At 44.1% G+C, this 221,114-nt stretch overlaps 2 protein-coding genes across 16 annotated transcripts; both read left to right on the forward strand.

Moving 5' to 3' along the window:
* The first annotated feature begins 12,991 nt into the window (after positions 1-12,991).
* ADGRG2 (adhesion G protein-coupled receptor G2) lies at positions 12,992-125,610 on the forward strand. Of its 8 annotated transcripts, none has more exons than XM_089904733.1 (28): positions 12,992-13,098; positions 54,526-54,644; positions 78,314-78,349; positions 81,609-81,647; positions 81,755-81,778; positions 83,443-83,481; positions 85,572-85,613; positions 87,872-87,925; positions 91,344-91,399; positions 92,231-92,289; positions 95,001-95,040; positions 95,514-95,551; positions 97,115-97,209; positions 97,761-97,827; positions 101,724-102,115; positions 105,605-105,776; positions 105,977-106,133; positions 107,644-107,787; positions 108,415-108,537; positions 109,184-109,229; positions 109,352-109,455; positions 110,247-110,368; positions 111,715-111,983; positions 115,160-115,259; positions 115,829-116,112; positions 119,321-119,392; positions 120,389-120,541; positions 123,846-125,610. In XM_089904733.1, the coding sequence occupies exons 2-28, from the start codon at positions 54,527-54,529 to the stop codon at positions 124,028-124,030; spliced, it is 3,030 nt and encodes a 1,009-aa protein (XP_089760859.1). In that variant the 5' UTR covers positions 12,992-13,098; position 54,526; the 3' UTR covers positions 124,031-125,610. The 8 variants fall into 8 exon arrangements, with proteins under 8 accessions (XP_089760859.1, XP_089760858.1, XP_089760860.1 ...); XM_089904732.1 differs by having other exon boundaries at positions 92,234-92,289; positions 119,291-119,392; XM_022565497.3 differs by having other exon boundaries at positions 13,012-13,098; positions 119,291-119,392.
* A 4,526-nt stretch (positions 125,611-130,136) lies between these two features.
* PHKA2 (phosphorylase kinase regulatory subunit alpha 2) lies at positions 130,137-212,493 on the forward strand. 8 transcript variants are annotated; one of them, XM_089904725.1, is made up of 32 exons: positions 130,138-130,833; positions 159,410-159,568; positions 162,778-162,825; positions 163,756-163,924; positions 166,346-166,428; positions 168,545-168,625; positions 169,750-169,848; positions 171,629-171,775; positions 173,264-173,317; positions 173,942-174,064; positions 177,957-178,052; positions 181,744-181,851; positions 183,896-183,974; positions 186,890-187,024; positions 187,700-187,809; positions 188,978-189,122; positions 189,376-189,454; positions 192,463-192,632; positions 193,411-193,584; positions 197,446-197,534; positions 198,537-198,670; positions 199,079-199,235; positions 200,398-200,477; positions 200,572-200,749; positions 200,850-200,979; positions 201,564-201,665; positions 204,208-204,326; positions 205,079-205,108; positions 208,147-208,317; positions 209,861-209,914; positions 210,585-210,785; positions 211,245-212,491. In XM_089904725.1, the coding sequence occupies exons 1-32, from the start codon at positions 130,756-130,758 to the stop codon at positions 211,413-211,415; spliced, it is 3,753 nt and encodes a 1,250-aa protein (XP_089760851.1). In that variant the 5' UTR covers positions 130,138-130,755; the 3' UTR covers positions 211,416-212,491. The 8 variants fall into 8 exon arrangements, with proteins under 8 accessions (XP_089760855.1, XP_089760856.1, XP_089760851.1 ...); XM_089904726.1 differs by having other exon boundaries at positions 193,411-193,569; XM_022565478.3 differs by having other exon boundaries at positions 130,139-130,833; positions 200,671-200,749; positions 211,245-212,488.
* The last annotated feature ends 8,621 nt before the right edge of the window (positions 212,494-221,114 follow it).

The raw sequence follows: 221,114 nt of genomic DNA on the forward strand, positions 1-221,114 counted from the left end.
TCACGGAATCACTTTCTGGAATGATGAATAAAATGTATGACTAAAAATGAGAAAATCGAGGGGATAATATGGGGAAAAGTATTCCCTCAAAATGAGGGAAAATGTTTTGGGGTATTTATTTAAACGACCATTTTATTTTATTTTTTAATTAATTAATTTAAAAATTTTTGGCTGCGTTGGGTCTTCGTTGCTGCACGCAGGCTTTCTCTAGTTGTGGAGAACGGGGGCTGTTCTTTGTTGTGGTGTGTGGGCTTCTCACTGCGGTGGCTTCTCTTGTTGCGGAGCACAGGCTCTAGGCACGTGGGCTTCAGAAGTTGTGGCTCACGGGCTAAGTAGTTGTGTCTAGCGGGCTCTAGAGCGCAGGCTCAGTAGTTGTGGCGCACGGGCCTAGTTGCTCCGCAGCATGTGGGACCTTCCCAGACCAGGGATTGAACCGGTGTCCCCTGCATTGGCAGGTGGATTCTTAACCACTGTACCACCAGGCAAGCTCCTTGGGGTTTTTAAAATTGAATTTGAGGGGAAAAATATTCAGGATAAGTTGTCAATACTCTCTTAAACATGGAGTAAGAACCAGCACATCTAACTTACAGGCCCCGATTTCCCAGCCCAGCTCCCAGGAAGGGCCTGGTGTTGGAAGGACAGGGGCGTAGAAGGTGGCCCCGGCCAGCTACACGCTCCACCTGGCACACGCCTCAAGGACAGTTTGGGGACAGCTCTCTGAAAACACAGAGCAGGCAAACACGTGAGCTGAGAGCTGTCTGAATAAACTAGGCCCTGCACATGCTCTGCTGGTGGCTCTCGCCTCCAGTCTCTGTCCTGGAACCAGCTGCTGGAAGGCGGGCCTCAGGGGCACAGGTGCGCTGCTGGCTCTGGGGATGCGGCCATGTTGCAGCTCTCTCCCGCCAGGGGCCGCCGGTGCCGGGCTGCACACTCAACACTTTGCCCTTATTATCAGTGAGTCCCCGCAGAGCTGGCTGCTGTCTTTCCCCCAGTGACAGATGGAGAAACTGAGGCTCGGAGCGGTGGCCACTCAGCTAGGGAGGATAAGCTGTCAATCTTCTAGGCAAAAACCAGTGAGTTAAAAATAAAGTGTCAGAAGAATCAGAAAATAATCTTATCATAAAATGAGACTGATTTGGTGAAGTCTCAGGTAGCAGATGCTACATTCAATGAGCTTGGGGTTTAGGGTTGTGTTGATTTCTGAATTTGTTTGGTAATATGGTGAACCGTACGTCCAGAAAACACTAAACCTTTTTTTAAAAATCACGATGTCAGTGGGTTCTTTGGTTGTCAAATTTCACGTGCATATAATTGCCTCAAAGTGTAGGTACAGCATTTGAAACAAAATGAAAAAAAAATTAAACTGATAATGATGTTCTTGGTCTCTGAATAAACTGTTTTTAAATAGAATATACCAAGCATGGTAGTTTTAAAGACCAATCCTAATTTTGTGAAATACATTTTTATTTTTCTAAACTGGAAAAGAACTGTATGTCTGTCAAGTGCACTGAAGATAGGCAATGGAGAAACAGGTTTGATTTAATTTACCAAAAAAAAAAAGAAAAAAAGTCCCAAACTTGGTTATGGGTTTTTTTCCCCCTATAATTAAAACATATTTGTATTTTACATCTTTACTAATGAGTAACTTTGGGAATAAATGTTTATTTTAGTTGAAAACGGTACAAAGACTAAAATATTAATGAGGGCGTCTAGAAAAAATCTGAGAGGCAGGGATGGAAATAGAATGATTTATCTTGAGAATTATCAGTACAAATATTAGTAACCAGTAACATTGATTGAACGTTTACTGTGTGCTGGATAGTCTACTAAATCCTCAACACCAGTGCTTCTGAAATTGTAACGTATAAGAATCATTTGGGGGAATTCCCTGGTGGTCCAATGATTAGGACTCAGTGCTTTCACTGCCAGGGGCTCAGGTTCAATCCTTGGTCAGGGAACTAAGATCCCACAAGCTGGAGGCACAGCCAAAAAAACCCAATCCTTTGGGGATCTTTAAAATGCAGATTTGCAGACTGTTTTAGTAGGTCTGGGGAGAAACCTGAGATTTTGCATTTCTAAGAAGCACCCAAGCGATGCAGATACCACTGTGTGGGTTTGTGAACCAAACTTTGGAGAGCAAAGTTTTAGTTGGATCATCTAATTGAATTCTCACAGTAACTCGATGTACTATTAATGTCTCCATTTTGCAAATAGAGAAACTGAGTCCTAGGGAGATTAAGTGATTTGCCCAGGTAGTGGGGCTGGCATTCTGACTCTAAATCTACATTTTAAAATTAGAATCATCTAGCCAGTGGTTCTCAGTTCTGGCTGCACACTAGACCCACCTAAAGAGCTTTCAAAAATACTGATGGCCCCACCATTTAAATCAGGTTCTCTAAGGATGGGGCCTAAGCATCAGTATTTATTTCAAGCTCCCCTGGTGATTGTAATGGGCAGTCAAGTCTGAGTACCACTGGTCTGCGTCAACCCCATTCTTTTACAAATAAGGCAATTGAGGCCCCCACCACAAAGAGGCAGTGTTTGTGACCAGGAACCCAGGTCCCCTGATTTAGCCAGTATCTGAATAAGAAGCCACTGTAATACAGGCTGGGGTTGGAGAGGGGGAGATGTTTATCTCTGTTGAAAAAAACCCTTAATTTAAACCTTATTAAACTATCAGCTAAGAAAAGCCTACAGGGCACTTACCATAAGACACTAAAAGGACTTCCCTGGCAGTCCAGTGGTTAAGACTCTGTGCTCCCATTGCAGGGGACACAGGTTCAATCCGTGCTCAGGGAACTAGATCCCACATGCTGCAACTAAAGACCCGGCACAGCCAAATAAATAAGTAAATATTTTTTAATAAAAGACACTAAAGAGGATCTAAAGTAATTTACATTATTTTGAGGAAAAAGGGTACTTGATTGTTAAAAAAGCAGGATCAGAATGAGCCTCAGAAACCCAAAAGAATGTAAGGAGTGGTGGATATGCTGGGTCTTAGAACAATTCTTTTTTTTTAAATTAATTTATTTAATTTTTTATTTTTGGCTGCGTTGGGTCTTTGTTGCTGCATGCAGGCCTTCTCTAGTAGCGGCGAGAAGGGGCTACTCTTCGTCGCAGTGCGTGGGCTTCTCATTGCAGTGGCTTCTCTTGTTGCGGAGCATAGGCTCTAGGCACCCGGGCTTCAGTAGTTGTGGCACGTGGGCTCAGTAGTTGTGGCTCGCGGGCTCTAGAGCGCAGGCTCAGTAGTTGTGGCTCGCGGGCTCTAGAGCACAGGCTCAGTAGTTGTGGCTCATGGGCTTAGTTGCTCCTCGGCATGTGGGATCTTCCCGGACCAGGGCTCAAACCCGTGTCCCCTGCATTGGCAGGCGGATTCTTAACCACTGCACCACCAGGGAAACCCACCACAATTCTTCTAGTCTATACTGGGAGAAAATTAAAAAAAAAAAAAGAACAACAAACTGTACTTTGATTGGGCACAGTAAGATTGTGTGACTATCTCAAGAAATTTCACACCTATCCCCAGTGTGCATAAGATCACCAATTTTGAAGATTTCTAGATTCACTAAGAAAAGTTTACACTATTTATGAAATGATTCATCCACTCATTCAACGAATATTTGTGAAGCACCTGCTATGTGCTAGACACTAGATCCTGAAAATATGGCAGTAGACGAGACAGATATAGAGGTTACAGTCCGAGAAGGATGCTGCCCATCCTAATGCTCTTGCCCTTGACTTAAAGGGGAGGAGGCATGTGACTTAGGCTTAGCCAATCATTATACTCCATCCTCCTCACCATGTGATGGTTAAAGCTGGGCCAGTGAGAGTGTGTCCCTGAGATTATTATATTCAATACACCGAACCCTGAAGCAGGAGTTCTGTTTCTTCTCTGGGATTGCCATCTGGGCTAATAGAAGCCAAGGGTGTCTTCAGCCATGTCTCATGCAACTTAGCATGGAAGAAGCCCTGTGAGAAGGGAGGGGATTGGGACCAGCTGCTGAGAGAGAGAGAGACAGAAATCCGATGACATAATTTGAATTCCTGTATCCAGAATCTATTCCACCTCTGTCCTTCCCAGATATGTGAGCTGATAAATTCCCTTTCTTACTTAAGCTGGTTTGAGTCAAATTTCTGTCATTTGCACCCAAAAGAGCTCTGACTCAGACTTACAGGCTCACTGAATGAACAAGCAACATGAACCTCTGAGTTTTTCTAATGCAGTGGCTCTCAGACTGGGGCCCCTGAACCAGAACCTCGGCCTCACCTGGGAACTTGGGCGATGCAAATCCTGGAATCGTATCCCAAACTTACTGAATCAGTTAGTGTGGAGGAAGGGCCCAGACATCATTTTTAACAAGCCCTCCAGATGATTTCAATCCACACTAAAGTTTGAGAAACTGTTCTAATACAGCCCTTTTCATAGATGTGAAACTAGAAGCCCAGAAAAGGGAGGTAATTTGCTAAAGTTCACAAAACTAGTTAGAGGATGCTTTAGACCCTCTTCGTAATCCAAGGGCTGTAGGGTTTAAGAAAGGAGGGCCACTTGGAGTTTTGAGGGAAGTAAACACATGGATAGGCAAATAGAAGGGGGAAAAATATTTTGGGTCAAATAATACAGTACGGTTGGAAACACTTGCTGTGTGTTTCCACAGGAGTTTGGAGAATGTCTTACTCATCTTGGCTCCCCAGCTGAGCCAACAACAATGTGTTAAAGCTCCATGGCCAATGGCAGGAATCCAGGAGAGTCCTTTCTATGTGCCAGCAAAGAGGAATTTCTTAGAAAAGCTACAGAAATTACGCTACTATCACATTTCACTTTGTGGAGTGAAAGAATAAAGAGGATGAAACAAAAAGCAGGGAACTTCAGTTATTCCTAAGAGTCCCACCTCTGCAGCTGGGAGAAAGGGATTTTATTGTTGTTCTTGCCAGGGCAGAAGTTCCCCGGAGGGAAACTGGGCACCTCACCTGGTGACTTGGAGAATAACTTGCTTTTTTGAACTTTTTTTTTCAGGTGGAGGGAGAGAGCAGCAGTGTTCCTGAGTGTCCCTGGAAACTCTATTTAGTAGCCTGCTTTCCGAAGATTTGCCCACCCTGCCCGGGGGACGTGGTCTATCCAGAGGCAAACCTAAGAAAAGAGAAGCCCTGGCACCATATGTATGAAGCCTTCTTCTTCTGTCCTTCTCCTCCTCTTGAGTATACAGATAAGCATAGGAGGGAGCAGAGCAAAGAATCAAGGGAAGTTTCTGGCACTACCAGTTTTGGAGAGTACAAGCTTTTAATAGCCAATATACACTTTTGCTTTGGTATATCTACTCAGGCAAGGCCAATGCCCTCCAGGAAGTTACCTGATAGGAAAACGAAAGCATCACCTCCTCTCATAAAAATCCATGATTCACACATTCATTCATTCATCAATTACTTATTAAATATCAACTACGTGTCAGGCACAGGTCTAGGCACTAGGGAAACAGCAGCAACAAAAATAGTAAATACTAGGGCTTCCCTGGTGGCGCAGTGGTTGAGAGTCTGCCTGCCGATGCAGGGGACACGGGTTCGTGCCCCGGTCCGGGAAGATCCCACATGCCACGGAGCGGCTGGGCCCGTGAGCCATGGCCGCTGAGCCTGCGCGTCCGGAGCCTGTGCTCCGCGATGGGAGAGGCCACAACAGTGAGAGGCCCGCGTACCGCAAAAAAAAAAAAAAAAAAAAAAAAAAAGTAAAAACTACAACAACAAAAACAACCTTGCCCTTATGGAACGTATGGAACTTTCTGTCTTTTTGGGGAGAAAGACAATAAACAAAACAAGCAAGTACATAGGCAATTAGTGCTATGGAGGAAAAATAAAACAGGGAAAGAGTAGAGACAGAGCTGGGGGTGATGAAGAAGGGAGTTTGAAAGAATAAATAAATAGGGCGACCAGGGAAGGCCTCACTGGAATTCAGTGTGGCCTTGGTCATAAACCCTCAAGAAAGATCTCTTGAAGCTGAAAAAGACCCTGAGAAAGAGACTCAAACAATCGATCAAGAAATAATTTCATCAGGTAACTACTGATATCTACTATGGTATAGATGAGTGCTCATCAAATATTCCACGTACTTTCCTACATTTCCCAGCCTTCCCTGCATTAGGTTGGAGCCATAGGACTAGTAGTCGCCAATCGTTTGTGAGCAGAAGTGATATGGGGCTTTGCTGGTGGCACAGTGGTTAGGAATCTGCCCGCCAATGCAGGGGACATGGGTTTGAGCCCTGGCCCGAGAAGATCCCACATGCTGCAGAGCAACTAAGCCCTTGCGCCACAACTAGTGAGCCTGCACTCTAGAGCCTGCGAGCCACAACTACTGAAGCCCGTGTGCCTGGAGCCCGTGTTCGGCAACAAGAGAAGGCACCGCAATGAGAAGCCCGCACACCACAACGAAGAGTAGCCCCCGCTCACCACAACTAGAGAAAGCCTGCACACAGCAACGAAGACTCAACGCAGCCAAAAATAAATAAAAATTTAAAAAAAAAATCCTGTTAAAAAAAAAAAGAAGTGATAAGTATCATTTCTGGGCTGAGGCATTTAAAAGCCCAAGTGCTTCCTTCCCCTTCCCTTGCCTACCTTGGCCATCTTGGAGGCACATGCTCCCGGCTGATTGTCTACCCTCAACCCACTCCTCTCGTCTCCTCATTTTTTTTCAGGCATTCATCTTTCCCTCATGCAGCCCATGTGACTCAAGGTACACTGAGCCCATCCTTAGCTGCAAAGCCAGTCTGCTGGGTCTAACCCAGTGGTTCTCTTTAAGTGTGGTTCTTAGGCTAACGACATCAGCATTATTTGGGATCTTGTTAGAAATGTACAATCAGAAAAGTAAATTCTCAGCCCCCAACCCCTCAAGACTACTGAATCAGAAACTCTGGGGCTGGGGCCGTGCAATTTGTATTTTACTAAGCCCTCCTGCTGATCCTGATGCAGGCTTATATTTGAGAACCACTTGTCCTCACCAATCATGTTAATCATTCCCCTTGATAGTGATTGGTTCCTGAATCCAGGTTTAAGCCAGTCAGTGTCTGGCATTCCCCTGGCAGCTGAACTGGTCCAAAGGGAGTCATGTGACTTAAGTTGGCCCAAGTCAGACTGAAGAGAAGGCTATTGAAGCCACAGTTGAAGGAGGGTTTTTTTCCCTTCCTAAGCTTTCCAGGACCCTGCTCCTTCCCTTACCCCTTTTGATGGACACGAGTGAGGTTGCCTTCTTTGCCGACCATGAGGGAAACTAGGCTGAGGGCAGAGCTGAAAGGATCACAGTGAAAAGGAGCCAGAATGCTTACACTGTGCCTGTTCCCTGAAATAACACATTTCCTTATGATTTAAGCCAGTTGGACTTGTGGTTTCTTGTACTTATAGCCAAAAATGTCATAACTACAAAGAAGTTATGAGACCAAGGAAGTATGGGGCCAATGGGCATACCAAAAATATTCTAGGATGATGAAGGACTTATTTAGTTAACAGGGATTTTTTTTTTTCACCAAGTTCTCAAACACTAGACCCAGCTAGAATAACTGTTATAACTTGGGAAAAGCAATTTAGGACAAATAAAATGGAGCATTACTTCATGCACTGGGTCCCCAGGTGGTGAACTGACTAAAAATACACAACTAATATTTTTTTAAAAAGAGGAGGACTTAAGTAATCTTCTTAAGTGAAATGAAAAAAATGGAGTAATACACAAGATGAGCCCAGAATATATTTTAGTTCCAGAAAGTAAGAAAGTGCTCAAAAAAGAATGGAATGCAGGAACCAGCCTGAAAGAACTCCCAATGACTGAAGCCAAGACAATTCGACAACAAAATAAATAATGATAGCATTGGATAATAAACCAGACTAAAGTAATTACCCATGAGTCCGTAATGATATAAATAAATAATTGAATAAGTAAAGAAATGGGAGAGAAGATATAGCTCTTCCCTATAGAAGGGTTCCAATGAATTAATGTAGAAGGAATGAATGAAAGAAATGGAAAAGCAGAACACCACAGTAATCATTGTTGCAAGTGTGATCCAATGATGGATGCTAAAATTAATGCAAGAAGGTTTGAAGAGAAACAGGATATTTGTATAGTCTCAAAGTATCTTCCTCAAGGGAGAAAATGAACATAGAAGACAAACTAGGGTGTCACAGGGCTGTGTATGTCCAGGGTTTTCCCCTGAAATATGCCCTGTGGTTTCAGACACAGGTAAACTGAGAGATTTGTTTTAAAATTACATGGCCAGAACTTCATGGTTTCCTCCAAGAAACAAGAAGGGGATCAGAGACCTTCAGTTAGGACTGAGCTGGATGAGGCCTGGCCCAAAGTGTTGTCCCCTGTGTTCTACTGAAGAACCCAATGGGTTCGTCTTCCTCACTGCCCCTCCCCCCCCACATCTCTACCCCAATGTCAAGGCTGCTCTCTGGAGGCAGAGTGGTGGTCAGTTGCACAAGCCAATGCCAGTGTGCAGATCTACTGGAATGCATCTAGTTTCCTCTGGATTTTCTGGTTGGTTATTTGTGTTGGCAGGGGGCCATACTCAGTTCCTCCCAAACTGGAACACATTCTCTGGAAGGGCTGGTCCCACCATTCTCATCTTGGTCGAGGCCAAAGTTTCATTGTTCATTAAACTGCCGTTTGTAATTTTCATCGAACAGAATGACAATCTGTCCAACCGTCTTCATTCAGTATTTCAACAAGAGAGAGTCTTTTTGCCTCCCACGAGAGTGTGTGATTTACTTATCTCTTCCATTGTGCAGTAGGTTCACCACCATCACAACTAGCGCAGTGTTCTGGAGCAAAATTTTGTTGTATCACATGGTGACTTCACTCACATCGGCAGTGACTGGTTTCTCACCTAAATCCACCAAAGCCTACACCACAGAGGATAAGATCAAATCAGCGGACACTTCTCTGGTCTGAGTGTGAGTGCCTTGGAGGGCTGGGATCACCTCTTGCCCATCTTCGAGTCCGGCACATAGTAGATGGGATAGTCATCAGTGCAGTTCATCAAGTATGATGAACTACCTCTCCACTTCCTAGGTCCTTGTAGGGCTGCATTTCTTGGCCCTCTGTGCCTGGGTGCAACTATGTGAACAGTTCCAGCTGATGAGTTGGGAGCAGAAGTGTTGCACATCACTTCTGGGCTGCAGCACTGAAATGCTTGTGGTCCAGAACTCTCTTTTCCTTCTAGCTAAGCAACCAGCCGTGTTTGAGAAGGTGGCTCCTCAGTCAGCCTGGGTCCCTGAGTGACTGGAGGAAGTAGAGCTCCCTGTTCCAACCTATAATGACAACACAATGTAAGACATAAACCTTTGTTGCATTAGCCATAGAGATTTTGAGAGTTGTTTGTTACTGCAGCATAACCTAGGATATCCTCACTGATACTGTAGGCATTAAAAACAAATGTTTGAAAAAAAAAAAACACAAAAAAAACACAAATGTTTGTTGAATGAATGAATGACTTAAACCAGAAAGGATTTCTGAGCAGTGGTAGCTCCAGAATTTCTATAAAAGGGAAATTCAAACTTGGTAAGCTGATTACAATTTTGTGGGAAGTGGGGGCCATGTTGGCTTAGGGGAGTTTTCTTGTTTTGTGTATGTAGTACACTGTTTTTGTTAGATGCCTTTTATTTGGGCTCTTGGAGTGTTGATGGAGATTATGGAGGCCTAAAAGACCCCATGCCAACTCTTGGCACCACCACTGGAGTTTAGATTGACATTGTTACCCGCTATGTATTTTTTTTTTTTGGCGGTACGTGGGCCTCTCACTGTTGTGGCCTCTCCCATTGCAGAGCACAGGCTCCGGACGCGCAGGCTCAGCGGCCATGGCTGCTGGGAGGATCCCACATGCCGCGGAGCGGCTGGGCCCATGAGCCATGGCCGCTGAGCCTGAGCATCCGGAGCCTGTGCTCCACAATGGGAGAGGCCACGACAGTGAGAGGCCCGCGTACTGCAAAAAAAAAAAAAAAAAAGATGTAAAAACCGAGTATGTTCATCATCATTCTAGTTCCCCATCCCACTCTTTTGCCTTGCACCCAAGTCCCATGTTCTCTTTGTGCTCATTTCCCTTGGGAAATAATGAATCTGTCTGAGGCCATTGTGTAGTATATTTTTAGACTAGCCACAGGTAAAGTTGCATTTCCAGTTCTAAGGAGAGAGCTGGGCCCTGAGCACGGGCAAGCTGTCCTCCTCTGCCACCTCCCGTTGCTGCCCACATGAAGGGGTCCAACCAGTGGAAGAGGGCAATGAGACAAGGACTTATGCCCTCCCCACTCAGTCTCTGCCATGTTTCCTGACCAACCGATGTCTGGGGATCAAACTCTATCACTGGTTCAAAGACCCTGCGGGGCAAGAGCCATAATTGCCCACTCTCCAATTGCTGGGACGTCAGCCCACGGGCTGTGGATGATTTAACCGCAAATCCTAAGCACCCACGGCCTTCCTTCATGTCACCAGACAGTGCCCGTGTAGGAAGCGTGTGACCAGGGCCCCCTCTCTCAGAAAAGGCAGAGAGCCCCATGGCTGGAGGGGCCCCTCTTCAGCCCCAGCCTCTTTCCTCTACTGTTGATCCTGATGGCAGAGTTTTCTTGATCTGAGCGTTTGTCAAGGAGAATGAAAGTTTGCCTGGAAGTCCATCAAAATAGGAATTTTAAGTTTTAGGCAGTATCTCATTTGTGTATTTTAGATATAGTTCCCCAAAGTAGCTTTTCTTTTGTTTTTTTTAACGGCCAGGTTGTTTAAAGGAAAAGCATACTTATTCTGGTATTGCTCTTTAGAATTTCAAGCAACTTTTTTTTTTTAACATCTTCATTGGAGTATAATTGCTTTACAATGGTGTGTTAGTTTCTGCTGTATAACAAAGTGAGTCAGCTATACATATACATATATCCCCATATCTCCTCCCTCTTGCGTCTCCCTCCCACCCTCCCTATCCTACCCCTCTAGGTCAAGCAACTTTTAATATGAGCTCTACATATACTAACTTTTTATTGAAGTAAAACATACATAGAGCTTAGTACACATATCATAGGTGAGCAGCTCAATGAATTTTCACAAACTTAACAGATCCGTGTAAGTAGTACCCAGATCAAGAAACATTACCTGTACCCCATAAATCCTTATCATCCTTATAACTGCTTCCAGTCATCAACTCCCCAATGACCACCATTCTGACTTCTAACTTCACAGATTGGTTGTGCCTGTTTTATACTTTGTATAAATGGAACCACATGGTATGTATGCTTTTGTGCCTGACTTCCTTCGCTCAGTGTTGCTTATGAGGTCCATCTACACTCAGCGTGGCGGTGGCTTGTGCATTCACTGTCTGGTATTCCATTTTGAGACTATACCACTGCAATGTTTTCAATCCATTCTACTGCTGATGCACATTTGGGGAGCTTCCAATCTGGGGCTATTACAAATATATGGCTATGAACATTCTCCTTCCTTTCCTCTGGTAGACATAGGCACTCATTTCTGTTGAGTATATACCTAGGAGGGGAATTGGGACATCAGGTAGTTGTGTGCTCAGTTTTAATCGATTCTGCCAAATAGCAGTGTATGAGATTTCTGGTAGCTCTACACAACATGAAGTCTTTTCTAACATATGCAAGTGTTAAGTTAATGCCAATGGAAACAATTTAACCCTTTGGAATAGCATTCAATCTATTTATTAAAATATACTATTTTACTCTTCATCACAATTCTGCCTCCAACTTGTTATGTAACCTGGGTGAGCTTCCTGCCGTCCACTCCCCCTTAATCCAACCCTTTCCATTCATTTATCTAGCTAGAATGTTGTGAGTGTTAATAAACTGGTGTTTGCAAAACAAAATCAACCCCGTCCTGCAAAGCGGAGTAGTATATATCTCACGGGTGTTGTGTTTAATATGGCAGAGCCAGACAGGGGTGTGCTCTGTAGATCTGCACTTTATAACCATCCTCTCCAAAGCTCTGAATGCAATTCCGAATCTAGAATTTTGTTTTACTGTTAAAGAAAAATGGAATATTCTGTAGATTTTAACGAAAGAAAGAGAATGGTGCTTTGAAAGTGATAAAGCATCTTGCAAATATTGGAGTTGGTTGACTACAAAGAGGAGGGCTGGAGAGGGTAGTGTGGGGATGGTGTAAAAGGGGCCAGAGAGGGAATTCAGAGCCCTTTCCCCCCTGGCCTCTACAATCAATTCTTATTGTAGAACCGAGCTAAGTTCCCCTGGGCCTCGGTTTTCCCATCTGTAACATTGGGTACTTTGACAAGCTGGTTAGGTGATCTGTAAATCTTATCCGGATCTAGTTTTTATTCTAGAATGTGCAGAGGAAGGAGATGCTGACAGAAAAGGTAGAGGGGACCAGGGACAACTCACTTCATATACTACCCCCCACCCCCCAGCAGTCAGAGCGCTGGGGATCCCAGTTTCTAGGTTTCCGGTGTGCCAGGTAACCATGGAACCGAATTCGTTCTCAGGACCCTTTCCTTTTACCGACCTCTGTAAATCCCCCTCCAAGCGGTCTGACTTCTGCATCAGGAATATTGTGGCAGAGGGGCGACCTCGCGGTTCCCACCCATCACAGTGCACGTTGCTGAAAGCGGTGGGACACGCATTTGGGTAACAGGGCGACCCCTAAAGGTGAGCGGCTGGGTCTGGAGACTGGAGGCCCCAAGGAGCACGCCGAACCGGACGCGGGGCAGCGGAGGTGCTCGCGGTCCAGGGAGTCCAGAAGCGCCACGCGGGCCTCTGCAGGGTGGGGTGGGCCGCTCGGCCCGCGGCCCCTACTTCTCTCCCGCCCCGCAGCCTGGAACTCCCCCCGGCTTCGGGCGGCCGAGCTACTCGCTCACACCCTCTCCCCTCCGCGCCCCGCCCGCTGCCCGCCAGCTCCCCACCTCCGCGTCCAGCCTCGCAGCTGCCGAGCGCCGGACGCGCCGGACGCGCCATGCCGCGCTGGGCCGCTGAAGAGTAGGCCGGCAAACCGTCCGGGAGCGGCGGGGGCGGTGCCCAGCCCGCGGGAGGGAGGAGGAGGGCCGTGGCCCGAGCGAAAGGGAAAAAGGAGGGCTGGAGGGCGCCAGCAGCCAGCCCGTCGGCGGGGACCGGCAGGTAAGCGCGCGGCGTCGGGATGGGTCTGTCTTCCTCGGGTTCCTGAGACCCGGCCGGGGAGCCGCGGAGCTGGCGACCAGCGTGGGCGGCTCGGGCGCAGCGCCTGGACCTGGAGTGCGACGGGGCGGCGGGGCGAACGCTCCCTCCGCCCGACTGCGGCTCTGAGCCGGGGCCCTGGGCCGCCCTAAAAGGCGGAGGCTGAGGGCCGAGCTCCGGGAGCTGGCACCCCGACAGTGGGAGAGGGCGCGCCGTGGGAAAGGGGGCTCTGGCGACGCGTTCTCCGAGGGAGAGGGGCGTGTGTATCCAAAAGCTTAAAACGGGCTCCAGCTCTCCCCAACCCTCCGCGAAAAAGAGCCACGAGCTTTGTTCGCGCGGGCGGTCTTCGAGACCCGACTGATGGGGACTCAGTTTGCCGCGCCGCGCGGTGGGTGCGGCGGAGCCTGCGGAGCGCGGACGCGACCCGGGCCCCAGACGGCTTGGCGCGGCAGCGTCTGGCTGGACGCAGAGCAGGTGGCTAAGGGCGCGGCGGGATGGAGCGGCAGCCAGGAGCCTGAGGATGGGGACAGGAGACTGGAGGTCTCGGGTGAAAGCTTTTCGACAGGGACTTGCCATTTCAAGGCTCCGGAGGTATATACGTTTCAGGTGAGGAGAGGGAGCGCTGACGGTCTCCTGAGAGCCAGATGAGGCAGGCAGCAGAGGTTTTCCGTGGCTGCTTCGACAGTGACACTTATTTGTATGTACCGTCCACACGAATTCCCTGGGGATCTTGTAAAAATACAGATTCTGATTCAGTGGGTCCGGCCGGGGTGGGGCCCGACAGTCTGCATTTCTGACAGGCTCTCAGATGCTGCTGCTCCATGGATCACACTTTACACGGCAGGCCCTGCAGAAGTACTTTTTGTCCAACAGGCTGAAAACCTTAGGAAAACTGGGACATTGGGAGAGGAGGTCCTAAGACTTTACAATCCCATCTCCACCCCAAATACACACATTTAAACGATTGCTACTCATTTAGTAGCAAAATGCTTTACTCTTCTTACCGGGTTACCAGCCAAATACATTATCTGATAGTAGAGCTGGCTTCATGGGCATGCAACCTGTATTTGGTTTAATGTTCTGCTGTTGCTGTCGAAATTCTGAATAATTTTTGAAGGGGCTTCGCATTTTTATTTTGCACTAAGCCCCACAAATTATGTAGCTGATCCGTAGGCAGAAAAAGGACCCATTTCTTTCCTTTTTTTTTTTTTTTTTTGGCTGTGTTGGGTCTTCGTTTCTGTGCAAGGGCTTTCTCTAGTTGTGGAGAGCGGGGTCCACTCTTCATAGCGGTGCGCCGGCCTCTCACTGTCGCGGCCTCTCTTGTTGTGGAGCACAGGCTCCAGACGCACAGGCTCAGTAGTTGTGGCTCACGGGCCCAGTTGCCCTGCGGCATGTGGGATCTTCCCGGACCAGGGATTAAACCCGTGTCCCCTGCATTGGCAGGTGGATTCTTAACCACTGCGCCACCAGGGAAGCCCAAGGACCCATTTCTTTGATCAGTGTTCAGAGCTGGTGGGTGATGGAGAGTGAAGGTTTATTAAGCAAAGACTAGCTAGATGTTGCAGTTCCTTTCATCTTTCTCAACTTCTTTTCAGCTATTTTAAGAGATAAGCCTATGAGTATAATTTCAGTTCTACATGGTATGGCAATATTTATTTTAAAAATAATATCAATAATCTATTAAGAGCTTAATTATTAATACAATTAAGTTCGATGTTGTAATAGTTTGTGAATTGAGTGACAAAGGCGTGTGCTATTTTCAAAGGATTTGGAGAGTTTTTATTTAGTGTCCCAAAGTTTTGCTTACTTAAGATCTAAAATGAGCTGGACATTGCTAAATTGGCTGCTTTTTTCAGCTCAAATGCAAAGCTGGAAAATAAAAAGTGGCCAAATTTTGAAGCTGTTCAGGGGTATTGCTTTACAGGGCCTCAGTGCGACGCCAGCCCCTATCGGATTCCCTCTGCTTTTATCATTCCCACATCCCTGCAAGGTGACTTTCATTAAAAGGGGGATAGAGCAGACTTTGCTATTGAAAAACACTGAAGAAATGCAGGGCCAGCATTAGTGTTTTCTGTGAATAATTCTTGCCCCAAACCCACAGACTGCAGGTGTGTGTACTTTTCTAGAGAAAAAATAAAAAATGTTGGAGACACAGAAAAGAAAAAAAATGGAACTTTAATTATGGATATGATTTTGTTCAGCAGAGGGAGGAAAAAGCCTGGGAAATGGCATTTCATTGGCGGGTTTGGCAGGCAAAGGAGAGCTGCTGTGTTTCTGGTACCATGAACAGCCTTCCAGAAATGGCAAAGTGAGTTTGCTCAGGTGTTAGGGAGAGCCACTGAGGAAGCTGCACTTCCACGGCTAATGTGGTCATTCTGGGTGCTCCAGTGTGGCTGCGGTGTGCCTGAGGCTGGTTGGGGACTCAGCGAGGGGGACATCACCGTGAGGTCCCTAGTGCTTTCACAGCGTACATGAAACTGACAAACACATTTTTCCATTTTGTTGCCTGAGAGTGCCAAGATAGCTCAAATACACACTACAAACTGGGAAGAGCACCATTACATTGAAAAGAAAGAGAGAGCTGGGGGTCGGGGGGAGGGGAAGAATGCATTTCTGTGGTGGTAATAATTCTGAAGATAGAAAGGAGAGATTCTGCCTTTAGTAAAAACCTGGGAGCTGCCTTTTATGCCTCACTGAGAAAGGCCTTCGCTACCTCAAGATAGAAGAAAACAATTTTTCTGCTAAAATGTTCATGGTGTTAAAAATACATGGGTCTTTAATCCACATGGAAATTATCTGGGGGTTGTGGTATGAGGTGGGAGATGTTGGACGTTAAGAAATGGGGTAAACATTTGGGAAAAATTGTCATAAAATAAATCCCCTCAATCAAAGTCTGTGAACACTGTGTTCCATTTTATTTATTTTTTTATTTTTTTCTTTTGCGGTACGCGGGCCTCTCACTGTTGTGGCCTCTCCTGTTGCGGAGCACAGGCTGCGGCCGCGCAGGCTCAGCGGCCATGGCTCACGGGCCCAGCCGCTCCGCGGCATGTGGGATCTTCCCGGACCGAGGCACGAACCCGTGTCCCCTGCATCGTCAGGCGGACTCTCAACCACTGTGCCACCAGGGAAGCCCCTGTGTTTCATTTTATAAATCTGCTTAACTCTTGAGCCGATTCCATGTTTTAAAAATTGAAGTACAATTGTAAAGCAATTATACTCCATTAAAGATGTTAAAAAAAAATTGAAGTACAGTTTATTTACGATAACATTCACCCTTTTTAGTGTACAGTTCTGTAAGCTTTGACAAATACATGTACTCATGTAACCACCCCCATGGTCAAGATGTAGAAGAAGTCCATCACTCCAAAAAGTTCCTTATTGACGCTTTGTAGTCAACCCCTCCCACCACTCTCAGCCCCTGGCAACCACTGACTTGTTTTCTGTCCCTATAAAATTGGTCTTTTCCAGAATGTCCTGTGAATGGATTCATACACGATGTAGCCTTCTGAGTCTGGCTTCTTTCACCTGGCATAATGCACTTGAGATTCACCCGTGTTGTGTGAATCAGTAATTTGTTCCTTTTTATTGCTGAGTAATATTCCACAGTTTGTCCATTTACCAACTTTTGGTGATTATGAATAGGGCCAGTGTAAACGTTCACATACAGCTTTCTGTGTGAACATAAGTTTTCATTTCACTCCAGTAAATACCTAGAAGCAGGATTGCTGTATTGTGTGGTAAATTTAACTCGATAAGAAACTGCTGAACTTTTCCGAAGTGGCTACACCAGCGTGCACTCCCACCAGTGATGTATGAGAGGTCCTGTTGCTTGGCATCCTTGCCAGCCCTTGGTATTGTCAGCTTATTTTATTCCAGCCATTCCAGTAGATTTGTGGTGGCATCTCTGTCATTTTAGTTTGTGCTTCCCTGATAACTAATGATGTTGAGCATCTTTTTGTATGCTTTTTGGTCATTTGTATATCTTCTATGAAATCTGTTTTTTTTTTTATTGTATTGTGTGTCATTATTGAATTGTAAAAGTTCTGCATACATCTGCACACAAGTCCTCTGTCAGATATATGTATTGCAAACATTTGCATTTAGTCTGTGGCTTGCCTTTTCATTTTCTTTATTTTTTAAAAAAATTGTGGTAGGAATACCTAACATGAGGTTTACCCTCTTAACGAATTTTGAAGTGTCCAATACAGTATTGTGAACTATAGGCATGGTGTAGTACAGCAGATAGCTAGAACTTTTTCATCTTGCATGACTGAAACTTTGTACCCTTTGAACACCGATTCCCCATTTCCCCCTCCCTCCAGCCCCTGGCAACCACCATTCTACTCTGTTTCTGTGAGTTTGACTCTTTTAGTTGACTCATACCTCATATAAGTGGAATTAATGATTTTTTTTTTTGAAGAGCACAAGTTTTAAATTTTGAGAAGGTCTAATTTATCAGGTTTTTTTTCTTCTATGAATAGCACTTTTGGTAACCTGTCTGATAAATCTGTGTCTACCTCACATTTACCAAGATTTTCTCTTGTGCCACCATCTAGACATTTTATAGTTTTATCTTTTGTATGTAGGTTTATGACTTCATTTTTCTAAAATTAATTTATTTTTGGCTGCGTTGGGTCTTCATTGCCGCACGCGGGCTTTCTCTAGTTGTGGTGAGCGGGGGCTACTCTTCATTGCGGTGGCCTCTCTTGTGGAGCACAGGCTCCAGGTGCACAGGCTTCAGTAGTTGTGGCATGTGGGCTCAGTAGTTGGGTCTCGTGGGCTCTAGAGCGCAGGCTCAGTAGTTGCGGTGCACGGGCTGAGTGGCTCTGTGGCATGTGGGATCTTCCTGGACCAGGGCTCGAACCTTTGTCCCCTGCATTGGCAGGTGGATTCTTAACCACTGCGCCACCAGGGAAGTCCCACGGCTTCATTTTGAGTTAATTTTCATATGCGTCAAGGTTCACTCTTTTCCATATAGATAGTTGCCAGTTGTTGCAACACTATTTGTTGAAAAGACTATACTTTTCCCTCATTGCATCCCCTTGGCCCCTTTGTCAAAAATGAATTTACTGAGTATGTGTGGGTTTAATTTTGAACTCTCTTCTGTTCCATCGATCTGTACATCTGTCCTTATGCCTATACCACACTGTGTAGGTGTTACACATTCTTTTTTTTTTTTAATAAGAGGGTATTTTGTTGTTGTTTTCTTTAAAATTTTTTTTGTTTCTTTTTTTATTTTTTGGCCGCGCTGCGTGGCATGTGGGATCTTAGTTCCCCAACCAGGGATGGATCCTGCGCCCCCTGCATTGGAAGCTCGGAGTCTTAACCACTGGACTGTCAGGGAAGTCCCACACATACTTGTTAGGTGCATTCCTAGACTGTTTTGTTTGTAATTTGTATTGCTTTTAGAAATTGTATCCTTTTTTGCCCATTTCATTTTATTTTTATTATTTATTTATTTATTGGCTGCTTTGGGTCTTCCTTGCTGCGCGGGCTTTCTTTAGTTGCGTTGAGCAGGGGCTACCTTTGTTGTGGTGCGTGGGCTTCTCATTGCGGTGCGGTGGCTTCTCTTATTGTGGAGCATGGGCTCTAGGTGCACGGGCTTCAGTAGTTGTGGCTCGCAGGCTCTAGAGCACAGGCTCAGTAGTTGTGGCGCACGGGCTTGGTTGCTCCACGGCTTGTGGAATCTTCCCGGCCCAGGACTCGAATCCGTGTCCCCTGCATTGGCAGGCAGATTCTTAACCACTGCGCCATCAGGGAAGCGCCCCCCTCCCCCCATTTTATTTTGTTGTGACTATACTATTGTATAGACAGGTTTTCTAATTTTTTTGTAGGTCTAGCATATTCAAGCCATGTTACTGAACTTTCATTAGTTCTCATAGTTTTTCAGTCAGTTTTCTTGAATTTTCAAGGTCGACAATGAAACGGGCTGCAAATGGCAATGGTATAGGGGTCCCTCCCCGCCCCCAATATTTTTTCCTCAGTTTGTCTGGTCTCCTTAGTGGCTAGGCTGCCCTGTTAGAGTAGTGTTGAGGAGTAGTATCTGACTCAGGTGGGAACGCTTCTCATAGCTTACCACTAGGTATTCTGCTTGCTGTGGAGTTCTGACAGTTACCCTTATTAGTACCTTCAGGGGGTTTTCTTTCCATTTTTAGCTTTGAAATGTTCTAAAATTTAATTTTAAAATTTCTTGTTATGCTTGGTATTTTTTTTTTTTTTTTTTCATTGAAAGCCTAACAGTTTAGAGGTGAGTCAGTCTTCCCAGCTTTGGGAGGTCATATTTTGACCTTCTTCCCTGGAGAAGGAGATAGTGTAGCAGAAGTCAATTCATTTTATTTAGACTAGGAAGAAACTACCTTTGGAGCTTTTTTTATAATGTTCTCATTTGGGGGGGGGAATGCCAGGTACAGCGAGGAAGGGAGAGAATAAAGGAACAGTTTATATATAAATAAATATCTTAAGTATAAATAAGATAAGATAGCTTTTTGTAGTGTTTTTCAAACTTTCCTGCCCACCATTCACAGTGAAAAGTATAGATCTCAACCCAGTATGAACATACCTGTATATAATTGAAACAGAGTCTCACGAAGTATTATGCATTTTTCCTCTGTGCAGTGTATTCTGAAAATTTCAGTTCTCTTCCATCTGTTCTACTTCATTTAAAAATGATGATCATGACCCTCTGCATTGATTTGACACTCTTTCATATAACCCTGTTTTATAAAACTGTTCATTTAGGTTCTAAGCCCCCAAAATGCTGAACTGTGTCCAGGACAGATTCATTTTATATCACATCCTGTTATGATACAAAGTGAGTTCATTTTTAATACCCTGAGAGAGTGGTAGCTACCCAGATTTTTCTCTTGAATTAGGATATAGCCTCTAACCCAGTCTCCCAGCACCCAGTCTTGACCCCAGAGAATTGCCAGTAAAGGCAGTCTTGTAAATCCACTGCTCAAAACCTCTAACAGCCTCTACCACATTTACGCTAAACCCCCAGCTGCTGCTCCCTGTAGCCTCTGAGACCCTATATGACTTTTATCTCATTCTTCCCACACTTCTCCAGATATACCAGCCTTCTTGCTATTCATCACCCAAGCCAAGCATTTTCCTGCTTCCCAGCTTTAGTATTTGCAGTGCTACCTGCCTGGAGCACCATTTCACCAGATAATCACATAACTTGTCCCTCTGTTTCATTTGGGTCTTCTCTAACCCTCATTCTAAATCAGCATTCCTCACCTACCACTGTAAATGTCCACCCCTCATCCCACTTTTGTTTTCTTGTAACACTATTATCTGCAATTATATTATTTAGTTATTCGTTCACTGATTCCGTGTCCTTTTTTTCCCTGCTAGAATACAGGAGGGCAGGGACTTTGTGTATCTTGCTCACAGTTGTATTTTCAGGACCTAGAACAGTGGGACATAGTAGGTGCTCAATAAATATTTGTTGAATGGATGAATGAGTGCACCTAGAATCTAGAAGAAATCAGGCACTAATCCTAAGAGAAATTCAAATTCAGTTTTGGTGTGGAAATTTCTTTAGGTTAAGCATAGAGTATATTTTATTTGTATTTTTAATTTATTTATTTTTAGAGTATATTTTAATGTAAGTCATTAATCAACAGACATCTGGTATCCACTACATTTCTGACTCTGATAATAATAATGATAACTAACAGCTAATATTTATTTGGCAGGCAGTGCTCAATTTACGTATATTAACTCATTTAACCCTCCCATCCTCTTGGGGCAGGTACTATTATTATCATTTTACAGAGGAGGAAACTGAAGCACGGAGAGGTTAAATACTTTGTCCAAGGTCATACAAATGGTAAGCAGTAGATCCAGGGTTTGAACACAGACCATCTGATTTCAGAGCCTGTGTTTTTGTTTTTGTTTTTTTATTGAAGTATAGCTGATTTACAGTATCATATTAGTTTCAGGTATATAACATAGCGATTCAGTATTTTTACAGATTATGCTCCATTAAAAGTTATTACAAGGTAATGGCTATAATTCCCTGTGCTATACACTACATCCTTGTTGCTTATCTATTTTATACGTAGTAGTTTGTATCTTTTAATCCCATACCCCTAACTTGCCCCTCCCTCTTCCCTCTCCCCAGTTGTAACCACTAGTTTGTTTTCTATATCTGTGAATCTTTTCTGTTTTGCTATATACATTCATTTGTATTATTTTTTAGATTCCACGTATAAGTGATATCATACCGCATTTGTCTTTCTCTGTCTGACTTATCTCACTGTCCATCAACAGATGAATAGATAAAGAAGTGGTGTGTGCGCGCGCGCGCGCACACACACACACACACACACAGGAATATTACTCAGCCATGAAAAATAAAACTCTGCCATTTGCAGCAATGTGGATGGACCTAGAGCCTGTGTTCTCAACCACAGTGCTCATAGGAACAAGGAGCATACACAATTCCTGATCTTTATAAACATGTAATGTTATGGTTAGAAGTAAAACAATAACTTTCAATGTTGATAAGGAGACCAACATTTGGTAAACAGTTCAGTTGAATTAGTAGGATGGATCTTACAAGCCTGATCCAGATTCTTGGGTCATCTGCCTACCACTGCTGTTGTCTTCTTCTTGTCCTGGTATGGGTATCATTTGGGGGTCAGCAGGCCTTTCTATATATCAGTCCAATGCAAAGGCCCTTCTTAAGTGGGAAATATGAATTCAAGAGTCAATTCCCTTCAGTTTCTCTGCGTATGAGCTAGTTAATAGCACCTGATAAGGGTCCTTTTATCTTGGTTGGAGACAGTCCTTTAAATGATGCCTTTTCCAGTGTGCATAATCTCCTAGTTGCAGGTCACGGGGCATCTGATCTTCATCCAAAGGTAGATTGCTGTGATAAGCTTCAGAAACAAACTTTGAGTGTTCTTTTAATAATTCAATTAAACTTTCCAATAATATAACTTAACAACAAGGAGCTATCTGGGAAGTGAGTCTTAAGCAGTAAATACAGACCTCAATTAACAAACCTAGAATTTAATACTCACTGAAACAACCTTTTTGTCTCTAAAATTACCCTCATTTCTACCAAATATAGCCAAATTAAGACTGATTTGTTTGCAGAATAAGTCTGGCTAATTGACCAAATAGGCTCTTTTAAATTGGCTGTGCTGGAACTTTTCCTAAGGAATCTCGGGTCGAACTTTTAAAAGGCCTCTCCAGGCTGGGAAATCCATGGCAAGGGCTAGCCAGATTCCGCCTGTGATATGTATAGATTTGGGTGAATTCCTCTCTTCTTGAGGTCCACCAAACATCTTGAGATTCTTGAACATGTCAGGAGGTGACCTTCCTTATTCACCTGATAAGGCATCTGGGAACCTTAAGAGTTTCCAGTTTCTGGAGGGATTTGGTAGAGAGAAAATATAAATGTTTCGATTCCACTTACAAAGGCATAATTTACCAAGTTGCTGTATGCCATAATTACCCTGAGGGGAAAGGTTTCCTTATATCTGGAAAACACAGATTAAAAGCCAGTAATATTTCAGACAAAAACCATGCAAATTATAATCATATTCACCAGTTCACTCAGTCCAATGTAACGAATCCTTTTTGTTAACAGTTTTAGGAAGCCATCAGGTTTTCTGTTAGGATTCTTTAAATTTCTTACCTTGTTCAGCAGTATGGTCTGAAAGTTATTAGAAACCTGTACTTGTCAAAAAGTCCTTTCTATGAATCTTGAAGATGAAACATTTTTGCAGAAGGATCAGAGTAAAACAATAACTGTCTATGAATGACAAAAAAAACTTAAAAGGCATGGTTAAACACATGATTACAATGCCATTGACAAAGAAACTTGATTACTGCTGTGACATACAACATTTTAAGATGATAACTAGAATTATGACTGATACCATTTTACTAGGATGTATTCAAATTTTAGGAATTCCATATAATTTCTAGTATATCTATATTAATAACATTTACCCATACAATATAACTTAAGGTTTATCCCTCATTTGACAATGCTTCCTATGTAATTTAACATACCAAGCAAGCCTAATTAGTTTAATATTTCTCTTTGATATGCCTTAGGGGCTCTTTGGAAAACTCAAAGTTAGCTAGAGGTCAACGGACTTCAATTAGAATTTGATCTTTGGGAAGTTTGTCAAAAATATCGAAAAGTTTCAAAACACTTGGTCAAACACATAGGTCACTGGGAAACAATACTTGTTCACTTAACCAAAGCGACAATAAAAGATTTCAAAAGCAAATACAGAATATAACAACAAATTACTTAAAAGGTAAAGAAAATTTACAATCTGATATCAAAAGCAGCTCAATAGTCGAAAAAACTTTGTTTTCTTAACAGAGGGAAAACCAAATTCCAGTCTTGTACCAGCTTACTTTTAATAACAAAATCAATTTACTTAATTAAATTCAATCTAATCTTAGCCAACCCTGACCATGCACAAAACACTTTTCTCAGGGTTCCTTTTTTACAAACCTTCCACAACTTTTTGTATCCGTATTAATTTGTCCCTTATTTTCTTTCCCATCCAGAAACAATTAGCTCTAGGACAAAATTACCACTTTTTTCCCTTAGCAAAATGTATTTCTATTCCTCATACCTTCTTTTACTGAAAACACACATCCTACTTTCCTTGCATACTGAAAAATTTCCCTTATTATTTCTAGTAGCTCTAATTACATATATATTAAAATTTTTTTTAAATTTTTATTCATTGTGAACTTTTTTCTTATAAATTTATTTATTTTATTTTTGGCTGCGTTGGGTCCTCGTTGCTGCGCATGGGCTTTCTCTGGTTGCTGTGAGCGGGGGCTACTCTTTGTTGCGGTGCACGGGCTTCTCATTGCAGTGGCCTCTCTTGTTGCGGAGCACGCGCTCTAGGCATGCGGGCTTCAGTAGTTGTGACACGCGGGCTCAGTAGTTGTGGCTTGTGGGCCCTAGAGCACAGGCTCAGTAGTTGTGGTGCGCGGGCTTAGTTGCTTTGTGGCATGTGGGATCTTCCTGGACCAGGGCTCGAACCTGTGTCGCCTGCATTGGCAGGCGGATTCTTAACCACTGTGCCACCAGGGAAGGCCTATCCTTTCTACTCTTGATGGGCCTTTGGTTTGTTTCTAGTTTTTGGCTTTTATGAATAGTGTTGTGAGGATCACCCTTGTACATATCTTTTGATAAACACATATGTGCATTACTACTTGGTAAATGCTGTATTCCCTCTACCCTTCTAGGTTCTTGGCTGAGACACCCCTGTAATAAAAAGACAGATTAACAGGAGAGAAACAAGCACGTTTAGTAACATATATACCTCCTGTATACATAGGAGAGACCCACGAAAACTGAGTAACTCCCCCAAATGGCCCAAGCCCAACCACCTTCAACACCATCTTCAGCTAAAGACAAAAGAAGATTTTGGGGGGTGGTGGTGGAGGAGGCCAGTTATAGGAATTATCAGGAAAAATACAGTAAACAAGGGTAAGGTTGTTATGCAGATTTAAGTCCACGCCTTCTCCATTGACAGGAGTTTCTAGAGATTTAGAGTCACCCTTCTCTTCCTGGTACAGAAAGGGAGATACCCTTAAAGTGGAGATTTCCCTTATAAATGTAAATGTCTCTTACAAAAGGGTAACTTCTACTCGGTTTTCAGAGCTTCTCCTTTGTGTGCCGTTTCTTAAAAATAATCAGCCTCAAGATAATTCTTATGCCAAAGAGACATTTTGGGGTGTCATATTGTGCTCCCCTTCAATACCTAAAAGAACGCTTCAGATATATTTCTACTCATTTTCATGGTTGTCAGTTATTTTCTTCTCTGAATGCAATTAGGATTAGTAAACATCTCTGCATAAACTTCCGTATCTGTATCCATATACAGTGTTGAGGCTTTTTATTCATAACTTGAATTGTTTTAGTATCAGTTGTTTTTCTACTTCAATTTTTTTCTAAGAGTGTTTCTATGTTCATTTATTACTTTACCAGCTTACCTATATCAAAATGTCATTTTTAAGTATCTCAAGAATTTTGCCTTTTTCTTTCCCTGTGAGAGAGACACACACACACACACACACACACACACACACACACACACACACACACACACACACACACGTAATTGTTTTGGAATGAAAAGCACTCCTGGAACTGTCAAATGTATTTTGCAGTTATTGAGGCAAAGGTTTACCCCACCCGAATAGTCCTGGAGTGGTACAGGCTTATTAAGCACTGATTCCTAATTTTGCCAAGGGGGGAAAAAGGGAAGAACAAAGTGAATGAAAGCGGTTTTGAAAAACTAAAGTATGCTTTATTGTGTTGTGATTACACCCAGGTCCGCAGGTTGACTTATTATCTCCCTTTGTCCCAGACTGCATTAACTTATTCCATTCAGCAAATCTGAAGTTAACTGGACAAGCTGAATAGAGCAAATATAGCCTGAAATCGAGCAAATACCTTCCATCTGATTTTGGTAGGAGTCACAGCCGCTGAATGTACTCTTTATGTGGAGAACACAGCGAATACTATTATCTGTGGCACTGCTTTTCAGATGTACACATCAATCAGCTGGGGATCTTGTTGAAAGGCAGATGCGGATTCTGGGGTTCTGGGGTTCTGGGATGGGGCTGGAAGATGCCTGCTTTTTGGGGGACCACACTTTGAATAGAGAGGCTTTAGAGCACAGCCGGGTTTACATGAGACCTTGGTCGGTTGCCCATTCAGGGGTCATCCCTGCCCCAGTGCCTCTCGGGTTGGCCTCCCAGTGCGGGCTGAAGAACCAGGTGTGTGCAGTCCCCGTTAGAGCCACAAAAGCCCAGTGCTCTTTGGATGTTTCTTTAAATCTCAAGTAGCAACTCCTTTCAATCTCCCCTCACCTAGTCTCTCCTCAAACATTCCGAACACCTGAAGAAAAACGACTGCACTCCTCAAAAGCACGCCAAACCAACATACACACACACCCACACCCCAACCCCCGCCCTTACGCGCGCGAGCACACTTAATCCCAGGTACTGACCTGGAGGAAGGAGTGGGGCAGGGCAGGCACGAAGCCGCTCTCTTCTCCCCTGGCTTCAGTGCCTTGTACTTCCTCGTTCATTCCACAGAGACTGGGTGTCCGTTTCAACATCCCGGTGCCAAGCACTGCGGTACACACCGGCCCCCTTCCAGCCACTAGCTGTGCATTTCTCTGCCCGCCCATGTGGCAGCCTGGAGGGCTGGGGAATTAACAATCCCCAGCCCACCCCGGGAGCAGCCCTCAGCCAGCGCCTGATGAAAGCTGGTAGATAAAGAGCCCAGCTCCTTGCCCATGAGCAGGACCACTGAGACGGATGGACGGTCTGCGCTGGCTCCCAGAGCTCCCCAGGACTGAGACTCAGCTGCCCCCAGTGGTAACACCTGTATTAGCTGCCTTCCTGCCTCCGTCTCTCTTCCCCGTTCTCCTGTGTCCTGGGATCACGTCCTAAATAAATCGCTTGCTCTCGAATCTTTGCCTCAGAGTTACCTTCTGGAGGAACCCAAGCTATGGCAAGGCTCTTTGAGGCCAACAGTCAGGAAGTACTTTTGTTCGTTTTAATAAGGCCCCATTACAAGAAAACCCAGGAGCCCCTTGGGTTTGTCCTAGGGGGGTTTCACCACTGTCTAGTTATTTTGTTGGCATGACACCAACCATTCAGATGGCTGGAAATAAGCCCGATCATGGAGAGCGTGCTTCCGTGTTCCTGGACTGTCAACAGAGTTGATATCTGGGGTACCTAGCAGAGCTGATTCTTGTCTTTCTGACTCCTGACCAGGGGCATGTATCTCTGAGTTCTGCCTCAGAGCCCTGAGCACATCCTGTGGCCCCTGCAACCCTCATCCTGGCTGCCTCCTACTTCCATGCTCCTTTCCGTAGGCCTCCTTCCCTGGGGTTCTCTGTTGTGAGTTCTCTGCCCAGCCCTTTGGGACAAGGAGTCCTTTCTTGGACCTTCAGTTTACTGCATGGAGGCTCCTGACTTTAAGTTTCAGGGACGTACCACCCCTGTTCTCCAAGCTTTGCACCAATGATCAGTGCTTCTCATAGCCGTGTCTTTAGCTTGTCCCCCTCCTCCTGCCTTCTTCCCCAGACTGGAAATGGATCCAAACCTTGGCATAATTTAAACTTCTGAGTATATTTTAGAACTGCCTGTACTCAAATGGGGGATCTTAGCCCTTCTATATGTTCAGAAGTGTGCCTTTTCCCCTCAAGACCTTGTATGCAGCGCTCCCCTTTCTGTGGTTCCTTGTATGATGGGAACCCCCACCAGGCAGGGATATTTGGGAGGGTAGCCTGACCTGGCACTCTAGAATGGATTGCTCACAATCTTGCTGTACCCCTGCCAGGGTGCATTGCCCACCAGGCTGAACGCCCATGTCTTTGTTTGGGCCTCTTGGGGTTCCTGATTAGAGACCCTTGTTCCTTTGGATTTGGTATTTTAAGAGTACACACTACATCAGTAGGACTGTCTTTAATGTAAACATCCATGAAAACATCAAGGATGGATGGCTAGGTGACTGCTTCCCTGAGAGAGAGAGGGGCGGGGGGGGGGGGGGAAGAGGGAGGGAAGGAGGGAGGGAGGGAATCTTTCTCTTCTTATAAGGCCACAGCCCTATTAGATTAGGGTCCCACCCTTATGACCTCATTTAACCTTAATTATCACCTAGAGACCCTGTCTCCAGATACAGTCATGCTGGAGGTTAAGGTTTCAACATATTAATTTGTGGGGGGAGAGACACAGTCCAGTCCATAGCAGTAACTGTGCCCAGCTTCCCCCCCAACCCCTCCATTCATCTAGCTGAATCCTGAAATTCCACAATTTGAGATTCATTTCTTTGGTTTAAAGAGTTGTTAAAATGTAAATGTGCACAGAATTTGGTTGATGTGTCTTGATATGAGGTCGGCTCCTGAGAGCAGGTAGGGTTCAAAAAGTAGGAGGCCACTGGGTACCTGCAAGTTGGGAATGGGCCCCATCTAGAGGAGAGAAAGGGTACTAAAATGAAAGTTGGTTTTCTCGGAGCAGTGTCTTTTTGTTAACTTTGCCAAGGCCTGTTCAAGTCCTCAGAATTATTTTATCAGTTCCTGCAAAATAACCCTTAAGATCAAAGAACTGAGTACTTAACGTTGCTTTCTTGGATCTATGAACAATTTGAAAGACATTGCCTTTTATTTTTATTTATTTATTTATAAATTTATTTTTTATTTATATTATTTATTTTCGGCTGCGTTGGGTCTTCATTGCTGCTCGCAGGCTTCCTCTAGTTGCAGGGAGCGGGGGCTACTCTTCGTTGCGGTGCGCAGGCTTCTCATTGCTGTGGCTTCTCTTGTTGCAGAGCAACAAGAGAATGTTTAAATGTTGCAGCCAAAAATAAATAAATAACAAATAAAATGTTAAAATAATGATAAAGAGGGAGTCTTATTGTCTCTCTGCAAAGGGAGAAGTAGAAGTACAACCTCTCATTGGTTTTTCCAGCCTTCTGTCAACACTTTTTATTAGCCAACAAATTATGTGTAATGACAACAGCTGTTTGTAGTAAAGATTCTTATGTGTCATTGGAGCCTAAAGTACTTTTTGAATCATCAAAGATTAAGTTATGTATGGGATAATTTTCATATTAACTGTGATATTGATGAAGTCTTTTTTTAAAAAATTATTTAATTCATTTATTTTTGGCTGTGTTGGGTCTTCGTCGCTGCGTGCGGGCTTTCTCTAGTTGTGGCGAGCGGGGGCTGCTCTTCGTTGCAGTGCGCGGGCTTCTCCTTACAGTGGCTTCTCTTGTTGCGGAGCACAGACTCTAGGCGCGTGGGCTTCAGTAGTGGTGGCACGCGGGCTCCGTAGTTGTGGCTCGCGGGCTCTAGAGCGCAGGCTCAGTAGTTGTGGTGCATGGACTTAGTTGCTCCGCGGCATGTGGGATCTTCCGGGACCAGGGCTCGAACCCGTGTCCCCTGCATTGGCAGGCGGATTCTTAACCACTGCACCACCAGGGAAGCCCCGATATTGATAAAGTCTTGGTTACTGCTTGTTACTGAATGGTAATCCTTTATCAACCAGGATATTTCCATTTTAGTACTTCATCCTTCTCCCACGCTAACATCAAAATGGTACCTGAGGTAAAGTGAGCCCTTTTCGTGGCTTCTTATTGCTGGGATCGGCTGCTTGTGGATAATTAGCTCAGCTAATCAGAACATTGTGTATGAGTCGGGCATATGGCTTTGACCCCATGTGGCCTTTGCTCCTAGGGGGACCCATAGAGGGTGGGTCAGTGCTGTTTCAGTTCTGCTAAGGAAAGTGCATGGAATTCCATCTCCTTTGGACCTGCTCCATCAATGGTGTCATCTAGAAGTCTTTAACCCTGGCCGTACATTAGCTTTCAGAAAGTGCACAGAGGTAAGCACTGTCCTGAAACTGGTGTTCATTTTCTCATATATTTCTTTATACTTATATATGAATATGTCCCTAAGCAAGAGAAAATGCTACTTGCATGCTTTTGAACTTTATATGATTGGTATCTTTTTTACCCTCATATTATTCTGCAGCTTTAATTTTCAGTGTCTTTTTTTTGTGAGATGTGTCCTCGTTGCTACATGTAGCTCTAGCTCATTTCTTTTTCTTTGCTCTGTAGTAGTCTGTTGTGTAAATATATAATCTATTTGTACGTTCTTCTATTGATGGTCATTTAAATTGCTTCAGATTTTGTTGTTAAACATGAAGCTGCTATGAACAGCCTTGAACATGTTTCCTTGTGCTAATATATAAATATTTCTGTAGGGATTATATTCAGGAATGGGAGTACTGGGTGGTAGGTTATGTGCCTCTTCAACTGTACTAGTTGTTGCCAGATTACTTTCCTAAGCAACCGTGTAAGAGACTTCCTGTTGCTCAGCATCCTTGCCAACACTTAGCATAGTCAGACTTTTGAATATCGCTAAGATGATAGGTATGATATTTATCTCCTTTTGTTGTGATTTGCATTTCTCTCAGTACTAGTGTTCACTGACTAAGTTTCATCTTCGTGAAATTCTAGTTCAAGTTTCTTGCCTATTTTTCTCTATCAGTTTATCTGTATTTTTAAAAATTGATTTGTAGATGTTCTTTATATGTTCTGGATACTGATTTTTAGTGATATATGTTATAGATAATGTCTCCCAGTCTGTGGCTTATTTTTCACTTTTTATGGTGTTTTCTGATAAAGGTCTTTCAATGTAGTCAAATTTCTTCTTTTTTTCTTTTATGGTTTGCACTTTTTTTTTTTTTTTTTTTTTTGCGGTACATGGGCCTCTCACTGTTGTGGCCTCTCCCATTGCGGAGCACAGGCTCCGGACACTCAGGCTTAGCGGCCACGGCTCACTGGCCCAGCCGCTCCACGGCATGTGGGATCTTCCTGGACCGGGTCATGAACCCGTGTCTCCTGCATCGGCAGGCAGACTCTCAACCACTGCGCCACCAGGGAAGCCCTATGGTTTGCACTCTTTGTGTTCCTATCCCAAAGACATAAAGATATTCTTCTCTATTGTCTCCTAAAAGTTTTAAATGTTGGCTTTTGAAATAATTTTAGTCTAATTGGAATTGAGGGAGGAAATCTGTGTGTGGATTGTTTGTCCATGTGGAAAACCAGTTGTCCCAGGATCATTTATTGAAGAGTTGATCGTTGCCCTCCCTGAGCTGCATCTACCCTGGCACCTCCTTTGCTATATCAAGTGCCCATATATGTGTGAATCTGCTTCCAGGCTCTCTCAAATTTGGTTTCCTGGTATATTTTTCAAACCCTGAGTGAATACTACGCAGCCTTGATTGCTGTAACTTTCTCAAGAGTCTTGGTATCTGGTAAGTCAAGCCCTCCTTTGTTATTCTTTGTCAAATTGTCTTGGCCACTTTATTTTACATACACATCTTGCCCTCCATATCCATTGGTTCCATATCCGAGGATTCAACCAACTACAGATTGAAAATATTTGGAAAGAGAAATTCCAAAATGTTCCCAAAAGCAAAACTTGAATTTTCTGCAAGTTGGCAACTATTTACATAGCATTTACATTGTATTAGGTAGTATATGTAATCTAAAGATGATTTGAAGTATACATCCTTTGTAGGTTATAGGCAAATACTATGCCACTTTATATAAGGGAGTTGAGCATCCTTGGATTTTGGAACCTGTGGGGGTTCCTGGAACCAATCCCCCATGGATGCCAAGGGACGACTATACACCTTAGAGTTACCATCAAGTTCCATAAAGAACCTCATTAAGATTTTGAGTGAGGGCTTCCCTGGTGGCGCAGTGGTTGAGAGTCCGCCTGCCGATGCAGGGGACATGGGTTCGTGCCCCGGTCAGGGAGGATCCCACATGCCGTGGAGCGGCTGGGCCCGTGAGCCATGGCCGCTGAGCCTGCGCGTCGGAGCCTGTGCTCTGCAATGGGAGAGGCCACAGCAGTGAGAGGCCCGCGTACCGCAAAAAAAAAACAACAACAAACAAACAAAAAGATTTTGAGTGAAATTACCTTGAATTTGTAGCATTATATATATATTTCCAAATTACTTTGATATAGATGATCTCATTTGTGTCTTGCAACAGCTTGAGAGGTAGGTTAATATTACCCCCATTTCTCAGATGAGGAAACATATTAAAGAAATTAAATGCCTTGTCCACAGCTCACAAAGCTAGTCGATTGCAGAGCCTGGTCTTTTTTTGTTTTTAATATCCCTCTCTTCTTTTTTTTGTTAAGAAATAATTCACTAACTATAAAATTCACGCTTTTAAAGTGTACAATTCAGTGGTTTTTAGTATATTCACAAAGGTGTATAGCCATCACCACCATCTAATTCCAGGACATTTTCATCACCTGAAAGAGAAGCCCTGCACTCATTAGCGGTCACTGCCTGTTTTCCCCTCCTCCCCACAGACTCTGGCAGCCACCCATCTACCTTCTGTCTCTATGGATTTGCCTGTTGTGGAGATTTCATGTAAATGGAATCATGCAGTATTTGGCCTTCTGTGTCTGGCTTCTTTCACTTAGCCTCATGTTTTCAAGAGTCTTCCATGTCATGAATCGGAACTTCATACCTTTTTCTTCCCCTTCTTCATTTTTTCTTGGGTTCATTTCCTTTCTTCATTTTCATGTTCTTTCTTTTTTCATTCTATTCCTTTTCCTTCATTTCTTCAGTCCTTTAGCCAAATCTTTTGACTCCAAATCCAGTGCTCTTTTTACAGTTACCATGTTAAATCAATCAGTAAGTGGAAATTTATTTCTTTAAGAAGTTAAGGATGAAATGAAATGATTACACGTGAGCCTAACAACGAAGTTCTTCAGCCTCACTCCTTGCTGGCATGCGTTAGGCACTCAAACATTGAGCTGACTGCACCAGAATAGAGGATTCAGCATCAGAGTTCTGTAGAAGAGTCTTGCCAGTGTTGTTTATGCTAAGCCAAACTTTTGCTAAGCACTGTGCCTGGGAAGTGGAATATTGTTTAGGTTGTGAGCTGTGCATTAGATATGCAAACTTGCTTTTGTAGAAGAGAAGTCGTATTTTCTTCTAGCAAACATCAGGTTGTTCAGTTGATTGTGTTACATAGATCTTGATTTGAAAGACAGCATAAAGCACTGTATATAAAGAACCCATCTCTCTTTAAAAATGTACTTATTCAGTTAATCAATATTTTGATGTTAACCTTGAGCTTGAGTTGAACTATGAAGAAAAATCAGAAAGAATGACACTACAATTTGCCAAGCCCTGAACTAAACTAGGGACAAGTATGTATGTTTCCCTGCCAAGTCTGCTGAATTAATTCCTTACCACTCCCCAGACCACTCCCAGTGAACAAACTGAACCCACATTTGGCAGGGTAGTGGAAGAGGAGAGATTAAACATGCACACACATGCACACACACACTCACACACACTCATAATTAGTTGATCTGCAGCAAACCTCAAGCTATTCTCTTAACTAAACTTAAATCAAGCCAATAATTCATTTAGATTTTAACCAGCTCTTTTGAAAATTGTTTTATAAGGCTTTAGTTCTTCCAAATGTTCACAACCCACAAAATCGGTTTTGGAAATAATCCTTTTTCCCTTTGCCTACAAGGAACTGCAAAGTTGAGTTTGAGTTCATTTGCAGTAGTTTTTCTTTCCGTAGGTTTCCAGATATCATCCTTTTTCTCTGTTTCCTTTTTTAACTTGCTATGGATTTTCCCTTCTTCCCCAATAGTATGTCCAACTCCTTCAAAATCTCTCCATTCATTCATCCATGTACTCTTTCAACAAGTATTTCTAAAGTTCCTACTATGTGCCAGGCAACCTTCTAGTCACTGGGGACTCAACAGTGAACCCAAAGGACAAAACCTCAGCCTTCAACAAAGCTTATTTTCTAGTGGGCAAAGCAGATAATAAGTAAATAAAATACACATTATGTTAGATGGTGATTAGTGCTATCTATAGAGGAAAATGAATCAGAAGAGAGGCACAGGGAGCATTGAGGGGCTTCAGTTTTAAATAGCATTTCTCTAGGTCAGGAGTTGGCTAACTTTGGTCTGTAACCTTCCACCTTTTCCTGTGAATAAAGTTTTATTGGCACACAGCCACACCCATACATTTAGATGTTGTCTGTGGAGTTCATTAGTTGGAACAGAGACCATATGGGCTGCAAATATTTACTATTTGGCCCTTTGCAGAGAAAATGCAGATTTTTATATATGATAACTTTTTAGAATTAATATGCATGTCACACTTTTCAGCTTCCAAATCATCTTTACAAACGCTGCCTCATTGGAGTGTGGTAGAGGTGTTGGGAGAGGTCTAAGTAGCTTTGTTTTATAGGTGACTGAACTGGAGAGGTTACTGAGGTTGTCCAGGGCTGCTGCGCTTGTAAAGTGGTGATGTTTAATTCTAAAAGCTGGTGCTTTTTCCAGCCTAATCACCTGCTCCTGATGATAAATAAAACCCAGCTTTTTAGCACCGGGAGCTTCCTAGCGTACACAACACAGAAAGGCAGTACTACGTAGGCATCAAGAGTGTGGGCTGTAAAGCTTGGCTGCCCAAGTTCAAATCCTCACTCTGCCACTTACCTCTGTGACCTCTGTGCCTTGCGACAGTTTCCTTTTCTATAAAGCAGTTATAATAATATGCCTCTGGGTACGGGGGTGATACATCCCAGTTTGCCTGAGGCAACCCTGGTTTATGCCTATTTTCTCTGCGTTTATTAATAGTGTCTCATTTTACTCTCAGGTGCTCCAGTCTGGACATTAAATTATATACGTACCCTAGCTAGGGTTGTCACTGGGATGAGTTAGTACAAATAAAGGACTTAGAATCCTGCCTGACCATAGCCTGTGGCAGTGGTTTCTTATCTCAATGTTGTGCCTACTCATCCCTTAGTTTTCTTCTGACTCATTTTTTGATTCCATTAAGTCCAGACTGGTTGCTGTCTGAAGCGACTTTGTCTGGGTTAACAGGTGATGGAGGATCCTTCTTCTAGGGCACAGAGCCCTCCATCTGCAGTGTTCATGCCCCCGCGAGCGTCCGAGCTCACTCCCTGATCTCCTTTGGTGGGTCTTTGCTCAGATGTCATCTTCTCATGATGCTTTCACAGGCCACTTCTCTAATTTGCCATGCCCTCCCATACACTTCGTGTCTACTTCCCTGCTTCTCCCTACCTGGTTTTCTACCTAATACTTACTACTGAGAACATGTAGATTTTATTGAGCGGCTAATAATATTTTTAGTGTAGTTTTGTTTTGCTGTTGGATAGAAAGAAAAGAAACCCAAATACACTATGCCTGTGAGATTTATTTTTCTGTTTTTAAAAATAGTGTAGCTTTATTGTTAAAATTTGAGAAATTACAGAAAACCACAGTGAAACAAATATAATCCACCCATAGTCCCACCCCTCCCCCAGGGTTGTCATTTTGGGGTGTATTAAGAAGAAAGCAATTTTACACCAGCTCTAGAGGGAATGCATTTTCTAGTCTAATCATAGAACTTTAGCTAAACAACTTATAAGCAAATGAAGATTTCCTATGTTCTGTAAGTATTATAATTTTGATTCCTTTAAGATAAACTTTTCTTCATATTTTCATCTGAAACTGGTCTGAGAGAAAATATCAAAGCAATACTGGTCCAGCCTGGTCTCAGCCCCAGAAGTAAAGAAAAAAACGTGGCAGAGCAGCTGAGTGAGACGGCAAGTTTCCCCACTTGGAATTAAGGTTTCCTGGCGTGTTGGCAGTGTGTTAGTCCGACTCTTGCCAATGTAAACGCCTTAATAGAAAGGATCATGTGGTGGCATACTTTTTATTTGCTGACTTCCTTTATAATATAGAGCAAGTTGCACATTCTTTGTGTGTCACTCTCTCCTCCAAGAATATAATTCAGCTCCGTGTTTGCTCCACAGCCCTCTTTAAAACTTGTAATTGTTTCATACATTTGTTCGTTTACATTTTTATTTGAGTGCCCCACCAGCATGTAAGTACCAGAAGGGCACAGTTGTATCTGTCTTGCTCACCACTGTGTTCCTAGTGCCTCACGTAGTGCCTTGCACATGGTATTTACTCACTAAACATTTGTTGAATGGGGAGTCCACTGAGCCTGGCGGCGCACACTCGCCCACCGCGCAGGGGTCCAGGATGGGGACGACCCGTGTGCCGGGTTCTCAGCTGCGAGAGAATGAAGCCCTAAAAGATGGCCTTGGCCCCACAAATATCATCCTCACTTTCTCCCTCAGGCCCCCAATTCCTTTAACAAATGGCAGAGTCATCAATTCAACCATCTGAGTTGGTTTCAAGTACCAGTGCCTTTTGAGACAGGAAGCTCATTAAGACCTTCACACTCGGAGATCAAGAGGGATGTTAGCTGCGGTCTTGGGGGGTAGGGGGTAGTGGTGATAGGGTGGGGATGAGGAGAAGAGCACAGGGCAGGAGGGGGAAGAGGGCCTGCAAGGTGGGATGGCCAGGGAGGAAAGAGCGCAGGAAGGGCAGCGTGCCCGCCGCCCAGACTTCTCTAGTCTCTGCTAGAGAAGCTCGTTCAATTTCACGTGCCGCCCAGGCCGATGAAGCAATCAACCGAGTGCCTGACACACCTGAGCAGTGGATGATGGCAATAAGGCAATAGCTACATTTTCTGAGCATGTACTGTGAGCCATACTCTATGCTGAGCACTCCTCCTGTACTTACTACTCCTTTGCAAGAATTTTAGGACACAAATATGATGATTATTCCCATTTTATGGATAAGGAATCTGAGGTGGTGAGGCATTAAATACCTGAGATGACTTCATCCTGCAGCTTGTGGTAGGCTAAAATTTCATATTCATTCTCATCAGGACTCAGTAAAAATGTCTTGCTGTCCCCCCCCCCAACTGTTGCTTGAGGTCTGGGTGGCAGAAGGACTTACAGGAGCTGCTTCTGCAGAGTGGCCTTTCTACTATCAAGTTTGCTGACCCCTCATAGAGTTCAAGGTCAAACCAACTGGCCCACACATGATATCACATGGCTTTCCTTGCAGTGTATTAGAGAGTTACAGACCTTATAACAGGCAGGCCCAGTGCGCCTCATGGTTCAAGGAGACTTTGAGGTCTGGTGGCAAGTGAGTAGCTCTGGGACCACTCATGTGGTCTGATCCAGTTTTCAGAAAATATCCAGGGAGTTAGACTCTTGCTGCAAGGGAAAAAAATAATACTCTCTCACCACTTGGAACACCTTGGTTTTGGAAAAATCATTAAAAAAAAAAATACTGCAAAGCCCCCGATGCTGCATGATTGCTGGAGGGTCATTAGGGAAGAGGCAGTGTCCAGACACTTGTGGGAGGTAGGATTTTTTTATAGGCTGTTCGTGTGTCCAGTTTTGCAGTTTTTGGAGGAGGACTCCACTGGGGCTGTGAATGAAAACCATTGAATCTGTCACATTGTTGTTAGCCAGGTCACCTGGAAAAACACCCTGACGAATTGCAGCCCTGGGCGGGTCAAAGAGGGGAACACTAAAAAGAGAAGAAGAAAGTGCATGGCCTTGCTCTGGTGTGAGGCCAGGGCTCGGTGTCATAGCAAAATTCCCCGGTGAGAGAGGAGTTTCCACCATCGGAGGCTTTCCCCACCCTACTTTACACCATTATTTTTTACAGTCTGAAAAAATAATTCCACTTCTGGTGGAGCCAAGTAGAGTCACTTGAAGGCAATGTAAACAAAAGGAGCAGGTAGTGTTGATGCTTTAAGAGAACATCCTGATGAGGAAGGGAAAAAAATGAGAAGACCAGCTAGCAAGTGGGAGGTTTTCCTGGATGTAGGAGAGCTGCTTGGAATGGCACTGACTTCTGGTTTCTAAGGACCAGCCCAGCAAACCTAAACCTATAATGTAGGCAAAGCCTCCTTGGGGGTCTCTTCCCCATCCCTCTCCCTTTGCCCTCACTGAGCTAACAGCAGGTTCCCAGCTCAGTGCCCCTGTGTTGTCTGTGCCTGACCTCAATGGGCTCTCCCCAGTCATCCCTGCCTGTGGGATCCCTACTCACCAGCAAAGCTCATCTGATCAATGGAGCCACACTCGTCTGTTAATGACCACAGTCATTGAAATTTGCATCTTTAATGGGTTGCAGTGCCTTACAAAAAAAACAAGCCTTGAGAGGTGATCTTTTGGTTATTAATCAGAAATTAAGAACTTTGAGGGTAGGAGAGGAGTCCTACTCTAGGCAAGCTTTAACAGGGCATCCTCTCCTTCAGTCCCTCTGATATGGAACACATTTCTCTGTCTTCCACTTCCCAAACACAAAAAGAGTCAGTCACTCCCATCTTTGTGTCCTCAAAGCACTGCTCTTAGGACTAGAGCGCATTTTATAACACTGTTCATCTGCGCATAGGGGTTGAGTGAAGATGTTTCTTGCCTTCCCAGAACATACCCCTTTATCCTTTCCCTGTGCAAATATGGACCGGCCTCCATTTAGAAGAGAGTCTTAATTAGGAGCCACAACTTCCTGTAGATGATGTGATCAAACGTCCAAGGCTGCTGACAGGAGGATTTAGCCTAGGACTGAGAAGTGACTGCTGGGTTAGGTGAGGTGGGAGTCCTGGGCGACCTTGATAAGAGTAGCACAAAAGCCTATTTGAAATCAGTTCGAGAGAGGCTGGGAAGAGAGGAAGTGGTGATCGTGAGTATGGCCAAGCCCTGAGCAGATTCAGTTAAGGACTAGTTACAAGGAAAAACTTTGCTTCCTTCAAGGATTGTGTTTTCTCCTCTTCATGGATGAGTTCAGCATGGAACGTGATTCCTTTTCTCTCTGGGCACCAGAGAGCCATGTTTGTGGTTTGATATTTGATAATACAAATGTGAAGGCCTTATGACCGTGTTATTTGTTTTCTAATTCCCCTCCTTGGTTTTGATCTCCTTTTCTAATTTATATTCTCCTTGAACCTGCTTTCCTTTGTGTGGGGAGGGGACTACAGAATGCCATTTTGTCATCTGTGGTCTTGGTGGTTGATTACCTCTTGGCCTTTTGTCTACCATAAATCACCATACAAATGGAAGGGATTATTACTATCAAGAACAGATGAGAAGGAGGGCAAATAGTTCTCTTTAAATAGGGAGGTTCGGGCTTCCTTGGTGGCGCAGTGGTTGAGAGTCCGCCTGCCAGATGCAGGGGACATGGGTTCGTGCACTGGTCTGGGAAGATCCCACATGCCGCGGAGCGGCTGGGCCCGTGAGCCATGGCCGCTGAGCCTGCGCGTCTGGACCCTGTGCTCCGCAAGGGGAGAGGCCCGCAACAGTGAGGGGCCCGCGTACCACAAAAAACCCTAAAAAACAAAAGAAAAACAGGGAGGTTCTATAGACAGTTTTGGAACATGGGAAGGGAGATATTGGAAGACAGTTGAGGCAATAAAGTCTTCCTCTGCTCTTCCAGAAGATGGCATTGAGAAATCGAGAAAAATCCTAGAAATGTGTTCCAGAGGGTATACTTTCGATTTATTCTTGTTGATGGAAGCCATTAAAATCTCTGTACCTGACAGACAGTTGGTGGTCAGTTTCAAAATATGTTCACACATGCACCTAGAGAAGAAGTGAACTTGTGCAGGGAGTCCTAGGGAGAAAAGAGTTCCATTTAAAACACCATTAAAAAAAAAAAAGTGAACATTTATCCAACCCTGACATCTCATTTGCCCTTTCTAAACATTAATGTTGTAACCACAAACAAATGACAGGTTCCAGGACACCAGGGAAAAGTAAGCTTTTAAAAAGTCTGAAAAAACATCATTCAGGGGAAAAAATAAGTTAGAGTGGGAATCAAGTATGGACTATAAATGTGGAAGAGGAAAAAAAGCGTTTTAAGAAATAACCTTCTGGCTTCTGAGTTGTACTGAGTGGTTTGATGTCATTAGCGAGGTGATCCTATTGATTTTCTTTTATTCATATAGTAAAGAAATGGAAATCTAACCATTTTACCACTCACAGTGTGTTGTTTCCTGCAGTTATAAATGTATCTTCCAGTCGCTTAGGCTGGGCAGCCAGGTGAGGGAAGGGGGTTTGGGCTGTGCCCCTTAAACCTTGGGTGTCTGGCATGAAAGGCCTGTTTTCTTATTGTACTTCCCGTCTGGTTGCAAGGAGTTGACCGGTCAAGAGCGGAGGGCTGGAATGCTTCAGTAGTCTACTTAGCAGGTCACTGTGATAAATGACTCTCCCAGTGAGATTATCACCAACAAATGCCCAGAGATGGACTGCAAACTCTGCCAGGAGTCCACCCTCTTGCCTGCCGGTCCCCAGAAACATCTTGCTGAATCACTTTATGAGTGAGTCCCAGAGACCGTGTCTATAGACTCTGCTTATGTGGGCCTCAGAGGGAGTGGGCTAGAAGGAAATGAGGCCTTGAATTTGAACTAGCCCGGGCCAGTGTCTTTTGTACCCAGTGGGTCCTTAAACGGGTACTTGTAGTACTTGCAGAAGGAAAAGAGGAAAGCAAGAAGCGTGGGGGGAATAATGAAAGGGAGGAAATGTAGGCAGAGAGGAAGAGAAAGAATGAAAGGGAGGAAAGGTAGGCAGAGAGGAAGAGAAAGAATGAAGAGGATGGAAAGGAAGAAGGAAGGTACATAAGTTAGTTTTCTCTGTGTAACAAAACACCCCAACATTTGGTGGTTTAAATAAAGCCACAGCCATTTCATTTGTTCCCAGTTCTGGAGTGTGCAGTGTGGGCTGGGCTCAGCTGGATGGTCCTGCTGGTGTCAGTTTGCTCACTCACACCCCTTCAGTCCCCTGCCAGTCAGCTAGATGACTCTGTTCTGGGGGTTGGAACAATGGTGGTGACTGGGCACGTGCCTTTCACCATCCAGCAGGCTAGCTCAGGCTCGTTTCCCTGTTCACAGAGTGGCTCGAGGTTCCAAGAGCAGCAAGAAAGTACAGACTTCCGCGGTCAAGCTCTTTTCGAGCTTCTGCTTGTATCACATTTGCCAATGTCCCATTGGGCAGAGCAAGTGCAAGTCCGGCCCACATTCAAGGGGTTGAGAAGTAGACTCCGCCTTTTGCTAGGAGGAGCTGAGGTCACATTGCAAATGGACAGGCATATTAGCATAGGGAGAATTTTTGGCCAGTTTTGCAATCTCCCACAAAGGGAAGGGCTAGAACTTTCTTTTGCTGGCAAGGTTGGCAGAGACACAACAGTATAGAGGCTGAGTTTGAGGCCCTCACCTTGAATTTTATTTTATTTATTTTATTTATTTTTAACATCTTTATTGGAGTATAATTGCTTCACAATGGTGTGTTAGTTTCTGCTTTATAACAAAGTGAATCAACTATACGTATACATATATCCCCATATCTCCGCCCTCTTGCATCTCCCTCCCACCCTCCCTATCCCACCCCTCTAGGTGGTCACAGAGCACCCAGCTGATCTCCCTGTGCTATGCGTCTGCTTCCCACTAGCTAGCTATTTTACGTTTGGTAGTGTATATATGTCCATGCCACTCTCTCACTTCATCCCAGCTCACCCTTCCCCCTCCCCGTGTCCTCAAGTCCATTCTCTACGTCTGCATCTTTATTCCTGTCCTGCCCCTAAGTTTTTCAGAACCTTTTTTTTTTTTAGATTCCATATATATGTGTTAGCATACGGTATTTGTTTTTCTCTTTCTGACTTACTTCACTCTGTATGACAGACTCTGGGTCCATCCACCTCACTACAAATAACTCAATTTCGTTTCTTTTTATGGCTGAGTAATATTCCATTGTATATATGTGCCACATCTTCTTTATCCATTCATCTGTTGATGGACATTTAGGTTGCTTCCATACCTCATTGTAGTTTTTTTTTTTTTAATTTCTGCATTCCATATCAAGTGACCTTTATTAGTAAACAATCACGATCCATTGCTATAAGAGGTGTCCATTGAATTCTGGAGTTCAAAGAGACCCAATAATTTTTTTTTATATTTTTTTACTCACAAATGACCTGTGTATGTTTATTTATTAATTTTCTTATTAGTCATCCATTTTATACACATCAGTGTATACATGTCAATCCCAATCTCCCAATTCATCCCACCACCACCCCGCCCCCCACTGCTTTCCCCCCTTGGTGTCCATACGTTTGTTCTCTACCTCTGTGTCTCAATTTCTGCTCTGCAAACTGGTTCATCTGTACCATTTTCTAGGTTCCACATATATGTGTTAATATACGATATTTGTTTTTCTCTTTCTGACTCACTTCACTCTGTATGACAGTCTCTAGATCCACGACGTCTCTACAAGTGACCCAATTTCGTTCCTTTTTATGGCTGAGTAATATTCCATCATATATATATACCACACCTTCTTTATCCATTCGTCTGTCGTTGGGCATTTAGGTTGCTTTCATGACCTGGGTACTGTAAATAGTGCTGCAGTGAACATTGGGGTGCATGTGTCTTTTTGAATTATGGTTTTCTCTGGGTATATGCCCGGTAGTGGGGTTGCTGGATCATATGGTAATTCTCTTTTTAGTTCTTTAAGGAACCTCCATACTGTTCTCCATGGTGGCTGTATCAATATACATTCCCACCAACGTGCAAGAGGGTTCCCTTTTCTCCACACCCTCTCCAGCATTTGTTGTTTGTAGATTTTCTGATGATGCCCATTCTAACTGGTGTGAGGTGATACCTCATTGTAGTTTTGATTTCCATTTCTCTAATAATTAGTGATGTTGAGCAGCTTTTCATGTGCTTCTTGGCCATCTGTATGTCTTCTTTGGAGAAATGTCTATTTAGGTCTTCTGCCCATTTTTGTATTGGGTTGTTTATTTTTTAAATATTGAGCTGTTTATATATTTTGGAGATTAATCCTTTGTCCGATGATTCATTTGCAAATGTTTTCTTCCATTCTGAGGGTTGTCTTTTCATATTGTTTATGGTTTCCTTTGTTGTGCAAAAGCTTTTAAATTTCATTAGGTCCCATTTGCTTATTTTATTTTATTTTATTTCCATTACTCTAGGAGGTGGATCAAAAAACATCTTGCTGTGATTTATGTCAAAGAGTGTTCTTCCTATGTTTTCCTCTAAGAGTTTTATAGTGTTCGGTCTTACATTTAGGTGTCTAATCCATTTTGAGTTTATTTTTGTGTATGGTGTTAGGGAGTGTTCTGATTTCATTCTTTTACATGTAGCTGTACAGTTTTCCCAGCACCACTTATCGAAGAGACTGTCTTTTCTCCATTGTATGTCCTTGCCTCCTTTGTCATAGATTAGTTGACCATAGGTGCGTGGATTTATCTCTGGACTTTGTATCCTGTTCCATTGATCTATGTTTCTGTTTTTGTGCCAGTACCATATTGTCTTGATTACTGTAGCTTTGTAGTATAGTCTGCAGTCAGGGAGTCTGATTCCTCCAGCTCCATTTTTCTCCCTCAAGTCTGCTTTGGCTATTCGAGGTCTTTTGTGTCTCCATACAAATTTTAAGATTTTTTGTTCTAGTTCTGTAAAAAATGCCATTGGTAATTTGATAGGGATTGCATTGAATCTGTAGATTGCTTTGGGTAGTATAGTCATTTTCACAATGTTGATTCTTCCAATCCAAGAACATGGTATATCTCTTCATCTGTTGGTGTCATCTTTAATTTCTTTCATCACTGTCTTATAGTTTTCTGCATACAGGTCTTTTGTCTCCCTAGGTAGGTTTATTCCTAGTATTTTATTCTTTTTGTTGCAATGGTAAATGGGAGTGTTTCCTTAATTTCTCTTTCAGATTTTTCATCATTAGTGTATAGGAATGCAAGAGATTTCTGTGCATTAATTTTGTATCCTGCAACTTTACCAAATTCATTGATTAGCTCTAGTAGTTTTCTGGTGGCCTCTTTAGGATTCTCTATGTATAGTATCATGTTGTCTTTAAAGAGTGACAGTTTTACTTCTTCTTTTCCAATTTGTATTCCTTTTATTTTATTTTTTCTCTGATTGCTGTGGCTACGACTTCCAAAACTATGTTGAATAATAGTGGTGAGAGTGGACATCCTTGTCCTGTTCCTGATCTTAGAGGAAATGCTTTCAGTTTTTCACTATTGAGAATGATGTTTGCTGTGGGTTTGTCGTATATGGCCTTTATTATGTTGAGGTAGGCTCCCTCTTTGCCCACTTTCTGGGGAGTTTTTAAAATAAATGTGTGTTGAATATTGTCAAAAGCTTTTTCTGCGTCTATTGAGATGATCATATGGTTTTTATTCTTCACTTTGTTAATATGGTGTATCACGTTGATTGATTTGTGTGTATATTGAAGAATCCTGGCATCCCTGGGATAAATCCCACTTGATCATGGTGTATGATCCTTTTAATGTGTTGTTGGATTCTGTTTGCTAGTATTTTGTTGAGGATTTTTGCATCTACAATCATCAGTGATATTGGTCTGTAATTTTCTTTTTTGTAGTATCTTTGGTTTTGGTATCAGGGTGATGGTGGCCTCATAGAATGAGTTTGGGAGTGTTCCTTTCTCTGCAATTTTTTGGAAGAGTTTGAGAAGGATGGGTGTTAGCTCTTCTCTAAATATTTGAGAGAATTCACCTGTGAAGCCATCTGGGCCTGGACTTTTGTTTGTTGGAAGATCTTTAATCACAGTTTCAATTTCATTACTTGTGATTGGTCTGTTCATATTTTCTATTTCTTCCTGGTTCAGCCTTGGAAGGTTATACCTTTCTAAGAATTTGTCCATTTCTTCCAGGTTGTCCATTTTTTTGGCATAGAGTTGCTTCTAGTAGTCTCTTAGGATGCTTTGTATTTCTGCAGTGTCTGTTATAACTTCTCTGTTTTTATTTCTAATTTTATTGATTTGAGTCCTCTCCCTCTTTTTCTTGATGAGTCTGGCTAATGGTTTATGAATTTTGTGTATCTTCTCAAAGAACCAACTTTTAGTTTTATTGATCTTTGCTATTGTTTTCTTTGTTCTATTTCATTTATTTCTGCTCTGATCTTTATGATTTCTTTCCTTCTGCTAACTTTGTGTTTTGTTTGTTCTTCTTTCTCTAGTTCCTTTAGGTGTAAGGTTAGATTGTTTATTTGAGATTTTTCTTGTTTCTTGAGGTAAGCTTGTATAGCTATAAACTTCCCTCTTAGAACTGCTTTTGCTGCATCCCATAGGTTTTGGATTGTCGTGTTTTCATTGTCATTTGTCTCTAGGTATTTTTGATTTCCTCTTTGACTTCTTCAGTGATCTCAATACCTCATTGTAGTTTTGATTTGGCAGTTGGGATTGATTTAACGAGGTGGTAGTTATCTAAATTCAGCTTTCCTGGTGAAATGTTTTCATACCAAAGGAAAAAAGTTCACCTCTAGTTAACTTCCTATGAATACAGCTTAATATAAGACTGTCATTAAGAAAATCCAGTAGATAAGTGTTCTGTTTTTTAAAAAATTGCTTATTTATTTACTTATGGCTGTGTTGGGTCTTCGTTGCAGCGTGCGGGCTTCTCATTGAGGTGGCTTCTCTTGTTGTGCAGCACGGGCTCTAGGCACGTGGGCTCAGTAGTTGTGGCACGTGGGCTCATTAGTTGTGGCGCATGGGCTCTAGAGCATAGGCTCAGTAGTTGTGGCACACGGGCTTAGTTGTTCCATGGCATGTGGGATCTTCCCAGACCAGGGCTCAAACCCATGTCCCCTGTGTTGGCAGGCAGATTCTTAACAACTGCGCCACAAGGGAAGCCCGATAGGTGTTCTTTTTGTGAAATAGAAAATTAATGTTCTGAGAAAGAACTCATTGGTATATTTATTTATTTATTTGGCTGCGTTTGGTCTTTGTTGCTGCATGCGGGCTTCCTCTAGTTGGGGTAGTGCACGGGCTTCTCATTGTGGTGGCTTCTCTTGTTGCGGAGTGCAGGCTCTAGGCATGTTGGCTTCAGTAGCTGTGGCGTGCAGGCTGAGTAGTTGTGGCTCGTGGGCTCTTGAGCGCAGGCACAGTAGTTGTGGCACACGGGCTTAGTTGCTCTGAAGCATATGGGATCTTCCTGGACCAGGGATTGAACCCGTGTCCCCTGCATTGGCAGGCAGATTCTTAACCACTGTGCCACCAAGGACGTCCCGGCATGCCCTAAGTTTTGAAACACCTTTAGTTCCACCATGTTGGGTTGAGGCCTGTGGTAGCCTCACCCAGAGGGTTGGGTCTGCTGATCAGGGTCCTTCGAAACTGGGTCCCTCACTGTGTGCTCTTTAATACCCTCTTCTCCAGCTCTGGGCAGAGGTAACCAGCAGTATTCTATCCCCTGGGATACATTTGGGAAGCCTTAAGCTAGGTAAGGGGAGGGAAGGAAAAGAGGGAAACTGTGGGATCAAGGAGAGTAGAAGGGAAGAGGGGACGAGAAGACTGGAGAGAGGGGAGGAGAGAAAAGAAAGTGTTCAGTGCTGCAGAAAAAGAGCATCGGACCAACAGTTGCAAGAGGTCCACCAGCTCCTTTCCCTGGTCTGGTTCATTCCATCTCTGACGCAGCCTCACCAGGGTGACCAAGAGGTCATCTTCTTAGATGTTTTGGAAAGCAATTCCAAAAGCTCTCTTCGTCACTTCTACAGTTGAACAATGCTCCATATCAGGACGTTCTTCCTCTTATTAATTTAAATCCCTTGGAATGTGGTTTAAGCTACCTTTTAGACATCACCTTGTGCCCATGGCAGAGACGAAAACCACCTCGCTGCAATGGTTTTTTCTCAGAGGGCCTTGTATACATCGTGGATATTCATAATCCATCGTAACCTCCACGTGGACATGCAATGTGGATTGTTCCCAGTCTATTCACAGGTTAAAATTTTAATACGTTCCATCGGTTGTCTGCTCCTTTCCTCCAGGTCCCCTCTGGCCATTCTCTGATTTGCTTGTTATGCTTCAGCAACATCAAACAGATTCTAAGCCCTGCCTACTCCATGCCAGTCTTTGACTCTGTCTTGGTTCAGGTACTTTCCTCTCTTTGGAATGCCCATTCCCATCGCTTCACGTAAAGGGCGTTGCACATCCTTTAAGATGCAGCATGACTGTTATCTCCTTGAGGAAACTCTCCCAGATCCGTTTCCCTACAACAGGTTAGGTTCCCTTCCTTGGAGCTTCCGCTGTGCCTGTGACAGAGCCCGCTGCCAGTTCATCTGCGCTTCCAGAAAGCCTGGCCATCTGCATTCAGCCTCTAATGGTCCTCTTGGCCAAGTGCCCTTGGCACACCCAAACAGAGCGGCCCTGTTCTTTGGCACACAGTAGGCATTTGGTAAAGTTTTGTTGAATTATCTTTGAAGTCTTTCAGAGCCATCTCACAATTTAACTCCTCTTGAATGGTGGCATCCAGAACTGAACAAACCAGTCTGTGCAGGTAAAGGTCCTTTTAGACGGGCTCCCATCAGTAATGGGGCCACCACAAGGTTTGAGAACCATTCTTGTTTGTTCCTCGATGGCCATACCTACCACTCTACAGCCAAGACCTGCATATCCCTGACCTTCTCCTGTATATGCCCACAAGCCTAACCTTCACCATTCTCTCCGTCTGTGCAATTTGCTTTTCCTACTAGTGTGGAGAAGCTTCTCCTTGCTTATTTCTACTCTCATTTTCAATTTATCAAGGCCTTTGTCCTCTGGTCCTTTCTTCCATGGTGTTGGTGTCATTGCCTGGAAGTGTGAGCCACTCTCTGCCCCTCAGTCTGGGCCAGTGATTAATCATTAGGTTGTAAATGAAGCGCCGAGCCCTCAGGATGCTGCATGTCACTGGGTTTTGTTTTGTTTTGTTTTGGTTCCTTCTTGGACCAGCATCACATTACCCAAGAGGACAGTGGGAAACTGTCTGGGGCTGCTGTTACCTGTGCCCTTTGCCCGTTGTTTTGCTGATTGTTCCAGGATGTGTGGGCCCTGTGGTCAGCACCCAGGGCCCCTGAGCAGGCTGTGAGCACAGGAGTTCTAATTCCTGGATGCAGCCTCTCTGAGAGCTTCCTCGGTGCTGGGGCAGGGCTCTAAGTACATACAGAGATCATTTCCTTCCCACCCAAACCACTTGTACAGTCTTCTTGCTTTTTTCTTTTTTTCTGGTTATGCTGGTATTACCCTGGGTTTTAGCCAGCTTGATAAATAGAGGAAGTTGGATGCCTTTCCAGACTTCCTGATGTCATGGTTTGGTGGAGTCTGCAGTTGTGGGAGGTTTCAGTTAATCCTAGCAATTGGTGAGTTTGCTGTTCTTCTCTGAGAAACTTCTCTGTCCTGTGCCCTGTCTTACATAAGTCAATATGGCTCCTTTTGTGACTTGCCTTTTCCTTTCAATGATGTAAGAAGCCCAGACATTGGCAGGCACTCTGTCCTGCTCAGTTCCTCGCGGAGATAAAGGACGGTGGACGTGCTGTGGCGATAGTGGCAAAGAGGGATCCAGAGGCCGACGGATGCACAGTTCTTTAATTAAGTTTAGGCCTCTGTGTCCATCAGCCATTTTCACATCATAGCTTTTGACATTCTCTTCCACAACTTACTCAAGTGAGTTCTTGCTCCCTGGCTGGGAAGCTGGTTTCTTGGCTCTGAGACCAGAAGTCTGTGCTCTCAGTGGGGCCTTTCTAATTGTGTTAGAGCAGGGCCAGGGGAGACGGTATCCAGCTGAACAAGTGATGGCATTACCTCCTAGTTAGCCCCCCTCCGAGCTTGATTTACGAGTTCTGTTTGGAGAACCTGGATGGCTTGGCCCAGCCTCCCTCTGTTATGCATTTTGCTAGAAGAAATACACGTAATTGTATAAGTAATACATGAACATGTGCCGGTGTTCTTTTGGGCTTCGTCCTTTCCCCCATCACACGCCTCTCTGTGGAGGTTTGGTGGGTTTCCTTCCAGGCTTTTTTGTATGCAGCCATACTTGTCACTATATAAATAAGCATACATATGTATAGCTTTGTTTGTTTCTTAACATATCCTAGTATCTATATTATTAAGAAATTTGATTTTATTCACTTGACTTATATGTATTGACAATCTCTATGTGTCAACACATATAGATCAACTTCATTTTTTTAAGCCTTGTATAATATTCCAGAATATGGATGGACCATCATTTTTTAACTATTCATCTACTGATGGAGACTTAGGCTTTTCCCCCTTGCACAAAGCTGCAATGACAGTATTTGTTTGTATATTTTTGTGTATGTATGTCAATATTTCTGTAGGGACAATCTCCGGAATTAGAATTTCTGGATCAAAAGGTATGCACATTTAAAAATTCAAAACATAGCTAAACTGTTCTCTCAAAGTTTACATTGCCACCAGCAGTGTAAACAAGAGTTCATTTCCCCACATGCTCTCCAGCTTTGGGTATTATTAGGCTTTTTAATTGTTTCATTCAGTGGGCAAAACAAATTTCACTGTTGCTTGCCCTATTTTTCTACCTGAAAGTGTTCCAAGGGAGCAAAGAGAGCCTCATGTTGTTTATTAATAAACTTGGTTACCAGGAACCACTCAGCATGCTTTATTGTGGTTATCCATAAGGTTTTGGAAGAGGCAATGTACTTGAATTGTGAAATTTCATCAAAAACCCCTATGTAGAAAATTCTCATTTGCACAAATACGAAGTGAAATTATTTCCATACTTGAAGTTGATTTGTTTCCTTGTTTGATTATTTTAATGTTTTTCAGTTGTTGATCATACATTCATTCCACGTTGAATATTGGTACATGTGTTTGTAATTTGCTCATCCTAGGACAGGACAACATGCTCGGCTTTCATTTTTGCCTTCTTTAAACATTGCTTAATGAAGTTTTCCTGACATATTAGGCTTTATTAAAAACTACTTCTTTTTTCCTCTTAAAGAGCATATAATCAATAGAAACTCACCATGACTCCTTATTTCCTCTTTAAATTCATATTCTGGATCCTCCTTGAGCATTGAACTTCTGTCTTCACGGCTCATTGACTGAAGCCAGGAGTAGGTCAGTTGGTTCCAAGATCACCCTATAGATTGTTAACCTCTTGCACCTCTTTATCTTTATGTCTGTATTTCACATGAGGGGATATCATAGTGTGAAGTGACTGTCATCTTTGAGCTAAGAGCTGTACTGATGTTTTGGTTTTGAAGTGAAGCATGATGGAATATTCTCGAAGATACAAGTCAGGTTGTCAGCAGTGCTCTCTGTCCTGGGTGGGCACACAATTTCCTTTCCCCAGCGTGCATCTGCCTTGTCCCTCACTCAGGTCATTGCCAATGCCTCCGCCTCCCCCTTCCAACTCTGAGCCAAACATATCAGTAGAGAGTTATTTTTTTAGCCCCTCCGTGGAGAAAGAATTCTGCCTCTGGCTTTGGGGATGCAAGAGACATAAATGACCCAATCCTTGATATCAAGGAGTTTAGTTTCTAGGGAAGTTAAGTCACAAAAACTGAAGAAATAGCTAATGAAGCATGGTCTCTAGAAGAGACCATCCCTCCTCAGATCCGATCACTTCATTGTCCAGTGCCCCTGTGATGCAGTTAATGAAACCTGAGACTGAGCAGTAATACATGCTACTAAAACATTAACAAGGTCAGCCCCCAAGCGGGCTTTGAGCTTGTCTTCCAATTTGTAATAAGTTCCTTAGGAGTTGTTGCGGTGCACGGGCTTCTCGTTGCAGTGGCTTCTCTTGTTGCGGAGCACAGGCTCTAGGTGCACGAGCTTAAGTAGTTGTGGCGTGCGGGCTCAGTAGTTGTGTCTCGCGGGCTCTAGAGCGCAGGCTCAGTAGTTGTGGCACACGGGCTTAGTTGCTCTGCGGCATGTGAGATCTTCCAGGACCAGGGCTGGAACCCGTGTCCCCTGCACTGGCAGGCAGATTCTTAACTGCTGCGCCACCAGGGAAGTCCTCCTTGTGCTAGTCTTGTTAGCCAACACTTATAAATCAGTGTAAATATCTCAAAGGCGTAACATTTTCTAAAACACTTAGGGAGCAATAATCACACCTCTTGTTACTCAGGTCTAAAATATTGATAATTGCATACATCATTGCAGCCATGGTATAATCAGATTACATCAGTTAACCTGTGGTAGCACAGAATGACCCTCCCCAGACCTGCTCTGCAGTGGTATCAAGCTATTTCCCTCCTTTTAAACTTTATTCTATACCTAGATGAAGTTAGATTTATCATTTATTACCATTCAAGATTGCACCGATGGTCTACATTTTAAAAAATATGATACTTGTACTATTTAATGAAATTGAAGAGATCCAGAATAATTTCTTGGAGTGGTACAAGCGGGGCCATGGCATTCAGTCATGTAGCTTATGTACTGTTCAACCCTAGGGGTTGCCATTTACATCAGAGTCTACAACCACAAAACATGAACCTGGGGTAATCGTTAATGAGTGGTTATCTAGTGTCAAGGTCTAGATTTTACTGTTTAAATGCTAGCAAATAGTTTTCTTTGTAATGGATGCTATCTCACAAGCCATCCTTAGCACCTTGAAATTTTGCTAAGAACCAGTGGCTATTCATCTTTGTTGTTGACGTAGATAGCATTGAAGCAACCCAACTTGCACCAGAAGATGAAGAGAAGTTCCAGCTGAAAAAGATAAAAATGACTTTTATATATAATGAGTAAGGGTTTCAAAATCTATAGATTTCCCTCTTTAATCAGTGATCCCAGAGACGTCATGACCCAGCAGGATGTTCTCTAGTTTATGCAGAAGGCAGTAGGAGTGGCACTATTTTAAATACCATAACACTTCTTCTCCTATTAGGAAATATATATTCAGCCTTGAGGAAACGTATTCCAGGCTTGGAATATGGACAATGGAAAGCAGTCTTTTCAGTGGCGCCAGGTCTGTAGTAAGTTCTTCCTGAGCCATATTCTCTTTTCAGGATGGTTACTGGAATCACCCTTCGTTGTGCCCTTTCCTGCCGTCATCTGGGAGCTGAGTACAAGCTCTCTTCAGTGGAAAAGCATGGTTTATTTTGATCGGAGGCCCAAGTCACAGCACATATTAACCAGTCACCCAGTGCCATGACTAATTTAACTTTGACCATATCTTATACACCACTTAGGCCCTACCCTAGAAGTTGGCAAAGCTCAAGAATGGGTTTGCAGAAATTTTGAAAATTCTATAATAGCATTTTGAGTTTGTTGATTTATTTCACCTGACGAACTCAAAACAGTTTACTTCCAAGGAGATCAATTCCCAGGAGGCCAGCATTGTGGCCTGGTAGAAAGAGTAGGAGTCCCACCAAACAGCCAGATGACCTTGACCCATCCCCTAGAACACGTTGGGCCTCTTTCTACATCTGTAGAATAAGGGTCTCAGCTAGGTGAATTCTGAATTCCTTTCCAGAAACAGACTGCTCTGATACTCTTTCCAGAGCTAAAATTAGATACTTGTGTAGTAAATCTTCTAAGTCAGCTCTGTGAATTTCAGGTAGAGTCAAACCTAAGGCATTTGTATAGGAGAGTTTTTTTGTAGAGGTTCATTAAATATAGCTTAAAAAAAGGGGGGGGGAATGCTTTTGGAGGGGAGCTGAGTTAAAAATTAAAAATAGATTAATTTTTAAACTTTATATGAAAATTTCTTTTTTTTTGTTTTTTGTTTCTTTGCGGTACGTGGGCCTCTCACCGTTGTGGCCTCTCCCGTTGCGGAGCACAGGCTCCGGACGCGCAGGCTCAGCGGCCATGGCTCATGGGCCCAGCCACTCCGCGGCATGTGGGATCTTCCCGGACCGGGGCACGATCCCACATGCCCTGCATCGGCAGGCGGACGCTCAACCACTGCGCCACCAGGGAAGCCCTATATATGAAACTTTTTATGACATATATATTAGTGTATAATTCAATGAATTTCAGAAACTGCACACACCATGTAACCAGCACACAGAATATTACCTGAACCTCAGAAGCCGCACTGAGCCCACTTCTAATTGTTGTATCCTCTGCCCGCTTCCAAGGATAACCATGCTCCCACCCTCATTCCATCGATTAGTTTTGCCTGCTTTTGTTCCTCATCTGAATGGGATCATGGACAACATGCATTCCTTTATGTCTGGCTCCTTTATCTAACATTGTATTTCAGAGATTCATCATTATTATTGTGTGTAGCTGTAGTAGACACTTAAATTTTCCTCCAGAGAGACATTGCTTTATCTTTGCACAACGACGTTATCATTCAAGTGACTCATTCGGGAGGGTCAGTAATATGCCATTATGAACACAGAGAGGATGAAAGTGCTGGAGAGAAACCAGAGGCACTTTATAATTTATTAACATAGTGTGTTATTAATATATAATACAATTTACAGTATTGATTTTAAAAATAGAAGTCCTCTTTGGAAGGAGAAGGATTCACTTCCTGCTCTAAGGCGTTATCATGCCTTGTCCAAGGAAAGAATCATTCCTCTGGTACCGGCGATGGCTGTTAAATTATAGGATTCTTAAAGATTGCCAGCTTTTCCTGGAGACTGAGAAATCGTGATTTATTCCCACCTTTCTTTGTCCTTATCCCTGCAATCCCTGCACTATCTTACCCTGCACATATGAGGTACAAAATAGCTATTTGTTGGGCTTCCCTGGTGGCGCAGTGGTTCAGAGTCTGCTTGCCGATGCAGGGGACACAGGTTCGTGCCCCGGTCCGGGAAGATCCCACATGCCGCGGAGCGGTTATGCCCGTGAGCCATGGCCGCTGAACCTGCGCGTCCGGAGCCTGTGCTCCACAACGGGAGAGGCCACAACAGTGAGAGGCCCGCGTACCGCAAAAAAAAAAAAAAAGCTATTTGTTGACTGACTGAAGGGTCTAGCTAGCATTTATAGTACCTTCACAGTGCCAGCCCCTGTGCCCAGATCTCTTGTTTACTCACCACACCGACACTATCAGGCTGGTGCTATTATCACAGTTCGCTAGATGGGGAATCTTGGCCATCGGAAATAACTTATCCAGAGTCACTCAGACATTGTGTGGCAGAGCCAGGACCTTTGATCCCATGCTCTTTAGCCTTCACCGCGGTGCCTGCACACTCTATCTCAGGCCAACAGAAGCTGCGGTGGTGGCTAGGTGCTTGGGTGCCCTGTGGCCAGGAGCTCTGGCAGCCGAGAACACGCGGCCTGGTCTGTCCCGGCCCCTTCCCCTGTGGCCATGTAGAAGGAGCCTGCTCCGTGGGCTCTCACTGCCCGAGCCCCGTGGGTGGCGTGTGATTTCCTCGCTGGCTTCTTCCTCCCTCAGTATCCCCCGCCAGCGCCTGCTGCTGGTGCTGACTGCCTGTCACGGGGTTCCGTTGGCCACCTCCTCCATTGGGAGAGGAACGGACGCACGCAGCCTTAGCACCTGCAGTTTTCTCCACGTGCCGAGCTCCTCTCAGCCTCTGCCCCACCTCCCCCATGTGTATTTCATCTAGTTGCTGCCTAGTTAACCCACACATCTCATCTGGTATATATTGGCCCTTGATGATTATTCGTTGGAATGAAATGAATAAACGAATGGTAAATCAGACTTTAAAATTCAGTATTGATATAAACTTCACTTTTTAAAAAATGTTGACTCTGCCCTCCCCACTACTAAAAATGTAAGCGATGATAATGAATTAACATATAATAAAGAGGAAATGCAACACACCCATCCTTTTACGGTATGACATAAATGGGATAGATCATTTATAAGATTCTGTGACCTCTTCTGATTCTTAGCATAGTTTTTAACCAGCCTTTATATAGTGGTAATCATTATATATACTCAGCATTTTGTGTTTTTAAATTCTTTTCTTGATATTTTGCATGTGTTGATGTTTTCCATAAATCTACATGGACTACCTTGCTTATCATTTTTATTATAATATCCCACTGGATGGGCCTCCCGTAATAAACATGGGTTTTGCTTTTTGTAGCCAGTGCCCACCTGGCATTGCCAATTCTCTGGACTAGAGTAATTTAAAGGAAGCAGGTTGCAGGTTGTCTTGCTTGAGGAACTGGCCTTTTGGGCATTGTTGTGTCGTGATTATGGCAAAGCTGTGATGATGTGTCCCCCTATTTTATTCCAGGATGCTTTTCTCTGGCAGGCAGTGTGGCCATGTTGGGAGACCTGAGGAACTTTTACTGATGTTCAAGATATTCCTTGTCATCATTTGTCTTCATGTCACTGTGGTTACATCCCTGGAAGGTAAGGTGCCCATTTTCCTTCATCTTTTTCCTATTTTATCTCTGTGTGTGTGTGTTTATTTGGGATTGTTTTACTGTGGTAAAAAAAACATAACGTAAAACTTACCATTTTCACCATTTTTAAGTATATAATTCACTGCCATTAAATGTATTCACAGTTTTGTGCAACCATCACCACTATCCAGTTCCAGAACATTTTCATCATCTCAAATAGGAACTCTGTACCCATTAAGCAATAACCTCCCTTCCCCCCTCCCCCCAGGCCCTGGTAACCTCTGTTATTTCTGTCTCTATGATTTTGCCTATTCTAGGTACCTCATGTAAGTATAAGGAATCATACAATATTCATCCTCTTGTGTCTGGCTTATTTCCCTTAGCATGTTTCCAAGGTTCATCCATGTTGTAGCATGATCCAGAATTTCATTCCTTTTTAAGGCTGAATAATGCTCCATTGTATGTACATGTTTTGTTTATCTATTCAATGTTGATGGACATTTGGGTTATTTCCACCTTTTGGCTATTATAAATAATGCTAGTGTGAACATTGGTGTTTAAGTATCCATTTGAGTCCCTTCTTTCAATTCTTTGGGGTATATATACCTAGGAGTAGAATTGCTGGGTCATATGGTAATTCTATGTTTAACTTTTTGAGGATCTGCCAAACTGTTTCCCACAGAGGCTGCACCATTGAACATTCTCACCAGCAAGGCACAGGATTCCAATTTTTCGATATCCTCACCAACACTTGTTAGTTTCTGTTGTTTTGATAATGGATGTGAAATGGTATCATTGTGGTTTTTATTTGCATTTCCTTAATGATTAGTGATTTTGAACATGTTTTCATGTGCTTATTAGTCATTTGTGTATCTTCTTTAGAGAAATGACTATTCGAATCTTTGGTCCATTTTTGAATTGGGTTGTTTGGGGTTTTCTGTTGTCATTGAGTTTTAGGAGTTCATTATATACTCAGGATACTAATCCTTTATTATATATATGATTTGAAAATATTTTCCCCCTTCTGTGAGTTGTCTTTTCACTCTTTTTTTTTTTTGGCTGCGTTGGGTCTTCGTTGCTGTGCACGGGATTTCTTTAGTTGTGGCAAGTGGGGGCTACTCTTCATTGCGGTGTGCAGGCTACTCTTCATTGTGGTGTGCGGGCTTCTCATTGTGGTGGCTCCTCTTGTTGTGGAGCACGGGCCCTAGAGCACACGGGCTTCAGTAGTTGCAGCACACAGGCTCAGTAGTTGTGGCGCACAGGCTTAGTTGCTCCACAGGATGTGGGATCTTCCTGGACCAGGGATCAAACCCGTGTCCCCTGCATTGGCAGGCAGATTCTTAACCACTGCGCCACCAGGGAGTCCCTTTTCACTCTTTTAATAGTGTTCTTTGATGCACAAAAGTTTTTAATTTTGATGAAGTCCAATTTGTCTATTTTTACTTTATTGCCTGTGTTTTTGCTGTCATATCCAAGAAATGTCATGAAGATTTTTCCCTATTTTTCTTCTAAGAACTTTATAGTTTTAGCTTTTATGTTTAGGTCCTTTGATCCATTTTGAGTTCATTTTGTATACGTTGTAAGGTAAGAATCCAACTTCATTATTTTGCATGTGGATATCCAGTTTTCCCAGTACCATTTGTTGAAAACACTGTCTTTTCCCCACTGAGTGGTCTTGGCACCTTGGTCAAAAATTAATTGACCATATATGTGAGGGTATGTTTCTGGTGTTTATTTATTTTTCTTTTTTTTTTGCGGTACGCGGGCCTGTCACTGTTGCGGCCTCTCCCGTTGCGGAGCACGGGCTCCGGATGCGCAGGCTCAGTGGCCATGGCTCACGGGTGCAGCCGCTCCGCGGCATGTGGGATCTTCTCGGACCGGGGTATGAACCCGTGTCCCCTGCATCGGCAGTTGGACTCTCAACCACTGCACCACCAGGGAAGCCCCTATTTGTTTTTAAAAGTACCTACTCGAAGGCACTTCTGCATGGAAATTTAAGGGAGATACAGAATCACCCTAATGAAGCAGCATCCATTTCAGAAAAGAGGATCCTTAGAAGCTTATGTGAGAATGGGAAAAGGTACCTGAGGAAGGCGATAAAAAGTCCAGAAACCCCAGGGCTGCAATATCTTTGAGTACAACCGCCAAAAGAATACAGTGCTATGCAAATATAAAAAATCAGTATTTAAGAAGACATTATTAAGGACATACAGAGAAATACCTTACTTATTTAGAAGAGAGTTGCAAGACCAAGGAATCTTTGTTGGATAAAGCAAATATCTACTAGCAGCAAACAACGGCATAAATACAACAGACACACACAGATGCACACAAACTAAATGGAAAACTTGCAACAGATTAAAACACAGTTGAGGGCTTCCCTGGTGGCGCAGTGGTTGGGAGTCTGCCTGCCGATGCAGGGGACACGGGTTCGTGCCCCGGTCCGGGAGGATCCCACATGCCGCAGAGCAGCTGGACCCGTGAGCCATGGCCGCTGAGCCTGCGCGTCCGGAGCCTGTGCTCCGCAACGGGAGAGGCCACAACAGTAAGAGGCTAGCGTACCACAAAAAAAAAAAAAAAAATTATGAAAATGGGGCAGGTAAACATGAGAGTTTCATGGCTCTGAAACCAGCCTGAGTAGGGAAAACCTGTGTGGATGCTAAGGTCGCTGAATGTATTTCTTGCTCTGGCTCTCTGATGAATTGATTTCTTAAGGCAGTGGTTCTCAGAGTGTGGCCCCCAGACAAGCAACATCAGCATCACCTGGGAGCTTTTTAGAAGTGCAGATTCTCAGGCCCAGCCTAGACCTGCTGAATTGGAAACTCTGAGGGTGGGGTCCAGCAGTCTGTGCTTTAACCATCCCTCCAGGTGATGCTGATGCAGTCTCAGAGAGCCACAGTCTTAAAGAATTGGCTGAAACATTACTGTGCCCCATGATATAGTAGAAAGGTGGTGAGATCTAGAGTTAGAGCCCTCCCCGTGCCTGCCACCTGCTATTTGTATGATCTCTATTTGCCAGTAGACTGACATGGGACTCTATTTCCTCATCTTTAAAATGGGTGTAATCCTGAGCTCCCCCAGTGGGCTCTTGTTTTTTGTTTTTTTTAAAACATTATTTATCTTTTATTTTTTAAAATATTTTATTTATTTATATTTGGCTGCGTTGGGTCTTCATTGCTGTGCACGGGCTTCCTCTAGTTGCGGTGAGCGGGGGCTCCTCTTCCTTGTGGTGCGCAGGCTTCTCACTGTGGTGGCTTCTCTTGTTGCAGAGCACGGGCTCTAGGTGTGTGGGCTTCAGTAGTTGTGGCACGTGGGCTCAGTAGTTGTGGCTCACGGGCTCTAGAGCGCAGGCTCAGTAGTTGTGGCGCATGGGCTTAGTTGCTCCGCGGCATGTGGGATCTTCCCAGAGCAGGGCTTGAACCTGTGTCCCCTGCATTGGCAGGTGGATTCTTAACCACTGCGCCACCAGGGAAGCCCTGGGCTCTTGTTAAGGCTCAATATATGTTTAAAAAAAAAAAAGAAAAAGAAAAAGAACCTCCATGATGGCAAAGGTTTTTCTTTTTCTTTTCTCTGTTTCTTTTTCCAGCTTTATTGACATATAACATTTAACATTGCATATGCAAAGGTTTTTCTGAATGAAGTGTTTTGGGATCTGGAAAGGGCTAAATAGGAGTTCGTTATTGTCTTTCAGAACTCCAACTAAGAGTATTCATGTTATTTAATAATCACTCTGATAATATTTACCTGTGCCAGCCGCTGTTCTTTGAAGTAGGCACTAGTATTAGGCTCCGTTTTACAGACTTACAGGAAACCGAGGCACAAAGAAGGTAAGCAACTTGCCCTAGGTTAAACATTTTGGTTGCAGAGTTGCAATTCGAACTCAGGCCATCTGACCCAAAGTTTGTGTGTTTAGCCACTACGCTATCCTGTCTTCAGCATTCTTAACCTCTCTGCTACACTAGGTGTGTACTGTGCTTGGTGGTTGTGTAGCTGTAGGTTAAACATCAAGGTGGAATCCACTTTTGGACTGGACATTGGACTGGATCATCCAGATGGCTTATAGGCATCATGTCTCTGAACAGCTTTGGACTGAGGCAGGTTCTTTTCGGTTCAGGATGGCTTAGGTCTGGTCTTTGATGAAGGCCAAGGGGACCTGCTACTTCTACACTGGATAATCAGTTGCGTGGTAATGAGTGCCTGCTGTGTGCCTAGCATTACTGGCTGCTGAGAGGACATCATCTCTGACTCCAGGAAATTTACACTCCAGTTGGAGGGACATGACTATGACACATGAGAACAGTACAAACTGTAACTAAATCCTGAAGCGTGAGTCAGTGCTATAGGGCTTTAACATACGGCCTTTGGCCAAATCCGTGGGTGAGTCTAGTTAAATGTTAAGCCACCTGTAGCAGATGCTATTGGTGCGCTGCCCATCTCCCCCTGGCCCACCCAGAGGTCACCTAGAGACAGATCCTGCACGTGCTGGTGGCTCCCATGTCTCCCTGACTGAGAATGATCTGTACCCATGCGCCCATGCTTGGCCTGTACATGGAACAAGCTAGTAGTGCCGGGGAGTTAATACCCCAAAGCAGTGAAGAATGGGAGTTCGTGTTTACCTATGCCAGCTTCCTTGTCCCTTGGTGGGACAATGCTAAGGTGTGTTCTATACACCTAGGAGATTGTTGGATTGGGCCACAGTTGCCCATAGTAGCAGTGTGCTAATTAATGTACCCATTATTGGCTTTACTCTCTTCCCTACCTCACTCCCCTACTCCCTCCCTCTGCTTCCTGGGGTCATCCCCATTTGGAAACACACTCATTTTCCAAGTCCAGCCCAGTATTACTGCCTCTATGAAACCTCCCCTCACGTCTTCATAAGAATTAAATTTCTTCTGCCAGTGCTCCCTTTTCTGTTTATCCATGTCTTTTTATGCTTGTCACTTTGTATCATGTCATGATGTACTTCCTTTGCATCATGAGTCGTTTCAGCACATGGTCTGTGCCGGGTGAGAAGGGAGAATGAAGATTTGGCAAGGTGGGTGGGAAACTAATGGGGTGAAAGCAGGCAGAGGGCCTGCTCTGGGGCAGGCCGTGATGTAGATCATCTCATTTAATCCTCACAAAAACCCTTTATGGTAGATATTTTAAGTCTCAGTTTGCAGATGAAGAAACTGAGTGTCAAAGAGAGTAAGTCGTTTGCCCAGAGTCACACAGCTTGGAGGATCCCCCATTGGAATCAGTAGCCCGTACTGTTCATACTATACCAGGTTGCCCAGTAAGTGAAGACTGAATGAACGTGGCACTGAGGCACGGAGAGAAGAGGGAGAGGGAGCCTGAAGTAGACTGCCAGGGAGCAGCCGTTGCCCCTGGCTCTGGGGTATCTGGACTGCAAACACAGTAGCTTCACCCTGGAAGCCTGAGAGATGACTCAGTGGCTCTTGACAGTGAGGAGGGATCGGACTGACACTCCCTTTTTTTTTTTAAACATCTTTATTGGAGTATAATTGCTTTACAATGATGTGTTAGTTTCTGCTGTATAACAAAGTGAATCAGCTATACATATACATATATCCCCATATCTTCTCCCCGGACTGACACTCTCTTGTTAGGCCACTGACCAATAGAGAAAACCCTTAGACCTTGACACTTCCAGTTGTGTAATTTGGTGATGTTCGATGGAGTCATTCGTGGTCTACCAGAAGCCCAAATAAGTTTTGGCAGGTAACTTACCTCTAGCCTCTAGCTCTCTTGGGCTGTGCCAATACCTCTTTTCTTTTCTTCCTCCCTCCCTCCCTCCCTCCCTTCCTTCCTTCCTTCCTTCCTTTCTTCCACTGCTTTTTTTTGTCTTCCAAGAAGGTCTGCTTTTAGGTACAACTGTTTTCCAGAGCGTGAGATGACATATTAGTGGAAGATGGTTATAATTTCATTCTTGCAGAGTTGTCGTCCCCATGTGGAAACAAGTACACATTTGAGCCAATTTGGTGACCTCATGAGCTATAATCCCAACTTACTGTCTTTCTGGGCTGGATCTAGATCTTTCTGTGCTGAAGGCATTTCTAGTGATAGATTTCTCTCTAATTCCCCTTGTCCAAGGCCTCACTGGCTTGTCTCCTCTTACCGTCTCATGCTTTGTCCATCCAAGTCTTTGTTCTTCTTTCCAAACCCAGTGCTGGTCTCCTTGTCTCTCACTTTTCTGTCTGTAAAATTGCGATTATAAATACCATAGTGCTGATCTGATACTCAGCCAATTTCCCAAGCCCCCAAAATTCCACACAGGCATGAGGTCACTTCTGCTGGGCCCTGACTCTTTCCCTGGCAGGTAGAAGTGGTGACAAGGAATGATAGAGAATCTAGATGGGTTGAGGGGGAAACTGAAAGCAGAGGACATTGTGTCCCACTTTCCACTTAGAACTCCGGATGAGAACCCCTCACAGTGGACTGTAAGTCAACATGGGGCAGCGGCAGAGATGAGAAATGGTGGCACACTGTGTTTAGGCAGAGTGAAGGCTGGAGGTGGTGTCCTCTCCAGGTCTTTCTCATCTCTTGTGTGACAGGGAAGGGATTCAAAATTGCCCTCGTGTTCCTAGTGGGTAGCTCTGTTGAGAGCCAGGGGCAGGGACAGGGCTGCAGAGATGACGGTGTGGACAGCTGAGACCAGGGGCCAGATGGAGGATGTGACAGACACCCAGTGGTGAGAGCCGAGAGGACCTAGGTCAGCAAGAGAGGGACCCCCCAGGCCAGGGTGGGATTCTGAGAGACTAGAACATGGGGCGCACTGGACACAGCCTTCAGCAGTGGATGCCAGCTGGACCCCCAGGAACCCTGCAGGGTGAGGGGGATCCCTGGAGAGACCCTTGAGAACCCAGGGCTCAGCACGAGGTGATGTAGGTCCTTCCTCCGTGCTGTGCAGAACACTGGCACCCCATTCCTAACCTGGAAGCCATCTTGACTACCAGAAGGAAGAGGAGGGAAAACGAAGATTGCGCATTTATCTGGAAGACATTGAGTTACCTAGAGACCATTTTAGAGCGGAAGAGAGAGCTACCTTAAATCATCAGGCTTAAGGATCCCTTTCCTGTACCTCTGGAATGGAGGCTCCAAAACAAGATGGAGTCATCCTCGACATCAAAGGAAAGCTCAAGGATTTCTTTTTAATTTGTTTATTGTCACTATTGTTTGTACATCTAAATTATGTCTATACATTTTATAAGATTTTTTTTTTAATTTTTATTTATTTATTTTTAGTTTTGGCTGTGTTGGGTCTTCGTTTCTGTGCGAGGGCTTTCTCTAGTTGCAGCGAGCGGGGGCCACTTTTCATCGCGGTGCGCGGGGCTTTCACTGTCGCGGCCTCTCTTGTTGCGGAGCACAGGCTCCAGATGCGCAGGCTCAGTAGTTGTGGCTCACGGACCTAGTTGCTCCGTGGCATGTGAGATCTTCCCAGACCAGGGCTCGAACCCGTGTCCCCTGCATTGGCAGGCAGATTCTCAACCACTGCGCCACCAGGGAAGCCCCGTATGTCTATACATTTTATACTAACTCTAAAACATCCATACTGAACAGTTAGGATGTGTCAGGACACTGCTAGCAGTGGTGAAGGCCATCATGATATCCTGAATTCTGCTCCTCCTCCCGGTTTTATCTTTGCAGGTATGAAGGAATATCTGGTCAGGTCCTGTCTCTATCCTCCATAGTGTTAGCACATAGTAAGTGCTCAATAAACTGGCTGGTTGGTTGGTTTTGATTTGTGGCTCTAGTCTAAAGCCTAGAGATACACTGAAACATGGACTGCTCTCCTCAGCTGACACCACCAGCATTATCCTTATCTGAACCCAGTGAGTTCTGATACAACATATATTCCACTAAACTTTTGTGTAGACCTCAGTGAGGTGGCTGTACATTGGCTCCAATTACCCTTAAGGAATGTATTTCCTTTCCTCCATGTGATGAAGGGGCTCAGCTGATTGCCTGTTAAGAGTCCTTCACACTTTGACATTGTGAGTTCGATTACCCAGTAGGATCAGTCTTTGGATTCCTGATTTGTTGTCCTGGGATACCGGGGATCCTTGAGGTCTGCCTCGAACTAAGAACCACTCATCTCTGCAATCCCATTTTAAGGCTGCTCTCCTATTCAAAGTTCCTAATATGAAATTGGAAACAATTTAAAAGTCCTATTTTCTCCAGACTACTTTTTTTAACTTGACGTGATTTCGAAAGCTCTTAAAGTTACAGTGAAGCCAGTGAATCCCTTGATTTCCATATTGATAAAAGCTCCAGACATGGCTTTTGCTGACTGGTAAATATCCCAGTTGCCAGTGCTATCCTTGCCTTGTTGTACGTGGAAAAGTCCCAGTGTCTCTTTGTAGGATCCAGTGGCAACAGCACATAGCACTGAACATTAAGAACAGCGGTAGCAACCCATCTGGACATTTCTGTAGGTCTTCATGGTCTACAGAGCACCTTGGCATACATCATCTCCTCATGTCCCCCTGAGGTGGGTGGAGAAGTTTGTATTATCCCCACTTTGCTGATGAGAAGACTGAAGCGCAAAGCAAAGGATACTTTTCTAGGTTACCCAGCAAGAGACAGTATCAAGGTGCTGAAAGCAGCTCTCCAGAACTCTTTCTTGTACACCAGCCTGCACGAAGTGCTTGCTTTTGGTTATAGGAGTATGTTTTAGCCAAGATCTTTAACAAGGGTGACTTTAACCATGAGGAATGTCCCTCTAAATGAGGGGTTGGCAAACTTTTCTTTAAAGAACCAGATAATAAATATTTTGGCTTTGTGATCCTTATGGCCTCTGTGACAACTACTCAGCGCTGCCCATGCAGCTCAAAAGCGGCCCTAGACAATATGTAAATGAATAGGTGTGGCTTTGAGCCAGTGGAACTTTATTTGCAAATACAGTTGGTGGGCTGGACTTGGCCCATGGACTGTAGTTTACAGACTCCTTCCTGATCTAGACAGTGCAGAAGTGGTGCGGCACTTAGTACTGATCATTTATATTACACCCATTCCTTGCTTTTCTTCTTGCTGGCTGAGCCTGGCTTCGTAGGGTGCTCCCCTCTTTCCGCACTCAGGAGTAAATCCTGATTATTCTAAGCCACCCGTGGAACTGCCGTTCCTTGCCAATATTTGATTTAGGAGCGGGTATGTGACTGAATTTTTTTTTTTTTTGCGGTACACGGGCCTCTCACTGTTGTGGCCTCTCCTGTTGTGGAGCACAGGCTCCGGACGCGCAGGCTCAGGGGCCATGGCTCACGGGCCCAGCCGCTCCACGGCGTGTGGGATCTTCCCGGACCGGGGCACGAACCCGTGTCCCCTGCATCGGCAGGCGGACTCTCAACCACTGCGCCACCAGGGAAGCCCTGTGACTGACTTTTGACCAAAAAGACACCTGGGAAAATCTGCTGGGGGACTTCTAGGAAAACATCCCCACTCCTGAGACTCAATGAAAAAGAGTTTCTCTTCTTACTCTGGACACGCACTGTCCAATATGATAGCCACTAGGCACATGTGGCTATTTAAATTTAAATTAATTAAAATTAAGTGAAATTAAAAATTCAGTTCCTCAGTCACACTAAGTCACATCTCAAGTGTTCAGTGTTCACATGGGGCTAGTGGTTGCCGTACTGGACGGTGCAGATATAGAATATTTCCATCATTGTAGAAAGTTCTATTGGCTAGTGCTGTGCCTAGACATTTTCGTGTTTGGATTTGATGCCTGAAACAGTGGTAGCCATCTTAAAAACACTGAGAGGAGCTAGGGAGTGCAAGGAGAAAGTGGAGATAACCTGAGTTTTTGAAAGGTTGAGTCCCTGAACTAACTGTATCCTGAGGCTGAGTGAACCGACGGCTGGAAAAGGCCTGGGTCTTTGTTGCCATCACTGAGCTGTAGGACCAGCCTTAGAACTGTCCGCTTTTGGAGTTCTTGTTAGGTGGGTTAATTGAATGTCCTTAATGTTTGTGATACTTTTAACTGAACGTTCTGCGACTTGCCTCTGAAAGCATTCTAACACATCTAAGAGTTAACTTTACAAAGGTTTACTGTGTGTCACATCGTTTTAAATGCTTCGTGCGTTACCTCCGTGAATCCTGATAATAGTTACGGTCAGGTGTTAATCCTTCATTTTCTAGATGAGGGAACTGAGGCTTGGACGGTTTGAGTCACTTCCAAGTTCACACAGCTGGAAAGTAGAAGTGGTGGCATTTTAGAACTTGTGTCCTTAACCACTTCCTCAGCGTTTAGTCCCTGAAGCAGTTGAAAATGTTTTTTTACATGACTTTGACTGAAACTTTGCCATATTCATTTATCCTGGGATGGGTTTGTACCTCCAAAGGACTAGATAAAGATTAAGAGAGATCTGAGGAATAAAAGCAATAGTTCCGCTGATTTAATCTGTTAAGAAGTAAGTTGTTCCAAGAGAACATGTTGTTGAAATGTACCTTGATGTGGGTACAGCTTTCCTTCAAGGAAATAACAAGAAACAGATTGATCTTGGCAAGAAGCCTCATGTTCACAAGATCACAGCGCTGTAAAAGAAACCCATCAAGATAGATTGAGAGTGCTTTTGCAACAATGTCTGTGGCAATTGTGGTTTTTTTTTTTTTTTTTGCGGTACACGGCCCTCTCACAGGCTCCGGACGCGCAGGCTCAGCGGCCATGGCTCACGGGCCCAGCCGCTCCGCAGCATGTGGGATCTTCCCGGACTGGGGCACGAACCTGTGTCCCCTGCATCGGCAGGCAGACTCCCAACCACTGCACCACCAGGGAAGCCCAATTGTGTTTGTTTTTAACATCAGTGTCCTATTTGACCTATACCCTTCCCTCTTCTTTCCCTTCAGGAATGCACACAGCATAAAGTAAAAGTTACTCCCTTGTTGCTCTAGTATTTAGTATAGTATAGAATTTTGTTAATTTAAGGACGAGAGAAATGAAAACTATCAAATGGGTGGTGGTGTTGCTTTGATGAATAAATGAGAATTGCTTATAATTATCTGATTAATTGAATAAACAAGGACTGAACACATAGCTGTCTTGTGTCTCAACTCTGTAGCCTTTTTTGCCTTGCTCCTAATGTAAAATATGCCTTGTCATTACACTGGTTACTGGTTTGGATTCACAGTAAAGGCTAACCAATTCTGGGTTTTGGTGTACAGGCAGGAGGGATGAGTTTGAATTATTGAAGAACTTTCAGTCATAGGATTTTTTTCAAAGTAGAATTTTAAAACTTTCAAGTGAGTTGCATAATATCACTAAAATGTAGACTCTGTCTGAGGCCAGGGGTTTGGTTTTATTCCTGCTATAACCCCAGTGCCTGGCATACAATTGGCCTTCAAAAATTGGAATAAGTGAATAAGCTTTGGGCAAATCCCTTCATGTTCTGAGCATCTTTCCTCCCTTGTAGACTGAGGGGCTTGGACTAGTTTGGTATTTAGTCTTTTCCAGACCTATGGCTTATGTTGTAATTCTTTTCTCCCAGTGAACTCCAAGTCCTAAAAGATACTATCTTTCAAATGGTTTATTTAAGTAAAATTTTCCTCCCATTTTTGTGCTGAGCAAAGACAACAAAGATAACTGCATCCAGTGTTTGTGATCAGTAGTAGAAAACCAGGAGAGATATAATTTCAAACAAAGCAAACATCACACTCTGTTTTCTCATGCAGTGTATTGTGGGTAAATAAACCATTTTTGAAGTAAAGAAATATAGTATAAGTCACTACCTTTGCCACTTTTCTGGATTTACAATATTATACTAGGTCATCTTCAAGTCTCCTTCACCTCTGAAATGGATTTCTATGAACTTCCATTTCCTGATGTGTAATACAAAGTGATGGAACCCCACGGTCTTTCTAGGAGATGTCTTCCTATGATGCTAACCCATGGAAACTTGAATTAGATGAACACAGTGTTGTAATAGATATTCTCACTAATCAAGCATTAGTGAATAGATAGGAATGTTTTAAAGTTAGAATGGAAATCACATACATGCAAATCTTGGAAAGAAACTATCTTTATGATTTTTTAAAAACGCCCCTCTGCAAATTACTGATATCACGTTGTTTGTTTTAAGAAAAAAAAAACCAGTTTATTACATAAAGGTAAACTATCCAAAGACACAGAATCATGCAGAGTGAATTAATAATAATTACAGGGACTTCCCTGGTGGCGCAGTGATTAAGAATTCGTCTGCCAATGCAGGGGACACAGGTTCGAACCCTGGTCTGGGAAGACCCCACATGCCGTGGAGCAACTAAGCCCATGGGCCACAACTACTGAGCCTGAGCTCTAGGGTCCACGAGCCACAACTACTGAGCCCGCGTGCCACAACTACTGAAGCCCACGCACCTAGAGCCCATGCTCTGCAACAAGAGAAGCCACCGTGATGAGAAGCCTGTGCTTCGCAATAAAGAGTAGCCCCCGCTCGATGCAACTAGAGAAAGCCCATTTGCAGCAACAAAGACCCAGTGCAGCCAATAAATAAATGAATAAACATTTTTAAAAAAAAATAATAATTACAACTTACTGTTGGAACTGTGATAAAAATACTTTGTAAATGTAATATAATTTCATTCAAAGTAATCACCCCCATTTTTACAGATGAAGAAATATAAGCAGAGAAATGTCAGAAACTTACTCAAGGCAGAGCAAGGATTTGGACCTCTCTCTCAAGAGCCTAGTCTCTTAATCACATTTAAAGTTGGTTAAGGAGGCATGCTCATTCATCCATTGGAAATATATGGACATGGGCCTTTTATCCACATGGAGATTACTAACTCAAGAGTTACACATTATTAAAAGTGAGGAGTCCCAGATCAGACTTCAAAGCTCATGACAAGCCAAAGACAATAGAAGGGGAAAACAGTAGAACAGGAGCCGCCAACGTACAGAGGCCTAAGGGCCTCCTAAGCATCTTCTACCCAGAAGTGCTACAGCAGAGGTTAAGGTTTACATGGCTTCAAAACAGAGGGAACTCAAAAATACAACTTTTTCAACTAAGGATGCAGCAAGAATATCCATAATTCAGCCGTTCTCTGTGGCTTTTACTAGTATGTCACTGTTTACAGAACTGGTTTGTCACATAGGAGTTCTACAGTTGGGGGTTATGAAAAAAACATGTTATGGATGTTAGCTAGGAGCAAAGCTGGGGAAGTGTGTCACAAAGAAGGGGGGATTCATATTCAGCCTCAGAGTGGCAAGGACTCCCCCTCCTCTGATTCATATTGATTCCCTGACTTTTGACCTAGTCAATATAAGGGCAAAGAACTGGAGAGAAAATGACCGGGGAGAGTGATTTTAGCATTAATTTTGACCTATCATTAGTTTAATGGGTATCATTACTCTACAACACTCAAATTAAGTCTGATGTGGCAGAGACTGGCTGGCAGTTCACCAAAGCTTTCTTCCTTAGCACACAGCTAGACTACATTTCCCAGCCTCCCTTGCAGTTAGAAGTGGCCATGTGGCTGAGTTCTGGCCAGTGGGTGTGGGGAAGAAATGATGTTTGCCACTTCCGGGCTTAGCCATTAAAAATCTCCCACCTGGGGCTTCCCTGGTGGCGCAGTGGTTGAGAGTCCGCCTGCCGATGCAGGGGACGCGGGTTCGTGCCCCCGTCCGGGAAGATCCCACGTGCCGTGGAGCGGCTGGGCCCGTGAGCCATGGCCGCTGAGCCTGCGCGTCCGGAGCCTGCGCTCCGCAACGGGAGAGGCCACAACAGTGAGAGGCCCGCGTACCGCAAAAAAAAAAAAAAAAAAAAATCTCCCACCTGTTTGCCTGGGTGGATGTTGCTCTCCAGAACAAACTTGGAATCTTCATGTTGAAAATGGCAGTGCCTCTGTCAGCCTGGGTTCCTGAATGATTGCATGGAGCAGATGCTGCTCTCTCTGTCCCACCCTACCCTCCACTCTAGGCTGCTGATTGGACTTCACACCTGGAAAATTAACTTTTTTTTTTTTTTAAGTGTCTGAGATTTCAGCGTTTATTTATTGTAGCAACTTGCCTTACCTTAACTAATGAGGCAGAGTAGTTGGCACATCTCATTCATTCTGCCATTGGAAGGTGGGGTGGGATAGGCTAGGCATCCCTTCTTTCTTGAGATCATGTATGAACCCAGGTTCATACAATCTAAGAAAGCTGGAGGAGGCTATTCTGGGCACTACCAGATTATCACTGTCCAATCAGGAGAGAGTCATTTGTAGTCAGGAGACTCCACCAGAGCTGCCCACTCCCTTTGTGCCAACCCAGGCCACTGGGACCTCCACAATGTGGTGTAAGGTTAAGACTACAGGCTCTGGACTTCCTGGGGTCAAGTCTTACCTCTTCCATTTATTAACTCTGACTGTACCAAGGTATTTAATCATTGTGCTTCAGTTTCCTTATCTGTAAAGTAGCAGTATCTCTCTCATAGAGTTATATGCAGATTAAGTGAGTTAATGCATGTAAAACAGATGGCTGAAATGCATTTGACACGTTGTAAGAACTCCGTAAAAACTATAGCCGTCATCACTAGAGACCAGCATGATCTAATAGAAATTTTTGTGATAATGGAAGTGTTCTATATGTGTCCAGTACAGTAGCCACCAACCACATGTGGCCATTGGCCACTTGAAATGTGACTGAGAAACTGAATTTTAAATTTTATTTAACTTTAAATTTAAATAGCCACACGTGGGTAGTGGCTACCATATTGAACAGTACAGCTATAGGCCATCTGTTCTAATTGCTTCAGAATTTTTTGAATTAGTGGTTTTGGGGTTTTTTTGGATATATACCCAGGAGCGGAATTGCTGGGTCATATGGTAGTTCTATTTTTGGCTTTTTGAGAAACCTCCCTACTGTTTTCCACAGTGGCTGCACCAATATACATTCCCACCAACTGTACGAGGGTTCCCTTTTCTCTACATCCTCGCCAACATTTGTTATTTGTTAACCTTCCTGCCGCACTTGAGGGATTCAGAGCAATGTCATCTGCACTGTTGGGGTTTGATAGGTTAACTATTCTGCTTCTCCCTCACCGCAACATCCCCTACATCCTCTCATCTTACCTTAGAAGTGTCTGTTGAACCTCTCTTTTCATGCCAGCTTCCCAAGCACCGGTTCAAGTCGTCATCATGTCTTGGCTAATCTACTGCAGTAGCCTGCTGTCTGGCCGTCCCACTATAGATCACCCTCCTCGTTTATTTCATAGCTATATAAAAAAAATATTGTTCTGTGCCAGGGGCTGGGGAGAATGGGGAGTCCATTGTGCAGCCAAGTCCTTACCTTAGGCTCCGCACCCCCGGAGAACCTAAGCTAAGGTGCCAAGGGGGTCACTGCTCACCTGTCAGCTGGCAAAGAGTGGCGTGATCTGAGGGAGACTGGAAGAGTTTCTGTACCCTACCCACTGGTGCCCCACCCCCCCACTTCCAGGTGCTTCTGCACTTAAACATCTACCACAGGGAACTCTCACTACCCATAAATGACAGGTGCTTTGGAGTGAAAGAACATGTCAGCTGACTAACAGCAGAATCACCCGAGACACTAGTGGGGATCCAGGAGGAGAGGGGCACCCAGGCAAATGTTGCTTTCCTTAAGCTGGATCTCTTCGGGAGGAAACGGAGATAGCCCTGGAGTGTGCATTCTCTATGGGGGCCACTTCGCCCCCATGGGAATGAAAATTGGTTCTTGGGGGCCAAAAAAATTTATTTGTTTTTTTGGCTGCGTTGGGTCTTCATTGCTGTGCGCAGGCTTTCTCTAGTTGCGGCGAACCGGGGCTACTCTTCGTTGTGGTGCACGGGATTCTCATTGCGGTGGCTTCTCTTGTTGCATAGCACGGACTCTAGGCGCGTGGGCTTCAGTAGTTGTGGCGCACGGGCTCTAGAGCGCAGGCTCAGTAGTTGTGGCGCATGGGCTTAGTTGCTCCGCGGCATGTGGGATCTTCCCAGACCAGGGCTCAAACCCGTGTCCCCTGCATTGGCAGGTGGATTCTTAACCACTGCATCACCAGGGAAGTCCCAAAATCTTACATATTACACAGGGCTGGGACTTGGATGAGGCAAGTGAGGGGTCTAGGGCACAGAATGTTAGGAGACACCCCCTCTTAGGGCTGTGTGTGTGTGTGTGTGTGTGTACACACATACATAAATACACGCATACATAAATATATACATACTGTTTGGATGGCAAGGAGTGTTGTGAGTAAGGGGATGGAAAGGGTCGGGCAAAGGGGGAAAGTGTTGTGATTTTAAATAGAGTGGTCTGGATCAGTCTCTCAGAGAAGGTGATATTTGAGCAACATTTGAAAGAGGCAGCAGGGCAAACCAAGGGGTTCTCTGTGGGAAAAGTATTTCAGGCAGAGGGAGCAGCAAGTGCAAAGGCCCTGAGGTGGGACTATGCCCAGTGTGCTGGAGGAACAGCAGGGACACCAGAGTGGTTGGGTGAGGGGAGAGGAGGGGGAGATGAGGTCTGAATAGAGGGCCATGTTTCACGGGCATGTGGGGAGATTCCATGAAGAAGCATGGGTATAATGCCACTGTAATAAGTGTTCAATAGAGGCCAGTTTGCCTCTCTCCCTCCCTGCCCCCTGAAACACTAAGCAGTATTTACCTTTCAGACTGAAAAAGCTCCAGAAGCTACCAGCCTTCAGAAGTAGAGTGAACCCAAGTTGTGGCTAGCATTTTATAATGGAAAGCACAACCCAAATACTCCATTATCTGCACTGGCCTTGACGGGCAGCCTAGATTACTGTCTATGTGTCTAACTTCAGGGGGGCTGGGAAGGGGGGATGATGCCCTAAAACCCCCACCTGTCAGAAACAGTTTATTTCAAGGCTCTCCTCCTTCCTAAAGTATACATCCCTCCCAGTGGAATGGGGTGGGTGACCAGCAGGTCAGTGGCTCTTCACTGTTTTAGACCACAGCCCAAGATGAGAAGCAGCCCAGTATAGTGGGGCTGGAAAGCCTAGGCTCAGATCCTAGCTCTGTCCCTTTATTACACACGTTATTTGACCTCCCTGTGCCTCGGTTTCCCCATCTGTAAAATGGGGTAACTTGCCTCGTATTGTTGTTATGAGGACTAAATGAGTTAATATTTATGAAGTGCCTGGTCACAGTAATGCTATATACATGCTTGTTAATTTAAAATAGAGTCCCTTTTGGGACTCTACTGTTCCCAGAAAAAAATACATATGAATACACACAAATTTGCATTCTATTCTAGGGCATTTATGGACACTCCAAAATGCATCTCCTAGATCCTCAAGGGAGGGACTGTCTGTTAACCTCTGAGAGAGGCCAGATCAATTCTGGAGGGGTTAAGGGGCAAGAGGGCGGGTGAGTGGTACCGTGTGAGGACGGGAGAGGAGCAAGACCCAGGGGCTGGGGAATCAAGGCCACGTTTCACCCACTTCCCGTTTTGGCCAAGGCCCACCTAGAATTGCCAATCGTTTGCACTTTGGGAAATTCCACCAGCTAGGAGGTGAAGTTTTCTTTAGGGATGTCATTATCAATTGTTTAATAAAAACGTTGTGTCAGAGTATTTATTGAGCACTGTGACGTGAGATGGTCACAGCTCAAGTAAACACATTTTGGCTGTGCCGAAGTAGAAATGTTTTCAGTCATTTTTTTGGTTCTATAGTAAAATCTGAAAAATACAGTTCTTGTAAGAGTGTCTGTTGTCCCAAGCCCTGGAGAGCCACTGTCATAATAATTTTGTTTTGTTTGGGGTTCCTGTATAAGAGTGCCTAGGCGTGGCACCTTGTTTTGAATCATCTCTCTATGGAACAGTAATTCAATCCAGAGAAGGACTGTCACCAGATTACAAATTTTAGTTGGCTCTAAAACGTTCATGCAAGGAGGGCTAGTTGTATTCTCTTTAGATCCACTCCTAGAAGATTAAGCCTTTATCTTTCCCGTCCAACTTCGGGGAGAATGTGCTGGGTGTAAAGAGAACCAACTGTCTGACGCTTTAAGTCTTACATCTCCCACATATCAAATAGCAGAAGAAAAATGAAAACCTCAGAACCCTCAGACATGACCTTGTATGTCTTGGGTGCAGGTTATTTGGGAGGTGATCCCAGGAATCAGGAGTGAGCGAGCAGGGAGAGGGCATTAGGAAGAGGAAAGGTTGATAAAGGGTACGGTATTGAGATCATTGCTGTAGGCAACGTTTGTGATACGGCAGTTGAATGGCCATTTTAGTATACGTTTAGAAGATCTGTTAAGCAAGCTACCTGCTGTGATTGGCAGTTATAGCTATGATTCCAAAGTACAGATTCTGAACCATAGCCATCTAAGAAGTATTCTCAAGTCTTTCCTTCATGGACTCTGCCTCATTGCTCTCAGATCTTTTGCCCATCTTTCCCCTGCTGTGCTTTGTATCACAGGGACCTGACCCCTTGCAATATTTGCATTAAATTGCTGCTCTTGAACTACCTGTCATATATTCATGACTGCTGGAGACTCCTTAATGATGTCATCAGTCAATGCAAAAATGCAAAGCCCTGCACTGGATTCCTGGAGGATAATAAAGAATCAAGGAGCTTAGCATTTAGTTGGGAAAACAAGACATACAGTGGAAAAGTTAAATAACAGTGCCTAACAGTATATGTCCAAATGCCAAGTGAATGGTGTAGCCAATGAATAAACTTTAAGATACTAAGAGGAAAGAGCCATCTCCATCAGTTTCATGCCAGGGCACGCTTTAGAGGGCTGGAGAGCTGACAGAAAGGGGTCATCTAAAACTTCCAATTTTGGAAGGGTAAGAATTTGGAATTTTATTTGAAATCTCCTAATTCTTAAATGTTGGTAAGTAATTCAAACTTTCAAAAACTTCAGTGTGAGTTCCATTGTGTGGGCAAGATAGAACTTGTCGGGGAGCTGAGTTGGGGTTGGGAGCCAATGGTGTGCATTCGGTGGATGGCTTACTGAGTTGGGTGAGAAGTCAGACGCAAAGAACGTTAAGATCCTTGCCAATGAGAAGGTTCCGGGTTCTAATATTTCACTTATGTGTGAGGCGATCAAGATCTGGGCTTAGAAGGGGGCAGTGGGCATGGGAAGAAAGGAGAGGTAAGAGAGAGATTAGGGAATATTAATACCCTCCCTTTATGTACTAGTTTATGGTCTACACAGTTTGTCGTTGGAGGTAGGATAGAATAGAGGCCCAGAGGGTAGGCTTTGAAGTCAGACTGCCTGGGTTCATATCCCAGCTCTACAGTGAATTCCCACGGAGGCCTGGAACAATTCACAGAACCTTGCGCAGCCTCAGTTTCTCAAGCGCTAAAAAGGACTGATGCTAAGGAATCCACATATTTCATAGAGTCGTTGGCTGATTTTAAATAATAAAATGCGCATGAAGCTCTTCGTGTGTTAAGCCTGGCTCACAGGAAGCATCAATCAGTGTTCACTCTTACTGTCATCACACACATCATTTCTCTTTAATCCTTGCAACAGCTCCCTGTTAGGGTGAGAAGAATGCACAGGATGGATGACGGAATCTGGGGGTGGGATGGGAGGTGGGGAACAGGAGGAGTCAGGAGCGATGGCCAGAGCGTGAGCCTTTGGTTTGTAGACTCAGCTGTATTGCTGAAACTGACTTTAGTTTTCTGGGCCCTTCACTTAACCCCTGTGGGATTTTTCTTCCTAAAGTGTGGTTCCTTGCAAGTCATATTCTCCATAATTTAAAAAAACTGGATTTTTGAGTATGTAGGAAGAACAATGGCTCCCCAAAGATGTCCCCTTCTAATGCCTCAAACCTGTAACTATGTTGCCTTACATGATAAAAGGGATTTTGCAAATGTGATTAAAGCTCAGGACTGGGAGATGGGGAGGTGATCGCGGATTGCCTGGGTGCGCCCGGTCTAATCACTCGAGTTCTTAAAAGTGGAAGAGGAAGGCAGAAGAGTGAGTCAGACGGATGCTGCATGAGAAGGACTCCCCCTACCCCATCCCGCTGTTGCTAGCTTTGAAGATGGAGGAATGGGGCCAAGAAATGTGGGTGGCTTCTAGAATCGAGGAATGGCCCTCAATTTATAGCCAGCAAGAAAATGAGGACCTAGGTCCTCCAACTGCAAGGAACTGAATTCTGCCAGTTATCCAAATAAGGAGGACACAGTTTCTCCCCCAGAGCCTCCAGAAAGGTGTGCAGCCTGTTGACACCCTGATTTTAGTCTGGCGAGACCCATGTCGGACTAATGACCTACAGAGCTCTAACGCAACAAGTTTGCATTGTCTTAAACCACTCGTTCATGGTAATTTGTTACAGCAGCAACAGGAAACTAATATACTGAATTTTCCAGTTTCAGTTGTTTGGCTGGTGTTACCAGAGGTCCATCAAATTCAAGAATGATATGGAAATGCTGTGGGGCGATGGGGGACAAGGTCTTGGATATATGGGGTTGGAGAGGCAATGACAGTAAGGCATTCACATGGCAGTGCTCAGACCCCACTTGATCATGTGGGATTGGATTTGGGGAGGTGGTAGCAGTAAATTTGAAAGAATGTGCCAGGGAGGCGATGTAGGGAAAGAGACCCTGTCGAGGGGGGCCACTTTCTTGAGTTGCCAGTTCCTCTGTTTGGCATCCATTCGAAGCTTAGGCATGCCAAACTCCTGGTCATCATAATTGCAATATACGGACTTTGTTTTAAAAAATCACTAGGGAGTCAGATTGAGTAAATTTTATAGACAGCTCACAATTTTATTTATGGATTTAAATCGAGACTTCAATAAATGAATAATGCTTTAAATTTTGCTCTTTGTAAGTTTCCAAAGGAAAATCTGAAAAATTTAAATGTTTTTCCTTTCTTTGCTTGCGAGTCTTTTTAACAATGGAAATGTTTTGTCTCCTAAGAGTGACATGGAACTCAAATATATGACTCACTGGAAATGCCGACCACCTCCTTGGTTTTAACAAATGAGAAGTGAGTTAGGAAAGAGCCCAAGAGAAACAGAGGCTGATACTCAGGAAAATGTAAGGCCTATGGGACGTCTCTATGTGGCACCAAGAGGAGTGATGTGGAGCGTTATAATGAGAGACAGAAAAAGTGAATAAAATGTTAGTCACTGAGTAATCGGGCTCCTAGAAGAAAAAAAATGCCAAAAGAGAAAAAGCGGACAATAACAATTTAAAAACCTTTAACTTTTATTTACTGGGTTCCCTCCCTTCATCAGTGTAGGTCTCTGCTGGGAGCCCTGTAGGCTGGGCTGGGCTGGCCCTTGATCTATGTTTTTTTGTTTTTTTTTTTTGCGGCACGCGGGCCTCTCACTGTTGTGGCCTCTCCCGTTGCGGAGCACAGGCTCCGGACGCACAGGCTCCGCGGGCCATGGCTCACGGGCCCAGCCGCTCCGCGGCACGTGGGATCCTCCCGGACCGGGGCACGAACCCGTGCCCCCTGCATCAGCAGGCGGACTCTCAACCACTGCGCCACCAGGGGAGCCCTGATCTATATTTTGATCAGGTTTTACCTCTTGATTGTGAATCCATGCCTATCAAACCTGTCTACCCAGAGATGGCCAACCAGGAAAGTTCCTTCTCCACTCTGGCTCTCCTATTACCCTTGAGTTGTCCATTTCCTCTAGCATCTAAGAAAGAGGTAAAACTCAGATGAACCCCTTTCCCTGTGGGTATACAGCTCTTGTCAAAGGATTTAGCAATGGAGAAGGTTGAACAATTGGTGATTCTGGTCAGCCACTGGGCAAAATTGAAAAGGAAGCAGTATTAGCCCCTGTTGCCCTTCAACATCACTCTCCATCCCTCTTCCCTGGTACTCAACTCTTCCTCAGTGCCTTCATGCTGTTCCCTGCCTGTGCCATGCTCCCACACCACTCTACCTCACCTGCCTAAACTGATGTGTCATTTTCAAGTAGCCCATATTGAATGTTGATTCTTCCCTGAAATTTTCAACATGGCCCAGTATGGTAGGTCTTTGCTACATAATCAGAAGACTTCAGCCAATTGGAATTAATTCATACTAAGCTGTGAATGACTGATTTCCCCTTAGTGCTCCCAGGAGCATTCTCAAAATTAAACTCCTGTTAATTCAACGGACTCTTTGATTGGTGGGATATTTAAGGTAGCATGAGGGATATATTGAAGGACAGAGACTAAGAAGAGGCAATGCCAATTAAATTAGGGCATGAAGACACTAACTACTTTGCGCTAACCACTGGAGCACTCATTCAGTCCTGCTTTCAAGAAGAGCTGTGTTTTAATTATACCAGAAAATAATCAGTACCCTACCACCATTTAAGGAAAATAGGCTCCTGGAAGCTACCAGGTATGTTTCACTGTGCAATTTTAGTTTCTAAATATACTTATTCTTTCTTTTTAATTGTATCTCAAGATACCACTATGGAAATAACCATTTCTTTGTAATTAAAAACAGTTTAAGAATTTATAAGGTAATACCCCATTGGGTGAGAGTTTGGGAAAGTAACACCCTGATGTACTGCAAAGAGCGGTACAAATTGGTTTGTTTTCTGTAAGGCATCTTGGCAATCAAAATTCATGGAATTTCTGAAAGAAATAGCAAGTATGAATGCAAAAATTTACCAAGAGGATTTCTTGCAGCGTTGTTTGTAATCATGAAAAACTGTGCACACTAAAATGTCCATCAAAAGGAAATTTGTTATATAAATTAATGGTACATCCAATCAATGAAATGCTATGCAGTCATTACAAAATGGTATTGGGGAAAATTATTTAATGATATAGAACAATGTTCAGGATATAGTGTCATGAGAAAAGCCAGGTTACAAATAGTTTTAAGTGACATGATCTTTCTCATCGTACATATAAGTACATATGTATACACACACATTCATATATTTATATTCATATGTAGATATACATTAACACATAGAAAGAGAAAAGAATATATGTCACAATGTTAATGTCATATATGTCTGGGTGGTGAAATTATAGGTGGTTTTAATTTTCTTCTTTTCGTTTATCTGTAATTTCTGAAGTTTCTCCAATAAGTGTATTATTTTTCATAGAGAAAAAAATAGAATTACTTTTCTTTTAAGGAATCTAGCATCCTCCCAAAATATAAATAACACAGCAGTTCTTGTAGTTTATATACCCAGAGGTGTCTGATTGGCTTAATTAAAGGTATAAAGTCTGCGCTAATAGGTATAAAAAGAAGTACAGTTACGGGAAGTTTAATTTATGCAGATGTATACATTTACACATTCTAATGAACATTTGCCAACAACCGAAGTTCTTAGTCATCATTTTTATTTTAAAATGTACGAAACCACTATATAACAAAATATGTAGAGTACCATCAACAGTTAAATTGGAAGAATTGCTTCACCAGAGATATGTCTTTGTGGAGAATTGAAAGAACTGGTTAGGCTGTTGAAAATAATAGTAAATTACCATACTGCCCTCTCTTGGTAGCTATTTGCAACTCATTTTACATTCACTGCCGTTAAAGATGTTAATCTCCTACAAATTCATGTACAAACTAATTTTATTTACTTTTACATTTTTTTATTGAAGTATAGTTGATTTACAATAATGTTGTGTTAGTTTCAGGTGTACAGCACAGCGATTCAGATATATATATATATTCTGTTTCAGATTCTTTTCCATTATAGGTTATTACAAGATACTGTAATAATTCCCTGTATTATACAGTAGTTCCCTGTTGTTTAATCTACAAACTAAACTAACTTTAAATCACCTTTTTCGTCAACAGAGCATGCTGATAATTCCAGTTTGTTATCACCTTCTGGTAAGATTGTTATTTCATGACTTTGGGGGAATTTCAGCAAAATATTCTAAAAGTTCTCCATGCAATGTCAGATACAGAAAAATTGTTTTCTTCTATGAAGCTTAATTAAATTCTGTCATTAAACCTACTCCTGAAAAATCAAAGCAGACACAGACAACAGGATAGTCTATCAATCCCCCCCAATTGCTAAAGAAAGCTAGGGACTAAGTTGTGGGTTTTCATCATGGTAACTGCTTCAGTTCTTCAGTGTTATTTTTAGTATTCTAGTTCATGTCTCCTGAAGAGTATCAAGGACATAAACATGCTAAATGTTCCTATATTTGAGGGTTGAGATGTTCTCTTAAATATACTTCCTCAGCACCCCACTGAATTAATATTTTTCAAAAGGCTTCTAAAGGCTTAGCACTCATGAGAATGGGAAGGCAAGTCAATAAAGAGAAATTTATAACTAGGACCCGTCTTGGCAGGAACCAGGAGCTGAACCTGCATTCCAGACTGCTGGCTACAACGGGACCTCAGGGATAAAGTGGTCCCACCCCATCCCTTAGTTAATAACACGGTGCAGCCTGGAGAGGATGAGTAACTTATCTAAGTTCACACGGCTTCTTGCCCTACATCACGGAGGCAGCACATGGCTTCTCTAACTCCTACTTCTGTGTTTCATTCTGTAATATATATACCATATAGTACAGAACAATCTTTTACGGTAGGGAGTGAGTCAACTCACATTGTCCTTAGTTGTGTGAAAATGAGCTTCTACTGTTATTAATTCATTTAACTAAAATTAGTAATAATCGCTATTACTGCTCATGCACATACTAAATGTCTGGGAGTCTTCCGACATCTCTTTTTGCTTCCAATCTTGCAGTATAGGGATCATTATATTCATGTTATAGATGAGGAAACCGAGGGTCAGAGAGGATGAAACTTGCTCATGTTCACACATTCTCTGGAGCCACACTACTTGGGTTTGAATTTGGCCGCCCCCCCGCCCCCCCACCTCCATTGCTGTCTGTGTGGCTTTGGACAAGTTCCTTCACCTTTCTGTGCCTCAGTTTTTTCATCTGTAAATTGAAGAGAATAACAGTACTCGCTTCATAGGGAAGTTGTGAAGATGAAATGAGATAACACATGTGCCTAGCACAGAGTAAACCCTCAGTAAGTAATAACGATCATTATTATTATGTTTTACAAATTTACTTATTTAAATATTTATTTATTTATTTATTTTCGGCTGCGTTGGGTCTTCGTTGCTGCGTGCGTGGACTTTCTCTAGTTGCGGTGAGCAGGGGCTACTCTTCATTGCAATGCACTGGCTTCTCACTGCAGTGGCTTCTCTCGTTGTGGCGCACGGGCTCTAGGTGTGTGGGCTTCAGTAGTTGTGGCTTGCGGGCTCTAGAGCGCAGGCTCAGTAGTTGTGGCGCACGGGCTTAGTTGCTGCACGGCATGTGGGATTTTCCCAGACCAGGGCTCAAACCCGTGTCCCCTGCATTGGCAGGCGGATTCTTAACCACTGTGCCACCAGGGAAGTCGCTGATCATTATTATTAAGTTATTAAGTAATGGGGCAGAGATTCAAACCCAGGACTGCAAACCTCCAAAGCCCAAGCTCTTTTTACTAAGCCAGTTTGCCCCCTTGTTATTAAACTTCTAGGATAAAATGAACCACTGTATTTTTCTTCTGCTGCAGTAGCCTTCTCAGACTTAATCATGGTGATATCTTTGCAAAACTCTGTTTGCATGGAATGAGGTCGAGGGTTTGGAGGCACACAGTGATGCCAGGCACAGCCCCAGGGCCCCAGGGGAAAGCCAGCACACATCCAGGGATGGACAGGTGGCTGTGCCTGCAGGCCTCTTTGGATGGTGTCACCCATTCCTCTCCAATCAGAAAAATGAATAGCCATTGATTAAAAGCCACCTTTGGCCAATTGTATTGTTCTGCCCCAAGAGCAAAGGATTCCATACCCAGGCTTTGAATCTCATTGCTCAGGAACTGTCTTACTTCTCAAGAAATATACTTGGTAATTTAAAAAAATGACAAAATTTGGAAGGAATAATGTAGGACAGACAGGGTGTGTGTGTTTCAGCCAACGCATGATTGGTCTAAAACAGACAGGCCAGCCAAGCGCCTCGACACACCCAAATGTTGTCCTTACCAGCTGAATATCAGGCTCCCTATTGCAAAGCTCAGTTTAGTTGTAAAATGTTTACTTGTCCTGTGTATACGGAGAGGTCAAGCCGTTGGATCTTTTTAATATTTAAACATGCAAAGTGTGTGCAGTAGACTGACCTCTTAGCATAGAGTTATTCCACAGGAAATTTACAACCTGATTGTCTTAATAGCAGCCATATTTTATTTTATTATTTTTTTTAATTAAAAAATATTTTAGCTATGTTGGGTCTTTGTTGCTGTGCATGGGCTTTCTCTAGTTGCGGCGAGCGGGGGCTACTCTTCATTGAGATGCACGGGCTTCTCGTTGCAGTGGCTTCTCTTGTTGCGGAGCGCGGGCTCTAGGCATGCGGGCTTTAGTAGTTGTGGCATGCGGGCTCAGTAGTTGTGGCGCACGGGCTCTAGAGCGCAGGCTCAGTAGTTGTGGCACACGGGCTTAGTTGCTCCGCAGCATGTGGGATCTTCCTGGACCAGGGCTCGAACCCGTGTCCCCTGCATTGGCAGGCGGATTCTTAACCACTGCACCACCAGGGAAGTCCCAGCAGCCATATTTTAAAATAACTTACCAGGAAGTTGTGTTAGGTAGTACAGTATTGAGTGATAGCAGTGTCATTTTTTTAAATCTTAAATTCATTATGAGAAAAGTTACCAGGTGTCATTATAAACAGAGTAGAACCTATGTGCCAATATGTTTCATAATTGTAGTGTGACAAATTATTAAACTATAAAATGTTTTCTAGGACTCTGTGGCTGAAAAATTTTGAAAGTAGTATGTCTCTATTTTGTTGTGGTTCCTAAAGTTATTTCCATAATATTCCATAGGTCAGAGCAAGCTTCGTGGTCATGAGTCTCATATTCTTTACCTGTAAAATGAAACAGTTGTACTCATTTCATCTCTTGGGTTCTTTCTTTATGATTTTCTGATTAAATGTATACTCACTGAGTGATTATGGGACTTGCAGATTTAACTACATATTGGTCTGATAGCCTGTTTTCTACTTTTCATAATTATATCTCAAAAGTTTAACTCCTTAAAACTCAATAAATAATTGTTTCAAAGTATTAATTGGAATTTTTTTTTCTCCTGCAGCTGAATCATCTCTTGTTGGTTTTGTCCCCTACTCCAATGGTACTCCAGGCAAGATTTTGAAAAAATTTAAACCTATATTTACCCCAATTTGTTAAGTTTTTGATTTAATCATACCTTTGTCTTGTCGTTTTTCCTCGGGACAAAAGAGGTTGAAACTACAAGCTTAAATGGTAAGAATTTTTCTGTAGCAAGTGAAAATTGATAACCCTTAATATGAATATAAGTATAATGAATGGTGTTGAAGGTTTCCTTATTCAAATAACAAACACAAACAAACACAAAAAATCCCCCAGACCATCGACCCTGGAGAGCAACCTAAACTTTCTGGTGAAATGATAACATTCTTATTGTGGAAGGAGGACAGCCGTACACCATTCTAACTGTGCTGTGAAAGGAAAGAAATATCGATCACATTTTGAGAGCTCTACTTGCTCTCCAACACGATGCGAACACACTTTACAGGACAGATTGTTTAAATGGGAAAAGCACATCCAGTGACTTTAATGTGATTCAGCCTAGATTTAGAGGCACAAAGTGTTCAGAGACAGCCTTTTTTTACAGATGATTTTATCAATTTTTAAATAGTATGAAATGAAAAAAAAATCTGGCCTCATGCTAGGGAAAAGGGCGAAGAATTGGGCCATAATCGAGGGAGGTGGGCAGGGCAGCACATTCTGTTTCCATTCTCTGTGGGTAGACAGCCTTCCATCTTATTGCAGTCAAAACCCAACACTTTTCACAATCCCTTAGTTAAGATGAAATCTCACCATGTGGTTGGTGGTTAAGGAGCTAAACAATCATAGATGCAACTCATGCCAATCAAAACTGGTTTAAATTCACATTTGGTCCAGTGGGAAGGAAAGACATTATCTTTTTTTTTTTTTTTTTTGCGGTACGTAGGCCTCTCACTGTTGTGGCCTGTCCCGTTGGGGAGCACAGGCTCCAGACACACAGGCTCAGCGGCCATGGCTCACGGGCCTAGCCGCTCCGCGGCATGTGGGATCTTCCCGGACCGGGGCACGGACCCGTGTCCCCTGCATCGGCAGGCGGACTCTCAACCACTGCACCACCAGGGAAGCCCAAGACATTATCATTTTTATGTGCAATTACTTTTTACAATGAAAAAACATCTTTAAAATAGCCTTGGCAGTAGTTTTTGGATCCCATTTGTGTGGGTTTTTTTTTTTTAAGTGTAATAATATATTACAGGCCTTTTTTTCCCCCTTAAAGTTTCATCCAGAATAATAAATTCTAGAAGGATTTTCATTTAAAGAAATACCAATAGGGTAGATTTTAAATTGGATTTTAAGTGAAACGATCAAAATGAGATTTCCTTAAAAGTTCGTTGAATATCATGTTCAAGAACTCCACATTTAAACTAGAATTTCTTAACGATTGTTTTTTAAGAGTATACCTTTAGGTACAAATGCATTAAGCATCTATAGGGCTATGTATAATATTAAAGTTACTACTAACTACGGAAATGTCATATCCCTTAGAGACTTTCATTATAATAGAGAAAAAAAGGGGACAGAATATTAAACAACATAAATAGGTTTATTTAAATCTAATGATTATAGGAGTGCTGCTATGTTTTAGGCACGTAAAACGTGTTCAGGAAATACATTTTTAAATGAATGAATACTTGCTGAGGAATGGTCTGCGCGGGTTGGGGAATGGCTAGTGTCGTGAGGGGGTGGACCAGTTGGCTTTTGCAAAAGTCTCTAACTTCTCCAGGATTTGGGGAAAAGTGAAATGTTTAAGGAACTTAGGAAGATGCATGTATTTGTTAACGATGTCAATAGCTGTGCTAGTTTTTATTATTTTATTTCAGATGCTACTTCGAGTGTATTATCTACTTTGAACAAAACAGGTAATGTCAAGTTATTTCTAAATATAATAACTTGTCTTCTGTGGCTTCTTGAGTTTCTCACTTGTGTGGTCTTCTGGGTTAGTAAAAGTTATCTCCTTGCCCATTTCCTATGACTCCAACTGTTGATTTATTACTCGTTTTACTTTGACATTGAACTATAATTCTGGTGTCACCACACTCCTGAACTTCCAAACTCTTATGGCTATAGCACTCCATTTAAAATAACATTTACAATTTTTTTGATTACAGTAGTAATACATCTTAGCTCATAAAAAATGGGGAATATAGAAAAATGCAAAGAAGAAAATAGCAATCATCTTTAATGTTACTTTCCTAAGACTATTACTGTTAATAATTTGGTATATTTCCATTCAGTATCATATATATATATATATATATATATACACACTATGTATATATATAACAAAATAGTCATAGTTTACATACATTTTTGTATCTTACCCTTTTGACTTCATATTAAATTATAAGTATTTTCCAGCATCCCTTACTATTAATGACTTGATAATATTCCGTCATGTACCATATGTGAACATTAAATTTGTTTCTACTTGTTTTTTTTTGTTGTTGTTGCACCGCGCAGCATGCGGGATCTTAGTTCCCCAACCAGGGATGGAACCCGTGCCCCCTGCAGTGGGAGTGCAGAGTCTTAACCACTGGACTGGGAAGTCCCTGTTTCTACTTTTTAAATAGAAATTGTTGCAGTGAACATCCTTGTGCCAACATCTTTGCATTTCTCCCTGATTTTTGTAGAATGCTCTTCAAGGATTGGACTTATTTGGGTCAGCATTATGAATATTTTAAGGCCCTTGATACCAATTGCCCAATTACCTTCTAGAAAAGTTGCACCCAACAACATTCCTGTCTGCAGTGGATGAGAATGTCTTTGTAACCGTACCTTTGCCTAGAGCTGAGACTATGTCATATGCTATTAGATTTTCCTCTCAATTCCTTAGGTTCTATTTTGCATCTTTTCATATTTGTGAGGTTGAACATTTTTCCCCCAAAGATTTTTTTACTGGAATCAGAAGTTCATTTCACAGCTGTGTTTTGTTTGCTCTGGAAAGGAAAGTGTCAGGGCAAAACAAAATAATATATTAAAAGGATTCTTAATAGTAATGCAAAATGCTGTCAGCTTTTATAATTACCACCGATCATTGCCCATGGGTCTTTCACACACTGAAACAGAAGCTTGTCAATAACACATACAGACATGAGATTTCTGAAACTGTCAGGATAACGTCATCATTCTTAAGTGTTTCTCCAAGATCTGAGCTTTGTGTTTTCTTCAGAACTTGCTACTCACCCTAGGAGACAGACCTTCTTTGTAAGTCTGTGCCCGGAACACAGTCTCTTCTAACTGGCCATCCTTACAGTAAGGATTTCTGAGCCTGGTTCTCTATTATCTGGGAAATAAGCCATGGGCTCTGTTCCCAAAGCGTGTCGGGAAGATATTTCTAAGGTTCGTTTCTTCAGTGTGTTAATATTTGCCTGTGAGTCATTGACTTGGAACAATTCTGTCCTGGTTCTGCTGTGAGCTTGTTGGATGACTGTAGTTGGATAGTCTCAACCTCTCTGAGAATAATTTTATCTATCAATAATATTATTATTATTAACTCCTAAATAAGGTAGGAGGACACTGTTGATATTCGGGTATAGTAGCAATATTTTGATAGTAGATCCTGTGTTTACTATTTCCATTCATTTTTATTCTGAATCACCTGCTCCTTACAACCTATCACCCGAAGGTCCTGATAGTGACTTAATTCTGCATATCTGAAGTGTAAGTTCACATTAATTTGTCTAGCAGCAGCGCATGGAAACTGCACTAGAATTATTCAGGCAGTGGGGTAACAGGAATGATCTAACTGGGTAAACGTAGGAATCCGAATCCAGACCCACCCTCTGCCAATGCTATATGATCTGAGTTCATCCTGCTGCTGAGATGACCAATAATGTCTTAAATGTGTCAACAGTTTGATTTTCTTAGCAGTTCACTAAAATGATACTCATGGCAAATTGTTTTTAAAAAATAACAATTCTGCTCTAATATTTAAATTGCTTCTTTGCAGAAAAAACTAAAATCACTATAGTAAAAACCTTCAATGCATCAGGTATGACTTATTATCAATATCAAGACTTTCCTTTTTTATAACTAAAGTAAAATTAAACAAATGGCTGGTGTTTATGTTTTCTTTCTCTTTTTTCCTGTCTTTTAAAAATGAAATCTGTTCTTCATGTGTTAGGTGTTTATGCACTGGGTACCTTAAATTGTACTAAGTGTTTGGGGTTATATAATAATGACCAGACACAATGCCCGCCCTCTAGAATCTTCTAGTCTATGAGGAGAGACAAGGCAAACAGATAACCAGCATGAACATGTGTGCAGATAAAGGCAATGATTTCACAAGTGTTTCTGACATGGATAAGAATCATGAGAGCTAGAAGGGCTGGTGCTAATGATTATCAGTGAGATGCAATTTATGAAGGAAAGATTCTTAGAGGAGTGAACCTCAAACTCTTTTTAAATCAAATAAGGGATGTACTATTAAGTGCCTATTATAAGATTGAGGATACATGATTTGCTTAACAAAGGCTTCCAGTTGATTTAAAGCAGGGGTTGGCAAACTATGGCCTGTGGGCCAAATATGGCCCACCACCTGTTCTTGTAAATAAAGTTTTATTGGAACACTGCCATGCCCATTTGTTTACACATTGTCTATGGCTACTTTCCCGCCACAAGGAATAGTAGAGTAGCTGCAACAGAGACTATATGACACACAAAGCCTAAAATATTTACAATAGGGTTGGCCCATTACAGCCAGAGTTTTCTCGCTCATGATTTAAAGGCTGACCTGTGGCCATGTACTTGGAGGAAATTATGGATAACAGCCCTAGCAGTAGGAAAGAAAATTCTCAGTATGAATGAGTAGCAAAAGATACGCATCACTGGAAACAAAGGTGCTACTAAAATTTCGAGAAAGATGAGAGATGGAGATGAGAGAATGAAAAGCTTAGTAAGCAATAGACCAATGTTTGACCAAGAACATTAAAGCATTACTATCCATAGTATTTGCGTAGTGTATGTTTCCAGTGAGTTATATCCATAAGCAAGTATATTTAAAATGAAATCTTTCTCTTTTGGTGTGGGTAACATTGCTGCAGAACAATATAGAAATCTACATGTCAGGTAACTTTTGGCACCTAAATTCAGTTCGCTCACAGAATCAAAACTCTTAGCTGAAACGTGATGCCTACACACCAAATGTCAACTAAATCATTCTGGCAGGAACCACATCGCATGCACTAACTCAAATTATAATTTTAGTTTGTGTCCAAACTAGTTCTCTTAGGGAAGAATTAAGCACTCATAAAGTACTATAGAAATAAAATAGCAATCAGGCATTGCATACGTTAATTCTGACCAAACCAGACCTAACAGGGACATCAAAATATTTCTTAATATGACAACCTTCTCCCCTTGGCAGTCTGCTAATACATTATCAGCATTTGCCCCTCACACTTACTATAGATTTCTTATACTTTGCCAAAAGGATGAAATTAATGAAGGGAAGATTCTCAGCAGAGTAAATCAAATCAAAGAAGAGATGTACCTCTCCTTTCACCAAAGGAGAAAGTATTTCTCAGGTTAATACGTATGAAGTATTTTTTCTAACATGGCTTATTTCACCTCCCATTCGTCTCTGCCTGCTTTGTATGCCTACGTCATCTGTTGTACTGGCCATCACTCCATTTTGCCCTCACTATAACTTTTTATTTACTGGCCAATATTACTCACTAGATTGTAAGCTTGTTGAGGGCAGGGTCTGTATCTGGAACGTCCCAAAGCCTATAGAATAAGGTAGGTGCTCAGCAAACATTTTTTGAATTTTGTAGTTTTTGCCCATGTGAAATGACATCATGACATTGATGTTATTTCATACATACATTTGCATAAGGAGCTAAGACCAGCATTACAGTGTTCATGGACTCTCCTGCCTAGGAAAGGAAGGAGGACCTATGAGTAAGGAAGGGCTATTTCATTTAAAGTCTCTATACTCGATTGTATTCATGCTGTTCCTTTTATATTGGACAGAAGAGGGATTAATTGGGAATGGGACAAAGAAATTTTAGGGAGTAGGGGATCAGACACTGACATACTAAAGAATAGTAGAGTCCAGTTCCATAATTGAACTACTAAGAAATGAAAATTCTCATTCCTTTAGTCTTTGTGGAATTCATCCAGCCAATTATATCCAACATGTAATATTTTGGGTACATGCTTAATGCTTGAATTTGTGAATTCTCTTAATGTAGTATGTAAGTGCAGGTGTTTACATGCTTAACCCGCTGTGTTGTGTTTTCTTTGCAGGTGTCAAACCCCAGAGAAATATCTGCAATTTGTCATCTATTTGCAATGACTCAGGTTAGTTCTTGTGTACACTACACATTACCAGGTAAATTAGCTCCACAGAGAAATGGTTTGTTTTCCTGCCGTTGAGTATGTGATGTGTGCCCCTCTGATTTATCTCCTTTCATCACACCTGGCTACTAAGAGTCTCGAATGAAAACAAAAGCAAATTTTAGATCAGGCTGAAGGTGAGATAATGGGTTAACTTCCTTAATATGAGAACATGAAGCTCTGCACCAAATATTTTTCACCATAGCTTTAAATCCATAGCTAATGGCCTTAGAGTTGATTTATGAACATAATAATGAACTTAATTATTGAAAGCCAGTTCTTATATATAATATCCTCAAGGTTTTCCATAGGACCTTAAGTATTATAACTTAGAAACAGGATGTTGTCTTTTGCTAAAAATAAAACAAACCACGCTACTAGAATGCTGCAAATCTTACGTACACCTAGTTTAATTGGACGCTAATTGCAGTAGTGCCCATAGTGTATTTTGCCATCTCTAACTAGACTGTCCACTATTTTTAAAAATTAAGATGGCAGTCGCTTGAGAACATGCTATTTTTGAAATGGGAATATTTTCCCTTCTGCCATGGGCCAGAAGGAATGAAACAACCACTTTTCTGACGTTGGTTTGGCTCTCTGGGGTCCCTTCCTTATTAAAACCAATGAAAGAGATGTGAAAAACAGAAAAACATGGTATGGCAGGTCAGAACTGGACCATGGGAAGAAAGAAGAGGAAAGTAACAAAGTATTTTATAATATTGAAGTCTTAGTGTAGCTCCAGTGATACAAAAAAGCCAATCATTATAGGAATGTTTTCCTTTTATTCTGTTCCTTTTAACAGTTTAACACTTTCTTTGAAAAACATAGGAAACAATTTCAAGTGAAGTAAGTTAAGGTTGGATAGTTTAGAAAACTTCCATTGAAAGAATGTTCCACAGACACTTTCTATTTATGTGATTGTGAGGTTTACTTACATCAGCTTTCTGCTGATAGTATGCTCCAGGTCGAATATAGCAGGAAAGTGTTAGCTGGCTTTGATTAAAGGGAGCAGAAACTTGTTGGATACATTTCACTTTTATATATTGTGGAACTCTCTTCTCTCCTCCTTCTCCTCTCCCTCCTCTCTTACTCTTCTCTTTACTGAATTCTCCATAATTTCGTTATTTTCATGCTTCATCTATGTTTTGGACTGGTGACTAATGTCTAGCTTAGTGTTATGTCTACATGATGTTTGATAACTGAAAATTGAACATTAAGTCAAAAAAAAACCTGGTCATTTTGAGTAACAGATGCCAGGAAGCTGGTTAGAGTAATGTTTTCCCCAGTTAAGCTACTGAATTGACCATTTGTTTTAGTGTCTGGTGAAAACAGCCTCTTCAGGGGACCTACTGTTTTGTCACCAGAAATTCCACGATATCCTCCCTGAAACTAGAATCCTTCACTTCTTGCAGATTCCAATCTGGATTCATTAAGGGAAATGGAGGCTGGTGAAACTGAGAGCTGACCAGGTAGAGTTAGGCTGAGAGTCAGAAGGTGGTTGCTTCCTGGTTGCTCTGCTACCCCTGTGCGCCCAGCATATTCTTGAAACTCAGCATGTGCTGAATAAGACTGAGGGATGAACTTGGAGAATGGAGAGGTGAGGGAGAAAAATTGTGGGTGTCAGCACACACACACAGGCACTAAATAAGTTTTTAAAAGCTAAGATTTTTGCAAAAATGTACGAGTAATTCTATGCATGTATCAATTATCTTTTCTTTTTAAATTTATTTTTGGCCGCGTTGGTTCTTCGTTGCTGTGCGCGGGCTTTCTCTAGTTGCGGCGAGCGGGGGCTGCTCTTCGTTGCGGTGCGCGGGCTTCTCATTGCGGTGGCTTCTCTTGTTGAGGAGCACGGGCTCTAGGCACGTGGGCTCAGTAGTTGTGGCACACGGGCTCAGTAGTTGTGGCTCGTGGGCTCTAGAGCGCAGGCTCAGTAGTTGTGGCGCACAGGCTTAGTTGCTCCGCGGCATGTGGGATATTCCCAGACCAGGGCTCGAACCCGTGTCCCCTGCATCGGCAGGTGGATTCTTAACCACTGCGCCACCAGGGAAGCCCCATCAATTATCTTTACTTTTAATAATTATGTAGTGCATTAATTGAAATTTCAGTATCAATATGCAGAGTTTGAAGTTCTCAGTAGAAAGGTTGCTGGAATAGATAAATCATGTTAATCACTGGCCTAGTGGCATTGTCAGCCATTTTAAGGGGAAGTGGACCACTGGGTCCTTGGCTGTGGGAATCAGTTGTACTTTGTAGTGCAATAAAAGATGAGACGGGGTGGCCTTCCACCATCTAGCTCGGGAGTTGGCAAACTACTGCGCATAGTCCAAATAATAGCCTGCCACATGTTTTCGTAAATAAAGTTTCATGGGAACACAGCCATGCCATTCATTTATATACTGTCTATGGCTGCTCTTACACTACAACTGCAAAGTTGAGTAGTTTCGACAGAGAACCTATAGCCCACAAAACCTCAAATGTTTACTTTCTGATCTCTTACCAAAAGAGTTGGCTGCATCCTGCTCTAGTTTGTATGATATCCTTGCCCTTCTGATCAGGAGGCCAGTTTTTTGTCTCTGTAGATTATGAAGTGCACACAGTGTACTTCTGTTAAGGAGTCTCTGTTTTGTCTCCAGATAGAGCCAAAGCCCTTCCGAGTATACCCTGCAGGAAATGGCATTGACTGAAATTGAGTTGTGTTTCCCAAGGAGAGCATTTTCAGAACAGGGTTTTCTGGCATTTCTGGGACGAAAGCCACAGTGAGTTTTTCAGCTGAAGAAAGGATTTGCTCTGCATTCTGTTCAGGTTTCAAAGCAAAATCTCAACTTTGCTCCTAGGAAAGATAGTGCATTTGGTAGCTGTATTTTATTTTATTTTATTATTATATATATATTTTTATTTTCATCTGGTAGCTGTATTTTAAAACAAAAAAGAAAAACCCAAAATGGCAAGGAATAAATAGACTTTCATAAGGCTGTGTAACTGCTGAGAAATCCTTTTTCCCTCCCTCCCATGTCTCCCATAACTGCAACTATAACAGCTTAAAAAGATTTGCAGTGTTAGAGCCACAGTTCCCCAGTTAACATCATTAAGGGAAACAAAGTCCTGATGCGAAGCACATAGATAGGGATAAAATTTCTTGACAAGGGGACAAGTTTTTTGTTTTTCTGCATTCCCACATAAAATGTATAGTTGATATTTTCTGAAAATTATACTGATTGATAATCGTTGGGTAACTTTGTGATAGAAAAGAAAGTAAATGTGAATAACAGAGAACTTGATGAAATTGTTTATAAAGTAATCTGATAATATTTTTCTGTATTGTATTAATCCTCAAACTCTAAGGATGCAAGTTTCAAATTGCTTTTTGAAAATTTATTTTTAGCCTTTTTTAGAGGTGAGATCATGTTTCAATATGATGAAGAAAGCAATGTTACCCAGGTAGGTTTTAAAGATTTTTTAATTGCAATTTAAAAAGTGAATTTTCATGTATTTAAGGATTTAAGGTTCAAACTATTTCTGATATTTAGCATATTTACTTTTATCACCAAATTTAAATAAAGTACGTGTTGTTGAAACATTAGCTTTGTTGAGAGGGCTTGACTTCATGATAATCATGGTATTTTGTTAAAAATTATATTTTAGTTTTCACTAGGCTTGATGCTGAATAGAGTGTTTATATGATACAGTTCTATTGCCAGTCAAAATTTAAAATTATATTAGAAACTCCTAGCAGTAAGAAATGTAATATATTGAACCTAAAGATTGTCTTCTCAATCTGATCCTGTTCACCCCATGGGGGATTCAGACACAGTAGTATCAGCCTTCCCATAACCTAGATTGGTTCAGAAGATCCCAGCTAAATATGGTTTGTTAATTCAGTAAATATTTCCTGAGCACCTACTATGTGCCAGGCAATGAGCTAGGTGCTAGAAATGCAGTGATGGTTGCTACCAAGTGTCCCTGTTTACATTCACATAGAGAACTTTAATAGTGTTCTTTTGGGGGAACCCTTGGAACAACAAAAGATAGAAATTAGCACATCAGACTTGCTGATTCAGAATCTTTTTTTAAAGAAAACATAAAAACAAAAACTGACTCAGCCAATATATATTTGATCGTTTGCTAGACAATATTCCATGCCGTTAGGAATCACAGTCTTTGGGGTGTAGTTCTTTGGGCGCCCAACAAAACTGAAGAACAGCTTCTTCTTAGAAAGTGTTATAAAACAAAACAATATTTGTTGTATTCTTAATGATTTTGTGCTTCTAGCAGAATCAAGTTATGGCTAATGGCACCTCAACTGGAATCCTGTCTCTAAGGGAATTGAAGTGAGTAATCAATCTGCTGTTTGATTTAAAACTTAAGACATCAACTATGGAAAGACACTTGCTGCGCTATCTATACTTTTGGAAACTGAGAATAGGAAAGAGACAGACCCCAGAGGTCATAAGGAATTGGTTCTTGAGGTCTTTGCAAACTAACCATAGTCGCCTGTCTTCAACTAATATCCCTGTGAGGCTGTTCTCTTTGATGCTATCGAATTATGTAAGAGTGTCACCAAACCAGATTCGTTTTGCCCAACGCACAGCAAGCCAAAACACTGAGAAGCCAAGGTTTGCAGCAAAGAGAAGGGTTTATTCCCAAGGCAGCCACATGAGGAGAACAAGTCTCAGATCTGCCTCCCCAAAGGCCAGGGACTTGGGGTATTTATGAGGTAAAGAATAAAGTGGCAGGGCAGTCTGAGGCTGGGGAGCGTGGGGAGCATGGGGAAAGGTTATTGGAAAAAGGTGGGTAATCTTTGTTCTGTGCAGGTGTTACTAAGCTACAGACCTCTGCATGTTCAAAAATGGAGGCGCTTAGCACCATCTGAGGGTGGAGTTTTCAGCCCTCTGATGCCAAGGACATCGGACACTCGCGCATGCCCAGTTGGAGGGTCAGGGGTCCTATCCCGTCTTAACCAGTTCAGCTAGAACTAGATACAGCTGACTCCAAGTTCCTGGAAAACAACTCGGGAAAACATCTTATTGTTTAGGCTACATGCTGCTTGGAGGACATGCAGGTCTTAAAAGGACTTTGATTAGTGAAGGCAGGTTATAGGCGAAATGGATTTGACTAATAATTACCCACGGTTTCAAGAACTCCATTTGAAATGGTATTTGGGTTTTAATATGATTTGGTAGCCAGCCAGGTTGAAATAAGAGTTCAAGGTAGAACTCCATGTATACCATTTACTCATGCTTTCATGAGGTATTGGTCATTCAAAAGTCAGAGAGAGGTCTTTGTTAAGTAGACCTCAGTTTACAAGGGTAAGCACAGATAGTAAGAAATGCATTACAAATAAATGCTCCTAGTTAGACAATAGGTCAAAATGTCGGCCAGCAGTCGCACCTTGACTGTCACAGGTGAAATTCATCCACTCTCAACCTTGCTATTATCTTTCAAAAGAGATTTTCATAAACTTTTGAACCAAATCCAGAAGCTCTGAGGAGTATCTGTGATGACACTGAAGAGAAAAACTTTTCCAAGGTATCAATAAAAAGAAAACACATGTGATAGGAAACATGTTTTTAAACTCACAAGTTCGTAAATAGAACACAACCTAGCATACTTTTAAGTAATTCATTTTAATTGCTAGACTTGAAACATAGATGAGTTCATTTAAAGCCACCAAGCATTTGTTGAACACCTACTGTGTGCTAGGCATTGGGATACAAATGGGGATAAACCCAACTCTCTGAGATGGAAAACTGGGTCTAGAGCAGTGGTTCTCAACCCTGACTGTATATTAAAATCACCTGGGGAGCTTTTAAAACGCCTGCTATCCAGGCACACTCCATAACAATTAAATCGGTATTTGGGGCCTGAGTTGCCGGCATTGGTGTTTTTGAAAACTCCCTAGGTGGTTCCAGCGCGAGGCCAATTTTGAGAAGCAGGAATCTAGAGTCTGATGGGAAAGAAGCAGGAAGCAAACAAATGATAACAATACAGTATAATCCCTGCAATGAAGGTGACACGTACAGACTACCAAAGGATGTTCTGAGTGTCTGAATATAGAGTAGGCAGAGTAGTTGGACATGACTGGAGTGGCCAGGGAAACCCCAGAAAGAAGGTGGCCTCTGAGCACAGTTCTGCAGGAGCAGCTCCTGCCAGCTTGAAAAGCTAGCTGACTACTGTTGCCACGATACTTCTCTTCTCTCCAGACCTTCCCTGGAGCCCAGAACTATTGCCCAGTCCTTAGAGCAGGATTTCTCAGCCTCAGCACTGTTGCCATTTGGGGCCTGATCATTCTTTGTTATGTGGGGCTGTGCTGAGCATTGTAGGATGTGTAACAGATCCCTGGCCTCTACCCACTAGATGCAGGGAGCACCCTGCCCCCAATTGTGACAATCAAAAATGTCTCCAGATATTGCCAGATGTCCCTGGGGAGGGGGGGCAGAGTCACCCCAGTTGAGAATCGCTGCCTTCACGTGAGTTCTTTAACTAGATTTCTTTCATCCTAAGTTCATGTGAAGCTCTGCCACATTGAAGAAATAAAACTGTTGTTGGAGTGGGATTGGAGGAGAGGAATGAGGGAAATTCCTAAAGAGGAGTTGTGAGGAGGGGAAGGCAGGGCTGGGGAGTGCTAGAGGGCAGGTGGGGTCAGTTGGAGAGAGAATGAGTAAGAAATCAGAGACAGACCCCAGGGTGAGTGGCTGGCCCCTCTCAGAAATTTTGCTTCCGGCCAGCTCTTCCTCTGGCCCTTTGCCAGAAGCAGCTGCCTGGGGGTTGCAGTAGCCTAATGAAATAAGATTGTTCAACCATAATTTATATCTTGCTGTTGGCTAGAACCGATACAGCTTCTGTCTGGTTAGTTTCCCTTGTCATATAAATAACGAATTTTTCCCACCTAGGAATCTCTTGTTATACCCAGTATTTCTTCAGAGTGAGCACTGCAAGCAATAAATACCATATGCTTAATTTAATTGCTAAAAATCTAACTTGTTTTGAATTTAACATCACCAATGATCTCCTTCATATCAATTTCTCATTTTATTAACAGACGATCAGAACTCAACAAAACCCTGCAAACTTTAAGTGAGGTAATCATAGTACATCCTGTATTTGTTTATAATTATTGTTATTATTTGGGGGAGAGCATGGAGTTCTGTACTCCTGAGGAGATATGTATTCAAATTACCCCAAATCTGTCATGTATAAGAATGAATGGGCTAGTTCCATTACTCCAAAAATCAGAACTAGGCTCAATGGATGGACATTACAAGGGGGTAGATTTTCCTGTAAGTAAAACCAAGTTTCTTAAAACCAGGGCTCCAGGAGAATGAGCTCCCTTGTGTGGTAGTGAGTTTCCTGACACTAGAGGTATCCAAGTAGAGCCTGTATTGGCCTGAATAGCTTTGATCATATGTCATTAATCTGGTAGGAATGTGAATTGGATGATTCCTAGGGGTTCTTGTGGTTTTAAGATTCTGTGATGCTGTGATTAGTCCTGGGTCATCTTGCCTGACATTTTCAACTGTCAAACTAACATGGATTTTTTTTTCTTTTGTTTCAGACTTATTTTATAGTGTGTGCTACAGCAGAGGCCCAAAGGTCAGTCATTTTTAATACTTTTATATAAATAACCTTATTTTGCTACTCATGAGAAATAAAGTACAAGGAGTCTTAGTGTGCAAATTCAAAAGCATTCCTCTAAAATAAATACACATTAGTGACATTTTGGATATATAATTTTTTATTCTTCCAAACACATATCACTGTCATATCCATATTCTCATTTCTTTATGAAGCACAGAGGGGTGGGTGGTGTTGGGCCATTTGCCTCTGGTTCTATGAAGCTAAGGGTCATCAGTTCCCTTAGCCCCATAAGGCCACCAATAGGAACAACAAATGGCTCCCAGTGGTCCAGTCAGGGTGAAGGCCACACAGAGAAGAAGGAACATAATATGGAGCTAGGAGAGAAAAGGAGAGAGGGGGAAGGAAAAGATAGGAAAGAAAGAGAAAAGAAGAAAATAAAAAGTGTGTGCAAGGTCCGGGACTTCCCTGGTGGCGCAGTGGTTAAGGATCCACCTTCCAGTGCAGGGGACACGGGTTCGAGCCCTGGTCTGGGAAGATCCCACATGCCGCGGAGCAACTAAGCCCGTGAGCCACAACTACTGAGCCTGCACTCTAGAGCCCGTGAGCCACAACTACTGAGCCTGTGCTCTGGAGCCTGTGAGCCACAACTACTGAAGGCCACACGCCTAGAGCCCATGCTCTGCAAAAAGAGAAGCCATCACAGTGAGAACCCGGCACACCGCAACGAAGAGTAGCCCCCGCTCTCCGCAGCTAGAGAAAGCCCGCGTGCAGCAACGAAGACCCAGTGCAGCCAAAAAGAAAGAAAGAAAGAAAGAAATTTATTTAAAAAAAAAAAGAAAAGTGTGTGCAAGGATGAATCAGAGATTGTCTGACAGCTATTTGAGGTTACACAGATTATCATTTGAAATTATGTCCATTGGCTGTCCTGGCTGCATAAGCCAATGGCTTTTAGGTCGATAATCTCACTACCCGAATCTTGAGCATTCTGTGAGAGTAAAAGTCCTAGAAAATAACAGTTTCTACTCATCAGACGGTTCATTGGTACAAATAAAGGCAAGTCTTCCGTGGAATTGTAGATCGGATTCCTATTCACTGTATGTATTTAGTTATTTCACTTTTCATTATTTGCAACATTAAACCAAGACGAAAGTAAAAAAGAAACAGAATGTCTTAAATTCCTGGTTATCTGATGACCTGAATTGAACTGCCAGAAAGATTTTGGATTTAAGAGACCTTGCTATTCATCTAGGCTGGTATCTGAAAGGGCCCTCCTGATGGAAACGCAAATGCCTCCAGACACCGGGTGGTGTGGGTGGGTGGTAAGGCTGTAGATGTCAGGACGCTTGTCTTTGCAACCAGGTTTCACCCCTGTATGTTCATGATGCGGGCAGGCAAAACGACTCAGCAGCTGTGTGTGGTCAGAGGGTCTCTGGTTTGCAGTCCCTGTGAATGTAAACCTCTATAAATTCTTCATCCTAGAAAGTCTTTGGGGTAAAGTTCACTTGAAAAAGCAATTACAGATATGTAGGTAGGTTTCCAGTTTCGTAACACTCTGGTTATATGTATTTCTCTTTATAGCACATTAAATTGTACATTCACAATAAAACTGCATAAGACAATGAACATATGTGCTGTGATGGTTGCTTTGCAAACAGTAAAGATTCGACCGATGGGTAAGTTGTCTCTATCTTTATTGCTGTGTTCATTTTCACATGACTTTGATGTGTTCTTTTCAAAATTGAAAATACAATGAATAAATTTACATATGTCACAGCTTTCTGTTTTGACTCTTTTGTCCTTGGGCAGTTTTTAAGGAGCTCTAAAAGGTGATTTTTCCTGCTTTCTCAGTAAAGTTTCAGTATGCTGTATTGGAAATCATGATAAAACAAACCCTACTGAGAGGGAGAATTCTATTTGGAGTGCTCGATCGATTCCTGCTGGGATATATTTACTCCTGAATTTCTCTTAGGAGTTGCTGAAGAGCGATTGATACTGTGTGCATATAACCCCAAATTATTCACTCAGTAGATATTTTTGAGCACCTACTATTTATATATAATTGTCAGTATAATGGAATCCAATTTATTTTATCACCTGTTTTAGACTAATGCTCTTCAAAATCCCATCAGTGTAAGAACTGTTATACTTGACGGAGCTGAGCTTCTACCTTGCCTTATTCTTGACCAATGCATTTTCTTCTTTCTTTTCTTTTTGTTTCCTGCAGAACAGTGCTGCTGTTCTGTCAGGATCCCCTGCCCTTCCTCCCCGGAAGAGTTAGAAAAACTGCAGTGGTATGTAGCAAATATGCTGACCCTTTTCCTAATAATAATAATACTTAATCACCATGCTGGCTAAGGAATTTGAAATTTTGACGGTGAAGAAGGGCTTTCAAGTTTAGGGAAAAAGCACACTTTTCTTTTGTACGAAGTTTCCTTCACTTTAAACCAATGGTTTGCAATCTTGGTTGCACATTAGAATCACCTGGGGAGCATTGACAATATTCTGACTTCCCACAGCCTCACCAACTGAATGTGTCCTCATACTGAAAAATTTTTCCATTGTGGTAGATGAGGAATGGTGTCTTAGTGTTATTTGTACTTCTCGTATTAAAACTGTTTGAACATTTTCTTTTCATATATGTGGGGCCATTTTTTGTATTTTTGTGAATTGTGTGTTCATATCTTTTTCCCGCTAGATATTTAATCAGTTTTTAAGAGTAATTTATATATTTCTATATTGTGGATATTAGCCCTTTGTCTGTGGTATATGTTGCAAATATTTTCTCTCCAATTTGTCAGTTATCTTTTGACTTTGTGATGTTTTTGTCTTGCAAATTAAAAAATTTTTTTATGTAGTTAAATTTACCAATCTTTTATTTTATTGCTTGTGGATTTGGAGGCATTATTAGAAAGCCTTTCCCTACGCCTGGCTATAGAGGAATTTACCCTTGTGTTTTTATAGTACTTGTATGGTTTCTTTTTTTGTTTGTTTGTTTGTTTTTACATTAGATCCACTTGGAATTTATTCTTATGTAGTGGGAGGTATGGGTCTAATTTAATCTTCTTCCAATGTCTATCTAGTGGTCCCAGCACCATTTATTAAAAAGTCCACCTTTTGGGGCTTCCCTGGTGGCGCAGTGGTTGGGAGTCTGCCTGCCGATGCAGGGGACACGGGTTCGTGCCCTGGTCCAGGAGGATCCCACATGCCGCAGAGCGGCTGAGCCTGCGCGTCCGGAGCCTGTGCTCTGCAGCGGGAGAGGCCGCGACAGTGAGAGGCCCGCGTAGAGCAAAAAAAAAAAGTCCACCTTTTCCTCAGTTACCTGAGATGCCACCTTTGTCGTATGCTAAATTTTGGTAGCTATTTGGGTTAAGCTCCAAATGTTAGTTATTAACATTGGGGGAACCAGGTGAAGCTGGTTCATGGACCCCACTTTGAGTAGTGGAGTTCTAGACTGTAGAACAGTGGTTCTCAGCCCTGGCTGTATGTTGGAATCATCTGGGGAGTTTTAAAAATACCAATGCTGGGAATTCCCTGGTGGTCCAGTGGTTAGGACTTGGCACTTTCATTGCTGGGGCCTGGGTTCAATCCCTGGTCAGGGAACTAAGATCCCACAAGCCACGCGGCACAGCATGTACATACATGCATACATGCATACACACATGCATGCATACATACATGCATGCATGCATGCATGCATACATACATGCGCTGATGCCTGCCTCCCACCCGCAGAGCTAGGGATGTCATTGGTCTGGGGTGCAGCCTAGGTTTCTGGATTTTTTAAAAATTAGGCTAGAATTAGATGATGGCCCAGTGTCTTTCCAATGCATTTGTTCTTAAGAACCAATTAGAAACACATGGGGCTGTTTTAGAACTGATGTGTCAAGGTCTCCTTCTGGGTGCTGGAAATACTCTATATTTTGATCCGGGTGGTGGTGATAGAGGTGTATACATATTACAATTACAATTTTTATAATTCTTCAAGCTCTAAATGTAAGATTAGTACAGTTTACTGTATTAGGCTATGCCTCAGCAAAGAAGCACATTAAAATGAATATGGATGCCTGCACCCACCCCAGAGATTCTCGCTCATTTGGTTTGGGTTGGGAGCCCCGGCACTGGTGCTGAAGTGCTCCAAGGTTTCTAACGTATAGGTGGCGTTGCCCGCCACTGCTCTGCTGCTCACCACGTACCTCACCCGGTGGGTTAAGGGCTCTGATTAGCAGAAGTGATGAGAGCAATACAGGGCAACCTCTTCATGGTTGAGCCCAGCGAATGGGAGCCCCATGCTAAGGGGTCCGGCTGCTGCAGCCCCCAGATAATATGAAGGAAATTTAATTTACACCTCTCAAAGCACCTTTGCCACAGCTTGGCCAGATGGGTTGCCGCATTATACAATTTAGGGAATGGAGGCTCAGAGAAGTTGGGTGGATTGCCCAGAGGAGTAGTGAGAGCTGGAGCCCCAGCCAAGGCTTCGCGACTCATCGTCTTTCTATCTGGCACCCCTTTGTCCATACTGCTTCCCGAACATCAGGCCGTGGGGAGAGGCTTCTAGCTGGGTGCCTGGCCCAGACTGGGTTGAGCCAGCATTTCTTTTTATGGGTATGACTTTCCTTAGGTCTCTCAACCTGATATTCCTCCCTCCTCTAACCCAAGAGAAGCTCCAAGAGTACATTCTCACTGCTGTTCTAAGTCACCGTCTAAGACTGGATCCACCAGAGTCTTCCCTGGGTGATAATTTGTTGCCTTTTCCCCTGAAGACTGGTGGATTTTGTGCCAGAAGGTAGATGAGTTCTTCTCAGTCCTCCATGTCATGAAAATATATGGGCCTGCGAACCTCACCCCCACTCCAGGACCAACTGAATCAGATACTTAGGAGAAGGCCACAGAAATCTCTCTGTTTTTTTAAAAAGTCCTCTACGTAATTCTCAGGCACAGCCAAGGTTGAGAACCACTGGGCTACAGAAACATTGAGGGTGTAGCTGATGTACAAGCTGGGGACCACCACTTTGGCCCCAGCTTGATCCATGTTTTCATTCAGCAAGCATTTCTTGTTCACATACTACGTGCTAGTTAGGACCATGGCAGGCTATAGCAGTATAAAATTGATCCAGGCAGATTCCTATGCTCATCAGTTTCACAAAAATTTATGTATTGTTAACTCCAATTCAAGATTTTCTTGAAACAAAATTCAATACGTTGAAGAAAAAAAAATGGCAGTGTGATTTACCTTTCCTAGCCAGTATCACCAGTGTGCATGTGAACGACCTAAATTTGAAGTTTCTTGGAAAGGAAAAGCTTATTTGTGACCCACCAAGACCAGTACAAGAATTTGCTGGAATTAAAAATTCCATTCTACAAATTAATAATAGTGATTTCTACATATTTTTTTCTTCTATCAATCAATATGCAGAAGACTGTAATTGTAATTGACAGAATTACGTACTTTGGTTGCAAAAACTTAAGAAAAATTTGAAGAACATTTTGTTGTTACTGGTAAATTTAGAACTGCTTTTCAGTTTACGCCATACCACTTTGAAGCCATTGTTAATACTGAGTTGACACAAGAGTTAGTGGATCTATTATGGACAGACATAGTTTTGAAATGGGTGTGCTTTAGCTTCTAAGTCAAATCAGTTGTTCCAAAAATGATGAGCCAGTTTTGTCAGTGTGGATTTGAATATTAAAGGAAAATGGTATTTTGGCATTTGATTCAGTTTTTAGAAAAATTTTAAGTATGTTGGGAACAGTTTGGGCATGTGATTCCATTTTTTTTGAGAGTAAATTTTGTAAAATCAAAAAAAACACCAAAAAAGACAGATTCCTAGTATATGGAAACTACCAGTTGGGTCGCAGGGCGTTTAATAGCTCCCCTCCGCAAGAAGCACCTGGAAATGTTACAAGATCTCCTCAACTGACTGATAGAGTCAGGGAGCAGCAGTGAACAAGTGAAGCAGAACTGGGAATTCATGAAAGAACATCCCTCCTGGCTAATTCCCCTCCCCGGGAGAAGGTGGTGGCAGTGGGCAGGGGCAGGAGGCCAGTAGCAGGTCCACAGAGGATGTGCAGTGGCAGGTCCCTGGTGGAGCCATGTCACAGTGGTGGTGTCAGATGGTTGCCAGAAGAAGAGATTAGCCTCTGTAGCTCATTCGTGTCTCACGTGCATCTCTCTGACTCTTTCCTTTAGTGACGTGCAGGATCCCGTTGTGTGTCTTGCTGGTCATCCACATGGTACACCATTTTCTTCTTCCAGCAATTCCATCCCGGTTGCTCCTCAGGCCACCATTGTGTCCCAGACCTCCAGTGCCTTCTCTTTTACTGAGCCTCTAGCTCATCCATCTGTAATCCAGAGCCCTCACTCTCCAACAGGGGTGATTCCCCTTTCTTCTCCCCAGCCTTCAGCTCCCATAGCTTCCAGCCCTGCCATTGATATGCTCCCCCAGTCTGGAACTATCTCTTCCCCTGTGCCTCCAATTCATCTTTCCCACACCTTGCCACCTGTGAAATCCTTACCTCCCTCTCCCACCACGTCTGCCCCTGTGAATGTCAACACGACCAGCACACCTCCTGACAAGACAGGTAAGTACAGGGAGCAACGCTGCTCCCACGTTTGTTGTAATTCTGGTCACGTGAAACCCAGCTGCCAGCCTGCCAAATCAAAATACCTGTAATGAAACCACGTTAAGCCTTTGCTTTTGTGATGCCTACTTGATTTTGAGAGCTTTCCTTTGGGCATTCTTAGAACATAGATATGGCTGAGTTTGATTGTTTGGCCAAGAGAAATAGCTCTGAGGCAAACACAGATCTCATTTTGTCAAGATGAGTTATTTTATAGGTTTCTTTCTCCTACAAAAGGTTGTTGGGTCACTGTTTTCAACATTCTGAAGAGAAAGATTTTGAACTATTAAACACAGTAACTGCATTTAGACAGAAGACAAAAGAAAACATTGATGTTCCTGAAAACCAGTCAGTCACAGAGTGCCAGAGCTGGGGCTGAGCCACAGTAGCCGTGAGGAGGAGAAGAGAATTCAGAAGACCTAGGGGTGGGTCTGCCCAGGCCCTCACAGGCGGTGGGACCCAGAATAAGCCATTTAGCCCCCCCTAACTTAGCCTGCTCTACCTCAAGATGGAAATAGTCTCATAGGTTTGGAACCGTGGCGGACATGAGAATGCCATGGAAACTGCACGGGGCTCCCCGGACACAAAGTAGGCTTAGGGTTAAAAAGATAAAGGGAAGAGGGAAGGAAGCAGAGAGAATTCTGGTTACTCTCTGGAGTTTCAAGCCAGTGGGTAAGAAGCAGGCCTTCCTCTAGAATTTGGAGGGTGGGAGGCCAAGCCAACTTCTTGGCGACATGAGATTGGAGCTCGAGTTGTGGTCCTGCCTGCTCTACCCCGGGCAAGCATCCCCAGGAGATTTGGAGCCAAATGACTGGAGATATTTTTGAATTCCACAAGAGAGGAATGATGAAATATGATACGCCACCTCAACAAAACGTCTATTACGCAGCTGTGCATAAGAACAGCTAGACAGAAACTTGGGGCATTTTTCAAGTCTTGAGTGAAGTGAAAATAACGCGACAGTAAATAGTTTGCACACCATGTTTGTAATAGTAAGTTATAACAGGTGGATAAAGATTAGAAGGGAATATGCAAAATAAGAAATAGGATGTTAGGTGGTGAAATTAAGAGACTTCTTTGTTAGAAGACATACAGGTGGCCAATAGGCACATGAAAAGATGCTCATCATCGCTAATTATTAGGGAAATGCAAATCAAAACTGTAGTGAGGTATCCCCTCACACCGGTCAGAATGGCCATCATTAAAAAGTCTGCAAATAATAAATGCTGGAGAGGGCGTGGAGAAAAGGGAACCCTCCTACACTGTTGGTGGGGATGTAATTGGTGCAGCCACTATGGAGAACAGTATGGAGGTTCCTCAGAAAACTAAAAATAGAGTTGCCACATGATCCAGCAGTCCCACTCCTGGGCATATACAAAGACAAAACTAAAATTTGAAAAGATACATGCACCCCCTGTGTTCATAGCACTGTTTACAGTAGCCAAGACATGTTAACAACCTAAATGTCCATCGACAGATGAATGGATAAAGAAGATATAAATATATTTTTGGCGGTACGCGGGCCTCTCACTGTTGTGGCCTCTCCCGTTGCGGAGCACAGGCCCCGGATGCGCAGGCTCAGCAGCCACGGCCCACAGGCCCAGCCGCTCCGCGGCATGTGGGATCCTCCCAGACCGGGGCACGAACCCGTGTCCCCTGCATTGGCAGGTGGACTCTCAACCACTGCGCCACCAGGGAAGCCCAAAGATATGTTTTTTATATATATGTGTTTTATACATATATATACAATGAAATATTACTCAGCTATTAAAAAGAATGAAATAGGACTTCCATGGTGGTGCAGTGGTTAAGAATCCTTCTGCCAATGCAGGGGACACAGGTTCAATCCCTGGACTGGGGAGATCCCATATGCCGCCAAGCAACTAAGCCCATGTGCCACAACTACTGAGCCAGCGCTCTAGAGCCTGCGTGCTGCAACTACTGAGCCCGTGTGCCACAACTACTGAAGCCCGCGTGCCCTAGAGCCCACACGCCGCAACTACTGAAGCCCACGCCCTCTAGGGCCCACGTGCCACAACTACTGAGCCCACACACCGCAACTAGAGAAAGCCCACACACAGCAACAAAGACCCAACGTAGCCAAAAAATAAATAAAAATTTAAAAAAAAAGAATGAAGTAATGCCATTTGCAGCGACGTGGATGGACCTAGAGATTATCATACTAAGCGAAGTAAGTCAGAAAGAGAAAGACAAATGCCATATGATATCATTTATATGTGGAATCTAAAATATGACACAAATGAACTTATCTACAAAACAGAAACAGACTCACAAGACATAGAGAACAGACTTGTGGTTGCCAAGGGGGAGAGGGGTAGGGGAGGGAAGGATTGGGAGTTTGGGATTAGCAGATGCAAACTAGTATATATAGAATGGATAAACAACGTCATACTGTATATAGTACAGGGAACTATATTCAATATCCTGTGATAAACCATAATGGAAAAGAATATGAAAAAGAATATATATATGTATAAGTGAGTCCCTTCACTGTACAGCAGAAATTAACACAACATTGTAAATCAACTCTACTTCAATAAAATTAAAAGAGAGACTTCTTTGTTGTTAGACAGGTTTATATCATTGTATCCCAATTAAAAACACTACTAAAAAATCAGGCTTACAGCTGGTAGTCCAGCTGTTGATTTCATACTATTCTCCTTTCCACAAAAAGAGCTTTTAGTTACCCACATAAAGTTCTGTATTCATGCTGTAAATTAAATACATGTATATTTATGCTTATACAGATATACACTAAATACACTAATGTGCTTTTACATTTTTTTTTTAGTTAGGTTTCTTGAAGTATAATTTACCTATAATAAAATTCATCCAGTTCTATAGATGAATGAAATTTTTATAGTTCTACGAGGTTGGATAAATGCCCACAGTCACGTAACCACCATCATGATATATAACGTTTCCACTATCCCCAAAGTTCCCTCGTGTCCCTTTGTAGTCAACTCCTACCCACTACCCCAAGCCTCTGGGCACCACTGATATGTTTTGTTTCCCTATGCTTTCAGTTTTTCTGGAATGTCACATGAAGAGAATCATACAGTATGTAGCCTTTTGAGTCTGGCTTCTTTCATGTAACATAATACATTGGACTGTTGGAGACCTGTCCATGTTGTTGCATTTATCAGCAGTTAATTCCTTTTTATTACTGAGTAATAGTCCACTGTATGGATGGACCACAGTTTGTTTCCTCATTCTCCAGTTGATGGACATTTGGGTTGTTTCTAGTTTGGGACTATTATGAAAGAGGCTACTATCAACATTTATGAACATGTCTTCTTAAGACAGGTTTTCATCTCCTTGGGGCAAATACCTAGGAGTGGGTTTGCTAGGTCACAGAGTCTATGTGTGTTCCTTCATTAGTGATTTTTCCATTATGTGTTCAGAAAGTGATTTGGCTCTCTGTTATAGAAATTGTTCACACCAGCAGCGTCAGTGTTTCTGAGCTTGAGAACCAAGTGTCCCGGATGGAGAAGGTTCTTTCCTTAGGCAGCTTGGAGCCTAACCTCGCAGGACAAATGATAAACCAAGTCAGCAGACTCCTTCATTCCCCGCCCACCTTGCTGGCCCCTTTGGCCCAAAGGTATGACTTAGCAAACTGATGTGGTCATGAGAGGGGACCCTCTAATGATAATGATGCTTCTATATGATTAATTAAAGCCAAGTATTTTTCTCTCACGTACGAGGTTCATGATGACTTGCTAAGTTTCTACTCAATATTCTGCTTAGACTGGGGAAAACAAAGTGGGAGTGCTGAATTTGAACGGCTACTTCTCTTTACAGATTGCTAAAAGTAGTGGATGACATTGGCTTACAGCTGAATTTTTCAACCAAGACCATAAGTCTGACCTCCCCTTCTTTGGCTCTGACTGTGATCAGAGTGAATGCCAGTAATTTTGACACAACTACTTTTGCTGCCCAAGACCCTGCAAATCTTCAGGTACATCCTAATTTATTGTGGAAAAGACCTTTTTTTGTATATGATTATAGTCCTTGTGTACTTCATGATTGAGGCAATTACTGCTATACTCAGGGGTGATATTCAAAATATTTAACATCTAGAACAATGGGGCGCCACAGAATCAAGAAAAGGACATTGGTCTTGGCTGGAGCAGGATCTCAGAGGTCCTCGTTGTGCCCAGTGTTAACCCTTTAGCAGCTGGCTTGTGGAAGTTTGCGGGGGGGCAGTCAAGTCGGGGAGGTGTCCAGCGGGTTCTAGGCAGTTGGGAGAGAGCAGGGACACCGGCGACTTCGCTTTTTCTTTTTTTTTTCTTTTAACATCTTTATTGGAGTATAATTGCTTTACAGTGGTGTGTTAGTTTCTGCTGTATAACAAAGTGAATCAGCTGTGTGTATACATATATCCCCATATCCCCTCCCTCTTGCGTCTCCCTCCCACCCTCCCTATCCCACCCCTCTAGATGGTCACAAAGCACCGAACTGATCTCCCTGTGCTATGTGGCTGCTTCCCCACTAGCTATCTATTTTACGTTTGGTACCAGCTACTTTTCGACCCATTTCAGTATTTTTTTTAATATATAAATTTATTTATTTATTTTTGGCTGCATTGGGTCTTCGTTGCTGCGCGCGGGCTTTCTCTAGTTGCGGCAAGTGGGGGCTACTCTTCGTTGCAGCGCGCGGGCTTCTCATTGCGGTGACTTCTTTTGTTGTGGAGCACGGGCTTCAGTAGTTGTGGCACGTGGGCTCAGTAGTTGTGGCTTGCGGGCTCTAGAGCGCAGGCTCAGTAGTTGTGGCGCATGGGCTTAGTTGCTCCGTCACATGTGGGATCTTCCTGGACCAGGGCTCGAACCCATGTCCCTTGCATTGGCAGGCGGATTCTTAACCACTGCGCCACCAGGGAAGTCCCCATTTCAATATTTTAACAAGTGTTACGACTACACTGGTGTAGTGGTGCTGTATATATAGTGGTGCTGTATATCAATCCTGCTTCTAGTGTTTTCTTTTAGAGGGATTGGGGACTGGAAACATGCAAGTAAAACCAAGTCTCGCCTTTAAACTTAATTTGTCTAGTCTTCCCTTTACAAGTTTAGTGCATGTGGTTCTATGATGACTTTGCCCTAACAGGTCACCAAGTTGGTGTGTCTGCTGCTGTGGTCTCCTTGGGCTCTGCAAGGAGAGAGCCCTGAACTTTCTCCCCTCCCACCCTAGCTTTATTGAGATACAATTGACATATAGTATCCTGCACTTTCTGACTGTTTCTGTATATCCTTTATCCTTAAAATGTTTCCTTTCCTGCTCCGAGGCCTCATCTCCCTATTACACATCCTCTAATTTCATAGCAGTCAGAGAAAAAAGAAGAACCAATTGTACATAGAGACACCACAAATAAATGCCCTTACAGGATCCTCCATCTTAATTAGGTGTTGTGTTTTCCATCTCTTCATTATACTAGCCCCAGAGGTCTTTATGATCTTTCACTTGATTTTCAGGTTTCTCTGGAAACTCAGGCTCCTGAGAATAGTATTGGTGTTATTACTCTGCCTTCTTCGCTGATGAGTAATTTACCAGCTAATGATGTGGAGCTGGCTTCCAGGGTGCAGTTCAACTTTTTTGAAACACCTGCCCTGTTTCAGGTAAAGTTGCCTCTAATTGCTTTTGGTTTCGGTTTTGGGGGGGACTGAGGGAGTTTTATTTCTTTTAATCCTCACATATTCTTAAGCCTGCTATAAGTCACATGAATTGCTGAAAAGCTGTAGTTTATTTTTAAACAGGACCTAATGATGCTGCTGAGGATAAATAACAATAACTGACACTCACATAGCATTTATCACCTGCCGTGCAGTATCATAAGCACTTAGAAATGTTAACTCTAATCCTCTCAACATCATGAGGGAGGAACTATTGAATTATTATCCCAGTTTTACAGATGAGGCTATGGAGGCACAGAGAGGTTAAGTAACTTGCTCAGGAACACACAGCTTAAATGGCTTAATGTTATGTTCCCTTTAAGATTCATGAGGGTCTCGTTGTGTCAATCTGTGAAATTTAACTCAGCATTTAGAGCATTGTATAGTGGAATAAGCTCTGCCTCTCATTATGGTCCTTGGGAAAGTCACTTTACTCCCTGCCCCTGAATTCCTGACCTAGGTAGTAAAATAAACAGTGTGGACTGAATAGTCCTTAGGGTCCCGTCTAGCTCTAAAATTCTCTGATAACATTTAATTTTCCCTTGCCATCTTATTGATTCTTTGGTGTGCTAGGACCCTGCCTTGGAGAACCTCTCTCTGATCAGCTATGTCATTTCCTCGAGCGTGGCGAACCTGACAGTCAAGAATTTGACAAGAAACGTGACGGTTACATTAAAGCACATCCACCGGAGCCAGGTGGGCGGGGCCCGTCTGGTCTGTTCATTGACCAGAAACACCTCATGCAAACTATGGCTGTAAGACTTTGCCTGAAAAAAGTAGATTCAGCAGATCCTTAGACCCAGTTAGGGCAGTGTGTAAGACTAGAATCACATAGTCACTCCGTTGGGTTTTAACATGCCTAATAACTGCCTTCCTAATTTCCAAGAAGGAGCAGTGTAAAAAGCAAGCTCTTCTTGCCAGTTTTCAGTGCTTTATATCTGCGGCTACAGGTCTGAGTCTCACCTCCAAAGAGAAAGCATCTTAGTTCTGTTCACATTGAGCATCATCTATGACCTCGCTGCTCAAAGTGTGGTTTGCAGACCTGCAGCATCAGCATCACCTGGGAACTTGCTAGAAATGCAGACTCTCAGGCCCCACCCCAGACCCACTGAATCAGAATGTGCCTTTTAGCAAGGCCTCAAGGTGATTCCTGTGCACGATTGCTGAGTTTAAGTGCTGACGTATATGAGACTCACTTGCTTCTAGAGACCAGTGTAAAATAAGAACTCTCCTAAAATCAGGAGTGAGATTCTGAAATTTTAAAATATCGTTTTTTTCTAATCGCTTTCCAGTTTTTTCAGTTCTGTAAATTAATTATTTGTAGTTTATCTTTCTGTTACAGGATGACTTAACAGTGAGATGTGTATTTTGGGACTTGGGCAGAAACGGTAGGTTCCAGACATAACTTTTTCAGTCTTGAGTGGGAAGGGGAGGGGGAGCAAGGAGGGAGGAGCAGTGGTTGGCGCAGTGGCTTTGCTGACGGGGCGGACACTCTTTCCAATGCCAACAGGTGGCAGAGGAGGCTGGTCATCTGATGGCTGCTCTGTCAAAGACAGGAGGCTAAATGAAACCACCTGTACCTGCAGCCACCTTACAAGCTTCGGCGTCCTACTGGTAATATCCCCACTCTACCTGGCCTTAGATTTGGGTCTGAGGGTTAGCTGGGGATCATACCATGATGTCTAATCTGATGGATAACTTTGATAGATCAGCAGGTTTCATCATATTGTGGCAAAGTTATAGACCAATGAAATGACTCTTCTAATAAGCAAATGTACTTGAAGGAAAATACTTGAACTTAGAAGTATTTTTTCGCATTCTATTTTTACATTTAAGTTTTTCTTTTTAAGATAGCTATAAGAGGACTAGGGAATTCAGATTAAAATGGGTAATAAAAATAGTTTTAATGCACTTTAAAATTTTATAAAACATTTGACATAAATTATTTTATTTAATCTGCCCAACAATCCAGCAAGATGGGTAGAATAGGGAGTTGTTATTTTCATATTAATGAAGTCAGAATTAAGACTCACTTGTTAGGTAATTGTCCACAGTCATAGAACTAAGAAATATAAGAGCCAGAAGCCAAATTCAAGTCTTTTGGCTTCTAGCCTGGTGCTTTTCCAGTGCACCATAATGCAGTGATCAAGTACATGGGCTTTGGAGTCGGCCAGACCTGAATTTGGATCCTGGCTCCTCTACTTTGTAGCTGTGTGACCCTGGGCAAATTACTTAACCTCTCTGGGCCTCAGTTTTATTATCTTTACATGATGATAATAATTGTGCCTATCTTGTAGGTTTGTTGAACGAACTATGGACAGGTACCTGAATACCCAATAAATGTAAATTATGACTGTTATTTATTTAAAAATATTTGGTCTTGAAAGCAATATTTTATTTTCCAGGACTTGTCTCGAACATCCTTGCCACCGGCTCAGATAATGGCCCTGACATTTATCACCTATATTGGTTGTGGGCTTTCATCAATTTTTTTGTCAGTTACTCTTGTAACCTACATAGCCTTTGAGTGAGTATCCACAACTGGAAACTTGGATTATATGACATAGCACCTCAATTGCCAAAGTATATTAATTAATTAAGCATGCTCCTTAGCCTAGCTTATCCTGTCCACCCATCTAGTGGGGCCACCTATATGTAAAACTTCATGGGACTTTTTGGTTTATATATTTCCTTCCTTCCACTAGTTTGTGCACTCACTGAAGGCAGGGGTTGTGTCTTAATCATCCTTGTACCCTAAAATGATGCCTGGTACCTAGCTGACATTAAGTGAGAAATGAAAAATGGATGCAGACCCCGAAACCCAAGAGCTTACAATGTGAAATAGACCATAGCTCCATGTACAGCACAAGAGCTGTGTTTAATATGTTAAGTTTCTAAATAATACTGAGCAAACACAAAAGATTAAATGCATTAACGGGTGTGGGGATGAAGAAGAATAAAGGGTATCAAGTGTCACTGAAAAATACAGATACTCAGTGAGTGTGGCTTTGTAGGTCAAAGCAAGAATGACATTCCAAATGACAGCATCTCCTTCTTGGCTTATCAGAAGGGTCCCTTTGGTCACTTCTGGGGGGGATTCCAATAAATTCTGTCAGAAAAGAAATATAGGCACTTTTATTGCATTAACTAAATGAAATAATATGTAAGTTCTGGGATTTAGATTTTGGACACTGATCAGGAAATGCGCAAATTTACTTTTAGTGCCAAACTTAGGGTCCAGCTGTGACTACAGATCTCCTAGTGGACCTTTGGAAATATGATTAATGAGACTAAATTACTATAAGGCCAACCATTACTCAGAATGATCTCACCAGATCTAATTTCACACGCATAAACATGTACATGTCATCAGTTAGCTGTATTTTCCTATGGCTGTTTCATTTAGCTATAGTTTGAACTCTTCTTTCCATGATCTCATTTTAACTACTAACATAAGATAAGAGGAGAATCTGGCTTTTTGAAGATCTGAATAGAGGAGCCTATTGTATGAGAAGCAGCACAATGCTTCTAGAAGTAATTTGGGAGAAGTGGAGGTGGGTGCTCAGAAGATTCCACAACAAACTATTTGAAAGGATGGGTCAATAGTCAGCATGTATTAAAAGGTTCCACAGAAATATAAACATGAATTTTCCATATGGTTATCACAGATGATTCGGTTTCGATTTTCCCTTTGTTGTTATTGTTGGCTTTAAGGCCTCCCCCCCCACACACATACACACCCACGCTCAGAGAGGAAATTTATACATATAGACATTTACCAAAAAATAAAAATAAATTGCTTAGAACACAGATATGTTCACATAAACCTTGGCAGATTGTGATGCTAATTCTTTTTTTGTCCTTTCCTCTTAGAAAGATCCGGAGGGATTACCCTTCCAAAATCCTCATCCAGCTGTGTGCAGCTCTGCTGCTGCTGAACCTGGTGTTCCTCTTGGACTCGTGGATTGCTTTGTATGACATAAGAGGCCTCTGCATCTCAGTGGCTATATTTCTGCATTATTTTCTCTTGGTCTCGTTCACTTGGATGGGCCTGGAAGCATTCCATATGTACCTGGCCCTTGTCAAAGTGTTTAATACTTACATCCGAAAATACATCCTTAAATTCTGCATTGTTGGTTGGGGTATGTATAATTTTTGCTCACACAGTGCCTGGGTTTTCTCTGCTTTTTCTCCAGTGTTTTGATTTTTAATCAGATAGAGACATTGATGAAGCAGGTCATACTTGGCAGGTTTCTAAAACAGCTTTATTCTCCTTTTCATGTTTCACTGCCCAGAGAGCAACCTTGTTAAGTCTCTTTCTAGAACACCTGTATATTTACCCTGGATTGGTTATGACCACAACACTCTGAGGTTAGGGCTATGAATCCTCTTTGTATCTCCAGTAACTAGAACTGGGGCTGGCACACAGAAGGTGCTCAATCAATTGAAAATATTAGCTTGGTGATAATGAGGCCAGACTGTCAGTCCCCAAGCTCCCAGCCAGCCTCACTCTGCTCTGTACCTCCCAGATTCACACATGTGCACGACGGTGTGCTCAGCAGGGCAGAGCGAGAGAACGTACAGATAAAACCTAACGTAACTTCATCACAACACTGGCCCGGTATTTCAGATCATTCCACCTGTCAGTGGTGGATCACAAAGTCTTAGACGCCCCCAAGATCTTGAAGGTTTATTCATTCAACTTCCCACCAAATGTAGGAGCCTCCTGGACTTGACTTACCCTTGACTAAAGATAATTTAACCTCTGCTTGAATTTTTCTATTGTAGGGGAGCTCATTACCTTCATTAAAAAACAAAATTCAGCTGAGTACATTTGAAAGATCTTACTGGCTTTATTCACAATTCATGAATCAGGCAGCATCCCGTCTAGCAGATAGAAAGGAGCTCTGAGGAGCTGTACCAAGTGAAAGACTTTTTATAGGCAGAAGGAAGCAGGAATAAGGAAGTCATTCTGGGCAATAAAGCGGGTTGGTTATTGCAAGGTTACTTTCCTTCAGGGGTGGCAGGGGTCTATCAGGCAGGTTACCTACCTAGTGCTGATAAGGTGATTTCGGATTGACTGGTTTAAGATTCCATTTCTGGGAGAGCCGAAGACTTAACTCTGTAATGGAGTTAAGTCTCAGTTTGGTGACCTGTGGCTAGCATAAGCGAATCCATTTTGGGCCTATTGTCTCATTTTTAATACCTTACAAGGCAGCCAATGCCCATCTTCTAAAGCTCTGCAGGTCTGTTTTTCCATTAAGTTCACTTGGCTCTCTGGTGGCACTTACCCAGCGGTCTTGGTTTTGCTCTCTCAGCAAAAAAAATAAGAAGCTGATACCTGTTCTGCCAGAGTCCTTTAGATAATCTACATGTAATATATATGTATAATGCTCTATTTCTCAATGTATTTTCACACAAGTAACCCCATAAGAGACAAGTCAGTGAAGTTAGCAAGGCAGTTATTGCTAATACCAGGTGAAGAACCTGGCTCAAAGTGATGACGTAATTTACCCTAATTTCCACAGCTCGAGAACAGCCGAGGCTGGCTTTCTAATTTCCTTTTTTTTTTTTTTTTTGCGGTACGCAGGCCTCTCACTGCTGTGGCCTCTCCCGTTGCGGAGCATAGGCTCCGGACATGCAGGCTCAGCGGCCATGGCTCACGGGCACAGCCGCTCCGCGGCATGTGGGATCCTCCCGGACCAGGGCATGAGCCCGCGTCCCCCGCATCGGCAGGTGGACTCCCAACCACTGCGCCACCAGGGAAGCCCTCTAATTTCTTATGCATATCCCTTCCACTGTATTATAGCCGCCATCCCTCCCAGACTCCCTCCTCTTCTTCAGGCTAAATACTCCTTCAGGGACTTCCCTGGCGGTCCAGTGGCTATGACTTCGCCTTCCAATGCAGGGGGTGCAGGTTCAATCCCTGGTTGGGGAGCTAAGATCCCACATGCCTCGGGCCAAAAAAAAACAAAAAACAGAAGTGATATTGTGACAAATTCAATAAAGACTTTAAAAGTGGTCTACATCAAAAGATATTTAAAAATATATGTATATTAAATAAATATTCCTTCAGATATTCCCTATGCAATAGGATTGCAGACCCTTTTCCTCCCTTGTCATCCTGCTTGTTATTATATCTTTGTGAAGAACAACACCTTTCTAGAAAGTCACTTATTCCCAGAAAAAGAAATCCCTGCCTCTGATCTTGGGCACGGATTCCGTCTTCTTTGTACAATCCTGAATGGTCAGATTCCCTTGTCAAGGGAAAGCTCCGCACCCCCAGGATTTTCTTTTTAGGAAGGTGTCTCGCTTAGGAAGTCACCATATGTCAGGGTCTCCGTGAGGTACAAATACAAAAGAATTAAATGAAATATTATGTTAGATGGTACCAGGTAGCCCAACCTGGCTGTGAGAAGGAATTGTTTTTATTTACCAGAGCCTTGAGATTGTATGCCAGGCTGGTGTGTGTGCACAGAGTGTGAAGTGTCAGCGTGGGGTGGGGAGTGATGGGGTAGAGGGGTGAGACGGACTCCTTCCCAGCCCAAGGTCACTTTAAGTGGGGAGGAGCCTTTTCATTATGCTTCCTCTTAGCCCAAGCGCCCTGGGAGAGCCAGTGAGAGAGCCAGTGTAGTGGCAATCAACACCCCCAAATCAATCAGGTCAGGCATCTCAGTCCATCAACGGGCTCCAGATAATCAGTTGAGGACTTTGGGGTTCATAATGAAAGATTTTCCAGAAGTTGCTGGTAACCCTAACAGGTTGATTCTTTGGTGTATATTTTGGAGTCCTTCACTTTGCCTGCCACCTGACCCTTAAAATTACATTCCAGATGGGTGTAAGTTAAGGCTAACACTAGCTACCATAGCAGACAAACCCTGAAATGTCAGGAGCAGGTAATTTCTTACTCATGTGCAGTCCAGTTAGCAGAAGTGGAGGGGTCTCTGGTCTTGTGATTTTTCAGGAGCCAAGCTGCTGGAGACTCTGCCTCAAGACAGGGCTTCCAAGTTCGCTCTGAATTTGGGAGAAAAGAGTAGAGAATCTCACTGGAGGTTTTTATGGGCTAGGCCAAGAGGTGGAGCAAATCACTTCTGTCCATGTTCCATTGGCCAAGACTTAGTCAAGTAGCCACATACACCTAGCTGTAAGAGAGGCTGGGAGATGGCCAGCCACATGCCCGGAGGAAGAGAAACTGGGTTTGGTGAACAGCTCACCATTCTCTGCTATTTCAGAAGAAAATAAAACGTGATCTCTATTCTTTCTTCTCATCACCTTTGGTTATTAGAACTGTGTGTGACCAATGTTTCCCATCTTCCAGGGGTACCAGCTGTGGTTGTGACCATTGTCCTGATTATATCTCCAGATAACTATGGACTTGGATCCTATGGGAAATTCCCCAACGGGTCACCTGATGACTTGTGAGTACAAAGCCCCCCTCGGAATGTTAAGTGAACTGGAAAGCAGAATTCTCCAAGAAAATGGAGGCTCTAATCAGCATATCAGCTGGCTCTCATCCTAATAAAATCCAGTAACATTTACAGCAGGCTTTGCAGTTATATATGTAATGAGATCAGCTAGTTAGAAAAGCCATGCTACTATGTAAGTATTAAAAAAATGAATTAGGAGGAAGTATTTCAAAAATACTTTTATAAGCCTCTGATAAAAATAAAATACCAGCTACACTATGTTAGTAAAGACTCATGGAATAGAGTTACTAGGATCTAAAGGGGATAAAATCTTTTAATGTCTTCAAAGAATATTTTTTAAATACTTTCAATCACCAAGTGTCCTAAAATAAACCCTCTTGGAGTTTTTCCCCTAGAGCTATAAATGGCTGTGGAGATCAGAGGTTTTATCTTTTTTTTTCTCTTGTAATTGTAGGAAAATGTTTCAGTAAAACAATACAGATTCATTGTTATCATTTTGAACCATATTTCAGCAAAAAAACCCATAATATGTTTTCCCTGTTTTTTCCCCCCAATTCCAGTTGTTGGATCAACAGCAATGCTGTATTCTATATTACGGTTGTGGGATATTTCTGTGTGATATTTTTGCTGAACGTCAGCATGTTCATTGTGGTCCTGGTTCAACTTTGTCGAATTAAAAAGAAGAAGCAACTGGGAGCCCAGCGAAAAACCAGTATTCAAGATCTCAGGAGTGTCGCTGGCCTTACGTTTTTACTAGGAATTACTTGGGGCTTTGCCTTCTTTGCCTGGGGACCAGTTAATGTCACCTTCATGTATCTCTTTGCCATCTTTAACACATTACAAGGTAAGCTCTACAGCACTAAATACACACTGAATGACCCAGTCGAACTGAAAAATATTGCTACTAAAAGTAAGAGTATCTGCAAAGTGGCTTACTTAGTAGCTTAAGATATAATCATTGAAAAACAGATTTAACTTTGAGAAAGGGTGCTCTGAGAGCCTTGGAAGAAAGGCTAAATTCGTTAAATTCAAGAAGTGGTCCTTTTTTCCTCCTTATCCATCACTACCTCCTGGGAGGGAACAAACATATCAAGGGGAACCCACCAGGGAACTGTTTCTGGGAGAGTCAATCACTCTTCCTTCACCTGGTTCCTTACCTTTTTTTCCTTTAACTTTTTTATTGAAGAAGAACATGCATACAGAAAAGTGCACATACCCATAAGTGTCCCCGTGAGGTCTCACCACTCTGACCTCCTAGGTCTGTGTTTGATTTGAAGACAATGATAAATGTGAAGTCAATGGCAGCAGCCTGGCCCAGTGCTTAATCCCACGCAGTTGCTCTGCCCTGACATGCAGCGGGAAGGGCAGGCTCTGTGTGTGACCCTTGACCTCGGAGCTTCTCCTTAGTTAATGAAGCCCAGCCGCAGTCATTTGGGAGCCCTCTTCCATTGTATTCTTTTTTTTTTTTCTTTGGTCTCATTGTATTCTTTAGGAAAGCAAATTACTCATTCTTCTAATCAGCATTATAAAAGAGTTGTCAGCTGTGATTAATTTTTTTTCTTTTTTCTTTTTGGTTGCGTTGTGTCTTCGTTGCTGCACACGGGCTTTCTCTAGTTGCGGCGAGCGGGGGCTACTCTTCGCTGTGGTGCCCGGGCTTCTCATTGCGGTGGCTTCTCTTGTTGTGGAGCACGGGCTCTAGAGTGCAGGCTCAGTAGTTGTGGCGCACGGGCTTAGTTGCTCTGCGGCATGTGGGATCTTGCCAGACCAGGGCTCGAACCCATGTCGCCTGCATTGGCAGGCAGATTCTTAACCACTGTGCCACCAGGGAAGTCCCAGCTGTGATTAATTTTTCATGGACGCACTTTGGCATTAAAAGCGGAGCAGGCTAATAAGTTTACGTTACAATAACAATCATTCGTGTCCCTTGGTTTCCTTTTACTCCAAATCCTCTGTGTTGATGCCTTTAATTGCATTCTTATCCACTCATTTTCATCTTTTGCTGGTGGCTTTTAGCTCCCAGAGCATTCTCCTGTAGTTCTTTCAGGCAATATAGTTCATTAACCTGAGATTGAATTCAAATGCCTAATTTGGCTACCGGTTCTTATTTCATTCGGAGGAAGCCAGTTAACGTGCTTGCTGGGTACATACAGTTGTTCATTTTTACCTACAATGTACAGTTCCTGAACTGGTATATCCAGGTGTTGGACAACTTATAAAAGTTTTATTTGCCAACAATGGCATGCTAAAAGTAAGAGACACTTATTTTAAAGAGAAAAAATATATGCCCAAATCACACTAATTGTAAACATGAAAGCAAGGTACCTCCCCTCGCATATTTACCGTGGAAACTGAACCTGCCTCTTTTTCATTCCCCTAGAATGACTTCTCATTAGAATATGAGTGGACAGAAAGAATGTATTGTTTCATTTATAAAAGGGAACTAAAGCCTAATTCACAGGGCTTTGGGGTTGATAAAAGGAGAGATGTATACAGGTTCTGATTTGGGCCTTGGGTACCCCCATTTTGATGTCTCCCCTAATGCAACCAAGTGTAGCTGCCCAGGGTGGCAGGTGGACAAAGGTGTGCAGTACTCGAGATATCAGTCTTCAGGCTGGGCACGTGTACCCTACTAGAGGCAAACCTGATATTTTAACATGAAGGTTTTAAAGTAGATAGATTGGGGGCTGGGGAGAGGGAGAACTCAATTCGCCCATTCATTCTGCTAATATTCGCGTTCAAAGCCTTGGGGAGTGGTAGCGAGGGGGCTGTGTGGGGAGCCCTGCGCCTGCATGCAGTGGGGGGTGGAGGCAGAGCCTGAGGGCCTCTTCCCATCTGTAGTGTTGTGGCCAGGACACCGCTGGAGAATTTCCTTGAGCCTGTCACAGGGAGGCTGGAAGGTAGACAAGGCTATGGCTGCAGTGCCCCAGGCTTCGCAGGAAGAGGGGAAGGCCCAGGGAAGGGATGTGGCTGTGGACTGGAGAGAAGGAGGGAGGGGTGTGAGACAAAGGAGGAGATGGCGTTTGACAGAACTTGGAAATCGATTACGCATATGGAGGGACGGGGAGGTAGGAGCTGTGGACTGAAATTAAAAAAGCACAGGGACTTCGCTGGTGGCCCGGTAGTTAAGACTCTGCACTCCTGATGCAGGGGCCCTGGGTTCAATCCCTGGTCAGGGAACTAGATCCCACATGCCACAACTAAGCCCTGGTACAGCCAAATAAATAAATATTAAAAAAAAAAAAAAAGCACAATGTGAGAGCTGTGAGTTTCAATTTTCTTTGGGGGAATAGAGTCCGGGAGAGAGCTGCTCAGAAAGCTCTGAAGAACTGCTCCGAAGAGGTAAGGGGGGAGATCAGCATATGTGTGTTTGGAGAAGGGGTATGTACAGTCAAGCACACATCTCGGCAGAAGGTTACTGCTTGTCACAAGGCACAGATATCTTAGTTAATGCTTTTAGTGCTTTTCTAAGTGTGGGAAGATGCAAGAAACTGGGTTCATAAAATTTTCTCCTGAAAATACCTAACCATCCGAAGGCCTTTTCTACCAGTTTTCCCAGAGCACAGAGCGCCTCATGCCTGATCTCCATCCTGAAACCCTTTTAGGGTGTGTTGAATGTCAGTGACTGCAGTGGCTTATGACTCAATCCTTGTAGAGCTGGATGGCCAGCAACATTCTTTAGTTGGCAGAGCCTAGGTCTGAGCTGGCATCCTGGGTAGATGGCTCGTAATTCCAAAGATAGGGAAGGCCAATGACAGGATGTGAGAGGTGAGACAGTGAGTTTAATTTTGGACATATGGAGTGATATTCTTTTTACAAGTATTTTTTTAATCTTACAAAGAGAGTCCTCCCAGGGTACCTTTCGATAGCAAACTTTCCCAGGACTTCGGGCTTTATTTTCAATCTGCAAAATTTCATTTTGCCTGTGGCTGCCAAAGGTTTTATCTTTTGTGCAGAGTAAGCTCATGACATTCAAGTCTTAGTTTGGAATTCATTGTGTTATGTTTTCCCCCCCCTCCCCATAGGATTTTTCATATTCATCTTTTACTGTGTAGCAAAAGAGAATGTCAGAAAGCAGTGGAGACGGTATCTGTGTTGTGGAAAGTTACGACTGGCTGAAAATTCTGGTACATATTTACCTTACTTTTTCTCCTTCCTTAAAGCTTGAGGAAAAGATTGTATAAGTTAAGATCCAAAGCAATTAATGCCAAAGGAATATCGGGTCTGGAAATCAATGAATGGAGCCTGCTCAACACAAAATATCCATTGTGAACATTAGGGGAAAAAACCTAGTGAATTAAAAACCAATTACTCACATCTGGGAACTTAGTGAGCAATAGAATTAGTGGCCTGGCTGCTTCCTGAATGAAGCAACAGTGAAATTTTTAGAATTCATTTCCTTTCGAGTGCATGTTTTCCATTTGTCCAAAGAAATTTTTAATATTTACCTCCCTAACTTTTTAAGTCTTGACTCAACCTTTTTTCCACAGGTCCTGGTTGTCAGTGACTTCATTTATTTGTTATTGGGCCAGACTTTATATATAAGCCTTAGCATACATTTGGTTATTTTGAAGTTATTTTCAGCTATGCCCTCCTGGGTTATAGAGCAAATAGCTCATTTTTAAGAAAATAAGAAAAACGAAGTACTCTTTGAAAATCTAAATTCCTTTTGCATAAATATTACCCATGAATATAGACTTTGTAGTATTGCAAAGATCTGGTTGCACAAGATTGGAAAATGGCAGTACCTAGAGTTCCATCATTTGCCTGGATTGAAGAGCCATTAGTCATCACAGCAGGTCGATCTGTGTTCTTGTGAAGACAGTCCTTGGCTCTGAAATATTACCTAATTCAGAGGATATTTATAGACACAATCAAATTAGCTTGGCCTTTAGTTCCCAGAGAACATAGGTTACTTTTAACCAGGCAGTCATTTAAAGGACGAATGTATACAGTCTTAAATGAAAATACATTTTATCACACCAACCTGTGAAATGTGGGATTCTCTGTAAGATCTGGAAGCGAGAGATCAGTTGCTTAGAACGAGTTATGCTGTGACCTGTCTCCTGCATCTGAGTTTCAACATTCTGCCCTGTTTTTCTGTAATTCTTACCCTTCTGTAGACTGGAGTAAAACTGCTACTAATGGTTTAAAGAAGCAGACTGTAAACCAAGGAGTCTCAAGCTCTTCAAATTCCTTACAGTCAAACAGTAACTCCACCCAGTCCACCACGCTGCTAGTGAATAATGATTGCTCAGGACTCACGAGCGGAAACGGTACGTTATGTCTCAATATAGTATTTCTCAAGCTAGTGTTTGTTGTATTAAAGCACTTTTATCCTTTAATGGCATTTTTGCTAAGCAAAGTGTATAATTACATGTATGACTAGTGGATCAAAATGTGGTTCCCTTATAAAAGAGAAAGTTTATTAATCCAAGTTCATTCGTTTTAGAGCAGTTTTTTTTTTTTTTTAAGATTTAGGGGTTGTTTTTTTTTAAAGATTTAAGTTTTCACGATGGGAATTGATGACGACCTAAAAGTTTTAATGTGGCAAATCCTGACTTAAGTATTGCCCAAAGACTTCAGTCCTATGCTGTTTCTGTGCAAGCAGTACCTAAAATACTCAGTAAGACTATATCAGTTTTTTAGTATATCTATAATTATACACATCTTCAACACTTTTAAACCTTCCTATTTTTTGCTTGTCATGTTTGTTCATTCTTTTCCACAGCGTGGCTGCCTTGTGACAGTGCCCAAATCCCCATGAATATATCAAATACTGAAAGATGAATTGTGACCTGTATTGGTGACTATATATGTCTCCAATATACATACAGATCATTGCTGCTGTGCCTCCTTTACTCATTAATTCTGACATTTCTAGCTAGAACTTCCATTACATTTTCTTTCTTTCATAAGACTGGGCAGTTCATTATTCATAAAAACTTATCTGTTTCTCTCTTCTTTGGCTTCTTAATATGTCTTTTGCATTTTTATAAAAACTTAAATTCTGCTGGTATACTTTCTCCTTTCCTGGAGAATTTGCCTTTACTTATCATTTTAGAATATTAGTTATTTGCATGACAAATTAAGATAAATTTGTGAGAAGGTTCATATACTTACCAGATAATTTTCTAGCCTCCCAAAGATGGGAGGTCCTACTGGTTTGTATAGACTTTTAAAATACAAGAGGAGGGACTTCCCTGGTGGTGCAGTGGTTAAGAATTCACCTGCCAATGCCGGGGACACGGGTTCGAGCCTTGGTCCGGGAAGATCCCACATGCCGCGGAGCAACTAAGCCCGTGTGCCACAACTACTGAGCCTGTGCTCTAGAGCCCACGAGCATCGCAATGAAGAGCAGCCCCTGCTCGCCACAACTAGAGAAAGCCCACGTGCAGCAATGGAGACCCAACGCAGCCAAAAATTAATTAATTTAAAAATTTGTTTTTAAATAAATAAAATACAAGAGGAGGCCTCTAAATCAAGGTTTCTCAACCTCGGCACAGTTAACATTTGGGGCTAGATAACTCTCTGTTGTGGGGCCTGTTCTGTGCATTTGAGAGTGTCTAGCAGCACCCCTGGTCTCCACCCACCAGGTACCAGTAGCACCCAGCCGCTCACCACCCCCCCCCCAGCTGTGACAACTAAAAATGTCATCCAGTATTGTGGAATGTTCCCTGGGGAACAAGATCGCCCCACCCCCCGGTTGTTGAGAATCATTGCCGTATCAGATGAGAAACAGTTGCCATGGGGCCTTAGCTCTTTATTGTAGATACCAGAGGGAGAGCTGGGCTCTATGCCAAGTTGCTATAGCGGGAGTGACTCAGTGCAGGTAAACAGAGTAGAGGCAGTGGCAGTCAAGGCTGATTCATAAGTTAGTGGGAGAAACCGAGTTCAAAGTAGAGAAATCAGAGGTGTAAGCTGAGTCATCAAGATCCCTCAGAATCACAACGTATCAGTCAAACCTACTGGTTTGGATAGAAGTGTTTGGGGCTCTTAAAGCCAGATTTTTCCATGTTCTAGAAAGAACTCAGAGACGAAGCCTCACTTGCCTAGCCTTCCGATATGTTGCCATCCTTCGGGGAATCAGATTGAATGGAGGCAGCACATTTTGCACAACTGTCTGACGTGGCTGATTTCGCACAGCTATTTTCCATGGCTGACAGTGAGGGTGGGGTACATTTTAGGCCAACAAAATGGCCACGTGTTTAATACCACATAACCTGCACATCAGGATCTGGGATGGATGACAGAAAAAGAAGCTGGAAGTTTAACGGTTTGTTTATTATACCAGGTCAAATTGTTCCTGCACAAGAATGTCCTCGAACCAAAATGCCTAAATCAGAACAGCAGCCTCAGACAGTCACTTGCCCATCGCTATGCCCAGAGATGGAGCTGTGTTAGCCACATCCGTCACCTAGTGTGTGTGAATACTACCTATTTCAGTTATGCCTTGGAGGCTTGGCTACTAGCAGCCATGTCACTCAGTACACAGGGCCACAAGCTCACAGTTTGGAAGAGACATCACATGTTGACTCTTTCGCTTCTGAGCCATGTAACCTTAAGCAAAGCACTTACTTTCTGACACCTTAGTTCCATCGTCTGTGAAATGGGGATAATAATAGCACTCATCCCGTAGGGTAGTAAATGAGATAATTCTTATAAAGTTCCCAGCACTGTCATTATTAGTATAATTATGGCATGAACTAACAGTTGGGCTTATTATTCAGCTTTCTACGTTGTCTTCAAATGGTGTAACGGTCAAAAAGATGGTGCCAAGGAGCTAGAGGATCTCAGCAGCTGTGCCCACCCCCACCCCCGCCCACACACACACACACACACACACACACACACACACACACACAATTCAGGGCCTGCCTGGGGTTGGGGAGGCCCACCTGCTCCCTGGCCTGGACTCTGAGGTTGGACTCTGTTGTTTTCTCCTGGGAATCAGTCTTGTCCTGATTTAGTTAGAGGGGCTGGTTTAGTGTATGAGAGATGATTTTTTTTCTTGCCAGGACTGTTGTCACTCTGGGTTTCTCTGGTACAAAGTTTTACTTTATAGGAATCTTAGGGAACTGAGAACCTTGTGAGGGATCTCTGTTAACCTTTGGGAGAGACCAGAATATTACCTTAAGTTAAATTATACATACGCTACTACTTGAAGGCAATATATGTTCAATCAGAGTTAGGAAATGGGCCTTTAAAAATCAAAAACATTGCTTTGCTTCATATTTTGACCGTTTCATTTAAAAAAAGCTGCCATAGAGAGCTGGTTTCTGAATCATTCTCCAATTTGTGGTCTTAGGAAAGGAATGAAAAGTAAATAAAATATGACAATATATCAGACATATTTTTTAAAAAAGACATGCTCTACATGTGCATACTTAAGAATAAAGTGACGTTTGTTTATTTTGAAAATGCTTTCTATAGGAGCAGTTCCACGTGTAGATGTATTTCTGACGTATCTGTAGGGAGGAAGGTGATCTCCGCGTCCTACTCTTCCGCCATCTTCTCCTGTCCCCTGAAAATGCTTTCTGTGGATACTTTATGACGCTGATTTTGTTTTTCCTCATACAGCGAATGCTTCTACCGAGAAGAATGGTTTTTCTTTCAGTCTTCAGAATGGAGACGTGTGCCTCCATGATTTCACTGGAAAACAGCACATGTTTAATGAGAAAGAAGATTCCTGCAATGGTAAAAACCGTATCGCTCTAAGAAGGACTTCAAAGCGGGGAAGCTTACACTTTATTGAGCAAATGTGATTCCTTTCCCTAAAATCAAAGCATGTTGCTTGACAGTGTGAAAATGTCCAATCTTATTTTTTACACAATGTGAGTTGTATGAAAATCAACTAATTTTATACTCAGCAACTTCTGGAGGAGCATAAGCTAATTGAGCGCAATGGTTGCTATTGGAAGAGGAAACCAAGACGTTATACCATGCTTCTTAGACATTTGTGATCTGGTTTCTCATCCTTCATTTTAAAAGAAGACTGGTTTTAAACAACACACTAAGAATAAGACTCATTCTTAAAAAATCAAAGTAGTTCATTTCCAGCCCTAGTTAAAGATGCTAAGTTATCTTTGATAACATTATATAAAGCCACTGTTGGCTTCAGCCTGTTGGTGAGTTTCGTTGTGCATGCCTTTGTTGTAAATAAGATAAATTCTAGTGACCCACATGTCAAAAATCTTACTTCTCCATTTTTGTATTTATTTTCTACTGTGTAAATTTCTTTCTTTGTAGAATCACGGTTGTGTTGTTGTGTCTAATGTGATAATTCAGAAAATCCTTGCTGATTCAGTGACCTCTAAAGCTCCTTTTGGAGATTATATGGGATGTGAAATACAGGAACTTCACTGAAATCAAGAAACAATGACGCCAGCCAGACTGGAAAAATGTAAGCACATAGTGCCACAATTAGCTCATATAGTGCCTTGGAGTGAGTTAGAAAAAGGTGCCCCCACTGGGCAGACACAGCCCCATGGGCTCGTGATTTGGCAAACAGAATGAGGGCCATATTTTAGCCCCACTCACCCTCTTGGATGCACCGTTGTTCAGGGTAGCACCTGTACAACCGTACATAGCATCCAATACTGACACCCATCTCCTGACCTCTTCCCTAATCATCAGATTATGGAAGCTGCACCAAGATGTTTAGCTTAATACCTTGGTCACCGAGAGGGAAGGAACTGTAATCTAGACCATATGGTAGAAAAATCATGATGTGGAAGAGATACATACACTGCCACTTCTCAAATCCCCAGAGCCTTTCAGAAAAGGGGAGTAGAGTAGGATTACTTTTTAAAAGAGATGTACATTAAAAAAAAAATCATATTGCTGTTCTTTAAAAAGCAACTGCATGGTACTTTGTCGATTGCTATGACTGGTACACTCTGGCCCAGCCAGAGCTTTAATTATTTTTTTTTAAAGAATTGTCTTGATGAGTGTATAGTGACAAGGGGGAGCAGCTATTGGGAACAGTGAACTATCCTGCAATGCTATTGTTTCCATATGTATCAAACCCTGATTGGTCCTAGTCATAGCGAGTGTATCTTGCTTCCTACCTACAACTGCTTGAGCAGTGCCTCAAGTATGTCCTTACTAGGAACATTTCAAAAACCTTTAGTTAGTTAGGTCTTTCGCCAAGGTTCCCTTGCATATATTTCAAGTGAATGTTGTATCCCAGACTAACCACAGTAATAACGTAATACACTTCTGTGAGTGTTGATTTGTCTTTGCAATATTTCTTCTCCGATTTATTTAATTGTCTTGTATTTATACGTTAAAATTGACAAAAATGTTAAAATTGCCAAAATAAATTTGCAGTTAAGCCCTTTAAGTTTGAGAACTTTCACAAAAGGAAAACATTTGTGATCTCTTTCCCTGGTGGTGGAGCTTGGAGGCGGTAGGACCACCCTGAGGAAGGCAACTCGACAGTAGCATCCTTTGGCAGGCGGCAGGCACGCTGTGACCGTGAAGTCGGAGCAAGGATTGTCCTGCCTCCCGCGATTGCTTTCTGAGGTCTCTTTTTCATTTTCCTCTTGCTCTTTCAAGATTATCTCTTTAACGCACGTTGACATTGGCTCACACAAGCCCCAGATTTGGATCCCCTCCAAGTGTCTGCTTCCTCAGCATCAAACAGTAGGATTTCAAGAAGGTGAGGATCGGAATTGGGGTTTCTGGGGAGCTGATTAGCATATAGGAGCCACAAATGGGGAAAGCTGGCCTCAACTCCACAAGAGGTGTCTGAGCAATCTCTCCTTCCACGATGCTCAGTTGCCTCAAAGATGTTGAGTACTAATTTGATGAGAGAGGTGGTGAGATACTCTAGATTTGGGGGTGAGATATCAGAAACCAAATCTCCCAAAGCAGATTATGTAAACAAAGTGTACACAAAAGGATACACAACGTCTGACAACCTTTAGGTCCTGCCCCCCACCCCTTATTTTTCCTTTTGTGCTTTGTGTCTGGCTACAGTCCTTAAACCAAATTCTCGTCTGTATTTTTACTTCAGACAGATAAGGGGCAGGACAGAGAGAATGTTCCTGAGAGGCATCCTCCTTTGGCTTTCAAATTGGTCCCACAATCTGAGACTCTACTGAAGGAGACAAAGGTGGTGGCAATATGAGGAGGCAAGGAGTATCACAACAGTGGCCAGTATTTGAAGGAGTATTTTCTCAGAACAGTTCGAGAATTTTTTTTGTTTCGTTTTGTTTTTCCCCCAAAACACTGCATTCATTAATCCCACAAAGTAACTCTGTTAACTTCAATGAACAGCATCATGATTGTTCTCAGTAAAAAGGGTGAAATGTCTTCATTGGAGATACTGGGTTGTGTCTAACGAGGTCACCTAGGAGGCAGGTTAGTTTGTTGAAGGTCATTTCCACAAAGAGCTAATTTACTGAACAAGCAATTTATCAAATGGACTAGTGCGTTGTCACTTTGTCTCCATAAGAGCATTTTAAGGACTATTGAGTTTTTCTCTGCTTCAGCTCCTCGCTACTGCGGTTGGAGTCTGAAGGACGGACAGGAGAAAGATAAGACTGAGTGGACATAAGAACATCATCTTGAACGGGAAGAATTCTTAGCAGTATATTCTTTTTTCTTTTCACCTTAGTCTCTAGGTACAGCATCAAAAAGTTGGGGTGGGGCTTCCCTGGTGGCGCAGTGGTTGAGAGTCCGCCTGCCAATGCAGGGGACACAGGTTCGTGCCCCGGTCTGGGAAGATCCCACATGCCGCTGAGCGGCTGGGCCCGTGAGCCATGGCCGCTGAGGCTGCGCGTCTGGAGCCTGTGCTCCGCAACGGGAGAGGCCACAACAGTGAGAGGCCCACGTACTGCAAAAAAAAAAAAAAAAAAAAAAAGTTGGGGTGGACAAAAATTGAATACATTCTTCCAGAATGTGTTCTTTTAAATATATTTATAGGACTTCCCTGATGGCGCAGTGGTTGAGAATCCGCCTGTCAATGTAGGGGACACGGGTTCGAGCCCTGGTCCGGGAAGATCCCACATGCCGCGGAGCAACTAAGCCCGTGCACCACAACTCCCGAGCCTACACTCCAGAGCCCGCGAGCCACAATTACTGAAGCCCAAGTGCCTAGAGCCCGTGCTGTGCAACAAGAGAAGCCACCACAATGAGAAGCCCGTGCACTGCAATGAAGAGTAGCCCCCGCTTACCACAACTAGAGAAAGCCTGAGCGCGGCGACGAAGACCCAGTGCAGTCCAAAATAAATAAAAAAAAATAATAAATAAAATATTTATGGATATATACCTCGCTGTGAAGAAATCTTATGCTCCCTGGCGTTTCTCTCTTTACCTCTCAGTCTCAAACTAGCTGCAGGAAGCTGGAGCAGAGATATATTCAGCATTCTTTAAAATATTGTGATAAAAAACAAAATTATCTCCAGTCAACTAAAATTAAATTGTCATAGAAATTATTTGGCAAATTGGCTATTTTCAGCAAATTAATTCAAAACGGACCCTCTCTTCTGTGTCAAAGATGGTGTGCTTTTCTTTAGAGTCAAAGACCTGAACCCTCCAAGAGAAACATTTGTTGGTTTCCACCTTGGATGCTGACATGTGGCTCCCTGGGAACTTCCTTGGCAGAAGCCCCCCATGGCAGGACAAGGGGCAGACCCTCTGGTTGGGGTCAGAGAAGTTATACATGGTGCTACCTAAGGGTCTAATTTCAGACTTTCATCTTTATAAAGATCATGAATCAGCTTCAGAAACAACAGCATACCCCATCACATTCCATATCTGATTCTTAACAAACATTTGAGAAATGACTCGGAGATGGGTTTCTATTGGGACACAACCAGAGAACGTTTTCATGGATATAGGGACCAAGATATGGAGGTTTTATATCTCAGGGACATAGAAATCTAAGATATGAGTCTGATTTTTATATAGCAGAGCTTGTAGTCCAAAAAGAATCACTGAAATTTGCTTGGAGATTTAAAAGCTAAAAAAGTAATAGCCTTTCTTCTTTTTGGTTTTATTCCTGAATTTCAAGCTTATTGAAAAATACAGCTTATATGATAATATACATTAAAGCATAGACCAAAGCCTAAGAATGTAGGCTGGCTATGCACCAAAAGAGGTATATGTGTGTAGCAGAATTTACAGAGAGATCAAGAGACTGAAAATGTTTCTATCCTGGATGGAAATGTCAGGTAATATGTAAAGGTCATCAGTTATTTTCCCCCATGGCTACAAAATGGACTCTTGAAGAACTACTCACTGTGAACAAAGGCAGTAATGAAAGGAAGCAATAATCCCAGCTTTTAGTTACAGTATATGTGAGAGTTCTGTAAGAGTACATATTCACATTCCAAGAGATTTAATGGTGATAACTTAATGTCTAGTTTTATTTACCCCTAGACCATAGCAAATTTTGCATGGAGGCACATCACGTGGATTGCTGCATTATTTAAGAGCCAATAGTAAGAAAACAAAAAGTGAGATAATGGGTTTGGTGCTTTAGTCGAGTGACACAGATTTATGTTATGGAATTTTGAAAATGAACTTGGTTAAGGATGATACATAAGGGACCCAGCTGAACATGACTTATTTTCTTTCATTCATTCATTCATTCATTCAGTACCAATTGAGCTACAACTACATGCTCAACACTGTACCAGGTACGGTAGGAGATACCAAAACTGTTTCAATGAGTAACTTACAATCCAGTTAGAAAAACATGCCTCACGTGAAAACAATATGAGCAGTACATTGTTGTCAAATGATGATGGAACCAGCTGTGATTCATGAAGTACTTTCCTATGAGCCAAGCATGGTGCTGAGTGCTTTATATTCACCCTCTTGTTCAAAGCCACCCTAGGAGGTAGGTGCTATTATTATCCCCATTTTACAGATGAGAACATTGAATATCAAACAGCTAAAACATCCCAAAGCTCGCACCACTTGTAAATGGCAGAACTGGAATTTGAACTCAATTTGAACTGACTCGAAGACCTAAGTTCTTACTAAAGAAATTGTTATGGGAATTCAGAGAATGGGGAGGGCTAATAGAGAAGAGCCGAGCAGGCCCTTAAAGCAAAGACAAGCTTCAGATAGGCAAGGAGGAGGAGGCCTACTGGGTCAAGCATACAGTAAGTGCATGGAGACTAGCAAAGGGCTTGAGTTAAGGATATTAGCTGAGCTGTTCTCTGGAATTAATATGGGACCAGATTTTGGTGGAAAATGAATAGTGGGCAGAAGACTGTAAACACTGTGGGTAATGATAGGCCACGAGAAACTGTAATGTCGAGTTTCAAGTTGCAGGTCTGGAGATGGACTGCAGGCCAGGCTCGGTGAGCTTCTGCCAGGTGACTAGTGGCGAGGCCGCAGGCGCGGGGGGCAGCTGGGGGACCCTGCTCTGCCCCAGTCGCCCCCTCTCCTCTTCCCCCCTGGGCCCCACTACTCTACTTCCGCTCGTGGGCGCAGACGCGCCAGGGGCAGAGCTACTATTATGGTCCACGGAGGGGCGCCCAGGCAGCCGCAGTGGGCTGACCTATTTCTCCCACCTCTGGCGAAGGTTGGCAGCCCATTCTGGGGCCCTCCCCACGGCCGCTTAGGAAGGCAGCCTTATCCCCCGCCCGGAGTCAGTCCTTTATCTCCGCAACTGCGAGCTTTCTGCTCCGCGACGGCGGATCTAGGGGCGGTGCTAGAGGGCGGGGCCAGGGATGGGGTTGTAAGCTCATCTCAGGGCTGGGCGGGGCCGCCAGCGACAGAGCGTGTTAGGCGTGTTCTGGGCCTCAGGCCCGGCTCCGCGGATTCGGCTCCGCGCCGGGGGCGGGTCCGGGGGCGGGTCCGGGGGCGGGCCCGGGGCGTCCAGATGCCCGCGACGGAAGGACCTATTTCAACAGCCCCCGCTGAGGTCGACGGCCGGCAGGGAGGTAAGGGGCTGAGAGAGGCAAACCTTCCCGCCCGGAGCCAAGTTCCCCGCTGCTCTCGGGGGCCACCTCGTTTTCCTTCCCCCACTGGCCGCGACTCGGAGGGTTCCGTTCCGCGGCGGGGGCGCGGCCGGGGACTGGGCTGTGAGTCTGCTGCGGCAGGCGGGTCGTATAGAGTTCACGGCCGGCCCCGAGGCCGTCTCACGACAGCCCGAAGACAAAAAAGGCTCGGCGGGGGCATCGTCGCCCCACGCCCGGAACCCAGTTCCCCACTTCTCTCGCGGGGCCGCGAGAGACCCGCGAGCGTCGGGAGCGCTACGGATCTGGTCAAGGCGGGGCAGCCATAGCGCCAGACCCTTTCTCTTCCTCCGCGCCTCTCAGCAGTAAGAAGCTCTAGTTGGCTTGCTTTCCAATCATAGTTTGGTTCTGTCGTTTAAAAAAGTCCCTACCTCGTAACGCCGGGCTCCATCTCGAGAACTGACCGAGGCTTGTGAGTGCTTGGGAACCGGGCCCGCTCGGCGGCCGCAGCCCGGGCGTCCCACCTCCTTGTAGCAGGTCGAACGCCGAGGCCCCGGAGCAACGCGGAGATGAGGAGCCGGAGCAATTCCGGGGTCCGCTTAGACGGATACGCGCGGCTGGTGCAGCAGACAATCCTGTGTTACCAGGTAAGGAGGGACCACCCCGAACTACCATCTCGAGGCACTTATTCTCCTACCCAGCCCCCTCTCGTGTCCTGAGACTTTGCAGTTAAGAGGAAATTTCCTCTTTAAATCCGGTCCTTGCTGGCCGATGGTTACTCCCCACGCCGTCCACTTTACGAGCCAGGGGACCTAAGGGCTGTGCGGCTACACTGCACAGGATTCTTTGACCGCTGTTTGGGATCAAAGATAGAAGGAGCCCCCTGGGTGCCCTGGGTACAAAATGCGTCTTTGTGTATTGACTGCTGCTTTTGGATGGAAGGAGGTGTGTGTAGGTTGGACAGAGCACACTGAATGAGAATGGTGAGCTCTGGACTGCGAGGACAGTAGACGGGAGTGAAGAAACTCCTGAGGTGTGCATCCCACTCCGGGGTGTGTGGCGACTGCTGCTATTCTGCCCTTGAATTATCTTGTTAGAGACCCACCTGCGAGGGTCTTAGGGCTTACTCTGGCTGCCATTTTACAGATGAGAAAACTGCAGGCCAGAAAGGTTACTGCAGGTAGCAGGGGTAGACCCAGTGCAGGTTTTCTCCCAAGTTGGAGGGGGTCTTCGAAGCTGCCCATGTAGTCTGAGGTATGGAATGTCTCCTGTTTTGTATTACCCGGCTAAAGTTATGTCTGGGCCCATCATGTAAGGCCACTGGACTATTTTTATTCCTAGTGAAGACAACAGCTATGTTGCTTGCCCTCCATCAACAGCAATTATTTATAGGAGCTCAGAGAAGGAAGTGGCCTTCCAGGGTAGAGGCCTGGCCTTCAAGTTGGGAGCCATGGTCACTCCCAAGCCACTGACCCTTTTCCCTATAGCCAATTTCACAGCCTTGTTTCTTCATTCAGGAAATATTTATTGTGTACCTATTATGTGCAAGTCACTCTGTCAGGTGCTGGGCCTACAAAGAAGAATAAATACTTGTAGTGCAGTCAGATTTATGCGTAGGGAATAGGTCCAGAGTCCCTTGTCTGAAACTCCTGGGGTCAGATGTGGTTTGCAAGTCAGCAGTGTTTGGATTTTAGGAAGGTAATATACATATATATTCTCTAGTAACTGCAGTGAAGTCTAGGCAGCACCCTTAATCAAACACATTATTATTTTCCACATTGGAATATGAAGATTCACACTGAGTAGGAAAAGTAAAGACTGAAAGTAGTTTCACATCAGGTCACCTTTTGCTACCAAACGAGCTTGCTGCAAAATTATGAAAACACTTTAAATTTTCAGAGCATATTGGCTTTTGAAATTGCACATGAAGGACTGTGGTTCTTATTTTGGGAGCTTAGCCCAGTTTGGGGAGCAGGGAGGAGTCCTGGAAGAGACGATGTTCAAGCTAAGAACTGAAGAAGAAGTAGGCAGGCAAGTGGGGGTGATTTTTTTTTTTTTTTTGCCTTCCTCTTTGGAATATATTATAATTACTTCTACAAAGTGTTTTAAAAATCCAAGTTGAAAATCCTGGCCCTTCATTACTGTGATGGAAGGGGCTTTAAGGAGAACTGATCAAGCTTGGTTCTTGTGTCACACCTGGGTTTGAATCTCTAGCTCTTCCTTCAACTACAGGTGTAACCGTTTCCCAGCCTCTCTGAGACTATGCCCTTATCTGTAAAATGAGGATATAAACACCTGTGATTACTGCCCAGTATGTTGCCTGCCCCCCGCCCAAGTAGGCAGTTAGCAAATAGTGAGTGCTGTTGATGGTGTTATGATTTTGATATAGGCCACACATATCCAGGCCACAAGTCCTCGCCTCACCACCCTGGCCCAGGATGCTCTTTTTCCTGAAGGCCTTGATACAGCTACTAATTGCTTTCTGGTCTTTGAACATAATTATGTCTCCTCATGGATTCTGTGAGATCCTGAAGCACAGAGACCTCATCAGTTTCATTCCTTTTGCATCAAGCAGTGCCCCAGGCACATGAAAAGTACCCTTAAGTCCTTGTTGATAAAATATGCTCTGCAGACTCTGAGCCATCCTAATGACCCAGCTATTGATCCAAGCTTACCTTCCCTCAGGAGCAAAAGAACTGTCTTCCCATTAAAGCAAATCTGCAGCATTGGACTTTACTCTCCAACATTTTAATGATTAAAAAAAAGTTGTCTGAGCCTTTAGTTGTATTTATTTTGGGGGTAGTTCGTGAGAAGCCCTCATGTTTGCCCTGTTTTTCCCTTCCTGACTGCATAGTCAAGCTTTTCTGCTTAACCAGAACACTCCAAGTACGGTTCTGTTGGAAAATCCCGTGAGTCTGCACATGTAGAATCACTCCTTCCCACTTTCCCCCACCTCGCACCCATCCCGCCCCAACAGCTAGTTTTCACAGCTGTAGAGCCCTAACCCATTTAGGGCCTGGTCATCTTTTCTGAGTGATCTTAGGCAGGTCACCTATCCACTGTGTAAGAATGAATGAGTAATTTTATGTTATGCATATTTTACCACAATAAAAAATGAATGAGCTGGACTCTGAGTGAGTGGTTTCTAAAGTTTATACTATATTTCCCATCTCCTGTAGATAGGGGCAGATGTTCATGAGGCAGTTTTCATTGTCAGCTGGTACAAGGCTGACCTCTTTCTGATTTGTTGGGCTTTTTTTTAAAGTATAGTTGATTTACCATATTAGTTTCAGGTGTATAACTTGGTGATTCAATAGTTTTATAGGTTATATTCCATTGAAAGTTATTATAAAATAAGGGCTATATTTCCCCGTGCTGTACAATATATCCTTGTAGCTTCTTGATTTTATACATAGTAGTTTGTACCTCTTAGTCCCCTACCCCTATCTTGTCCCTCCCCCCTTCCCTCTCCCCACTGGTAATCACTAATTTGTTCTCCATATCTGTGAGTCTGTTTCTGTTTTGTTATATTTGTTTGTTTGCTTTATTTTTTAGATTCCACATATAAGTGATAAAACACAGTATTTGTCTTTCTCTGACTTATTTCACTAAGCCTAATACCCTCTAGGTCCATCCATGTTGTTGCAAATGGCAGAATTTCATTCTTTTTTATGGTCGAGTAGTATTCCATTGTATATATACACCACATCTTCTTTATCTATTCATCTGTTGATGGACATTTAGGTTGCTTCCATATCTTGGCTATTGTAAGTAATGCTGCTATGAACATTGGGGTGCATGTATCTTTTCAAATTAGTGTTTCTGTTTTCTTTGGATATATACCCAGGAGTGGAATTGCTGGATCATATGGTAGTTCTGATTTTAGTTTTTTGAGGTCCATACTCTTTTCTGTAGTGGCCGCACCAATTTACACTCCAACCAGCAGTGTGCTAGGGTTCCCTTTTCTCCACATCCTCACCAACATGTTATTTGTGGTCTTTTTGGTGATGGCCGTTCTGACAGGTGTGAGGTGGTATCTCATTGTGGTTTTGATTTGCATTTCTCTAATGATTAGTGATGTTGAGCTTTTTAAGTTGACATCAAGTTACATTGATTTCACTTGTTAGAAATCAGTGTTAAATATACCAAACTCGTAATTATTCTTTTGTTAGAGGCAATACTTTGTTCAGATCAGCTAGCATATCAACTAATTCCTTTTCCTGTGTCTGTGAAAGAGAATTTTTCCATTAGTCATTTGCCAAATGTACTTACTGCTAAATAATAAAGATTGACAAAACCAAAAGCCAGTTTTTTAAAAAGACTAATAAAAAGGCAATCACAATAGATGTAAAATTTTAAATTAACCAGATAATGGAAATTAATTTTTAAAAAAATTTAAAGATATATGTGATTTATAAGAGACAAACCTAAAACAGAGGATACTGAAAGTTTGAAAGTAATTAGTGAGACAAGATATACTAGGCAAATGCTAACCAAAAATAAGTTGGAGTAATTATATTGATACTAACATCAGACAGATAAGCTTTTGAAATTTAAAAGAATTCTATTAGGGATTAAGAAATGTTATTACTAGATGATAAAAGGATAATTCACCAAAAAAAATAGAGCAGTTTTAAACCCACAGAATACTAACAACAGAGCTTCAAAATGTAGAAAGAAAAACTTGACTTAATTGTTAACAAATCCATAACCACAGTGGGAGTTTTTAAATACCCTTCTCTCAGATACTAATAAAGCAGAGAAATAATTAGGACATAGAAAATTTGAACACTTCCATAAGAAACAAACTTGATCAAGTATACATACGTAGAATTCTGTGCCCAACCAGTAGAAAATACTTGTTTCAACCTTGCAAAGTATATTTTTCAAAAATTGATGACAAATTAGGGTATAAAGGAAACCTCAAAAAATACTGAAGAGTCAACTTTATGCATACCACATTTTTTGACCAAAATGCAAGAAAATTAGAGAGCAATAAACAATGACTGCTAACGCCCCCCTCCCCGCCAAATATGTTTGGAATCCTACTAAGCCCACTTCTAAATATATTTAAACAGATAATGGATATGTACGTCATGAATATATACACACACATATATATATGTACACACATGATGTCATGGATCTAAGAAGAAATTATAATGGAAATTATAAAATATTTAGAACTGAATAAAAACAAAGGCATTCCAAATACCAATTTATGGAATATAGCTAAAGTGGGATGTGAAGAGAAGTTTATATCCTGAAATGTATAAGAAAAGAAGAAAGATTTACAAATTAATGAACTCAAGTTGAGAAAAGGACAACAGAGTATACCCAAGGAAATAGATGAAAGGAAATAATAAAGACAAGACCAACAATTAATGTAATATAAAACAAATAATAAAGATTGACAAAATCAGAAGCTAGTTTTTTAAAAAGACTAATAAAAAGGCAAACTTCTGTCAGGGTTGATGGGGGGATGGGAAAAGGGACAAATAGACAATATTAGGAGAAAATGGAAAAATACTATGAACAATTTTGGGCAGTAAATTTGAAAACGTAAATGACAGTTTTCTAGGTAAATGTTACCAGTGTTAAAGCAAGAAAAAATTACATCCTAATTAGACTATAACCATTAAAGAAAATGAGTGAAAAAAATCCTAGTCCAAGATGAGTTTATAGACTAGGACCAAGGAACGTTTAGAGGTTTATTCATTCATCTTTGAAGGCTAAGGAATTTGGCTTTTATTCTGAGTGGGAAGGGAAGCCGTGAGAGGGCTTTGAGCAGATGAGTGGCATCATCTGAGTGATGTTTGAAAAGAATCACTCCACCGGCTGCATGGAATATAAGGTGTCAAGATGCACAACAGGGTGACCAGTTAAGGAAGCTTCTGCAATTGGAGCATGATGGCTCAGACAAGGGTGGTTGTAGTGGAGACAGATAGGAATGGTTGAGTTTGGGGAAAATTTCATAGGTAGAGACAAGTTTTACTGGTGGACTGAGTGTACGAGGTATGGAAAAAAGTCAAGAATGACTCCAAGATTTTTGGCTTGAGTAACTGGTAGGATGGAATTGCCTTTTACTGAGGTGGGGAAGATTGTGGAGGAGCAAGTTTCTGGGGGAAGATAGGAGTTTTATTAATTTCGAGGTGACCATTAGACATCCAAGTGGAAATGGTAAATAGGCAGTTGAATATATGAGTGTAGAAGTCAGGGGAGAGGTTAGGGCTGGAGATGAAAACCTTGGAGCTGTTGGTACACATATATGTAATGAAAGATAATGAGACTGGATGAGATCACAGGAGTGAGTTAAACAGAGAAGAGATGACATTTAAAGAGGAGCTTTCCAAAAATGGAGAGGTCCGGAAGATGAGGAGGGAACACCAAGGGAGACTGAGAAGCAGCAGATGAGGAAGGAGGAAAACCAGCCAAGGGTGGTTGTCATCCTAGAAGCCAAGTGAGGAAAGTGATTCAAGGAGGAGTATCAGATGGGGGAAAGACTAATAATGGGTCAAAGACAAGTAGCAACAAGACTGAGAAGTGACCATTAGATTTAGCGGTGTGGAAGTTGTTGGTGATCTTGTCATGCAGTTTATGTGAGTATTAGAGGCAGAAATTGGTTGAGGGGAGCTCGAGAAGGGAAGAACAAGAGCTAAAGATTGCATTGAAACGATTCTTTTGAAGAGTCTGCTGTAAAGGAGAGCAGTGGTTGGGTGGAGATGTGAGCTTGAGAGGGGTTTATTTGAGAAATTTATATATCTGGTAGAAATGATCCAGTAGATAGGGAAAAACTGATAATGCAAGAGTGAGAGTGGGAATTACTGGAGCAGAGGTAGTTTATTCATCAAAACAAGAGGGGAAAAGAAAAAAAAAATAAATAAAAAAAAAAAAAAAAACAAGAGGGAAGGCAGGGTACGCAGGCTCAGTGTTCTCTTTTGATTGCTTCTGCTTTCTCAGTGAAACACAAGGCACCGTCATTAGCCGAGAGTGAAGTTGGAGAGGAGTTATCAGAGGTTTGAGGAGAGGGGAGAAGGTTTGAAATTGTCCTTTAGGAGAAGAAGGGAATGGATGGTCCAGGGATTTCTAGTATGATCGTTGGACAGCATTAAAGGTCATTAATTTCAAGCAAGTTCAACCAGTATGGCTGTGTTTTTTTTTCCAGCTGCGCAGGTGCACCCCCAGTGGTAGGCAAAGAGTCAGATTTAACCAGAGCTTGGGTTTTTGCGTGGTGACTACAATGCAGTGAGAGAGGGGCAAGAGATTAACAGATAACCCCTATCTTAAATAAACTGTTTCAGATAAAAGATAAAGAGGGATAACTACCAACTCCTTTTATGTGGCCAATATCCCAAGATACCATAGTCATACAAGACGTAATGAGAAATATTATTTATGGAGGAAATTCACTTATAAATATTGATGCAAAAATATAAAGTAAATTATTAATAAAATGAAGCCAGCAATGTATTAAAAATACAGCATAATCGAGTAAAGTTTATCTCAGTAACACCAGGAAATTTTCTTTAAGAAAATCTATTAATATAACTTACCATATTAATAAAGGAAAAACAGCCTTCAACTTTATCTGTAACATTTTATTTCTTTTTTAAAAAAGGAAGGAATTTGTACCGTTCTTCATGGTGGGATGCTTTCATTTGTTGGATCTGAGTGATGGGTATTGGTTATATTGTTCTCTCTGCTTTCCTATATGTTCGACATTTTATTAAGTTGTAAAAATTAAGGCCATATTAATAAACATAGTCTAGGAGTAACCCAGGAGTCAGCTTGGATTTCTTCTTTTCCCTCATGCCCCACCAAAAAGTGAGAGAATGTCCTAATGAATTAGATCACCAAAATCTCTCTGCGCTCCACCCACTTCTATCCCTGTCCACTGCCGCCACCCGAGTCCAGGCCACCATCATCTCATGCCTGGACTGCCCCTCTAGCCTCCTGATTAGTTCCTTGCTTCCACTCTTGGCCCCTCCTCCCCAGCAGTAAGCAACCTTACATCAGGCACCAGACTACACTGCTCTCCTGCCTACAACTTGCCATGGCTTTCGTCACTCCTAGAATAAAATGCAGAGTTCTATCAAACTTTGCAGTCCAGCTGCAGCCTAGCTCACCAGCTTCTCACTCATCATCAGTGGTGTGCTGGTAAATGCTTAACAGCTGGCTCAGCTGACTTGAAAACGTGGCTTCTTTGTCAAGAGCCATACCAGGAGGGAGAAAATGAGAGAAAACCACCCCCAATCTCTCATGCCCAACAGCAAACTCTTGATCTTTCCCAACAAATCTGGGTACCACCACCCATTTGGAGCCCCAAGTCAGCAACCCAGGAGTCTTTTTGGCCCCTTCTTTCTTCCTTTCCCACCTGTATCTATTCCATCACCAAGCTCTGCTGATTCTATCTCCTGAACCTCTCTCGAATCCAGCTGCTGCTTCTGCTCCGCTCTACCGTCACCGCGCTCCTTGTCTAAGCTGCCAACCTTGCCAGTCTCTACCCCGGTAGTAGCTTCCCAGCCTGTTGTCTCTCTGCAGCCACTCTCAGTCCCCTCCCGGTATTTCTCCTGACTGCAGCCAAAGTGGTCTTCTCCAAAGCAGGTATGCCCTCCTGCTGCACCCTCACTCTGGGTAACATCTTAGCCTCCGTTCCACCCCGGCTCCACCAGGGGAGCCCTCCCTCCCCTCCCTCCTTGATGCCCTCACAGCATGACACACATTCCCTTTGCTGCACTTAACGGAGTTGGAATTTTACATCTATTTGTGTGACTTAAAATGAATGAATTCCCGCTAGGCTATAAAGTCCGCTGCACAGGACCAAGGATTTCTTTTTAATTACCATTTTGTCCTTAGCACTTAGTGTCTGGGAGTTGTAGAGATTTTAAAAACAGTTGTTGATTGAATGAATAAATGAATGAAATAAAATGCTTAAACCATATAGCCTATGTGCTGTAGTATGTGCAGTTAACAAATGACCACTGCTCTTGTTATTATTCATCAGACCTCTACCATACAACCATCATTTGGGGGTTCTTAGAACCTAATTGTATGTCCGTAAAAAGAGACTGGGCCAAAGTTGCTGCAACCTATCCGTTGTCCTTAGTTCAGTTTAATCTAGCAGGAATTTATTTAATAGTCAAGATGGGAATGAGAACTGTTGTGGGCCAGGGCATACACAAGCATTCCGGGCAGCACTGAGTCCAAAAAGGGCAGAAATGACATTTTTCGTCCATAGTCAGAAAGGGACTGTCTGACAGATGGTTGTCTGGTCTGTGTGTCGAAGATTCGAGAAAGAGAGCGCTTGATAGATAACCTAGTATCAACCCCAGCCGTGCCTTCTGCCATCTCCCACTTCAGTTCTTTTTAGATGCAGCCAGGAGGGGGGCTTTTGCTGTGCTCTTTTCAGGACAGCCTTTAAATATTTTAGTGCCAGATAAAAACATTAGAGTAATTCAATGAAAAAAGTCCTTGAATCTTCCATTTACAAATAAAGGACCATAATAGACTCGTACGAGGGAAATCTCTCCCAAGTTTCGCAGGGATCCAAAAGGTCATGTAGATCACCTAATCTCCTTTTACAGTTGAAGAATTCCAGCCAAGGGAGTTGAGGGGACCTTTTCCAAGGTCATCCTTTTGGTGAGCTGACAGCCCCGTGATAAGTGCTCCATCTTGTTGGAAACAGGCCAAAGAGTAGAGATAAATACTTTAGACATACCAGATTGCTGTGAAATAAAGTTATTCACTAATAGAGTGAAGTAAATATCACATCTGCCTCATAATAGGGAGAACATAATGTTAATAAAGTACATTTAGAGAAGTGTTCCTTAATCAAATGGGTTACAGACCCATTTGAGAATTTGATGATGGCTGAATATCTTATCTTCTCCTGGGAAAAATGCTCACATAAAAGTTCCAGGAGTCTAAGGACCTCCAGCTCCCTGCCCCCACAAAGCCCATCTATGGACTCCCGGAGAGCCCAGAGGCAGAGTGACAGGTGTGATGCCACCATGCTCTGAACCCGAACCTGATGGAATAAAAGTCATTGAAAATATCGAATGGTGACATTTGCAATTTTCCTGTTCAGGTGAAAGGTTACTAGTGTGGCACCCAGTAAAATCCCTTGATACCTCGGACTTCAGGCGTGGCCGGGAGGATTCTGACAGCCCTACTGAGTTTGAATGTGTTCTGTAAGTTTCCACAACCCAGGCTAAGGACTGATAACTCAAGCTAAGGAATTGGCAAGAGAGTCAAAGAACTAAAATCTTCTAAAAGAGTGGTAAAATCATTTGCACATTTGATTGTAGCTAAGGGGCCCAGAACGGTTTCTGTGAAGTTTGAAAGTTTTAAGATGAGCACTGGGATCTGGAACGAAGCTAGAACAAAGCTAAAATGAAGTGGATGCCTGCAGCGCTTGGCCTCCGACCCAGTTTGTTTCCCTGTAAGCCATCACTCAGTCGTATGAGATGATACAGATGCGTCGGCCCAGGGCAGCTTGCAGCCTGTGCTTTATTTGTGAACCCAGAGGGGGAAATCTAATCGGCAGCAATTTAGAAAAAGACATCATTTGCAAGTGAAAATTGCACACCTGTGATCTCCTTAGGGAAAGCATGAGGCTGCTGCATGTTAGAGCTTAAATTTTCAACATTATTCTCTGAAAGCTTGAGGTTTACATATCAAATTATGCAAAACTATCTTTTTTTTTTTTTTTTTTTTTTTTTTGCGGTGCGCGGGCCTCTCACTGTTGTGGTCTCTCCCATTGCGGAGCACAGGCTCCGGACGCGCAGGCTCAGCGGCCATGGCTCACGGGCCCAGCCGCTCCGCGGCACGTGGGATCTTCCCGGACCGGGGCACGAACCTGTGTCCCCTGCATCGGCAGGCGGACTCTCAACCACTGCGCCACCAGGGAAGCCCAAAACCTATCTTTTAAACTAATGGAAAAGGGGCTTCCCTGGTGGCACAGTGGTTAAGAATCCGCCTGCCAGTGCAGGGGACACGGGTTCGAGCCCTGGTCCGGGAAGATCCCACATGCCGCAGAGCGGCTAAGCCCGTGAGCCACAAATACTGAGCCTGCGCTCTAGAGCCCGCAAGCCACAACTACTGAGGCCCGTGCGCCACAACTACTGAGCCTGCGCTCTAGAGCCCGCGATCCACAACTACTGAAGCCCGTGTACCTACAGCCTGTGCTCTGCAACAAGAGAAGCCACCGCAGTGAGAAGCCTGCACACCGCAACAAAGAGTAGCCCCCGCTCGCCGCAACTAGAGAAAGCCCGCGTGCAGCAATGAAGACCCAACGCAGCTAAAAATAAATAAATAAAATAAATCTATTAAAAAGTAAATAATAAATAAGTAATGGAAAAAAGAAAGGTTACTCACACAACCAGTAGTCTCAATTACAGATGCAGTCATTTTAAAACCAATGCTGCTGTCATTCCCACTTTAAAAAACCTCTCCCAAGTCCAAGGCATTGCCCTTCCCCATCTCCTTTAACATTTCAAACAGTTGCTAGAACAAAATTCCCATACAACAAATGAATTTAACCAGTTTTTGGAGTTTTTGTAATAGAAATTCTCACATTCTATTTTTTGCTTTACCAGCACAGGGGCGGTAGGGAACAGGGGCCTGGGGGAGTAATCATGTATTTTCAACATTGATCCTAGTTTCTTTTGGGCATTGCATTTGAATAATTGAACAGTATCCTCCCTTGGAACTGAGCAAGTTGGTGGGATGCACTTAGCGATTCTTAATCCAAAGGAAAGAGGTCTAAGGGTAGGAGTTAGCTGGAGGCCTCTCACCTCTGTCCCTTGGAGCATAGGAAAGGGAGCTTCAGGAAGGCTTCATGGAGGAGGGAGCATGTGAAGGAGAGGCGTTTGCTGGAGAGCATTACAGGCGGGGAGAAGAGTGTGTGCACAGGCCCAGAAGTGCGAGAGCAGAGCATGTGCAGGAAATACTAATTGGGGTTTTCTGGGGAGCTAAGGAGGGAGCGACGGGTGATGAGGCGGGATGTGAGAGGAAGAGCCAGCACATGATGAGCCTTGTATGGCTGCCCAAGGGACTTCGGTTCTATCTTGTAGGGTCGGAGAATTCTGAGCAGGGCAGTGAAGGCTTGAGATTCTAGGTCTTTCAGTGACCTCCCTCTGTGGAGGATGGATTGGAAGGAAAGCAGTACTAGAGAAAGAGAGATCAGTAAGGAGCTATTCCGATTTTCTTTGGGGACGGAGGGAGGGGACGAAGGAATCTATCCTCTCTGTGCCGTTTTTGGTGGGTAGATGACAGCATCCATCTGTGTGCCCTCCAGCTAGAAATTGAACTGCAAAATGTTAAATTAAGTAGTTTGGTGCTACCATCTAGCTTATGTATTTTGCCTTAATATTGCCTCAATCTTAGACTTCTTTAATAGCATCAAATGTTTTTACGGTATCTAGTTCACTGTGGCTAGTTAATAGGCATTTGTAGTTGTATCTGTCAGGATTCTTTCAGATGTAACTGACACAAACCCACCTCAAATGGCCTTTAAGCACAAAAGAGAATTTATTGCTCAAATAACTGAAAATCCCAAGGGACTGGGCTAGATTCAGGCATGGCTGGATTTAGGAGCTCAAATGATCAAGTATACCTCTTTGTATTACTTGGCCCTGTTTGACTCAGAGTGGGCTTTATTCTCTGGCAGGCTCATCTCAAGTGGTGGCAGAAGTGGTCCCTTGGCAGCTCCAGGTTATAGTCTTTCAGATTGGTGCCCTCTGTAGAAAGAAAGCTTTTCCTATAGTGCCCCCAGAGAAAGTCCTGACTGTGAATGGCTCTCAGTTGGTCCAGCTTGGGTCGTGTGCACATCCCTGAACTGTGCCTAGGTTGGCCAGGCTGGGTCACACGTCCTTCCCTGCAGCTGGGGCTGTGGCCAGGGGTCAGGCAGTTATGGGATCAACCCTGCCTCCCCTCCCCAGAACCACACTGAATCAGAGCAGGGGAAATTATAGGCCATTACCAGAAAAGGGGTAACAGTTACTGGATAGGCAGAGGCAACAGTGGTTTCCATTAGAATAGGGATGAAATAAAGGGCCCGAGGGGTCCCGACCCATGGTCTCCAGTCTGCTTCGAACCCTTCTTTTTATACAAAAGGAAACCAAGGGCCAGAGAAGTTAAGTAATTCGCTCAAGATCACATAGCTAATAAGTGGCAAAGCAGATTTGAACCCAGGTGTATCTTACACAGTGTGGGGGCTGTGGCCTTAAACACTGCATTATGTTCCGTGCCTCCCTTGAGGAACGGCCTTCAGGGACCTTCTGCACAAATAATACCAGAGACTGAGCTCACATTACCTACAACCCTGTCCATTCTATTTGGAAAATTCTAAATGTTAGGAAGCTCTTATGTTGAGTTGAAATCTGACTTGAGTTGAATAGCCAAAAAAATCAAATCCCTCTTTCAGAGGACAACCTTTCAGCAATTTGAAGATGCTAACTTGCTCTCCCTTAAACCTTCTCTAAACACCCTATTCTCCCTTCATGAGCTGTGGCTCTCAGCCTCTTCATAGCCCTGATCAACTTCTGGGTATGTTCCAGGTAGGGAATATCCCTTTTCAAACATGGTGTTTGGCAGTGACAGTATGCCACGTGTGCTCTGCCAGGCTGGCAGTTCAGTGAGACGCTCATTTCCCTTGTTCTGAAAACTCTACTTCCATTAACATAGCCTTGATTTTTTGGTATCCACTCACATGCTGTTCGTAGGTCGTTCGTTGTTAAAACTTGCAGGCAGTGTTGTATAGTTGAAATTTCTTGTACCTAAATACTGGGGCAAGATGTGGCTGGGTCAAAGGGTAGCTGCTGGGATGGGGGAGTGGGGGGGTGATTTGGAAAAAAGAGAAGAGGTTCTGTTTAAAGAGTTGTTGGGGCCCTGGCAGTGGGAGTGTATGTGTAAAGGGAGCTGAGTCATCTCAAATGTGTGGGAGTGATTGCTACTAAAATTAGTTAAGCAGACATTTATTGAACACGTAAGCCCAATAAATAAATTCTTGTTGAATTCTATCTAGTTTTGTTTCAACCTGTTTTCTAAGTCCTTAAGTGTTCTGCTGTTCTGGGTCAGCATCCACATTGCAGCCCTTACGTGCCCCTCCTCTCACATGCACACGCCCTCTTAGGAGCAGTGGATGCCACCTTTTCAACATCGCTGCTCTCTTCTGTTGTTAATCCTCCCCATCCCCTGATTGCTCTCAGTATCATCTTGGTATTGCCGCCAACCAAGAAGATTGTATAAGTGTTGTTTCTTGAGCGTATATGACGAAGACCTGAGCTTTTATTATCTTTATTTTTCAGGTTGATAATTTGAACATTGAATATATGTTTTTAAACTACACACCCACCACCCTAGGGAGCCATGTACACTGTCTTCTTCGGTCATCTTGTACCACTGTACCGTTACCCTCACTGAAATTCACTGCCCTAACTTCTGCCTCCTTAAACTTCACCTCTGTCCTTTGAGTTTACCATTCTCTGTTTAACCCATCTCATCTCTGAATCTAGGGATAAGCCATTTCCTATGCTTGAAGCAGCTTCCCTGTTTTACCCACTTTTCTACTTATAAAGCAAAAATGAGGATTTACCACCTGTTTGAATCATTCCCAAGATTCATGCTTCTTCAGAGTTTCCTAAAGAAAGACTACAGTTCTATGAATTTTAAAACGTGTATAGAGTCACGTAACCACCACCATAATCAAAATACAAAGCAGTTCCTTCGACTAAAAAATCTCCCTCCTGCTGCCTCTTTATAGTCACACATCCCACCCAACCCTAATCTCTAGAAACCGCTGATTTGTTCCGTGTCACTATAGTTTTGTCTTTTCAAGATTGTCATGTAAGTGGAATCATATGGTATGTAACCTTTGAGAGTGGCTTCTTTCACTTAGTATAATGCCCCCGAGATTCATCCAAGTTGTCGTGTGTATCAGTAGTTTGTTCTTTTTCATTGCCAAGTAGTATTCATTATATGGACATATCACAGTGTGTTTATCCATTCACCCGTTGAAGGAAATTTGAGTTATTTACAGTTTCTGGCAGTTATGGATCGAGCTGCTTTAAACATGCATGTAGAGGTTTGCATTTCTCTAGGGTAAATACCTAGGAGCAGGTTTGCTGGGTCATAGGGTAAGTGTCTGTTTAACTTCATTAGAAATCACCAAACTCTTTTCTAGAATGGCAGCACTATTTTGCATTCCCACCAACAGTGTGTGAGGATTCAAGTGGCTCTATGCCCCTGTTAACAGTACTGGCATTAGTTTTTCTATACTTTAAATTTTCATTTATTTATTTATTGAAGTATACTTGATTTACAATGTTGTGTTTCTGGTGTACAGCAAAGTGATTCAGTTATATATATACGTATTCTTTTTTATATTCTTTTCCATTATGGTTTATTACAGGATATTGAATATAGTTCCCTGTGCTATACAACAGGACCTTGTTGTTTATCTATTATATATATAGTAGTTTGTATCTGCTCATTCCAAACTCCTAATTTATCCCTCCCCACCTCCTTTTCCCTCTGGTAACCATAAGTTTATTTTCTATGTCTGTGAGTCTGTTTCTATTTTGTAAACAAGTTCATTTGTATCATATTTTAGATTCCACATGCAAGTGATACATGGTATTTGTCTTTCTCTTCTGACTTACTTAGTATGATAATCTCTAAGTCCATCCATGTTGCTGCAAATGGCATTATTTCATTCTTTTTTATGGGAGAGTAGTATTCCATTGTCTGTGCACACACACACACACACACACACACACACACACACCACCCATCTTCTTTATCCATTCATCTGTTGATGGACATTTAGGTTGCTTCCATGTCTTGGCTATTGTAAGTAGTGCTGCTGTGAACATTGGGGTGAATGTATCTTTTCAAATTACAGTTTTCTCCAGATATATGCCCAGGAGTGGGATTGCTGGATCACACGGTAGCTCTCTTTCTAGTTTTTTAAGGAACCTCCATACTGTTTTCCATAGTGGCTGTACCAGTTTACATTCCCACCAACAGTGTAGGACGGTTCCCTTTTCTCCACACCCTCTCTGGCATTTGTTATTTGTAGACTTCGATGATGGCCATTCTGACTGGTATGAGGTGATACCTCATTGTAGTTTTGATTTTGTTTTAATTAATTTATTTTTGGCTGTGTTGGGTCTTCATTGCTGTGCTCAGGCGTTCTCTAGCTGCACTGAGTAGGAGCTACTCTTTGTGACAGTGTGTGAGCTTCTTGTTGCAGTGGGTTCTCTTGTTGCGAGCACGGGCTCTAGGAATGCAGGCTTCAGTAGTTGTGGCTCACGGGCTGTAGAGCGCAGGCTCAGTTGTTGTGGCACACGGGCTTAGTTGCTCTGCGTCATGTGGGGTCTTCCCAGACCAGGGCTCAAACCTATGTCCCCTGCATTGGCAGGCGGATTCTTAACCACTCTGCCACCAGGGAAGTCCCTAGTTTTGATTTTAATAATTAGCAATGTTGAGTATCTTTTCATGTGTCTGTTGGCTATCTGTATGTCTTCTTTGGAGAAATGCCTCTTTAGGTCTTCTGCCCATTTTTTGATCGGGTTGTTTGTTTTTTTGTTATTGAGTTGTATGAGCTGTTAGTATATTTTAGAAATTAAGCCCTTGTCAGTTGCATCATTTGCAAATATTTTCTCCCATTCCGTAGGTTGTCTTTTTATTTTGTTTATGGTTTCCTTTGCTGTGCAAAAGCTTGTAAGTTTGATTTGGTTCCATTTGTTATATTTGCTTTTATTTCTCCTGTCTTGGGAGACTGATCTAAGAAAACATTCTTACATTTATGTCAGAGAATGTTTTGCCTGTGTTCTCTTCTAGGATTTTTATGGCGTCATGTTTTATATTTAAGTGTTTAAGCCATTTTGAGTTTATTTTTGTGTATGGTGTGAGGAAGTGTTCTAACTTCATTGATTTATATGTGACTGTCCAGCTTGCCCAGCACCACTCGCTGACGAGATTGTCTTTTCTCCATTGTATATTCTTGCCTCCTTTGCCGAAGATTAATTGATCATAGGTGTGTGGATTTATTTCTGGGCTCTCTATTCTGTTTCATTGATCCATATGTCTGTTTTTGTGCCAGTACCATGTTGTTTTGATTCCTGTAGCTTTGTAGTATAGTCTGAAATCAGGGCAGGTTATACCTCCAGCTTTGTTCTTTTTCCTCAGGCTTATTTTGGCAATTCTAGGTCTTTTATAGTTCCACGTAAATTTTAGGATTATTTGTTCTAGTTCTGTGAAAAAGGTCATGGATAATTTGATAGTGATCGCATTTAATCTGTAGATTGCTTTGGGGAGTATGGCCATTTTAACAATACTCTTCCAATCCAGGAGCATGGGATATCTTTCCATTTCTTTGAATCATCTGTAATTTCCTTAATCAATGTTTTACAGTTCTCAGCACATAAGTCTTTCACCTCCTTGGTCAGGTTTATTCCTAGATATTTTTTTTTATTATTATTTTTTTGCGGTACGCGGGCCTCTCACTGCTGTGGCCTCTCCCCCTGCGGAGCACAGGCTCCGGATGCGCAGGCTCAGTGGCCATGGCCCACGGGCCCAGCCACTCCGCAGCATGTGGGATCCTCCCGGTCCGGGGCACGAACCTGCGTCTTCTGCATCAGCAGGCGGACTCTCAACCACTGCGACACCAGGGAAGCCCCCTAGATATTTTTTTATGTGATTTTAAAAGGGGTTGTTTTTTACTTTCCCTTTCTGATACTTCATTGTTTGTGTAAAGAAATGCAAAAGATTTCTGTTTGTTAATCTTGTATCCTGCCACCTTGCTGAATTCGTTTATTAGTTCTACTAGTTTTTGTGTGGAGTCTTAAGGGTTTTCTATATATAGTATCATGTTATCTGCATATAATGACAGTTTTACCTCTTCCCTTCCAATTTGGATACCTTTTATTTCTTTTTCTTGTCTGACTGCTGTGGCTAGGACTTCCAATACTATGTTGAAGAGAAGTGAGAGTGGGCATCCTTCTCTTGTTCCAGATTTTAGTGGGAAGGCTTTCAGGTTTTCACCATTGAGTCTTATGTTGGCTGTGGGTTTGTCATAAATAGCTTTTATTATGTTGAGATATGTTCCCTCTATACCCACTTCGGTAAGAGTTTTTAACATGAATAGATGTTGAATTTTATCAAATGCTTTTTCTGCATCTGTTGAAATGATCGTGGTTTGGCAGTATTTTTTTATTTTAGCCATTTCAATAGGTAGGTAGTGCTATCTCACAGTGGTTTTAATTTGCATTTCCTTAATAGCTAATGATGTTGGCCTTTTTAAAAAAATTTTATCTATTTTTGGCTGCATTGGGTCTTCATTGCTGCACACGGGCTTTCTCTGTGGCGAGCAGGGGCTACTCTTTGTTGCAGTGCACGTGCTTCTTGTTGCAGTGGCTTCTCTTGTTGTGGAGCATGGGCTCTAGGCACGCGGGCTTCAGTAGTTGTGGCTCACAGGCCCTAGAGTGCAGGCTCAGTAGTTGTGGTGCACTGGCTTAGTTGCTCCATGGCATGTGGGATCTTCCTGGACTAGGGCTCGAACTCGTGTCCCCTGCATTGGCAGACAGATTCTTAACGAATGTGCTAACAGGGAAGCCCTTTTCAAGTTTTTTTTCAACCAATTTTTAAATAAGTTGTTTTCTTACTATTGAGTTTTGAGAGTTCTTTCCATATGCTGGATACAATTCCCTTGTTGAACATGTGACTCGCAAATAGTTTCTCCCAGTCTATAGCTTGTCTTTTTATCTCTTAAGTGTCTTTCACAGAGAAAAAGGTTTTAATTTTGATAAAGTCCAGTTTATCGATTTTTCTTCTATGGATGGTTCTTTTGATGTCATGGCTAATTTTGCCTAATTTTAAGTCATGAAGATTTTTCTTCTATGTTTTCTTTCTTTTTAAAATTATTTTATTTATCTATTTTTGGCTGCCTTGGGTCGTCGTTGCTGTGTGCGGGCTTTCTCTAGTTGTGGCGAGCGGGGGCTGCTCATTGTTGTGATGTGCGGGCTTCTCATTGCGGTGGCTTCTCTTTGTTGCAGGGCACAGGCTCTAGGCACGTGGCCTGCAGTAGTTGTGGCACGTGGGCTCAGTAGTTGTGGCTTGCGCGCCCTAGAGCACGGGCTCAGTAGTTGTGCCGCGTGGGCTTAGTTGCTCTGTGGCATGTGGAATCTTCCCAGACCAGGGCTCAAACCCGTATCCCCTGCATTGGCAGGCAGATTCTTAACAACTGCGCCACCAGGGAAGTCCCATCTTCTATGTTTTCTTACAGAAGTTTTATAGGTTTACATTTTACATTTAGATCTGTGATCCATTTTGAGTTAACGTTGTGTAAGATGTGGGATTTAGATTCAGATTCATTTTCTTGCATATGGATGTTCATTTGTTCCAATACCATTTATTAAAAAGACTGTTCTTTCTCCCTTTGTGTTTAGACCTTTGTCAAAGGTCAATTTGTCATATGTGTGTGGATCTACTTCTGGTCTCTGTTCTAGGCCCTATGTCTGTATCCCTGTTCCTCTTGTTAGGTGCACACACATTTAGGATTATTATATCTTCATAGGAACTGACCCTTTCATTATTATGTAACATCTCTCTGTATCCCTGGTCGTTTTCTTTGCTGTGAAGTCTACTTTGTCTGATGTTAATATCTCAATTCGTTTCCCCTCTTCTCCCTATGCTGAAGAGTAGGATTTCAGTTTATTACTTTAACAATTTTTTTATAAGCCCAAAAGCAAAAGGCAAGTAATTCATCACCATTTTAATCTCTGAGCACTTTAGATTCAGTAATGATTCGGCTGTGGAGGCGGCAGGTGGGGGTGTTTCCCAGCCCATCACAGCTAGCAGGCGACGTCACCATGACAGCATAGTTGTTCACAATTATTCATATAATAATTGTTCACATAGAGGGCAGACAGCAGAAGCAAGAAGAACTACAATTTTGCAGCGTGTGGAAGGAAAACCACGTTCACGGAAAGATAGACAAAATGAAAAGGCAGAGGACTTTGTACCAGATGACGGAACAAGATAAACCCCAGAAAAACAACTAAATAGGCAACCTTCCAGAAAAAGAATTCAGAATAATGATAGTGAAGATGACCCAGGACCTTGGAAAAAGAATGGAGGCAAAGATGGAGAAGATGCAAGAAATGTTTAACAGAGACCTAGAAGAATTAACGAACAAACACCTAGAAGAATTAAAGAACAAACAAACAGAGATGAACAGTACAGTAACTGAAATGAAAAATACACTAGAAGGAATCAATACCAGAATAACTGAGGCAGAAGAACGGATAAGTGACCTGGAAGACAAAATGGTGGAGTTCACTGCTGCAGAACAGAAGAAAGAAAAAAGAATGAAAAGAAATGAAGACAGCCTAAGAGACATCTGGGACAACATTAAATGCAACAACATTTGCATTAAAGGGGTCCCAGAAGGAGAAGAGAGAGAGAAAGGACCCGAGAAAATATTTGAAGAGATTATAGTCAAAAACTTCCCTAATATGGGAAAGGAAATAGCCACCCACGTCCAGGAAGCACAGAGAGTCTCAGGCAGAATAAACCCAAGGGAAACACACCAAGACATATAGTAATCAAATAGACAAAAATTAAAGACAAAGAAAAATTACTGAAATCATAAGGGGAAAACGACAAATAACATATAAGGGAACTCCTATAAGGTTAACAGCTGATTTCTCAGAAGAAACTCTACAAGCCAGAAGGGAATGGCATGATATATTTAAGTTGATGAAAGGGAAGAACCTACAACCAAGATTACTCTACCCGGCAAGGACCTCATTCAGATTCGACAGAGAAATCAAAAGCTTTACAGACAAGCAAAAGCTAAGAGAATTCAGCACCACCAAACCAGCTCTACAACAAATGCTAAAGGAACTTCTCTAAGTGGGAAACACAAGAGAAGAAACGGACCTACAAAAACAAACCTAAAACAATTAAGAAAATGGTCATAGGAACATACATATCCATAATTACCTTAAACGTGAATGGATTAAATGCTCCAGCCAAAAGACACATGCTCGCTGAATGGATACAAAAACAAGACCCATATATATGTTGTCTACAAGAGACCAACTTCAGACCTAGGGACACACACAGACTGAAAGTGAGGGGATGGAAACAGATATTCCATGCAAATGGAAATCAAAAGAAAGCTGGAGTAGCTATACTCATATCAGACAAAATAGACTTTAAAATAAAGAATGCTACAAGAGACAAGGAAGGACACTACATCATGATCAAGGGATCAATCCAAGAAGAAGATATAACAATTATAAATATATATGCACCCAACATAGGAGCACCTCAATACATAAGGCAACTGCTAACACCTGTAAAACAGGAAATCGACAGTAACACAATAATGGTGGGGGACTTTAACACCTCACTTACACCAATGAACATATCATCCAGACAGAAAATTAATAAGGAAACAGAAGCTTTAAATGACACAATAAACCAGATAGATTTAATTGATATTTATAGGACATTCCATCCAAAAACAGCACGTTACACTTTCTTCTCAAGTGCGCACGGAACATTCTCCAGGATAGATCACATCTTGGGCCACAAATGAAGCCTCAGTAAATTTAAGAAAATTGAAATCATATCCAGTATCTTCTGACCACAATGCTATGAGATTAGAAATCAATTACAAGGAAAGAAGCATAAATAACACAAACACATGGAGGCTAAACAATACATTACTAAATAAGCAAGAGATCACTGAAGAAATCAGAGGAAATCAAAAAATACCTACAGACAGATTACAACGAAAACACGACGATCGAAAACCTATGGGATGCAGCAAAAGCAGTCCTAAGAGGGAAGTTTATAGCAATACCAGCCTACCTCAAGAAACAAGAAAAGTCTCAAATAAACAATCTAACCTTCCACCTAAAGGAACTAGAGAAAGAAGAAGAAACAAAACCCAAAGTTAGTAGAAGGAAAGATATCATAAAGATCAGAGCAGAAATAAATAGAAACAAAGGAAACGATAGCAAGGATCAATAAAACTAAAACCTGGTTCTTTGAGAAGATAAACAAAATTGATAAACCTTTTGCCAGACTCATCAAAACAAAGAAGGAGAGGACTCAACTCAACAAAATTAGAAAAGAAAAAGGAGAAGTTACAGCGGACACCACAGAAACACAAAGCATCATAAGAGACTACTACAAGCAACTCTATGCCAATAAAACGGACAACCTGGAAGAAATGGACAAATTCTTAGAAAGGTATAACCTTCCAAGGCTGAACCAGGAAGAAATAGAAAATATGAACAGACCAATCACAAGTAATGAAATTGAAACTGTGATTAAAAATCTTCCAACAAACAAAAGTCCAGGCCCAGATGGCTTCACAGGTGAATTCTATCAAACATTTAGAGAAGAGCTAACACCCGTCCTTCTCAAACTCTTCCAAAAAATTGCGAAGGAAGGAACACTCCCAAACTCCTTCTATGAGGCCACTGTCACCCTGATACCAAAACCAGACAAAGATACAACAAAAAAATAACACACCAATATCACTGATGATTGTAGATGCAAAAATCCTCAACAAAATACTAGCAAACAGAATCCAACAACACATTAAAAGGATCATACACCATGACCAAGTGGGATTTATCCCAGGGATACACTGATTCTTCAGTATACGCAAATCAATACACGTGATACACCATATTAACAAATTTATAAATAAAAACCATATGATCATCTTAATAGATGCAGAAAAAGCTTTTGACAAAATTCAACACCCATGTATGATAGAAACTCTCCAGAAAGTGGACATAGAAACTACCTCAACGTAAAAAGGGCATATACAACAAACCCACAGCAAACATCATTCTCAATGGTGAAAAACTGAAAGTATTTCCTCTAAGATCAGGAAGAAGACAAGGATGTCCACTCTCGCCACTCTTATTTAACATAGTTTTGGAAGTCCTAACCATGGCAATCAGAGAAGAAAAAGAAATAAAAGGAATACAAATTGGAAAAGAAGAAGTCAAACTGTCACTGTTTGCAGATGACATGATACTATACATAGAGAATCCTAAAGATGCCACCAGAAAACTACTAGAGCTAATCAATGAATTTGGTAAAGTTACAGAATACAAAATTTATTTATTATTATTTTTTAAAATTTATTTTTGGCCGCATTGGGTCTTCATTGCTGCACGTGGGCTTTCTCTAGCTGTGGCGAGAGGGGGCTACTCTTCATTGCGGTGTGTGGGCTTCTTATTATGGTGGCTTATCTTGTTGTGGAGCATGGGCTCTAGGCACGTGGGCTTCAGTAGTTGTGGCTTGTGGGCTCTAGAGCACAGGCTCAGTAGTTGTAGTGCACGGGATTAGCTGCTCCGCGGCATGTGGGATCTTACCAGACCAGGGTTCGAATCTGTGTCCCCTGCATTGGCAGGCGGATTCTTAACCACTGCGCTACCAGGGAAGCCCCGCAGGATACAAAGTTAATGCACAGAAATCTCTTGCATTCCTATACACTGACAATGAAAGATGAGAAAGAGAAATTAAGGAAACAGTCCCATTCACCATTGCAACAAAAAGAATAAAATACCTAGGAATACACCTACTTAAGGAGGTAAAAGACCTGTACACAGAAAATTATAAGACACTGATGAAAGAAATCAAAGATGACACAAACAGATGGAGAACTATACCATGTTCTCGGATTGGAAGAATCAATATTGTGAAAATGACTATACTACCCAAAGCAGTCTACAGATTCAATGCAATCCCTATCAAATTACCAGTGGCATTTTTTACAGAACTAGAACAAAAAAGTTTTAAAATTTGTATGGAGACACAGAAGATCCCGAATAGCCAAAGCAGTCTTGAGGGAAAGAAACGGAGCTGGAGGAATCAGACTCCACGACTTCACACTGTACTACAAAGCTACAGTAATCAAGACAGGATGGGACTGGTACAAGAACAGAAATATAGATCAATGCAGTAGGATAGAAAGCCCAGAGATAAACCCACGCACCTATGGTCAACTAATCTATGACAAAGGAGGCAAGGATACACAATGGAGAAAAGACTGTCTCTTCAACAAGTGGTGCTGGGAAAACTGGACAGCTACATGTAAAAGAATGAAATTAGAACACTCTCTAACACCATACACAAAAAATACACTCAAAGTGGATTAGAGACCTAAATGTAAGACCAGACACTATAAAAGTCTTAGTTGAAAACATAGTAAGAACACTCTTTGACATAAATCACAGCAAGATCTTTTTTGATCCACCTCCTAGAGTAATGGAAATAAAAACAAAAATTAACAAATGGGACCTAATGAAACTTAAAAGCTTTTGAAAAGAAACCTACAAACAAGACAAAAAGACAACCCTCAGAATGGGAGAAAATATTTGCAAACAGACAGGATTAATCTCCAAAATATATAAACAGCTCATGCAGCTCAATATTAAAAAAACAAACAACCCAATCAAGAAATGGGCAGAAGGCCTAAATAGACATTTCTCCAAAGAAGACATACAGATGGCCAAGAAGCACGTGAAAAGCTGCTCAACATCACTAATTATTAGAGAAATGCAGATCAAAACTACAATGAGGTATCACCTCACACCAGTGAGAATGGGCATCATCAGAAAATCTACAAACAACAAATGCTGGAGAGGGTGTGGAGAAAAGGGAACCCTCTTGCACTGTTGGTGGGAATGTAAATTGATACACCCGCTATGGAGAACAGTATGGAGGTTCCTTAAAGAACTAAAAATAGAATTACCATATGACCCAGCAATCCCACTACTGGGCATATACCCAGAGAAAACCATAATTCAAAAAGACACATGCACCCCAATGTTCACTGCAGCACTGTTTACAGTAGCCAGGTCATGGAACCAACCTAAGTGTCCATGTACAGGTGAATAGGTAAAGAAGATGTGGCACATATGTACAATGGAATATTACTCAGCCATAAAAAGAAACAAAATTGAGTTATTTGTAGTGAGGTGGATGGACCTAGAGTCTGTCATACAGAGTGAAGTCAGTCAGAAAGAAAAACAAATACCGTATGCTATCACATATATATGGAATCAAAAAAAATGGTTATGAAGAACCTAGGGGCAGGACAAGAATAAAGATGCAGACGTAGCAAATGGACTTGAGGACACGGGGAGGGGGAAGGGTAAGCTGGGATGAAGTGAGAGAGTGGCATGGACATATATACACTACCAAATGTAGAATAGATAACTAGTGGGAAGCAGCTGCATAGCACAGGGAGATCAGCTCGGTGCTTGGTGACCACCTAGAGGGGTGGGATTGGGAGGGTCGGAGGGAGGGAGATGCAAAGGGGAGGAGATATGGGGATGTATGTATATGTGTAGCTGATTCATTTTGTTATACAGCAGAAACTAACACACCATTGTAAAGCAATTTTACTCCAATAAAGATGTTAAAAAAAAAAGTGGTACATATATACAATGGAATATTACTCAGCCATAAAATGGAATGAAATTAGGTCATTTGTAGAGACGTGGATGGATCTAGAGACTGGCATACAGAGTGAAGTAAGTCAGAAAGAGAAAAACAAATATCGTATATTAACGCATATATGTGGAACCTAGAAAAATGGTACAGATGAGCCCGTTTGCAGGGCAGAAATAGAGACACAGATGTAGAGAAAAAAATGTATGGACACCAAGGGGGGAAGATGGTGGGGGTGGTGGTGGTGGTGGGATGAATTGGGAGATTGGGATTGACATGGATACACTAATATGTATAAAATAAACTGTATAAAAAAGTAAATAAAATAAAATTCAGCAATTCAAAAATAAAAAGTATTACAGAAGTGTCTAAGGCAGGTACAGATTTTGTGATGTTGGTCAGCTTTTAATATTCATAACTTGTGATTTCTTTCCTTGGTTTAAATAAATATAATTTTCATACCTAAAAAGTAATAGTAGTAATAATTATTCACATAATGGTTGTTCACAGTTATTTGCTTCTCACCCCTGGGAGAGGCTTCCACATCCTTACCCTGTGGAACTTAGGAATGGCCGTGTGACTTGCTTTCAACAGTGAGACACGAGAGGAAGTGATATGTGTCAGTTCTAACCAGCAGCTGTTAAGAGGCAGCTCATGGTTCACTGTCTTTCTTCTCCTCTGCCATGAGATGGGCAGTGTTGTGGGCATAAGGCTGTCCCAGTAGCCTGGTTCCTAGATGGAAGGTAACACAGAGCAGAACCACAGCTGAAAAGGGATGGACACAAGACATGGGCGAGAAATATAAGCCACCAAGATTTTAGTGTTGTTATGACAGTATAGGGGCCAAGCCCTGGGCCCAGTCCATTCTAAGCCTTAGGGTCCTACCCTTTTTTCCCATAAACAGGAGCCAGGAAAGGCGCTTCCCCTAAATTAGAAATGAACAAATGTTGGAGAGGGGCCGACAAATGACTGGATTTAAAAGAGAAACTGCCCAGCTGTTGGCCCCTTGCCCTTGATGAAGCACAGTTTATGTTAGGCTCATCTGTTTTGGACCTCTTCTTCTACAGTTTAAGGATGTCATTGTCAGTTCCCCGAGAGCAGGAGTGCTGAGTCCCAGTGCAGGTCTGTGCCACCTCCTCTAATACTGTATTGGGACACTACCGTTGACTCTTTGTAGCTCTCCTCGTAGCTGCCCCCTTCTCTTCCTATAAGGGCGCTAATCCCCTTCATGAGAGCTCTGCCCACATGACCTAATTATCTCCCAAAGGCCCCACTTTCAATACTGTCACATTGGGAATTAGATTTCAACGTATGGATTTTGGGGAGACAGGCTTTCAGTTCATAATAGTAGGTATTCCTTTTGCTGAGTGCAGCAGCACTCTAATTTAACATGGCTTGTGTATGCAGTTTTGAATATGGGGGTCCCCTGAAACACCCAGACTGCTTCTCTGTAGTGGAATGAGGCTGAGACAGTTTAGCTCTGGGTGGGGATGAACTAATCCACTTATAGTTAAACCCAAACTAAAGAACCAAAGAGGTGACTTTCAGTTAACAGAACAGTGACATTTCATAATGCAAGCCACACTTGGCGCTGTGTAAGCTCTCACTGCTGTGTCATTGGAAGGCTGTTTGTCTCAGTGGACTCACGGTTGATGGGTACGCCAGGAAGGGGCTGAGTTCTTTCTGTGCACCTCCTGATGGTTTCCTGCCCTGAGTTTATCCAACAGGACCCAGAACAGATAAAGATGCCTATGCTATACCTTGTTGGTGCATAGTGATTTTTTAAAAAAGAACTCCAATAGTCCACTATTGGAATGACTCATACCGTCCCTCAGCCACTCCTAGACTTCACTTCTGGTTGACTTTAATATCATTGATCTGTAGTTGTTGGCTGTAGAACAGTGTCAATACACTGAATGCTGCTGCCCCTGAAGGCCCATCAGTTGCGTTTTAGATGTTTTTGAAGAGGGCATAGATTAGTTAAAGAGGAAGTCAAATATTTAATTCCTTAGGTGGGATCATCTGAAACTATGCCAATATTTTTTTTACCCAGTAACCTTGGCAGTATCACTTTGAAAGTACCCAGCAGCGTTTTTTAATGAGCCCTCTTGTAAATAATTTGGTACCCTTTTGAATAATAATTTAAGCTGGCAGGGTTCTGATTGCTATGATGTATTTTATTAGATACATATTTCTTTGCATAATTTCAGGAAAAGTCAACAGAGGCTTTATCTTTATGTGACTCTTTTCCTATCTTATCCATTTTATTTCTAGGCACAGAGTTTATTAAGACTAGATTCTTAAAAAAGTAATAGCTTTATTGAGATATAATTTACTTACCATACAATTCATCTAGCATGTACAATTTAATGGGTTTTAGCATATTCACAGAGTTGTACATCATAACCACAGTCAAGTTTAGAACGTTTTCATCACCCCCAGAAAGGAAAAAACCTGTTAGCAGTCACTCACTCCCTCCCTCCCTCCCTCCCTCCCTCCCCATTTCCTCCCATCCCACTCCTACCCACAGCCCTAGACAACTACTAATCTACTTTCTATCTCTATAGATTTCCTATTCTGGACATTCTGTACAATTGGAATCATACAGTATGTAGACTTTTGTGACTGACTTCTTTTACTTAGTGTAATGTTTTCAAGGTTCATCCATGCTGTAGCGTGTATTAGTACTTCATTCCTTTTTATTGCTGAATAATATTTCATTGTTCGTATGGATCACATTTTGTTTATCCATTTATCAGTTGATGGACACTTGGGTTGTTTCCTCTTTTGGGCTACTATGAATAATGCTGTGATGAACATTTGTGTACACTTTTTGTGAAGGTCTGGCTTTTTAGTGACTCAGCTGCCCTTTTAAATACTGGTGATACCATAGCTACATAGGAACCCCGATGGCCCCCCCTTTTAAAAATAATTAATTAATTTTTGACTGCGTTGGGTCTTTGTTGCTTTGCTTGGGCTTTTCTCTAGTTGCGGCGAGCGGGGGCTACTCTTCGTTGCCGTGTGCAGGCTTCTCATTGCGGTGGCTTCTCTTGTTGTGGAGCATGGGCTCTAGGCGCGCATGCTCAGTAGTTGTGGCTCGCGGGCTCTAGAGCGCATGCTCAGTATTTGTGGCGCACGGGCTTAGTTGCTCCGCAGCACGTGGGATCCTCCCGGACCAGGGATCGAACCCATGCCCCCTGCACTGGCAGGCAGATTCCCAACCACTGTGCCACCAGGGAAGCCCCTGATGGCCCCTTGCTCGGCACCTCCTTTTTAAGGTAGGTGGCTTCCCCGGTCACACTGAGCTAGAGTGGTAGAGTGGGGCCTCTTGCTCCCATGTTCAATGCTTTACTAAATGGTGTGGAAACACAAAGGGAGAGGAAGATCTAATTGTGTAATGCACAGATTTGTAAAAGCCTTGAAGGCTTTTTCTGTTTGCTGTTTCTTCTGTTCGTTACTTAAAACAGTATGGTCTGGTCTGAAAGCCAAAGAACAAGTACTCACAAGTTAGAAGATCCCTCAGAGATTTTTTTAGTCTAATATCCTCATTATACAGATGAGAAAACCAAAGCCTAGAAAAAGTGATGTCACTTCTCACCCAAGATCACACTGTTGGTGGCAGGGTCTCTTCACTTCTCGTCCCAGCCCTCGTGCCCTGATTAGGGTGAGCGTTCATTGCCCAGGAGCTAGGTGAAGGGCCGTGCTGAATCGTTTTGTCTTCTCTGATAGAATCCCGTCACGGGGCTGCTGTCAGCCAGTCATGAGCAGAAGGACGCCTGGGTGCGGGATAACATCTACAGCATCCTGGCTGTGTGGGGCCTGGGCATGGCCTACCGCAAGAATGCTGACCGCGATGAGGACAAAGCCAAGGCCTACGAGTTGGAGCAGGTAAGGCTGACTGGCAGCCGTGGCTTGGCCGCTCAGCACCTTTTCCTTGAACTGAAAAGCCTACAAGGAGGTAGCTGTGTGTGCAAAACAGTCTGGTACAGGCTTCTCCTCCATTTCTGCTATAGTATATTTTGGGGAGGCACTTTGGTGGTCTCAGCCTCTCATGTGTCTCTCCTTTTGAGATTTTTCCCTCCATAAAAAAACAACAAAAATCACACTGAATAGACATCCAAATTTCTAACTAGCTACATTTCTCTCACACGTGCTCTGTCAATTTTATACATACTTATATACAAGATGTCATTATAAACTAATATGATAGCTTTTAAAGAGTCAGCACACCAGAACTACACATTCCAAAGTGTATACTCTTTGGAGTAATCGTGTTGAAAGGATATTTATCCAAACATTATTGCCACTGCTTAAAACATGTTTGGAATTTCCTTTAAAAATTCCTTTCAGTTTGAGTCATTCCAAAGCAGTCTTTTTAATTTATAGTCACCCTTTAATTTTGAACCACATTGGTGTTGTCCAATTTTTGTGCCTGTGTTACCATACAGCACAATGAGGACCTTTTATTGTTTTCCAAAATTAGAAACCAGCATACCCACCAAAGCGAAGACTTGCCCATCACTAAGTATGTAAGAAAATAATCTGCCCCTGAGCACAGGAAGTATTTTCAGAGTGTTTTGAGTAATAGCATTGAAGTAAGGAGCATTGATGTATAAAAGTATAGATCTCTTGGCATGAGAGCGTTTGGGATTTGTCTTTGATTCATCATTTCTCATTGGCTGGCACAGCCAGTGGATTGTCAGGTCCAGGGAGAGTTCTTACGGCCCAATTGGTGATTGTTTATAGCAACCAAAGTGGGCATGAGTGGCGGCAGCCTTGACAGCAGTAGGGAAGCTAAGAGAGGAAGCCTGTCTCTGTGAGCAAGGAAAGGACAGTCTGGATTTGACTAGGCATGCTGAGTATGAGGTAATGAAATCACCCAGTCTTGGAGGTAAGGCAAGAATGGGTAGTATAGAAAATGCACATAGGGACTTCCCTGGTGGCGCAGTGGTTAGGAATCCTCCTGCCAATGCAGGGGACACGGATTTGAGCCCTAGTCTGGGAAGAACCCACATGCCGCAGATCAACTAAGCCCGTGTGCCACAACTACTGAGCCTGTGCTCTAGGGCCCGTGAGCCACAACTACTGAGCCCGCGTGCCACAACTACTGCAGCCCACGTGCCTAGAGCCTGTGCTCCGCAACAAGAGAAGCCACTGCAGTGAGAAGCCCGCACATCACGACAATGAGTAGCCCCTGCTTGCCACAACTAGAGAAAACCCACGCACAGCAACAAAGACCCAATGCAGCCAACAAATGAAATAATTAATTAATTAATTAATTAATTTTAAAAAAGAGAATAAAATGCATACAGCAAGCACTGAATGCTCCTCTAAGAACTTGGCTATTACATAAGTGAATCATTCATTTAACAGTATAATAATTTGATATTCATGTCCTCCAAACTTTCTATCCTCCTCTGACACAAAATCCAAGTAAACCCATGCCTGCCTATTCACCCGCACGCGTGTACACACACACACACACACACACACACACACACACACACACACACTACCTCTCCTCTGTAAGCAGTTTCTGGGGTTACAGTAGACTAGATTTGCCGATCTGTGACTGACGATAGAGAGGCACAAATAGGCCACACTGTTTGATTTGTTGAGTGTGGTTAATAACTAAAGAAGACATCTCCCTTGATTATGGAAAATAACACGGGATCTTCCAATGATCCTCAACAGGGACACTATTGCATTTGGGGCTTAGGCAGTACAGTTGTTATTGTGTAAGACTGTCCCATGAGTTGCAGGACATATAGTGTCCTTAGTCCTTACTCACTAAAGGCTGTAGCTCCCACCCCCATCATGGTGACAATAAAAATGCCTCCACCCCACATTTCCAGATGCTCCCCCATCCCCAGGGATGGTAATGTCACCACCAGTTGGGAACCACTGTGCTTCTTCACAATGGAAAATAACTTTTCTTTATTTGAGGGGAAGTCGATTGGCAAATGTTTACGCTGAACACCGTAGGAAATGTTAATTATAACAGTGTTAATTATACCTTTTAATTATGAGGTAATATTTTCTGCATCAAAAGAGTTTATGACATAAAGTGAGATTATACTCTAGACTCCTAGGATTTTAGAGATGGAAGAATCTAAAGGGTGATCCATTTCAGACTTTGGCAATTAACTTTCGTGGCCCTTCACTATGTCTTCCCCTGCAAACCATGTGCATTCTATAAGAGAGGAGACGCTGATGGCCCTGGGTGGGAACTTCTTTCAGCCAGGCTACTTTGACCTAAAAATATCCCATTCTCCAGCCACTTGTGAAGTAGTTGTATAGAGTTTTTAATAGGACATATTAAGACCAGTCTTTCAGTGGGCCTGAATTGTGGAGCAAGTGGGAGGCAACACAATGTATTGACTAGGAGCTCAAACTCTGGAGTCGGAGGGCCTGGGCTTTGTCCTTGCTCCCCCTCCTTTCAGCGGAGAGACTTGAGCAATGTTGCTTCATCAGCCTCAGGATCCTCATCTATAAAGTGGGAAAATAATAACACCCACCTCATAAGGGTGTTGCAAGAATTAGTGGGAATCCAGGTAAAGAGTTTTGTACAATACCAGGACAGAACGTCTGATTATCATAGTGGTATTGATATTATTTATAATAATAATACATATTATTAAGAAACGTTGGCAGCTACTTGCATTTTGTAAGAACTTTACTCAGTGGTCCAGTAATGGTGTCACAAATGGCTATTTTGGCAAAGCATCATTATTTTGGGGCAGGCATGGTGGTGGACTTAATTCATCCTTAGTATAACAAAAATAAATTACTAAGAATTGTGATATAAAGCTCCAGGGTACTAGGCTTATAAAAATTGTCTTGCTAAAAGCAGGAGTCACTGGATTTCAGTGCCAGGAGGTGCCATCTGGTCCAGTTCCTTTATTTGAGATAAGTCACTTCGTCAAGAATTTCTTTGTGATGCAGTGGATAGAAATAACCTAAACAATCAGAATGCATGTATATGCCTTCTCGGGGAAGGCTCCAGGCAGCACTGGCTTACCAGCCATGTGGTGAGGAGGTTGTTTTCATGGAGCAGGGAAGCTGGCCTTATTACTGATTCCATTTTATGTCCGTAGAACGTGGTGAAACTGATGCGGGGTCTTCTCCAGTGCATGATGAGACAGGTAAGTGGAAAACGACAGATGTATTTTTGGGTCCTCTGAGTGGGCACTTCATATTCATGGTGACAACTAACACTCTTAAAGTGTTTTGAACTTTTTTTCTCAAGATGAAGAGAAATTGAAAATATTTTGCTTACTTTCTCCTTTTAAAATTATCTTCAATAATTTTATTATGCTATAGAACCAGAGTCAAAGAATACTTTCTCAGAATCTCTTTTCAAGAGTTAACTTGTGTAAAAGGAGAATGTGCCCTTTTTTTTTTAAACAGGGAAGAAAATGTTGTTTTTAAAAGCCACTCCTAGAAAGCCATGTACTGTTGTTTATTCTGTTGAGTTTATAAAAGGGTTTCTTTTGAGTTGAAATGCTTGAGTTTTTAAAACTTGACATTAATATTATTGATATTTTCAGTGAGGGGTAAATAAAACAATTTGTTGAGCATGTATTGTATACAGAACATCATACTAAGATCTACACAGATCCCAAGATAAATATCATACAGTCCCGACCCTTAATCGGCACGTGCCTCATTAGTCTTCAAAGACGACATTGCTCTTTCCCTTTCAACATAAGGAAACAAGATTGGAAATTTAAAGAGGAAGAGGAGGCTCCTCTCCCTCCCCTCCTCCCTCCCTCTCATTGAGTTCCTACTGTGTGTCACAGCTCATGCTGGAGATATCAGACAAGGAAACCCTGCGGCTTGACCCCTCAGCCCTGCAGAACTTGTTAAAATGGCGCTGGGCTCAGACATTTCTGGTGATGGGCAGGAAGAGTCCCCCGCACAGCCTCTCTGTGTGGTGCTCACTAGTGAACATCCATCCCCTGCCTTCCATCCCACTGGCTCCCAGAGGTAACAGATAAAAGGTCTAGATCCAAGAGATTGACCTTTGCCAGCCATGAACCCCTTAGTTGCGAGCAGCCGACTTGCTTTCTCAGGTGAATAAAGTGGAGAGGTTCAAGCACACTCAGAGTACCAAGGACAGCCTGCATGCCAAGTACGACACCGCCACCTGCAGCACCGTGGTGGGCGACGACCAGTGGGGCCACCTCCAGGTGGATGCCACCTCCCTCTTCCTCCTGTTTCTGGCCCAGATGACTGCCTCCGGTGAGCCAGGGCTGATTGACCTCATTGTACTGGGAGTGACAATCCAGAAGGGGGCGGGGAGGGGCAGGCATTGATCAGTATTCAAAATAAGCTATTTCTGTAAAGAAAAAGCATGCTTCTTTTTGCGTTGCATTATGTGCGCTACTCTGTGGCTCTGTTGACAGTCAGCCTCCTGAACCCTTGCAGGACGAGGGCTGTTGCGCCAGCTCTGTCAGCATCTCACTGGTTGGTCCCAAAGCTTCCTTGCTGTCTCTGTCGCCTAATTATTGGACCAACCTAGGTCAGATCTACGTTCAACAGTTCAAATATCTGCAGACGGTGTCATGCTCCATTTTAGAGTTTTCTTCTCCAGGAGTAGCAGGCCCTTCAGCTCTTCCTCTCACTACCCTGTCACCCTCTTTAGACACACCCTCGTTTATCCAAATTATAAACAAACAACATAATTTCTAGAAGTCAGCAGTTTGCCCAGAGTTGTCTTTCAGTCCATAGCACCCATGCTGTGAGTGGGCCAAAAACTCCTGGGTTGTGAGCATTGTTCTCGTTGAAGCCCAAGCTGTTGGCTTTCATGGAGGCCTGGACACCAGGCCTCCCAAGCTCCAAGCTGCTGCCCCGCTCTGTGCACCAAATAGCCTCAAGTTAGGTCACTTAGCTGCTGTGTCTCAGAGTTCTTATCTCCAGTCCCCTAAATTCACACTCCTGAGTTAGAGGCTTCCCATTTATTTCAGGCTGCAAATGTGAAACTCTAAAAATAGGAGAAGTCAGTAAATAATACTGTTATGGCTTCGTGAATAAACCAGGCACTTTAAAAAATATGTTTTGGTTATGAAAGTTAACATGAGCTCACTGTAGATATTTTGGGAAATATAATGAAATACATAGAAAAAAAATATCACTGCCAACTTTCATTCGAATGTGTCTCCTCCAAGTTTTTTTTTTCTATGCATTTTAAAAACATACTTAAGGTCATACTATATGCATAAATATAGTCTTTTTATTACATAGCATTATAACTTAACCATTTGCCCCTTGTTATTACAAGCTGTTTATAAACATAATTTTAATGACTTTGTCAGTGGATATTCCATAATTAGTTTAACTATTCCTTTATTCTTTTTTTTTTTTTGCTATTATAACTATGTTGCAATACCAACTTTGACCCCCATCTCTATTTGCTTCCTTCCCGTAGTTAGATATCATTCAAAGGCTACTCATACTTATTGCTAAATTGTTTTCAGAGCAGTTTACTAGTTAAACTTCCCCCAGTGATGTTAAGGGTGCATATCTTACCATACCCATACCAGCTTCAAGAATTCATACTTTAAAAATACATGTTGGGGGCTTCCCTGGTGGCGCAGTGGTTAAGGATCCGCCTGCTAATGCAGGGGACACGGGTTCGAGCCCTGGTCCAGGAAGATCCCACATGCCGCAGAGCAACTAAGCCCGTGCTCCACAACTACTGAGCCTGCTCTCTAGGGCCTGCGAGCCACAGCAGCTGAGCCCATGTACCTGAGCCCATGCTCCGCAGCAAGAGAAGCCACCGCAATGAGAAGCCCGTGCTCCGCAACAAAGGGTAGCCCCCGCTCACTGCAACTAGAGAAAGCCCGCGTGCAGCAACAAAGATCCAGCTCAGCCAAAAATAAATAAATAAATTAAAAAAATAAAAATACATGTTGGAACTCTGCTCAGTATTCTGTAATAACCTAAATGGGAAAAGAATTTGAAAAAGAATAGATAGGTGTATATGTATAACTGAATCACTTTGCTGTACACCTGAAACTAACACAACATTGTTAATCAACTATACTCCAATATAAAATAAAAATTTTAAAAATCCAACAGGAGAACCAAAAAATAAATAAAAACATGTATTTGTCATAACCAGTTATACATTCAAGGACCCAAGCAAAAAACCAGCTCTCCTGGTCACTGCCTGCTTTAACACGTTGATGTAGCCACCTGGGCAGATCTATGAGGTGAAAAGCCATCTCCTGTAGTTGAGGGCTCTACTTTCCCCATCTGCCATTGGGGAAAAGTACCCGCCCTTTGGCTCACTCAAAGATAAGACAGTGGTTGCTCTGGGCTAAAATGCTTGCTTTGTGGAATCTTCTCTGCACAAATCCAACACATACCCGAAAGCCCCACATCTTCTCTTTCGATCCTTTCTACTCCTAGGCACACACACAAAAGTGGAGCCATTCTTTCCTTCCTCCCTTCCCTCCCCCCATCCTTCCTTCCTTCCTTCCGAGATTAGACATTAACTGTTACAGTTTACTTCATACTTAATTTTTGATGCCCTAGTAAGAAAAATGAAAATGAGGGTAAAAGGATTTATTTCCTAGTGTAATATTTGTAATTTGTAATTGGCAGCTCTCTCTTCACAACATAATTCCGTTAACTCCATTGTTTGTTTTTCTTTACTAGGCTTACGTATTATTTTCACTCTTGACGAGGTGGCCTTCATACAGAATCTTGTTTTTTATATAGAAGCTGCATATAAAGTCGCTGTAAGTGTCAAACCCAGTGTTTTTTTTTTCAGGTGTCCCAGTGTCAAAAAGAATAAAAATCATACAGCTCTTTGAGGGCCAGGCTGTTTGGGGCTGACCAGAAGTTAGCAAGATTAGAGCTATAAGATTACGTCACCTCTGCACACAAAGTGCACGTTTCTGTCCAGGAGCTCAGTTGGGGAGCTTCTGTTTTTGGAATGTGCCACATGCTCTGTTTGAATCCATCACGCTTATTTTAAATAAGACTCTAAAATGTCCTGTGGCACGTGCACAGGCCAGCCTGAATCAGGATGAAGGGCAACACCGCAGGAGCTGCGGTGCCGTGGGGATCACCCCAGGCAGCCCAGAGGTAGGAGGCTGGAGCCAGATGTGTGCCCTGGGCCAGGTGTGTGCGGGTGTAAATATGTAGAAACTCAGTTCCTCCAGGCTTTTGTCTGCTACAGAGAGTGGAGCCTGACACTTGTAGAGAACAGCTAAACTGCAAAGCTGACCATAAGAGCAGTAAGGAAAGGGTAGTTTGTTTTTTTTTTCTTTTTTTCTAAAAAGCCATTAAAGCAAGGATCAGCAAACTTTTTCTGTAAAGGGCCAGAGAGTAAATTTTTTCAGCTCTGCAGTCTCTGTTGCTGCTACTCAACTCTGCCATTGTACCACAAAAGCAGCCATAGGCAACTCGTGAACTCGTGAACGTGGCTGTGTCCCAAATAGACTTTATTTACAAAAAACAGGTGGCAAACTGTTTTGGTCCAAGGGCCGTAGTTTGCTGACCCCAGGTCTAAAGTGGCGATTCTCAACCACGGGCAGTCTTCCCCTCCCAGGGGACATTTGGCAATGTCTGGAGACGTTTTTGGCTGTCACTCTGGGGAGAGTGCTACTGACATCCAGTGGGTAGAGGCCAGCGATTCTGCTGAACATACTGCAGTGCACAGGACAGCTCCACACGACAGAGAATGATCAAGCTCCAAATGTCAGTGGTGCTGAGGTTGACAAACCCTGGTCTAAAGAAACTTGGGAAGTCTTTGTGGAAAGGGCGGGACTTCAGTTGGACCTTGGTGGATGAGTAGGGTTTAGATTGGCAGAAGGGAGGGAAAAGGGTGTGGGAGTAGCAGGAACAATAACAGAGGCAGGAACAGGCTGTGAGCATGGGAACAGCTTGGGGAAAGGGGGTGCAGAGTGAAGGAGTATTCTTAGGGTGAAAGCTGAGTACTTAAGAATAGTAGAAAGTAAAGTCAGCTTGTGGACGTGCAGGAGGTGGGGCTGGATAATAGAGGTATCGCCATACAGAGAGAGAGATTTGAACGTGATCCACTAGGGAATAAACAGGTCTTCATTTTAGACTCTTATGCTGGAGAGTGAGCTCATTTTGAAAATGTTCATCTTTCTCTGTAATAATAAATGCCAAAATTTTGGCATTGGTCCTGTTCTTCTTGGGTTGCAGCCTTTCAGTAGTGCATATAGCATTATTTCAAAACGGTATCCAGTGCTTGGGTTTCTTCAGTGAAAATATCAACTATAAAAGTTAGGTATGCATGTATCAAGTCGTCTATGTGGACGGGGTGTTCTAAGCCAGTTCCTATTAATTTGTTTCAAAATACCAGGAAAGTCCAGTATTCTGAGCCTCAGTTTTGACTTTGGCTTCTATTAGTTGCTGAGCATTTTTTTCCCAAGAGGTAATGTTAAAAGTAGGTATTAAATTATTTTAAATGGTTTGGTTGGCTTCACCTAGTTATAACCCATTTGTTAAAGTTTCTTTATTCCATCTTACAATTTAATACAAGTTCAAACGTATTAGATAAGTAAAGGGCAGCCTTTTATTTTAAGATAAAATGCTCTGGTCTCTACAAATCAAGAGTTTCTTACAAATTACTAACTTTAGAAATAAGAAAATTGAGAGTGTCTTTGTATGCATTTTTGTTCCACTTGAGTATTTACTTCCAAAAGTCTACCCAGAGGTCAAATGAACTGAAATCGAGAAAGAACGCAGCTCGAATATGTAAAGCCATGAATTTCGTAGCCTTCGAGAAGAGATATTCATGTTTCTTTATGCCTTCAGTGACGTGAACGAATCATTTTTCCATAGCACTTTTCATATACCTCTTTTTCCCTTTTTCTCCCGCAGGATTATGGAATGTGGGAACGTGGAGATAAGACCAATCAGGGCATTCCAGAACTGAATGCAAGCTCTGTAGGAATGGCCAAGGTGACAGTCTCGTCCTGTTTGTTCTTCCTTCTGTGCGTCTGTAACTGCTTTGGTTTGGTTCTCATCGTTAGGGGTTTGGATTTGATCTGATTAGCATATTTTTCAAAAGTCAGCAGCAAGTATGGAATTCAAGTGGCACATGTACCCCAGCCAACTGAAATTATAGGTAAAAAAATGTAGGTTTCTTACACCAAAATCTGCGTGTACCTGAAAATAAGTGCATTCCCTCCTTACCATCCGTTGTTATCACCCACACGTCTAAGCTCTTGCTGTTGTCGAAGAAGCTGGATGTGTGATGTCCAGTCTTCTTTTCTGGGTCATAAAGGGGGGCTGAAGAATATGACCACTTTGTAGGACAGGGCTCACAAGTTTAAAAGTCTACAGGGTCAGGTCAGACGAGTAATATAAACAAGTGAAGCCGGCCAGATAGAAAAATATCAGGGGGTATTGAGGACGCTGCAAACTTTCTCTGTAGGTATTCTAATTCAAAATCATTTAAAAAACTTCCTCAGGCCAAACAAAACATGCCTGTAGGGCAGATTCAGCCCGCTGGCCACCAGTTGACATGTCTTGCCCTAGACATTTAGCATGCCTCCTCCCTCCCCTCTTCCTCAAGACTGAAGCATAATTTTAGACAGAATAAAGACTCCAGAACTAGAATTTTTAAAGCAACAATAAATTTGCTCTGTTAAGGTCAACTGACAGAAAACATACTTAATACTAAAAGAAGTTAACATTTTTAAGTGCCAAATATGCTAATGTTAGAAGTCAACCGCTAAAATAGGTGAAAGAAAAGCCGCCCATGAATTTAGCCCTCCACCCCTTACACACACAAAGCTGTGTTGTTAATGTTTCATTATTGGGTAGAATAGTAATTTCATTTTGGGAAATGGTTTTCTATTTTCTCTTTCTTGTTCCTGCAGTGAGCAGCAAAACACAGGAAAGCTCTTATCCACTGAAAATAAGGATAGAACACGAGTATAAGACACTTTAGTGGATTTTAAAGATTTGTTTTACCACGTTTGGGAAAACATATATGCTAGATTGCTTAATGAAAAAGGGGTGCCAGATGTGGGAGTGTATGTGTACTAGCAAGAAAAAGTAATTCATACCTGTGCTTGTAGGCAGCCCTAGAGGCAATTGACGAACTGGACCTTTTTGGAGCCCATGGAGGTCGCAAGTCCGTGATCCACGTTCTGCCCGATGAGGTCGAACACTGCCAGGTAATGGCTCAAGGCTCTCACGTTCCAGAGAGTAGGGAAGGAGACTCATGAAGTGGAAGACTTGGGCTCCAGTTCAGATCCTCACCTTCCTAGCTTGATGGGACTTGGCTTCTTTGAGTTTCAGTTCCCTCATCCATAAAATGGGCATACTGGGACCTTCTCCTGCTGCACAGGGTGGTCACAAGGATCAGAGTAAATCAACTTAGTTTGTCAGAGTACTACTTTGTAAACCAGAAAGTACTGTGCAAACATAAGACACAGTGATGATGTTGTATACGGAGTCAATAATCAAGGCAGCCTTGTTTCGTTGGAGGCAAAATTGGTTTTATGTTTTTTGAGCATGTAGGTGGTTTTCTCTCAGGTTTATTTCATGAGGTCCCCAAATTGGATGACTAGCAGGCAGTAGTTCACTTGGGGAGGGAGTGGGAATGGGCAGAATGGATGGTGGAGGAGAGATGATATGGGAGAAATGGCAAATTAGTAAAATCTCCCTGAAATACCGGTCAGAGAAAGGTGTGATTTGATGCAGATTAGGGGACTCCATTTAGCAGACAGTAGGTCACCAGTTGCTGACACATCAGCAAACTCTTATTTAGTGAGGGCTTACTGCGTGCCAGGCACTGTGCTAGGGCTGTGGGAGTGAGATACATAAAACCTGTAAGCAGAGCGCTTCCGGTGGGACTGTGTGTTTCAGGCAGAGAGCTGAGGGAGAGCGACTAGTTAAAGAACTGGGCTTGGGGGTCATTTGGCTATAGAAAATGAAGCTTTGTTCTGAAGCTGAAGGGCTCCCCCCCATATTTAACTCCTTCTAGCTCTTTCCATTTCCCTCCATTATATAGTCCTTAATGGGGAGTCTGCTATTTCTTTGGGTGTGGTTTAATAAAGTCAAGCTGGTATGCATCTTAATAGATGTGTAGTCCCTAGTAGAGATTGCATGAGCTCTGTAGCCAGCTGGACCTGGGTTAGAATCCTAGCTCTGTCGCAGACTGGCTGCGTGCATTTAGGCATGAGTCTCTGTGTCTCAGAGTCCTCACGTGTGAATTGGACGTAGTTCTCGAATTCCTTCTTCATATAGAAGATTTAATAAGCTTATGTTTGCAGGGGTCTAGTCCCATGTCTGTACATGTTAGATCTCAGTGTTAGCTCTCTTCCCTTCCCAAACTTTTCTTTATAATTTCACCTTCCTTTAGTTTACAGTACCTAATCCAACCACCTTATAATTGAGGCCATATTATAGTGCCACTAAGTAACCCATTCTTTCTAGGACTAAACTAATTCTGTTTTGACTAAACCATTTTGCCTGTTCATGTGGTCTTTTGAATTTGACTCCTTTAAGTAGTTCCTGGGTCACCCAGTCCAACTGGTCACATTCCACAGAAGCCAGACATTTCTCTGGCCTGGTCCCATATGTGTGTTCTTCTCTGTCTCTTATCTTCACAGCCAGGACACGCTAGCCTACTGACAAGGTAGTCCTTAGTCCCTTCCCTGCATGTCCTAAAGGCCCAGTGAAGTCAACAGAAGGCACGAAAGGAAGGGAGACAAACAGTTCTCAGCATGGGCTCCAGGCATACTACTGCTCTCCCCAGACCCCTTTTCTCCTGCAAGGAGCAGGAAGCATTGGCGAGGTCACCCAGCAGGGGCCATGTTGGTAGGAAAAAGCTCTGCTCAAAATTGGCAAACTCATTCAAATGTTCCCTTGGGGTAAAGTCGTCGTTTCTAGATACTGTATGTAAGTATTAGTGCTTCCGAGGTTAAAGCCACCTGTTTGTTTTTCGTTCAGTCTATTCTGTTCTCCATGCTGCCAAGAGCATCGACATCTAAAGAGATTGATGCTGGGCTTCTTTCCATTATTTCTTTCCCGGCCTTTGCAGTGGAAGATGTGAACCTTGTGAATGTGACCAAAAATGAAATTATTTCCAAGCTCCAGGTAAGCATTGGTCACACTGGTGCCCTTCTGCCCTGTGTTAAGTGCCCCTTTCAGACAGTGACGTGGAGCAGCTCACCCAGGCCTCGGTTCTCCATGAGATCAGTTGCTCAGTATCTAAGTTGACTCATGATTGAGGTTTCCAAAGCTGAGTCTGGATAAGTCTTGGAGTGATCAATGCCTTAGTTCTCTTTCTAAGTAGCAGAGCTTCAATTCAAGCTGGCACCTTTAAACCCCAATTCGTATCACTCCTGTACTTCTAAGGCAGAGCTTCTTAACCCTTTAGAGATCCCAGACAGACTCTTTTAAGAATCTCTTGAAAGGTAAAGTCCCCACCAGAAAAAAATGTACATGTCCCAATATCCTGAAACTTTACACACAATTTCTGGGGACTTGGAGACCCCAAAGTTAAATTGAGGTTAAAAAAAATCCCCGCTCCGAGGTGAAATGCAGCAACTATGACACATTACACCAAACTGAGAAGGTTATTCAGTACTCCAGCCAACTGAAGTTATCAGTAAAATGATTGAAGAATGTAAGTTTCCTAAACTGAAATCTGCATTTGATGATCCTACTTAGATTTGGTGAAAAATGCTTTTAGCCTTTGGAAACAAAGGGGTAAAGGGTCTCCAACCATATCCCCAAAAGAAGGCACTGTCTCAGTTAGGGGCCAGTGGAGAGAACAGAACCTCTTTAGTTTGTGGAAGTAGGCAGGGAATTAATGTAGGGAATGAAGCGTTTCAAGGGGAGCAGTTCAAGACCGGGCCTCCCAGGATGCCCCGAACACTACAGGGCTGGCCACTAGGAGCGTGCCTGCCTCCATGGCCAGTGCTAGAGCAGTGCCACTTACTTAATAAATTGGGCAGTGGACACCCAAAACTGCAATCCAGGGATTAGGGAGGCAGATTCAGAGAGCACTGCCACTGTCCTTCTTTCCTGACCCCCAAGAAGCTGGAGAGGAACACTGGAGCCTGCAGCAGGAAAACCAGCAGCGATGGCCCTAAGCCACAGGGAGCCCTGCCACCTCCCTCACCTACTTCTTGCCAGGTGCAGGCTTCTTTGCATCCGGAGCCTAACTGCGAGGAGTCTGGAATGTCCTGTGGCTTTCCAGTCTTTCCAGTAGAAGCAGTCCAGTCAATCCACGTATCTGCCTTGGTGGCTTCTCCAAGTAGTAAGGGCCCCTTTGCATCTTTGCACGATACAGCAAATCAGAATGAAAGAATGGTCATTCAGTGAACTATCGGTAATTAATCTCTCAGCCCTGACTGCCACTCTAATGGAAGGTTTTGGCATTCCCTTCCAAGCACTGATCAAACCTGAATTTACTTTGCTTATTACTTAAAAATAAGTTTTTGTACTGATAGCAAAGAGCATTTGGTACCCATTTTGTTACTAAAAGGTTCATGGGAAAGGGGGTGAAGGGCTGACTTGAATCAAAGAGGCAAAGAAATTCTGTTTCATCAAATGCATCTTTTTTCTTTATCTTCTTAGGGGCGTTATGGATGCTGTCGCTTCCTTCGAGATGGTTATAAAACCCCAAGAGAGGTTGTATTTAAAGATTGTTTCTTCTGATTCCTTAACTGCTTCATATCTAAGTTGCCACTGTGGTGTTCTCCCTCCGTTGATTATAAAATTTACATGTTGGAATATAAAACTTACATGTTGGAATATTGGAAGCAAGTCTTAATTTTGGAGTCGGCAAGCTGGAGTTAGGCAATAGAATAGTAAGATCATCTGGAGGACAGCAAGCTGGTGGTTTAAAACCAGCTTTTAGACAAGGACAAACAGTTCTGTGGCTCACACGTTTTTTTAAAAGGCTACCTGTGGCCTCCTTGGGTTCCTTTGCCATAGTGACTGATATAATGATATCAATAAAACAGATAGTCTGCCCAGCACTGTGAGAGGCAAATTGCTATTTATTTGTTATAGAGATATAGTAAGCTTTAAATAATAAACTACCCAGGAGTGTTGTGTACATTTGATTTACTTTTCTGAAATGTTACCATGGAAAACTGCCAAAAATAGCATCTCCCCATTATAGCAGAATCCTAATTATGCCAGCCTCAAAGCTGCATTGAATCAGAAAGCAAGGGACACCCAGTGAGGTACAATGGTATTATGTATGTAATCTGACATTACCTTTTAGAGGGTTTACCTGTTTGGTTCCAGGACCCAAACCGATTGCATTATGACCCTGCTGAACTCAAGCTCTTTGAAAACATTGAATGTGAATGGCCTGTGTTCTGGACTTATTTCATAATAGATGGGGTCTTCAACGGTGATGCTGTTCAGGTGAGAAAATGCTGGATGTTGTGTTGGTAATCAGCATTTTCATTCCACTGGTGTGCTGATTACTATTAGAACATAGGGTTATGCAGGAGTTCAGGGCACTGTGTCAGTTATCTGTCACTGCTTAACTTTCCTAAAACTTAGTGAATTAAAACAACAACTGTTTTGTTTGCTTATTATTCTGCAATTGGGGCAAGGCTCAGCAGGGACAGGTTTTCTCTGCTTCACCTAGTGTCACCTGGGATGGTTCAGTGGGGCTGGAGGATCTACATCCGAGCTGGCCTCCCTCACATGGTTGGCAGCTTGTGGCCCAGACCTTAGTTCTCCACGTAGCTAGCTTGAGCTTCTTACAGTATTGCAGTCTCTGGACAGTTAAGCTTTTTACATGGTGGTCATCTTCTCCCAGAATGCGAAAGCAGAAGCTGCCAAGCTTTCTTAAGGTTTAGGCCTGGAACTGGCAAAGTGTCACATCTGTTGCATTCTGTTGTTTAAGGGCTGTTGTTGCCAAACCAGGTTTGTTTTGCCAGAGAGCAGCAAGCAAGCCAAAACGCTGAGATGCCGAGGTTTGCAGCAAAAAGAGGGTTTATTCGCAAGGCAGCCATGCAAGGAGAAAGTCTCAGGTCTACCTGAGCGAAGGCAAGGGGCTCGGTGTATTTATGGGATAAAGAATAAAGCAGCAGGGTGGTCTGAGGCTGGGGAAAGGTGATTGGAAAAAGGTGCAGTAATTGTCATTCTGCCCAAGTGTAACTAGGCTACAGGGCTCTGCATGTTCCAAAATGGAGGTGCTTAGCGTGCTCTGAGGGTGGAGTTTTCAGCCCTCTGATGCCAAAAGGTCAGCAGACACTTGGGCATGCCCAGTTGGAGGGTCAGTGGTCCTAACCAGTCTTAACCAGCTCAGTTGGAACCAGACACAGCTGACTCCAAGTTCCTAGACAACAACTCGGGCAAACATCATATTATTCAGGCAAAGTGCTGCTTGGAGGACTTGCAAGTCTTAAAAGGACTTTGATTAGTGAAGGCAGGTTACAGGTAAAATGGATTTGACTAATGATTACGCTTGGTTTCAGTACCCCCATCTTTTTTTTTTTTTTTTTTTTTTTGCGGTACGCGGGCCTTTCACTGTCGTGGCCTCTCCCGTTGCGGAGCACAGGCTCCGGACACGCAGGCCCAGCGGCCGTGGCTCACGGGCCCAGCCGCTCCGCGGCATGTGGGATCTTCCCGGACCGGGGCATGAACCCATGTCCCCTGCATCGGCAGGCGGACTCTCAACCACTGCGCCACCAGGGAAGCCCCACCCTATCTTTTGATCATTCCTCCATCTTAAGGGAAGAAGGGAGATTACCACTCTGGATACTTCCTGCCGATAAGGGGCATAGACCCAACTAGGGCTTGTGAAATGAAACTGTTCAGCACTCATTTGAAAATATTCGCTTGTTCCCAGTTTCAAGTTAACATTTTGATCCCAATAAACAAATACCACCTATGTGCCAGCTGTCAAGGCATCCATAGGCCCAAGATGGGTAAACCATAGACAGAGATGTAGCCTGAGGGGGCACATAGAATGCCACACATTGTTAAAACTTAGGCTCTTATTTTTAGGGATTTTATATAGGATAAGGCAGGGATCAAGTGTCTTACCTTTTTCCATATTGGAGTGTCTTGATCATTATCAGTTTGGCTGAAACAATTAGATATTAAATGTGGAAGGGACACAGGCTGGGAAAAGTAAGTATGGTTTCTATAATATCCTGGCCATGTAGAACCTTGACAAGGGTAGATGCCAGGGTCATTTTTTTTTTTTAATCTGAGGACACAAGGAGAGGACCAAATTTCGGCTTAGGGTAAAACAGGTGACAGGAAATTCTCTGTTGATTAGCCTAACCCAATATGTTACATCTGAGGGCCTTTTATCGTAAGCCATTCAAGGGGAGGGCCCTACATGAAGGCTGGAGGACTAGGAGGCGGGGGTCGTCGGGGGCCACCAAACAGTCTTCCACACACAGGTTTTGTTGTTGCTGCTGTTCTTTTCAGACCAGCAGTGCTTTTGCCATCCTTAAGGGTACTCTTAGCTAATGTCTTAATTAATGTGTCAGCCTCCTAACTGGTCTCCCAGCCTCACTTCCTGCTGTTTCTCCACACCATTGCCAGTGATCTTATTAAGAAAGAGACTATGCTACTGCTTTGCTTAGAAGCTCTGAATGGCTTCCTGACTGCTTTTGGGATGAGGTACAAGCTCTTCACATGTTTTGTAGGATCCCATAAGATCGGGCCCTCGTTTTCACCAGTGTGCCCCCAATTTCTTGTTACTTATTTCCTTTCTTGAGTTCTGTAATCCAAGCACATGGAAACTTTTTCAGTCCTTTGAGCAGGCCATGCTGTCTCTCCCGTTCTCTCAAATGCCCAGGATATGCTTTCAACCCCCAACTTCCCCGCCCTCCTTCACGTGATTCGTTTTAAGTGTCTCTTCTTTCAGAAAGCCTAAAAGCTGGGTCAGGTGCCCCTTTTATATGCCCCACGGTTCTTACAACCGTTTGGCACCTGTAACAGTATTTCCCACTTAGTTGTCAAAGGACCCTGGTAGAGGTGGTCTCTCTCCAGTTCACTGGTGTATGCCCCACGCCTAGTACATAGTAAGCACTCAGTGAATATTTGTTAGTGCAGCATTCATTTGTTCGAGACAGATTTCTTTAGCATTTGCTGCCGTGCATACTTTGGTGAGCAGAACAGACCTGTCCTCGTGAAGTTTACGGGGCTGACAAACTCAAACACTTTGCTATTTTTTTAATCTGTTCAGATCTCAGGTTCTGGGGTAGGATATGCAATCTAAGATTCGTTTTAGTTTTTGAAAGCTGCCTCTATTGAGGAATGCAGAGGTGTTTCAGAAGCGGCAGTAAATTTCAAATATTAATGTTTCCTCTTTGTTGATTCTCACTCTTATGCTTCAGTGATTATCTCGGTTCTTAACGTTTTCTGTCTTTTTATCCCAAGACTGAAAGATCTCAAAAAGATTGAGTTGGAATTTCAATTATGAACAAGCTTGAAAATTATCAGAAACAACAACAACAAAAAAGCTAAGGAGACAGAAAAGCCTGTTTAGTACCTTATTTTGTAGGTCTCACAGAATTTACTTCTCTTAGCCCCCTGTGCTGTCTCTTCCACTTGCTGCCCAGTCACATTTTAAAGTGATGCACCCTGTCGTGCTTTGCGGTCCATAAATTTCAAACGAAAAGAAAATGAGATCTGGAAGGCATTTGACTGGGCTCTCCAAAGATGAAATGTGTCAAATAGCTGGGTGGCTATTAAGGGTTTTTTTCTCTCCATTTCCCTTTTAATGTATAGGTTTTTATCTCTCCATTTCCCTTTTAGTGTATAGGGTTTTATCGCTGCCTTTTTAATCTAATAGAAATGTTTACATCAACAGCTTTTACTGAGTAGCACATCCTAAAAATTGGGGTACATGGATCATAGTACCTACACTTCCTTTTCTTCACATCTTATTCGTTCAGCAAATATTTCGTGAGCAATAAATGTTTGAACGAGGGCTTCTTCAGTGGAAAACTACCAACAGGTGGAAGTGGATGCACTGCTTAAGATCTGGCCTCCACTCCATAAAGCTTATAGTCTAGCTGGTGAGACAAAATTTAAATATGTGAGAAGTTAAGAGTGAAGTATTTAAATCACGAATTAAAGACAACACATGTAAGGCTAGTCGCATTTAGCTCCTCCTAACATTTGCTGTCAGCAAGAGTCCAGCTTCCTCCTGCAGTCCTTGAGCTGAAGGCATTTGTGCATTTCTTAGCCTTGTGTCCTACTTCTGATCTGTTTGTTGCCAAGAGAGCTGTTTTTCTGTGTTGCACTGCTGTTTCCTACCGTGGGGGATGGGGCTATTTTCCAGGTCCAAGAATACCGAGAGGCCCTGGAGGGAATATTAATCAGAGGCAAGAACGGGATCCACCTGATGCCTGAACTCTACGCCGTCCCGCCTAACAAGGTAACCAGGTGCTGTTTATCTAATACAAAGTGAGATGGTGCTTGGCATTTTGGTATTTTTCATTCGCCCTTCAGACCTAACACTTTTTCTCCAGGAGAAGTGGTTTCTAAAGCCTTCAGTAGTGTTCCTGTTTATCACAGGAGTTACGGCTTTGGAGCCATGCTTGACCTGGCTGGTGCCCAAGGGAGGCGTTAGTTGAGGACTTTCAGAGGATACTTGTCCTTCTCCGAGCCCAAGGCCACACAGGCCCTAAAAAGCACAAAACACTATTAGGCACCACGTTCTCACACATTTCCACGGAAGAAGAAACCAGACAGAATCTCCCTGGGAGAGGGGGAGAGATGTATAGGCATACCTCGCTTTACTGCAACTTCGCAGATAACTGCGTTTTTTTTTTTTAAACAAATTGAAGTTTGTGGCAACCCTTAATTGAGTTCTTCCAATAGCATTTGCTCACTTCGTGTCTCTGTCACGTTTTGGTAATTCTTACAACGTTTCAGACTTTTTCATTATTACTATATTTGTTACGCTGACGTGTGATCAGTAATCTTTAATGTTACTACTGCTGAACTTCATGGAGGTTCAGATGATGGTTAGTATTTTTTAGCAACAAAATATGTTTAAATTAAGATACGTACATTTCTTTTAGACAAAATGCTATTTCACACTTAATAGATTACAGTATAGTGTGAACATAACTTTTATATGCAATGGGAAACCAAAAAATTTGCGTGACTCCCTTTATATTCATTTTATTGCAGTGGTCTGGACCCGAGGTGTGCCTGTATAGGGTAGCTGAGAATCTCTTCCTTTGAGTCAAGCAGTTCCTGAGCTAGAGCTTGAGTAATCACTTAGAAACCATTCTATATCATGAAGAGGGAAACTGGCCAGTTCCAAGAAGATGCCCAAAGATCGTTTTTTCTATCCACTTTCCTAGCTTGGGTCATGATGGACCTATATATCTCAATGGGAAGATTTCCCCATACATATCTCATGTTTAGCAGAAAAGAATTCTCGATTCAAGGCTATTTCTCTTTTGAATGTTCCTGTTGCTTCAAAGCTTCATTATTGCATTTTGGGGAGGAAGAGATTTCAGAGAGCAGTGTCCTTCCCCCGGTTGACAGGGCCTGCACTAGAGCGTAACCCTGCTGTCACACAGCAGCTTGGGTCTACGAGTTTGTGATTGAATCAGGCCCACGAGCACATGGTCAGGGGACTGGCAAAGGCCTTTGAAATTATCTGCCTCAGTTCATAGAGGCAGAGCTCAGACAGCACTGGGCTCTGCCTGGAACCAGACCCCAGGTTCAGGGCTTCCTCACAACCCCACGCTGCCTCCTAATGGGTGGTGCATTTCCAGGGGATGGACGGTCCCTCACTGTAGAGATCAGGCCATGGAGCCTGCAGGGGCTGTTTTCTTTCTAACGGTTAGAAACCTAGGTTTCCTACAAACGTATTCATTTTACTATGTGTGATGTGTATGTGGTGGTGGTGGTGGGGCTGACAGTGGGGGCTGGGTAGTTACTTCCTAGCAACTGCGTGTTCAGGTTGCCCCTTTTCCAGTATTGAGGCACTTGACAAAACAAAGTTGGTAATGGGCCGTAATTTGGAACCTGAAAGCATAGCAAGGGAAAATAAATAGCTTCAGGGGCGTTTTACCTGTTTTATGATAGAGAATAACCATCTATCCATGTTCTACTAAAAGGCATATTTCCTGACTGTAGTAACTGCTAGGTGTTACAAGCTCTCCTTTTCTTCCTGGTGAACAGTTCTGGCTACATGTTGTAAAGGGTTACTCTGCAACTTTTCTTTTCTGATCTCTACACTGACCTTTGGGCTTGTACTTGTCATTTCAGTATCCTCCTTTATCCAGTGTGTTTACCCATCAGCTAGGCACCGATTTTGAACACTCTTTTATTTTGAGCACAGTTTGTATCTGTGCTGGTTCTGGATGACAGCTGGGAAGGTTCACCCATCACATCACAGTGACACGCAGAGACCACCACAGACGGGGCTGCCCCGACCCACATGGCACCTTTGTGCAAATTAGAAAAAGAGCCTCACCCTTGGAGTGGCCACAGCTCTGGGCCAAGGCGCCATCCAGCCTGACTTTCAGCGTCACTCACTTCCTCAGGTGGACAGGCTTTTGCAAGGCGCCACCACCCACGGGGCCTCCATTGGACAGCTCGAGACTAACGCAAGCGTACCCAGCAGACTTGCTTGGAGCAGCTGCTCCGGGCTGGGCAGCAGGCTAGGTACTGGGGTACAGAGGGGTCATGACGCTGGCTCTGCCTCTGCGAACTTGCAGGCTAGGGGGGTCGGAGGAGCGAATCCATGGGATGGAGGGCAGAGGACCGCCGGCGGCAAAGGCTTGGTGCATTAGAGGACCTGCAAGCAGATTGGAAGGACTGAGGTGGAGAGGGGGAGACACATACCTCCACGGGGAGGCAGGAGCCAGCAATGGGTGGGAGGAGGGCAGAGCCAAGCTGTCTTTTGACCCAGATATCTTGTCTACCTTCTGTTCTTTGCATCGACTCTTTCCCATTCCAGATCTATGTAATCTTTCTTAACAGTACTTACATTTCAAAAAGTTTTAATGTACAATCTGACTGTAAAAGTAATTCTGCATACTGCAAAACATACAAGATTCTATAGAAGGAAAACATTTCTCCCGAATCTTACTTCCCAAATATAACCACAATGATGTTTTGGAGAATCTCCCTCCACGTATTATCCTATTTGATTATTTGATTACTGGTAACATTTAATTCTGTTCCGTTTATGAGCTTAAGTTTTTCTCAGTTTACTACAGAAAATTTTTTAAAATTTACTGCATATATTAACAACATCACTGATTAATTCACAAGCAGAGAATGGCTCGTCTCATGATGTGATTTTCCCCTTTGGAGAAAGATGTGTTTCCTATTTCCTTCAATTGGCTTATGTTTTCTGGAGAAGAAAGTGGTCACTAACATTCCCCCAACCAACGAACGTTGTAATGACCCAAAACCCAAAGGTCAGCATGGAGTTTACAACAGAGAAAATTGCAGCCTTTTACAACACGTAGCCAGCACTGTCCATCAGAAAGAGAACTGTAGCTTATTTTGATGAGTCAAAAGCCCCCAATGGATTCAGCTTTTTGAGTCCCTGATGGAAAATTAGTGATCTAATAATACAGTTGTTTTTCCTCAATAAATAGCGCCACCTTCTGGTAATTTTCTTGCATCTGCACACTGAGTTTATGAACCCCTGAGGAGAGCAAGATAGAAACCTGACTCAGCATCCAGAACTACACTGCCATGACTGTTGGCTGATGTTTTAGATCATTGTACCCATAATGCAACCAAATATAAGTATGAGCTGTGACATTTCTTGTTGCCCAGAGCTGTGCTCAAAGACAGCAGGCCCAGTTTCCAGTGCCTATCTCTCTGCCTTTTGCCATCAGTGTGCTTGTGGGAAGAGCACTGGCTGGAACCAGGCCTGGGTTTGAGTTCCACCTCTGCTGCTTTTAGCCACGTGGCCCCCCGCGCAAGGGCCTCAGCCTCCATGGCCTCCTTATCCCAGCTCTCGCATAGAATTGGTTTGGAGGATCAAATGAGTGGCATTTTGTAAATCCTCCGTGAGCTCCCCATGTAGTGACGTTGGCCATTTTCTCCTCTGACATTCTGACTTCGGGTTTTCCTCTCTTTGCCAGGTAGATGAAGAGTATAAGAATCCTCACACGGTGGACAGAGTTCCTCTGGGGAAGCTGCCCCATCTGTGGGGTCAGTCCTTGTACATCCTCAGCTCCCTGTTGGCAGAGGTAAGGGACTTGGGGGCTTCACAGCCTGGAAACCATCTGATTGGAAGTTCAGGGGACCCTGGAAGAACACAGGGGCTCTCTGCTCCGTGTGGCTATGAATATCTTTGGCATCTTTTTTTTTTTTTAAGATTACATTCTTTTTAAATTTTTTTAAAGATTTTTTTTTAACGTGGACCATTTTTAAAGTCTTTATTGAATTTGTTACAATATTGCTTCTGTTTTTTGTTGTTGTTGTTTTTTATGTTCTGTTTTTTTGGCCGCGAGGCATGTGGGATCTTAGCTCCCCGACCAGGGATGGAACCCACACCCCCTGCACTGGAAGGTGAAGTCCCAACCACTGGACCGCCCGCCAGGGAAGTCACCCGTCTTTGGCATCTTCATGGCTTTCAGGTCAACTGGTTGGGGTTGACTCTGAGGCTTGAGACCTAGGCTTGTGTCCGTATTTATAGTAAACCGTTTTGGGCTTAGCTGCAAGCCAAGCACTCTCTGTCCCTCCCCCAGCGCCCCTTCCCACCAGCATTCCTGGTCTGTGGCTAGAACCTGGTTGAGTTGATGGTCGGTAGGAGGGCCGGAAACTTCTCAGCCAGGATCAGCACATGTATGAAAGATGCAGGGTTTGGGGGACTACTCCACACGGTCTTAGGTGCAGGAAGCAGGAGGACTCTGATGCTCCAGTGCTCTCTCCAGGAAGGGGCAGCGGGCTGGTTCTTCTGTAGTGGATTTTGTGTCGGCCGCTCCCTCAGCCAGTAACACTGCCACACAGAAGGTCTGCTGCCTCTGACTCATTCCTCCTTGTTAAGCATTTTCTTGCCCCCAGGTTTAAGTTTTTAAAATACAAATGCTTTTGTGCCAGCTAAAAATGAATCCCCCTCCCCAGTCCTAAGTGTGAGTGATTTTTATCGGATGGCTCATCTTTCCTGGGAGGATCCTGCCCAGCTGAATGCTTTGGACCCCTGGGGAGGGGTGTGGGGGGCGGGGGAGCCAGGGGAGCAATGGGTTGGATGTCACTGGAGTTCCTGGTGGGTGAAAGGAAGACCCAAGTGAAGCTATCACAGTGCAAGTGGCCCTTCGGTGCTGAGATAGAGTAGTTGCTTCATGGATATGATCATCTCTGCAGTTTCATGGACATGTTCTTGGGGGTGGAGACTGTGTCTTATACTTTTGTCTTTATGAGTAGGGAAGCACATATATCTCCTTTGGAAAGCCAGCCCTGCCTCTGACTAGCTCTTTAACCTCGGGCAGGTCTCTTAATCTCCCTGGGCCTCGGTTTCCTCATCTTTATTATTATTATTTTTTAATGTTGTACAGCTTTATTTAAATATAGGGGTTTTTTTCACGTTTCCTCATCTTTAAAGTAAAGAGGTTGGGCTTTATCATCTCTGCAATATGGTGCAGCTCTGATTTCTGTATCAGTGACATGGGAAACAAACTTGCTTTTGTTTCCTTCTCTCAATGTAAAGGCCCTCATCTAGGCCCAGCATTAGGTCCAACTTCTCCTCAGAACTCCCAGAACACCTTGATCCCTTCTCTTAAGGTTCCCATCATTTATAGAAAATATGAGGAGATCCACATTCAAAGAGCACTCTGCCAGCAGGCAGGGGAGTTTTGTGTTTCAGGACAGTCAACTCTGGGCCAAGTCCTTACCCTAAGGACATTGCCTCGGTTTCCCCACCTGTAAGATGTGCGAATGGTAGTGCCTCCCTGTTAGGAGGCCTGTGTGACAGTGCATGTACAGGGCTCAGCACGGTACCTGACGCGGGGTAAGGGCTCAGGAAGCATGAGTTACCCTTGTTCTTTTCACTCACACAACTTTGGCATCTCTGACTAGCCCTGGAGAGCTGGGTGCCAAAAACGCAATACATTGATCAGTGCCATCTAAATGGTATACTGTAGTTCAGAGAAAATAAGCATTTGCCTTGAAAAATGATAAAGGAATAAAACACTGAAGATTTTGAGCCCCCAAATATTTTATTTTCAAACTTAGGTTTAAGGTGAAATTTCAGTTAATCAGTATTTCATAGTGTTAATGCTCCTCTTTTCCTAGGGATTCCTTGCCACTGGTGAAATTGATCCCTTAAGTAGAAGATTTTCCACTTCCGTCAAACCTGATGTCGTAGTACAAGGTTTGTGAGCATGTTTACTATTCATATTTAACTTTGTAAAACCAATGTTATTTTTAAAGTGAAGTGTTCCTATGTAATTTTTAAAAATCTGCATGTGTATATGTTTTAGCATGTATTCTGTGAAATATGTTCTGTAACTCAGCTGCTTCCGATCACAAAGTTACTTTCTACAAAGCAATTGTTTCTTGAATCTAAACCTTGATTGCAACTGGGGCACAAGTGATTCATTGAGCATCATTTTTCATAACTGCTATTCTTTAAAAAGTAGAACGTGACCTTGTTGAAAACTCAAAACCCAAATGAGGGTTCACTCGTTCCTCCCTTGGAGGTCTGACTTCTTTCCAGAGCTGCAGGCCCATGTTTTCACCTCCCTCCACCCATCTCCCCTCCTCTCCAGCCGGCAACTCTTCCGCAGAAGTGCAAGGCCAACCTGGGCTACTGCTGCGGCACTGGCTCTGACTAGCCATGTGACTTCACCTCTGTGTGCCTCGGGCTCTCCTGACCGGTGCTCTCTCACAGGGTGGTCTTGAGAGGAATTGAGATCCACAGGGAAAGCCCTCAGTGCAGGGCCAGGCCTAGAATGCTCCCTGCTGGCCGATTCCTCTCCCTACTTCCCCTCCTAGGAAGGACTCCCCAGGAGCTCACAAACCTCATAGAGTGACTTATATACCAGCTAAGTATCATAGCGTGTCGTGACTACGCCTTGTGTCCCCTAGAGGACACTGTACATTTCTTAAGGACAAGGGCCTTATCATTTTTGTAGCTTCTATGTTGATTGATACACACGCATTCAATACATTAAAAACAATTATTGAGCAAATGAAGGGCAACCCTTTCTGTGGCCACGGATGCATTTGGCTATGCCTGTCCGTGATACAGCAGAGGTCGTGCAGGTCATCACCCAGTCGATACTGTGCCCCAGGCCCACAGAGAGACGCACCCAACCATCACAACATTCCGATCAGGTAGAAAGTGTGACGATCATGATTATCATCCCCCTCTTACACATGAGGCTAAGGGGTTAACTTACTCAGGGACCCACGGCTGACAGCTGGAGGTGCAAACCCAGCTCTGACATCCAGGTGGCGTGATCCAGCCTGACCCCACAGTCTCTGCCCGTCACCAGAGCACATGCTGCTAAGTGATCCCTTAAGTCCACAAGGCCGCTCTTCCAATTGCAGGCTGGGGTGCATCGATGGATCCTGAGCACCACTTTTTTTTTTTTTTTAAATGCAATAGAAGAAAACAGAGTAGAAAATATCAGAGGCTGTGGTCTGGAGGAAGGAGAAGTGCAGTTTCAGAAACTTCTCTGCGTGCAGCTCTCTCAGATCACCAGGCTCACAGGTCTTGGTCAAGCCACCTGTCTGAAAGAGTCACTTCTACAGAGTGACCGCCTTGTGGCTCTGATACGTGGAGATCTCTGCACGGTGTTGTAATCTTCCAAAGAGACGGGTGTTAAGGGAAGCTGCTCGCCCAGTCCTGCATGGCTGATGTTCCCATGCTGGGGCCTGGGGGGTTAGCTTCCAGTCCCTGCTCAGCTACAGCTGGCCAGTCGAGCAGCAAGGCTTCCCCTCAGGGCCTTGCTGTGAAGCTCAGATGAGATCATGAATATTAAAATACTTTGAAACAGCATCATGTGCTATGTAAATATAAGGAGGTGACATTCAGGTCTCAGTGGCATTTATATGTATCATACGTTCAGGTGCCACCAGCCTGAGGGTACAGTGGTTGGGCTCAGGGAGCTACCTTAACAGTAACCAAGTCTTTCCTCTGGCCTGAGCACCGCCCCGAGCCCCTCCAGTTCCTGGCAGGCTCAGCTGCAGGTGGACACAGCACCAGCCACTCTCTCTGTGGCCAGAACTCCCTTTCTCCAGTTCCCTCCCCAGGACTCCTTCCTTTTGCCAAAGCACTGTCCCTTCTCTCTTTTTTTTTTTTTTTTTCGGTACGCGGGCCTCTCACTGTTGTGGCCTCTCCCGTTGCGGAGCACAGGCTCCGGACGCGCAGGCTCAGCGGCCATGGCTCACGGGCCCAGCCGCTCTGCGGCATGTGGGATATTCCCGGACCGGGGCACGAACCCGTGTCCCCTGCATCGGCAGGCGGACTCTCAACCACTGTGCCACCAGGGAAGCCCTGTCCCTTCTCTTAAAAGCCAGCAGTACTGGTACAGCAGGTATGGGGGGGTCTGAGCCCACCTCCGGCCCCTACATCCCAGGCATCCCAGAGCCTTGCCTGCTAGAGAGTCAGATGCCCAGCCTCATTCACTGGAGATGGGGCTCAGGCCGGCCCACTGGGTGCGTAGCCCAGCTCTGGGGTGGCTCTTCCCTACTGGCGGGGGGCCCTGTGCTGTGTTTCCCAGTGGGCCAGGCTGCCCCACTACCACCAGCCCACTGGTAGGCCCACTTTTCCTTCTCTCCAGAGCATAAAATCTCCTCCCCCCTCCTCCTCCCCCCCCTCGGTCAGAGCATCCCCTGCCGCGCACACCACTATATTGCTCTTCTGTCTTTGAGAGCACAGGCACAGACTTCTTCTGGTATCCCCTTTGCAAAGCTGTTTCCACTCCTGACCCCATGTGAAAAGAACACAAGACAGGCTTCGAATAAATGCAGACCCACAGGGAAGCAAGACATCATTTGAGATGGGTAATTCATTTTGGGACCTGTTGAAGACCACTTCTAGAAGTCCCAGACTGTCTTGCACATTGAGGGCACTTGATAAATATGCACTGTGGGTGCTGAGGGGAGGCAAGGCCAGAGCAAACCAGGTAGAGTGACAGGACAAGCGCTCTCCCTTTCAAAACCACCCAGCACGTGGAGAGCATGCTGTCACAGGCCAGAGAGGAGAGGAGACAGCAGCACACATCCGTGTGAGGGGACGAGGGCCGCCGTCTCATGCAGGTGCTATGTTCTTGTTCACAGTGACTGTTCTGGCAGAAAACAAGCACATTAAGGAGTTGCTGAGGAAACATGGGGTGAGCTTGCAGAGTATTGCCGACATTCATCCAATCCGAGTCCAGCCAGGCCGGATTCTTAGTCACATATATGCCAAGCTTGGTAGGTTTGGGGAAATAGCAGGGCATTTTTGGCGAGGGGGCATCTCGGTTCTAGGTTTGGGGTCTGGGGGAGACTGTGATATGTGTAAATTCAAAGGAATTGGGCAAAGCACTAAGTAGGTGGTTTGACAGCTTCCATGTGAAGAGGAATGGCCACCAAACACATTCCTCTCATGCCTGTTCAGGAGATGTCACCACAGGTAGCAGTGTGATTCATCAGCTCTTGTAAACTAAGGAGCCACCTTTGAAATGTCACAATTGGAACAGTCATTCGTGTCTTGGTGATGTTTCTAAATTTTATCTGTGGTCTAAGAAAATGCTCATTTACCCATTAAAATGGGAGATGGGTTCTCTTTACTTTTTCTAAAATCTGACTTTGTTTAGGATCATGGTTCAATACTAAATAAATAAAAAGTGAACATTAATAAAGTCCTTTTAATAATTTTATTCCATATAGATGTTGCACCGGGTGCTGTTCTTCTATATGCATGAAAAGAAGGGGGTGGGATTTGTTTTTAATTCATCCTTGTCCCAAAGAAGGATAACAGTATTAGAAAAACCAAACCCCAAAGTGAGTTGTTTAACATATAAATAAGCCCAGTCTTAGACAGAATCACTTGGATTAGAGGTCACTGTATTTGCTCTAGCTCGAATTTCTCTTTTATTTTCTAAATAGGACGGAATAAGAATATGAAATTGAGTGGGCGACCATATCGGCACATCGGAGTCCTTGGAACATCTAAACTATATGTGATTAGGAACCAAATCTTTACTTTCACACCCCAGGTGAGAAGAGCAGGCCAGTAACAAAGCAACAAGCATCTGTTTATTAAGCTGTCTTTTCCGTCTGGAGAGGTACTTTGCATGTGGCAGAATGTGCATGCATGTATTCAAACAGAGACATAAGATGACACCCAGTACCTAATACAATTCTTTACTCGTGGTAGGTGCTCAATAAATGCGGCTTGAATCGAATTGAGCGTGCCATCACTTCCAGTATGAAATTCATACCACTTTACAAATTCGCTAGTGACATGCCACTTGACTCGCAGCCCTTGTGCCCTAATTGCAATAGTCCTTAACCCTTGCTTAGGCTGTTAGCAGGTCCTCTGTCAGCAGAATCCCACATGGGAAGTCTGATTTTTTAGGTCCCAACCCCCTTGACAGGATCCTGAATATACTGATTATGGAACCTTTCTTCAGAGTTTTTGTTTCCAAAGGAAACTAGTCCTGTGGAATGCAAACGAAGTGTTTTTCATCCATTTGGGCAGCTAGAAAGGCCAACTGAGGGATCACTTTGTCAACATGGGACATAGCCGCCCAGCTCTCTGGGGACATAGTTGGACTGTAGGGTCATGGGTCAGTAGCCTCAAGTTGCTCTTTTTCACCCAGCCTGTGCTGCTTGCTTAAATCTTGTGAGTTATTTCCCTTCGTAACAAATTTTAGACCAGAACTGAGCGTGCACTGGTCCAGAGGCCAGGACGACAGTGATTTTCATCAACATCAGGCAACAGTGCCTTTAGTTCACATTAACCAGGCCATGAATCAGGTAAACACAGTCTCCATGTCTCACCTGCTCTCGGTGGCCCCACTAGGAAAACATCACCGAGCCCAGCAGCCCTGGACAGTGTAGGAATTAAGGAGTTATTGATTTACTTTCAGGGACAGCGGTATTGGGGCAGGTCCTTAAATCCCCATCCAAGGAGCTGTAAATAGATCTCGTTGTGCAACTTTCCCTTCTGCGCTAGCACTAACGTAGCTCTGGCTCCTGGGCAGGCGACAGATCGATTTGTCTGATCGCGAGGAGAGCCCCATTATGGGGGCGGATTACAGCCAGGGTTGAGCCTCTTCTCTGGAAACAAAATGCAAGGATTAGTGCTGCCGTGAATGACAGCTGGGGTTATGTCGAGGGAAGTGAAGGACAGCCTTGAACCTGGCGTCTTCTGACTTGCAGTTCACTGACCAGCATCACTTCTACCTGGCCCTGGACAATGAGATGATCGTGGAGATGCTGAGGATCGAGCTAGCCTACCTGTGCACCTGCTGGCGGATGACGGGCAGACCCACGCTCACCTTCCCCATCACCCATACCATGCTCAGTAACTCCATGAACTTGATCTGCTTGACTCATGTCCCACTGGTGGTTTGGACCCTTTTCAAAATGTGTAAAATGCATCCCATGGACAGAGCTAAGTACTGAAGGGGGTTCTTAGCAGTTAGATTTCTTAGGTCGGGAATCTTCTGTGCCATACATATTTTAATTAGATTTTGTTGATGAAAACGTTTCAGTGCATAATGAAACAAAGTATTCCCAGATTAAGTAAACTAATTGATCTTTTTTTTTTTTTTAAGCAAACGATGGCTCAGATATTCATTCTGCTGTTCTTTCTACAATTCGAAAACTAGAGGATGGATATTTTGGAGGAGCTAGGTAATTTGTGATTTTTTTTAAAAAGCAAAAGTAACGTTGACCTTTCTTAAAGTCTTTTGCTGCCCTTCTTCCATTTTTCGTATCACTTGCCGAACATAGAAGCGTGGAGCTTTAGAATAAAAAGGGAGTTAAAACATCTAATCCAGTCACCCATGTGAAACTGGAATCATCTCTAAGCATCAGTTGGTGGGTGTTTGTGAAGCTTTTATGGACGCCAGGAGGCCTGGGGCATAGAGACATGAACATATCAAGCCTCTCCGAAGTGGCACTCTCGGAGTGCATGTATGGGATGCTGTGTCTGTTTCTACTCAAAGGCTAGGAAACACCCAGGGCCTAGGATCTGGCCGGTGCCCAGTAATCAAATCACTACTGGAATTGACTTGAGTGTGCTAACGCCGTAAGAATAATTCACAGAACTTTACAAATTCCTTCGTGGCCCTCAGAGCCAGAGCACCTGAATGGGCCTCCCTAGACCACTGTCCCCTCATCCTCCGTGGAACAACGCCCATTCCGGTTTGCAGGCCCACAGTCCAACCGGTGCTCCCAGCTATTACAGTGAAGCACCTTGAGGGATAGGGGGCTCACCTCCCATGGAAACCCCTTTTGTTTTTGTACCCCATGACCGTCACAAGGCAGAGGATTTCTCAGTAGCATCTATGCCCTGATCTCTGTGAATCTCCTGGAATATGCCAGAAGGGCCCCAGGATAACCTCACCACGCAGCTGGCCCGAGTAATGTGTGGCCTTTGCCGAGCTTGGGGAGACTGCCGTTTGGGTCCTGATGGAGTGCCAGTTGCTAAAAGTGTTTGGGAGTTGAAGTCAGCCCTTCTTGTCACATCCTCCCACACCAGGGACCCTGCTGCCACAGTAACTTTTTTAAATTATAAAATACACATAAAAATTGCCATCTTAACCATTTTCAAGTGTACAGTTCGGTTGCGTTAAGTATATTCACGTAGTTTGCAACCAATCTCTAGAACTCTTTTCATCTTGTAAAACTGAAACTCCCCCCACCCCTGCCCCTGGCAACTACAGTCTGCTTTTTGTCTCCAGGTGTCTCGTCTCAGTGGACTTATCCAGTATTTGTTTTTTTTGTGTGACTGGCTTATTTCACTTAGGCTGATGTCCTCAGGGTTGAGTCACTGGATTTCTAAGCACTGGGTTTGGCACCTCTGCTCACCAAGCTCGCTGCGGGTTTTGCTGTAGACTCGAAGTGGCCCTCGCTCCAAGCTTCTCCTGGCCTCTCTCATGAGTGTCAGCGAGGCCATCCCCAGCATTCTGCTATCTAGCTCCCAGGGCTGGCGCCATAACTGCAGTTGGCATCTGCTTTCGTACATTTCATATCCAGCTTGGATAAGTTACCACCTGGCATATGGTGTCATAACCGAGAGACCATACTATATGCCCATAACTAACTGTTTTCCAAAATGAATTCTTTAACTGAAATCTAATCATTGTCAAAAGGATACCGTGTGCAGTTAGTTGAGCACTTGCAGTGTGTTCTTTGTGGCTTTGCACCTGTTGTCTCATGTTGTCTTCACTTTGTCGTGCAGGCTGTATTCCTATTTTATGGGCAAGGATCTGTAGGCTCAGAGAGCCAGGGGCACAAGATGAGTAGGTGCAGAAGCTCTGTGTGAATCCAGAAACGGGGCTGTAACCACCATACCGAGCTGGATGAGGGCTTACAGGAATCAGTAGGGCTTCCTGGTTACGGAGTATGGCAAACAATTCAGAGAACCATGGAAAGAAACAGGAATGCCTAGGCTCCATCAGCTACCCTTCCTACTTAGTTCTTCATAATTAAAGTTGAATGTCATTTTGTCTGTTTTTTAGGTCTGAGGGTATTTAAAAAACTGAACTCGCTCTACATGCCAGACTCTACCCTCTGCACCCACCTGGGGTCGCTTGCTATCAGAGGGTTTAGCCTTTCCGCCTTTGACCTGATTCCTTTCAACTTCATCAGAGAGGAACTGGTCCCTGGCTCCACCTCATCTCCTACTGTTTCCAACCGCAGGGCAAAACAATCCTTAGAACTGACCCCAGGGCTCTAGGGGGAAAGTTTTTACTTGATTTAAGGGAAGGCTTTTCTTTCCCTCAGGCAATGTTTCTTGACATAGTGTACTTGCCCGTGGAAGCTCAGGCACCTGTGAATTCATTTGAGCTGCATGCTTCTGTTTACTCTCCTCAAACTAAGCCATTTAAACAAGTCATAATCTGATGCTGGTAGCTCTGAGGCATCCTACACTTTTCTGCCTCCAGATCTGACACTTTAAGAAGCACATAGTGCCCGCTTTCTTTCTGAACAGTGGACATCCCACTTGCCCCCCGAACCTGGGGGTGAATCAGGTTCAGGGAGCAAGAACTCGGAGGCTGCTGCCTTTGTAGCAGAACCCCATACTGCCAAACCCAGCTCCCAGTTTTCGGTGGAACTTTTCCCAGCCTGATAATAGGGCCCCTCTGGGCCACTGTCTCTATCCGGGGATGGCCCGGCCATCACATTCTTTCTAGAGAGAACTTTGGCTCTGAGACGTGCCTCTCCCAACATTTCCCCCCACCCTCCCCCGGGCCTTGTGTGGCTGAGTGATAGGGACTCATAAAAGGTAGCACGAGGGCACCCAAAGAATCGTTGCTTGTGGTTTTGTCCTGGTCCAGTTGTTTTAGGGCGAAAAATACCCGAGGGTTGGTTCTGGTTAAAAGTGGTTCGCTCAATATGTTTTGTAAAACTTTGGTTGGTTCAATAAAATAGATTGCTGTTTGTGTTGGGTTTGGGGATAAGAAATCAGCATGATGCATTTTGGCTTTTAATATGCTGTGTGCTTCCACTTCATACTTGCTATTGAATTTTCATTTTAATTTCTTGGCTGACTACTTGTATGGGGCAATCTGCAGAGTGACGTGCTTACTGATTCTGGCAGAAGTGCCACCTGGTTATTGAAAAGTCTCTCGATGATTCATAGTGGAAGTTTGTCCACATCCACCTATATCTCTAACATAGTGTTTCCTTGGCAGAGTAAAATTAGGGAGTCTTTCGGAATTTCTCACCACCTCTTTCTACACGTATCTGACCTTCCTGGATCCAGACTGTGATGAGAAGTTGTTTGACGATACCAGTGAAGGGAGCTTCAGTCCTGATAGTGATTCAGATTTGGGAGGATTTTTCGAAGACGCCTATAATCAAGGTACGGCTTGGAATGCCTTTGCAGGTGGTCCCTGAATTTATTTAAACCTTGGCATTGTGATAAAATTGCCCTAAAACTCGAGCACAGTAAAGGATTTGTAATTAACATGACAAAAGAGTCTTTGGAAACTTTCACGTATTAAAATGAATAAAATGCCACTTTAATAAACCTAAACTGTGAAAGTGGGGCTTTTTTAAACCTAGAGGGACAAAGAGTTTCAGGAATGTGGACTTTTCACAAAATATAAAGAAAGAAACACACTGCTTGAATTTTCAAAGAAATGGTAGAATGATTTGGTTTGACTGGATATAAGTGATGAAGTCCTTTGTGTATAACATTTCTCAAACTGAGGAAGGTTTTGGGTTGAAGTGACCTGTTTTTCACTTTTAGATAGTACTTGGGATTGCGGCTGGGGATTCCATAATGCTTAGCTCACTCATGACAAATTAAAACCAAAAGATCAGATGTTGGCTGCTGGCCCTCTCATTGTCTACATATTCAGCTCATCTTGGGATGATGTGATGTAAACACTATTTGGACCTGTATTTTCTTTTTCTAGGATGAAGTTTTTCCAAACAATAACTTTATGAATACATGCATTATCTATGTAAATCTCTTTACTTTCCAGGGGTAGAGTGGAGGTCAAATATCTATATCAAAATGTTGTCTTTCACTAAATCTACTCAGCACTTCATGCTACACGTAATCACTATTATGCATTTAGGTTATTTCTGCAGCTTGTTTTCATTGGCTCTTTTTCTTACCCGTGTAATTATAGAAAGCCAGGATGAACTTGACCAGTATATCAACCACCTCCTGCAAAGCACATCCTCGAAGTGCTATCTGCCACCTCTTTGTAAGAAGACAGAGGACAGCCATGTTTTCAGTGCCATCTACTCCACTCAGGATATACTTTCCGTGATGGCAAAAGCAAAGGGTTTGGAAATTCCATGTACATTATTAACTCTTTTCTGCCTGTTAAAATAACTTCTTTTATCAAAGTAATGCATGAGCATAATGTAAAAGTCCAAGAATCCTAAACGACAACAAAATGCAGCTGTTTCCTGCCTCACCTCTCCCCTCCTCACTGCTCCCAGTCCTTCTACTTAGAGGCAACCACGTTCAACTCTTAGTTGTTTCTCCTGGTATTTACATATTTCTAAATAATGTGTCTGTAGTGCTGTCTTTGATGCATCGATTTTATTCAGTATCTGTTGACTTCTTCTTGTGCAGGTGAGGAATTCAGCTGTGTTAAATCACCACTCCTCTGCTTCACTTCCCCTAACCTATCCATGCAGTTGTATTAAGGTTTAGTTAACTCAGTATTCACTATTTCTGTCATTGTATGTATGCAAATATTATTCCCAACTCAGTATAATAATATACTACATTATCATTTTTCCTTTTCGTTTTTTCTAAAGTTAACAGTTGCCCTATCTTTTAGTTTGCTTCGCTTCCTTTCTACACCTTCCAATGGCCTCGCAATACAAATTTCCACAAGGTGAATCATATGTATGAATCTCACGGTTCCACTGCTTTTCGTAGAGTCCAGAAGTTTCCTCCCATCTGGCTGATTGCACTCTAAGCCTCTTGCATACCTGGCATCCTGGGTCTTGTCTTTACTATAATCCTTGGAATCTCCTTTGCTTGTCTCTTCAGTTGGGTTCCCTGTTTCTTGATTCTGGCATGTTCCCCTTTCTCAATTTATTCCTTTGGTGGAATACATTCTAGAACAGTTTCAGTAGGTTTTAAGAAATGGTGCAATGGAAGAGGGCACAGTAATGACAGCCCTTAACTTGCTTGTTTCTGGAGTTCACTGCCCCTTTTGGCCTGGTCACCCTCCACGTCCAGGATGTAGATTTTATCCTGGAATGTTCCTTCATCATCATCTGGGAGACTTCCTTGTCTCCTTTGTTAGCTCTCCTGTTTTCTGTATCTCAACTTTTCCTCTTTCTTAGCTTACTATCTTATTTTGGTGGAGGACATCCAGTAGTTTCCTAGGAAACAGTTCATGGTGGGTAAAATTGTCGAGACCTTTCAAGTCTGAAAATATCTACAAATTCTCCATTTGAGAGTTAGGCTGGGTATAGCATTCTAGATTGAAAATAAATTTTCCTTAAGAATTTTGAAAGCATCTCTTCATTGTCTTCTAGCTATCAGTGTTGCTACTGAGAAATCTGAACCCATCCTGATATATTTTTTTTTTGGTACACGGGCCTCTCACTGTTGTGGCCTCTCCCGTTGCGGAGCACAGGCTCCAGACGCGCAGGCTCAGCGGCCATGGCTCACAGGCCCAGCCGCTCCGCGGCACGTGGGATCTTCCCGGACCGGGGCCCGAACCCGTGTCCCCTGCATCGGCAGGCGGACTCTCAACCACTGCGCCACCAGGGAAGCCCCATTCTGATTTTTGATCCTTGAAATATAAACTGTTATTCTCTTTCCAAGTTTGTAGGATTTTCTCTCAGGTTCTGAAATTTCAATGATGTGCTTTGTTCTGGGTGTATTTTCATCCACTGTGTTGGCTACTCAGTGGGCCTTCTCTATCTGGAAATTTATATTTTTTAGTCCTGTAAAGTTTTTCTGAAAAATTCCTTGACTCATTTCCTTCCCTACATTTTCTCTGTCCTCTCTTTCTGGTACTTTATGATTCCAGTGTTGACCTCCTGAAGAAGTCTTTATCGTTTCTCTCCCGTCTTCCATTTCTCTGTCTTTTGATCTGTTCTGAGGGCAGTTGCTTCAACTTTTTGTTCCACCTGCTCAGTTGAGTTTTTCCACTTTTGCTGTCGTGTTTTAAATCTTTGTTCTCTGAATTGTATCTGTTCTTGTTTCATGAATGCAATATAATTCTTACTACTCTAAGAATTAATGGCAGGGCTTTTTGTTTTTGTTTTTACATTTTCTTCTCCCTAAATGGTTTCCATTTCCCTCAAGTCAATTTTTCCTGTTTGTATTGGTTTCTATCTCCCAGAGTAGAGTCTTTCCTCCAGTGCTGGGTGTTCCTTGGTTAACTGCTCACGCATATAAGAATCTCCAAGCCTGTACCTGTAAATGGGGCCTGTTGGGTTTATGGGTGAAGGCGGGGCAGATTTCCCAGAGATCCTTTGCAATCTCCTTTCTAACCTGTAAGGGTCTGATTGCCTCGAGCTATACAGTCATTTATTCCCCCAAGGAATGTACCCACACCTTCAGACATGTGGGTCAGCATCCCCTCCAGAGACACACATACCACCCCTTTTTTACCCTCTTCAGAGAGACCTTCTAGCCTTCTATCAGGGTGAGCAAGGCAGTTGCCAAGCTGTGTGGAGTTGCACAAGGCATCTAGGGAGCTCACTGCCTCTCACACACCTTCTTCTCCATCTTCCTTCTTATGGTTACCCTCCCTGGACCCCCAAGTTCTAGAGGTCCATGGTGCAGCAAGCTCCTTAGACTTCTGAGGATTCTCTGTTAGAAATCTGACTGGTTCTTGGTTTTCCCCACTGCAGTCTTGGGTTTGGTTGCCTTGTGTCCACTAAATGTTTTCATCCTTCAGCTTTCCCACTTCCAAAATGTTACTATTGTCTTCTCTCCTGCTTCCCTATTCTTTAGGATTTGCCTTTTTAAAAATTATTATTTTTTGTACTGTTAGTGGGGGTTTAAGAGAAAGTAAAACTTATGTTTAATCCACTAGTGTTACCTGAAGGTCTATAAGTGCCTTTTATTTATTTATTTTAAAATTTATTTATTTTTAATTTTTGGCTGTGTTGGGTCTTTGTTGCTGCGTACGTGCTTTCTCTAGTTGCGGCAAGCAGGGGCTACTCTTCATTGCGGTGCGTGGGCTTCTCATGGTGGTGGCTTCTCTTGTTGCAGAGCATGGGCTCTAGGCACGTGGGCTTCAGTAGTTGCAGCACGCAGGCTCAGTAGTTGTGGCTCGTGGGCCGTAGAGCGCAGGCTCAGTAGTTGTGGCACACGGGCTTAGCTGCTCCGCGGCATGTGGGATCCTCCCAGACCAGGGCTTGAACCCATGTCCCCTGCATTGGCAGGTGGATTCTTAACCACTGTACCACCAGGGAAGCCCTATAAATGCCTTTTAAATATACCTCATCTTTACCTGGAAAGCTTCCTATTTTCCCAAGGTGATATGACATACCCTGGCAGACAGAGATGGCTTAATGAATAAATACTGATAACATCTAAAGGTGGTTAAAAGGGGAATTCCCTGATGGTCCAGTGGTTAGGACTCGGTGCTTTCACTGCTGGGGCCCAGGTTCAGTCCCTGGTCAGGGAACTAATAAGATCCTGCAAGCTGCACAGTGCAGCCCCAAAAATTAATTAATTAATTAGGTGGTTAAAAAAACAGAAGCACTAACACCCAGCAGTGGCAAAGTGAAACACACAGTGGACAGGAAGCTGGTACACCTCAATTATGAGAAGGCCAGTGACCTTGGACAAATGACAGGGTCATTGGACAAACCTTGGACAAACCGTCTCTGGTTCTCAGTTTCCACATCTGAAAGAAAAAGAAGTTGGACTCAATCATTTCTAAGGCTCCTTCCAGTCCTAGATGCTATGTAGTTTTCCCTGAATTCTAAGAGAGAAAAGTGGAATTCAGCTCCTTAAAGCAAGATCTGTGTGTGTCCTGCTCATTTCTTATTTCCAGAGTTAGCACATGATGTGGCCACATGAAAAATTCTTTTTGAAATCAGTGAAACTAAGTAAGTAATCATTTCTTACTTGGTTTGTACTGAATAGGGAGTAGCCACCGTACCTCTTAAAAGAAGTATTTTATCCTTCCTCCTGCTCCGAAGAGCTTTCTCTTTATTCGTTTGTTTTCTAGTTGTTCCCATGGCTTTGCCAACTAAAGTTCTAAGTGCCCACCGTAAATCGCTGAATCTTGTTGATTCTCCTCAGCCACTCCTAAAAAAGGTAAAGTATTTAGAATCACTTTTTCAAAAAGTGTAATGTTCTTTGGTGCTGGTGTAGCCCCAAGAACTCTTTTAAATGGTTGAACTCAAAAGAGCACATTTCTTGGTATCCAGAACTTTCAGGATTAGAAGTTCTGGGTTTTGATGCGCACCCACTCACTTAGTTGTCTGGCTTCTGGTTTGTGTCAGTATGCACACTGAATTTGATGCAAATCTTTATATTTTGCGTGTAGGAGATGGCTACTGACATTCTGCCACTCATCAGAATCTGTGTCACGTTAGAGGAAATGAGCTAGCTCGCTACCAGCCCCGTCCTAGCTGTGCCAGCCAGCCAAAGCCGGGCTACTTGTGGAGCAGGGCACAAAACCAGAAAAAGATTCCTCTGGAGAATAAAATCCCAGGGTGTTCCCCACTAGTTCCCATAATTTGTTATTTTATCCAAAGCTCCCTTTGATTTTATCAGAAAGATTCAGCGTCTGTTGGAGACTGTTTTAAACCTAACCACAATTTTAGGTTGTTTAAAACTCACATAGTTTTTGTGTGTGTTTTGCCTTCAAAACACATTTTATTGAAGTTTAACATATATAGAGAAAAGTATATAAAATATAAGTATAGAGCTCAATGAATTATCACTGAGCCAATAGACCCGTGTACGTAACAAGCGCCCTCTGTGTCCCTCTCGGTCGCTTCCTCCCCCTCCACTCGAAAGGTAACTGCTAGCATGAATTCTAACACCAGGGGTTGGTTTTGCCTGTTTTTGACCTTTACATAAATAAAATTTACACATATTTTAACCTGTTCAGTTCAGTCTCCTGCAAACATCCACTAACACAATGATTCACCGATCAGAAATATAAACAAAAAGCCCCAAAAGATACAATGAAAACCTGAAGCATAGCACAGCAGCAGAGTTCCAAGACCAGGTTGGTGTGTCACTTCCTGATCTTCTGGAAGTTGGCATGCTCAGCCCCCCTCCCCTGCTTTTTGGCTTTTGTATGGACAGGCCCCTGAAGATGACTTCCAGTTTCCCAGAGATGACCACGGCAACATAGACTGTGAGAAGCTGGCTGAGCAGCTGAAAGACTGTTCGAACCTACAGGACCAAGCGGACATTCTGTACATTCTGTATGTAATAAAGTAAGTCGGTGGTCTTCACTAGGTTGAGCTTTCTCTCTTCTCCTTGCTCTTTGTCCTAGGCTTCTTGGCCTTCCAGCAAGCCACATCATGGTCATAGTCACCCAAGCTACCCAGACTCACCGTGAACAGACTCCCATCCCCTTCTCTACCTACTAGTGTTGCCCTCCCAAGATGAGAAGGCTGGGTGAGGCCAGGATCTCACCATTTCCTGCTGTTAGGCTTCTGTTTCAAATAGACAGAAGACGACGCAGCCCTCTCGGTGAGACTCAAAGGCACTGGGAAGCCCCCAAGCACTTGGCAGAATGCGTGGTGATTCATTCCCCTCCCTGCCAAGTGAGCTCTATTGCAAGAGAATCTGGCCTTGAAACGTTCTGGGCCATACTTCTGGGGTGTTCCGTGTCTTGACAGGGGTCCCAGCTGGGACACAAATCTCTCTGGACAGCACGGGGTCACTGTTCACAACCTCCTCAGTGAGCTATATGGAAAAGCCGGCTTGAACCAGGAGTGGGGTCTGATCCGCTACATCTCTGGCCTACTCAAGAAGAAAGTGGAAGTCCTGGCTGAGGTCAGAACAACCATGCACGTGAAGGGTGTCTGTTTGTCTTCTCTAGCCCGGTGCTGTCTTCCTATTATGAAAGCTGGAGGCAAGCACCTCCATTTGTAAAGGAAACGCGTTGTTTAATATACAGAGGGAGCTGGTCCTTCTGTCCTGACCTCCCACTGCTCTTGGAAGACAGGCAGAGGAAATGAAATTCAAGTTGATTAGTTTTGTTACTCCTTAGCTGCAGAAAAGGGTTTACCAAGAAATGAAATGAAAACGCTCTGTGGCCCGGCACCCTCTTAAACAGAGCTCTCTTATTTCTGCACATCTGCCATACAATCATCATCAGTATTTTAACCCCAAGGCCCTGCAAATTCCAGAACTGCTTTCTATGACATTCACGTTCTTCTTTTTCCCATTCATTCATTCATTTATTTATTTTATGGCTGCATTGGGTCTTCATTGCTGCACATGGGCTCTCTACAGTTGCGGCGAGCGGGGGCTACTCTTCATTGTGGTGCGCGGGCTTCTCATTGCGGTGGCTTCTCTTGTTGCGGAGCATGGGCTCTAGGCACTCAGGCTTCAGTAGTTACAGCGCGTGGGCTCAGTAGTTGTGGCTCGCGGGCTCTAGAGCGCAGGCTCTGTAGTTGTGGCGCACGGGCTTAGTTGCTCCGTGGCATGTGGGATCTTCCCGGCCCAGGGCTCGAACCCGTGTCCCCTGCATTGGCAGGCGGATTCTTAACCGCTGTGCCACTAGGGAAGTCCCCAAGTTCACTGTTTTAGTAAGGTGATGGTATTTATTATATGTGAATAATGGGGAAACTGGCAACTTAGGACTATAATATGGTCATTAACTCTTAACATCAGTATTTTAGGACTCACAGCAACTCATCCTCCTTATGGAATATCAGGGAATCCAGTGTGTTTGCTACAGGGGGTGAGCATAAAATACCCACTAATAGGCCCTGCAGAGCCAGGCCTGGGGCCACATTTTGGGGACAAAAAGATCACGGGGACCCAACTCTGGCTGGGTTGCTCAGTCTGGGGTCTGTGTATGAATTTTCAAATAAATAGCAGCATGGGTCATAAAGTTTGTAAAGGTAAATTTATGATCTTATTGGCAGTGATCCTTCCCCACCGGCTTTTGCTAATCTTTCTCCCCCTCACCCTTTTCTTAAATGTGTAGGCCTGCACGGACCTGCTGTCGCACCAGAAGCAGCTCACGGTGGGCCTGCCGCCAGAACCCCGGGAGAAGACCATCTCTGCGTAAGTTTTCAACCTGGGGCCTCAGGTTTGGGGGTGGTACCTGGGGGGAAAACATCAGTGCTGTCCACCATTCAGGAAGAGAGTCTTTTTATAGACACTGTCACTCGAGCACTTCCAGCAGGAAAATGAGGATATTCCATAGAGGACTAGGAGGCATCTTTTGTGGTGTTTGTGTCCTGACGCTCCTTCCTAGGCCTCTTCCCCCCGAGGAGCTCACAGAACTCATCTACGAAGCCAGCGGGCAGGACATCAGCATCGCCGTGCTCACACAGGTCAGCTGGCCACGGAGGGGCAGGGCTGTCTCGGGGCAGCAGGGGCTTCTCCGCCACCAGCCAGTCTCTGAAGCCCTGTCTCCACGTCTGTCTGTGTCAGGAGATTGTGGTTTACCTGGCGATGTATGTCAGGGCACAGCCCAGCCTCTTCGTGGAGATGCTCAGACTCCGGATTGGACTCATCATTCAGGTGATGGCCACGGAGCTGGCGCGGAGCCTGAACTGTTCAGGTGCGATTCTCACACGCGGCTCCCACAGCTCCTGCACCCACCCGCCCCTGGGGAGCCCTGCCCAAGTATTCTGGAACCAGGGCTTCTGAGCCTTTGGGTGGGCTCACGGCTTCACCAGATTCTCTCGTTTAGATGTAACTTCCGCCAAACTATCCAGCACAGGGTGTTGAATTTCATAGGTTAGGGCAAATGAGGCACTAGAATCTTCTGCTCTGCCCCTGACATCCGCGTTCCTCACTGTTCCTCCTTGTGGTAAGATGTCCCCCCCATTTCATAAGACCTCTGCTGGGAGAAATCCTACCCATTTAAATATGTAAATCAACCGCAAGATGCATTCCAACATTGGGGGTTATTACAGTGTGAAAAACTATGCGTCTGAGTTAAGAAAATATACAACTTAAATAGCAGCATTTAGAATCACCAAGGATCAGTACCTTTCAGTCCTGAAGCACTAGAGAGGTAATCCTGAGCAGGGAGACCTCCCACAGTACCCTTTGTCTCCACCACCACCCCACGCCCACGCCACTCTACCTTCCCCTGCCACCAGGCCTGTGTCAGGACACTTACACGATGTTTGTTTTTAGGAGAAGAAGCTTCTGAAAGTTTGATGAACCTCAGCCCTTTTGATATGAAAAATCTCCTACACCATATTTTAAGTGGAAAAGAGTTTGGTGTTGAAAGGAGCGGTAAGTAAATGCCCATCTTACTGAGGGGAGGGGGTCAGAGAGGGCTTGACTGACGTGTCCAGCGTGGCCTGGAACTGCTTCATTTCTATACAGATCAACATCAGTAATCGCGATTCGGGACATAATGTTTGGGTAGAAGGTTCCTACTTCATTGAGATGGACAGAGTTCTAGGTTTAAGGTTGTGACTTGTAGGGCTTTGTGACCCCTCGTCGGCTGGCTGGGAGAGCTGCGGTCCCATGTGGGCGTGGTGCACACCCTGGCCTGCGGCCTCCCTCCTTCTGCAGTTGGTCCAGGCACTGTCACTTGTGCACAGGGGTTAGGAGCAGGTGAGGTGACTAAGGTGTCAGCATGCAAGGGGTTGTCTTTTCCCAGCACCTGAGGGCCCCACCTTTAGTGTGGGTTGGTTTTCAGTTAGACCCCCATCACCCTTCATGGGCCCGGATAAAAGCCCTCTGCAGCCTCACAGCACCATCTTGCTGAGTGAGTTTGCCTCGTCCCCTTCTTGCTCTCTCTCACTTTTTATCTGTACTGGAACCCTGTTTGCAGTGCTAGGAAATATAATCGCCCAAGTCCTGGTGGAATTCTGTTCTCAAATGCTCCCTAATTATAATTGAAGCAATTATCATTTACCCTCCTCATAATAAGGTGAAATGATTTGCAGACACATTTGTGAATTTATTTCATCAAGCCAAAGGAATGCAGTGTGGGCTGTCATTCTTTTTATTTAATAAGGACATTGGGTACTTCGGGCCTTTTCTTTAGAGTGGGCACCAGCAGGCAAACGAAACCGGCATCGTGCGATCAGGTGTGTTTTGGTGGGTTTTCTCCTTTCCTGAGGAATGGTCAAGATCCTTTTCCCAAAAGTAATTTTCAGTTCTTTCAAATGCACAGTCCTTGAAATGTAAATATATAAGATTAATATTTAATGTGTTCTGCTCATCAAAATAATATATGTGGTTTGATACAGATAATTACTAAAAATTGTTATTAAACAGAGTAATGTCACTTGAAACCATAAATATGTCTGATTGCAAGCAAGGCCAGAAGAGGTCCTGTCTTTTTGCGTACAGCATCATTTGTTAATTGTCCTTTGTAATTGTTCAATTTTTATAAATCAGGAAACTCAAATAGTCTTAGAATTTTTATTACATTCTGAGATGTCGGAGATGAGTATTTTCAGCTAATGCCCACTCTATACAGGCCCCACTGTAGCTTCCCAGACCCCTTTGGGTTCCGTTTTCCACTCTCCCGGTGTCCCTCCTCCCTCTCTGGCTAATCGTCGTGTCTCCTTTGTGGGTCCTCCCTCTGTGCTGTCCTTTGGCTCCTTATTTGTCTCTACTCCTCTGGGCAGTGCCCTACTCCCATGGCTTCGGGGGTGGGGTGGGTGGGAAGGGAGGGCACGCAGAGGATGCTGCCCGAGGAAATGACCTGAGAGTCGGGCCTGCAGAAGGAGAGGATGCACCTGGCAGAGGGGAGCAGGCAGGCCAGGAGGGAGCCGCCTGTGCAATGCCCAGTGCTGACTGGCTGGCCTGGAGGGGACAGCTAAGAGGGGTGGGTGGGTTCAAGTCGGTAGGGCTTTGTGTGCCCCTGTTGAGGCTTTAACCTGAAGACAGGGCTTTTAACCTGAAGAAGGATTCCAGGTGGACAGTGACATGGTCACACGTGCCTTTAAGAATGATCGTTGTGAGCACACCGCGGAGAACCGGTTAGTGGGGGCAGGGCGGGCAGCAGAGTGGAGCCAGGTGACGGATCCTCCCTGCCCCTTCTGTGTGTCTTCGCCACCTCCAGCCTTTGGTCGGCTTGTTCTCCCAGGACTTCCCTCTCCGGCCCCAAGGCTGGACCTTAATTTAGGTGGTCTCAGTTTTCTGCAAGGAAGGGGGTGCATTTGGAGAAGTAAAACAAATCACTGAAGGGTTTCCTGGCCACTCAGTGTTTTCTGCATGCTGCTTAAGTGATGTTCACTCTGTCACCCATCCACTCAAACACATATTGAGCCTGTGCTGTGTAGCAGGCGCTGCCCCAGGTGCTGGAAACAGAGCGCTGGCCAGGGCAGACACGGCCGCCTCTAATGGAGTGCATGGTCGAGTGGGAGAGAGAGACGCGGATAAAAATAAGCACATGCGGGCTTCCCTGGTGGCGCAGTGGTTAAGAATCCACCTGCCAATGCAGGGGACATGGGTTCAATCCCTTGTCCACGAAGATGGCACATGCCACGGAGCAACTAGCCCGTGTGCCACAACTACTGAGCCTGCGCTCTAGACCCCGTGAGCCACAGCTTCTGAAGGCTGCGCGCCTAGAGCCCGTGCTCTGCAGCAAGAGAAGCCACTGCAATGAGAAGCCTGTGCACCGCAACGAAGAGTAGAGTAGCCCCCGCTCACCACAACCAGAGAAAAGCCCACGCGCAACAACGAAGACCCAACGCAGCCAAAAACAAAATAAATAAAATAAAATAATTAATTAAAAAACTAAGCACATGCATGTATTCCTCTCAGGGTGGACAAAATATCGTTTCTAAGAACGATGTGTGTGTTTCCCCTCCAGTGCGGCCTGTCCATTCCTCCACATCCAGCCCTGCCATCTCCATCCATGAGGTGGGACATACTGGAGTCACCAAAACCGAGAGGACTGGCATCAACAGGCTGAGGAGTGAGATGAAACAGGTAAGAAGAGCTCTCGGCGCCAGGAAAGAAGTGGTCTTCCTATCTGGGCTCAACTCAGAAAGTGATAGAATCCCAAGGCATGCAGGGTACAGCCTGCTTTGTAAAGGCTGTGCCATCCCTTCTGTCCTGGAATCTGAACACACCCTGTACCCAGACATCCCAGAGCCACTCACGTGCACCCAACACATGCTCATCCTTAACGTTAAGGTGTTATGCGAGCATTCTGGAAAATACCCTTCCCCGTGTTTGCTTGTTGCCCGAGAACTAGTCATTCAAATGGATCACAGCCATTTAAAAAGTAGAGTCGCGCAAAAGGTAACTGAATCATCTCTCCATCAAATGTGTCCTTCAGGTGAAACAGAGACACCTTTATTTTCCACCATCCACAGGTGTCTCTTTTGTGCTCACCTTTATTTAATTCACAGTAAGTTCCTTCTCAACTGATCCCACAGGACTGCAAGTCAACAGCCTTTCAGTCCTAATGTGCCGGTTACTGTGGTAGGACTTGACAGTGATCTACAGTAGGAAATAGTTTCTTTCCTTCTGACCGTGACCTGCAGTGAGAGACGCACTCGGATTTTCTTCTCCATTTCAAATGATGACTCAGTAGATTGAGTCTGTGAGGCACTGAGGGTCACACCCTGCAGCTGGAGCAACACTTCCTTGGATAATCTAGAGGGTGATAGAAGTAGTAAGGCATCCTTGGTTTGAAACTGGTTTTTGTTTATTTTCTGATGTATTTTTACTTTCAGATGACTAGGCGATTTAGTGCCGATGAACAGGTGAAACCTCTTTGTCTTGTTTCCTCCTTTACTGTGCTTCATGTTCTTTCTGGCTTGAATGGGGAAAGCAAGGCTGTGAGTACAGAGAGTCTGCGTGCGTGGAGAACGGTTCTGCCCATCCAACATGCTTGGGTGGAGGGGACTCTGCAGGCTGTGGGAGGCAGCCCTGGGGACAGGCAGAGCACTGGACTTGAAAGCAGGAGAAATGACCTTGCCCTGCGCCTTTAAACAAATCCATGTATCAAACTCTTGGATTTTACAGGAGGCTATGTGAAAGAGATGGTCCCGGGTTCTGCCTCGGCAGGAGTTTCTGTTCAAAAAAAGGGAAGAAATAGGGACAAATAGATTGTGGTCATTGATTATAGCAGTAGAAAGAATCCTGCTACTTCCTGTCCCTAGATTGCCTGGGGGAATTTAACCCTGGAAGGAAAGAAAAATGTAAGGATACTGTTCTTTTATGTCACCCTTGTGACATACTTCCTTCGCCTCCTCCATCCAGAAGATCAGAGTCCCTTTCCTAATGATTTAATGTCTCTGTGAGAGAGCTCAGAGGAGTCACATACTGACACGCGGATTCTCTGTGTTGTCCCGGGGAAAAACGTCCATGCTGTCTCATTCGAATTTATGCTCTTTCCAAGTAAGGAACAGATTTTCCAAACATCTTCCTTTGCCCACCACTAGGTGGCACTGTCCCTCTTGTTACCTACATCCCGATGGCCGCTGACTGTGGCTGAATATGGGTGGTTCCTTCCGTCTCCATTTAGTGCCGTCCTTACATATTATGGGGACAAAATGATCACCTTTTTTCTTTGATGGGTTTAGATTCAGTTAGCCAGTACAAGTTTTATATTTGGCCACTTACATCAAAGAAGTATATTACCCTCTTTCCAAAATTAACATAAAAGATTAGCATTTCATGGCTGGGAGTTTGGAAAATAAGTCGTGTGCTAACTTGATGAGGCACCCTCCACATCTGACTAGATATGGGAACACTCCACGCTCAGAGAAAGCATTTCCCGGGACCTCTATTGCGCGAGCCCAGAGCTCTGCCCGCTGCGCTGCAGGCCATCTGCCTGGGGGGGTGAGTGAGAACTTGTGGCCACCCGCATCCTCTGCCTCTTCCTTCCTTGGCTGTCTCTGAGGCTGTTCTGTGTTCCTTCTCTCTGCGTGCATCCTTTGGCGTCATTGCGCATGACTGAGTGGACTCTTTGTTTTGTAGCTCAGGCCCCATCCGGCAGCGCACACTCCTCCAAGTCTGTGGTAAACAGTGTGTCCCAGCCATTGTCCCCTTCGCCACCTCCTTCTCGTTTATGGTGTCTGAATCCTCTCGTTGCCCTTCTCGTGCTCCCACCACCTCCCTAACTCCCGAAGATGTGAACAGGTTTAAGTGTTTCCACTTGACTATGATTATGAGTAGAGGCTAGAAAAAAGCCGAGAACCTGTGGAACTGAGCTCTGTTTTTCCATCTTGAGCTCTCTGCTTATGCTCCTCGGTGGGGTGTGACTGAGGAGCACTTTTCTCACCAATTCCCAGGAGCTTCTGGAACTTTCGAGGCAGTGGTTTTGTGCCTTTCCGTTGAGTCACGGGGGTGAACCACTGCCAGCACGTGCTGATTGGCACTTTGTACGCAGAATGCCCCCCCGCTTGGCTTGAGGCCGCAGCTGAGATGGAAGGCTGGGAAGCGTTCTCATTGCAGAGGCGAGTCTGAATCCTCCTTGCGAAACTAGAGGCAGAAAACCAGCTGAGTCATTGATGAGCGTGGCTGTAATTACTTTTATTTGTATCTAATTGTTGCCGTATTTAAGTGGCAGTAATGAGCCCAATGGAATAACCCAGCCTAACAGCCTTTTCAAAATAAGATCCGATGAAGTCTCAATGCGCTCCAAGAAGGCTCCGGCCCTGCTGGCCTGCTTAACATTGGGTTTGCATTTTTAAACCTTTAAACTTGACGTTGCACACTGAGAAACGAAAGTGCCAGGTAGTCCAGAACAAAGATAATGTGTAAGGATGAAGGTTATCCCTTCCCCGACCCAGAGGCCAAGGGGTGAGAATCCATCCACGGGAAGAAAGCAGGTGTGAGCTTTGCCGCAGGGAGGCCGCCGCTGAGGGAACCGCTTTCAGGCCTGGTCTCAGGCCCCACCGGGAGCCTCTCAGAGCTGCCTCCGCAGTCGTGGGCGGGCCTGCGGCTCCCGAGGCAGAAGCAAAACTGCTGGCCCTGCCCCAGCGCTTCCCTCGTGGAGGCCGGAATAAATCCAGCCTCGGGGAGGAGGTGGGAAGGAGGTGATACCCCTCCTGCCTCAGCAAAGGCTCCCGGCTCGGAGGTGGTCATCGCCCCAAATTAGGATAAAGCGCCGTGCTGAGAACAGGCAAAGTAGAAAGCAATTGAAAAGGAAGGTGGAAATACCATAGCCTCTGAGGCCCCGCCACAAACGTGGGTTCCAGCCTTCCCTCCTTCCAGGGCTCCAGAGCCTTGCCCTGTGCTGTGTTGTGTTCTCGTGGCAGCTGCGCTGCCGGGGGAGTGACCACCACTCTCCGCGGCACCACAGGAGGAAAGTGGTCACTGTGGCGTTGGTCTCCGTGGGCTGCGGCGCCCGAGGAGTCACCTCCTCCAGGTCCGAGGCCTCCCCAAGCCCTCCAGCAGCAGTGCCTGCCGACCCCACGGCCGGGCGTGCTCCCAGGGTTTCCCGCATCTGCACTCGGGGTGCACACCTGTGCCCCACTGCTCAGATGAGGCTGAGCGCGCTCGCGGCGAGTTAGAGACTGGAGCAGCCGATGTGGAGTCGGGATTCGCAGCCCCCCCAGAGCCCACCCCCTGACCTGCTCGGCCTCTCCGTTGGGTCAGGGGCTTCTTATGCTGTACTTCCTCTTGGGGGCTGGGAAGAGTGCACGGAAGGAGCTTAGTAAACGGACCGGGGCAGAAAGGAGTGAATCCAGCTGGTGGTGTTGACTGGTTTACAGAGCCGCCCTCTCGGTGACCAGCACTGCCATGGGGTGCCGGCTGTGAGGCTTCTGAAGGCCGCGCCTTTTCTGTCTTGCAGAGGTCCAGCACCCCATCCTCACCCACGGGCACGTCGTCGTCAGACTCAGGTGGGCATCACATCGGCTGGGGGGAGCGGCAGGGCCAGTGGCTGCGCAGGAGAAGGCTGGACGGGGCCATCAACAGGGTCCCCGTGGGATTTTACCAGAAGGTGTGGCAGATCCTTCAGAAGGTGAGCTTGGCCACTGTGCTGCATCCCATAGGCACTGGTGCTGAGGCGTGCTGGCACCTACAGGTAGCAGGCGGCTGCAGAACAGGCGCATAACCCCCAACCTTAGGTAGCTCACGGCCTAGAGCAGGGTTTCTCCCCCCTCGGCACCATTGACTTTTGGGGCTGGGTAATTCTCACTTCCGGGGCTGCCCTGTGCATTGTGGGATGTTAAGCGACATCCCTGGTCTCCACCTGCTAGATGCTGGTAGCACCCCCTCCCCCAGTGTGACAACCAAAATGTCCCCGGACATTGCCGAGTAGTATCCTCTGGGAGGCAAATTGCCACTGGTTGAGAAACACTGGCTGGAAACCCAACAAGATAGATAAGGTGGCAGCCCAGGTTGTGGGGGGCCACCTTTGACGTAATTTAGGAACGCAGAAAAGTCAGAAGGTAGGCAAGAACCAGAGAAGGCAGGGAAAGCTCTGGATGAAACGCCGTAACCCGGCTGACCCAGAACAGCCGCAGGAGCCACGCCCCTTGGTCCCTGCACCCGCCTCCTGTCTCGCTCCCACATCAGCCTCAGAGCGTCCCGGTGTCTCCCTGGGCCCCACCAGAGAGACTGTCTGCCTCCATTAGAAGCTTCTGTGCAAACCAAGAACCACAGGCAGGACCGAGTTTTTCCCTAAACTATTTTTGTTAGCTCATTTCACAGTAGAAGAGGCGAGGAGAGAAGAGGCATCCCTAAGACCCCGTACTGCAGCCCCTTCCCAAAGCCACAGCCCCTTTCGGCTGCGTTATGGCCCCTGTGAGGTCCTCCTCGTGGAGCTGGGCATGGAGAGGTCAGAGGGGTCCCTGTCCTCACAGCTGAACTCCGGTCCCCACGTGGGGGCAGGGCCCGAAGAGGCCTCTTGTCAGGAGGGAGGAGCGTTTGCTGCCCCTGCATCCTCAGCTCACCTGGGACGGAGGCGGTGCAGCTGCTGTCTCCAGGGCACAGGGAGTCAGGAGGCAGCCTGTGAGCCCAGAACTGTTCCTGGGGCCGGGCTTCCACCGGCTTCATACCAAGATGCTTTTATTATGAAAAAGCAGCATTTTGTATTGAGCCAGTGCTGGTTATTTATATACACGGGTGTGCGTGTGCGTGCATGTGCTCTAGTCTTTTGTGATTGGTGCTTATTATAGAAATCTCAAAAATAGATGCCTGCAAAGGCATAGAAGTATCACTTTGCCAGCAGGAAACATGCACATCTCCCTTTATCTGGCACCAAAGGGGGCCTCTCAGCCGCCAGGGCCGGGTTGCCAAGTGAAACTCGGAGCTCCCACAGAGGAGGACCCGGCAGCTCCCTGGGGCGTTGTTCGGGTGAGATCTGAACGATGCCTGCTGGTTCCATCGAAAAACACAGCCTGTGGGCAGTGAGAACAAGCCCTCTAAAAATAACTCCGACAGTCTGGCGTGTGCCAGTCCTCGTGCTGGCTTCCAGGGCAGAGCGACTTGAGTGTGTGTGCGCTGTTTTTAATCGCGTTCTGGAATCTGACTGAAATGTGAAATGCGTGTTCTGCCTCCAGTGTCACGGTCTGTCCATCGACGGTTATGTGCTTCCATCCTCGACGACGCGAGAGGTAGGATGGGAAAAACCCGAACGCCGTGAGTTTTCACTAAGTGCTTTATCTCTTGGACTCTGACCACTCACCCTTCTTTCAAGCTTGTTACATACAGACAGGGCATTTGTAGATCGATCTTTCTAGACACTTAACCCTCAAGTTTTGCAAAGTTTTTTTTCCCCACATCTGTTGCATCATCTTTTCTCTTTCCCCTCAGAAAGAGCATGTCTGGACTATCGACATCTTTAGATTTGTTTCTGAAAACTCTCTTAAGAGAAGAGCAAAGTTGCTCGCCATGCTTATCGGACCCACGGCAGAGAGCAGTCATCTTCCCTGGTTTCTTTCCCCCATTCATTCTTTTAAAAAATGGATCTTTTAGTTTTTACACCACCCAAGGCACCATGCTATGCGCCACAAGGAATAATGAAGAAAGAGAGATAAGAAATGGCCCTGCCCCTGGAAGTCGCAGTCCAGCGGGATAGGTGACTAATGCTAGGACAAGGCTGACTGACGCCCAGGGCAGAGCTTTCAGCTTCCTGCCCCAGAGGATTCCTGTGGGCAGAATTAGCAAAGTGGCCGGAGAGGAGGCAGCGTTTACGCTGAGCCACTGGGTGCTGTGGGCAGCGTGGGTGACAGGACTGTGTCTGTGCTCGGTTCACTCGTGACCCCCTGCTGGTCCCTTTGGCAGATGACCCCACAGGAGATCAAGTTTGCTGTCCACGTTGAGTCGGTGCTGAACCGAGTGCCGCAGCCTGAGTACCGGCAGCTGCTGGTGGAGGCCATCATGGTGCTGACGCTGCTCTCGGACACGGAGATGAACAGCATTGGGGGCATCATCCATGTGGACCAGATCGTGCACGTGGCCAACCAGCTGTTCCTGCAGGACCAGGTGGGTGTGCCCAGAGCCAAGGTGGGGACAGCGGCAGTGCAGCCGGGTTGGCTGGCATTTATCTCTGTCGAGGCTGGAGATCCTGTGACCAATAGGAAAGAATATTCTCGAACAAAGATAATGTCATCACAGATGGTGGGAAAATGTCAACCATTTGGTTTGAAAATGGCACAGTGGCCACTGGGAGATCTAAAGACCTTTGGAGATGGACAGGCCCATTTCAGCATAGGTTCTAGTGCCAGCACCAGCCTCGCGACATGTCTGGCCCCAAGTAAACCAACCACTTAGCCTGCACCAAAGTCGAGCTAGAAGAAGCCGTCCTCTCATCCTAGAATCAGTGATGTGCTGCCAACTCGGGCGGGTGGGGACACGGTGCCCAGAGTAGAGGCCATCTGTCCCCCCGTTAGGCCGGTAGCGCCAGCTCTGCTCACGTGTTGCCTCTGCCCTTTCCTGCTGCAGATGTCGATCGGTGCCACGGACACACTGGAGAAGGACCAAGACACGGGCATTTGCCACTTCTTTTACGACAGTGCTCCCAGCGGGGCTTATGGGACAATGACCTACCTAACGAAGGCGGTGGCTTCTCATCTGCAGGAATTGCTGCCCAGTTCAGGCTGCCAGATGCAGTAGGGCCTTGGCGCTCTGAGTCTGTCGCTTTCTCGTGGGAACTTTCTTGTGTTCCCCAAGATCCCCTGTGCTGTCACAAAAGCATTTCCCGTCAGAAGCACTGGCAGGGAGGAGGTGGCAGTAACACACCTGAAAGCAGTATACGTCCAAGCCGCAGAATCCTGTGCCCGCCCCCGAGGAGCGCCCTGGGATCATCTTCTTGCATTCATTTTGCTGGGAAGTTTGTCACAGCATCTGGTCTCCTGGAGTCTGAGGAGGTATCGGAAATTGGTCTCCTCTTGTGAGTGCAGAGTGAAGTGAGAAGGCAGCTTAAATTGGCTTTCGCAGAGTTGCCGAACAGGTTCAGTGAGCTAGTGATACATCTTCAAGATGAAAAGATCCTTCCCACAGCTGCGGACCTTGGCAAGGGGCACATCTTAACAGGGTACAGTCTGTCTGTGGGTCAAAATGTGCAGCAAATAGAACTCATTCTGCAGAGGTTTGGTTGTCTTGTGCCTTGCTTTCCTTCTTGGCCTGTTGCTGTCTCATTGGCAGCTACCTTTGCGTGACGGTTCGCCTTCACCAAGATTTAGAAAATTGCTCCCACTTGACTTTGGCTCATGGTCTTCAAGGATTTTATCTTGGCCACCCGTGAGTTAGGGATTTCTCCTGCCTTATGAAAAAATCCCACATCATCTTCCAGAATCTAACCAAAAAGAAAAAAGGCAGAGGAGAAGCCAACCCTTCTTATACCTGGGCCAACTGTTGTTTTGGGGCTGGCATAGGCAGGGAGTCCCTCTGGAAGGCCTGTGCCCCCGCCCCCCTCATGGGGTGACGGCCGGCAGGGAGCGGCACGTCCGCCGTGTTCTGGGGGAGCCACGTGATGAGTCTGCAGCACCAGACGCCACAGAAGTAAGTGCGTGCCGTGCTCAGAAACAATGCTTCCCTCTGCGGCAGAGCCAGGCTGGGGCCTCAAGCCCTTCTCACAGCAGCACTTTTGCCTTAAGGCTCTCAGGTGGGGTGTAGCTGGAGGCCTTGATTGCAGAGGCGTGAGGACAAATCCTGATGGGGCAGGGCCTCGCCAGTCTTTCTTTGCCAAGGTCCTGATGGATGGAGTTTCTCTCCAGGTGTCTTACGGGGATGGGGGGGTGGGCATGACACACAACAGGGAAAACCGTTTCTGTGGATAACGGACTCTGAAGGACAGTCACCTGGTGGCCTCGTGGTGTGCTCTGGCTGGTTGAGGGTGACGGCTTAGATTGGTGATGACTCTGCCTCTGAAATGGAAACTTGGCCATTGGATCTTTGCGTGGAAGTTTGCGTGAAGGTGGAGAAGGCCGATGCTCAGGCTGCTTTGAGAGGACAGCAAGGTGCCCAGTGCCCCTCAGAGTCAAGATGCAGCACTGACCAGTATTCTTGAAGCAGAGGAAAGGCAGGGACAGTTCCTGCTAAAGAGCCTCGCTTCAGTCCAAGCCAAACACTTTGTAGTTGCCCCTGGGGCAGAGAGTGTGGAACACGAGTCTGGGCTCACTTACCCGCTCGGTGGTGCACAGGCACTGTTTACACGGGACATCAGTGCCTTGGCTTCATATTTGTTTGAAACCATAATATTTTCCTTGCTGAGGTACAGAGTAGTTACATAAAGAAAAGTGCCCAGGGGGCTTCCCTTCCCAGGTGGCGCAGTGGTTGGGAGTCCGCCTGCCGATGCAGGGGACGCGGGTTCGTGCCCCGGTCCGGGAAGATCCCACATGCCGCGGAGCGGCTGGGCCCGTGAGCCATGGCCGCTGAGCCTGCGCGTCCGGAGCCTGTGCCCCGCAACAGGAGAGGCCACAACAGTGAGAGGCCCGCATACCGCTAAAGAAAAAAACAAGAACAGTGCCCAAAATCTCTCTCAATTTCTGCTCCAGTGGACTCCCACATCCCCTCTCCTTCCTATTACTGTCGGTATGTCAAACCTTTCTCCTCAGATTACTAGATGGTTCCTTCTGTCATTCATCGGCACGTGTGGGATGCTCTGTCCGTGACTCGGTGCTCAAGGCCCTCAGCCTGCGCAGGAAAGCCAGTGTGAACAGATGACCAGGCTTTAGCGTGGTGGGCTAGGGCTGGGCTGGGAAGGTAGGGACGGCCCAGAGCCCTGCCATCAGCATGGCAGATCCCGGAGACAGTGTGGGTGGCCTGGCGCCGTGCCCCCCACAGTGCCCGGAGCCTTCCTGTTTGTGCCCCGTTTTGTGCCCCGTGTTTGTGCTCCCTGTTTGTGCCCCGTCTTCCCTTGGAAGCCAGTTTGCTCTCATTTGCCTCGGCGGGTCCAGGGGGGGTCACAGCCACCCACGTTTCATAGTCGCATTTTCATGGCCTTTATTTCTGGTGTCTTTAAGACATGCTTGACATAAGACTCATGTCATTCACCAGATAGACTCCCTGGTGGATCATTTCAAACACAGATAATGTAAGAAAGGTACAAGCCGCTAAAGGCCCGGCTGCTTCTTGGGCAAAGGCTCGAGAAGAGTTACAGCCCTCCAGAATGAGCCAGGTGCTAATTTAGAACGATCACCTGCCTGTGGATGACGCGCAAAGTCACAGATGCTGTGTTTGGGCTCACCAACCGAGACGCGGGCGGCCAGGAGAAGAGCCATAATAAGCAATTCAACTGAGCCTTCGATTCACTCTTTTGAAACCTCTTTGAAATGAAATCCTGAAATAGTACCACATTTCCACAGGCACCAAGCTGTCAGCTTCAAAGAAGAACAGCCTTCTGAGGCTTGATCCCTTTTACGAGCAGCTGAGGCCCACACCACCAAGAAGAGGAACAGATGTTCGAGGGGGATGGGAGAGGCCTGTCCTGCCACCATCCTGGCCTCTGCGGATGGGCCCAGGTTTCCATACCAGGAGCCCCTGGCACCTTGGGGCTGGGCAGCAACGAAGACCCAGCAGAGCCAAAAATAAATTAATAAATAAATACATGCATACATTTTATAGGAAAAAAGAAGAACCTGAATGTCATAGAAAGCAGTTCTGGAATTTGCAGGGCCTTGGGGTTAAAATACTGATGATGATTGTATGGCAGATGTGCAGAAATAAGAGAGCTCTGTTTAAGAGGGTGCCGGGCCACAGAGCGTTTTCATTTCATTTCTCGGTAAACCCTTTTCTGCAGCTAAGGAGTAACAAAACTAATCAACTTGAATTCCAGTCACAGGAAGCCAGATATGCCCAGTAGCAACCCAGGCTGGGCTGGGGGAGCCGGGAGGCTGTCCGGTCAAGCCAGCATCTCCCCAGTGGACATCAGCCCGGAGGTCAGAGCCTCTGCAACTCCCCTGAGATGCGGCGAATAAAAGGAGAGATCGTTACGCAATAGCTGCCTGGATAGAGAGGATATAAATGCTCCTTGTGTAAAAGAAAGAAAAAAGACCAGAAGATCAGGAGGCAAGAGAAACAAGTTTGTCAGTTGATGGATGCCATTTATTTCTGGACAAGAAGACAGGTGGCTCGGCCTCCCTTGATGTAAATGACAGCAGAGCATCTCTCAGTTCTGTTGACTTGCGCGGGAGTCTGGCAAATCGCTTTTGTCTTCCCTGCTTCCTTGTCAAAAGGTACAAAAGCCTCCCACCCCCTCCCTTGGCGCCATCATCTTTCAAGGTGACTCTTATGCTTTTGAAGTCCCTGCCATCTGTTCTGTACAGCTCTGCACTTCGCATGTTCCCAGAATGCCTTCTGTTCTCCCGGACTTGGCCACTGATAACTCTGCTTGTGAGGGGAAGGTAAAGACACACTGCCACCTTCTTAGAGCCCAGTGTGCCCTTGTTCCCTCAAAGCCATTTAGGAGAAGCTGTATCCTTAAGTTACCAAGAGAATTCTCTGAGGAACAAGACCCCTGAAACCGCAAGAGAGACCAATTCTCAAACCCAAAGCACACAGTGTTTGATAGTTTGGGAGAGGGAAAAATTCCATCCGAAAACAACTGTGTATGTTTTTAAGGAACATATGTGCAATTTTGGCAAAAATGCCTTCTTAGAAGGACTGGCATCATCGTAACCATTGAACTCTGAAGTCACGTGATTCCTCCCTCTGTCTTGTTGCAGTATGTCAGCTATTCTGAAAAATGGATTGCTCAAGAAGGCACTTACTGGGGGCCTATTACAGTATTACCCAGGCGTCACTCTGCCCACAGAATACGGACCAGCGTGGCGGGATGAAGAAACGCCTGTCGTTTGAGAAGACCTCTAAGGAGGCACGTTGTCCGGCGTCCCATGGAAGCATTCCTAGCACCGCTCCACCAGGACAGCCATGCGTCGGCCCTCAATCCTGAGCGTCTTTGACCTGTCTCAGCGGGGTGGCCGCCAGACGCCTCCAGCTGGTGCGCTAAGGGTGTGGCCCCGAGCTACTTCTGAAATGGGCACGGGGCAATGGTTACGCCTTCCAGTTTTCCTTTTTGAAAGACCTTTCCAGATACAAGCCCAGGATAGACTTGCCAAGGAGAATTCATAGTCACTGGCTCTATTCTCTCACGGCCTCTGTGTCACCTTTCACCACTGTGTTAGTTGCAAATTACAGACAGCAACTCTAGCTGGGTAGGAAACACGTTTCTTAAAGGATATTGGATAAGTCACATGATCACTAGACTTGGCGACTCCCCAGCCAAGAACAAGGCCCCAGGTCACCGGGCTCACGCCCTGGAGCTTACACCGCAGATGCCCCCAACGCTGACCAATGTCACGAGGACCACCGCCTCCTCTCTTTCAGAAACTATTCTAAACGTAGAGGCTGCCACCTGTCAACAGAGTAGGTTTCATACAGTCACTAGCCGTCAAGTCAGACTCTGGCAGGTGTGTTCCATCAGCTGGGGCGGGGTTGTCAGCTGAGAGGGAGGTCGGAAAAGCCAGCATCTGAGACTTCCTCCTCCTCGAGTGGAGGCGGGGCCGGCTTCATAACATGGGGGACCACCCCCCCCAGACCCAGGAAGGGCGTTCCGATGCTGAGCATCTAAAACGAAGCGTCCACTACAGCCAGGACCCTTGGCTTGTATTCTTCTGTCCAGAGACGCAGGACATGTGCTCTCCCGGGGTCTGCCCTTTGGCGAGGCTTGGTCAGTGGGAGTGAAGAGGGTGTGCACAGCAGGCGGCCAGTGCCCCCTCTGGGCTCAAGCTGGACCAATCACAGCTTCTCTCTGCCTGTAGAAATGTTTCTAAGTCATGGGGGCTGGGTCGCTGCTGCTACCCGGCCTGCACAGCAGACCGCCTCCTGCCACTCAGCTTCCAAGGAGCTGTTGCAAAGCTACCGGCATACCAGCCCAGCCCTGGTAGCCTTTTCCTGGACCCTCTGAGTGACAGCCCATCTGGGACAAGACGCAAATGATTGTCTCATCTTTCCTTCTAAGTCTTTAGCCAGCTGGGGGATTTAAAAATAAAGAGTTGGAACTGATTCGAAGTGTAAGCCTGTGTCCTGACAGTGTGAATAAATTCCCCCAGCTGTCACCGAGGTTCCATCCCTGAATTCTCGCAAGCGTCCGAGCCACTGTCTCCTGAGCTCCAGAGAGCCCAGCCGCGGAGGCGAGTCGGCCTCTGGCGCTCCCCTCCCTCCCTCCCTCCCTCCTTCCGTGGCAGCTCCCCCGAAGTGCTCTCCCCCTCATTAACCACAGAGCTCCATCTGGAGTGAAAAACGGCCCAGCAGGCGCCGAGGCGGTCTCTGTGCCGGAGATGAAGCCGGGCTTGGCGGCCCCGGCGGTGCAGAGCACTGGAGCCTGAGTTGACCTTGCAGCCCGGGTCTCCAGAAAGATCTCTGGGCTTTTCATCCCCTAAAGCAGCGAGCTGACATGTGCTACGGTGATCACACACACACACACACGCTTCTGTCCCCAGGTCCCCTGAGACCAGAGATGGCTTTTGTGCCGTCAGCACACATTTCTGCGGCTGGCGCTGTGCCCTGCAGCGCACGCCTCCTAAAGGCAAGAGACAAAATAAGCAGGTCAACCGTGGAAGGGGGATCAAATCAAGAGCCCAGAGCAAAGGGTCCACTCTGAGCACGGGGCCAGTGGGGAATCTGCAGAGTAAACCCACCAGCCCTCCACCAGGACCACCCTGTTTTCTCGACAATGACGACACAGGAAGAAGAAGAAAGGGCAGCCCCAAACCCTCCCCTGGGTGCGATGGGCCTCCCTCCCCTAGCAGGTCACGGATGAGTAAGATACCCACCTGCAAAACGTTCTGGGTGACGGGGCAGGAGCTTCTCAAGAATGTACTGGACCTCGGCCTATAGCTGTCCGAACCCAGTGCGGGGGAGGGGGGTGGGGGGTGGGGTTCAGCGGAGGGCACGGGGCCAAGCCCATCTCCCTGTCTCCATGTAACTCGGCCAAGAGGGCTGAGAAGCCAACCCCCAAGTCCTCCTTCCTCTCCTGGCCCAGATCGTAAACGAATGAGCAATTAGATGCATAATGTGTTGGGATGACAAGAGGCTGGACAAGATTAAAGCAGACAAAGAGGGCAGGGAGGCCTGGGGGCAGCGGGGACTGTCATATGGGATGAGTAGACAAGACCCCTGATAAGGCAGGATTTGATCAGAGACCTGGAGGAAGTGAGGGCCTGAACTTAGGGGAAACTAAGGGGGAAAATGCGCCAGATCGAGGGAACAACCAGTGCAAAAGCCCCGAGGCAGGAATGCACCTAACATGTCTTTGGAACAGGAAGGAGGCCAGAGGGTGCAGACTGGTGCCATCAAGGGGAGGAGTGTAGACCTTGGCTTTTGCCCCAAATCACTGGGGGGTTTGGGACAGAGGAATGCCAACCCTTCCAGAGATCGGCTCCACAGGGAAGCAGGGGCAGAGGAGAGAAGGGTTCATTTCGCAGCAGGTTTGGAGAGACTGTGTGTCTCTGGGAGGGTGAGACGAAAGGGGCAAGTGCCCAAGGTGATTTAACTTCCTTCCAACCCCACTTGAGAAGCAGACAAGCTCCTCCTGAAGCTGGAAAATGGAGGTGATCGAATGACTGAATGACAGAGGAAAACTATTCCTGTTCCCTTCCTCAACCCTCCTCTCCCTCTCAGGCCTAAAATCCTGTGTGGTCCTTAGATCATTTTCAAGCAAACATACATACGCGTGCACCCAGCCATCGGCCGGCCACCGCCTGCCACACTTCCTCTGCCGGGGCTGCAAGTCCTGTGCAGAGCAAGGGGCCTCAAAGGGAACAGTGGCTGCACTTGGTCCCCAGGGCTCCGCCCAGGCTTGCAGTCTCCTGCTGTCCCCACCCCTGAAGAAGTTTCTCCCCGTCCCCAACCCAGGGGACATCAGACCTCTTCTCTGCCATCCACAAGAGCCCAGCTGCCTTTCAAGTCGGGCCTCAGAAAGCACGAGGAAGAATGGGGTGGCTGAGGCCTTCTAGGCTCTAAAGGCTTCACATTCTGCAAGCCATTCAAAGGCTGCTTCCTCTGCGCTTTAAATAGCTGTGCTGTGCTGAGTTTTAAATTTGACACATTTCTTTTTCTGAAGCTAAAAAAGGCACAGTGGAGAAAGCAAGCAAGCAAGAAATGTAGTGAGTCATTGGGAGGAAGCGAGCTGCTCCCGCTTGGAGGCCGTGGTCAGGGGAATGGTGGTGGGAATAGGTGAGGCCAACAGGATTGGCTCTGAGTCATCTCGGGAATAGGCGAGAGTCTGGCGGGTCTTAACAGCTGGTAAGCCCCAGGTATGTTGGAAAGACAGAGGAAGGCGACAGACATTTAAACTGAACATCTGGTCGAGTAGCACATCCCTCAGACATTGGAAAAGAACACACTTTCACCCCCGTACATTTGCTTAGTTAGATGACCATTCTTAGCACCAGGATTTTACAGATGGGGAAACGGAGGCTCAAGAGGCTTGTGAATTTCATAAATTCTCCTGCGTTAGATCAGGACTAAAGCCTGTGTTTCAAGACTCCATGTTTACCTAGATCTGGGCAAAGAATACTGCATTTCATTTACAAATTTACCTCAGAAGACAGCCTCTCATTTTCTTGGATTACACAAGACTTAGACGGCAGATATGGAGACAGCTATTGCAGGGGATGCATTCCAGCCTACTTAAGAACCAGACGCGCCGTACAGGCAGGCGCCAGGCCTCGGGTGGGCACAGAGCTCGGGGCTAGACTAACAGTGCTCCGAGCGTGGCCCTCAGCCGGCCCCTAGGTGGCCCTTAGCTCCCCAGCTAAAGCTGGGAGGCCATGTCCTGCTCCACTTTCTCTAAGGGTCCATTTCAATTTAGAAGAAATGTGGTTAGTGCTTTGGAAACTGCAAAGCTCTTAACCAGAGTGTCTGTTTTAATGTGGGCCCTGCCACCCTAGAGACCTTGACCAGATGGTGAGCCTCTGACAAAATTGGAAGCAAGGCAGAGGCAGCAGTTGCCTTAAGGCATCGAACCTGGCTTTGACCGCTTCCTGGGCCCCCAGCCCTTTCTCCCCCAGGCACTCTGGGGTGAGCCGGGCAAGCAGTCAGATCCCCACATTGCTGCTGGGAGCTGGGCACCCTTGGATTGTACATAGTCTCTTGGTGCCTCAGTTTTCTCCTCTGTGAGATGGGATGGATTATATAAACCGTCCTCACTGGAGGTTCCAGAGATTAACAGGATAATGTGTGTAATAATAATCATAATAATGTATATATACTAATGTCATGATAATGCGTGTAAGCCACTGGCACGTGGCAAAGGCTAAGTAGACAGCGGCTGTAGTCACCTTCCCCCACGGCGCCTCCCACCTAGGTCTGCAGACTCCAATCCCCATGGGAGGCAGCCCAGGTGCTTTTGAATGTGGGCTGTGGATCCAGACAGGCTGCTTTTTAGCTGCATACCCGCGGACAGCAAGTCCTTCCTCTGAGCCGCGTTTCCTCGTCTGTCAAGAGGGGATAATCAGAACTCTCCATTTAAGGATTTGGAGGACGATTAAAAATTAGATAATGGGAGTAAAAAATTGTTTAAAAGAAGGTCCATCAGTACTGCAACCTGGCAAAGCTTGGGTTAAGCCCAATTCAGGTGTTAGTTACACTCTAGAGAGGCCAAGGTCACTGCCCTCTTCTCCGCCCTGAGCAGGGCTCTCTGCTGTGGACCAAGGACAAAGCAGGGCAGACAGAGGCAGGGGATGGCACTTTGGGGAGAAGGAGCAAAGAGTTTCAAAGCCCTATCTTCATCTTCAACCTCTGAATTCCTTCTTCCTCTTGGAACTTGTCACCAAGGGCCTGGTGTGACAAGAGAGGGCTGGAGCCTCCTCCCTTCCTTGGGAGAAGTATTGCTGTTCTCGGAGAAGAGAGCATCTGGGATGGGCGCAGGCCAGGCAGCAGCTGAGGGGCAGAGTCAGGGAGCCAGCAGGACATGGCGTTGCTTTGCTGAGACCACAAGAGCTGCCTTGCTTGGGAATGGTTCAGAGCACCGCCCCTGAGCTGGCGCCTGCCTGCCTGGGGTCCAACTCCGCTGTGAAGTGGGGCCTGTGATAGCACCTCCATCTCATATGATTGTTACAAGGATTAAATGTATTAATTCTTAAGGTGCTTGGATATCACTTGGTACCACAGTAAGTGCTAAGTAAATGTTTGTTTGAATTTTTTTGAAAAAATTAGATAGAATACAGCTCCTGGAACCTAGCAAACATTCAATGAATTCCTGTTTAAAAACAGCCCCCAAATGCCTTCTCTCCCCGACTGTCCTCACTCCAGCCAGTCTTCTGTTTCGTCTGAGAGACTCATGTTGCTGAAGTATTAGAGGAAAGAAAC

This window comes from Delphinapterus leucas, chromosome X, assembly GCF_059928025.1.
Source record: "Delphinapterus leucas isolate spDelLeu-1000000601 "Yukka" chromosome X, BTC_Dleu_Yukka2, whole genome shotgun sequence".
Lineage (NCBI taxonomy): Eukaryota > Metazoa > Chordata > Mammalia > Artiodactyla > Monodontidae > Delphinapterus > Delphinapterus leucas.

What these genes read in the sequence shown, in the direction of transcription:
- ADGRG2 (XM_022565497.3), top strand. Translation starts at nt 54,527, where the DNA reads ATGCTTTTCTCTGGCAGGCAGTGTGGCCATGTTGGGAGACCTGAGGAA. An exon ending in TTTTGTCCCCTACTCCAATG is followed by an intron (nt 81,648 to 81,754) that starts GTACTCCAGGCA and finishes TCGGGACAAAAG; the next exon opens with AGGTTGAAACTACAAGCTTA. An exon ending in ACGACTGGCTGAAAATTCTG is followed by an intron (nt 119,393 to 120,388) that starts GTACATATTTAC and finishes ACCCTTCTGTAG; the next exon opens with ACTGGAGTAAAACTGCTACT.
- PHKA2 (XM_089904725.1), top strand. Translation starts at nt 130,756, where the DNA reads ATGAGGAGCCGGAGCAATTCCGGGGTCCGCTTAGACGGATACGCGCGG. An exon ending in ACGCCGTCCCGCCTAACAAG is followed by an intron (nt 178,053 to 181,743) that starts GTAACCAGGTGC and finishes TCTCTTTGCCAG; the next exon opens with GTAGATGAAGAGTATAAGAA. An exon ending in TCACATATATGCCAAGCTTG is followed by an intron (nt 187,025 to 187,699) that starts GTAGGTTTGGGG and finishes TTTTCTAAATAG; the next exon opens with GACGGAATAAGAATATGAAA.